The 240,666-nt window shown below is 40.1% G+C and overlaps 6 protein-coding genes and 3 long non-coding RNA genes across 21 annotated transcripts; 3 read left to right on the top strand and 6 right to left on the bottom strand.

Moving 5' to 3' along the window:
* Nucleotides 1-17,707: 17,707 nt before the first annotated feature.
* On the top strand, nucleotides 17,708-18,871 carry LOC127496669 (uncharacterized). The gene is made up of 4 exons (XR_007925356.1): nucleotides 17,708-17,775; nucleotides 17,966-18,016; nucleotides 18,282-18,639; nucleotides 18,734-18,871. It is a non-coding gene; the product is annotated as an uncharacterized LOC127496669 (long non-coding RNA).
* A 3,638-nt stretch (nucleotides 18,872-22,509) lies between these two features.
* On the top strand, nucleotides 22,510-24,683 carry LOC127497813 (uncharacterized). Its single transcript, XR_007925659.1, has 2 exons — nucleotides 22,510-22,800; nucleotides 24,450-24,683. It is a non-coding gene; the product is annotated as an uncharacterized LOC127497813 (long non-coding RNA).
* A 19,058-nt stretch (nucleotides 24,684-43,741) lies between these two features.
* On the bottom strand, nucleotides 43,742-56,352 carry LOC127496722 (steroid 21-hydroxylase). 6 transcript variants are annotated; one of them, XM_051864438.1, is made up of 15 exons: nucleotides 55,622-56,352; nucleotides 55,284-55,475; nucleotides 54,610-54,699; nucleotides 54,349-54,503; nucleotides 53,466-53,561; nucleotides 53,263-53,373; nucleotides 53,073-53,159; nucleotides 52,903-52,986; nucleotides 52,299-52,412; nucleotides 50,603-50,769; nucleotides 48,199-48,302; nucleotides 45,708-48,103; nucleotides 45,551-45,597; nucleotides 45,209-45,302; nucleotides 43,742-45,109 (listed from the first exon to the last, which is right to left on the bottom strand). In XM_051864438.1, exons 1-12 carry the CDS (start codon nucleotides 55,743-55,745, stop codon nucleotides 47,859-47,861), a joined length of 1,569 nt encoding a protein of 522 aa, XP_051720398.1. In that variant the 5' UTR covers nucleotides 55,746-56,352; the 3' UTR covers nucleotides 43,742-45,109; nucleotides 45,209-45,302; nucleotides 45,551-45,597; nucleotides 45,708-47,858. The 6 variants fall into 6 exon arrangements, with proteins under 6 accessions (XP_051720398.1, XP_051720399.1, XP_051720395.1 ...); XM_051864439.1 differs by having other exon boundaries at nucleotides 45,551-48,122; XM_051864435.1 differs by having other exon boundaries at nucleotides 45,551-48,103.
* A 148-nt stretch (nucleotides 56,353-56,500) lies between these two features.
* tnxba (tenascin XBa) lies at nucleotides 56,501-79,108 on the bottom strand. Of its 3 annotated transcripts, XM_051864430.1 has the most exons (15): nucleotides 73,556-79,108; nucleotides 69,476-72,550; nucleotides 68,394-68,597; nucleotides 63,942-64,982; nucleotides 63,317-63,439; nucleotides 63,043-63,186; nucleotides 62,574-62,693; nucleotides 62,338-62,493; nucleotides 60,168-60,292; nucleotides 59,944-60,076; nucleotides 59,699-59,850; nucleotides 57,901-57,997; nucleotides 57,552-57,713; nucleotides 57,289-57,452; nucleotides 56,501-57,099 (listed from the first exon to the last, which is right to left on the bottom strand). In XM_051864430.1, the coding sequence occupies exons 2-15, from the start codon at nucleotides 72,411-72,413 to the stop codon at nucleotides 56,983-56,985; spliced, it is 5,676 nt and encodes a 1,891-aa protein (XP_051720390.1). In that variant the 5' UTR covers nucleotides 72,414-72,550; nucleotides 73,556-79,108; the 3' UTR covers nucleotides 56,501-56,982. The 3 variants fall into 3 exon arrangements, with proteins under 3 accessions (XP_051720390.1, XP_051720391.1, XP_051720392.1); XM_051864431.1 differs by lacking the exon at nucleotides 73,556-79,108 and having other exon boundaries at nucleotides 69,476-72,975; XM_051864432.1 differs by lacking the exons at nucleotides 69,476-72,550; nucleotides 73,556-79,108 and having other exon boundaries at nucleotides 68,394-68,726.
* LOC127496723 (uncharacterized) lies at nucleotides 68,944-132,979 on the top strand. The gene is made up of 3 exons (XR_007925360.1): nucleotides 68,944-69,383; nucleotides 129,869-129,916; nucleotides 131,925-132,979. It is a non-coding gene; the product is annotated as an uncharacterized LOC127496723 (long non-coding RNA).
* On the bottom strand, nucleotides 80,094-122,582 carry c4b (complement 4B (Chido blood group)). The gene is made up of 41 exons (XM_051864434.1): nucleotides 122,391-122,582; nucleotides 121,270-121,456; nucleotides 120,971-121,142; nucleotides 110,729-110,799; nucleotides 109,626-109,714; nucleotides 109,378-109,460; nucleotides 109,175-109,262; nucleotides 108,835-108,955; nucleotides 107,885-108,014; nucleotides 107,085-107,197; nucleotides 106,760-106,921; nucleotides 106,356-106,523; nucleotides 106,085-106,270; nucleotides 105,792-105,947; nucleotides 105,532-105,664; nucleotides 105,270-105,341; nucleotides 104,575-104,784; nucleotides 104,306-104,417; nucleotides 102,356-102,426; nucleotides 102,138-102,277; nucleotides 94,537-94,755; nucleotides 94,372-94,423; nucleotides 94,146-94,235; nucleotides 93,819-94,025; nucleotides 93,041-93,116; nucleotides 92,698-92,890; nucleotides 92,473-92,574; nucleotides 90,607-90,769; nucleotides 90,271-90,485; nucleotides 90,000-90,158; nucleotides 89,310-89,369; nucleotides 86,623-86,713; nucleotides 86,351-86,522; nucleotides 85,478-85,568; nucleotides 84,834-84,908; nucleotides 84,648-84,750; nucleotides 84,013-84,102; nucleotides 83,773-83,865; nucleotides 83,539-83,622; nucleotides 83,231-83,363; nucleotides 80,094-80,423 (listed from the first exon to the last, which is right to left on the bottom strand). Exons 1-41 carry the CDS (start codon nucleotides 122,462-122,464, stop codon nucleotides 80,282-80,284), a joined length of 5,148 nt encoding a protein of 1,715 aa, XP_051720394.1. The 5' UTR covers nucleotides 122,465-122,582; the 3' UTR covers nucleotides 80,094-80,281.
* Nucleotides 132,980-138,042: 5,063 nt separating the features above from the next.
* On the bottom strand, nucleotides 138,043-154,260 carry LOC127497865 (uncharacterized). 2 transcript variants are annotated; one of them, XM_051866628.1, is made up of 4 exons: nucleotides 153,963-154,260; nucleotides 142,175-142,202; nucleotides 140,784-141,268; nucleotides 138,043-138,788 (listed from the first exon to the last, which is right to left on the bottom strand). In XM_051866628.1, exons 2-4 carry the CDS (start codon nucleotides 142,195-142,197, stop codon nucleotides 138,277-138,279), a joined length of 1,020 nt encoding a protein of 339 aa, XP_051722588.1. In that variant the 5' UTR covers nucleotides 142,198-142,202; nucleotides 153,963-154,260; the 3' UTR covers nucleotides 138,043-138,276. The 2 variants fall into 2 exon arrangements, 1 of the variants encoding a protein (XP_051722588.1); XR_007925678.1 differs by lacking the exons at nucleotides 138,043-138,788; nucleotides 140,784-141,268; nucleotides 142,175-142,202 and adding exons at nucleotides 150,592-151,066; nucleotides 151,580-151,727; nucleotides 152,413-152,574.
* Nucleotides 154,261-167,837: 13,577 nt separating this feature from the next.
* Nucleotides 167,838-174,160, bottom strand: LOC127497814 (uncharacterized). 5 transcript variants are annotated; one of them, XM_051866564.1, is made up of 4 exons: nucleotides 174,073-174,160; nucleotides 171,256-171,307; nucleotides 171,098-171,174; nucleotides 167,838-170,476 (listed from the first exon to the last, which is right to left on the bottom strand). In XM_051866564.1, exon 4 carries the CDS (start codon nucleotides 170,461-170,463, stop codon nucleotides 168,385-168,387), a length of 2,079 nt encoding a protein of 692 aa, XP_051722524.1. In that variant the 5' UTR covers nucleotides 170,464-170,476; nucleotides 171,098-171,174; nucleotides 171,256-171,307; nucleotides 174,073-174,160; the 3' UTR covers nucleotides 167,838-168,384. The 5 variants fall into 5 exon arrangements, with proteins under 5 accessions (XP_051722524.1, XP_051722522.1, XP_051722521.1 ...); XM_051866562.1 differs by having other exon boundaries at nucleotides 171,256-171,279; nucleotides 174,073-174,145; XM_051866561.1 differs by having other exon boundaries at nucleotides 171,256-171,332; nucleotides 174,073-174,135.
* Nucleotides 174,161-198,210: 24,050 nt separating this feature from the next.
* LOC127497200 (uncharacterized) lies at nucleotides 198,211-201,353 on the bottom strand. The gene is made up of 3 exons (XM_051865507.1): nucleotides 201,302-201,353; nucleotides 199,084-199,580; nucleotides 198,211-198,967 (listed from the first exon to the last, which is right to left on the bottom strand). Exons 2-3 carry the CDS (start codon nucleotides 199,577-199,579, stop codon nucleotides 198,456-198,458), a joined length of 1,008 nt encoding a protein of 335 aa, XP_051721467.1. The 5' UTR covers nucleotide 199,580; nucleotides 201,302-201,353; the 3' UTR covers nucleotides 198,211-198,455.
* Nucleotides 201,354-240,666: the final 39,313 nt, after the last annotated feature.

Raw genomic sequence — 240,666 nt, 5'->3', positions numbered from 1 at the left:
TTTGTGCCTGTAACAGAAGATGTGGTGATAACTAGATTTTTACTGGGACTTGAGGACCAGGGTTGGGGACCACTGTTCTAGATGGTTGAATGGATGGATGCTTCATTAGGGGGATAATATACAACTGGAAAAAGCCAAACAAAACTTTTAATGGGTAAAAACAAATATCGCTTATCTGAGGTCAGCTCTCCAGTCACTACACTGTGGAGAATATTCAATAAAATTCAGCTGCATTTTAGACCATAAAACACTAGAGGGCACACTACATCTGCTGAAATCACTGTGGCTGTGTTCGAAATAGTTTCCTATACCCTCATTCACTATTCCTTACATTAGAGGCCATTTACACGACACCATTTTCGACTAAAATGGACGTCTTTTGGTCGTTCATTTACACAACAACAGCGTTTTGGGGTCCTGAAAACGCAAACTTTTGAAAACGTGTTTCAAAGTGCAAGTTTTTAGAAACGATACAGTTATTGTCTTTTGTGTAAACTACAAAAACGCAAATTTTTAAAAACATTGATGTCATACGCATGCATATTACACGTTCAGTCTATGGATGCATAGTTTTTCTTTACAAAGTGACATCGCCAACTACTGGCCTGGCATGCGTAATACAGCATTTTTAATCGTTTTTGCAGATCTGGGGATTGTTTTGACAAAGTTGTCACCTGTACAAAAAAAAGCTTTTAGTACATCATTGTCATGTAAACATACCCGTAGTCTACTAATATAGTCCACTTGAAGAAGTGAATAAAAACGAGTGAGTGAATTCGACACTGAGTGCGCCGGAAGGGCTGCTGGACCTCAAAGAACATTATAAAAAAAAAAAAAAAAAAAATGCAGTTCATGACCCCTTTAACTCTTATATGATATGATAGACTACACAATAGGCCTCACTCTCACATTTATTTGTTACAGATACAGATACCAATACAGATATTGGCTCCGCAGCACACTCCAATTGCTAGGGTCTATGTGTTTGCTTGGGTGTTCTAGATGATTGGTATGTGTTTGCTATGATGTGCTAGATGGTTGCTACTAGCGTCTAGGTGTTTGCTATGGTGTTCTGGATAGTTGCTAGTGTCTAGTTGTTTGCTAGGACATTCTTGATGGTTGTGAGGTATTTGCTAGGGTCTTCTACAACACTGCTGATATAATACATTTAAAACTGATGGGACACTTTATTGATACTATGCTCTGTGTAATGATACAATTCTTTGCAAAGTGCCAGGGATAATCATTAATCACCATGAATAAAGTGCCATATGGTCAGGCTTCTGGATTGTTAAATGGCAACTATAATGACCATCCTCATCATGTTCCCTTTCCCTATCATAATATCGTGACATTAATATTATGTGTCATAATATCTAAAAATTAAATGTCTTATGGCTAATGTAAAATCATCTCTCAATGGAGACTTACTAAAAGAGTTTTACATTAGCGTTGATCTACAAGCACTAAATGAAGACCATTCGTTATTTTAACTTGAGCTTGTCGTACAAAGCCTTTTTTGTCACAAACGGCTGAAAGAATTCATCCCATAATCCATGAATTTCAGGAAGCATTCTCATCAATAATAAGAACAAGATCTCCAGCTTTAAGATTTTGCTTTGTTCTGTTCCATTTTTGCCGCTCTTGAAGAAGTGGCAGATATTCTCGAATCCACCGTCTCCAGAAGAGATCAGCAATGTATTGTACTTGTCTCCATCTTCTTCTTAAATATTGATCATCACTTTTGAACAGTCCAGGAGGAAAATGCGGCTTGCACTTCATAAGCAACAAATGTTTGGGTGTGAGAGCCTCCAGATCATTTGGGTCATCCGATACTGGTGTCAGAGGGCGGTCATTCAGAATGGCTTCTACTTCGCAAAAGGCTGTATGTAGAACTTCATCATCCATTAGCTGCTCCTTAAAAACAGAGTGAAGAACATTCTTAACAGACCGTACCAAGCGTTCCCATACTCCACCATGATGTGCTCTAAATGGAGGATTGAACATCCATTCATTCAATGTTATCACTGCGGAAAATTTTCTGGATTTTTGCATGATTCAGTTCTTTCAGTGCTGCCTTAAGTTCACGGTTGGCTCCAACGAAATTAGTTCCGTTATCTGATCTCATAACTGACACCTGACCTCTTCTGCAGATAAAACGGCATATGGTGTTAATACAGGAATCAGTATCAAGAGAATAAGCCATTTCTAGATGGACAGCTCTACTAACAAGACAGGTGAACAATACGCCATATCGTTTTACCTTGCTTCTTCCTCTTTTTACCATAATTGGTCCAAAATAATCTACCCCCACATTTGTAAATGGAGGAAGATCTGCCTCCAAGCGATCTTTAGGAAGGTCAGACATTTTCTGTTCTCCTTTCAGTGCATGCAAGCGCTGGCAAGTAATGCAATTCCTTATCACCCTTCTAACAGCAGCACTTGCATGAGGAATCCAAACACTCTCAAAATTGAAAGAGAAGTTATGGTTCCTTCCTCTGTGTCCAACTTGCTCATGCATGTGCCGTATAACAAGTGTGGTTACATGGCTTCTTTTTGGAAGGATAACAGGATATTTCTCTTCAGTAGGCAGTGCACTTCGACAAAGTCTACCACCAACTCTTATGAGTCCATCAAGCATTTGAGGATCTATCTTGTATATTGCACTCCATGTTCCAACACCATTTTTTCCCCCTTTTGTAGACACTGAAACTCTTCAGGAAAATATTGATTTTGAATGGAACACAGAATAGCTTGTTCTGCTTGAATCATATCCTCAACAAAAAGATGTGATTCCAACTTTTGCTTCTTTCTTTCCAAGCTTTTACTTTTTAAAGTAGATTTTATTTTAAGAATCCATGCCACAGCAGTTTTTAGTTTTGACCATGATGAATAATGGGCCAGCAATTTATCCACTGGGTTTTCAGCTTTGATGGTAGTGCAACACACCTTGATGTCCTTCTTTACCTCAGGATCATCAGCAGCTATTGAACCAGGTAGAACTGGCTTTGGCCATTCGGACTCTGCCATCTGAAGAAATGCTGGTCCATCAATCCATCTGTTAGATGTAAGAAATGCAGTAAGTTTCAACCCACGAGATGCATCATCAGCAGGATTAAGTTTAGAAGTTATGTACCTCCATTGGGTGTGTTCTGTCAAGCTGCTAATAGCAGAGACTCGATTGGCAACAAAAGTTTGAAAACGCTTGTTAGAGTTTGTCAGGTCATGCTGCCTGACCAGAACACAGAACTTGCTAGTTCCATCTGTAGTTCTGATTCTAGGAATTGATTCATCCGTGCTGCCAAAACAGCTGCAACAAGTTCAAGTCTCGGAATTGTTGTGTGCTTTAATGGAGCCACCCTTGCTTTGCCCGTTTGAAAGGACACATGTACATTGCCATATTGATTTGTAAGTCTCAAATATGATGCTGTTCCATATGCCATCTCACTAGCATCACAAAAATTGTGTAACTGGCAGGTAGTAGCCTCTCCAAATCCATCTGGAATCAGACATCTATTTATTTGAAAGGCATGTAACTGAGGAAGTTCTTACAACCAATTCTGCCTCTGAACTGTAAAGGCTTCTGGAATTTTATCATCCCATCCACATTTACTCTAACACAGGTTTCTAAGGAGTACCTTGGCTGTGAGGATTACTGGTGATAGAAAACCCAATGGATCGTATATGGAACCTCAAAGAATCTAGGATTCCTTCTGAACTTTTTTAACAAATGTAGTGCTCTCTGCTCAGCCAAAGCCCTGTTATTTCTTATGTCTATCTCAGTTCTTAAATGGCAGCTTGAGGTAGTAATGATTATCCAAGTTTCCATTATACTCATAAACGTTCAATCTTAGACATCTCAGTCTTATCTGGACATTGCTCAAAAATCCTGGTTGTACTCTTTCTCAAACAATTCTTCTAGACTGGTGATAGACACTCTATTAGCACACACAAGAGGGTATTCCACTCTTAGCTTTGTTTTCATTGTTGCCATTCAGAGGTCCATACCCATCCAATGCTTTAGAGCATAAGGGCCATTCCCAATGCTGTTAACAATCTTCCAAGGTTCCAATGCTTTAGGGGTATTTACACCAATGAGTAGTTCAATTTTTGCATCAATGCGAGTTAGCTTGACCTCCTTTAAATATGGCCATTCTTTTAAGTCCTCTTGAGAAACAATATTTTCCCCAGTGACTGGAATAGATTTCTGTGTATACACATCTGGAAGCTCAAAAAAAAAAAAAAAAAAAAAAAAAAAACATTTCCCATCAATTGCGGCCACTTCCATACCAGAAATTTTGAAAAAAGTGACAGGTTTTTTTTTTACCCATTGTTCTCAACCATTAGCCATCAGCTGATCCATTAAATCCTCAGTGCAGAAAGTCGCAGAGCTACCAGGGTCAAGGAACACATAGGTCAGAACGGTCTTGTTTGCTTTTAACATTTTTACTTGAACAGGTACAACGGCCAGTGAACATTCTATGTTACCAGCCCCAGTAGGCATTTGATTTCCCAAAGACACCAAAGCACTGCTAAATGTAGCTTCGCTTTGATTTTCCTTTTCTTTGTCTTTTAGTAATAACATAAATTAGTACCATCTTTGGTACCAATATCCTTTTGGCTACCTGACACAAGATTTTGGGGTGTTACTTGTCTAGAATCTTGGTCTGCAGGGTGTACAAGCACAGGATGACTGTTCGGACTGAAGGGTTCAAAGGGCTGAAGAGTTCTTGACTTTCTTCGTAAATTTTACTCTTCATCATTATGCATCTCATCCATTGATTTCTTTTGAGACTGAACTGTGACTTTTGATTTGCTTTGGGTTTCCTCATATTCATTCAATACATTGAGTTTTGCAGCATTTGTAGCCATTTGAGCTTTCAGTTCCAGTTTTTCCTTTTTTGCTTTAAGATGAGCTTGTTCAATTTCCAAATCATATTTTTCTTCTAATATAGCAGCTTTAGCCATTAGAGCTGCACGCTCAGCCTCCGCTCGGACACGTACAGAAGACGTATGTGAACGTTTACTTGATGTGTTTGCAATGCCGTCATGAAGATGTATGCTTGCTTCTAGTGCTTCAGTTGTAACTTCCTTGGAATCAGAAATTGCTGCATGTTTGAACCATTTCTTCATTTTCTTCAAATAATTTCTGAATGATATCAGCTTAGGTTCATACCAATCTTTATGATCCCCTTCCCTTTCAGAAACAGGTAATGACCTTTGTACAGACACCTGCATTTCCATAAAACCAGCCAAGTGCTTTTCAAATGCCTCCACATGACTTTGAACAACTTCCACATCTTCACCAGCGTTTATCAATGTCACGACCTCATTTTTGTTCCGTGTAAGCACACAAGTTTTGCTCTTCGTGACCCAATCAATTTGTACAATGACTCTTCAGAAATCCCTTCAGGTAATTCCTCATCTTTTGCAACCTCCATATTCACATCCATCATGAAGCACAACGGCAGTGCTTTCAAACACAATATTCCAACCCACACTCTTTCTTCATATTTCTTGACACAGCAAGCTTCAAAACAGCCTAGTAAGCAAACTTAGGCCTGATGTTTCAAATGAACTCCATTCTACTCACAGACATGCTGGTCAAATGCTGGTTATTTGCTCCATTCAAATCCCAGCTCAGAAAAGCTTTTCTCAAAGACTTGAAGATGTAGGGGCATTTTGTCCACAATTAATCCAAAATTAAAGCTACCCATCTTGTGTAAAGGTTGAGAGATTCTTTGACGCATATAATCCAAGAAATGACCTCCATTCCAATGTAAATGCTAAATTAAGTATTTATTTTCAAAAGAAAGCAGTAAAAAGGTTAATGTTTGGTCAATCAAACAATGTGTGTAATGATGGGTCGACAGAATGTGGATCCATTTGCAGCTAGTTTATTAAAAGGACTTACAGAGTAGACAGGGCAAAGGCAGAGGCATAAACAGTAACAGGCAATGGTCGAGGCAGGCGGCAGACGAACAGAAACAGGGTACAGGCAAGGATCAGGGCAGGCAGCAAACAATCACAGTCCAGGAAACAGGCAAAGATCAGGGTAGGCAGCAAAGGGTCGCAGGGAATAAACAGTCCAATCGGTAACAGGTAAACAGTCCACAGAAAAATGCTCAGAAATGATCACCACGGCAAATCAAGACTTCGCGATGTGTGTGTGTGTGAGTGTGTCTTATATAGTGTGAGTGTGATGCGGTGCAGGTGTGTGTGCAATCAGTCCCAGGAATGAGGGCCCATGGGAAACGTAGTCCGAATGAGAACTGATCAGTATTCCGGTGGTGGCTCCCTCCGGTGGTCCGGAGGAAGGGCCGAAGGAGCCACATTCGTGACAGAGCCCCACCCGTGAGCGGCTCCAGACGCGAGGAAGCGGACGCCGGGGTCTACCACGTGGTCGAGGGGCCGGTCTCTCCGGGTGCGTCCGATGAAATTCCTCTGTGAGTGAGGGGTCCAGGATATCATCCGTATTGACCCAGGATCGCTCCTCCGGGCCGTACCCATCCCAGTCGACTAAGTATTGTAGTCTCCTACCCCGGCGCCTGGAGTCGAGCAGCTCTCGTACTTGATAGGCTTCCTCGCCTTCAATCATCAAGGGTGGGGGGGGGAGCGGACCTCGGCTCCCTCTGGCTCCCCTCTCGGACCCCCGGAGGGTTTCAACAGCGAAACATGAAAAGTGGGAGAGACACGGTAATTAGCAGGCAAGTCTAAACGAAATGATACTGGAGTGATTTGTTTGATAATTTGAAAGGGCCCTACAAACCTGGGACTGAGTTTTCTGCATGGAAGTCTTAGCCGGAGGTCTCTGGTGGACAGCCAAACCCATTGTCCCACGGCGTACTGGGGATTGGGACGTCGGTGACGATTGGCCTGCATCTCCTGCCTTCTTACGGCGCGTTGTAGGTGATGGTGAGCTTGGTCCCAGGTTTCTTCGCTTCTTTGCATCCATTCAGTAACAGACGGTAGATTGGATGGTTCCCCAGACCAAGGAAATAATGGAGGTTGGAAGCCCAAGATGCATTGAAAGGGCGTGACACCAGTGGCAGGTTTCTGTAGGGAGTTTTGGGCGTACTCTGCCCAGAGCAGATAACGGCTCCAGTCAGTCTGGTTGCGCTGGCAGTAGGTGCGTAAAAATCGTGTTAATTCTTGGTTCATGCGCTCTGTTTGGCCATTGGATTCTGGATGGTACCCTGAAGTGAGGCTGACGTTGATATTGAGATTCTTGAAAAAGGATGACCAGACTCGAGATGTGAACTGTGGGCCCCTGTCTGATACAATGTCCTCGGGTAGTCCATAGAAACGGAACACATAATTGCATAGAAGCTCAGCTGTTTCGAATGCTGTGGGTAGCTTGGCCAGTGGTATGAGTCTGCATGCTTTTGAGAAACGGTCGATGACTGTGAGTATGGTGGTGTGGCCCTGGGATTCTGGGAGATCCGTGACAAAATCAATGGCTATGTGAGACCAGGGACGTTGAGGAATGGGTAATGGTTGTAACAGTCCAGCTGGCGCTTGGTGTGAAGCCTTGGTGGTTTGACAGGGTGAACAATTAGTGATGAAGCGGGTAGTGTCGGATAACATGGAGTCCCACCAGAACTGGTTTTGTAGCAGATGGAGAGTGGCTGTAACACCCGGATGACCAGAGCTTGGGAAGTCGTGCACGTGATGAAGTAGTCTGTCCCGAAGCTGTGCTGGGACGTAGGTGCGGTCCGGCGGGCATGTTGGAGGAGGAGCGGTCTGTTCGTTGGCATGTGTGATCTCTGTGATAATGTCCCATTGAACTGGAGCCAGCAGTAAAGTGTCAGGGATTATGTTCTCTGCGTTCTCTGTCCGTTCCACCTCCTCATGCTGTTGTGACAGTGCGTCTGCCTTGGTGTTCTTAGAGCCTGGTCTATAAGTTACCGATAACTGGAAGCGTGTGAAGAACAAGGCCCATCTAGCTTGCCGTGGATTTAGACGCTTGGCGGAACGCAGGTATTCGATTTTTATGGTCTGTGAGAATGGTGAACGGATGTTTTGCTCCCTCCAGCCAGTGACGCCACTCCTCCAGTGCTGCCTTCATAGCCAGTAATTCCCGATTGCCCACATCGTAATTACGTTCAGCCGCTGACATTTTCCTTGAATAAAAAGCACACAGGTACATCTTCTCTGGGTTACCTTGGCGCTGAGAAAGGACGGCCCCTATGCCCGTGCTGGAGGCGTCCACTTCTACAATAAAGGGAAGTTCATGGTCTGGGTGACGGAGAATGGGTGCTGACGTGAAACGCTCCTTTAGCTCCTGGAAAGCCTGTACTGTCTCAGAGGACCAGATGAGACGTGAGGACTGCCGTTTGGTCATGGACGTTAACGGGGCTGCAACGCCGCTGAAGTTCCGTATGAATCGCCTGTAGAAGTTGGCAAACCCCAGGAACCGTTGTAACTCCTTCAGTGTGCGAGGTTGTGGCCAATCCAGTACCGCCCTCACCTTACTGTCATCCATGGCCACGCCCTCACGGCTGATAACGTAACCCAGAAAGGTTGTGGAGGTTTGGTGAAATTCGCATTTCTCGGCTTTTGCATAAAGTTTGTGTTGTATCAGTCTTTGGAGTACCGCCCGTACGTGCTGTACATGTTCCTTGAGAGAGTTGGAGTAGATGAGGATGTCATCTATGTAGACTATGACCCAGCGATTAAGCATGTCACGGAAGACGTCGTTAATAAAGGACTGGAAGACAGAGGGACTGTTGGCTAGCCCGAACGGCATGACGAGGGTCTCGTAGTGACCAGTGGTGGTGGAAAAAGCTGTCTTCCATTCGTCCCCTTCTCTGATGCGGATCAGGTTGTACGCACAGCGAAGGTCCAACTTGGTAAAGTATGTGGCCTGCCTGAGTTGTTCGAGGGCTGGAGGAACTAGAGGTAAGGGGTACCGGAACTTGATGGTGATGTCATTGAGTCCACGGTAGTCGATACAGGGTCTTAATCCGCCGTCCTTTTTCTTGACGAAGAAGAATCCTGAGGCTGCCGGTGATGTGGACGGGCGGATAAATCCTTTGGCTAGTTCCTCCTCGATGTAGGTTTTCATGGCTGCTGACTCGGGTTGTGACAGGGGAAAGATCCTGCCCTTGGGAGGTGTGGTTCCAGGCAACAGGTCGATGGCACAGTCCCCGGAGCGATGAGGAGGAAGTTCGGTGGACTTGTTCTTACTGAAGGCCACAGCCAGATCGGAGTATTCTTCGGGTATGTTTAATTTCTCGGTGTCAGAATCGTGGAGCGCAGCGGCTTGAACTGACAGGGGAGTGATTTGTTTCAAGCAGTTTGCATGGCAGTTAGCGTCCCATTGTACAATCTGGCCCTCCTTCCAGGAAATGTGTGGGTTATGGGTTCTGAGCCACAGCAGACCAAGGATCACAGGGTTGTTGGGTGAGTGGATAACGTAGAAGCGAATGAGCTCATGGTGAAGGGCCCCTACTTGCAAAGCGAGTTCGTCTGTGATATGGATCACTTTGCCTCCGCCGATGGGCTTCCCATCTAGCGCCTCCACTGTCAACAGGGAGTTACAGTCTGTTAGTGAGATGTTATGATCTTTGATGAAAGCATCAGACATGAAATTCCCAGCGGCTCCAGAATCCAGCAAGGCGTGAGTGGATAGACGTTGGCCATTTACGATAATCTGAATGGGAATTTTAAAGCAGTTGGAGTGTTGTGCAGAACTCACCGCTTTGGGATTGGAAGACTGAGGTCGTACGGGTCAGTTAATCTTGATATGGCCAGCCTGGCCGCAGTAGAGACACAGGTGTAGTTGTCGTCTCCTTTCTCTCTCTTCGGGAAGTAGCGGAGTGTAGCCGAGTTGCATGGGTTCCAAAGCGGGTCCGGATGAGGCGGATAGCCGAACGGGTCGTCGGGTGCGTAGCAGATTATCAATGTGAATGGCCAGTTCGATGAAAGCGTTGAGCGAGCTTCCCTCATCCCGGCACGCGAGTTCAGCTTGTAATTCCAGTGATAGACCCCTTCGGAAAAGCAGTTTTAATGTGTCCTCAACCCAGTTCGTCTGAGCGGCGAGAGTGCGAAAGTTGAGCGCGTATTCAGCTGCTGTTTGTTTACCTTGGCTAAGAGATAGTAGCTGATCGCCGACGCTCTTGCCTCCTTCGGGATGTTCGAAGACCTCTTTAAAGCTTCGCAAGAAGTCCTGGAAGGTGGGGAACGCAGGGCTGTCATCTCTCCACACCGCGGTGGCCCAATCCAGTGCTTTGCCAGTGAGCAGGGAACACACAAACGATATCCGACTGGATTCGGTGGGATACAGAGACTGCTGTTGGTTGATGAACAGGGAGCATTGGAGAAGGAACCCCTTACATCTGGCGGGAGTGCCGTCGAACTTTTCTGGGAGCGCTAGGCGAGGGTTGACTACAGGGGAGGCCACGAAGCCTGGATTGGCGGGAACAATGGGCGGCGGCGTGGCGATTTCGGCAGGGCTGAATCGGAGGCCTTGGAGCGTTTTCACCAGCTCTTCGGTAAGAGAAGTCAAGCGGTTAAGCTGATGTTGATGCACCGCTAGCTGGTTGGCCTGGGCAGTTAGTTCTGATGAAATCTGTATGAGGGCTGCTGGATCGATGTATGGCGAAGTCTTCTGTAATGATGGGTCGACAGAATGTGGATCCATTTGCAGCTAGTTTATTAAAAGGACTTACAGAGTAGACAGGGCAAAGGCAGAGGCATAAACAGTAACAGGCAATGGTCGAGGCAGGCGGCAGACGAACAGAAACAGGGTACAGGCAAGGATCAGGGCAGGCAACAAAGGGTCGCAGGGAATAAACAGTCCAATCGGTAACAGGTAAACAGTCCACAGAAAAACGTTCAGAAATGATCACCACGGCAAATCAAGACTTCGCGATGTGTGTGTGTGTGTGAGTGTGTCTTATATAGTGTGAGTGTGATGCGGTGCAGGTGTGTGGGCCCATGGAATCCCAGGAATGAGGGCCCATGGGAAACGTAGTCCGAATGAGAACTGATCAGTATTCCGGTGATGGCTCCCTCCGGTGGTCCGGAGGAAGGGCCGAAGGAGCCACATTCGTGACAGTGTGGTCCACCTCCATCAATTTCACACCTGATTCCAATCTGACCTCTTCCTTATACAGAGTCACCTTACAAAATAAAAGTCATCTTTAAACTCATCAAAAACATAAATCATAGTTTAAGTCAACAATTAAGTTAATACACTTTAAACATTCAAACTTAAATGGAGCCAACACACCTTATCGGCATTGTGTTGTGTAGTAGTATGAGTGCTGCCAGGACAAAAAGACTACTGTGGAGCCAGATTAGACTCATAAATATTTCACGCAAAAAACATGATGCACATAGCTAATTTCACATGCATGAAACCTAATTCGCATGCACAAAAAGCAATTCACATGCGCAAAATAAAGTGATATATTCATAAAACACATTTCACAAATGCAAAACAATTCATAGATATACAACTGTGCACAAAAAGTTTCGAATGTAAAATTTATGAGTTTATCCTCACATTCGCGTGTGAATCGCCTTGGATTTGTGCGTGTGTATTTTTGAGACTTCCCTGGCAGCGCTCTGCTCCCACCTGGGTCATTCGTACTCTTTAGCCAATCAGATTGAAGCTTATTAATTGACCAATCATTATCATGTGAGGGTTTGCCTACCTGGGTGTTACGTCATCAGCTTTCGAGTTTCGACCAGTTCAAATCACACAGTGAGGTACACTATATTGCCAAAAGTATTGGGGCACCACCCCAATGGCCGAGCAGCTGCATCCAAGCCTTACATCACCAAATGCAATGCAAAGCGTTAGATGCAGTGGTGTAAAGCACGCCACCACTGGACTCTAGAGCAGTGGAGACGTGTTCTCTGGAGTGACAAATCACGCTTCTCTGTCTGGCAATCCCATGGATGAGTCTGGGTTTGGCGGTTGCCAGGAGAACAGTAGTTGCCTGACTGTATTGTGTCAAGTGTAAAGTTTGGTGGAGGGGGGATTATGGTGTGGGGTTGTTTTTCAGGGGTTGGGCTTGGCCCCTTAGTTCCAGTGAAAGGAACTCTTAAAGCTTCAGCATACCAAGACATTTTAGGCAAGTTCATGCTCCCAACTTTGTGGGAACAGTTTGGGGATGGCCCCCAACATGACTGCGCACAAAGCAAGGTCCATAAAGACATGGATGAGTGAGTTTGGTGTGGAAGAAACTTGGCTGGCATCCTGACCTCAACCTGATAGAACACCTTTGGGATGAATTAGAGCAGAGACTGCAAGCCAGGCCTTCTCGTCCAACATCAGTGCCTGACCTCACAAATGCACTTCTAGAAGAATGGTCAAAAATTCCCATAAACACACTCCTAAACCTTGTGGAAAGCCTTGCCAGAAGAGATGAAGCTGTTATAGCTGCAAAGGGTGGGCCAACTCCATATTAAACCCTATGGATTAAGAATGGGATGTCATTAAAGTTCATGTGTATGTAAAGGCAGACGTCCCAAAACTTTTGAGATGGTCCTCACTGCAGAACATGAGATCCAGGGGGCGGGGTTGGATCTAGATCCAATCACATGCATTAGACTTTAAACAAAAGTCGTGCTCCATCCTTGATCATTACTCAAAGTAATAAGACAGACAAGCTGCATTAATCGACACATTTTTAGACAATATTGGACCCACATCTGAATAGCAGAACTACAGAAATGTAGACGGTTAGCAGGAGACAGACTGGTGTATGTTACACATAACATACAAAACTACAAATTTTGAATGATTGCTAGAAAATATAAACATCAATTATTAATCATACTTACAGGTTGAGATTCACAGGAGCAAGCTGGTCCAAATATACTGGTCATTGATCCATATTTTAAGACCAAGCGTTTTGTGTTTCAGAAGCAGTCGTCAGTAAAATGACGGGAACACAACAAAAGATTGTACTGCTGTGGTATTACTGAAAAAATGAATTTTCCCTGCCCTCTGCGCGTGCAATAAGTGGGTAGGCAATATGCTAATTTTCATTGTGACGTCAGAACGAAACAGCTTGGGATTCGTTTTACAAACGACTCGTTTAATTGACTCAGAGTCGACTCTTACTTTTGAGAGACAATAACTTTATACGTGCACTTTCAGATTTAAAACTTTGCAGGATGTTTTCATTCACTTGGAGCTGTTACACACTACATGAAAGGTAATTTTCAAAAATCCATAATAGGGGCACTTTAAAGCTATAGTTTATTGACTGCTGTTTAGTCCACATGTGAACATAAACATTTATTTTAAGTATTGATGGATTCTTGTTTACTTCATAAAGACTTATTCATGTACATACCATACAACATTAAGATTTTAGATTAATAAACTCCATAGAAAGCAAAACAATGGTTTGACTGATGAGAGATGTTGTATATAAATAGAAAATTATAAAAATATAACTTTTTTGGATATTTTTCACATGGTCTCTTGTAGTATTATTAAATAATGATAGGAAAGAGCAGTCACAGCATTGTGTTTGTACCTGTATGTCATGTCCTGTCCACCACACATTCAACTGATGATAATAAAGTATGTAATGACATGCATACATTGGAGACCATTTATGTTTCATCTTTTTTGTTTTATGCTGCATATATGTAGTTTTGTTTCAGATTTCCTTGACCTTACCATTCCTACTGTAGTTCTTTCAAAACAGTCATGTTGCAATGCCATCCTTTTTGTCAGTTGCTGAAAATGGTTGAAAGTCATGCATTGTTACTGTATTCATTTGTAACCCGGTTGACTATACACGCACACACTCAAGGAATAAAGCCCTGCTATGCATTATTAAATTTCTTGTTTTATGTCAGAATTAAAATATACAAAGACATTTGCTAGTTGATGTACAAGTTTTATTAATTTGAAAGTTTCTGAATCCTTTGACAATAAAATCTGTATAAAATGACTTAGCCAATTATTAATTATATTGTTCCTGTTACATATGAAGATCATGAACTGACAATCTCAAGTATGTGGGAGCACAACATTCAGTACAGAGTCTCTTCCATAGTTGTGAGATTGGCTGACTAACAGTTTGAAGCTGGGCTACAAGTTCTTAGTCAAAGGACATTCTTCTAGGGAACCACAATTCCAATGCATGGCCGGTCAGGGATGTTGGTAGTGTTTCAGTCAGAGTTTTGAAAAAACGTTTGGGGCTTGAGCCCCAGAAGCCACCCCGTCGCTCCGCCCCTAATGCTCAATACACATCGTTTCAAAACAGCTTTACAAAAAGTCATATTGTCTATAAGCCTTAATGCTGAGCAGTTTTAGGGCTGGGAGATATCACGAAATATGTTGCTGACATAAATGATCACTGTTTGAGATTTAGCTATATTGTGTTTATTAATTTATCCAGCAAATAAGTCAGTGCCACTTTTAGGATTGCATGAAATTACTGGCATTGCAAAGGAGAGACATTTAGGCCGATAGTATATATAGTATAACGTATTTTATATCAATAAGTAGCAACCCAACGACCTTGATCATCTGTTTTGTGACTTAGAACCTTCCCTGAAAACTTGTCCTTTAAAATAGCGACACCTGCTGTTCTATTTGGGGCACCAAAAGAAAATCAAATGTCACACCCCCACTGATTCTTCCAAAAAAGCACACCATCTTTGCAGGCATGAGGTTCTTGAATGAAACAAAAATCTGCTTCTTTACCTTTACAAAACAAAAACGGAGCAGCAGGACGAGATATGCGACTCTGCTGATTACATTTTCTCAAAGTGATCGTGAACATATAGTGGACAATATTCTAAAGCATACATTAAACAAAATAAAAAAACACTAATACAGACAATTCACATTAATACAGTTAAACTATCACCTCAAGTAACCATCATTTTACATTTTTTGTATAAATGAAATAGAGAGAGAAGAACGCAGCCCTAAAATGGCGCAGTTAACGTTACACAGGACAGCATGCGCGAGCATATAACACGTGTGCTAATAGCTAACACTCAACTAATATTATTTTTTAACACAGAACATGACAAAACCGAATAAAACACATACCTGGGGAAAACAGCACCAAAAGGCTGATCAGCATACACAGTGCATCGATGTTGCATGAGAAGTCTTAGATGAAATAAACAGAAGTTCGGAGTTCACAAGCAGGCCAATTAACACAATCTTCATCTTATCGTCACAAATAACACATATTTGACTCCACTAACACAACTAGGAGCTGACAGACAGAATAAGTAAACTTTTGTGTAGTTTAAAGTTCAGACTTGGGCTTGAAAACGATCCAAACGTAGTTATTAAGACGGAGCAATCGTTGATGAAACTTACCAGCAGGACAAGATATGCGACTCTGCTGATTACATAGCTCCGCCCCGCAATATGTGCACAACGCCACTGACAACAGCCAATGGCGAGTTTCCCCAATTTATGCTGAATTTAACTAACATATTTTTAAACTCCGTTACATATGTGCGTCTAGTCAAGCCGCCATCTTGAAGCCCCGCCCTATCGTCCAGACTGCCTGGCTTGGAATGCACGTTATTGTGACGTCACAGTGCGCACAGACGCTACATAAGTTGAGTCAGTTCAGCTCAGCTGTTGTCGGAGTCAGAAGCTGCTGTCGATGGTCACTAGCGATCGATCTGTACGAAAGCGTTACAAGTCTACCGCTATAACCAATAGGCAAATACAGTGTTCACACAGCTCGTTGAGATGCAGAATCTGGCGACTACACTGGACATTATGTTTGCAAACTTTCCAATGGAGCTGGAAAGTTGCAGCAGCTTCGACTCGTTTGAGGACGCTCAAGTTGAGCCGTTGAGTGGCGCTGTGATGCCGGCTGACAGAAAGCCCAGCAGTAGCAGCTGCCGCCCAACAGAGGCGCCTCAACCACCGTCTCTCCCTAGAGTCGTTTGGGAGGACGACACAACCGGTAACTGACAACGTTAATAAATCAAAACTGACATTATATATCAAAAATAAACCGCAGGAGACAATTACTTTGTGACTTCTATGTTACACGGCATCAGCACTGTGTTTGTAATTTTTCAAGTGTTCTTGGAAATTTGCTGAGCCCAGAAACAATGCAAAACCTGCTAATTATTCACATGAACTCACAGCATTAGGACAGTTTTACTTGTGAATCATTTAGCTGTAATCTGTGCTGATAAAAACAGATGTTTCTAATAAATATTCATACATATAATGTCTATTTTTGTATATTGTGTATTTTTAAAATATATATTTTTTGTATATTGTTATTTACAATTTACTTACTCTATTTTATTATCTGTCTTGTCACTGTCATTCTGTCTCGTATGTGTAAACATACCTGGCAATAAAGCTCTTTCTGATTCTGATTGTTTGCAGAAAAGCACACACAAGGGTGGAAATTCTTTGCTGGCCTCCGGAGAGCGTGGAAGTCTAAGAAAGATTCCTTCCACACCCAGGAAGAAACCCAAGTGTGTGCTTTTGTGCCTGAGGATCCATCACAGGAGCTTCCACACACATCCAGTGTGGATCCGACAGGCACAGATCCGCTGGAGTCTGAGCCAACAGACGGTGAGTCTCCAGATATTACCGCTCTGATTCATGTCCATGTCAGCCTGATGTTTCTGGGTTTAGTTTTCATTTTTCCTTCTCTTCTACTGGTACCTCACCTGAAAGACCACCAAAACATCTGTAAGGTCATTTTTTTAGTGTTTGGAAAAAGTGCGAATTACTAAAAACTGAACTAGCCAATCAGATTTCTCTTTACCCATCCCTCACCCATGCACACACACATACACATTTAACTTTACAACACACAAACGCACACCTTTATTCTTATTCTCTCTTGCTTTCTTAGTATGTCATGAGTATACACAGATTAATAATCAATTTGGAAAAACAAAACTGGCATTAGGTTAGTGCCCTCTCATGGTATGCACAATTAGGATAATTACGGTGTGACTTCTATGTAAAACAGCATCAGCACTGTGTTTGTAATTTTTCTAGTGTTGTTGGAAATTGTCTGAGCCCAGAAACTCACATTCACATGAACTCGCAACATAAAGCAGCTCTACATTAGGACAGTTTTACTAGTGAATCATTTAGCTGTAATCTGTGCTAATAAAAACAGATGTTTCTAATCAATATTCATACATGTACTGTCTATTTTTGTATATTGTGTATATTTTTTTTTATATATATTTTTTGTAGTTATTTCCTATTTATTTACTTATTCTATTTTTATTATCTGTCTTTTCACTGTCATTCTGTCTCGAATGTGTAAACATACCTGGCAATAAAGCTCTTTCTGATTCTGATTGTTTGCAGAAAAGCACACACAAGGGAGGACATTTTTTGCTGGCCTCCGGAGAGCGTGGAAGTCTAAGAAAGATTCCTTCCAAACCCAGGAAGAAACCCAAGTGTGTGCTTTTGTGCCTGAGGATCCATCACAGGAGCTTCCACACACATCCAGTGTGGATCCGACAGGCACAGATCCACTGGAGTCTGAGCCAACAGACAGTGAGTTTCCAGATATTACCGCTCTGATTCATGTCTATGTCAGCCTGATGTTTCTGGGTTTAGTTTTCATTTTTCCTCGTTCTCTTGCTGGTTGCTTACCTCATCTGCACAGGTGTATTTCGTCACAAGCAGCTGCTGCTGGAGTTCATTCTCATGCTGTATATTAACATGTGCATTTTTCAGGATCCTTTGAATCTCTTTATGATGTGGGAAAGAAACTGAAGTCGAGACACGGTGTCAGTTATCATGTAGGATTTCGAAACTCCGATGACAAACGAGTATGTTGCTCTTTCTGTATACACCAAACCTTTTGCCTCTTGTTTCCTTCTGTCTTTAGTCTTTCAGTCCTGATGTAAACATCAGTGTTTACAGTTTTGATCAAAAATGTACAGATTGTTAGATTACCATGTACACAAACAGAAATAAATCAGTTTACTTATGTTTGTCAAAAATTTCTTCATTTTTCAGGTGATCATCAAATTTATTAAGAAGAACCGGCCTGAGAAACTATTGGAATTGGTAAGTTGAAAAGACTTTATTCTTCATAAAATGTTTTATTAAATTCTGATTTGGTAATTGATAAATCTGTATGTAGACAGTATAAGATATAATTGAAATAGCCTAGAAACATCAGTTATAAAGTACATTGCTTTCATCTTCGGCAGCCCTAGAGTATACTTTGAAAGGAGCTAAAGCTGATAAATGAAGTGTACTCGGGCCTTTAGTTGGGAGATTTGAGATTAGTTAGGAGTCAACTAACCTTTTGTCAATCTCTTTTCTTTAGCCTGGGTATTCCAAACCTTTAAGTCAAGAGGCAGCTGCAATGTTGATGGTGCAAAAGCCTCCAACTAGCGAGCATCTCGTACAATTATATGATCACTTTGTCATGGAAGATCAAGATGTCTTGATCATGGAGTATCCACGTTCCTACATCACCCTGTTTGAGTATGTCCAACGAAACAGAGGTAACCTGACTGAAACCGCGGTGAAACACATCATTCGGGAGCTCATTGTTGCTCTTCAGCACTGCACGGGTCGTGGTGTTTATCATGAGACGCATATGAAAAACATACTTGTCTGCACAAAAACCCTGCAAGTAAAGCTGATGGACTTTGAAGGCGCACTGCTCGTCGAAGAAAGACGTGAGTTGGCTTTTTAAGCACAGTTCACTGATGACTTATTTACTTCAGTTCACTGATGATGTTTTACTGAACACTGAGCACGTATTGCTTACAGGAGAAGACGAACCTATATTAATCAGTGCAATCAGAAAGTACGCTGAATGGGCAACAACTGATGACATATGCAAACTGCTGGATGTGATGGTCCCAAGAATAAGTCGTTGGTTTTGGATAAGACCACGGGTGTCCAAAGGTGAGACCAATAACAAGTATGAAATGGAAATGACATTGCTTGAAAAACATATAAAGCCCTGATATGAGTGACAGTAAAATTATTAGTGGGCATCCAGAGAAAGTCATAGTAACAAATGCAGTGTATTTCATGGTAACATTACCTTACATGAACTACATATCTCAATCAAGCATGACTAATCAGATCTCTTCTAAAAATCTATTACAGAATGCCGGGAACTTTTTAAGCGCCTTCATGACGTAGAGTCACGGATGACGTTACAGGCTATGTTGGATCATGACTGGTTAAAAGCATAAGAAAAGTAAGCATAAGAAAAAGAGATGTTTTTTGTTTGTTTGTTTGTTTGTTTGTTTTTTGATAGATTCAGAGGCCTTCTTGGCACCTCGACTTTAATATCATGTTCTCTTTATTTGCCAGGTTCCCTTGCATCGGCAGCTCCTCCGCGGGGCCTACAGCTCAGCTGCAGGGTCATCAAGCCAGGGACCCCGGGGACGGTTCACGCCTTTATCCCCGGGACGTGGATAAGACCATGCGTGTCCAAAGGTGAGACCAATAACAAGTACGAAATGGAAATGACATTGCTTGAAAAACATATAAAGCCCTGACATGAGTGACAGTAAAATTGTTAGTGTCAAACCTTGATGAGTGTAAAACACAGGAGATTGACAATGAATGTTTAGCAATGAATAAATGTTCATGGGCATCCAGAGAATGTCATAGTAACAGCAACAAATGCAGTGTATTTCATGGTAACATTACCTTACATGAACTACATATCTCAATCAAACATGACTAATCAGATCTCTTCTAAAAAAACGTTTACAGAATGCCTGGATCTTCTTCAGCGCCTTCATGATGGAGAGTCACGAATGATGTTAAAGGACATTTTGGATCATGACTGGTTTAAAAGAAAAACCGAAGCATAAGAAATGTAAGCATATGAAAAAGAGATTTTTTTTTGATAGATTCAGGCCTTCTGGCACCTCTTGACCTTAATATCATGCTCTCATAATTTGGCAGGTTCCCCTGCTTCGGCAGCTATAGCCTATGGCCATGGCCTATAGCTCAGCTGCAGGGTCATCAGCCAGGGACCCCGGGGACAGTTTACGGCTTTAACCCCAGGACGTCTCCCTTTCACACCTGCATGATGACACTGATGGCAACTGTCCTCTACTTGTACCCTGTCTGTGTGCCTCCAACATCTCCACCAACCTACTCAGAACATTATCACGTCCCACTGATAGTGGCCTTGTGCGAGCCCCACCTTGCAGCCTGACAGGATGTGCTGGAGGCTTACATTTGGACTGCGTTCTTCCAGGCCAGACCACTGTGTTTCAGACAGAAAGCTGGCTTTGGTCAATCCTTCCCTAGTGAAAAAAATAGTATACTTAAGCACAGTTTATTCGAATGTACTTTAGTATAACTAAATGTATTTGTGGCACACTGTAAATTGGTATACTTAAAGTCTGTTAAATTGGAACAACTAATCTTGTACTAAATGCATTTTTGTTGTCCAAAAGAAGTGCTGAAGTTCAACTAAAGCTGTATTAAATATACTTGTTTGTAAACTTGACGTGTGCTAATGGCATCATTGTGTGTTTTTCTAATGCAATAAAGTTATCTTTATAAATAATGGCACAACTTAGGAATTTGCCTTATACTGATATTTTACAGACACCCCCTAGTATACCAGTATAGCTCACTTATTTGGAGAACATCAGAGAGACGATCAGTGCGTTTACATGCACTCTCATAATGCGATTATAATGGGATTTTGGGAATATTGCGATTAAACTTTCTCTCATGTAAACACAATACTTCAATTGAAATAATGCGTTTAAGGTCATAATTGCAGTAAAATAGGTGGTGCAATATGCAGGCAAGTAAACACCTTAATCACATTATTCCCACTCTGACCAAAGTGCGCATGTGCTCGAACGTACACAGATGCCATGTGTTGGTCACACAACTTCATGAATGAACTCCACGACAATATTCTGATGTTTTTTCTTCACCAAATCACAAAATTTTGTCAACAGAACTTGCTGTGTAGTCTCTGCTCCATATCTTCATCCAGACAGTGTGAAGAACGTGACGGAAGCGCAGGCAAACCCAGAATTGTGATGTTCATCACGGTGCAAAATAATATCCAGTACATCCATAAAAATGTATTTTGAATTTGATGCAAGTAGAATAAAAACAATGGCAGGTAACATGCATACTGTATGCCTATCTGAGTGTGGTATAACCATACTTATTAGTGAATAATCAGAGTAATGAAAATTGCATGTGAACTGGAGTGAAGAGTTCTGCTCGTGTCATGTAAACATCTTATTGCGATTAAGACCTTACTCTGATTATGAGAAATAATCGCATTATTGGTGTACATGTAAACGTAGTCATTGAGAACAGATATGTGTACATTGAATGTAGGAAACACTAGAGACTGGATTCAAACCCGGGTCGCTGCCACACAAAAGCCAGAATATGTTTAGGCAAGACACTTATTCCTCGTCTGGGATCATGTAGAGCCCTTTGAAGCTGCACTTAAACTGCAGTTTGGACCTTTCCACTATATGGAGAAGAATCCTGGAATGTTTTCCTCAAAAACCTTAATTTCTTTTCGACTGAAGAAAGAAAGACATAAACATCTTGGATGACATGGGGGTGAGTAAATTATCAGTAAATTTTCATTAAGAAGTGAACTAATCCTTTTATGCCAATCAGCAGTTGTAATGACATCGGCAGATTCGGCACATTCGTGAAACAGATTTCAGTAACATGTTATGGTGTTACAAACAAAAATACACATTCTAAAACATGAAATTAAATGGATAACTGGGAATTTTATTAACATTCAATCATCTTCTGCCATTTTTACCTCAAAATTTTGGGTAGTAGGCTGTGCCTTCCTTGCCTTCCCTGACAAGTCGCCACTGATGCTACTTACTCGATGGAGACTGACTGAAGTACTTATGCAAAAACATTTCAAAGAGATAAGATTCAAGGCCTGGAAAGTCTGTGAAAACAAACATAGGTCCTTGAATTAAACTTGAACTAAATTTTGTTAGAGTAGTATGGTGCTATTACAAAAATTGGCCTTTATGTGCTGCTAAGCCAGAGTTAAACAGCGCTACTGATTGAGGGGAAAAACTTGAAAAAAGCGGCATGAGCAGATGGGTCGTGATCAAGTGAAGGCAGCCCTGCTTGATGAACGCGTGAGAAGCGTGGAGCTCTTTAACTAGCTCAGTGCCAGGGAAGCACAAATTCAATGATGTTTGGCTCAGTATTTGAGGTCCATAAAAACTGGTTAATCAAAGTTCCAATGAAGTAGTGTTTATAAGCACAGCCCTGCTCTGTTTACAGAGGTAACCAGGGAAACCAATATATTTCTGCTGTTCCATAAGCGCCATTTACAGTCAGAGACTGAAATTACATTTTCATTCAGTGCGTTTCCCATTTTTGTTGACCAATGCAAAGATTGACCCGTATTTTCACACAGCTTACAGTTACAGTGATGTATGTAAATGTTAACCGGTGGATTGATAAGAAGCTAATGTGCTTTTCAAAAAAAATTGAATAATAAGATATCTAGAATATTATATATAATCATATTTGAAATAGTTTATAATCATTAATATAATTTTAAAATCATTATAATCATATATAATATATATATATATATATATAAAACTTTTTTTTTTTTCAAAACTTGCATTATTTGAACTGTTGTTGAAATCATTGTGTAACGCACGTCGCGGCGCAAGTGCGACCCTCCCTCTCAAACAGTGAATAACGGAAATGAGCAGAGAAGGAATACACCGTTTCTAGATTTGGACCAGCGACCAGAAGATCAGACTCGCTCAAGAGACTGTGTCAGCAACAATGGTAGAAGGAAATGACGACAACACTGGCTGCATTAGAAACAGGTAAGATGTATTAAAGAGAATGTTAATAATGCAATAATGGGAGGAAAAAAAATAATAATAACAATAAGCCAAAGTTTCAATACATCATCAGAACAAACAAACAAAAAAAAGAAAAAAAAGGGAAATAGTGATCAAAAAGGGGTAATGGGGAATGAAATGAATGAAAATAAATAAATAAATAAATGTATTCTTCTTATAATCCCTTATATATTTAAATTGTCTATTTAGTTCTAGTACTTTTTATTATTTGTTTGTCTATCTCCTTTTGACCTATTTAGATTCAACCTAATAAAGTTAACTGACTCTTACTCTGCTAATATGGGCATAAAATTTCTTTTCACATATTTATTCAATTTGGTTTTTTTAATTGGCTTATTTAATATAGAGAATAACTTTGAGTTTGACTATGAATACAATTCTTCCAAATGACACTTCGAAATACCGTTTTCACTCTTGTTCTTCGGAAAAACAACAACAACAAAAAATAAATAAAATAAAATAAAACCAATTAATTAAATGAAACTAAAGAACAGTGGAATTTGAGAGTAAAAAAAAAAAAATCAGTAGAAATTAAAAGAAATTTACAATAGATCAACCTTACTGCTCACAATAACAGTCTCAATGTGGATTAGGGTTTCACCAAACTTTAGCTCCAGTTCAGTGCTGCTTACACGAGATCCTTCTTCCGCAATTGAGTTCTGAGCAACACAGTTCAGTCAGAAAAAAAAACGAAGGAAAAGCGTATGCACAATCCTACCACTTTCTTGATTCTCGTAGCTCGATCCTTATATGGGCATGGCTCGCCAGTTCCTGCTCGCAGTCTTTTTTTTAGTGCAATGCAGGGACAGTTCAAGTTCAAAGTCTTCTTCGCGATCGTCCGGTTCCAGAAAATATGCTGCACCCGACTCAAGGGATGATGGAAAAACAGAAGATAGGGAAAGGAAGGACGGAAAAAAAAACCCAACCTTGCAAAAGACAAGGCCAAAAATACAATTAGACATTCCGTTCAAAATATACATCATTACAGCAGTTAATCTGCAAATAAACAACATTTCAACATATTTAACTCCATGTTCATTTAACATTATCACTTTGAAATTTGCATAGACATGCTAAGAGCATTTTTCAAATGACGCGCTTAGGCCTCATCTGCCCGTATCACATGTGCGTCACAATCAGCCATTTCTCATAGCTCGAATATACGACAAAAACCCATTAAAACAACACTTGTAAACTGCTTAAAGAAATTTTTAAATCTGAACATTAGTTATTTAACACATCCACCCGATATTCCTCCCGTTTTTAAACAGAGGGTTAGCTTTTATACATCTTTTATATACTACTGCACATAATACAATCGCATTTGATGGTTAAACACTATTTACAGAACATTTATACAAAACAACCTCTGTAATTGAGGGTTTAATCACTTCACTTACCAAGAGAATTCAAATTTTCTAGTTATGAAGTTTCCAGACAGGCCAAACTCCAACCTCTGGAAGTTTGTCTCTCCTCTGTAACAGTTTGCGCTAGCATCAACCGTGATAATCGACTGACAACGTTCAATTCACATTTTTTCCTCTCCAACTCTGTTATTTCTCTTAACTGCTAATTTATGTGTTCTAATTCTGTTTCTTCTTCTTTTTCAGGACCACGTCGGAACTGCTGTTTCTCTCTCTCGCATCGCGCATTCTCGCTTCGTCTTCTCTCTCGCACAGCCCCGATCGTAGGGCGGGGCTAACTCTTCGCTCTCCTCATTGGACCAATCTTCACATTGTTTTATTTGAATAATTTTTCAAATTAGTTTTATTTCTTTTTGAATTTATGCATTTTCCTATTTTCTATTTCACAAATGCTATTAAAATAAAGCACTGATTTACATATTCACGAGTGTTATGGTTTTTATTCCTTTTTCTGTTTTACATAAACAGGCCTCTTGGTAACCTGGGTTACACCCTCCCCTCCTGAATACATGCACGTCCCGCTGCATCTGCATATTTTTGGGGTTGAGATACAACCACAGGCACAGTATCAGCAGAAGCAACATTCGCCTCTAAAGAAGTGCTGAATGCGGCACTCAGACCTTGCAACAGAGATTGAATCACCACGGTAAGCGGGTTTCCCAATTGGGGATACTCAAGTCTTTTTGCAGGCTGCCTCTCTCTTTTTGAACGCCTGGGAATCACTCCGTGCTCAAACTCAGTGTCATTCACTTGTTCAACCTGGTCACCTACAGCATCCATAGTTTTGCTCGGAACTGGACTCTCTCTACTCCTGTTCTCACCCTCACAATTTGCTTCCATTTCGGTCTCCTGGGCATGCAACTCATCTACCGACTTGGAACAGAGATCCAATCCTGCATCGATGGGACCTAACTCTAGCTCATCAGAAGACATTCCTACTTCTCCTGATTCAGGTAAACTTCCCTCTACAGGTCCGCAATCAGGTAAGGATTCCTTTACAGGTTCCTCTAAATTCTCCCCTGAATACCTACAGGTAGGTACACTCTCTCCAACAGGTTCACTAACAGGTAGGTCAATTTTGACGTTCTGGGATCTTGGGCAGGGTAATGGCTCCGGATTCAATAAAACTCGAGTTTCAAAGTTCAGCTTATCCCTAAACAGAGGACTAAGAAACTGATCATCCTCAGACCCAGAGTCCTCACACACAGACTCTGGCTCTTGTAACTCATTATTTGCACAAGCTCTAGTCCTAGGCCTGCAAACTCTTTGCTTAGGCTGCTGCTCATGTTGATCTGGCTGCAAAAATCCACAGGGCAACAACAAATCACGATGTAACGTCCTGAGAGGACTACTCTGCCCAACTGGCCGGACAGTGTACACCGGTAAGTCTCCCGCTCTCTTGACTACTACTTGGACACCTTGCTCCCACTTGTCAGCGAGCTTATGCTTCCCTCGCAACCTAACATTGCGCACAAGAACTCTGTCACCCTCCTCCAAAGTAGAAGCAACTACGCGTTCATCGAACCTTCTTTTGTTACGCTCTGCTAATTTAGCAGCACTCTTCTTAGCTACCTCGTAGCTCTCTCGCAACCGGTCTTTCAGATCTTTCACGTACTGAGAGTGGGATTTTGCAGGAGATTCTATCGGCAAGCCGAAAGCCAAATCCACTGGCAAGCGAGGCAGCCGCCCAAACATGAGCTCATAAGGAGCATACCCAGTTGTATCATTGCGCGTACAATTGTATGCATGCACTAGGGGCTTTACAAACTCCTTCCACTTAGACTTTTTCTCATTCTCCAAAGTTCCCAGCATTTGGAGAAGCGTCCGGTTAAAACGTTCTACCGGGTTACCTCTGGGGTGGTAAGGCGTGGTACGAATTTTATGAATACCCGCAACATGACACAATTCCTTGATTGTGTGGGATTCGAAATCGGGCCCTTGGTCACTATGTAGCTTCTCAGGAAACCCATAGTGTACCAGGAAATTTTCCCACAGACATTTTGCGACCGTACGAGCTGTTTGGTTCTGGGTCGGTATCGCCACGGCGTACTTTGTGAAATGGTCGGTGATAACCAATATGTTCTTGGTATTGCTGTGGTCTGGCTCTAACGACAAAAAGTCCATACAGACCAACTCCAAAGGCCTACTGGTTTGAATATTGACCAGAGGAGCGGCTCTGTCTGGAGGCATTTTTCTGCGCACGCAGCGTTCACAGGTTTTGATCTTTTTTTCAACTGTTTGGGACATTTTAGGCCAGAAGAACCTGGACCTCACTAAGTCCAGGGTTCTCTCAATACCCAAGTGCCCCATGTCATCGTGGAGGCTGCGCAACACTATCTCCCTTAACCTAGCTGGTAGCACTAACTGATAATGAAGAGCCCCTTGTTCTTGCTTCCTCCTATACAGCACCCTATTCCTCAATTCAAGTCGACTCCACTCCCTCAACCACAATACCATATCAGGTGGCTGACCCCTCAGAGTACCTGGTCTAGTCCCATTCTTCATCCATCCAATTACTACCTCAAGCTCTGGATCTTTCCCTTGCCATTCTGCTAATGTGGCCTCTGAGATGTTAGAGAGATCAGGAAGACCATGCTCAACCTCGTGTTGAAACTCATTCGGCAAAGCATCAACGCTATGAGTGAGGGACTCGACCAACGCAACTGGAGAGTGTGCCAAGTCAGGGCTTTCAAGCAAACCAATCACCTGATGCCTCTCACAAATGGCATTCACCACATCCGCCATGAGAACCTCAGACCCGGTTTCAGGCTCCGCCAGGTGGTGAAGTGTAAACTGCTTGATCCTCTCTCTTTCTTTCTGAGAGACGAGATCATCCAAAGGCTCACCATGTGGACGCCGGGAAAGCCCGTCCGCGTCCTGGTTTTGACTCCCAGCCCTGTATTGGAGCTTAAAAGTATATGTCGACAAACTAGACAACCAGCGGTAACTGGTAGCGTCAAGCTTTGCAGAAGTCAAAACATACGTCAGGGGATTACTGTCGGTTACAACAGTGAAATCTGCACCGTACAAATAGTCGCTGAACTTGGCTGTGACAGCCCACTTTAAGGCCAAAAATTCAAGCTTATGTGCGGGGTATTTTGCTTCACTCTTTGTCAGTCCCCTACTGGCGAATGCTATTACCCGCATCTGCCCGTCCTGCTCCTGGTACAATGCCGCACCAAGCCCCGTAGTACTGGCATCGGTGTGAAGCGTATACGGGAGCTTGGGGTCAGCAAAACCCAGGACAGGAGCGGAGGTCAGCTTAGAAATGATGACATCAAAGGCATTCTGACATGCAATGGTCCACCGATCACCGAACTGCTCTTTGGTATTGAAGTACTCACCCCCCTCTCGTTTCCCACTGCGGCCCCTACGAAGTGGAGGGTACCCTTCAGTGAGTCCCGTGAGAGGTTTGACTATCTTCGAGTAGTCACACACGAACCTTCTGTAGTACCCTGCAAATCCTAAGAACGCTCTCAGTTCTTTCAAATTTGTAGGTCTTGGCCAAGTCTTAAGAGCTTCAATCTTAGCCGGGTCAGTCTTTACCCCATCCCTCGAGACAACATGCCCCAAATACTTGACTGATGTCTGAAAGAAACAACATTTTTCAGGCGACAACTTCAACCCGTACTGTTTAAGCCGATTGAGGACCTGTACTAACCGCGACTCGTGCTCTTCCAAGGTCTCTGAAAAGACTATCAGGTCATCAATAAAGACTAGCACCTGTTTCCTGTGAAGATCACCCATGCACCGCTCCATTAATCTTTGGAACGTACTTGGCGCATTTGTGATTCCTTGGGGCATTCTATTGAATTCCCAGAATCCAAGAGGGCATACGAAAGCAGTCTTGCACTTATCAGCCTCATCCATCTCAATCTGGTAAAACCCAGACTTTAAATCAAGCACAGAGAACCACTTTGAGCCTGTAAGTACAGAAAAGACTTCTTCCAGATTGGGCAGAGCGTATGCGTCTTTGATCGTCTGGGAATTCAATTTCCGAAAGTCGATACAGAGCCGTACCGAGCCATCTTTCTTTCTGACTACCACTATGGGTGAAGAAAAGGGGGACTCAGACTCACGAATAACTCCAGCAGTCATTAGTTCCTGAAGATGCTTTCGAACAGCATCAATGTCCTGTGGGTGAATCGGACGCGCCCTATGCTTGAAGGGTGTCTCATCAGTTAGTCTGATTTGATGTTTTACTTGACCTGTACAGCCATAATCAAGATCATGTAAAGAAAAGACCTCAGGCATGGAATTTAACAGGTTTGTTATCCGCACCTGGTAGCAGAGGATGGTTAAACACTATTTACAGAACATTTATACAAAACAACCTCTGTAATTGAGGGTTTAATCACTTCACTTACCAAGAGAATTCAAATTTTCTAGTTATGAAGTTTCCAGACAGGCCAAACTCCAACCTCTGGAAGTTTGTCTCTCCTCTGTAACAGTTTGCGCTAGCATCAACCGTGATAATCGACTGACAACGTTCAATTCACATTTTTTCCTCTCCAACTCTGTTATTTCTCTTAACTGCTAATTTATGTGTTCTAATTCTGTTTCTTCTTCTTTTTCAGGACCACGTCGGAACTGCTGTTTCTCTCTCTCGCATCGCGCATTCTCGCTTCGTCTTCTCTCTCGCACAGCCCCGATCGTAGGGCGGGGCTAACTCTTCGCTCTCCTCATTGGACCAATCTTCACATTGTTTTATTTGAATAATTTTTCAAATTAGTTTTATTTCTTTTTGAATTTATGCATTTTCCTATTTTCTATTTCACAAATGCTATTAAAATAAAGCACTGATTTACATATTCACGAGTGTTATGGTTTTTATTCCTTTTTCTGTTTTACATAAACAGGCCTCTTGGTAACCTGGGTTACAATTGTTTTTACAGTCATTTTATGGTTTAGGGTGTTACCATAAACACCAATCTTTGTGCAGGTTTTAGAAAAGGTCTTAAAAGCCTTAAAATGAATTTTTAAAAACCCTACAGATACTCTGTACAGGTGATTAAGCAATAATTTATATATTATATAAATATTTTTAATGCCTAACAATTACCTTATCTGTATCATGTTTGATATTATCGCACGTGATCTTGTGTGAGCAATGAAACAACATGGTAAACTGCTCTAATGATATCATGCACCTTAATGTATATAAATGCAAGCCGACAATTTGATCATAATTGTTTTATACAAATAATCTTAATATATGTTTTTTAAAATGAAAATAAGTGGTCTTTGCTCTATACAAATATATACTTTATTTACAGTTTATTATCAGTTTTTGATGAACAGACATGGACAGCCAGCCCATGTGTATTTATGCAAAATTTTTATGTATTTATTTATTTATTTCATTTTTTGTCTAATCTTTTTTCTGTATATATGACTTGGTTAGCAGCAGCACATGAGCGGCTCTCTAATGTTGTGTGAATTCATGTGAGAAAACGTTTTTTCGTTGTTGGTCGGGGTTGCCGCTTGGCCAAAGATCTTGTAGGTTGGTATAAGTATTTATTTATTTAAAAAAAGGTTAATGTTTGGTCAATCAAACAATGGCTGCGTCCGAAAACTGGAAAATGCTGCCTTCGGAGGACACATTTCAAGGTAGGTAGGCATCAAAGCACGTCTGAATTCAATGTTAGCTTCACTTCCTGTTTCCTGAGATACCTTCATCTGATCGATTTTTGAAGGCAGCATAGACGTATCCTTCGCTGCTTTTGATATCCCACAATCCTGTGCTTTCCATTCTGTGACAGTTGAGCTAGAAAAATAAAGATGGCGTCCGAAAGTTGTGTTTGCTGGTCAGTTTGTGTGTAAATGTACCTTTATGACCAACATTTTCCACTTTTGATGACATTTCTAGCGAGAAATTACTACTGTATTAATTAATTTGTTTAGTTTTCACCAAAGCTCGCGCTATTTTGCTGTAGATAATTAAACTGTTACACTGCTTCAGAAGTCTGTCTAAAATCCATTTCGCGAGGTGTCTTCATGCACAAATGCTGCCTTACAAGTCATTGCCTATCAGGCAGCAAGTCAGCTACCTAGGTTTTCGGACACAGCCAATGTGTGGTCGAAAGCTGTGGTCTCTCTCCACCTTCACACCTGATTCCAATCTGACCTCTTCCTTATACAGAGTCACCTTACAAAATAAAAGTCATTTTTAAAAATTCATCAAAAACATATAAATCATAGTTTAAGTCAACAATTAAGTTAATACATTTTAAACATTCAAACATTCAAACTTAAATGGCTCCAACATTCCAGCCCCTAACATTGAATATATATATATATATATATATATATATATATATATATATATATATACACAAACCCGATTCCAAAAAAGTTGGGACACTGTACAAATTGTGAATAAAAAAGGAATGCAATGATGTGGAAGTTTCAAATTTCAATATTTTATTCAGAATACAACATAGATGACATATGAAATGTTTAAACTGAGAAAATGTATCATTTTAAGGGAAAAATAAGTTGATTTTTAATTTCATGGCATCAACACATCTCAAAAAAGTTGGGACAAGGCCATGCTTACCACTGTGTGGCATCCCCTCTTCTTTTTATAGTCTGCAAACGTCTGGGGACTGAGGAGACAAGTTGCTCAAGTTTAGGAATAGGAATGTTGTCCCATTCTTGTCTAATACAGGCTTCTAGTTGCTCAGCTGTCTTAGGTCTTCTTTGTCGCATCTTCCTCATTATGATGCGCCAAATGTTTTCTATGGGTGGAAGATCTGGACTGCAGTCTGCCCATTTCAGTACCTGGATCCTTCTTCTACGCAGCCATGATGTTGTAATTGATGCAGTATGTGGTCTGGCATTGTCATGTTGGAAAATGCAAGGTCTTCCCTGAAAGAGACGATGTCTGGATGGGAGCATATGTTGTTCTAGAACTTGGATATACCTTTCAGTATTGATGGTGCCTTTCCAGATGTGTAAGCTGCCCATGCCACACGCACTTATGCAACCCCATACCATCAGAGATGCAGGCTTCTGAACTGAGCGCTGATAACAACTTGGGTTGTCCTTGTCCTCTTTAGTCCGGATGACATGGCGTCCCAGTTTTCCAAAAAGAACTTCAAATTTTGATTCGTCTGACCACAGAACAGTTTTCCACTTTGCCACAGTCCATTTTAAATGAGCCTTGGCCCAGAGAAAACGCCTGCGCTTCTGGATCATGTTTAGATATGGCTTCTTTTTTGACCTATAGAGTTTTAGCCGGCAACGGTGAATGGCACGGTGGATTGTGTTCACCGACAATGTTTTCTGGAAGTATTCCTGAGCCCATGTTGTGATTTCCATTACAGTAGCATTCCTTTATGTGATGCAGTGCCGTCTAAGGGCCCGAAGATCACAGGCATCCAGTATGGTTTTCCGGCCTTGACCCTTACGCACAGAGATTGCTCCAGATTCTCTGAATCTTTGGATGATATTATGCACTGTAGATGATGATAACTTCAAACTCTTTTTCTCTGAGAAACTCCTTTCTGATATTGCTCCACTATTTTTCGCTGCAGCATTGGGGGAATTGGTGATCCTCTACCCATCTTGACTTCTGAGAGACACTGCCACTCTGAGAGGCTCTTTTTATACCCAATCATGTTGCTAATTGACCCAATAAGTTGCAAATTGGTCCTCCAGCTGTTCCTTATATGTACATTTAACTTTTCCAGCCTCTTATTGCTACCTGTCCCAACTTTTTTGGAATGTGTAGCTCTCATGAAATCCAAAATGAGCCAATGTTTGGCATGACATTTCAAAATGTCTCACTTTCAACATTTGATATGTTATCTATATTCTATTGTGAATAAAATATAAGTTTATGAGATTTGTAAATTATTGCATTCCTTTTTTATTCACAATTTGTACAGTGTCCCAACTTTTTTGGAATCGGGTTTGTAAAAATACCACAGAAATTGAATAATCAAATATAAAATACCTCTGCATAGTCATAACTGTATAGATTAAATATAGATTAATCCTTATTTAAGCTTTTCTTTTGTTGTTTGAATATCATTTATAATACAGACCGCCATAGTAGACAGTAGCATGTTTTAAAGACTGCTGTCACTAAGACCTAATGGACGGAGACAATATGCTGTTACACATGCTGTTCACATTCACATAACCAACGCAAATATACGCCAAGACGGGCATTTTGACATAACTGTGTGTGAGTATTTGAATGTTTATGTGTAATAAACCACGAAAATCTGACACTCACGAGAGGCGGCTATGTGTGTGCGCTTTGGCTGAGAGCGCACTGACTGAAGACCGTCTCTCAGAGAGCGCGCAAGTAGTTTTTTCTCCCTACGACATAGTTTACATTTTACCATAATGTTCTTGCCTACCTGTGTCATAAAAGTGATTGGAATATTTCCATTCTGCAAAACAGCCACTCGCTTCTGCTGACATCTTCAGACAGCCAACTGGTGCAAAGTTGCAAACTCACGCGCAACTGCACTACAGCTAACAATTTTAAAGAGGCAGCGTTCACTTTTACCTTCAGACGACAAATTTAGATTTTAAATTCAATATTGATTTATACAGAACTGTTCAACTAATTTACAGTATGTAATGCAAGTACATTATAAGTAACTAATTAAATTACCTAAAAATGAACAGTAATCCCTTACTTTACTTTTTCAGTGGGTAAGTAATTTAATAACAGTAACACATTACACCCACCCAAAGTGCAATGCAAAGCGTTCGATGCAGTGGTGAAAAGCACGCCACCACTGGACTCTAGAGCAGTGGAGACGACAAATCGCTCTTCTCTGTCTGGCAATCCGATGGAAGAGTCTGGATTTGGCAGTTTCCAGGATGGAAATGGTAGTTGCCTGACTGCATTGTCAAGTGTAAAGTTTAGTGAATGGGGGATTATGGTGTGGGGTTTTGTTTTCAGGGTTTGGGCTTGGCCCCTTAGTTCCAGTGAAAGGAACTCTTAATGCTTCAGCATACCAAGACATTTTGGGCAATTTCATGCTCCCAACTTTGTGGGAACAGTTTGGGGATGGCCCCCAACATGACTGCACACCAGTGCACAAAGCAAGGTCCATAAAGACATGGATGAGTGAGTTTGGTGTGGAAGAAACTTGGCTGGCATCCTGACCTCAACCCGATAGAACACCTTTGGGATGAATTAGAGCAGAGACTGCAAGCCAGGCCTTCTCGTCCAACATCAGTGCCTGACCTCACAAATGCGCTTCTAGATGAATAGTCAAAAATTCCCATAAACACACTCCTAAACCTTGTGGAAAGCCTTGCCAGAAGAGATGAAGCTGTTATAGCTGCAAAGGGTGGGCCAACTCCATATTAAACCCTATGGATTAAGAATAGGATGTCATTAAAGTTCATGTGTATGTAAAGGCAGACGTCCCAGGACTTTTGAGATGGTCCTCACTGCAGAACATGAGATCCAGGAGGTGGGGTTGGATCTAGATCCAACTCATCTCACTTTACATATCCCTAAACCTACCCGTCTCCGACCCCTGGATCTAAACCTACCCATCTCCACCCCCTGGATCCAACTCCTCCCACTTTACATATCCCTTAACCCATCCGTCTCTGCCCACTGGATCTCGTGTGTTCTGCAGTGAGGGGCTACTGAAACTTTTGGCAATGTAGTGTATGTGCAGTTTGCTCTGTGCATTTCTGTGTTTACTTAAGTAAACGAAGTTAGAGATCAGTTAAAGTGCCCCTATTATGCCTTTTTTAAGGTTCCTAATATTGTTTTGGGAGTCTCATACAACAGGTTTACATGCATGCAAGGTCTTTCTCAAGGTTTTCTCATAATATACATTTAATTTCACCTCAGCGTCACAAATAAACATAAACATTTATTTTAAGTATTGATGGATTCTTGTTTACTTCATAAAGACTTATTCATGTACATACCATACAACGTTAAGATTTTAGATTAATAAACTCCATAGAAAGCATAACAATGGTTTGACTGATGAGAGATATTGTATATAAATAGAAAATTATAAAAATATAACGTTTTTGGATATTTTTCACATGGTCTCTTGTAGTATTATTAAATAATGACAGGAAAGAGCAGTCACAGCATTGTGTTTATACCTGTATGTCATGTCCTTTCCACCACACATTCAACTGATGATAATAAGGTATGTAATGACATTCATACATTGGAGACGTTTCATCTTTTTTGTTTTATGCTGCATATATGTAGTTTTGTTTCAGATTTCCTTGACCTTACCATTCCTACTGTAGTTCTTTCAAAACAGTCATGTTGTAATGCCGTCCATTTTGACAGTTGTTGAAAATGGTTGAAAGTCATGCATTGTTACTGTATTCATTTGTAACTGGTTGACTATACACACTCAAGGAATAAAGCCCTGCTATGCATTATTAAATTTCTTGTTTTATGTCAGAATTAAAATATACAAAGACATTTGCTAGATGATGTACAAGTTTTATTAATTTGAAAGTTTCTGAATCCTTTGACAATAAAATCTGTATAAAATGACTTGGCCATTATTAATTAAATTGTTCCTGTTACATATGAAGATCATGAACTGACAATCTCAAGTATGTGGGAGCACAACATTCAGTACAGAGAAATATATGTCTCTTCCATAGTTGTGAGATTGGCTGACTAACAGTTTGAAGCTGGGCTACAAGTTCTTAGTCAAAGGACATTCTTCTGGGGAACCACAATTCCAATGCATGGCTGGTCATGGATGTTGGTAGTGTTTCAGTCAGAGTTTTGAAAAAACGTTTGGGGCTTGAGCCCCAGAAGCCACCCCCTCGCTCCGCCCCAATGCTCAATACACATCATTTCAAAACAGCTTTACAAAAAGTCATATTGTCTATAAGCTTTAATATTGAGCAGTTTTAGGGCTGGGAGATATCACGAAATATGTTGCTGATATAAATGATCACTGTTTGAGATTTAGCTATATTGTGTTTATTCATTTATCCAGCAAATAATTCAGTGACACTTTTAGGATTGCATGAAATTACTGGCATTGCAAAGGAGAGACATTTAGGCTAATAGTATATATTTTCTAGACTATATTTTCTGCATGTCATGCAGGGCTCTGTAAGTTTACATCATTCCTTTAGGCTTCTTCATATTTCCATTAGGATCGGTGGATAAGCACAAAGTCGGGATTTTACAATATGATGATAATTCACTGTATTTCAGTATGACATTGGATAAACGTGAAAGTGTGTTTGATTTTATATTTTAAAGCAAAACTGCGGTGACAAATAAGACAATAATAGGCTACCAACAGCCCACAGCCCACATAAAAACCTTGCAATGGTGAAAAAAAATCATCTTTACATTTATTTTGTATTCAAAGATGTATTTTGATTTTTTTTTTTTTACTAAAACAGATGTTATGTTGATCTACAATACAAATAGTATTATTTATGTGCTCAAGTGCAGCTATATAGCTATACAGTAAGTGTTAATATTTGAAACTATTTTCATGGATAAATAAATAATTGGATTTTTAATGCCTGATGTCACAGTCGTACATGTTAACCCATTGACACTTATTTAGGCCTACTATAAAATAGAAACCTTTAAAAACTTCAACATAGGCCTACAGAACCAATAGGCCTATATAGGCCCACATATTTTATTAACAAGTAAACAAGGAAACATGAGTTTGTCATTATTCGTATAAAAAACGGGCGTGTTTTAAAATGTAAAATCAGCCGCTTGTGTTCGTGTTTGTCCAATGTCTTAGGCCTATTTAAATACATATGGATATATTAAGCCTAAAGTACCTGCAAGTGCCGTGACCAAGCGTTCGTTTGTAAACAATAACTTCATCTATTCTGTCTCTTAAGTACAATGAAACATTAGCCATTAGATCCTAACTAAAATACTAAACAGATAATAAGATACAATTATAGTTAGCATTTAATATTTCTGTATATGGCCAAATCATTCACAGAATCGTACATAAAGGAATGCGCATGCTCAGGCTCGAAGCGTCTACGCCAATAAGATTCGCTGTATTATCAACCAATGAAATTGTGCCCCGCCCTATCGTCCAGACTGCCTGGCTTGGAATGCACGTTATTGTGACGTCACAGTGCGCGCAGACGCTACATAAGTTGAGTCAGTTCAGCTCAGCTGTTGTCGGAGTCAGAAGCTGCTGTCGATGGTCACTAGCGATCGATCTGTACGAAAGCGTTACAAGTCTACCGCTATAACCAATAGGCAAATACAGTGTTCACACAGCTCGTTGAGATGCAGAATCTGGCGACTACACTGGACATTATGTTTGCAAACTTTCCAATGGAGCTGGAAAGTTGCAGCAGCTTCGACTCGTTTGAGGACGCTCAAGTTGAGCCGTTGAGTGGCGCTGTGATGCCGGCTGACAGAAAGCCCAGCAGTAGCAGCTGCCGCCCAACAGAGGCGCCTCAACCACCGTCTCTCCCTAGAGTCGTTTGGGAGGACGACACAACCGGTAACTGACAACGTTAATAAATCAAAAATGACATTATATATCAAAAATAAACCGCAGGAGACAATTACTTTGTGACTTCTATGTTACACGGCATCAGCACTGTGTTTGTAATTTTTCAAGTGTTCTTGGAAATTTGCTGAGCCCAGAAACAATGCAAAACCTGCTAATTATTCACATGAACTCACAGCATTAGGACAGTTTTACTTGTGAATCATTTAGCTGTAATCTGTGCTAATAAAAACAGATGTTTCTAATAAATATTAGTACATATACTGTCTATTTTTGTATATTGTGTATTTTTAAAATATATATTTTTTGTATATTGTTATTTCCAGTTTACTTACTCTATTTTTATTATCTTTGTCTTGTCACTGTCATTCTGTTTCGTATGTATAAACATACCTGGCAATAAAGCTCTTTCTGATTCTGATTGTTTGCAGAAAAGCACACACAAGGGTGGAAATTCTTTTCTGGCCTCCGGAGAGCGTGGAAGTCTAAGAAAGATTCCATCCACACCCAGGAAGAAACCCAAGTGTGTGCTTTTGTGCCTGAGGATCCATCACAGGAGCTTCCACACACATCCAGTGTGGATCCGACAGGCACAGATCCGCTGGAGTCTGAGCCAACAGACGGTGAGTTTCCAGATATTACCACTCTGATTCATATCTATGTCAGCCTGACGTTTCTGGGTTTAGTTTTCATTTTTCCTTCTCTTCTGCTGGTTCCTCACCTGAAAGACCACCAAAACATCTGTAAGGTCATTTTTTTTGTGTTTGGAAAAAGTGTGAATTACTAAAAACTGAACTAGCCAATCAGATTTCTTTTTACCCATCCCTCACCCATGCACACACACATACACATTTGACTTTACAACACACAAACACACTCACCTTTATTTATTCTCATTCTCTCTTGCTTTCTTAGTATGTCATGAGTATACACAGATTAATAATCAATTTGGAAAAACAAAACTGGCGTTAGGTTAGTGCCTTTTATGGCACGCACAATTTGGATAATTACGGTGTGACTTCTATGTAAAACAGCATCAGCACTGTGTTTGTAATTTTTCTAGTGTTGTTGGAAATTGGCTGAGCCCAAAAAATCACATTCACATGAACTCGCAACATAAAGCAGCTCTACATTAGGACAGTTTTACTAGTGAATCATTTAGCTGTAATCTGTGCTAATAAAAACAGATGTTTCTAATCAATATTCATACATGTACTGCCTATTTTTGTATATTGTGTATTTTTTTAAAAAATATATTTTTTGTATGTTGTTATTTCCTATTTATTTACTTATTCTGTTTTTATTATCTGTCTTGTCACTGTCATTCTGTCTCGAATGTGTAAACATACCTGGCAATAAAGCTCTTTTTGATTCTGATTGTTTGCAGAAAAGCACACACAAGGGAGGAAATTCTTTGCTGGCCTCCGGAAAGCGTGGAAGTCTAAGAAAGATTCCATCCAAACCCAGGAAGAAACCCAAGTGTGTGCTTTTGTGCCTGAGGATCCATCACAGGAGCTTCCACACACATCCAGTGTGGATCCGACAGGCACAGATCCGCTGGAGTCTGAGCCAACAGACAGTGAGTTTCCAGATTTTACCACTCTGATTCATGTCTATGTCAGCCTGATGTTTCTGGGTTTAGTTTTCATTTTTCCTCGTTCTCTTGCTGGTTGCTTACCTCATCTGCACAGGTGTATTTCGTCACAAGCAGCTGCTGCTGGAGTTCATTCTCATGCTGTATATATTAACATGTTGTGCATTTTTCAGGATCCTTTGAATCTCTTTATGATGTGGGAAAGAAACTGAAGTCGAGACACGGTGTCAGTTATCATGTGGGATTTCGAAACTCCGATGACAAACAAGTATGTTGCTCTTTCCGTATACACCAAACCTTTTGCCTCTTGTTTTCTTCTGTCATTAGTCTTTCAGTCCTGATGTAAACATCAGTGTTTACAGTTTTGATCAAAAATGTACAGATTGTTAGATTACCATGTACACAAACAAAAATAAATCAGTTTACTTATGTTTGTCAATTTCTTCATTTTTCAGGTGATCATTAAATTTATTAAGAAGAATCGGCCTGAGAAACTATTGGAATTGGTAAGTTGAAAAGACTTTATTCTTCATAAAATGTTTTATTAAATTCTGATTTGGTAATTGATAAATCTGTATGTAGACAGTATAAGATATAATTGAAATAGCCTAGAAACATCAGTTGTAAAGTACATTGCTTTCATCTTCGGCAGCCCTAGAGTATACTTTGAAAGGAGCTAAACCTGGTAAATGAAGTGTACCCGGGCCTTTAGTTAGGAGATTTGAGATTAGTTAGGAGTCAACTAACCTTTTGTCAATTTCTTTTCTTTAGCCTGGGTATTCCAATCCTTTAAGTCAAGAGGCAGCTGCAATGTTGATGGTGCAAAAGCCTCCAACTAGCGAGCATCTCGTACAATTATATGATCACTTTGTCATGGAAGATCAAGACATCTTGATTATGGAGTATCCACGTTCCTACATCACCCTGTTTGAGTATGTCCAACGAAACAGAGGTAACCTGACTGAAACCGCGGTGAAACACATCATTCGGGAGCTCATTGTTGCTCTTCAGCACTGCACGGGTCGTGGTGTTTATCATGAGACGCATATGAAAAACATACTTGTCTGCACAAAAACCCTGCAAGTAAAGCTGATGGACTTTGAAGGCGCACTGCTCGTCGAAGAAAGACGTGAGTTGGCTTTTAAGCACAGTTCACTGATGACTTATCATCAGTGAACTGTAGTAAATAAGTCATCAGTGAACTGTAGTAAATGTTTTACTGAACACTGAGCATGTATTGCTTACAGGAGAAGACGAACCTATATTAATCAGTGCAATCAGAAAGTACGCTGAATGGGCAACAACTGACGACATATGCAAACTGCTGGATGTGATGGTCCCAAGAATAAGTCGTTGGTTTTGGATAAGACCACGGGTGTCCAAAGGTGAGACCAATAACAAGTATGAAATGGAAATGACATTGCTTGAAAAACATATAAAGCCCTGACATGAGTGGCAGTAAAGTTATTAGTGGGCATCCAGAGAAAGTCATAGTAACAAATGCAGTGTATTTCATGGTAACATTACCTTACATGAACTACATCTCAATCAAGCATGACTAATCAGATCTCTTCTAAAAATCTATTACAGAATGCCGGGATCTTTTTAAGTGCCTTCATGACGTAGAGTCAAGGATGACGTTACAGGCTATGTTGGATCATGACTGGTTAAAAGCATAAGAAAAGTAAGCATAAGAAAAAGAGATGTTTTTTGTTTGTTTATGTGTTTTTTGATAGATTCAGAGGCCTTCTTGGCACCTCGACCTTAATATCATACTGTCATTATTTGCCAGGTTCCCCTGCATTGGCAGCTCCTCCACGGGGCCTACAGCTCAGCTGCAGGGTCATCAAGCCAGGGACCCCGGGGACGGTTCACGCCTTTAACCCCGGGATGTGGATAAGACCATGCGTGTCCAAAGGTGAGACCAATAACAAGTACGAAATGGAAATGACATTGCTTGAAAAACACATAAAGCCCTGACATAAGTGACAGTAAAATTGTTAGTGTCAAACCTTGATGAGTGTAAAACACAGGAGATTGACAATGAATGTTTAGCAATGAATAAATGTGTGTATTTCATGGTAACATTACCTTACATGAACTACATATCTCAAACATGACTAATCAGATCTCTTCTAAAAAATGTTTACAGAATGCCTGGATCTTCTTGAGCGCCTTCATGACGTTACAGGCCATTTTGGATCATGACTGGATTAAAAGAAAAACCGAAGCATAAGAAATGTAAGCATAAGAAAAAGAGATTTTTTTTTTTTGATAGATTCAGGCCTTCTTGGCACCTCTTGACCTCAATATCATGCTCTCATAATTTGGCAGGTTCCCCTGCTTCGGCAGCTATAGCCTATGGCCATGGCCTATAGCTCAGCTGCAGGGTCATCAGCCAGGGACCCCGGGGACGGTTTACAGCTTTAACCCCAGGACGTCTCCCTTCCACCCCTGCATGATGACACTGATGACAACTGTCCTCTACTTGTATCCTGTCTGTGTGCCTCCAACTTCTCCACCAACCTACTACAACCTAGAACATTATCGCGTCCCACTGATAGTGGCCTTGTGCGAGCCCCACCTTGCAGCCTGACAGGATGTGCTGGAGGCTTACATTTGGACTGCGTTCTTCCAGGCCAGACCACTGTGTTTCAGACAAGCATCGTGGAATTACTTTGGACAGTGGATTTCACACAGCTTCAATGTCCACACAATTTAATGCCACGCCTTGTACTTGCCTGAAAGCTGGCTTTGGTCAGTCCTTCCCTAGTGAAAAAATAGTATACTTAAGCACAATTTATTTGAATGTACTTTAGTATAACTAAATGTATACTGTAATCACTGTAAATTGGTATACTTAAAGTCTGTTAAATTGAAACAACTAATCTTGTACTAAATGCATTTTAGAAGTGAAAAAGTACTGAAGTTCAACTAAAGCTGTATTAAATATACTTGTTTGTAAACTTGAAGTGTGCTAATGGCATCATTGTGTGTTTTTCTAATGCAATAAAGTTATCTTTATAAATAATGGCACAACTTAAGAATCTGCCTTATACTGATATTTTACAGACACCCCCTAGTATACCAGTATAGCTCATTTATCTGGAGAACATCAGAGAGACAATCAGTGCGTTTACATGCACTCTCATAATGCGATTATAATGGGATTTTGGCAATATTAGGATTAAACTTTCCCTCATGTAAACACAATACTTCGATTGAAGTAATGTGTTTAAGCTTATAATTGCAGTAAAATAGGTGGTGTACGCCGATTTTAATCACAATATGCAGGCATGTAAACACCTTAGTCACATTATTCCCACTCTGACCAAAGTGCGCATGTGCTCGGACGTACACAGATGCCGCGTGTTGGTCACACAACTTCATGTTTATAAGCAACTTCATGTTTATAAGCACAGCTCTGCTTTGTTTACAGAGGTAACCAGGGAAACCAATATATTTCTGCTGTTCCATAAGCGCCATTTACAGTCAGAGACTGAAATTACATTTTCATTCAGTGCGTTTCCCATTTTTGTTCAGGCCAATGCAAAAATGTACCCATATTTTCACACAGCTTACAATTACAGTAATGTTTGTAAATGTTAACGGGTGGATTGATAAGAAGCTAATGTGCTTTTCAAAAAAAGTTGAATAATAAAATATCTAGAATATTATATATAATCATAAAATCATTATAATCATTTATATATATATATATATATATATATATATATATATATATATGTATATATATAAAACTTTTTTTTTTCTTTCAAAACTTGTATTATTTGAACTGTTGTTGAAATCATTGTTTTTACAGTCATTTTAAGGTTTAGGGTGTTACCATAAACACCAATCTTTGTGCAGGTCTTAAAAGCCTTAAAATTAATTTTTAAAAAGCAGGCGTAATGATCAAGGACCTTTGCTGCCGTACCATGGCTGCAGCAGGCGCAATGATATTACGCAGCGTCTGTAACCCCCTGCTTGCACAGGGACCGTGCCTTGCAACCATGGAGACATTTGTGAGAGACGCTGCGTAATATTATTGCCCCTGCTGCACCCATGGTACGGCAGCAAAGGTCCTTGATCATTACGCCGGAATGACAGTATAGTTCCTAGTCATATCGGCCTTGAAAATCGCAACTTTTAATTTTCCTTCGGTCTTAGTACATGATGTAACTACAGAAGAGTCAAGTTTTAAATAGGAAAAATATTGAAACTCTTTGGTCATTTTTTAACGAGATGCTAACGGTCTAATCAGATTCAATGAACTATGCTAAGCTATGCTAAAAGTGGTACCGCCAGACCCGGAGATTGGCTGAATGGATTCGAAAACGGTAAAACTCAACTGTTTAACTCTAGGGGAGTTGGAAAATGAGCCTATTTTAAAAAAAGTGGAGTGTTATTTTAAGTCAACAATTAATTTAGTACACTTTAAACATTCAAACTTAAATAGCTCCAACATTCCAGCCCCTAATTGCGGCCTAGCAATTACTTTCTATTAATGGAGCTAACATTAAAAATATACATTTTCATCATTTATTTATGACTGTGTGTGTGTTGGATGGAATAATTCAGGCTGAGATCAGGTGGATGGTCACTCAAAGTTGCTTTGGGCCTGGGACCAAAAGGCTGATTAGAATGCAGTGCAGGACGAGATATGAGACTCTACTGATTACATTTTCTCAAAGTGATCGTGAACATATAGTGGACAATTCTAAATAAAGCATACATTAAAGAAAATAAAATATAAAACACTAATGCAGACAATTCACATTAATACAGAGAAACTATGAACTCAAGTAACCATCATTTTACATATTTTGTATAAATGAAACGAGGAGAGAAGAAGTCCACAGTCAACGCAGCCATCTACCAGGAAATTTTAGAGCACTTCATGCTTCCTTCTGCTGACAAGCTTTATGGAGATGCTGATTTCATTTTCCAGCAGGATTTGGCACCTGCTCACACTGCCAAAGGTACCAAAAGCTGGTTCAATGACCATGGTGTTACTGTGCTTGATTGGCCAGCAAACTCGCCTGACCTGAACCCCATAGAGAATCTATGGGGTATTGTCGAGAGGAAGATGAGAGACACCAGACCCAACAATGCAGATGACCTGAAGGCCACTATCAAAGCAACCTGGGCTTCCATTACACCTGAGCAGGCTGATTGCCTCCATGCCACGCCGCATTGATGTAGTAATTCATGCAAAAGGAGGCCCAACCAAGTATTGAGTGCATAGAGATGAATATACTTTTCAGAAGCCTGAAATTTCTGTTTAAAATATCCTTTTTTTATTGATCTTATGAAGTATTCTAATTTATTGAGGGTTTTTGTTAAATGTGAGCCAAAATCATCACAATTAAAAGAACCAAAGACTTAAAGTACTTCAGTCTGTGTGCATTGAATTTATTTAATACACGAGTTCCACAATTTGAGTTGAATTACTGAAATAAATGATAATTTATTGAGATGCACTTGTATGAATATATATACATATATATATATATATATATATATATATATCATCTGTGCTTCATTGTTTGAATCAACATGTCCTCAGTACATACAAGTAATACGATGTACATTTAAACTAGTGTTGCCATATCTTGCTAAACAAATGAGTGATGAAAACAATCCCAAAATAAGCAACTATCATCACCAAAACAACCTACTTTGGTTTTTTGTTCACTGCCTTATTTTACTATAAACCTGTATAAAACACACATTAAATAAAGTTATGTTGCAATTTTGACATTCAGAAAACATTTTCAATAATTATATCATTTTACAAAAATAAAAAGTTTTGAATATATATATGAGTAGATATATATATATATATATATATGTAATGAGTAGATTTATCACACACACATTTACCAAAGCTGCTTATAATAAGTGGACATGGCAACACTGACTTAAACAGAGTCCCATTCTTTCTTTACAAAGGACTACATTGTTGATGATGCTAAACAATTTATTCATCACTTAGGGATTTTAAAATCCCTCAATGTCACTGTAATGGATTTAATATGTTATAAGCAAACTCTATTATATGATTAGATGTAAACAAACTCCAGTTTCTGTTGTATAATACACCATAATGTTAGCTTATTAAGATAGAAGGCCTTTACATGTAACAGTAAAACACAGTACATATGCCTGCTAGTAATCTGGGAGTAAAAATGTAGAATTTGTGGTTCTCTGTTATCTTTGGAAAACATTACTTGCTGCCTAAGTCAGTCCCAGCCTTTCAAATCAAGCAGGTATTTATTAAGGGCCTTCCTGGTGGTCCAGCATCCTAAAGCCATGATGACTTTAAGGATCCAGCTGAGGAGTCCTTCTGTAGGCAACATGAGGGAACCCAAAGATCCAGATCGGCTTCTTGGGGAAACTAATAAAGGGAGACTGAGGGCAACACTCCCTACTGCCCCTGCTGCATTTTCAGCAAATGCACACACTGTCAGCGAACAGGAAAGGGTAGAAAAGGCCAGGCAGCGTGACATTATGACCAACCCATCTGGAGATAGCCAATCAGAAAGTATTACGAAAAAAGTGGAGCCAATCAGGAGGATACGGGCTGTGATGTGGTCATCACTAAGCCACAGGAAGTCAAAAGTAGAAAGCGCAGGTCCAAGTGATTCACCTGCCCATTCTAGATCGTTCTGGAGTGACATGATAATTTGGTTACTGGGAGAAAAGAATGAAAGGACAGAGGAGCAGCCAATCAGAAGAAAGCCCACTGACGAAGCTCTGTGATCCTGCAAACAGAGAACGAAAAATTATAATAGTGCAACACATGCATCTTACTGATAGTATATATATAATCACTGCATTCAAGACACTGAATTGACGTTTACCTTGAATAGCTGATATGCAGCATGAAGTGATGAGACAGACAAAATCATAAATGTAATGGCTGTGGTAAACTCTTTTATAAAATCCATCAGTGCCCTATGAACACATAGATCACAGATGCACATTTAAGTGTACACTAAAAACATGTTAAGTATAATACTATTGAAATACAAAGGATGAAATCACAATGAAAGCATAAGGGAAGTTTGCAACTACTGGCAGACATACAAACTCTCACTGGACAAAGCAATAAACTTGGTGGTAAAACACAGCTATAATGAAAACCCTAAAAAAAGCTATATGTATATTAAAATAGTAATGTGACTACAAATTAGGTTACTTACTAACAGCTGGAAATTGTACTGTAGCGAATAGGACTGTCACGCCCTACCTGAGCAGTAAATGAGGTCTTTCATTGTTCAGCGTGTATTTACAGAGACATGGCAAATTGCAAAACTTCAAGCTACTGAATTAAGATTTAAATGAAAGTAGTTGTCATACTTTTCTGAGGTAAAATGACAAAGATTGCGTTCAGCATGTGCTCGCTGTTTATCAACAACCGGAGCAAGCACAGGAAGTGTGTGCAGTTCTGCGCTTAGCGGGTAGAGTGTGTGTTCTTCCCTCTAGTGGATGAGAGAGGAACAGCACCATTTCGGTTACCGCACTGTTATCCAACAGTGTTTCTCATGGAATACATAAAATCATGGTGTGTGTGTATGTGCTCTTGTATACATGGGTTATGAGGACACAAATGTGTATAATGACATGGGTATTACAACGTAAAAATGAAGTGTCCTCATAAACCAAATGGCTTAAAAAACATACTAAATGGGGTTTTTCAAAAATTCAAAAAATGCAGAAAGTTTCCTGTGATGGGTAGGTTTAGAGGTAGTGTAGGGGTAATAGAATATACAGTTTGTACAATATAAAAACCATTATGTCTATGTGTGTGTGTGATGCTGCATCTATGCCGCTAGATATCTCTGCAACATAAAAATATAGAGTGTACCTTTAAGAATTCAAGAAATTTATAATAATCAGTATCTTTAATGCACAATTCCCCAGTTAAACTCAAACATCTTAAAGGAACACTCCACTTTTTTTTGAAAATAGGCTCATTTTCCAACTCCCCTAGAGTTAAACAGTTGAGTTTTACCGTTTTCGAATCCATTCAGCCGATCTCCGGGTCTGGCGGTACCACTTTTAAAGTTCCTTGATTATTACGCTGGAATGAGAGTATAGTTCCTAGCCATATCAGCCGAGAAAATCACAACTTTTCATTTTCCGTCGGTCTTAGTACACGATGTAACTACAGAAGAGTCAAGTTTTAAAAATATTGAAACTCTTTGGTCATTTTTTAACGAGATGCTAATGGTCTAATTAGATTCAATGAACTATGCTAAGCTATGCTAAAAGTGGTACCGCCAGACCCGGAGATCGGCTGAATGGATTCGAAAACGGTAAAACTCAACTGTTTAACTCTAGGGGAGTTGGAAAATGAGCCTATTTTCAAAAAAAGTGGAGTGTTCCTTTAAGTTATTATTACTTTAGACTGATCACCATGTTTACAGACAATCAAAAACAAACAAACAAACAAAAAAAAGTCGACAAAAAAAAAAAAAAGCTTAGTCGACAATGGACTGCCTTGTTAAATGATATAGCAAAAAATTGTAGAAAATACATAGAAGAAATAGATCTACAGGGTGCTTATGATGTAAATGATCAAATATTTTATAACATAAATTATTGAAATATGTTAGCATTTAATCAATTTAAATGTAATAAAAGTTTTGACTTAAAACTACTTAGACATTGTGCATTTAGCCATCCATTTTAATGCTTTACTTCAGCTTTATTAGAATTCTTTACAGTGATATATTTATAGCGCAATTTAACCAGAATTTGATTTATTGTGACACATAGGTTTCTAGTTAAACAGTAAGCTGTTGCTCAAAAGTACCCAAAGAAGCCCTAAATCACATTACTCTCTATGTTTATGACAAGAAAAATGTTTCCAGCTAGAGTGCTGCAGATGATGCATTTCTGTAGGCCGTCCCTTAAGTTAGCATCACCCTGATTCCCTCAACATTTTTCCATTGACTTTTGGATAATTGCAAAAAATAAGCTCTGTAACCAACAAAAGTTTATGATTCTTACACGTATTGTTCACCAAGATAATATTACATATGAACACATATTTTATGAATTTTGAAGCCTAGACTTTAGATTATAAACAAATGGTCTACACCATGGTGACTTCAGTGTCACCATCACTAAGCTTCCAACAACTCTTTGTGTAAAATCTACAAGTTGGAGTTAGAATAGGTTAATAAAGATCACAACTCAAGAAGGCTGTAAAAGCTGAATAGTGAGTAGACAATTATTCTTGTTCGGCATGATGGCGTTTAATATCTGACAACCTCTGTAGTCCCATTCGGTCACTTGTAAAAGCTTAAAAAAATCATGAGTGGGTTATTACTGATGTGTTTTATATTGTAGAATTAAAAAATAAAATATCTTGAGCTTCTGTTAACCCATGCAAAAAAACAACAACAAAAAAAAACCTTGACATTGGGATGATTAAACTGGAAGTTCAAAAATGCTAACTCGTTTCTGGGTAACTCAATCCTGAGGCACTCTATTCATAATCAGTTACTGTTCTCTTGGGTGTGCTATAACTGTGTATGGTTTGACTTTAAGAACCACACTGGCAACGCCTCGCAGGTCAGGCAGAGGCTCCTCTTTACTGGCAGGCAGGAACTGAAAGTCTCGCAGCAGATAAGCCGTGAAGAGAAACATTTCCATTTTGGCTACTGCCTCTCCCAGACACAGTCGTGCCCCCCCTCCAAAAGGAATCAGGGCACGAAGGGACCCGCCACCACCTTCCAAAAATCGTTCTGAAATAAATCAGATTCACTGTCACAGTTAATGAGCACTGCATTATGTGTGTAAATATGCAAATTAGAGAAGTCTGACTTGTGTGGTTTTGTACCTGGTTTGAAGCTGTATGGGTCATTCCAAACGTCTGGATCATGGTGGGCACCATACAGATTAGGAATGATTATTGTATTCTTGGGGATGAAATGGCCTGCAATACTGAACAGAGGACTGAATGAATTACTTTAAAGATTCTGACTCTATATGTAGAATTCAGAAACCCTTGTTAATAGCAACACTGCTGGCCGTTAAGTGAACTGCAGCCAGTGACTTATTGCTCAAGCTCGCACTCATGCGCACCTAATGTACAATAGGCAACGTGATTCAAGGCTCACAACGAACTTCTTTTTCATTCTTCATTTAGAAGTTAAAAGAAGTTGGAAATAACTTTGCAGCGATGTCAGCTCATTTCATTTGTCAACTGAACTACGCTCTTACCCAGTTATAAAAAGTTCAGACCTCAGAAAAATTAATAAATCCACTGATCAGTAGATAGATCCAACAGCGACAAACAGTAATTCTTTATATTAGGATGTGCTACCAATGCTGTTAAGATTAATGTCACTGTGCAACAGAAGTACGAGATTGCAGGGACAGGGTTCAGTTGGACTAAATGATTGGCGAAGACCTAGTCTGTCATTTTCATCTGAAGATCCAATTAAGACATTTTCTTGATTAAAAAGGTTGAAAAAGGATTATGAGGTCAAATCTTTTTTGAATAAAAAAAAATAAAAAAAATAAAAAATAAACATAAATTAAAGCCACAATATGTAAATTACTAGAGGTCGCTTATTCAAAACAAAGGCGTAGTCTTTGGTGTTGTCTTCACGTCTACAGCTGGTGGAAAAGAATCTGGACGGGACTCGGGCAGAAATCATGTTCATGGATGAGATTATTAGCGTTACTGTAGTATGAAGCAGAGTAGGACAGAGTGAGAACTTTTATTATGCCGTAGACGACTGCTTCCACTTCTTCCGGTCAAGCATATGTGGGGTAAAGCAGCGCTGTCTTATCATATTGGATACATTTGTGTGTTGAAAGTTGTTATAATGCTACTCTGCTTTCGCTCGGCGGCTGTTATGAGACACACTGCAGTAAGCTAGATCGATATTAGTCATGGTAAAACATGGTACTCGCTGTAAATCAAGAAAACGAGATTTAAACAATAAGACTTTCTGTTAAGCTATATAACATGATTAGTTTTCTGTTGATGAATGTATCCATCTAAACAGTTGCTCACTGGCTAATAAAACACATAATATACTAAAGCGTCTTTGGTGTTTCCATGGTTTCTACAAAATAAAACCGGAAATTGAGGGTAACACGAGTATGATGTCATTGATAGGCGATGCACGGACACGGTCCGTCTCCGGGTTAAAATTGCTTATTTCTCTGCATTTAAACATTCTTGGAAACATTTGGGATAATGTAAGTCTTAGCAAGTAGCAAAATTCTGCACCAATCAAATTTCTTTAAACTAAAATATTTCTGCTGCTTTTAAACTGTGGACAAATAAGCTGCATGTAGTTTATATCAGTGGTTCCCAACCACATTCCTGGAGGCCCCCCAACACTGCACAGCTGTGTCTCATTTCGAAGTCTGTGTCCTCCGGAGGTCACATTCGAAGGTTGCATACATCATTGAGGCTGTATCATTTCAGAAAAGTAAAAAAAAAAAGAGTTTTACATATGCCAGCTCCTCAAACATTAACCAAAATAAAACAAGTAAATACATTTTCTTTTCAAATTACTTTACAAATTTATAAATAATTTTCATTCATTTAACTGTTGTGAGAGCACAACGACGCTGCCGTGAACGTGTTGGCATAGCAACGTGATACTTCCTGTTTCCTTTCCTGCCCGTGTGTCCTACGAAGAACGTCTCATTTAATTCTGGTTAAGGACACTCCGTATACCGCATCCTGTCCTCTGGAGGATGCAGCCTTCGAAATTAAATGAAATGAGACACAGCTCACATTTTGCATGTCTCCTTGATCAAGCACACCTGAATCAGGTCTTCAGCTCATTAGCAGAGACTCCAAGACCAGAAATGGGTGTGTCAGATGGGGGCCTCTAGGAACGTAGTTGGGAACCACTGGTTTATATTATATTTTGGGCACATAATGTAGAGCATAATACACCGTACTTCCTTCCGTTAATTGGCCTGTAAAAGAACTAGCTGAATGGCTGGTAAATTACCTGAGACTCTCCAGCTATTATTAGGTAGCTAGAAAAATGCTGGTTAGCTATCTCAAAAAATAAAAGCTCTTCAAATCTAGTACTTCTAACACTTTTGTATTTGGGTAATTTTATGAAAGAATGAAAAACAAAAATGAATTGTTAGATCAACAAAAACCTCAAATAGGCATTTATGATTATTGTGCCAACTTCAGCAACATGCTAATGACAAAGTGAAACTAATTGCGAGTAATCACAGCACTGATTTCACCTGATGCTCACCTGCTGTTTCGTATGGCTCTGTGAGGCACGGCGAGGGGAGCTACAGGCCGTAGTCTCAACATCTCATTGATCAGCGCACACAGATACGGCAGTCTGTGTCGGTCGCTGTACTGAGGGTACCGCACATCTAGCACACCACACAGCTCCTCGTACACTTTATTCTGAACCTGGACGGTGAGAGAATGAAAATATTTTGTGCTGAATGTTTGTTTATAGATTTGTAGAAAAGGGATATCCATTCCTGCTCCTGTAGGGGAGAGTGGGGTAAGATGAGCCATTTTTTACTTATGTGGTCCTCAAGATAAGGGAAAATGAGGCAGAAGTACAATGAAAGTATTTAAAGTAATTTCAGGATGTTGTTTTAAATGATCAGAATACATCTATGACAAAGGGTTCTAAAAATATGGCTTCTTATAAAAAAAGTGTTCCTCTGGCTCAATTTACCCCAGGTAAGGGGTAAGTTGATCCGAGTCAGTAGGTGGGTGTAAACTGACCATCTAACTGAATCTGAATCAAACCCATGCAAAATTTTAAAGATAATGTACCTATTTTAAAAACTAATTTAATAATCACATTTCCTTTTACAAATATTCTTTGTTAAATTATTTTACAAATATTTCTTTTATTAAAGCTAACTTAAACAACATAAAACCAACCAAATGAAGTTGAAATTTCAGTATGTTTAATTGTTTGCATTTCTGAAACAATATGTTGAACACCAAAGATGTAACCTTCCCATAAACAGACTAAACAGAGAGTTTGTTGAGTAAAATTAAATAAAAACTAAACAAGAATGAATAAATGTCACTGAAACTAATAAACATTTTAGTCAAAAGGTTCTTGACATGGTAATTTTTTCTGCAATGTCAACCATGTTAGGCCATTAGAGACTACAGGTGAAAAGAGATATATGATTAAACATCCTCTGGTTCGTATCAGAGAAGGATTTGGTGTACTTGTACACTGTTCCTATCAAATAAACTCGAAAAATAAAGATAAACTAAACCAGTTGCGTAAAATTACATTGAAATGACACCAGTTTATACTTCAGATTTAACTTAAATTCGCCTTATCGTGGGGTAAGTTAAAACGCTGGCTCAATTTACCCCACAGCATTTGGCTCACTTTGCCCCATAGCTGCCATTTTAGGAAAAGCTAGCTAGCTTACCAGTTCAGAATAACATTTAGCTAAATGACTTGCATGGTTTTATACGTTGCTAAAATCACGAATATTCATCATAAATATTTTTAGACCTGGACAAATTTGCTTTGATGAAACAGCCATTACATCTGTTATTTTAAAATTTTACTTTGACAAGCCAAAAACAGTTTTTAAAGTAAATAAGCGACTTCCACTCCTCTCATGTGCTTCTCCTTTTCACAGTCTGGCAGAAATGATGGGTGGTTCTAAAATATATGGTCACATGACAATAAAATGGTACGGTTGCCAAGATACAGGGGGTGGGTCAACTTACCCACTGGCTCATCTTACCCCACTCTCCCCTATGTCCTGTTCGAGTTTAGCTGCAACCCCAGTTAAATACACTTGAACCAAGATAATCAAGGTCTTCAGGATAACTTAGCATAACTTCCAGGCAGGTTGGAGCTAAACTCTGTAGGACATTGGCCCTCCAGGGCCAGGATTGAACAACACTGCTTGTAGATAAGACATTTAAATATAGAAAAAAGTAGGTACCTCAGGCCTGTGTAAAAGGAAGGCCACAGTCCAGTTGAGCAAGGCCGCAGTAGTTTCTGTCCCTCCAATCAGCAGATCCACTGTAGTCATGTGCACATGAGTGTCTGTCAGAGTCTATGTATAAGAGACAACAATATTTTGCATTTATTCAACAATATTGGATTCTATACTTTTCCGCCCCCATGCCAAACTCCAAATCAATTGAAATTGACTAGATTTTGTCTGCAAAATTTCAACAAGCAACCTCTAGAAGATTCGTCTGTTTGTTTACATTTGAATGTGCATGTACGTGATCCATAGTTGGAACAGCTTGAAAATACTGTATTTTTTTTTACACTGTACTGTGTTGAATAGATTAAAGAAAATATATTTAATTTACTTGACAAGTTATTTCCTTTATTCTTTTCAGCATTTTATGAGAACAAAAAAAGCTAAAAACTTATTCATAGATTTATACATTAAACAAATCAGGACATTCAAACAGGATGTTATGCCTGTTTTTATTCAATAGCAAAATATACTTTTTATTTTTCAGTATTTTGAGGTCTCCAGTTAGGGAAACTTTGGCCTAGAAACCTCCAAACAAACATGTTCCTTTGCTCACCATTTGATTGGCTGCCCCTTGTGGTGGTTCAAGGCACTGCAGAAGTGAAGAAGTCAGTGTGTTGCCTTCTTTATGGTCACTTCTCTGCACACATCACTCGATTAGTATTTTGCAAATTTTAGTTAACTATGTTTGATCATTACATTCATCATTTGACCATTTATTCTTACCTTAAACTCCTCTATGTGTTTCCCTATCAGTTCATCACGTCTAGCTACCTCCTTCATGAGACGAGAGAATGGGGGGTTGGGTAATTTCTATGAGGAAAAAAAATGTCAAAAAAGGGTACAAATGAAATGAATCTTGGGTCAAAACAATTCTAAAACTCAGCTACTTGGAGGTTAAAATCAAATGTGTTACCCTGAGCAGAGGGAAGGAGTCCAGCGCTGAGATCCACGGTGAACCCCAAAGAGACACAATCTTATTCAGACAGTCCTGCAGCTTCTGCAGCTCTTCTGAACTCTTATCATACTGTCGCAATGAGAGACAGCAGGAGGTTTCACTGTGAGTGAGACCATGAAATTGTGGACACATAAAATTAAATAAAATTAAACATGATTTACAGTTTTGCCAAAGGTTAGTGTTGTGATGACGTTACTCGCGGCCACAGTAAAATCTTCAGATAAATCCACTGCTTTTCCTTTGTAGTCCCGCAACACCTGTTTCAAAACCACAAAATGTTTTCTTTTAAGGGGCAGGGCTGTCTAAAGAGATTAGTCTGTATCAGTGGTATTTATAATTATTTTACACACACACACACACACACACACACACACACACACACACACACACACACACACACACACAAAAAAAAGTCCAACGATCCAAAATTTAAAAAAAATCCAAATTTTTGCCTTAGACCCTAAAAAATAACCATGTTATTTGATAGTAAAGTAAATGTGTGTGGTCTGGGTAAACCCTACGTTGTGGGGACTATAGTAAAACATTACATTTTTTACCTTGTGGGGACATAAATCATACTAAATTATGTTTTTTGAAAATGTAAAAATGCAGAAATTAGGGTTTCTATGAGGGTTGTGTTTAGGGGTAGGGTTACGGGATAGAATATACAGTTTGTACAGTATAAAAATCATTATGTCTATAGAAAGTCCCCATAAAACATGGAAACTCGACGTGTGTGTGTGTGTGTGTGTGTGTGTCAAAGGGTGCTTATCATTTCCTAAATTTTGCATTCTCATTTTCTTGATCTTCTGTACTTGACCTGTGACCTGGCAACTGATCAAAGTATGTTATGATGACTTCAAGTCACCTTTATTTATATAGCGCTTTATATATAGTTTCAAAGCAGCTTTACAGTGATAACAGGAAAATGATTCAATGATGCAACAGTTCATTTCGGCTGTACAGAAGCTCTAAAAGAAAATAGTGTCAATGTTCAGCTGAACATGAAGTCTCAGTGTGTGTGTGTATGTATCTGCCCTTTACCTGACAGAGATGGTGTGCTTGCTTTTCTATGACAGAGTGCAGGGAATCAGTCGTGCAGCGCTGCAGAGCATTATGTGCCACACGCCTGTGAGCCTTCCATTCCTCACTGAAATCACCCAGAGAAATGGTTCGCCCACCACCTGACACTATATCAGCTAAGAGTGAGGTACAAGAACAAACACATATGACATATGATATATAGACAGTCTTTCTGAAAAGATAATCATTTGACTGCTGGGCTAGTTAATCAAACTAAGTTACCTGTATATGAATGAGGCCTCCCAGCAAAATCAGACCATTTTTTAATCAGAGTCTCACGGATGATCTCACTATTGTTTAATATCACCATGGCTGCAAAAAACAATAAAAGACATGAAAAGAGATTGTTAAGGGAGACAGTAGTTGCCACATTTTTTTTTTTTTTTACTCCACTGAATATTTCTCAGGTTGTTATTTTTTGCTATTGATCAGAAAAAAATAAACAATGAAACAATTATAAACCATAAAATTATTATGGAACAGCAAAAAAGGTCACATTTTAATGTTATATTTAAAATATCAAACCTTTGTTTTGGTTATTAAATAATTTAATAATAATAAAAAAGACAACATAAAACAATACAAATATGACAACATTACAAAAACAATATTTTCTTATTTTCTTTCTTTTTTTATATTATTTAAAATATTTTCTTGGAAAATCAGTAATAAAAAGTTGAAATAAAATATGCTACACATCAATAAAACAATAGAAAAACTGAAATATTTACATATTTTAAATTATTCAGAATTATACCTTATTGAAACATAAGCCTTCTGTCAACTAATCCCCTTTTTATGAACAAAGTTTATGTAATTCTGCATTTACATGAGTACATGTGGTTCATAGTTCATGAAATTTACTAACATGGAGATAAAATAAAAAGATGAATTACTTGTGCTGCCACAGTTGAGCTGATAGATATTTCCATAGCGATGCGCCAGTGCAGTCAAGTGGATGGGCAGATGATCTTTTGCGAGATCCAGCATGTTGCCCAGCAAAGGGAGAGAGAATGGACCAGGAAGAGCAGGAGAAAGAGGACTAAGGAAGCGCTTAGAGAGGGAGTGCAGGAGTTTGGGCACAGCAGCTAGGTCAGTGGAAAGACACGTACATATTAAAATGGAGCAGAGCTGTCGAATTTCACAATCTCCTTTTTCACTAGTATTCAGGTTATCAATGGAAATATTCTTAAATCTACGCCACCACAGCTCTAAATTGAATCAAACCACCTACCTTCAGGTTTGTTGCTTGCTTTGGCATCTCCATCACTTTTCCTGTTAGTCTGTCTCCAGAGTTGGACCACAAGCATCCACAAAATGAACAGTAACAGCACCACACTCACCGCTGAGATACACATGCTGTTCTTTATTGAGTCTAAAAATTTTCTGAAAGCTTTTCTTTTACTCTCCCCCTTTTATTATCTTCCTCTAACCCTGCTCCAATCCACGTGATTGAGTGTTGTTTCTCAATGTATCCTCTCATCAAGGATACGTAAATATTATCTTGACCTTTATCTCAATGTTACTCTCAGAGCAAGAAGAATGAACCTCTAACATTACGATTTGATTAATGATATTACAGGACACCAAGTTCCCATTGGCTTTATGACCAACAAAGTTTCTTTTTAGTCAAAAAAAAAAAGAAAGAAAGTAGCCTACATATAAATAGTGGACTCTAACACTAAGTTACTGTGCATGCTATTGTATAACCTTTACTGCCGAGCTCCATGCTGATATATTGCCGCAAGGCGTTGGATGGAAAGGCCCCATTCATTGCAAATAAAGCAGTGATTCAGCATAAGCTCAGGAATATAGTGAAATACAGTTACCACCCTGAAAAACCAATCAAAGAAGTATAGTGTCAGGTATGGCGGAATCTAGTCTATAGCCAAACCACAATCTAAGCCTTCAGCCCTGCACAGGAATGGAGTTACTGTTAAACGAGTCTGCTTCAACTGGCAGTTTAGCATAGACATTTGGAAAAGGATTTGCCTGTAAAGAAAAGTTATGCTGTAATAATTCACTGATGGGTCCGTGTACACTAATGCATAGAATCATTATACAGAAATTAACATAAAACCCTTTACTAGACACATGCAAATACTGCCATAAAGTTATTTGGGTAACACTTTATTTTAATGGTCCCTTTTGAACATTCGGTTGACTAAAAGTAAATTTGCAACTACATGTTAATCCAGGACTGGTAAGCACTTTGTTTTATTGATTTTGTCTACATATGTTGAACATCAAAAGTAAAACAAATTCATAGAAAGGAATTCTAAACCAGTCATGTGGGGAAAAAAAAGTACCAATAGAGCAAGACAGTGCAGTTATTCCAGTAGCGGAAATGTTAATATCCATTAACACAAGTACATCAACACATGCATAAGTCTACATAACATTACGAAAAACTTTATATGAACTAAAAAAAGTTGTGATTGGCTGGAGGTTGTGATATTTTCTTTGCAAAGCTACCGTCAGATTTCTTTACAGTTTTTGTTTTGTATGTTGTTAACCTATATACAATATTGAAGTAGCTGTGTGTAGAAGTTTGTACAGTGTATTTGCGCTATGTGCACTCTTCACTCTGCAGTTTTAACCTTGGGTTGTTGGAGTTGTTGGGATCGTTTGACTGAAATAGGAGGGTCGAAGCTTCATCTCAGTAAATGGGAGGGATGCATCTTTGCCCTTCCAGTCTATCCACACAACACCCTAAGCGAAAAGAAGAAAAGACTCAGAAATCTGCACTAATGAGAGACAATTTGAGACTCAAAGCCAATTGGTATCTCTATAATGGCTATAGTTTGGTGCTCTTAACATTGTACTTTAAATATAAGATGAATGAAAATTCATGTTCTACGGCTTGAGCTACAGAAATGATACCATTTGCTGATGCGATACCTTGTTGTCTGAGTAGGAGGCGTAGAGGCCGTTAAGGTTTGCCTTGTAGCAGTTTTTATACCACCAGCCTCCCATGTAGGCCTTAGCGCAATGGATACTAAGGATGTTTGGGTCTTTGTCTTTCGTGGAGAACGGACGGCCGTTGTGATATTTCATGGAATCACCTGCAGAAAGACAGAATATAGATGCAGTCTGTCTTACAAAAACAGTGTTTTTTTTTTTTTTGTTTTTTTTTACATACAAAGCATGATCTTTTCTCTTACCAGCAGTGCCAGAGTATCCAGACAGCTCGATTGCATAGTGATTAGCCTCTGAGCTAACATTGAAGTTGGCATAATGAGCAAAGGCCGTGTCATTTCCTGAACGCAGGTCAATTCGCAGGGTCATTGGTGCAAGACTGGTGAGAGTGTGAAGGATGTCATTTCCTATGGAGAGACAGGGCAAAAAATTAAATACAACATACCAAAAAAATACAAGTACAAAAAAAAAAAAAAAAAAAAAAAAAAGATATTCTAAACTGATAGTCTTTAGGTGGAAACCTCAGGTATTGTTTAAATTGTAAATATTTTTTTGTTTCTGAAAAAATAATACAATCACTGATGAAAATCTCACCCAGCCAGAATTCCCCACTCAGGAGACCAAAGCCTTTGCTGTAATCTCTCCAGCTCCTGAAGAAATCAGTAGATCCATCTATTCTCCTCTGGAATACCTGCATTTGCAAAACAACAGTCTTATTCAAATCCAAAATTCCACAAAATAGTCAAGTCAAGTCAAGTCACCTTTATTTATATAGCGCTTTTTACAATGTAGATTGTGTCAAAGCAGCTTTACATTGATAACTGGTACATTATTTGGCTGCACAGCAGCTCTTAAAAGAATAGTGTCAATGCAGGCAGGCAAATAGTGATAAGCAACAGTATCATTCAGAAAACAATACAAAAGATCCAAACAAATAAAAAATCATGGCATAAAGCAAGATAAAGAAGAATAAAGTTCATTCAGAAAAGGGTGGGATGACTTATTAAATCCAAAATAGTTTTAGAGTTTTATGTTACCTTTGAAGTAATCTTCTGAATGCTAGTCTATGCACTTTTAAAGGGATAGTCCACAAAAGTGAAAATTGTCATTATTTACTCACCCTCTTGTTGTTACACACCTCTATGCATTTTTTTCAACAACATATTCATTCTAAGAATATGTTACATATTTTTGTTCATGAATGGGGCTGTCTGGATCATAATGAAAATCTGAATGAAAAGTACATTCACCATTATGTCCACAAAATGAAATGGAACTTGTTAATTTTGTGAAACCATTTTGTGTTTTAGAATTTTGTGCACGAAATGCAAATGGCTTTTGTTTTTCTGTGTACAAAATGCATTAAAGTACCCTGGTGAGAAAGAAATGCACTTAATTGTATTAAATCTTCACTTCAATCGTAATGTATTGAATTTACTTTAACTCTTAAAGGGATAGTTCACCCAAAAATGAAAATTTGATGTTTATCTGCTTACCCCCAGGGCATCCAAGATGTAGGTGACTTTGTTTCTTCAGTAGAACACAAATGATGATTTTTAACTCCAACCGTTGCGGTCTGTCAGTCGTATAATGCTTGTCAATAATAACTCCATCTATAAGAGTCAAAAAAACATGCACAGACAAATCCAAATTAAACCCTGCGGCTCGCGACGACACATTGATATCCTAAGACACGAAACAATCAGTTTGTGCGAGAAACCGAACAGTATTTATATCATTTTTCACCGCGCTTATACTTGAATGAGTGCGAGACATCACTTCCGTTGTCAGAGCGCGTTCAGACCTCACCAACCGGATGCGCAAGGCAGTTGGACATAGTGGTGTTTTAGAGGTGAAAAATGATATAAATACTGTTTGGTTTCTCGCACAAACAGATCGTTTTGTGTCTTAGGACATCAATGTGTCGTCACGAGCCGCAGGGTTTAATTTGGATTTGTCTGTGCATGTTTTTTTGACTCTTATAGATGGAGTTCCCATTGACAAGCATTATACGACTGACAGACCACAACGGTTGGAGTTAAAAATCATCATTTGTGTTCTACTGAAGAAACAAAGTCACCTACATCTTGGATGCCCTGGGGGTAAGCAGATAAACATGAAATTTTCATTTTTGGGTGAACTATCCCTTTAAAAGTATATATTTTTTTAAAAAACTGTACTTGCAGATAATATAATAATAATGATTTAAAAGGCAACTTAAGTGTATTTAAAGAGAGTGACCATGTTTCTTAACACAGTAGTATACTCTAAAAAGTTCACTTTCTAAAGTACATTTTAAATCTTTGTTTTAATAATAATCTATAATCACTAAAAAGGATCTAAATATTTAATGTCACACTCTAACAACAATTTTATGGCATTTGTTTCTTACTGTCCAGCCTCCTCCATCAGTCTCCATGTCACAGTAGACCCATACTGGCTCTCCGTCCTTCCCTTCAGGGTAGATCTCAGCCTCTCCTGACTCCTTCATCCCATTGATCTGTACCTCTGAGCATTCTGTGGGGTATGGGTACGGGAGCATGGCTACAGGGGAAGAAGAAAGAAAATCAAATCTCTAAAAGATAGAATGCAACCAGGGCTGAAAGGAAGGCAGTTATGAAACAAATCATTACGCACCGGTGGTAAACTCAGCAGAGACAAAACTGATGTACTGTCCATCTCTTTCTCCCTCTATTTTCACAGTATAGTTTGAGAAGGCTGCCAGTCCAGTCAGCTCATAGTGTGTCACAGATGGATTTAAAATCAGCTCCTGTTAATACAAAGCAAGAGTCATTGAAAATTGTGGAAGGGCTGCTAAATTTACCTGAGGTGCTATTGAGTTATTGATACAGTATATTCACCTTGACTTCCTCGCTCAGCTGGTATGTGAGCCTATAACTTTTGAAAGTCACACGGGGAGCCCTCCATGAAATCACAGCTGAGTGAAAGGTCACCTCATCAGGAGTCACTACCTGAAACTTCACTCCTAGAAATCATACAGGCATGAAAAAAGAGGATAAAAACTAGATATTGCAGATCCTGTAGAAGATATTTAGCTACTATGGCGGACAGGAGGATTTTCAGTGATAAATAATCTATCATTAAAATAAGTTTTATATAATCTTCAATAATCTTCATCACACACAGTTTTGTCATACCAACTGTGACTGTATGATGAGTAAAACTAAGAATATCAGGCGAGTTTACAATTTTTTATAATTTATAGGAATTGGCTGATATTGGATATTTAATTGTGCATGTTATTTTTACATTTAGATGCATTAAAGTTCCCTTGTGAAAAAGAAGTTTGCTTAATTTATTGAATGTGCATTTGTACTTCAAATCTTAAAAGTATACTTTAAAAAAACTATTTGCAGATAATAGAGTATTAATGAGATAAAGGGCAACTTGAGTGTACTTAAAGGTACAATATGTAAGATTTTTGGATTAAAATTTCCAAAAACCACTAGAACAATATTTTGTTGACTTGTGTACTTACATTATCCCAAATGTTTCCAAGAATGTTTAAATCCAGAGAAATAAGCAATTTTAACCAGCACATGTGTCCGTGCGTCACTTATCAATGACATCATACCCGCGTTACCCACGGTTTCTGGTTTTATTTTGTAGAAACCATGGAAACACCAAATATGCTTTAATATATTACGTGTTTCATTAGCCAGTGAGCAACTGTTTAGATGGATACATTCATCAACAGAAAACTAATCATGTTATATAGCTCAACACAGTAAGTCTTACTGTTTAAATCTCGTTTTCTTGATTTACAGCGAGTACCATGTTTTACCATGCCTAATATCGATCTAGCTTACAGCAGTGTGCAACAAGTGTCTCATAGCAGCCGCAGAACGAATGCAGAGTAACCTTCAACACACAAATGTATCTAAATATGATAAAACAGTGCTGCTTTACCCCACATATGACCTGAAGCAGCGACTGCGGCATAATAAAAGCTCCGCTGTTTTCAAACCGTATGACGCGCTCGTCTCTCATAGCAATCGCTCCAGTGGCCTCGTTCCACTCCCACAGCACTCGCCCTGCTCTGCTTCATACTATAATAATCTCATCAATGAACATGATTTCTGCCCGAGTCCCGTCCCAATTCTTTTCCACCGGCTATAGACTTGAAGACAACACCTCCCATGATTCCGCGAAATCAAGGCGTCATAAAGCTACGCCTTTGTTTTGAATAAGCGACATCTAGCGGCAAAAAATTACATATTGTGCCTTTAAAGAGAGCACACTTTCATGACTATGGCCCGGTTTCACAGACAGGGCTTAGCCTGGATTAAGCCTTAGCTCAATTAGGATATTTAAGTAGCTTTTATAAACGCACACTAGAAAAAAAAACATTACTGGTGTCCATCTTGAGACAAAACAATGGCTCTAACATATTTTAAGATATGTCAGTGCAAGTTAGTTTCAGTTAAAACAGCTCAAACATGCATTTTAGTCTAGGCCTAGCTTAAGCCTTGTCTGTGAAACCAGGGGTATGTTTCTTAACTCACTTAGGTGCACTTTAAAAATTGCACTTTGTAATAATGCCAAATTAAAAGTTTTACTTAATTTTCAGTTTTGGTCTCTTCATCAAACGATTTTGCCGTACCAACTTTGACTGTAATGAGTAAAACTAAGGATATCATTTGATATTACAGATTTTTGTATTTGATAGAAATTGGCTGATATTGGATATTTAATTGTGCATGCTGTTTTTACATATAGATTAATTAATTAAGTTATAGATGACAGCATAAGTAATCTTTAAAAGCACTAATACTAACACTGTTAAATATAATATTTAGAAAATCCATTTTTTTTACTGTACATTATATCGTTGTGATGCCTAAATTTACTTGTAGCATTTAAAACAATTTATTTTAATGTTTTAATTTTTAAAAATGTATTGATTGTCAGTCATGTAAATCTTTTTTAAATTACTTTAATGTTACTTCGGCTTTTGTGTCATGTGATTTATTTGAGGGCGAGTAAACAGAATCGTGACAGTTTACGCACCACTTCCTGTTGTGAAGGTTGTGGAGACTGGGCTACTCTGGAGCCGGTTGACTTGACTTGTGATTTTCACTGTGTATAAAGAAGATCTGTGGAGTCCTCTGAGCTGATGCTCCACAGCACTGCCAGATAATGTCACTGTAATAGTCACATTGGGGGCTAGAAAGCAAAACAACTTTAGTAAGTAATGATGACTGAGTGGAGAGAACCAGCCATTTAATAGGTTTGACTGCACTTACATTTTGTAGTCCCATAACTGAGGATATAGCTGTCAACTTTAGTATGGGACGGTTTCCATACTAGCAGAGCTTTAGTGTCTGTGATGTTCACCACCTTCAGTTCAGTAGGAGAATCTGGCACTGGGATTTAGAGAAATGTGAAAGAGTCATGTATATATTGTCATGTAGTATAATGTACTACAATACACTGAGATGCAAATAGCATCGAACTACTATTTACAATTAATGCAAAGAAAATACTACTATTTTCACTTCAATGCTATTTGCACTTAGTCTAAATTGCATCTATCACTATTTGCATTAAGTGCAAATAATCTCTGCCTTTATTTATTCCCTACCGATAAACCATTTTATATTACTAAAATCCAGTGTCAGTGTTGGTTTTTGTTATCGGATCAAAAAGAAAATACTGTATCTTTAAAAAAAAAAAAAAAAAAACAAAAAAAAAACAAGTAAGCATTGTGCTCACCTGTAGTGACTGAGGCTGTGATTGGCTCGCTCTCGAGTGTCTCCAGGACTGAGCTCACAGTAATATCATAAGTGGAGCCAGCAGAGAGCTTAGACAGGAGAACATGGGACAGTTGGGAGTCAACAGACATGGAGCCACTCTCGCCTGCAGCATAAAAGGGTAAAGCATTGTAAAAGTACATCTCAGTTTACTGTGGCACATCGGTAAGGCTGCAAACAGTAGCACTTAATAGTCAAAGCAGAAAAGTAGGATAACTCAAAAACATTTACGGTACCAGTCAAAATGTTGGTGTATGTGACTTTAAATTCTGCTACAATGCTTTTAGGTTTTCCCCAGGATACCGAAACAGAAGTCTCTGTTATATTGCTGAACATCAGGTCAGTGGGCGGCTCAGGGCCTGGAGAAAAGATGGTAAGAGGGTGAAATTTCATATAGAAGCACAGTCAAAAAAAAAAAAAAAATTGTTGGTGCAGTACAAACTGAGGGTAATGACATGCACAAATGTATATTTTAGAGTTCTGAAACATTTATATTCTTACATAATGCTATATTACCCAAGTAATCAATCGGTGCATTCTCTCATTTTTTATTCACATGAATAATAATTTCATCATTCACCAATATAGTACACATCATTAATTTTACCACTGGAAATTCTATGTTAAATTGACAGCCAAAGAAAATCTATGGCTGTTTTGTGCTCCTGATGTCACTGAACTTATGCCTGGTATTTATGACTGAAATAGTTTAAGTGGGTCTTGCTAATGTCAGTATGTGAAATGCACAAGGTACTGTATCCCATGCATTCATGGAAGTGCTACCAGCACACCGCAGAATGGTAAATGCTCTTCACTGGTGTTTACTGCAGTGAACCAAAGTAGGAAATATGGGAAACCTACCTGTGGATAATGTAAGGCGGTGAATTTTGGATCGTAGACCAAGACCAGAGCCAAACAAGGAAACTGAGTAACGCATTTGAGGTTGAAGGCCTTTGAAATGATACGACCGTGCTGTACCAGCAAGAACTTGTGAGAACTTTTTCACAGTCCTTGCTTCAAGTTTGTTACTGTTGACTTTAGTTGAAGTTCTGTTTGATCCAGGCCTTTGGACATCTGTTACATTTTCAGCTGCTGTTCCATCCTGAATTTTCTCTGAATCTTCATTTCCTGCTCTGATTTCCCTTCTTGTTACAGTGAAGTTCTTGAACATGTCTCGAGGAGCTTCCCATGACAAAATGAACCCAGTAGAAGTGATATTATGAACCTCCACTGATCCAATAACTGATAATCTGCTGCTAGTGTTGAAATGATTGATTTGAGTTTTGGATTCAATACTTGTCCCATTTACATGCTTATCAGAATTCCCTTCTGCTTGGAGAGCTGTTGTTTCATTGCCATGGATAAGCTTCTTGTCTTTTTCAGTAAATGTAACATTAGTCTTACTTTCCAGCCCTTGATCACCTGCAGTTCTGGTAGTAACCTTTGTCTTGGATGTAGTTACATTAGATGATTCTTTGGTGCCTTTAATTAAGTTCTCTAGAACTTTGGAGGTTTCATTCTTCACAGATCTTTGAGTCACATTCTGAAAGACTGGCTCATCTTTAAGATTATTTTTCCTGTCAGTTTGGGATTGTTTGTCTAAACCCAGTTTTATGACTGTTGTTATGCCCTTTGCTTGCTCATGACGTCTTCCACCTACATGCTTTTGCAGAACTTGGCCAATAGTCTTAATATTCTTGTCTCTTTTTGTGGTATTGGACTGGACTTTACCTGTGGACACTGTTGGCTTGGTTGTGGGGTCTTTCTTTGGGTCCTTTGTATCTATCTTTTTCACAAATATGGTCTTGTCTGGCTTTGTCTTTGCAGACTTTCTGTCTGGCTTGGCAGTGGACATCTTCATAGTCACAGTTTCAACAGTTACTGTGGTCTTTTTGTCAACAGCTAGGAAAAGCAAAAGTCATTCAGAGTGAGACTTAGATATATTCTTAAATATCTCATCCCAAAATGAAAATTCTATCATCATATTTCACCCTCATGTGGTATGATTTTTCTTTCTTTTGTGGAACATAAAATGAAACATTAAGCATCATGTGCTCCACATAATGGAAATGGATTGGGAGGTCTAAAAATTATAAAATCACTATTTAAAATGATAAAAGTACAACCCGAATTCTGGAAATGTTGGGACGTTTTTTAAATTTGAATAAAATGAAAACTAAAAGACTTTCAAATCACATGAGCCAATATTTTATTCACAATAGAACATAGATAACATAACAAATGTTTAAACTGAGAAATTTTACAATTTTATGCACAAAATGAGCTCATTTCAAATTTGATGCCTGCTACAGGTCTCAAAATAGTTGGGACGGGGGCATGTTTACCATGGTGTAGCATCTCCTCTTCTTTTCAAAACAGTTTGAAGACAGTTTTCGTGGTCATCTTTGATGTATTTTTTGTTTAATGATGCGCCAAATGTTCTCTATAGGTCAGTGGTTCTCAAACTGGGGTACGCGTACCCCTAGGGATACGTGAGGTGACAAAAGGGGGTACGCAAACAAAATGCTGTAGTAGTTCATTTAACTCTACCATACCTTAAAATATAAAAACCGAGCATGTATTTCTAACTGGCAAAATGCCGTAAATCCATTACATTTAATCAAATTACCTCATCTTTTGCAGTCAAAAATGATTTTAAGATATGTCAGTGCAAGTTGCTTTCAGTTGAATCAGCTCAAACATGCATTTTAGTCTAGGACTAGCTTAAGCCTTGTCTGTGAAACCGGGGGATAGTGATTGATATCGATTTAAAACCCAAACTTTCTTTGATACAAAAACACACCTTGTGTGAGTTCTTGTAATTAATGTTGATAACGAGCAAGAATGCAATTGTTCCCAAACATCCACATGACTGCAAACGTGACATTATTATAGAACAGGTCAAAAAACAAAATGTACATTTTAAACACAGTACTGTCAGTATTTACTCTATTTTGCACTGAAAAAATATTTCTAACGAAAACCACAGCAGAACTACAACACACGAATGCGGCTATGGCTTTGAACGAATCATGGGAGTCAATGATTCATTCACAGCCACTTGCTTCGTTACTGAATGAATGACTCGATGACTCATAAAAACAGTGACTTGCTGCCACCTACTGGCGGTTTTAGTTTAATATTTAAAAGTATCACTTCGTTTTACCATTATTGCATATTTCTCTATTGAACATTTTTTATTTAGAACATTATTTATTTTATTAAGTTATTCATAAAGGTAAAAATAAGCACTGGAAAAACAATTTAGCGGGCAAATATTGTCCCTTAATGGAAAAAGTGTGACTGCAGTCGAAGTGGAAGAGAGGGGGTACGCAGAAGGATGGTAATCCCTTCAGGGGGTACTCCACTATACAAAGTTTGAGAACCACTGCTATAGGTGAAAGATCTGGACTGGAGGACACGGCGTCCGTGATTTCCAACAAGAATGTCAAATTTGGACTCGTCTGACCATAGAACACTTTTCCCATTTGTAAATAGTCCATTTTAAATGTGCCTTGGCCCACAGGACACGACGGCGCTTTTGGACCATGTTCACATATGGCTTCCTTTTGGCATGATAGAGCTTTAGTTGGCATCTGCAGATGGCACGGCGGATTGTGTTTACCAACAGTGGTTTCTGGAAGTATTCCTGGGCCCTTTTATTAATGTCACTGACACAATCATGCCGATGAGTGATACAGTGTCGTCTGAGGGCCTGAAGACCACAGGCATCCAATAAAGGTCTTCGGCCTTGTCCCTTATACATAGAGATTTCTCCAGTTTCTCTGAATCTGTTGATGATGTTATGCACTGTAGATGATGAGATTTGCAAAGCCTTTGCAATTTGATGTTGAGGAACATTATTTTTAAAGTACTCCACAATCTTTTTACGCACTCTTTCACAGCTCTGCACATCTTTACTTCTGAGAGACTCTGCCTCTCTAAAACATCCCTTTTACAGCTAATCATGTTACAGACCTGCTATCAATTAACTTAATTAGTTGCTAGATGTTCTCCCAGCTGAATCTTTTCAAAGTTTCTTCCTTTTTCAGCCATTTGTTGCCCGCGTGCCAACTTTTTTGAGACCTGTAGCAGGCATCAAATTTGAAATGAGCTCATTTAAAGGATAAAAGTATAAAATTTCTCAGTTTAAACATTTGTTATGTTATCTATGTTCAGTTGTAAATAAAAAATTGGCTCATGTGATTTTAAAGTCTTTTTCAGTCATTTTCATTTTATTCAAATTTAAAAAACATCCCAACATTTCCGGAATTCGGGTTATAGTTCGTCTTACAGATTCCATCTTTTCCTCGCATTAAGACTTCAAAAGTATGAATATAGTGTATAGGTCAAATGGGCTACTTTATGATACTTTTCTGGTGCTTCTTCTAATTTTTAGAGCTTGACAGCCTCTGGTTGTAACATGTTGGTGTCTGTAATAATCGCATGACGAATAGGAATATCAACAAGAACAGTTAATCACAATACTCACAGGAAATAACTTTAGTAAGTCATGATGGGAAACACATCATGAAAATATAACAACCATGTAAACTCTACTGAGACCGAACCCTGAACAAAGGAAACTAGGGTCATAAGTATACAGAGTAAGATAATTAACTGGAACAGAAACAGGTGCGTAACTAATCAGAAATCTTGGAAACAAACAATAACATTTATACAATGTTGCGTAGAAAGTGTCCTACATTTGATCTTACGAAAAAACATGCATATGCCTCTCTTCCACATGTGAAATTTATAACCACAAATTATCTTGAAATTGTCCACAGCTGAATGGTTTCAGATCTCCGCCTTGTAAACGCTGCCTAATTATTGTCATTAACATATAAAAGAGCACCAGTTAACGTCCAAATCCTTTACCTGAGAATGGCGAGCAGTTAAATTTCCAAATACCTGCAGTTCTTTGGCTCTCTGCTACAAGGAAGAGTGCATACATCTGCTTAGACCCTGACATGGCGCTAAGCACTTTTCCACGTCAAAGACCGTTTTTATAAATGTGAACGTTGGATGGGATTTTAGCGTACGCACACTCTAAGATCAAATCTGTGCGAACGCACTTTTTATTAAATGAGGCCCAATGAAACTAAACATATCTGTGACACTTTCACTGTATGGAAAGCAGCATAAACATTACTAAATGTGTCCTTTTATGTTCTATAGATGAAAGAAAATCATACAAGATTGGAATAACATAAGTGTGAGTAAATGATAACCGAATTTCCATTTTGTAGTGACCTATTCTATTAAACGTTACAGTTAAAAATGTGTTTGACTCTCATAAGCTTTACTTACCTTTACTGCAGTCTAGGCCTGTATAACCAGTCTGACACACACACTTTCCCTTCACACACTTCCCTTTTTTGTTGCAGTTAGAGGGGCATGTTTTTCCACTGCAGTCTGGGCCACTGAAGCCTTGGAAACAAACACACTTTCCTCCTTCACACTTGCCCTGGCCACTACAGTTTTTAGGGCACTGCTCTCCTGAGCACTGAACACCTGAAGATATATGGTACAGTGTGTGATTTAAAACCAGTTCATCCAGATTCAATTCATAACAATTACCATACTATACATTTTTTTGCCAGATCCATTAAAAGTACCATATAGTAATGGTTAAAGGATTAGCCTACTTTCAAATAAAAATTTCCTGATAATTTACTCACCCCCATGTCATCCAAGATGTCCATGTTCTTCTTTCTTCAGTCGAAAAGAAATTAAGGTTTTTGATGAAAACATTTCAGGATTATTCTCCTTATAGTGGACTTCAATTGGCCCCAAAATTGGTCAAAATTACAATTTCAGTGCAGCTTCAAAGGGCTTTAAACGATACCAGAAAAGGGTCTTATCTAGCGAAACGATCAGTCATTTTCTACAAAAAATAAAAAATTATATATGTTTTATATTGTATATGACAATTTAGTTCAAACTTTGACCTGTGGAGGGCAGTAATACACTTAGCGTCTACACTGCCAGAATTCTAATAGAGAAGAAGAAGAAGAAGAGAGCTAGTTCAAGATGAGCGTCTATGGTTAAAACGTACATAATTTTTTATTTTTTTTTTTAGAAAATGACCGATCGTTTTGCTAGATAAGACCCTTATTCCTCGTCTTGTATCGTTTAAAGCCCTTTGAAGCTGCACTGAAACTGTAATTTTGACCTTCAACCGTTTGGGGCCAATTGAAGTCCACTATAAGGAAAATAATCCTGGAATGTTTTCATCAAAAACCTTAATTTCTTTTCGGCTGAAGAAAGAAGGACATGGACATCTTGGATGACATGGGGGTGAGTAAATTATCAGGAAATTTTTATTTGAAAGTGGACTAATCCTTTAACTAAAAATTTTAGGATATATGTTAATACAGCATTTTACTTACACATTTTTTTAATCACTGATATCTCCTTTTCAAGAAACTCAACTCTGTCCCTTAGTTCGGCCATCTGTGTCTCACAACCTCCTGTGCAAGCTCCATGTAGCAGGTTGATGCGATGAGTCAAAACCAAAGGAGATCCCGGATTCAAACTTAGCTCTGTTTCTCGTACTTTGGTTATGTTACCTGCTTCTGTCTGAGACTGCTGTTGAACGCAAGCCTCAGTGATGACTACTTTAACTGGTGAACTCTCTGCAGGATTGTCTTTAGTTGGATTCTGGACACCATCCACTACAGGCATGGTGGCGGTCTGATTGACGTTGTTAATTTTTGAAGTAGTAGATTGAGTTTGGTTTTTCGTTTTAGTGTTTAATGATGTAGTTATTGGCTTTGATGAATTAACATTAATAGTTTGGGATATTGACTTGACAGAATTTTTCTTTTTGCTAACTGTGCTCTCATCCACAACAAGCTTTGTAGTGGATTGGAGAGTCTGGTTGACACTGTGGATTTTTGAGGAAGTAGGATGAGTCTGATTTTGTAATAATGTAGTTAGCTTGGGAACATTATGACTAATAGTTTGGGCCGTAGACTTGGAAGTGGAATTTTTCTTCTTGTTAAGTGTGCTTTGAAGAGCAGGCCCAGATTTCTGGACATCTACAGCAGACTTTGGAGAGGATGCGAGGGTCTCATTGATGCTACTAGGTTTTGAGGAAGCAGAATGAGTTTGGTTTTTCGTTTTAGTGTTTAATGATGTAGTTATTGGCTTTGATGAATTAACATTAATAGTTTGGGATATTGACTTGACAGAATTTTTCTTTTTGCTAACTGTGCTCTCATCCACAACAAGCTTTGTAGTGGATTGGAGAGTCTGATTGACACTGTGGATTTTTGAGGAAGTAGGATGAGTCTGATTTTGTAACAATGTAGTTAGCTTGGGAACATTATGACTAATAGTTTGGGCCGTAGACTTGGAAGTGGAATTTTTCTTCTTGTTAAGTGTGCCTTGAAGAGCAGGCCCAGGTTTCTGGACATCTACAGCAGACTTTGGAGAGGATGTGAGGGTCTCATTGATGCTACTAGGTTTTGAGGAAGCAGAATGAGTTTGGTTTTTCGTTTTAGTGTTTAATGATGTAGTTATTGGCTTTGATGAATTAACATTAATAGTTTGGGATATTGACTTGACAGAATTTTTCTTCTTGCTAACTGTGCTCTCATCCACAGCAAGCTTTGTAGTGGATTGGAGAGTCTGATTGACACTGTGGATTTTTGAGGAAGTAGGATGAGTCTGATTTTGTAATAAGGTAGTTAGCTTGGGAACATTATGACTAATAGTTTGGGCTGTAGACTTGGAAGTGGAATTTTTCTTCTTGTTAAGTGTGCTTTGAAGAGCAGGCCCAGATTTCTGGACATCTACAGCAGACTTTGGTGTGGATACAAGGGTCTCATTGATGCTGCTAGTTTTTGAGGAAGCAGAATGAGTTTGGTTTTTCATTTTGGTGAATACTGGCTTTGAAACATTAACATTAATAGTGTGGCTTACTGACTTGCTAGTAGTATTTTTCTTCTCGCCAAATGTAGCTGGAAGAGAAGATACAGGTTTCTGGACAACATCTACAGCAGGCCTCGAAGAGGATGGAAGATTTTTCATTTTGGTTTTTAGTAATGTAGTTATTGGCTTCTGAGGATTAAGATCAATAGTGTTGATGGTTGACTTAGTAGTAACATTCTTCTTCTCACTAATTGTGTTTTGTACACTTTGCACAGGCTTCTGGACCGTGTCCACATCATGCTTTGAAGGGGATGAGAGGGTCTGATTCACTCTACTAGTAGTTGAGGAAGTAGATGGAGTTTGGTCTTTCATTTTGGTCTTTAAAAATGTAGTTACTGGTTTCCAAACATTAAGTTTTACAGTGTTGACTGTGGACTGTACACTTTGCACAGGTTTCTGGATGTTGTCCACATCAGGCTTTTTTAACAATGGGAGAGTCTGATTCCCTTTACTAGATGTTGAGGACATTTTGGTGTTTGATAATGTCACAACTTTAATGGCTTGGGACGTTGACTTTACAGTAGAATTTTTCTTCACACTAAGTGGATCCTGAAGAGAAGGTACATGTTTCTGTACAATGTCTTGAGGCTGATCGACGTTGCTAATTTTTGAGGAAGTAGATTGAGTCTGGTTCTTCGCTTTGGTGTTTAATACCGTAGTCACTGTCTTTGACACATTAACATTAATAGTTTGGTCTGTTGACTTCAAAGTGGAATTTTTCTTCTCGCCAAGTGTGCTCTCATCCACAACAATCTTAGCAGTGGATGGAGGAGTCTGATTGACACTGCTTGTTAATGAGGAAGTAGGGTGAGTCCGATTTTTCATTTTGGTCTTCAGTGCCATAGTCTCTAGCTTTGGAACATTAAGACTACTGGTGTGGGATGTTGACTTGGCAGTAGAATTTTTCTTCTCATTAAGTTTACCTTGAAGAGCAGGCCCAGGTTTCTGGACACCATCTACAGCAGGCTTTGTAGTGGATGTGAGAGTCTGACTGATGCTGCTAGTTTTTGAGGAAGTAGATTGAGTTTGGTTTTTCATTTTGGTGTTTGTGGTTACTGGTTTCTGAACATTAAGATTAATAATGTTCGCTCTTGATTTAGTAGTAGAATTTTTCTTCTCGCTAAGTGTGGCTTGAAGAGAAGGCACAGGTTTCTGGAGACCATCCACAACAGGCTTTGGGGTGGATGGAAGAGTCTGATTGGCGCTACTACTTTTTGAAGAAGCAGCATGAGCCTGGTTTTTCACTTTGGTGGTTGTAGTTACTAGTTTGGGAACACTATGACTAATAGTGTGGTCCATTGATTTAGTAGTGTCATTTTTTTTCTCGCTAAGTGTGCCTTGAAGAGAAGACAAGGGACTAAGGATGAGGAGAAAAACTACTGAGATTAACATTTTATGCTGAAATATGGTGCCCAGTCTTCCATACAAGTTATGACTGATAATATAACGCCTAAATCAAAATAGCAAAGTTTTTATATTTATTTTCCTCAACTATCTTACAAGTATTTGGGATATGATAGATGTATTCCCTGAAAAAGAGAAAAGTTTGCCTTTAGTTTTTCTTGGCATGCCGTTTCATGTTTATTCACACATTCATTCATTTACTGCTCAAATGTGTGTAAATATAAAATACATGCCTTTCAAATATATGTCAGGCTAAGATGAGCCGGGCTGACTGAGCTCAAGACTGCATTTTTGGGAAAATCCCTCAAAACCCTATCAGCAGAGGGACTGTACTGCAGCAACAGAGCTGCACTGTCCTCCTCTCACAGTGACTGTATGTCTTTCACTAAACTTGTACATAATCTTAGCCAACTGAAAACTGCCAGTTTAAAAAGAAAATCCAGCAGTCTTATTTAAACGCTCACCACAGAAGCATCCAAAAAATTCTGTAATAACGATACACGATACAAAAACAGCAATATTGTAAAATATTATTATAATTTAAAATAACTGTTTTCTATTTTAATATTTATTTTTAAATGTAATTTATACCTGTGATTACTCCAGACTTTATTTTAAACTTCAGAAGCATTACTTCAGTCTTCAGTGTCACATGATCCTTCAATCATTCTAATATGCTAATTAGCTGCATATTATTATCAATGTTGAAAACAATTGTGCTGTTCAGTATTTTTTGGGGAAACTGTGGTACATTTTTCTTTGATGAAAAGAAAGAACAACAATACAATTGTTTTAGAACATTATAAATGTTTTTAATGTCACTTTTGATTAATTTAATGCTTCCTAGCTGAATAAAAGTATTAATTTCTTAAAAAATAAATCTTACTGAATGAAAACTTTTGAATGGTAGTGTAAATCATACATAAATATTGATATTTTTATTATATAATTCTTATCTAATCATCTGCAATTTTATGTAATCTTAAACTCACCATTATTTGTTACAATACAAAACATTCAGCCCTTATAACAACTGCAATTCTTACTGCCGGTAATTAATTATGGCAATGAATACAATGATTATAGTAATGCAATTTCAGTACAATAATGTGTAATAAAATTAGTCTTACCTGTGTTTGGAGCTGCTTCTGTCATGCTCTGTGTTGGATTAGGCTGTTTCCATCAGCTTTGAGAACCTCCTGTGACTGATTGAGATTAATGGAGAAAGAGAGACAGTGAACAGGAGCTCCAGTAGCCAAGATGACCCTGAGCAATCAAATCCCTTCATACTTAAAGTTTTTCTATACTCCGCCTCCTTGCCAATTTACATTGAGCATATTCCCTGCTCCTGAACGTTTTTGTGGGTGTTTGCAAAATCTCTCTTGACATAAATTTCTCTAAACAGTTCACCAGACTTACTGAGTTCATGAATCTATCTGTGATTAGCTGTCCCTTTCCTTTGTTACTTCTGTTTATCTGTTATTGCTCTACATGACGTGAATGCTGTCCTCCAGAATTGTCTGTTTTTACCAATATAATTGGAAATGCCAAACATTCATGTATAATGTTGCATATTTTTTATTGTTTCAACTTGTCTTAAAAGGACAGTTCACCCAAACAATCTGCTATCATCTTCAAGGTTGTAATTTTTAAAATTTCCACTTTGATCACTGTTATTAACACACGTACCATTTTATTTAATTATCTTTTCATTTGATCAAAATTGACATTATAACTCAATCCCCCTAAAACCACCTTTCCTCAGACCATAACTCATTACTTCATATATAGATTAAAATATATGTACAGTAAAACATAAGAAAAACAGATACTTATAATAAATATTTAACGAAACATTTTTTATCTGATAGTGTTATACCCATATGTGATAAGCAAAGAAATACATTTAGTGAGAAAATGAAGGAACTCAAGATTCTGTGACCTATACCTATATCTAAACCTTATTTTCCTCTGACTTTCTTTACTACTCTTATTAGCATGGTATCAGCTAGGATGGTATCTGTCTGAAACATGCTAGCAATATGAGAATACACACTAGCAACTGCATAGCAACCATCCAGAAACCCCTGCAACCGCATAACAAACAATTTGTCTGAGACTTAAAAACTTTGAGCTTTTAAAACTGATTCAAACTTCAAATTTAAATGCTATTAAACTTCACACTTCAAACTTAAAACCTTCAAATGTCAAGCTTTTTAAACTCTCTCTCTTGTTCTTCATCTCTTTCTAAACTGTTTTACACTTCAGGCTTTTACAATTATTTCAAACTTTCAGGCTAGGCTTTTTAAAACCAACATCAAAGTTTGTTCACAAACTTTACTTATCTAGTTTTTTTTTTTTTAAACTACTTCTTTTAACACTTTCCACAAAGATCTGGCTTGTATGTTTCCTTTCTAGCACATGATGAAAGTTTCAGTGTGAATATCCTCTACTGGAACACAGAGAGTGTCTGTCATATCAGCTTGATGAGACATGATGGGTGGCCTCTGCTCACTAGCACCCCCTCTTGTATGATACTTATATCACGCTAAAGCAGGCCCACATCAGTGGAACCACCGTTCGGTTGCTGACCTGACCTTACCCTCCTAGTCAAAGCAGTGCCAAGCCTTGAGCTGTATACACACCTAACAAAACAACCATGTACTGACAAGCACTTCTGGGAATTTATGAGCCAAAAATGACATTAGACATTGCTCAGAGTATTGCTCATTCATTTCTGTGGAATAGTTTCTGTTTACTGCTATTTGAACAAAAGTTTAATCCAGTTGTATTTGCATTTGCTTGTAATTTATAAATTATGGCTTCATATTAATAGACTAAATATGCTACATTTTGACTAATCTATTTAAATACACTCTGGTGCACAAATAATGCAGATGCTTTGCTTATTAAAAGAAATATTTAATGAAAATATTCAGTAAGAAAGTACATTTGTAATATATAATAAATAATATCATGAAAGTTATAATAAATAATGAAGTAAACATCCCGTCAATACATAGTTGGAAAAAAAAGTTAAAAATTCAGTAAGTACACTGCTTGCATCTTTTATTTCTGTTTTTTTGCAGCCCAACGCCGACACTGGTATAACTAGCTGGTAGCTGATTTGATGCTTGTCCAATATGCTCTACCTGCAGCTTGCACCAAATAGAAACCAGCTAGCTACCATGTTCCAAAAAATCTTGACCATGCTGTTAGTTTTTTTTTGTTTCTTTGGTCTATTATGGTCTACCTGCTATTGACCAGCTGTACTATTTTCCAAAAAAAACAGCTTGATCACTTAAAAATGGCATGTCCAGCTGGTAGCTACAGTAGTTTGTTGCTGTTCTAGTCAACTAAAGGGGTGCCCAATCCTGTTCCTGGAGATCTTCCTAGCTACCTGTTCAGATCCAACCCTGATCAAACACACCTGTCTGTAACTATCAAGTGATCCTAAAGATCTTAATTAGCTGGTTCAGTTGTGTTTGATCAGGGTTGGAGCTGAATTTTTCAGGAAGGTAGATCTCCAGGAACTGTATTGGGTTCCCCCAGTCTACTAGCTTGAACCAGTTGATGACCATCTTAAGGGGCTTTCGCACCGAAAAGTTGGTCAGTTATAGGAACTAGCCACTAGGATAGTTCCCCGAGAACTAATTTCTCCCCCGGGCCATGTTCCTGGTTGCATTCGCACCGGCAATAGGAACTCTGAAGTGGCCAACAGCGGCGCCTTTAAGTGCGGCATTTACGAACGCTAAAAACCGGTGGATGGAGGATGCCGTGATCGGAGCTGTGTTTGTTGGGTGTCGTGGGTTTTGTGATAAAGGAGATGGAATGTAAATGCATAAATTTAATGGGGCTAAGAGTTTGAGGTGCCAGTGTTTGACATGCGTTTGACCAATCAACGTACACTTATGTCACTGATAGTTCCTATAGTGCTGGTTTAGACCCTACTATGAAGTAGGGGCTAATTTAGTTCCCCCAAAAGGAGTTCCCAGAACTAAAGTCATTACTAGTTCCTGTGGTGCGAACACGGCAAAATCTGGGTATTCAGCCTATAGTTCCTTCTACAGCTAGAAACTAGCTACTATATTCCAAAAAACATCTACCAGCTTAAGTTGTTGACTGGTTGAAGTTGATTTGAATTCTTTAATATATTTTGGGCTGCACCAACAAGAAAGCTCGCAAGATCATGCTGGAAACAGCTAAAAATTCAAGATATGCATAACAAGTAAATGAAGGTAATGTTAAGAGATGCAGAAGCATTTACCTAAATACAGGATTTGACCTTTTCGAAATGAAAATATGTGCATTTCTGAGTCTGCATATTTGTTCAGCCTTTACTGATTCAAACATAACGAGAAGTTTAATGGTGACAGCACAAACAAGGCAAGCATTGACCTGAGCCCGATTGAAGTGATGGCCAATCCCCCCGTGTTGCTTATGTTGGACCAACTCTCAGAGATTAGAATAATATGAGAGCATAAAGCCTGGGTCTGTTCCTCTCCTCCTTTACTCTTAGCACTCTCGCCTCTTTATGTCCTCCCTCTCCCAAACGATTCAAAGAAGCTTTACTACAGTAATAAACGGGGGTTTAGACTGCCAAGCAATAATAAACACAACACATACACACACATCCTCCTGGCTTCCACTGGAGACTGTATTCGAATTTTCAATACCGATTTTTTTTGTGACATTGATTGAGATGCCACCACTGTAAAACAGTTTTTGAGTGTATAAAAGTTTGAATCAGTGACTGAATCTGTCTTTAAGAACCACAGGCTTTTAGGATTGCATCATACCTGAATGTTTATTAATTAAAATATAATTTACTACAATAAATCTTTTTTTTTTTTTTTGAGTGTATCTTTAACTGCACTAAAACACTAAAATCAACAAGCCAGATGTTAGGTCAGTAGCCAAATTCAACAAGTGATTTGTTACATTGATTCAAACTGATGAGTTCTTTAGTGTTTTGGCCATTTAATTAAAAGAACTGGTTCTTAATTCGGGATCTGAAAACTGTTGGGGAGTCTGAAATCGCTTACTGTCCGAGTAACTGCAATACATTTGATGGGACCACTAAAAAGTATGTTCTATATGAATCTGTGTAGTATGAATGAAATCTGGACATATTACTTCCCTCATGTTGTCACTGTCATGTGACCTACGGCATCAGTTGTGTCGCTTCACTGCCATTCACAAATCCTCTCCTGTGGACTCATGGGATAATAAAGTGTCCATCAGATGCACGCTTCAGAATCTTGGCAGAATTAATAGGTCATCCAGGCACTTTTTGCCTACTGTTTTATGAATACTATGAATTCAGACATACTACTTCTATATTGTACAGTGGGGACGAAGGAATATTCGGATATAGGGTGTATGTTTATTTTACATCCTATATTTTTATGTCACCACATTCAATTCAGACTGCAAATTTGTGTAAAATAGCACTTATTTTGAAGCAGAAAGAGTTTTCTGCTCTTTTTGGTGCCTTCTGAGAGAAGCGTCTCGCTTTTTAAAGCAGAGATGGCAAAATAACCTGTGGTTCAGTATGGTTTTTAGCTGCCCCATATGGATTCTGTGATGCAATGCACTTTCCGTCTCTTCTTCACCAGAGTGTGTGCACTGTTGTACACGTACTCGCCCCCGCCTGCCGCTCACCTGCAGATGTTACAGAGTTTACCGTGAGCACAAAAGCCCCTCTCACACTTTTAACTGCAAAGTGAAATGAGTCTTCAGAAAATTAAATAAATAAATAAATACACGTATGCTGGGAAGCTGAATCCCCCCACTATAACAAACCAAGTCTCAATGATTGGACCGGCATGAAACTCAGTGGGAAGATGTGAAAGTGGCCTCAAAAGTGTACCTACAGTGATGTGTGTTGATTTATCTGTGAGTGGTCAGTGGTGTTCTGCTGAGCTGTCTCTCTAAACATGGGATATGTCTAAAATGTCTAAACCAATATGATTCTTAATCAATGGTATATATATATATATATATGGTATATATTTTTTAAGACATCAGCTTGAATTGTTTAAACTTATTTTTAAAGTGATTATGTTTAACAGTGGAATTTGAGGTAAAAAACTATATTATCCATGATGCTGTACAGAATTCCACCTATCAGAGGCGTGAGGAGCAAATCATGCCAAAAGAGCTCTGCAGGGAACGCCCACTCCCATGAAGCACCGAGAATGACGTAATCAAGTCATCTCCCTACTCTCTCAAAATGCTTACATATTATATATCAGTGGCGAGCAGTTACTTTTTTAACCGGGTATGCTGGGTCATGTAAAAAAAAGTGACCGAAAAATGTGAGTTTGAATGGGTTTATAGCTAATATGCGAGACACTCGCATTCTCAGTGTTAGTTTACTCATTTGCTTGCTCATGACAAATAGCAACACATCGAAAAGTATTTCTAATATGTTGGACCTTTTATTGAGAGTAGCCCATATTTATCTGTTGAGACGTGCCTTCACAAGCACCTGTAAGAGCTTTTGTGATGTTTGAGTCGATGGAGGCGCGACATGCGAAAGGTGCGTTTGCAAAATATGCTGTATTTTTGTAATCCGCTAGGTGCCGTGTCACACAAACAACATACTTCACCTTTAAACGTATCAGTTTAGGACACAGATCTAAATCAGACACAACAAATAAAAAACACCATGGCGTCAATTATAATGTATGCCAAAAGTACTTTTAAAATTAATAATTAAAAATAAGTATAACATCATTAATATTAGCAGCCTATTATAAATAAAAAATAAAATGTAATTATAATAAATAAGTAGGCTATAATAAATAAAAATATCAGTATTCTTTAAAAAATAAAATTATGTAAACGGATGACTATCGATTAACATCCTCTGATAGGCCTAGTGACAGTAGGACTGTCTTAAACAATTTATAAGTTTTCATTAAAAAAAATTCCCTATGGAGAAAATGAAATACTATGAAAATAGCTTTAGTTATTTTTTTCCCCATTTGGTTAAGTCTAGTTCGTTTTGTATCAAATACAATGTGATTTTCGGTGATCGAGATTTGGCAGCAGCTCATTTTTCCTCTTGGGCGAGCGATTTGATCACAGCTTATCCTGCCATAGGCCAGCAAACCAATGAGAACGCGGGACAATGATGGCGTTCCTTAACAAAAGCGCGAAGGTGCAAAAGCTGCTGTAGATCAGCTTACCCGGAAGTCTCCGTAACTGGCAGATTTAAAGAAAATTACCGTCGTTTGGCAAATAAATAAATTACGGACAATTACCATGATTATGTGTATATTTTTCAATAAACTTAAAATATATTGTTTCTATAGATATAATCAACAACTTAAAATAAATAATTTTATATTTCGTCATTGTTTTTACTTCGATTATTTCATTTGCAATGCTTCATTGGATTATAGTGCTTTCTGTCACTAAAGCCCTTAAATACACAGTCTTGTACCTTTGTCCGAATTTTTTGCTTCAAATAAAAGTTCGTAATGTTGTGATTCATCTTGTAGCTGAGCTGGTTGGCTTGGTTTAAGGCTTATAATGCTTTAACAAAAACCTTTTTAAAATCTCTATAGGACAAATGAATAGAAAAAAAGTGGGCGGACACTAATGCACTCTATTATGATTTCATTAGTATGTTGTGTTTTGAAGTTACTGACTCTTAAATGTTTTTTAAGCACATTTATTTTAAGACATGATTACAGATAAAGAAAACGTATGTTATACAGGTTCTTCTCAGTTATCATAATCTGTAGCATAAAAAGAAATGCTGAATTACAATTCAGGATAAATGTAGATTCTTCCTCTGCTGTACTGATGTGGAATAATTAAATTCCCCCAAATTGCAAATCAGGCTAAATGTTACACCCATCAACTTGGTACTCTTTCACAAAATCTCTCAGCCCCTTGCAGTAAATCCTGTTGACTGATGCTTTGCATGTTGAAGCTGATAGCTTCTGCTCAACCCATGTCTTTGAATCCAGCAGGTACTGCATGCTGAGAAAGAAAGAGTTCATGTCTATTAGCTTTAAAGTCATCTATATGCTAGTGCAGCTGTTTTCAAAGTTTTTGATGCCAAGGACCCTGAAATATAATGTCGTCAATTCAAGGGATCCTACATTTTTCATGAATAGGTAGCTACTGTATATACAGTATTATCATGTATAAAGAACTTTGTATTAAGTTATTTCCGTAATACAATATTATAAAGTTATTTTCTAGTATTACAGTGGATTTGAATATGTTACATGTACACTGCCATTCAAAAGTTTGAAGTCAGTAAGATTTTTTTTTTTTTTTTTTTAAATAAGTCTCTTATGTTCACCAAGGCTGCATTTTATTGCTGTGAGTTTGTGGAAACCATGGAGATTTTTTTCAGGATTCTTTGATGAATAGAACGTTCAAAAGGTTGTAGGTTGCAACTGTAACCATGGTTCTCTGAGAAGGGAATGAGATGCTGTGTCGGAAGTAGTGATGCTATGGGAACGCCTCTGCAAGATTGCATCTCGAAGCATGTGTGAATTCAATCCAATGGCATGGCGGGACGTCAGCTCGTAGCATGTGACTCATGACCAGGAAGCTATATAGACCTGACCACACAATGTCAGTTTATGATTGGCTGAAGCAAGTCAATCACAGGTATGCAGGAAGTATGGCAGGTCAATGTAGCGTCTCATTCCCTTCTCAGGGAACCATGGTTACAGTCGTAACCTGAGATGTTACCTTTCGAGGGAGCTTGTGCTGCGTTGGAAGTAGTGATGCTATGGGATCGATAATACCCACTCCGCTGTACTGACAAGTGCCTGTCTAGTGTGAATCATAGCAAGCACAAATCTAGAACATGAGTACCTGTGACAGATAAGTGGAGTCCAAGTCCAGGTTGTAAATCCTCACAAATGTGTGTGGAGAGGACTAGCCCGCCGCATCACATACTTCTTGTAGGGATACTCCTGACAATAAGGCTTTTAAAGCTGCCATACTTCTCGTAGTGTGCTCTGACAGCCATAGGTGAAGGCTGACTGCATGCCTCATAAGCAAAAGAAATGGCCTTGACTATCCACTTGCTCGCTGTCTGCTTGGTCATTGGAGAACCTTTCCTAGGCGACCCAAAACAGACAAAACAGCCCTGAAGTGGAAGACCGGCAGAGAGCAACCAAACCAGCTTCTCTAAAACCCTCCTCAGAGTGGGCGAGTCTCTCAGTGGCGCAACGTCTTGGGGTGGACACTGAGAACTGAACTCGCTGCGCCCCGAAGCACCATGGGTAGCGGGGTTGTCAGAATGGTGCCCTGAGGGCACCAAGGAGAAGCGGGCACCGTATGATGTGGTGTGAGCCACTGGCGTCGGTACCTCTTAGCTGAAGCCTTCTTGGAAATAATGACAGTCCACAGATCCACAGTGGCAGACATTCACAATGAGCACAGTTAGCCCCCTTAGTGTGTACTCACACTAGGCTCTCTGAAATGTGCCCGAGCGCGTTTGACCCTCAAAGCCTGGTTCGTTTGACTAATGTGATCACGCCGTACCATGCCCCGGCATGGTCTATTTAGCCGTCCCTCGCCCGCTTGGAAGAGCTGGGCCAGAGCACGGATCAGTTGGGCCCGGGCGCGGTACACATGCAGTGTGACCGCTAACCTCGACGGGGCACGGAACAGCTATACTTTTGTGTGCGCTACTGTCATCATTACGACAACAAGCATCTTTATTACTAAGTGGATAGTACACTTTTCAATTAATGTAATTAATTTGAGTGTATTTGGGTTTATAACAGGTCTGGTTCTCACCTTATTGATGAACAGGAATTGTAGCTGCAAATTCCTCCATTAGCGTGACCTGCCTTTGTAACAATCCTCTTATACGTGCAAGTGAAAATCGCTGCACGGGTAAATGATAAATCTATTAGGCAGTATCTTAGCCAAAGTGCTTTTCTTCCTGTTTTCTTCCATACAAAAAGTTGCATCATATATGGCGTAAGCGTGCTCCAGCCCGGAACATTAAGTGCAATATGAGTGCAGGCCAGGGGGCAGTGGGGAAGGGGGACAATCGCACTCGGTTCGAGGCAACCATGCCTAGTGTGAGTATACCCTTAATGATGCTCTGGTCTCATAAAACAACACATAAATTGTGTGTATACACGCCTGTGATGTAACATGGGCAGGGAGGAACACACAATCTAAAATGCTGAGTGTAAATGACTATGGGACAAACAAACAATAAATATGATAGACAGTTCACACAGAGCGCTTGCTGAAGGCTCAGAAGCTGACATTATTTGGTCCGGGTGCGCTATATAGCTTCCTGTTCATGACGTCACACGCTATGGGCTGACGTCCCGCCATTTTTTTTTTTTTGTGTTATTTTTGCTGTCACTTTTGATTCATGTAATGCATCCTTGCTGAATAAATGTATTATTGTTAAAAAATGTACTGACCCCCAAACTTTTAAATGTTATTGTATAAAGCAGTAAAGAAGCCATTTAAATTAATTATATTTATTTGTATACTAAGTGTATTAGTATAGAACTAAATATGCATGAATAAAATATAAATATTATATAAAAATTAACTTGAATAAAATATAATGAAGCAGTTTTACAGAAAACAGTGCAGTGCCCACCAGTACCCAAAATAAGTTAAAAGACAAAAGCAAGGAGAAAATTTGTTTTTCTCTTTAACTGCTTAACTAGCAAGTGGTAAACTATAATTCTTGATAGGAATACAGCCTATAGGCTATTAGAAAAAAAAGGTATGCACACACTTTCTATTTCAATAGAAAATACAGCCGCTAAATGATTAAATATACTTACTTTCCCTTTGAGTCTTTGGTGGGGCCATCATTGCCCATGATGAGGTATGTCATGCCCTTTTTCAGCTCACCCTTGCAGTGCTTTCTCTTTGCAAACACCCGTGTGCTGTCTGGGCTAACGTCCAAGTCTCCCGCTGAGGTTTATAGGTTAAACTCTTAATTTATCTGAGCATTTCTAATAAAATAACAAGCTCAGTGTCCTTTCTTCATTTATTTTTTAAAATTCTCACGACTTGATCTGTATCCATCATAATTACTGTAAAACATGCAACACTCATTTTTAGGATAAATAATAAAAAAATAACTTACTGTTTCTGAGGACCACATTCACAGATGTTGAATACAACATAAAGTTGCTCTCTTCAGTAACTGAATCCACAATGACTTCAAGTGCTGTCAGAAAAAGAATGAATAAGTAAGGTCATATCTGCCCCAGCTTGCTACAATTTCTTAAATTAATAATATTTTATTGAAAATACTTGACTCTTAAAGATCTTTTAGGTTTCATTATAGTGTTTGCTTGTATAAATTTGGGTCACAAACCATAGTCAATGTTGGAGTGGTAACAAGCATAATCAAATCTGCCCTTTTTGGTGATGTTCATCTCAATTGTTTTCTTCTCGGTGAAACAGCCCCCTGATGACACAGAAACCATTCGATTTTATGATGGCATAAAACTCAAACCGATTCGACAATAAATCATCAGATTAGTGTAGATATGCTGACTGGTTTTAAAATGGGTTCATGTTTGTTTGAATGGTAAACGAATTATTAAGAACCTACTTTCAGCACACTGGCACACATCATTTGAGCACAGGACAGAAACCATGTTGCTCCTCTTGGGGGCGCTGTACAGCACAGAACATCTCCTGTCTGTGAAAATGATGGGGATTGATACCAAATCAGAGCATCCACAATAAATAAAAGGGGTGAAAAAACTTTTGAAAATATAGATTAAAACAATTTTTTTAAAAAGTACTCTGTATTCATGTTGGTTTCAAATGTGTTTTTTTTTTTTTTACCATTTTAAACTTTTATACCATTTTAAAGAGAAGTTTCAATGTAACAACTCCAAATATATTGTGTTGTCAACTCAGAGTATGTTCAAGGTTAACACACAAGACATTCTCAACAGAGCGACGAATATGGAGCACTCTGGAGCAAGTTATATTCTGAGAGTAAGTTGCTATGGCTACTTACATACCCTGAAAGTTACCTCTGTTTTTGGAACTGAAAGTTGAGGTTATCTGCTTACTTACCCTTAAACATACACAGGTATGTCACATAACCTGCTTTCTGGAATACCCCCTGCTATTGGGTTCATCCTTAATATCTGCTGTGGTGAACTGTTACATGTATCACCCTGACATTTACATTATGCCCCTTTATTCAATATTGAAATAAGAGGAATAGCTTACCTGGTTCATAGTAATCATAAAACGTAGCAGGAGCTGGTTGAACTAATTCAATGGGCACACTTTGCTTGGCTCCGAATGCTACACAGGCCTCACCTCCTTCTATCTGAGGGGTGACAGAGAGATAAGTTTGATTTTTATAATAGGGAGATGTGATTAACTATGACTGTGTGTTTGTGCTCATGTTACCTCATTGAAGTACAACAGCACTCTTCCACGTGTGAACTCATAGTGAGAAATATATCTGTCCACCAGGTCTTTCAGCTGTTGGAGAGAATGTTACAAAAATTTAGAGAAAAATAGAAACAACTGAAGCAAGCAAAATGCAGAAAGACCACTCAGTCCATAATAAGATACAGACAAATAAATGTTAAAACACAGGATAAAGACAAGGATTACACATTTTAAATAATTTCAATTATGACTCTCAAAATAGTTTTATAATGAAGCCTTGCCGTTTCAATACTCTGACGCAGTCACCTTGCCATAACAATTTGACCCTTATCAAATTTGCTCAGATTTTTATTCCTGCCCATTTTTCCTGCATCTAACACATTGATTATGAAAACTGATTGTTTGTTTACCATCTAATCTACCCAGACCTTAACATGTGGCCTTGTTTGGAGATGGTCAATGATATTTACTTCACCTGTGACTGAACATATGGTGTTTTGGCTCATCAGTGTATAAATTCTATATAAACAAATACTTTTTTTAATATTTTTTAAAAATAAGAGTGCAAGATTTAAAAAAAAGAAAACTTTTAAAGGAAAAACTTGCCAAAACGTTAATGAAAATAAAGTCAAAATACATTGGATAAGACTATGGTTGACCTTTTCCAGATCTGTATTGATTGCTTCAAAGCCACTAAGTAGAGTGATGTCAGCAATGGCCATTCCAGACAGGTTCCTCCCCTGTGTGTGACTGCGAGAAAAGACAGATGATTAGTGATGGGACGGCTGATACTGGGGCTCCGATGCTCCGACGCAGTTTTCAAAGCACTATCGTATCACACACTGTACCGATGCTTGTATCGAAATGACAATACCACGTGATTGATGACGTTTGAAGCTTCGAACGTCATGCAGTATCGGAAAGTCGGGACAGCTGGTTTGAAAAAATTGGCGCTTCGCGATTCGCACTCTGAGACCCCAGCAATAAAACTTGATTAAATGCATTTTTCTTTTATGCATAAAAGGAAAATGCATTTAATCATGTTTTATTGCTGGAATCTCAGAGACCCCGAACAGAACGGGTTAAACAGCTCGCCCAAAATATTTTTTCAACTACTCACGTCAATTATGATCACATCATTGTTTATTTTATATTATTAATCAATAATCAAATCCGTTGACCAGGCTTCACATGGCACAAGTTGTGGTATCACTGTCACAAATTAATTTAGGTGAGATTAGATCAGATTAGATAGAACTGTATTGATACAAGAGTGATTTCACTCTTGTCACGGACTTCCGAAGCTTTGTTTGGTCACATGCTTTTTCAAACAGTAGATCTGATGATTTGTTAGATATGGTGGAGAAAACAAGTCTGACCACCAGATGTCGCTAATGCGCATTGTGATAAAAGCTTCGAGTAATGAACCGTTTTCCGGCACAATTTGATGAAAGCCTCAGACGCTTCAGAAAGCCTCTATGATTGATTATGATTGAGTTGACTGATGGTTGTCCGAATACTTTTTTCCTCACCTGACACACACTGTATAGACCACATCATTTAGCGTGTTTTGAGTGGTGTCTCTTCTTTGCCTGCTACGAGCATCAAACCACTCAATGGCCGACTGGGGGAGATCTTCCTCCTCATTCCTCTCTTCTGCCTCTCCATAGTCCTCATAGTAATTGTAAGTTTGTTGCACTTCAGCTAAAAAAAAAAAATTAAGAATAATTGCAGTTATTGCACTGTGACATAAATGTATAGTTAAATTAGGCCTGAATTCTGCCATAGATATTCCATAACTCACTTGTGTATTCCACTTTTCCCTTTACAGTCACATTTATTGACAAATCAGCGCAGTTGGAGTCTTCCTTAAGAGCATAATATGCCTTTGCCACCTACAGTAGCAAAACAGAATATATGTATATATCAGCATTTATTTGATCAAAAATAGAGTGACAGCAATATTTGAAATAATATTACAAATAATTGTTTTCTATATTAATATATTTAAAATGTGATATATATATGTCATCTCATTTTGGAATGAGACGCTGTGTCATAGACTGCACCTCAAGAATCACCAAGGGTGGCGGGATGAGTAGAGGTGCCCCCTAAGAGCCCCAAAGAAAATCTAGCACACAATGTCGAAGTTTGCCCAAATTCCAACCACAAGGGGATGCTCTCAGGGATTTTGGATAGTGCCTCAGCCAAAGTGGAATGAGCTCTGACACCTAGAGGCAAAGCCATTCCATGGGCCTCATAAGTCAGAGAAACTGCATATGTTATCCAATTCAAAAGGTGCTGTTAGGTGACTGCAGACCCCTTGCTGCGACCTCCAAGCAGACCCATAATTGAGCAGTGGATGTAAATCCTAAGAGTGTGACTAGATGAAGCTTTTCTTGCTCTGGTGATTCATACAGCGAAGGAAGAAGGCCTGAAGTATGACCGAATGAGTAGTCGCAAAAGGCAGGACTCACCAAGCATGTTTTGAATGTAATCTAGTCTGGTGTGCAAAATCGGAGGAGGCTATTCTGAACAGGCCTGCAGATCTCTTGATCTTCTAAACAAAGTCAATGCTAACTTAAAGAGGCAATAACTACTTGGAGGCTGACTCTAAGGGTTGAAATGGAATAAACCGTCCCAGACCAGAAAAAAGTCCCAAGAAGGAACTCGCTGCCTGCAGATAGCCATCAGCCGCCTGACACCATAAAAAAATGGAGACACCAAGGGGTGCCTCCCAAAAAAAGCTCTAAGCTCGAAGTTTGGTAGCTAGGGGAAATGACAGCCATGTGTACCTTAAGGGCAGCAGGGGCTAACCCTGCTGAGAGGCACTCTTGGAGGAACTCCAGCACTGTACCAATCGGACAGTGGACTGGGTTCAAGTGGTGCTTTCCAACCACAATGACTCAAAGAGCGGCCATTTTAGGGCATACAATTTTCTTGTAGAGGGACCTCTGGAACTCCAGATTGGGGTGATATATTGACCCCTACACTTGAGACAGGAGGTCTCTCTGGACAGAAATCTCCCAAGGAGAAGACTTAGGCTGACCAAAATGGAGCCATTAATAATAGGTGCAGTCGGCCTTGGTGAACCCTCACTAGAACTCCCAGGAGCAGAGCTATTGGAGGGAAGGTGTACAGACTAAGCCTCAGCATTATCTGTACCATGGCGCCCAGTCTCAAAGGAGCTGGAGGTGTGAGGGCGAACCAGAGGGGAAAATGGATCGACTCTTCAGAGACGAACAAGACAACTTCCTCTTGGCTGTACCTCTGCCATATGAATTCCACGACCTGAAAGTGGATTTCCCTAGGCCTCATCCCTTGCCTCATCCCTTGCCTCGACAGTATGCCTGCTTCCAAATTTGCATGCCCCAAAATATTGCATAATGGCAAAGATCGACATGCCTGCATCGTGGTTAAGTCCCATGCAGCCCCTAGAAAAGGGGTTCTCTGACTTGAATATATCACACTTTTCTTGAGGTTCAGCCCCAGACCTATGCACCTTATATGGACAAGAAAGACACCTCGATGCAGAGCTGGATATACTGTATACATACATATATATATCCAACTCTTCAAAGCTAGATACATTTTAACATTTAACTCACATAGTCAAATGTGGTCAGTAAACAAACCAGACAAGTTGTTTTTTTACACGGTACATTTAGAATAACTGAATTTTTCTGTTTTTTTTTTATTTTTTATTTTATATACTAAAACATCTCGGAACCCCTTGCACGCAGCTGGAGAGACAAAGGTGGACACCTGTCTGCTTTCACTTCAAACTGCAAGCATAATCCACGTCAGCAAATGTGGGATCCAAGCCACAAGGTTGCTTTCAGAGTCGGTAGAGAGGACAAGAGATAGGGGAACACCCGTCTCAAGTTCCGCCTCTGCCAACTCAGTTGCAATCCCCATAATCGAAGCCACTACACCGCCTCAGCGAATGTGGGACCCGAACCATGAGGTGCAAATGCCTGACTCTGATTGCTCGAGAAGAGAGCCATCATGGAGCTTGGAGCATGGAGCTTCCTCTATCGCGTAACACTCACAAAAAGGACAGTCAGCCTTTTTGAGTGCTGGCGGAGCATGCTCCGCTCCCAAACACATAACATACAGATCACGTGTGTCATCCCCCCATAATAAAGTGGGAGCAAAACTCCTAATCTTTGCATTTCTGCTTGCCATACTGTCTAAACACAGAGTGAGATAAACAATATGACGAACGATATCACACAAATGCAAACAGACAAATGGCTTCCTGAAGACAAAGAAGCTGGGGATTCCGTGACGTAGGTGCCCTTTTATGGTCTTGCTGACACGCTACGCTACATCACCTGACCTCACGACAGCCAATCAGGATTGCTGTGTTTTCACACCTGCTTCCCACACCGGTAATGCAGAAGCGTTCCTGTAGCGCCAACGCAGCTTAGAGTTTCAATGGAAAGGATATAAAATACACACTATGGAGATATTTTTTAAACTGCTCACTTTCATTTTAACTTTTCCTTCTCCTGAAAGGCTTACATCTATTCCTCTTCCTACTAGTCTCTGGAAAGACAAAAGAGATAACATGATAAACAGATCAGCATGAAAAAAAAAATACTAAGATAAAACTAAAATAACTAAAAGTCATAGTGAAACTATGTTTATAAGAACATGTGAACTTACAGTGACACCTGGAGTACAGCAGGCCAAATTATGTCCTCAATATCCTCTTTTCAATATACAGTACTCTATACACCCCCATTCTTGTAGGTATATGTGTGTGTCATGCCACAGTATTTTAGATTTAGGACAGAATTTTGACTTCAATCTTTCATTCTCCTTAGCCATTTTGTTAGATTTGTGTCAGTGTCCCAATTATTTAAGCACATTATTGAACCTACATTAATTATTTTTATTTAAAAAGAATAATAATTACTTTTTTCTATTTCACACAATTTCCCATAAAGTGAACACGTTATATCTAATGTATATTTGCTGCACTGTATCTTCCATACAATTCTGACATTCATTCATTTGAAATGTTTTTATTATGAAATGGGGTTTTAGTAAAGATTTTATAATAATTTGTGTATTTTATATAACAATAGAAGCTTTCCCAGTGGGGTTCACAAACTTTCAAGCAGCAATAGCTTATCTGGCTATATTTCCCAGCCACAGGTTCAAACGGTTTACCTTTAATTCTGTTTCCACTTTCTTTTCATGTTTGTCCAAATGCAGCTTCTCCATCTCAGACCTTCCTGGAACGGTGAACTGTGCATTGACTATAGTGATGGGTGTGTCTGGTATTCTCAGTGCATACTCTGAGAGGGCTTCCAAAGCCATGATAGTGTCCTAAAGTGTGTTTGAATGGAATAAAATAGTGTTCTCATTTTACAATTCCTCCAAATACTCTTTGTAATCAAAGTAACATACATACAGTTTCATTCAGTCTCATTAGGCTTACCTGTGTTGATTTGAAACCTCCTTCATAGTTCTCTTGTGAAGACAAGAAGCATGCAGCAGCATGTGCTGTTATTAAGTCATTTTGTGCTAGTGCAGTCAGGAGAGCGTATGCAGTGGTCTCTACTGTTAATGCCATTCCAGGGGGCACACGATTACTTTTAACCTCATTTACCAGTCGCATATTGTCATCATCTTGCCACACAAGACACTCTCCAGCTTACCAGTTCAGTTGAGCAGGTGAGAGGAAAGAATTCACAGAAATACATTAATGAATGACTAAAATGAATGATTAAAGTCATGAACACTTCAATAAAGAAGTCAATACTTGGTATGATACCTGGTTTTGCAAAACTTTTGAGTTTCCTCCATGCTGACATTGCTTGAGTTTGGTCAGTGAGGCAGGTTGACAAACAGTACGCCGTAATGGCTAAAGCATAAGGTCTTTTAAGATCATCAACCCGTTTAAGGAGGAAGTTGGTGGCACGAGAGATGCTTTTCTCCTAGTGAGCAGTAAAAGAGTATTTGGTTTTCCTTTTTATTAAAACATTGTATTCTTTTATTAGTGTCTAATACAGCCTTTCTGTCAATCCAAGCTAATCGGAAATACATAACTTTTTGCAAAACTGCAAAAATGTACTTATACATACATTTCACTGCAGTTTCCAGCTGAAATGAACACTAGAGGCAGTAAAACACCAACAACTTTTGCTCCTTTTGAAACAAATTATGATTACAGGGGCAATTTATAATTAGTAATAAAGATTTTTTTTTCATCCGGTTCCTTGCACAATAGCTACTTAGCTACACTTACCATAATGAATGATTTAGTTTTGACGTTTGCATCACATAACTAGGTCCATATGTAGGCCTATAGCTTTGATGTTGTAAACATGCTTTGTAGCTCACTTGGTACAGCATTGCACTTATGATGTGGAGCACTTGGGGTAGGAGTCCCGTGAAACACGAGTCACGATCCTCAACAAAAGGGCTCAAAGCCTCATAGACGGAAGCATGGTTGCTTAAGCAAATGTGTTTTTGTCTCACATTTACTTATGCTCACACTGTTGATTTTGGTATAGTGTAGGTGGTACGTTACTTTCAAACATGATAAATCATTAACCTTTTTCGTGTAACACAACGGACATTTCATTTTTAAAGAGCCATGATACGTGCATTGACCAACATAATAAAATTTTGCCACAGTAGCATTTAACTGTTTCTGAGAAAACTGACACTATTTAGAGCCAGTCACTGGACATTTAACATTGAAACTGCTGTGAAATGTGCTGCAAGCAATGTAATATCATTGTCCAAAAATGTACCCACAGGCACTTTTTATGTTTTATCGCTTACAGCACCTATTGTGAGACACAAAAGTTCAGCGAAATGTACCAGGAGCAACACATTTCAGGTTTTGCAGAAATGTAGCCAGAGTCACGTATTTCCAGTGTAGTTGCCCCACGAAGTATTGGACACTCAAGTCTCACTTTACAATGTTAAAATTTCAGTGCATTTTATACAAAATATGAAACCAAGTGCAAACAAATTATGCTAGAGCTTGTTTCAGAACTAACTTTTTCAATCTTTGTAACCAACTGGTCTCAAGGTTATTTTTAGTGCATGTATGAAGTAATTTCCCCTCAAGTTCTCACAGGTGTCCTAGCAGAATAACCACTGGTGTAATATTAACAATAAACATATTCTATATAGTTTTATAACTAGAAAGTGTTTAAGGCTTTTTGCCTTTATTTTGACAATATTTATTCATGTTTTGAAACCTAACAAACTTCATTTTGTGAAATGCTTTAAATTTTAGATAAAAAAATGTGTCTGTGCTATATTTTCTTCAACAAAAAAAAGCCACTTGCTTTGATATTTAGTTATATAATGCAAATATATTATCACATTTTTACAGAGCCCCTACGGGGACATGGAAATAAGATATTTTTATGCTTTTGCATTCCCCTCACACTTTGCGTTCTCTTGAAAAGGTTTTTTGTTTCTCTAAGAAACTTTGGGTTCACTCACAAAAGTTTTGTGTATTGAGAGTGAATACAGAACTGGTGATAAAATAATGCTTATTTAATGCTTTTGTGAGAAGGGCGAATGTCATCTCATATTTTTTAGTTGTGCCGTAAATTGTGGCTTAAGTGTCCAAATACTTCTTGAGGCCAGTGTAAATGATGCAATCACTGGTTCTTACCACATTGGTTATTTCTCTGTCCAAGAAAGGGAGGGAATGTTTGAGGGCTATCGTGATAAAAGCTGTTAAAGAGGCATCTTGTTCAACTCCTCCAATACCTCCCTACAACAGAAACAATGAATATCAGCACAATTAATGCAGTAGCAGAGGAATGCAATTTCTGACAGGGTAAAGCTTTTTGCAAACCCCCTTGGTTTACTGGCAAATGATGAGAGGCATTCAGACCTGCATTTCCCTGTGATAGACTGGATTAGCATCAGTGAAGGATCCATCTGAGCTCTGTGTTTTAATCAGATATGTGACTGCTTGGCGGATGTCCTCCTGTGAAATCAACCTTTCTATTGTTCCTTGCTTTTCAAGAGTTTCTATCTGTCGATCAGCCACAATAGACAGCACTTTCACCACCAGCGCAGTCAACCTATGAGAAATGAGAAGCCATCTGATACTTCAAATTGTTTAGGATTCAAAATCTAAAAAAGTATATTTTATTGTGTAAAATAGATATGGGATGTGGCAAGTTCTGCATTCATTTGCATGAAACATTTATATGACTTTATTTTTCATTTACCAGGTACTTGTCGGATGGTGTAGCCAAGCTCCATAAGATCCATCAGGCTTTTTGAATGTTAAAATTCGATCATAAGCTGCCAGAATAAAATGACACCACAAACATTTAGAGTCACAGGGTACAGCTTGACACAAACTGTGTTAAATTATAGACCTTAGACAGGAAAGAGGTTATATGTAATGTTTTTGTTAATGCAAACTGGGCTGTGAGGGATATTTGATGCTGACTGAAGAAAATTCACTCAAAAGTAAAAATTATGTCATTAATTTTTCACCTTTATTTCAAACCCATATGATTTTACTTCTGTAGATAAAATTTTAAAGACTTTTTTTTTTTTTTCAGATTCCCTAGTAGGCAGATTTAGAACCTTGAACAGACTGTACTATACTTGTATCCTTCACAGCTTGCTTTGATTTGTCTTAACATGACATCTACCCAGACTGAGGTCCATTGGATCGGCATTTTTAAAAATGTATCTTTAAATCTCTTATGTGGCATACAGTAACAACCTAATCTCACAGGAAAAAGTACTATTTTATGAAGTTACGAAGTGGCAATTTCATATGAATTAGCAGGGACATGATTAGAAAAAGTATGTGTGAAGGTCCACCCCTTACCCCACCCCTTAACATACCCATCACTGGGGCGTAAGCAGATCATACGAAAATGTATGGATGAGATCGTATTGAATTCATATGAATTACCCACCAATCAGCTAAAACGTCAAATAGTTTCAAATTGTCATGAGATTGTGTTGTGTCATACAGGTACACTAAACCTTGCTCAATGAAATCTAATGCTTTGTCTCTGGATCCTGCTTCCAGTTCCAGCCATCTCTGGCTTTTGTCCAGGTAGCGGATTGATAAAGCAGTTGGAGACATGAAGATCATAGTCTGCTCTCCGCAGCCTTTCGGTGCCCGGATCAGATTTTCCACTTTGGATGGTGAGAGTAATGGAACAGCAGTAGACTTGGCAAATGCTTCTTCTGCATAAAAAAAAATTATATTTCATTAAATATTATTAGGTTTGACCTCGACCCATTAATAATGATAATTATTTTGAAAGCATTCACAACAACTTAGTTTTTAAACATGTTGCTTTGGACCTTCTAGTTTGACAAACAGGTTGACATCCGTTTCAGGAACGGTGTTGTTTGGGTAAAATCCCTCGATAAAGAAGCGCCGATCACTTCTACCTGATGAACAGAGTTCAGGTTTTTATACACGTTGAGATTACCATGTCACAATCTTTGTCAAAGCTTTTAAAAACAGCCACGATATGTGTATATCTGAATCTGTAATAGGCGATCAAACGATAGCTAATAATCTCACCATTCAGATTAATAAAATAAGTCTTCTCTTCTCTGATTTCCACTCCCTCATTCTGAGACATAAAGAGAAAGACAAAAGATAGATTTTAGAATCACTGAAATCCAATTGTTCCAAACAAAGGATATGGCATAAATTTGGGTATTTTGTCATTCCACTTCCTCTTACCTCAACCAAGAGCATCTTTTGAATAGCATCCACTTTTGTTTTTTCTTCATCATCTTCATAAAGTGCAATAGTGATAGGGATATGGCCTGTTACCATGGGAACAGCAGGAAAAGTTACAGTTTGAGATGACTTTTCCTCCAGACTGATTCTGACAGTGGAAGATGAAGATGCTGACCCGGGTGAACAAAGACCATCCACTTGTTTCATTTGCACAACAAGCTGACCATGAAAGTGATGAAGAATATATATTAATCTCAGAAATCATTTATCTACTATTCTGTTAGGGTGACCAGATTTCTCATGGTGGAATACAGGACGGGTGAGCAAGTATCGATACGATATATTGCGATATTTCTTGTTTTTTTTAGAAAGAGGATCTAATTTTAGAAAAAACGGTCATAAAGAACACACCACCATATGCATAAAACCTTACAAACAACTTTATTTTATTTAATCAATACAGTATCATTTGCATTTATATCACTAATCACTACTTTGTGCAATCTAAGGGAAAATAGTAAAGTGACTGCAGGATTCTTTAGGTGTATATGTTTTAAAGGTTCACAGTATAGCAGTTTTTAATTTCTAAACTATTTAACAACTAGTGCATAGTCCATTTCATGACTGAATGTCTGTTTGTTTTATATTTAATACTGTAAAGCTGCTTGCTTTAAAGCAGCCTAATGTATAAAGTGCTATTTAAATAAACGTGCCTACACTGAAGTGCTGAACTGCAGAGCTGGTGCAAACATAGATGTTTTCTTTCTGCTGTCACCACTGTCATTTTTTGTGTGTGTTTATTTTATTACTGAGAGGAAAACGTGCAGTACATACTACATATTCTGTCGAACGGCTCTCAGCAGCGCGGATGGCATCGGGATATTAAGTGAGCTCTCAGATTCAATGCGTTTCCCGAGTTTTGGATTATAACATGGCCTATTTTCAAACAACTGACTCTTGTCGATCTCCTTAGTGGTTTCTTTATAGTTGAAGTCAAAACGACTCCACATACTTCAGCATTGTATACCGCGGGAGCGGAATAATTCGATCGTCTTGTGAGCTGGGTTTGCTAATGCTAACGCTAGCGATGCACCTTGCGCTTCTCCGGCTACGCGTCAGTTTACGTTCTAAGATAACACTGACATCTAGAGGTTGGGTTTTATACAGTCTGTGGTTTAAACCGAACACAAAGCCACGAATCCTGTAAGTAAGTAAATAAATAAATAAATAAATATCGATACAGTGTTTTTGAGAATCGATACAGTCTCGCCAAACATAATATCACGATATTTACGTGTATCGATATTTTCTTACACCCCTAATATATACATATATAATTATTGTTATAAATTTCTATAAACAAGGAAATTTACAAACAATACGACAAATACAATAGAGATACAAATAAACTTGTTTTTCAGATACAGTTTTTTGTTTGTTTGTTTGTTTTTTACCATGTACTATACATTTATTTCACATATTTTGTTATTTGATTAACATTAATGACAGACAAATATTTAATTAGGCTACTGTCCCTTTAAGACTGAATTCATGGATGTAATATCCTGACCAGTGTTGGGTAAGTTACTTTTCTAATTACTCTGTCTAAAAAGTAATTTAATTACTCAATAAGTAATTTAACTCATTACTAATTACATCTTAAAATCCCTATAAATCTTGACTGGATAGACAATAGAAAGGAAACTCTTTTAATAATTTAAATATGTTTAGTGTTTTATAGCTTTTTAAAACATTTTAGCTTTATTAAAACATACTATAATACTTAAAAAAAAAAAAAAAAAAAAAAAAAAAAAATTGTATCAAATAGGGATGTCATGATACCAAAAATCTAGTAGTCGGTACCGATGCCACCAAAAGTGCACAATACTCGATACCAAAGTCGATACCACGGTAAAAATCGTCTCAGGTTATGACTATAACCATAGTTCCCTGAGAGAGGGAACGAGACACTGCATCCCGAAGGGGGCGCTATGGGAACGCAGTCAGCATGAATGCGTCTGATGTACATGTGTCAACTAGTCCAATGGTGAGTGTGAACGTCACCGGCGGGTGATGTCACGACCAGGCAAGGATAAATACACATCCGGAAAGACCGGCTTCAGCTTAAATCGCCAAAGCAAATCGATCACAGGGATGCAGGGAGTATGGCAACGCGATGCAGTGTCTCGTTCCCTCTCTCAGGGAACTATGGTTATAGTCATAACCTGAGATGTTCCCTTTCGAGGGAACTCGCACTGCGTCCCGAAGGGGGCGCTATGGGAATGATATCCCAAAACGCCATAATTCCAAAATGCCTGTCCGTGTGAAACTGTGGCACACTAAGACGAGAGCACTGATGAGCCTGGACCTGCGTCCAGGTCGAGATATATCATCTCACAACGTGAGTGGCAAGGATCAGCCCGCCGCATCACAGACCTCCTTGAGGAAAACCCCCAAAAACAAGGCCTTGGAGGCCGCCATACTCCTAGTAGAATGAGCTCTGACAGACAGTGGATACTGCTGACCAGAGACCTCATGAGCAAGTGATATAGTCTCAATTATTCACTTGTTAACCATTTGTATGGACGCAGGGAGACCCCTAATTGCGCGGTCCAAAACAAACAAATAGTTGATCTGACGTTCTCCACAGGGCAGCCCTGTGGATATTAGGTGTCCAGTGCTCACACTGGACACACAAGATTCAACTTTTCCTGGTCTGGATCTGATAACAGAGGACAGAAAGCTAGCAGCACTATAGACCGTGGAATATTGGTCAGAACCTAGGTATATAACCTGGTAGGGTAAAGGAACACTTTGACCATCCCTGGTGCACACTCAAGGCACGTAGGGAATACAGATAGGGCCTGAAGGTCTCCTACTCTTTTTAGGGAAGAAATGGCAAGGAGGAAAACAGTTTTCAATTTTTCTGAGACCGAATCAAGCGGCTCAAATGGAGCTGCAGATAAGCCTTCCAATACTATGGCCAACTCCCAAGCAGGAACCCTAGTGCATGTTGCAGGCCTCAGCCTCAGAATACCACGAAGGAAACGAAGGGTTATACCCCACAATTGTACCATCCACAGGGACATGGTATGCAGAAATAGCTGATACGTAGACCTTTAGGGTGGACGAGGATAGCCCTGATGAAAAACGACTTTGCAAGAACTCTAGTACTGTACCAGTTGGGCAGTTAACTGGACCTAGCTGTCGCACATCACACCAAGAAGTGAAAAGTTTCCACTTCAGGGCCTATAGTTTCCTTGTGGCTGGAGTTCTGGAGTAAAGTATGGTCTCCACAACCTCGGTTGAGAGACCAGATACTATGAGTTGGGCCCCCTCAGGGGCCAAACCCACAGGTTCAATACATCTAGGCGGGAAAAAAAAAAATGCCTTTAACCTGAGAAAGAAGGTCTCTCCTGATCGGAATCTCCGAGGGAGAGTCATCAAGGAGAGACACAAGGTCCAAGAACCATACCTGACTTGGCCAGTAAGGTGCTACTAGCAGTAGACTTATCCCTTCCCGGCGAATTTTGTCCAGAATTCCTGGGAGCAGAACAATTGGGGGGAAAACGTACAGACGTAGCTTCGGCCATGTCTGTACCATGGCATCCAGTCTAAGAGAAGCTGGATGCGTGAGGGATAACCACAGTGGACAGTGCGTCATATCCTGAGACACGAAAGATCCACTTCCATGTGGCCATAAATCTCCCATATGAGCTTCACCACTTTGGGGTGAAGTCTCCATTCCTCTGGTCTCAGCCCCTGTCTCGATAGGATGTCTGCTCCTATATTCTAGGTCCCTGGAATAAGACTGTTCTCGAAGAGAGCATCTTCCCCAGGCACCACAGGAGGATTTGGTGCGCCAGTTCGCATAGTGGGCGCGAACGCAGACCCACCGGCCGATTTATATAAGAGACCATCGATGTATTGTCTGTCCAGACAGCACGATGACCTCTCAGGTCTGGGAGGAAGAACTTCAACACACTGAAGAACGCCATCATCTCCAGGCAATTTATGTGCCACGAAAGATGATGACTCCTCCACAGCCCTTGAGCTGAGAGGCCTTCCATTACCGCTCCCCAGCCTGTGAGAGAAACGTCTATCATGAGAGTGACTCAATGACATTGAGCTCCTAACACAGGGCCCTGGGACAGGAACCAACTTTTCTTCCATATAACCAAGGCGCGGATACACCGCCGCGTGATCTTGATCATACGAAGTGGGTTCCCCCTCAAGGAAAACCCTTGATCCTGAGCCACCACTGTAAGGGTCTCATGTACAGCAGGCCAAAAGGTATCACCGTTGGACGCAGCTGCCATCAGACCCAACAGTTTTAGAAAACTGTTTTACAGTGAATGACTGGCCTAGTTATATCTCCTGTGTGACTGAAAAGATTGCAGCAATACGAGTGGGTGACAGAACGGCCCGCAGCGTCACTGAATCAATACCATACCCAGGAAGGTGGTTCTCTGTAATGGAGAAAGCACATTCTTCTTGGCGTTCAGCCACAACCCCGATTTGTATATGAGCAAGAACGACATCTCGATGTCGAACTGACCATCTGTTCCGACTGCGCTAATATTAGCCAGTCATCTAGTCAGTTCAGAATGCGTATGCCCTGCAGCCTGAGCGAGGCCAGAGCTGCATCTATGCATTTCATGAACGTGTGGGGTGATAGAGCTAGACCAAATGGAAGAACCTAATATTGGTATACTTTGCCCCTGAAAGCAAACCTGAGGAACTTCCTATGCTGTGGAAGGATGGAGACATGGAAGTATGCATCCTTTAGAACTATCATGACAAACCAGTCCTTGGATCTGGTTTAGCGTCAACATTTTGAACCTAAGTCTCCTGACTGAATGATTCAAATGATTAAGATCTAATATAGGACACAACCCTCCATCCTCTTTTGGAACAAAATAGTAGAGGCCGTAAAAAACCCTAACTCTCTGCTGGGAGGAGGAACCAGTTTTATAGCTCCTTTCGCAGAAGAGTTTACTTTCTGTTCCATTAGCAGAGCCTGCCCATTAAGATAAATATGACAGAAGCCTCAACTCTGCCAGAAAATCCACTAAAGGGAACCAGCCTCTCAAGGCTGGTCTCTGGTATACTTAGAGCAGCCACTTTGGTGACCTGAAACACACTGGCAGGAAACAACCCATTTGACTGCTTTTCGACCCTCCTCAGAGGGTGCGAACCTGATGCAGTGTCGTGTGAACGCTGAATCATAGCTTGCTGGAAACCGCTGCGCCCTGAAGCACCAAGGGTGCCAGGGTTGGCAGAATGGCCCCCTAAGGACAATGAAGTGGGGCTGGCACCGTATACTGAGGTGTACACAGCTCTATACTGTGTGGGGCTGCCCTTAGATTTCACCGCTCCACCCCGCAGGGGGCTGCCCTAAGAAGCCTAACACCACTGGCGTCAGGATCTACATGAAAGGCTGAACTAATATATGAATCTAACTACTTAAAGTCAGATAATTATGTATTAAATTACAGCCAACTGTCCATTTAATTTCTCAAAATTAAATGCAGCAAAAGATCTATCAGACAAGTTAATACAGTCTGAAAGAAATGCTAAATATAGCATGTATATATATAGGCATATAGGCCATACACACACACATCAAATTTCATTTAATCTCTCAAAATTAAATGCAGCCACATATCAACCAGACAGGTAAAAACGGTCTGGATGAATGGCTAAAATAAAGAGTTATTAGTGCAGACATATAGCTTTTAAAAAAACAGGCAATATTACATTTAATTCCTCAAATTAAATGCATCCATGAACCACCAGACAAGTGTACATGGTCTGAATGATAGGTTGAATATTTATAACTGCCGTCTGCACACCCTAATCTGCGCGTTGCCTCGGTAAACACGAGATCAGAGCCACTAGAATCTTTATTGCTATTTGCAGACTCTAAATCTACGCGTCACCTCGGCAGACGCGAGATCTGTGCCACTAGATTCTTTATTGCAGTTTGCAGACTCAAAATCTATGCGTTGCCTCAGCAGCCGCGAGATCAGAGCCACTAGAATTTTAATTGCAGTTTGCAGACCCGAAATCAACGCGTCACCTCGGCAGACGCGAGATCCGAGCCAGATTCTTTATTGCAGTTTTGCAGACCTGTAATCTACGCTTCGCCTCGGCAAACACGAGATTAGAGCCACTAGAATCTTTATTGCTTAAGACTTTATTCCCTCGAGAAAAAAGCCAAGAGGAGCAGAGCTAAAAGTCTCGATAGTGCATCACATCGGGAAATTTAAGAATGAACACTGTCAGATCCCAATACAAGAGCTGACGTGCATGCTCTGCTTTCAAACAAACAACACATGAATCGCGTGTATCCCCACTCGTATAGTAGCGAGGGCAGAGAAGCACACACGACTCAAGTTGCTATTTGCTCGCCAATAAATTCCTGTCTAGAATATATATAATGCTTGAGGACAAACAACAATAAATAGACAGAGACCGTTACACACAGAGCGCTTTGCTGAAGCACAAAAGCTGAAGCCGGTCTTTCAGGATGTGTATTTATCCTTGCCTGGTCGTGACGTCACCCGCCGTTGACGTTCATTCTCGCCATTGGACTAGTTAACACACATGCATCAGACGCATTCACGCTGACACCGTTCCCATAGCGCCCCCTTCGGGACGCAGTGCGAGTTCCCTCGAAAAGGAAGTAATTGGAATATTTTCATTCTGCACAACAGCCACTCGCTTCTGCCGACATCTTCAGACAGCGACTACACAGCCAACTGGTGCACAGCTGTGAACTCGCACGCAACTGTACTACAGCTAACAATTTTAAAGAGGCAGCGTTCACTTTTACCTTAAATTCAATATTGATTTAAACAGAACTGTTGAACTAAGTTACAATATGTAACGCAAGTACATTATAAGTAACTGTAATTAAATTACCTAAAAATGAATCCCTTACTTTACTTTTTCAGTGGATAAGTAATTTAATTACAGTAACGCGTTACACCCAACACTGATCCTGACACATATACGGTTTTCACCCACCTGTTTACATCCACTTGAGACATAACCGACAGTATTTACATGAGATACTCCACACGATGGACATTTTGGCAACTATGTATGCATTTGACCATTCAGGCACAAGGAGAACTGATCGCTCTGGTGTGTGTCATTCAGAGCGAATCCTCCTATCCCGCCTTAACTAACGGCAAGTTATAATGAATTGAGATTGGATCGGATGGTAATTTGGTTTTACGACAAATTTTATTGGGCTGTTCTTGCGCGACAGAACACTACTACTACTACTCATTCTATGATCACTCAGTTGTAAGGAAATTTGAGGAAAGATGAAATATGGGACAAAACATGATATTTTCTTAATAAGTCAGGACACTAAAAATAGAGCTGAAATACGGGACTGTCCTGGGAAAAACGGGACGTCTGGTCACCCTAACTACTGTATTACAATGTATAATGTAACAAATACTGTTATAATGATTTAAAAAGGACAAGTAGAAATAAATTAATAACTGCATATAAACTTTTTACAGTTTACAGGGTAAACTGGGTAAACAACAACAACAACAACTGAAAAATTAATGTAAACAAACCTCCCTTTCCATCTTTCCGTAATTAAAGATCACCACAACTATAGACAGTTGCTCATAGCGTTTGACTGAATAGGGAAGCCTCAAGGAAATAAACACTGGCTTGAATACAAGTAGGTCTACAGGTTCCGCCACACAAAAACCTGTAAGCAATAAAAGTAAAAGGCTTAGTTCATTGGTAGGTTGACATTAAATTTGATAGCAGTGAGACGGAATATTACCATGGGATGGAGATAAGCTGAGAGCCTGGATCTCCCATGTTGTAATAGAGTGGGGTAAATGGATTGTGTGTCTGGAAGAAAGACCCGATGCAGTTAAATCTTGATACAAGACCCTTGTAAATCTTAACACTGTTTTAAAGGAAACTCAGTGTAAACATTTTATATTGTAATGAATTTATATGTATGATATTTTCCCTACCGTGTTCTAACTACACGCGATGTGATAAGATTCCAGCGACAAGCAGCGACGCGACAAGGGGAAGCGATAAAAATCAATCAAAAACTACAGCCAATCAGAAGAGAGTGTGGGCGGGCTCTCTTGGCAAGAGCACAGCAGACACAATGAAATGGGTAAGTACATAGTAAAATTCATAAATATTACACCATTTAAACATTATTTAAGTACATACGGAGTGACTGAAACAATCTGCCCATTTATTTATTTTCAATATCTGAGGTGAATCAGCCAGTGTTGTCTTCATTACAGCTAAAAAGCTGGGAACACAGAATGATATTCAAACTCACATTAGACGCTTTTAACATTAAAAAAAGCACATAAACAGTACCTGATATTATCATTGCCATACTTTATGTGGCTGTTCTAGCCGCGACGTCGTGGAGAAATAGAAACCGTTTCTTCGTTTCGTCGAGGCTGGTACAAAAACTTTGATTACAGTTTTTCTCGATTGCTTAAACACATTTCTTGAAACTATGCCTCATATTCTCAAAACAGTAAACACAAATCCGTAACGTCTCACCCAGTTCCCCAAACATCCTATTTTTAGGTCAAAATGAAGCTCTACACTCAAAACCATTCACTCTTGCTGAAAAAACAAACTTTGCCCTCAGACATCACATACAAGCCCTCAAAAACACACACACTACAACATAGTCTTACACACTGGTAAGATAAATTCAAAACAATACTACAAAAACCAAAAACAAAAACCAGTAATAAGTTGTGTTGCTTGTGGTTCTCCCCCTCAAGGAACTTTTCACATGATGAACACATGTGTATACATTTGCACATTTATTTTATTCCTTAATGTACTGTACAGTACAATACACCAAACAACAACAAAAAATATTCTGCCCCAGCATCACATCTTTGGTCTGGGACAGTGCTCTTGCTCATCCTCTTCCTCCTCCTCCTTCTCTCTGGTGTCCTCGACCTTTTAAATCACATCTCTCTGGATCCATTGTTCCAAAACTGAATGAACTGACTCAGGCTCTTTTATCTATCTATTGAGGGTTCTGATTGGTGTGTGATAAATTTTGACTCTTAGTGTTTCCACATGGGTAACTGTGTGCTAACTGAGCTCAAGCTACGCTGACTTGAGTGAACAATATTGAATGCTAGTGCTTTCTAAATGACAACATGGTGTAGGCAATGAGAAATGAAGGGATTTGTGTCTAGAGTTTTGCAGTGACAGTTCAACAAATCTGATTCATGTGTCAAAACAGGGAAATAGTGTTTATAGTTTAGGGAAATGGGTGTGCTTTTTGATAAATGGCATTATGGTTTTGAAATTTTAGTTCAAAAGTCTGGTCATAGTGTTTAAGCAATCTAGAAAAACTGTAACATGGAAAAGTACGGAGTCCCGGACATGACATGCAGGAAAAAAAAAAAATAGTAGGCTAAATCGTGCGCACGATTTATATTTCATTCCCTCGATTTACTAAAACGTGCGCACGATTTACTATTTCGTTCCCTCGATTTATAAATCATGCATCGTGCGCACATTTTAGTAAATCGAGCTAACGAATTAGTAAATCGTGCGCACGATTTAATTTTTTTCCTTGCATGTCATGTGCGGGGCTCCGTAGAAAAGATACCTTTTATCGCGTGTCGCGGCGTCGCGTCGCGTGTAGTTAGGATACGATGGACTTTCACATCACTTAAATGTAACATTTATATATGCCTACTTTAGAGACAGAGAACCTACTCACCTAACTTTTCCTTTCACATCCATCTGCTTAAACTCAAAGCTTGGAGGGAAATATCGGCGAATTGTTTGTGTTTCAAAGTCAAAGAATTCCTCAACTTCGTTAGAATCAACAGCTGTGGAAATTAAATAATAAAGAATAATTTGTGGGAAAAACAAAATCAGATGTCTTTATTGCACAGATTGTTGCACACCTGAATTTACAAAAGCCTTTGATGGCATTTTTATGACTTGTGCATGCATGGTAGCTTTTCATTAAGATGCTATACTCACTTCTGCCATGCCCTTTCTTCAGGTCCTCTTTCCTCTTTTTGTCTCTTAGCTTGGTTGCAAACTCACAGCACTCTCGGAAGGCATCCACACAATCTTTGCTTTCTGTTTTGCTCACTCTTTTCGCTCGGTCCTCGCAAGTAAACTTCATAGGAATCAGGGTGAAACCATGGCGACAGCATTTCTGCAATTCTGCTTTCTTAAATGCAGCCTCTACAGGACAAAAGTGACGAGCAGAAGTTAAGAGTAATTACACATCTTCAAAGGCATTTCCAGGTCATGTGTGCCACTGTGTATAGCAACAATAATTAAAAAAAAAAAAAAAAAAAGAGAATATATAAACTGTATATAAAGACACACTCATTTTTCATTAAACTTTAGTTTGCCCCTATAGAAATGAATTGTACTTGAAAAATTGAGATTAAAATGAGACTCACATCAGTGTTGTTATTGTTAAAATACTAAAATGACTAAAATTAAAACAATAAAATGAAAGATTTTTTTTTAAAAATAATAATAAAAGTGACAAAAGCACATAACATTAAAAATAAACCTGAAAATATAAAAATGAAAGCTAATTCAAATTATTAATTAATACTATAATACTATATAAAAATAATACTAAAATGACACTGACTCAGATGAGCTTTGAGAATTGATACAAAAGGTAATAAAATATTTAACTGATAATACTATACCTTTTTGAGCCATTTCTGTTTGAATATCATCAGAGCGTTTGTTGCGCCTAAAGCCAGACTCGCAGGTGAAACCTAGAAGTACAATGAATCAGAAAATATTATTTGCATATTGTAACAACTCTTTCATTTAAAGGAATTAGCACAGTACCAGTCTGTTTCTTTTTACAGTATGCCCAGATTGAAAATAAAAACACAGAAAAGTTCCATTAGGTTACCATTTCTCATGTACTGAAATAGAGAAGAGTTTGGAATCATTTGGCACCTTTTCTCATCATTGAACGGATTGTGGTTGAGTGCGAGATGAAGGCCAGACCAGCATCATTAAAAACAGCAGCTGCGTTCTCTCCACCACCATACGAACACCCCAGATCATAAGACTGCATGGAGGTGAACACCTTCACACAGAAAAATGAGAAACAGCAAAAGAACAAGAACAAGAATAGATTTGAGCTTATCTTATATCTATATCTGATATATCTAATTTTCAGAAACCAATAGGTATTATTAGACAGTACAACACACCTGTTTTGGAGTGAGTTTGTTTTGAGAACCCAGGGCATAAATGGCTTTGTCCACAACTAGTAAGGCCACTTTTGCATTCTGTGTTCCTACATCAATGTCAAGCTCAGCTGAATCTTCTGGCTGATAATTCTGATTGCGATTCAGTTTTATCTCAAGCTAAACAGGAGATTGGAAAGCAGAAAACATTTGGCAATATTTTTTTTTTTTACTGTACTGTATAATTTTAACATAAAATAACTAAAATATTGTAAGCTGTTAAAAAACAATTCAAAAGCATTTTAGTGTCTGTTTACCTTTCCCTCACACCTGTCCTTTACATCCACCCACATTGAATCTGCAATAATGTCACCATCTGTGTCATAGTAAAAGGTGATAACTCTAAAGGAAGGGATCATCTCTGGGCTGATACGGATGGATATTTTTACAACAGAACCTGATGCAACAGAGCTCGCGCTTCTTAGTATGCCTCTGCTGACAATCTGAGGAGATGCACACATTTCTCAGGATTCTCAGGTATATAAAAACATTCATTTTAAATATATATAATTTCAATACATTATTTACCATATAATATATTTGCCTATCTACTGGATTGCCCTTGACATTAAATGTAACATCTAGAGACTCTTCTGATGACAGGACTTTATTAGTTGCACTCAGATACAGGAAGCTGTTCTTTGTAGATTTCACTGGGCGCACTTCTTTTGTTGATTTGAATCTGTCCACTGTTGCCTGTTGAAATAAATAGGTCAAAAATATACAGTGTAGTATAGTATTATATACAATATAGGAAATGAAAGTGTGTTTGTATATATATATATATATATAAAGTAGGCCTGTTTCACATTGCACACACAATCAACTTAATACATATTAGTAAATACATACAATAGTAAATAAATAAAATGCACTGCTTTTGCCAGCAGTGTGAAACAGGCCTGACAATTATTAGCTTTGGATGTATTAACCTGCACTGAAATGGAAGATGGCGTTCCTTTCACATTGAAAGTGTAAAATGCGATTCCCTCTTCATTAGTTTTAATATTTATTGACTTTTCTTGGGTGCTTGAGACATCTAAGTTCACTTGAATGCCTTCAGCTGGGGAACCATTTGGGTGATGGACTGTGACCTAGTCAAAAACAGGAACCACTGGTATACTACCACAAAATCATCAGCAAAATGTTATTATTATAAAGTTAAAGCTACCGTTATGAATTACTGCAAGCATAATCCTCAATGACTGACAGTATCATTATTATGCATTGTATTGTGAATAGAAGTGTTTTCTTTACCACAGCTTGAAAGGGAAATCCAGGTGTGTAAAACAATCTTGTCCGAGACAGATCCACATTGTATGGACTCAAAACAATGGGAAGGAAAGCTGCCGATTCCTGTACCTCACCACCTTGAGGTGCACAGTCATTTTAGTTCAAGTACATCAACATCAACTAAGAAATGTTGTAAATTTTACCTATATCCAGATCTTTAGGCATTTTAACATTACATAGCACATACAGACAAATGACATTTGTTTATCTTTTTAATCAATAGTCTGTTCAGATAATCTTGCATTTTTGGGGCCAGATTTACTAAACAGAGCAAATTAGCATAAGACTGCAATCCCATAAAAGGGACGATGGGAGTGGAAAGTTCTAAAATAGGTTAAGACATGCTTTATTTCTGTGTTAAATACTACCGCAAACCTTAGCAAATCAAATTGCAGGATTTATTTAAAGACTCTCCTCCCATATATTTTTCATCTTAAAAGGGAATCTCATGCTGTAAGGTCAGCCTCAAGAATAACTGTCCATGACTTTTCAGTGTTTTATTGTATGTCTTTAGTAAATCCCGACAGTAGTTTTTTAGCGCCAAAAGAAAAAAAATTGGGCAAAAATTATTTTTTACCAGATGTAACAGAACTTTAAACATGAAATTTTAATACATTACTTACCATAAAATATGTATTTGCCATTGATTACCATTGATATAAATTGTGACATCTAGACATATATTTAAGTAAATCTGGCCCTTAGTTTTTAAAGTTTAATTAACTGACAAAAACAATTTCATTTCTTGTTTCATGATTGATTACTTAAAATATCCGTGACTGTGACAGCAATGTAGAATTGGGCCCGAGTCACTGCCAAATCTTCTAATGTTGAATTCAGTTTTTGGTTGATATCTGAAATTTTAACTGTAACCTCAGCATGGCCTCTTTTCACCTAAAAAGAGGAAAACACCAAAGAATATTAAAGAGTGATCTATGAGTCTAGTAATCTTCCTTCTTAGGCAGTCTAATTTGTGGTGTACCTCAGGGTTCTATTTTAGCACCCACCCTTTTCTCTCTATATCTACTTCCTCTGGGTTCCATTTTTAGGAAACATTTCCTAATGCAAATCTACCTGCCTGTAACTAGGAAAAACAAGTGTGCTCTACATACTCTATCAGTGTGTCTGGACGATGTTAAATCATGGCTTTCTAAAAGTTTTCTTTTCTTGAACACAGATAAAAAAATTCGATCACCTTACACCCCTCCTGAGATCCCTACACTGGTTGCCTACCCATTACAGAATTGAGTATAAAATCTTACTACTTGTGTATAAATCTTAAAATAATCTAGCTCCTTCTTATATGACTATCCTACTTCACCCCTACACACCTGCGAGAGGACTAAGATCGGATGGCAGAGTCCTCCTTAAGATCCCCAGAACCCTCCTAAAGCCAAGGGGTAATAAAGCTTTTGAAGTGGCTGGCCCCACTCTTTGGAACAATCTTCCTAATTTATTAGCTTCCACTTCATCTGAGTTCAAATCTTGCCTTAAAACTCATCTTTTCTCTTTGGCTTTTAGTATATAATTTATTTTTTTTAAAACTGTTTTTTAACTGTTATTTTGCTCATTTTATGTGTATTCCTTACTGTTGTACAGCACTTTGGTCTGCCTGCGGCCGTTTTTAAATGTGCTCTAGAAATAAACCGAACTTGAACTTGAATCTATGAGTATACTCATCTCGGAGATTCAATAGATGACGGTTTCTACTCACAGATCCTGTTTTTTCCAGTCCTTTGATGAATTCGATTTCTCCAGCATTATTCTCTGACTCATCCTTTTTCATCCCAAACCGACAGTGGAAACCACCATCAATGGACTTGCCATATGTGTATCTTTCAAATGATAAAAAAAAAAAAAAAAAATAGTAATAAATAAATAAATTAAATTCTGCTTTCTCAAATTTAGTAAGTTCATATTGATACCATTAAAGATATAATTCACCTCAGAATACAGGTTTGGAATGCCATAAGGATGAGTAAATAATGACTGAATTCTTCTATTAGTTGAACTATCCCTTTAAGAGTATTTGTTTGATCTGAATGTAAACTTACGAGGCTTGAATGGTGAATGTGAATGTCTCTGCATTCACGAGCAGAAAGGCTTTCTCCGACTGAACAGAAACCCCAAAGCTGGGAAGAACTAATAAAAATGCATTGTATTTGAGTTAGATTCAATACAATATCTGTAAAAAAAATTTTATAGATATTTATAATAGTAGGAAAATATTTGAATGTCCATATCTAGTATAATTTACCAAATTTCTGGACCTTGAATTCACGCACAGCAGGATTTTTCTCGTCACCTTTGTAATGTGCTGTAATCTTCCATACACCAGGTCTGGAGAGATTGAATTAAAATGTTGTATATGGGCTGATATAAATACAGCAGCTTCAGAATGGAGTCATCTTAAAAGACTGAACAGCATGCTAATATTTATTTCCATAAGCATCACAGATTTTATACTACAACTTTTACGATGATAGAAAATGAGATTGACTGTACTTTGAAATATCAGGGATGTGGTAGGCCTTTGACAGAATGCCATCTGTAACTTTGTGCACTGATTTCTTGATTTTGTTCCCATCAGCATTCTGAGGACATAGATAAAGGTCAGTTAGGTAGGCCATGCCAGTTTCTTAATTTGCTCAATAAATGATGGTGAGAATTTAACTGCAGAAAGAATCCTATTATATGAGATAATCTTAGAAATAAAACGTCACTGCCATGTCACTGTGACACATGGCATCAAAGTACCACAAGAGTGATTCGAGAGCAGACGGAAGACTCAGCCGGCGCAGCTTCTCAAGAGTGGCTGCACAGGCTCTGATGGCGACACAGTTGTTCCACGATTGGTCAGATTCACCGCAAGACACAAACACGTTTCGTGTTTATTTGGACACCTTCTGTTCCACTAATGCTCACAAATCTGTATTTTTATTACAGTAAAAGTTTTTTTCATGTAGTCACGATGTTACATTGTGTCATGTAAAATAAAGCTCATAAAAAAACGTAGACCCCACTACATTGGATTTGAATAGTATAGGCATATTGTTGAACTTTATTCTTGTACAAACAGCCACTGTATTGAATGAAAATGTCTCTGAAACATCTGTGTATTTGATAAATATTGCATTTATTTCACTTCATCTGCGATAAAGTATGCAAACACAGCACGAGTGTCACTACAGGAAGCAGAAACTGTCTGACTTAACGGCTCCATTTTCAGCTTCTCCCTGACTGCACTCGGCAACTCTCGCAGATTGGTTACATCTAGCTGCAGCCAATGTTGAAAAAACTTAATTACAAAACGTGCTCAAACAAAACATGAAAAGAAACACACAGAGAATGAGAGCACTCATCGACTGTGTGTTCACACAAGACATGACAACATGAACATGTGGCCAATGAAAAAAAAAGAGCCGGGTGCTACACAGCACAAGACAAAACATGACAACATGAAAGCACATGGCCACATTTAGCAGGGAGGGAGGGAGGGCACCGAACCAGACCAAAGTGACGGAAACCTGATAGTGTTTGTGCTCATTATATGATCTGTAGAGAAGCATATTATAGGTACAAAATAAAAATAGAACTTTCTTACTTACATACAAAGAGACATGAACTATCTCTGATTTTGGTCGCATAGAGTGGTCCAGAGTGAAGATCCTGAACCAAACTGAAAAACACAGATAACTAGGTTAAATACACAGTAGTACACGCTGTGAAAAAAATGTGTAGTTTTTTCACCCTACAGGGCCATGTAAAATGATTTAGCTATGGCAGTAGAGAAGGTTAAAGGATCTACGATACACATTAATTGGGAAAAAAATACTGTAATATATTGATGTTGATGAAAAGAAAGCATCTCAGGTTACGTATGTAATCTGGTTCCCCGAGAAGGGAATGGGATGCTGCGTTTTGGTGTTGATGGTATGGGAACGCTTCTGTGTCTACACATGGCAATCTGATTGGCAAAACGTATGGACGTGACATAGCCAGTGTTGGGAGTAACGCATTACAAAAGTAATTATATTACAGTAATATATTACTTTTTGCTGTAACGCAGTAATATTATATAATAATATAACGCATTATTAATAAAATTTGGGTAATATTATACTCGTTACAATATCAGTAAAGCACGTTACAACAATGCATTTTAACCCGAAATTACGTGGTGTTAGTTTTATTTTTTAACAACACCGCAAGACATTCCAGCACCAGAGAAAAAAAATCTGCGAGTAAAATAGTATGTCTGTTTCCTGCTGCTGGAATTCGATGGTTGAGATGACTGCAGAGACGGATTCTATATTTGTGAGATGGACATAGCTATCCCATTATTTTCAGAGAAAGGGACAAGAACGTAATAAGTGCAATATTGCAATCAATGTACGGCACTGAGGGAACTTTTTAGAAATAGCACTTGAAAAATCTGGACCGGTGCCAGGCTAACACTAGATAACCAAGAGAGCTTCGGGGTCGGAGAAGAGAAAGAATGCAAGACAAAGCAACAGATGCAGAAATATCAGTAAGCCACGAGCGCACATACAGTCATACCCAGTTTCATCAATAATAACGGACTCGTGCATGCCTAATGTACGACTCCTGTATGTCACTGTAATCATCTTAACCTTCATTACAGTCGTCATCCATCAAAACTTTATTAGCGACACTGGTTTTCTTTATCCAACTGAGAGATGTAGTTTGCGTATAGTATGTTACTGATGCGGTTGGGTGTTTTGAGCCGCACGTTCAATTTGTAATGTTATTTCACACAGCCCAATGAGAATCGGCGTGGGCTGCTCCGAAACAATCGCAGAATACGCAGAGAGGTGGTGTTTGTATAATATTTAATTTAACATATTAATAAAACAATTAATGAATTATATTACTATATTTAAATAAATTTTAAGTTATCTAAAAAAATTTTAAGTTATCTCCAAGCCCCCCTGGAGGATCACTGGCCTACACAGTCATTACGCTATACCACATCGCCCTCCACTGGATGTATAATGAGCAGCAATAAACTACATTTTAGCATTTTATGCTGTCATACTTCTGTGATTATTTTGTTGAAAGTAACTCAAAAGTAACGCAAAAGTAGTGTAACGCCTTACAATTCAGAGACAGTAATATTGTAGTGTAACTAATTACTTTCAAATGACAGTAACTTGTAATATATAATGTATTACATTTTGGAAGTAACTTGCCCAACTTTGGACGTAGCACAGCCAACACAGAGTCCATAAATAGACGGCAGAAATGCGTGTCGACAGATTGTAATTTTCTAAAGAAGACACACAGGCATAACCGAGGCATGACAACGTGACACAGCATCTCGTTACCTTTTTGGGGAACCGGATAACATATGTAACCGGAGACTCCTTCAAAGTGGGATTTCGACATTACGTCATAATGTTGACGCTATGGGCACTTTAATACCAATGTTGCCATGCCCAAGGAAACAGAGCCTGTCAACAAGGCTGTGTATAAGCACAGACGATTGTTGAGCACAGACAGGACTTTGGTCAAGCCTAAAGGACTCGAGATCCTGGGGTTGAATCTGTGTCCAAACTGTAGAACCTGATGAATGTGTACGGAGAGGATCAGTCTGCCTTAGCACAAACATTTTGCAACCCTTGCTGGGCCCTAGAGGCGAAGCCATTCTGTGAGCCTCATAAGAGAGGATGATAGCATCTGTAATCCAATGTGAGATATGTTGCTTAGTGACCACATTACCTCTATTGTGTTCTCCAAAGCATATCAGAAGTTGAGACAATCTACGCATCTGGCCTGGGGTGCATTTCCCGAAAGCATCGTTAGTCAACTATGGTCGTAAGTCCCATTGAACTCTATTGGTAATGATGGAACTTGCAACCATAGTTCGCATCCCGAGCGATGGACATAGATTCTTAAAGCGCGGACCAGGCATAACAGCTGGAGGCTTTCTTGCTCCAGCATCTCATGAGGCAGAGGAAATAAAGCCTGGAAAATGACTGGCTGACTAGCTTCAGAAAGAAGTTTTGGAATATAGTCCAGTATGGGGTGCAAAAAAACTCTTAACATCACCTGGCACAAAGTCTAAGCAGGAGGAGGCTACTGACAGGACCTGAAGGTCACCTTCTCTCTTGAGTGATGCTAAGCCTAATAATAAAGCTACTTTGAGAGTCAGCATCTTTTCTGAAACTGACTCCAAGGGCTCAAACAGTGCATCTGTCAAGGCTCTTAGGACTAATGCTAGGTCCCAGGAGGGAACTTGTGACCAGCAGATAGGGCTCAACCGTCTGGCACCGTGCAAGAACCAACAACCAACAAAAGCTCCTTCTAAGGGTATGTGGCATGCAGAAATAGTGGCCACATAAACCTTTAAAGTAGCCAGAACCAGCCCTGCTGAGAGGCGCTCTTGGAAAACTCCAGCACTGGACCAACAGGGCAGTTAACTGGATTCACATTATATTGTACACACCATGATACAATAAGTTGACATGTCAAGGCATACAACGTCCTAGTGGAAGGAGCTATAGAATTTAGGATAGTTTCAGTGAACTCTACCAAAAGACCAGAATCTATGAGCGGGTACCCTTCAGGGGCCAGACCCAAAGCCTCCAGATCACCGGCTGGGTATTAAATATTGTCCCCTGCACCTGTACCATGGCATCCAGCCCCAAATGAGCTGGAAGTGTGGGGGCGAACCAGAGGGGACAGTGGGTTGTCTCCACGGAGGCAAACCTATCCACTTCCACTCTGTCATAGCTATGCCATATGGACACTACTACTTGTGGGTGGAGTTGACATTCTCCGGGCCTCATCCCCTGTCTCGACAGGATGCCTGCCCTCACACTTATATGGCCTGGATGTAAACTGCTTTCAAAGAAAGAAACGTTTCCTTTGTCCAGAGCAGGATCTGCTGTGCCTGCCTGAAAATGGGATGCAAACGCAGCCTGCTGTGGTGACTGATGTAAGAGACTATCGTAGTGTTGTCTGTGCAGACACAGGGTAACCCATCAGTTGTGAAAGGAAGTGTTTCAGAGTTCGAAACACCGCCCTTATCGAGGTAATTTATGTGCCAGGAGAGATGAGCGTCCCCCCAAAGGCCATGGGCTGGTTGGCCATTGACAACCGCACCCCAGCTCATGAGAGAGGCATCTGTTGTGAGAGACTTGCAACGACAACATGCCTCTGGTGTCAGGTCCTTGTTGAGGAAACCTAACGTCTTCCATAGTGGAAGAGCACATAGCCTGCGATGTTCTTATGACTCTGGAAGGTTGATTCAGAGAATGAAAACCTCTGCTTTTGAGACAGAATTGGAAAGGTCTCATGTGCAGTAGACCCAAAGAAATAATCTTCGCTGTTGCCGCCATAAACAGCCTTTGAATTTCTAAAACTGAAAACTCCTTTCTTGACTTTTACAGTGGTTAGTATTGAATCCACACGTGCAGGAGATAGATGTGCCTGCATAGTAGCTGAGTCTCAAACTACCCCCAGAAAAGTGGTTCTCTGTTTGGGAGAAAGTACACTAGTTTTGGGGTTTAAATCCCAGATGCTTCATATTCACCTCAAAGCCATGCCTCTAACTCCTCAGGATGAGCTAGTACAAGCCAATCGTCTATGTAATTCAGTACATGAATGCCCTGGAGTCACAGAGGAGCCAGAGCAGCATCCATGCACTTGGTGAATGTGCGTGGAGACAAGGCTAGGCCGAAAGGAAGAACTCGATATTTATATGCTTTTCGCACTAAAGCAAACCTGAGAAACTTCCTGTGTTCTGGCAGAATCTTGATGTGAAGGTAAGTAACCTTTAGATCTATTGTCACAAACTAATCCTCTTTGGTTTTGTGACACTATGAGTTTGAGGGTAAGCATCTTGAACCTGTATATCTGAAGAGTATGGTTCAGGCCCCTCAGATCTGAAATCGGACACAACCCCCCATCATTTTAGGGCACAATAAAGTACCAACTGTAGAAACCTGCCTCTGTCTCTGGGAGGAGTACATATTCTATGGCCCCTTTCGCCAGAGAGCCCCGAAGGAAATCAGGCACATGATGTCGTGGTGTGCAACGATTCCCACCATAGAACGGTTAATGGTGCGGGCCATTTGCTTGGTTGCCTAGAGGATGAGAACTGTGGCTCGGCAGAGTTCTTGAACTGCCTTAGGCCCTAATCCCTCACTGTGATTCAATTCCTTTAGCAGGTCAGCCTGGTACGCCTGCAGAACCACCATGGTGTGCAGGGATGCACCAGCCTGACCTGCTGCCGCATATGCCACATATACCCACTATTTTTGAAGTTAGTCTGCAGGGCTTTGTGGGTAAGGAGGGTTTGATGGGGAGAGATAGCCCGCGAGCATCTCTTCCACCCTTGGCATTACCCCATACCCCTGCTTGCGCATACCGACCACTCAACACCTCAGCGTGGAAATCAAGGAAGAACAGGAGATGGCGGCAAGGAGCACTCCTGTAGAAGTGAGGAAGCAGTCATTAAGTTTTGAGTGCACAACCAATTGCCTCTCTTTAGGACAATCTAACTTGGCCAGACAACCTCAAGAAGCTCCTCAACTGTGGCAGATTGAGGGAGCTGCTCTGTTGAAGCACCCACCTGCTTATCTACAGCCAACCCCTCAGAGTAAGATGCAGATAGCATCAGTTCCTCGTGCAGAGCGAGCTTCAAGATCCAGAATGGGGTCCTCCGAGTCGGTGGAAAGTGTACTCTCCAAACTCCAACTCCACCAACTCCGCCTTTTTTGTGCCATATTTCCATTTTGTTAACCGTTCTAAGTAAACTTTCCGTTTGTACCAGTTATTATGACAGTCCATGAATACCAAAGTCAGGAAGCAATAAGTACTTTTACTGTAATTTAATCTAACTATACTGAAATGTTACAGATACTAAACTGAATAAAAACTTGCAGTTAGTTAAATAATAAGTTAAATACCTGAAGTTTTTCACAAAAAGTCTCATTCTGATGTTGATAAGGTGGTAAGGTTTTTCATACACACTTGTATATAATTCTTGCATATTTGGACTTAGGAAACGTCTCGGTTACGTATGTAACCCTCGTTCCCTGAATGATGGAATGGAGACGTATGCCAGAAGTGAAGTGACGAATTGGGATATCACATGAGAGCCCTATCACCTTCGAGTGTAAACTAAACGAGCCAATGGACATTGCCGTGCGAGCTTTGCGTCACGCGCACCGCCCCTGCGAGCGGGTATAAATGAGGAAGTGGATGCACTCTGTTTTTCGCTGAGGAGACGAGCATGTAGCCCACACTCAGCAGAGGCACAGGAACTGTGGCGATGGGATGTACGTCTCCGTTCCCTCCTTCAGGGAATGAGGGTTACATACGTAACCGAGACATTCCTTTTCAGTCGGTCATGTTCGACATACGTCAGAAGTAAACCGACAAATTGGGATCCCTCATAAAACACCACAGTTACTGACCCCTTCTGTGCTTCAGCAACCCGGCGCAGCTCAGGGCGGAGAAGGGAGCAAGCTTACACTGAAAGAGTCTACTACTGTTCTGCATGACCCGTTCAGTAAGACTTGGATAACACTGGGAAAGCGTGCCCGGGGGGAATGCTGCGGAGACCACAACCCACCGGAAGGGGGAAATTACATGGGAATACACATATGGACTGGCCGTGGGCAGTGCACATATGGAAGTCCCTGAGATGGCTCCAGCAGAACTGGGGGAGGTACAACTGGCAGGGACGGCAGAGCGGACTCTGCCAAAGGAAAGACACGGGCTCACCGTAGGGAGGTTACCATGGAGAAATACACATATGGGACTGCCGTAGGGGTCACAACATATGGCACCCAGCCAAGCACAGGCGAGTTGATGAGTGCTTGGCCTAGCATCAGACACTCCGCAATGTCCGAGCTGCAGGGGGTGGCAGAGGAACTCAACAGGGTTCGCCAGATGGGGAACTCGCTGGAGCAATGGACGCATGTATCCAGCCCAAGAGGCGGGAGTGGCGTTGCAAGCCGACACTTAGAATGGGTCCTTCGCACTACTGGCCACTGGGGGCGAGTACACGGGAAGATACCGGTTCTACACAAAGGCTATAGAATCTAGCAAACGTGTTGGGTGTCGCCCAGCCCGCACCTCTACATATATCTGTCAGCGAGGCGCCATGCGCCAGCGCCCAGGAAGAAGCAACTCCTCTAATGGAGTGAGCTTTCAACTCGAGCGGGCAAGGCATGCCTTCGGACTGATAAGCCAAGGCGATGGTGTCCACTCTCCAGTGGGCCATCCTCTGCTTGGAGACAGCCTCTCCCTTCTGCTGGCCTTCGTAACAGACAAAGAGCTGGTCTGAGGTCCTGAAACTTTGCATTCTATCCACGTACAGGCGCAAAGTGCGGACGGGACAGAGCAAAGCTATGGCTGGGTCTGCCTCCTCAGAGGGCAACAGTTGCAGTTTCACTACCTGGTCTCTAAAGGGAGTGTTAGAAACCTTGGGCACATATCCGAACTCCAGGCACAATTCGTCGACCGAAAATGCATGCAGGTCCCCTACCCTCTTGATGGAGGCCAATGCAACCAGGAGTACTGTCTTAAGGGACAGCGCTTTTAACTCAACTGACTGCAAAGGCTCGAAGGGAGGTCCCCGGAAAGCTGTAAGTACCAGGGACAAGTCCCAAGAGGGTATAGAGGGAGGGCGAGGCGGATTCAGTCTCCTTGTCCCCCTCATGAAAATGATGATCAGGTCATGCTTCCCTAAGAACTGTATCGTGATGTGCAGCAATGGCGGCAACATAAACTTTAAGGGTGGAGGGAGACAGCCTTCGCTCCAACCCTTCTTGCAGGAAGGACAGCACTGACCTGATTGAACATGTTCAGGGGTCCTCTTAGTGAGAGGGACACCACTCGACAAACAGGATCCACTTCAGAGCATAGAGGTTCCTCATAGAAGGAGCTCTTGCAGAAGTGATGGTGTCTACAACCGACTGGGGTAGATCACCTAGAACCTCCGCGTCGGGTCCAGGGACCAGACATGAAGTTTCCATAGGTCCAGACGCAGGTGCTATAGGGTGCCCTGTCTCTGAGTCAGAAGGTCCTTTCTCAGAGGAATGGGCCAAGGAGGTGCTGGAAACCAGGTCCGAGTGGCCCAATAGGGCACCACTAACAGGACCTGCTCCTCGTCCTCCCTGACTTTGCACAACAGCTGAGCGAGCAGGCTCACTGGGGGAAATGCATAATTGCGAAGGTCCCAGGGCCAGCTGTGTGCCAGTGTGTCCATGCTGAGAGTGCCCTCGGTCAGGGAGTAAAACAACTGGCAATGGGCTGTGTCCGCAGAGGCAAACAGATCTATCTGTGCGGCCCTGAAATGCTGCCAAATCAGCTGGACCACCTGGGGATGCAGCATCCATTCTCCCGGAAGCGGAGGCTGCCGTGAGAGCTCGTCGGCTGCATGGTTGGGCACACCTGGGATGTGAATGGCATGAAGCGACCTCAGATGCTTCTGACTCCATAAGAGGAGATGGCGTGCGAGTTGCGACATGCAAAGGGAGCGTAGACCGCTAGCAACTTGAGGCAATTGATATGCCACTGCAGTTGAGGCCCCGTCCACAGACCCGAGACTGCATGCCCATTGTACGTGGCTCCCCACCAGGTGGTGGAAGCATCTGTGGAGACCACAGCATGCCTGGACACTTGTTCCAGGGGAACTCCTGCCCACAGGAATGAAGGGTCCGACCACTGATTGAGGGTAGGACGGCAGCTCGATGTGATGACCACACGGAACGTGCCCCGTTGCCACGCCCATCTCGGGACTCGGCCGTGAAGCCAGTGCTGAAGCGGCCTCATATGAAGCAATCCAAGCAGCATGACTGCGGCTGCAGCCCTGCAGCCCTGAACACTGGGGGACGCTGGGCGAACTGAATTGCATAGCGGAGTCTGATTGTGCGGATGAGCCAGCGGGACGGGCTGGGAAGCGATAACCATGCTCCCAGACTCCGAGCCAGCGGGACCAACGGCACCACAGACGTACTCATGGTGGGGTAGCGAGGCAGAGCAGAGGGACCTGACTCAGACGGCAGCGCGGCCCAAAATGGGGTCAGACTCCGTGAGGTGACAGGGTATGTGGGAGACGGCACAGAGAGGCCTGCTGGCGAGGTGAGAGGGGGCTGAGGGCGGCGAGGCAAGCGTCGCACACTGCCAGATGTGCCCTCTTGGGACCTGGAGGATTGGGAAACAGCTCTTTTTGTGAAAATGTGGGTAACGCTGGTCTCTGGGGAGCCAGCGACGGAAATGAAACAAAAGGGAACAAAAGATTCTCCACCTGGCCCTCCTCTGGGGGAGGAGCGGTGCGGACATCGTCTCCCAAAGAGCTGTCTTCCTCTCCTCCAGGTCGCCCGTCTCAGGTCCCCTTCCTGGATCACTTACCACCTGGCATGGCTGCAGACTGAGCGTTCACGACCAGCTCCCTGCTGTTTGCTAGGTGGAGGCTGCTGCTTTGCAGACTTGGCAGGGGTGGAGGACGACACAGGCGGGTGCCCTCGGCGATGAGCAGGCTGGCGGTGGGGTGTTGGCAGCAGCAGACCGCCGGGGCAGGATATGTTTTATCACCTCCATCTGCTTCTGTGCAGACTGACTTCAGATGCTAAAAGGCGTCTTCCATGAACTTGTCACCTCATGCACTTCCGGAAAGAATGGAACCGGGGCGGGACGCTGAGGACCAGCGCGGCCCACCCCGAGAAACCAATCGTCCAGCCGAGAAGGTTTGGGACGCGGTGGAGGATTCCAGATGAACCCGACTTTCTCGGTGGCCCAGGGAAAGCATAGCTGTCAGCTCTGGATCTGACTCGGGCAACGCTACGGTCCTGGAGGGAGGCAACGCAGCCAAATCTTCATCTCCAGAGGACTCTTGCTCACCTTCCCATGCCGCAATCGACATCTGGTCCTCTGCCGGCGCACCAAAGGAAATGAGAGGGACCACCATGATCCTCTGGTAACACCACTGGCTGCAGTGTAGTAGAGGTGTTAGGGGCCCACGGAGATTGTCTCGGCGGGGAAGCCCTAACTGAAATCCTCAGATCACCCTTCCTACACGCCGTGCCGCTGCCCTCCTGGTGAGAACCAGAAAAAACGGCAGAGCGGGGCATAGGGGAGGGGACCACCGCTCCCTGAGAACCAAGGAACGTGAGTCTACATCTCAACACTGCGATAGTCATGTTCCCACAATGAGAACATTACTATCCACAAAAGCTGCTTCAGCATGCTGAACGCCCATACATGTGACCAGCGATTGTGACCGTCAGCAGGCACCAGGGAACGACCGCATCCAGTAATGCACGGACGGAATGACATCTTGAAAAAGATCACTTTACGCTCTTTGTAAAGTGCTGAAGCACACAGGAACAGCCGTGGTACGATTGTAGGTTCACACTGGTCACCTACAATCAGCACACACAGAGAAACTCGGCCCAAATCGCAAACTTTGTCTGGATAAACAATAGACTTGGTGTGAAAACTGCAGTTGAGAGCTCTATATAAGCTCGCGGCCACCGCTGTAAAGTGCCGTCACACCAACACTGCTGACAAAGAAGAGGCTTCCAAAGACTCGACTTCACACTGTAAAGGTGATCTTTTTAGCAGGAACACAATGCTTGGCTCCGAAGCGAAAGAGTGCGAGTGCACCCGCTTCTGCATTTATACCCGCTCGCGGGGGCGGTACGTGTGACGCAAAGCTCGCACGCCAATGTCCATTGGCTCGTTTAGTTTACACTCGAAGGTAATAGGGCTCTCGTGATATCCCAATTCGTCGGTTCTGACGTACGTTGAACGTGACCGACTGAAAGGGAACTGGATCTTAGTTAGTAAGGCAAACTGTGTGTTTATCGTACCTTTCTGGGTAGGGTTGTAAATGGGTTGGTTAGTCTGAATAAAGATGTAGCCACTGTGTTTGGAGACCAGGACGCGGGTATGCCTTTTCTGACCATCAACTTCACATGCCAGGTTGAGATAAGGAGGTTCTCCATTGATCGATTTCAGGTTTGAAACTTCATCTGCAAATATCTTGAAGAGAAAGTACACAGAAATGAGCCTCAAACACAGCAAATTTTTTAAATGCTGCTAAAATAAACTCTTGGCATTAGTCTAAAATTACATTAAAATCTATTCATTTCAATATTTATTTCTTTACCTCAAGCTTGATTGCCTCAAACGCTCCTTTATTGGTGATTGTTATGGTCTCCCGTTTGGACATGGGAATACGCATCTCCGTTTCTAACTGACAGGACACAGGTTTGCCGAGCAATGCCTCCCCCACTTGAATCCATATGGGTTCTTTCACACCAACATGAAAGACACTCGGAGCAGTGATTAGGAATCTGACACGCACAAACCAAAACAATTTCTAAGACAACTTAGTTAAAAAATATTTACAAAAATGGCAATGGCTTTCACAAACAATCTTCTGTAATATGATAATTTTAGAGTAGAACTAAGTAATCAACAAGAAAATATGTAAAGCGTGAAAAGTTTTAACTTCATGTTATAAGTGGAGCTAGACCTGAATGCAAATTTGCAGTGGATTGTGAAATACAGCTGAGAACCAGCATGCGGAAGCTGAACATTAAGCTTATCCTCATCTTGACGTATGATTATGCTTCTTCAAAACTTTATTTGTTATTATGGTTGTGACCTTTATTACATTAAAGTCAAATTGCATTAATTATTATTATTATTATTTTTAATAAAGCATGCATTACCTACAACAGTAGCCTAAAACAATGCGTAAATACCTACAGTTGTGGCCAAAAGTGATGTCCAGCTATGGAAAATTGACATCTTCACCTTTTAGTCAAATATTATTAAAAATGTGTTAAAGATTTTGTAAGCATATTGCGTAGTTGTTCTAGGAGTAAATTGCTTTAATTGTGATAATGTAATGAAACATGCCAAATTGTGCAGACATAATTTTTGGCCAGGCTGTCAAACAAAGAAATTATGAACACATGCAAAAACAAGAGAGAACCAAGGAAATATTAATAACTGATTATGTTGTAGTCAGTGTATGCTTTTTTTTTGTGAGCTTTTTATTATCTATGTACTTTTTTGCATAGTAAAATAAAACCTGTAGCTAAAGTTTGCCTTTTTTTGCCAAACAATTTTGTCAGATGAATACCTTAACTAAGTTTATTGTTTTGTTCTTCCCTCATATTTAAAATATTTACAAAACTATGAAAAATATTAATAAACATTATTATTAAAATGATTCTACTACCACCACAACAACATTTGTACGTACTGTATAATACTTACCTCTTATTATCTCCCTGAACAGCACAACTCATGCATAGCAGCAGATAGAGAAGAGGACACATGTACACCTCCATAGTGAGTGTAAGTCCTGTGTGAGCAGCAGAAGATTCCAAGCAGATTTTGATCTCTCAGCTCTGCTATGCAGATATTGCACAAGAGCAACTGCATGAATGTTATTATGGGGATTAAGGAGTTATCAGAGTTTTGTTATTGCACAAGCAGGGTCAGTGCTTTCTCATTGGATACACAGTGTACCTTCTCCAAAGTCATGTGATTTAAAAGAATTCCAAATAAGACACAAATCAATGATTTGATGTGCTTTGGCACAGTTCTGTTTGGATTAGTGGTCATTTTGAAAATGTATTACAAAGTCACTATTATCTAGGTCCGAAGTCTTTCATTTGATATTACTGAAACATTCTCTAAAAATCAAGTGATTTAAAAGAAATTAAATTCAGTTATTTCCAGAGAACGGTTTATTTTTATTATATTTTAGTTTAAACAATGAAAAGTTGACACAAAATGAATATTAAATTTTTTTGTTAAATAAATAAAAATTACATTATATTCAGCTCCTTATAACAAAAGGTCAGATGTTCTTGCTTCCTTCGAGCACAAAAAGTTCTTTGGAACTTTCTCAAATTATGCTGGATAACATGATCATCAGGTCTTCATCAAGAGCATACGCAGTACTGTGTTGAAAAACAATCATGTACAATTAAATGGCTGTTAAATACAGGCATTGCTAATTAATGCAGCAGTGTACAAATAAAAAAAAACTTTTATTGCTTGTATTCAATGTCTTATATCTTACATCTTATTACCAAATAATCAAACATATTTGATATCAGGAGGTTATGTTATGGAAGACATACTGTAGGTACTACATGGAATGTCATAGGAGAATGTCTGAAATACCAGAAAGAAAAAAGATTTATCTCTGTCCCTTTGTCACGGCTGTGGCTGTAATGAAGCACACAATGAAAGGAATATCTACAAAAACAGTCTTTAATCAAAATCCAAATAGGAAACGCAGGAGAATCACAAGGAGTAAACATACACAACCACATACAGATCAACAATACCGGACAAAGCAATAGGATAAAGCTCAGGGCATAAATACACAATCAAACTGATCAGAAATAGGTGTGAGGGACTAATTCACCCATCGCCGGGAGTTTGATTGACAGGTGATCTGACCATTTTGCCCAACAAACAAACAGAGGAGAGTTAATAATTAACGTCGGTGGACTTGATTTAAAAAAAATCATGTGTATTGATGTCTTTCTGTGGTTGAAATAACATATACCTTCTAATGTTAATTCAAGTTTATTACTAGTAGGTAGAGATGATCGGTTCACGTACCATTTGAGATGATACAGTGATCTGTCACAACACATTAAAGAGCCACAAAACGGTATTTATTGTTTGAAAAAAAAATAATTTGAAAGCTGAGACTTTCATACCAAAAGTAACCTGCTCTGTCTTGTCTGTCGACGTGTTGTCAGTGTCCTCTTTGTTCCGTGATGTATTTTTCAACATGAACATGATGTGTGGTCGATCATGATGCAACAGTAACTAAGGGGGGTGGGTATCTGCGAAGGGTCAATTAACAATCAAAGAACTAACTAGGAACTCAGGCCTAGTCCACACATACACGGGTATTTTTATAAACAGTTTTTCCTCCGTTTTTTTTTTTTTTTCGCGTCCACACAAGCATGGTTTTTTAAAAAAAATTTCTGTCCACATGAAAATGCAAAAACACGCTATGAAGCACTGTCAAAAGCCATGTTGGCCAATCAGAAGCCTGAAAAGAAAGTTTATTACCGGTTCTGGTAGGCTAACAACATAACAACATTGTCATTTTATTAAGCATTTTATTATTATTATTATTATTATTATTATTATTATTAATGCCATAAACCAGAACAATACAATGAGACAAAAATTAATATATATATATATATATATATATATAAAATTATATATATAAAAAGCAGCAACCTGCGTAGCATAGCATAGAAAAAGCTGCGGTTTTGAAAATACCTGTGTTCGTGTGGACAGGGCCTCAGGCATGTAAAACAGGAACAGAACAGTGAAATAAAACCAAAACTGAACATACACATTACAGTATGCCTGGGAATTGGAAAAGGAAAAGGAGTTGGAGGGAAGGTAGAGCCCAATGGAGCTGAAGGGGTTGAGGAACGAAACATAGCTGAAGGCTTGTAAGTCTGTGGCTCAGACAGGGTGACGTCTGACCAAGGCATAGCCGGAGGGACGATGGTCCCAGATGGAACCGAGGGAGGGAGGAGCCAAGGCGGAGCCAACATGTCGATGGCCCAAGGTGGAGTGATGGGATCAACGGCTGGAGGCAGAGCCAGGGGATCCTCTTGGCTGGGTGGAGCTGGAGACCGGAAGCCCGAGGCAAATCCACATAATCGAGTGGTATCAGAAGAGAGTCAAGAGGCTGAAGGGAACCAGTGGAGGTGGGGACAAGGAACTGGCTGATTTTGGAAGAGGAAGCAGGCCGCTGGGTGGGAACTCTGGAGAAACAGGAGACTTTGAGCTGGGCGGAACCAGCGGGGGCACAGGACACTTTGAGGTGGATGGAACCAGCGTAGACACAGGAGACTTGAAGCTGGATGGGACCACTGGGAACAGGAGAATCAAGGAAATATCCTCTGCCATTTTAAAATAACCTCCAGAGATCAGTAGAAGCTCACCATCAGTAGTAGGAGTGTGGGCAGGGTCTTCATCCATTCCCTCATATTTAACCAATACTCCCACGATGGCACATGATGTTGCCAGCTCACACACCTGGTCAGACATTTCATGAGCCTCGGGCTCCGGTAGGCTTATAAAGTACATTACCCATAATGAAAATTCCATCAATTAGGGAGTCGCAGGGAGCAAAAACTCCTATGAATCTCTGTGAATGATGTAATAAAGTCAGTCTCTAAAAACTTTGTTGTTGTTTGCCATGTGTTCAACTGTCAGCTGTCACCCCGCCCTCTTGTTACCATGTTACTTCATTATTATTCTCACGTGCTACCCCTCATTAGCTTCTCTTTATATTCCCTTCGTATTTTTTGTTCCGTGCCAGATCGGGTTTATGCGTCATATTATTCACATCTTGCTTTTCTTCTTGCTGCTCCTGGTAGTCCAGTTATCTAGTATAGTCTTATTTTCTTGTATTTTGATTTTGCTTTGGATTCCAAGATTTTTCTGCTTTGCTTTTCTTTTGCCCATGATAAGGTATGTCTCGCTCTCTTTCAGCTCACCCCAAGCAGTGCTTTCTCTTGGCAAACATCCGTGTACTGTCTGGGTTTACGTTCAAGCCCTCCGCTGAGGTTTAGTGGTTAAACTCTTAAAGGGTTAGTTCACCCAAAAATGAAATTTCTGTCATTAAGTACTCACCCTCGTCGTTCCAAACCCGTAAGACCTTCATTCATCTTAGGAATGCAAATTAAGATTTTTAAGTTTTTTTATCCCCCATAGAAAGCAACTTAATAAACGTCATTCAAGGTCCAGAAAAGTAGTAAAGACATCGTTAAAATAGTCAACGTGACTACAGTGGTTCAACCTTAATGTTACGAAGCAGCAAGAATAATTTTTGTGCGCAAAAACAAAACAAAAATAATGCTTTATTCAACAAATTCATCTCTCCCGTCATTCTCCTACGCTGTTTACATTCAGTGTTTTCAGGTTCTACGTCAGAATGCTGACTCAGTATTGGCTGATGTTGTTCACGTGAGAAGCACGACACATGCGTGTTTTGCGTTCCCCTCATACTTGTATTCAGAGTTTTGTGTTCCCCCGAGAAACCTTGGAGTGCCCAAATACATTTTAAGGCTAGTATACAGTAAATGATGCAATCGCTGGTTCTTACCACATCGTTTACAACGCATCAGATGTGTGGAATTATTTCAAGGATGACAAAAACAATTTGTAATTTGCCAACTCTGTAAGACTACTTTAAAATACAACAGCAGTACGACGGCTATGCACAACTACCTACAATTGAAACATCTAACAACAAAGGCAAATGTTAGTGAGACGCACACCACGAAGCAAACGAGCATTGGTGAATTCTGTAAACAAATACGACTCTCTAAAAGCAGACATTGCGTCTGAAATTAAAGGCAAGAACGCCTCCCTCACTACTGATCTCTCGATGTGCTTGTATTTCTAAATGCAAACCAGCGATCCATGAGCTCAACCAAAGACTGCGTGTGGGGAGAGGACGATAACGGCGATGACTTGTGTTAGTCTATAAACTTTCAAGCCGGTTGAAGATTATATTCGTTCTTGTTATTACTGTTGAAAACTTGGTAAATATTAAAGTTTTTATTATAAGTTATTATTAAATTACTGTATGCATGCAGCCATGCACATATAGTTTGCATATACAACACAAATGTTAGGATTAAAATGTTGCGTGCAGCTATTAATTTGGCTTTACTCTGTTACATGAAAATTAAAATCTGTAATTGTAGCGGTTGTTCCTCTGCGTTGTGTTGAGTGTAATAAAAAGGATTTTCCACACAAAGCTGTTTTTTACCAAAGGTGATTTAATTTCAGTGCCTGTGTGGTAAAACACACAAACACTGTCGGGCACTGTTAGCTGCAACTTTCTTGCTCTTAGTTGTGCCTCTTCTCTCTAGTGTCATTGCAGGAAAGAGCAACACACACACGCATACTTAACAACATACAGGTACACTAAACCTTGCCCACTGAAATCTAATGCTTTGTCTCTGGATCCTGCTTCCAGTTTCAGCCAGCATTGGCTTTTGTCCATGTAGTGGACTGCCAAGGCAGTTGGAGACATAAAGATATAAAAGACATAAAGCCTTTCGGTGCCCAGATCAGATTTTCCACTTTGGATGGTGAGAGTAACAGAACAGCAGTGGACTAAACAAATGCTTCTTCTGCATTCAAAATTTTTTAGTTCATTCTAAGAGCATATTAATATAAATATCATATAAATATGATTAGGTTTGACCTTGACCAATAAGTAATAATAAATAAGCAATAACAGAAACTGAGAATCTGACAGCATTCATAACAACTTAGTTTTTAAACATGTTGCTTTGGACCTTCTAGTTTGACAAACAAGTTGATATCCATTTCAGGAACGGTGTTGTTTGGGAAAAATCCATCGATATACAAGCGCCAGTCACTTCTACCTGATGAACCAAGTTCAGGTTGTTATACAGGTTGTAGTTACCATGTCACAAACTTTGTCAGAGCTTTAAAAAAAATCATTCTGAGACATGAAGAGAAAGACAAAGATAAATATGAGAATAACTGAAATACCATTGTTCCAAAAACAACAAAGGATTAATATGGGATCAGTTTGGGTATTTTGCCATTCCACTTCCCCTTACCTCGACCAAAAACATCTTTTGAATAGCATCCACTTTTGTTTTTTCTTCTTCATCTTCATAAAGTGCAATAGTGATAGGCATTTCACCTGCTACCATGGGAACAGCAGGGAAAGTCACAGTTTGAGATGACTGTTGCTCCAGACTGATCCTGACAGTGGAAAAGGAAGATGCTGACCCCGGTGAGACCATCCAACAAAGATGATCCACTTGTTTTATTTGCATAACAAGCTGACCATGAAAGAGATGAAGAATATATATTAATCTCAGAAATCATTAATCTACTAATTGATTACAATGTATAATGTAACAAATACTCTTATGATTATTTAAAATTGGTTTTATTTAATAAATAATTATGTGACTGAACCAACCTGACTACACCAATAAAGTAATTTTTAAAGGACAGGTAGAAATAAATTACTTAATGTAACAACTGCAAAAATTACTTAATGTAACAACTGCAACTTTTTACAGTTTGAATGAATGGATTTTATAATAAATAAAAATATTATTATAATGCACTAGTAAAATGTATCTTCTGTAAATGCATATACCAGTTATTATTGCCAAAGTGGTATAATAGTTCATTCCATATCTGCATTTCACCCATTCAAGTGCACACACACATCAGTGAGTATTGAACACACATACACACCCAGAGCAGTGGGCAGGGAGCGACTGGGGGTAATGAGAGTGCCAGTACTGAGATTTGAAACCACAACTTTCAGGTTACAAGTCCAACTCTCTAACCATTAGGCCACAACTGCCCACAATAATAGGGAACAGGGAAGGCTTAACCTTATAAACACCAGCTTAAATACAGGAACAGGCTCTGCCACACAAAAACCTGTAAGCAATAAAAGTAAAAAGTTTAGGTCTTTGGTGGATTGAAATTAAAAATACCATAGGATGGAGATAAGCTGAGAGCCTGGATGGTAAATGGATTTTGTGCCTGGAAGAAAGACCTGGTGCAATTAAATCACTATACAAGACCCTTGTAAATCTTAACACTGTTCCAAAGGAAAAAAGGAATAGGAGAGATGGTATTTCTCATCAGCATTTGAGTCTTTACCAAAGTGCTACTTATTAATCACTTCCCTGAGATGCTGCCTTTGCTTCGTCATGTCTTGCCCCCTCTGCACTTGGTTCGAGAGGAAGGAGGAGCGTAAGTAGCCATGCTCCGGTCCTCAGACTGGATTGAGAGAGGCTGAGAAGACTTCCCTCGATGGTGCCAGCAATAAGCTATCTGCTGGATCAGATGAATCGAGAGACAGCACATCCTGATCCAGCAGATCGCTTGACCTGCGATCCCCATGACTGAAACCTCCGCTTTGCCTCGGCAACAGCGGGGCTTGAGCTGCAGGATGCAGACGCTTGTCCCACATTTAACCCGGGGTTTAGGAATGTGCAGTGTGAAACAGTAGCTTATGAATACCCAGGATTAACTGTCAACCCTGGGTATAGTATGAGCAGTGTGAAACGTAAATAAAGATAACCCAGGATTCCGTTTACCAGGGGTTTAGAATGACCCAGGGTTAACAATTTCAAGTGTGAAAAGCCTTATTGTGAGTTTCTCACAATAGGCACATTCAGAACACCCGAGCACTGAACGCGCATGCTCCTCTCCCAAGCAATAAACGCACAGGTTGTGTGTGACCTCAGGTGTCAAAAACCTGGGACATGGAGGCACACACTTCCTAAAGCACTTGCTTGGATTTGCATTAACTGGAACAATGCAAACGGCTCCTTAAAAAAAAAAAAAAGCTGATGGTGTGTGCTATGGGCGCCCTCTTATACTTCCGGGCGCTCTGCTAATGACATCTCAGACTGTTGCCAACCAATCAGATTGAAGTGTTTTCACACATGCTTCAGACACCGGATATGCTGATGGTGTTCCCTTAGCATCCATCCAAGACACAATGTAGAGTTCCCATTCGAAATACTGTATTGGTTCATTATTATTATATTACTACTACTATGAATAATAATAAAAAACAACAATAGTAATATTTGTATATGTATATATAATATTTGTATATGTAGATATTTGTATTTGTAATACTTACCTCTTATTGTTATGTCCTTGAACAGCACCACTCATGTACAAGATAGAGAAGAGGACGCATGTGCTCCTTCATGGTGAGTGTGTGAGTCCTGTGTGAGGATACCAAGCAGATTTTGGTCTCTCAGCTCTGCTATGTAAATGTCTCACAAGACCAACTGAGTGAACGTTATTATGGGGATTAACAGGGGTTATCAGTTTCTGTCATTGCACAACCAGGGTCTGTGCTCTCTCAATGGATACACACCCTCTTGTTATGTGCAAATTTAATGTGTAGGGTCAAATTGACCTCAAATGTTTTAATATATGATAAATTACTCAAATATAAAAATATATATATATTTTTTATTTACCCACAATTTACCTACCCAATATTTTAAATAAAATATTAGGACAAAACATAACTTTTTGTTTTTTATATATTTTATTTGTATATTTAATTGCTTCATTTACATAGAAAAACACATATTACACCTACAAAATCACATCTGAGTACAAATTTAACAAACATTTAATTTTAATTTTAGGTGGATCCTATTGCATAGAAAATCTTTTTAAACCCTTTATTTGCAGGGCAGGGCTACATATTAAAAAAACACCAATGTGTATCGCCCAAACAAGCCTTCATCAGGGTGCCAAACAATAGAAGACAGGAAGTGGCTAACCTGTGTTATACATTTATTAGTACTAACCACTAGATGTCTCTTAGGCGTAAAACAAACAAACAAACAAACAAACACTTAACAATAAATGAACCAAGCAAAAGTATAACATGAACAAGGAGAAACAAGTATTTTCAAAATATTTTGAAAATACTTCGCAGCACCAAAATATAATAACAAAAACTTGAAAAAAGACAACTGCAAGAAAATCAAACAACTACAAAAATGCAGAAAAGTCAATATTTTCATTAAGTCCAGGAAATCAAGAAAATCAAGCAACTACAAAAGTAGTGAAAAGTCAATATCTTCATTAAGTCCAGGAAATGAAAGAGCATTCAGTGTGTATCCAATATGGCTTCCTGTTGCTTCAGCCATCTAAGCCTATCTCCCCCTCTAATGTTTAATGACACTTGTTGCCAGTTACCTTCAAGGAATTGTCACTTCCATGTTTTCTTGTATAAAATGTTTCAGCATTGGATAATTCATATTTGCAGTGCGTAGAGTGGCTGAACACAGCCACTCTATGCACTGAAAATATGAATTATCCCATAGCGAAACATTTTATACTAAAATACTAAAAAAATTGAATTGAACTGAACTGCGCATAACATTACATTTGCAGCTCATTTTAACAAAAGGTCAGATGTCCTTGCTTCCTTTGAAGCACAAGATGCTCTTTGGATCAAATTATGCTGGATAACATGATCATCATGTCTTGCACAAATGTGTGGAGCCCGTACAGTGTTGATTAAGTGGCTATTAAACACAGGCATTGCTAATTCATACAGCAGTGTGCAAGCAAAAAACATAAATATTGCTTGTTTCTTATATCTTACATTTTTCTTATCATATCATCTGACATTTTTCAGTATTATTACAGAGGACATGCTATATATTTTCAACTTTAATAATAATAAAAAATGTGTCTTGAGCACCAAAACAACATATTAGAAGAGAGAAATGGCTGCTGAATATTCAGCCAATTTTAAATATAATAAAAAAGAAAACAGTGATTTTAAATTGTTATAAGGTTTCACAATATTACAGTTTTTATTGTATTTTTGATCAAAAAGAACTTAAACATAAAACGTTAACCCGAAACTTTTAATTATCCAAAATTTTTAGATGGTAGTCTTTGTGTGTGTCTAACTGAGTGTGTCCCATCCTGATGGAAAGCCCAATCACACGGCATGACTCCAAAGGAGGGTTCTGTTAAAAATTACACAATATCCAGCTGGACCTTAAATATCAGAATCTAAATCTAAAATAGGTTTTTGAGTTTTTCAGAAGGTTCTTATTTAATCCTAAAATGATCTATTAGGATTGGTTCTCAATTCTAATAGAAATTCCCAAAAGGGTCTTTCACAAATTCTAGGATGTTTCAGTAATACCCTTCCTTCATCATGTCTTTTTTCCCTTTTAGGACATGTATCCCAGATTGATGAGGGTGGCTAGCCAGAGGCATGATGTCCATCCACAACTCCTGCACAATTATCAGGAAAATGCAAGAATTGCGTTTGGACAATCAGTCTCTGACTGCCAGGGTGTAAAGGACAGGCAACACTGGAGAAGGCCACAGAAATCCAACTCAATCCAGCTGCTACACAGACAACAGGATGACACCAAAAGTCTTCTGAAACAGAGTAAATCATACATATAAATCATAAACTTGTGTAAAAAAAAAAAAAAAAAAAAAAAAGCTTATATTATATTATATTATATTATATTATATTATATTATATTATATTATATTAAATGACTGTATGTAGAGTTTTACTCTCTAAAATCCATCTTATTGTAATCCTGACACATTTTCTTCCCAATGATGCCAAACCAATCAAATAAGTACATCCAGTAAATGACTACATTGTTTAATTTAATGGAAATTCAATGACACTGCGATTCTTTTCCACCTTACCTTTAGTTTCCCAGTTTCATCACATATGAACTTCAAATGTTGTTGATAAATCCATACTGGAGATTTGTGGTCAGTGACCGTCTTGGTCAGCGTCCTGTTCTGTCTCTGTCGGTATCTGTGTGTGTCCACATCTTTCTCTCCCTTTCCTTCTATCCATCTCATTACATGCAGCAGTGGGGTTGCCTAAGAGACCAGGCCTGAAAAGAGAACATCTCTTGCACTACAATACATGGAGAAAGTGACATAGGATTGGGGGGTCGAGGGGTTGAGAGAGAGGGAGAAAGAGTGAGGGAGAAGTATAGATGACAGGTGGATGGATGCAAGAATAACTACATTGGCTTGTGTGACTATGCTGTAGATAGTCAATCTGATGGAGAGAGTGTCTCAAGCCCTTGAGTTGGATAAAATATGGCTTGACTTTTTCCAAGACTTTATCTTGAAGTTGTCACTTCACATGCATCTAATGGCTAATTTGCTTTTAAAGTTGGTCTTTGGCATATTACAGATTAAAAGAGAACACCAAGAATCAAACATATCTGAAAATCAAGCATAAATAAGAAAAAAAAAAAAAAAAAATGCACTGTTGTATAAAAGAATAGAGAAATATGCTGCCTATATTTAACTATTAGTGGTGCTTGTGATGTGATGCTTATACTTTGTACTATAAATAAATTATTCAGAAATACATTAAAAATGTACTTCACACATACATTGACTTAAATTGACTATATATATATATATATATATATATATATATATATGCTATATGTAATATATATTGAACAAATGACAAATAAATACAATGATAATAAATAAATAAATAAATGTAAATAATATTAGCATTGTAATAATATTATATATTATAATATTAATAATATATAATATAATATTAACAAATATACACCTAAATTATGCACTCAAAAAATGTTAAGCCTTTTTTAAGATTTACAAATTTCAGTTGTATAGTAAAATTCCATCAAATTGAATTGAATAATCCTTACATATTATTCATAATATGAATTAAGAATTTTAAATGAGTAAAAAAAACTAGAGCTTAAAAAATATTTTGTATAAATCTTAATGGAACAAAAAAAAAAAAAAAAAAAAAAAAAAAAAAATCAGGCTAATTTTTTTTTTCCAGTGTGTTCACACTCACATATTCAAGGTGTAAGAAAATATGTTACTCATTTTTACTTGATGACATGTTTAGAGTCAATTTTAAAGTCAATAAATGAACATAAATATAAATACATTTCTGAGAACTTAGTAATATTGATTAGACATGATTTTTCAATCATGTGTGTCATTGACCAAGGCTTTACTTTTAGTGATTCTCACAAGTAGGCAGACTTCTAATTCTAAGGTTTAAACTTTGGTGCACAATGTGTTTCGATTGATGTACGGTATAAAAGGTGTAATTTTACTTTTCTGAGCTTTTAGGAATACAATTTGAGCCTGGCATATGACAAAATGAGCAGAAAAACACATATATTTGCACTGAAAAAGGAACCCAAGCTATATGTAGGAGCTGAAATATCAGAGATATACTTGTGTATGGTCACTTTTGGACCATAAACAACCACCTAGTGATGCCCTAACCATCCAAAACACCATAGTAACGCCTTATCAAATACTGGTGGGATGTAATGTAAAAATATAGCTTAAGTGTTATTTCCTTCACTTTTTTGTTGATATCTTAAATATCAACAAAAGATATCATTCTCAAGCACCTCTAATGTGTTGACTCTTTGGGCTTAGTGATTCTGCTTCATGTGCTAAGTCAAATCATTTCCTTTATGAAATGTCCCTTTGGTAGGATAGTGCATATATTACCACTGACCACTGTGTTGCCATAGCAAACTTCACACAAAAGGGTGTGGCGTGGGAAAGACTCGTTGAGGTCAGGAGTGAGGGTCAGGAGGTCGGGGATCACCAGCAGCTGGACAACACACAAGAGGAGAGGAGGGTGAGAAAGGAGCAGGGGGCGGTGGGACTGCAGCTGCTGACACAGGGGCTTCAACAAGACATTAACATTGAACTGCGCAATAATAAAAGATATTGATGAGGGTTTGTGCGAAAAGACCATGGACTGGTCTTTAGCTGACATGCCCAGATCTGCTGAAAATCGCTAATGTGTAACGGTCCATGCCTATTAACAAGAGTGCTTTTGTGACATCTGTTTCGAACTCTTATTGGTGTTACATACTATGTACGTGTGATCCAGAGCATGCGGAATGTCCCAGGATTGCTTCCTGAAAAGCAGTGACAAAAATCTGCATATGGGCAATGTCAGATCATCCATCCATCCATCTATCCATCTATCCATCTATCCATCTATCTATCTATCTATCTAAAACAAAACAATAGATACAGTTTTAAAAAGGAAGAGATTTCCATAACCAGAAACTAATTTAGATTTTTACATTAAAACATGCAAGTACTTGAAAACAGTAATTGAAAATAAAAACAACATTTAAGTACTTTTGTTAAAGGCAAAATTCAAAACCATAATTTATTTCAAATTGAAATGTAATAAGGGAATTAATATGCCATGGCAGGATTGATTGTGCAGTTCTAGGCTGAGAGGACTGTGGTCTGAGGTACAAATCCTAGTCCGGGCTGCTTTCTTTCAGGGAGGAGTGAAGGTGAGGTCAGCCATGCTAAGGTCAGGTTGACTTGTTTGTGGGGTTTGTTCTTTGGGGTCAAGGGGAATCAGCCAGAAGAGCAACTAAGGGGACAATGGCAATATGCAAATGGATTTTGGGATGGTCCATTTGGCTGCTGATTTACATTCCCATATGTCCTCCATGAGAACCATTATTGTCTAAGAGTAATAGGATTTCTATAAAAATATCCATACATGTCCAAAAATACCCGCTTTTCACTCAGAGGTTTAAAAGACACTGAACTTCTGGAGGAATGAACTGTAGATGTGCTAGAAATGCCTAAAGATAGAGAGGTGGTAACTAAGCAAATATCCAATTACTATAATTCTAATTTCTTGTTAGAAATGACATCAAAAGTGGAAAAAGTTGATAAAAAGCATACAATTACACACAAACTGACCACCAGTTGCAACTTTCAGATACCATTTTTATTTTTCAGCTCAAATGTTGCAGAATTGAAAGCACAGGATTGTGTGATATCATAGGCAGCAAAAGGATACATCTATGCTGCCATCAAAAATTGGTCAGATGATGGTATCTTAGTAGACATGGGATGTGACAGGATCATTGGCTTCGGACAAAGCCTTCCTACCTTTGTATGCTGCAATTTTCAGCTTTTGGACGCAGATGTAGTCCTTGTGTTCCACTTGTTCTTGGTCAGGTCTTTATGTGGATACTTTGTTGGCATGCTTGGTTTTGTTTCCTTGGTGTCTCATGTTCTGTTCTTTTGTTATTATTATTATATTTAAATAAACTGCTGCACATGGATCTTGCCTTCCCTCATTGTTGAGTTTACCCCACCATTACAGTATTAAAGATGTTTAAAATATTTATAGATAAAACCCCAAATATCTTCAGATCAAATGCTTAAGTAACTAACGTGCAAATATGCACTCATTCTCACATTTTCCGAACTTTGCTCTACAGAAATTACCCTCTGGTGAGATCTTGAGAGATTGCTCTCTTGTTGTTCTTGTTCTGCTTGTGAGTCTGCTTGTTAACAGCAAGTTCATCACTAATGATACAGTGCCCTTAGTGTCTGAATTCACTCACTTGTTTTCATACACTGTCAAAAGGACTATATTACACAGTCTCTGAGTGTGGACTCTGAGCGCTGTTAATTCACAGACAGGAAATTACAACTACATTATATTACTGTTTTAATGGAAAACAGTAAGTTACTGTCAGAATTTGGCCATTTTTAACAGCATTTTTTTTATTTCTCTGGCCACCAAACCCAGCGGTGCCCCCAGTAGACTCCATAGCTCCTGACAGCCATTTATGCATTATTTAATGTACTTTTAGAAAATCTGTCTGCTAAAGACACATTTTTGTTCATACCAGGGGTGTCCAATTCTGCTTGTGGGCCACTGTCCGGCAGAGTTCAGCTCCAAGCCCAATTAAAGACACTTGAACTAGCTAATCAAGGTCTTACTAGGCACACTAGAAACTTCCAGGCAGGCATGTTGAGGCAATTTGGAGCCAAACTCTGCAGGACAGTGGCCTTCAGCAGGATTGGACACCCTTGGCTTATAATAAAACATGTAGGCCTATTATATCTTTTAAGCAATATAACACAAGCAAGAGTGTTGTTCCAAATGTCAACACAACTTTAGTTTTGCCATTGTCAATTGTGATTACATGTAGTGGAGGCCAGCTAGTAAGAGCTCCCACTTGGAGCGGTATGAGTAGAACCAGAGGGGTTACATTGGTGCCATGACCTGGATGGGAGTGAGGTTTAGGGAAGTGAGTGTAACGGAGGCCTAGTAAGAGCTGTGTGAGTAAACCTCACTCCCCTGAACTCATTAGGCACACTAGCAACTGACGCTAGAGGCTGTGGTCTTTAGCATCCTTGTTAGTGCAACCGCCTCCCATGCCAGAGATGCCGGTTTGAATCCCACTTGGAGCGGTGCGAGTAGAATCAAAGGGGTTACAAGCACAATATTGAGCAACTGTGTCTTAGACACAGTTCAGACAGGACTACTTTGGCAAGTTACTTGAGTTTATTGAACACAATTCATCTTTGGCGGTATGGTTCCTTATGGGGGTTCTTGCTCCAAAATTAATTGAACATACAAGAGCTTTAACATTAACCCCCTGGAACCATCAGTTTGAAAATACATAGACGAACATGGTAATTGTGTAGATATGGCAGTGGGACGTCTATACTGTAGCTTGGTTATGAGGATGAGTGTCTCTCAGCAGTGAGGTCCATGCCAGCTGGGACTTGAAAGCCTTAGTGATCTGAAACAAAAGAAGACGACAACCAGAAGGTGCACAGTAATATGCTCATGCTTATAATGGGGAGGTAGGGAGGGTTGCAAGCAGTTTGAGCATACTTACCGAGCAGTAATGCCACGTATATATGTCCCGTGTCTAATAGGAGAATGGTAGTGATTGGAGCGATTTGACAGCTGACCGCATCAGCTGGTCGCAGCACTATGCCTACGTGGCCTGACTGAACTAACGCTGCGCTCGATTTTTGCCATTACTACAAAACTGACTACAAATGACTAACCCTCACTTGAATAATGATATAATGATGATTTTTGTTAACCTATATATATATTAGGAACAAGACAAAATTATTTTTAGGGTAATCAATATTATAGCGCAAATAGGGTTGTCTGCAGGATTCTCATCCATGTTAATCAGAAGAAAAAAAAATTGTAATCATAGTTTGCTGCATGGGCCACAGTAGTAATTTGTTTACATTTAGCAGTCCTAATTAAAAGTGTGTTCATTACTTTTGTCATTTTTTCCCCATTGTATTTTAACATCCAAATAAAATCCCATCTTGCCAAGAAATTAAAAAGATATTGAGAAAATTCTCATTTAATCCATTATTCCATTTTCATCAATTTATGATGTTAATAGAGTGATTCATGAAAGCATTTGAGATGTCTTGAATGTGACATGGATAAGATTTGAACTCATTTGCATTGTCAAAAGCAGCATTTATTTATTTGTGTGTTTACAACATAATTTGTAAGTATAGTCGTAATACATGTCAAATGTTATACTTTCTCCGTTTTTTTTTTTTTTAGCTAAACAGCTACCAAAGGCACTGACATACATTATTGTAGAGATAATGTTAAACAGTTTCCAGAGTTACTTGTAGTGATTTCTAAAACACAGATAAACTTCTTTTTCTTTTATAAGCCTTTGCTCTGTGCCTTACATGGAGGTGATCAGTAATAGCTGGTATTTTCAGAATTACTGGCTGAGTTGCATAAAGCCCGTAGTCCTCCAACATTCTCCCTCAAAGCATTTATGAGGCCTGGTACACCTTGACTATAGAGGAGCCGATTCTCTGCAATATTTACTACTGCCTTCATCACATCTTCCATGGTCTTTACCACAGGTTCCCAGAGGATGAAACATTGAGTTTGCCTCTCCAGTACAGTGACTCTTCCACCAAGAACACCCAGAAAGTTCATTGCTTTCCTGACCATTTCCTGAATTTCACCTGTGCCCTTTAGATGTGTTTGAACCCCTTTTATCTCCCACTCAATATTCTTCAGTGCCTCATTGGTCTGCTCAATTTCATTCTGTGTCCTGGAGATTGTTTCCTGGTAATAAGACACTTGTGTGGTGCAGTTCATCACTTGAATGTCAGAGTTTTGTTTCTCCCATTTAGCAGCTGTAATGGCATTTGAAGCCTCATTTAATTCCTGCAGTCCCTGACTTAGCATTATGGAACCTAAAGGGAAACAAGAAATCACATCTAACCAGAAATCTCTTTAAAGTGCCCCTATTATGGATTTTTGAAAATGACCTTTCATGCAGTGTGTAATATAGCTGTATGTGAATGTAAACAGTCTGCAAAGTTGTAAAGCTGAAAGTGCATCATAAATTAAGTGTATAGCGTCAGTTCTGGCAGACACGTCAGTCAAGTTCGCGTCAGCTGACATTCAGCTGATCCATACCATCCAATAAGAATACATTTCAGATTAGACCGCATCTTTCAAATACACCTTCCAGCATTCAGATGTTGCTTGATCGCCGCGTTGCACTCGCTATACCCACCTCCATCCCCTGCTCCTCCAATATATGACTGCACCCGTGGCTCAGTACCGCACCTCTACTCATGTAATCCAGGTATTATTATTGTTGTTATTAATTCCTCATGTCTGTTTATTTCACATGTATTTTTCTCTGAGAAGTATCTGTTCTATTATTTTGCTAAACTGTTCTGGTTATGGGGGAAATGTATGGCTGCGCTCCCTGCTCTGTCCAGGCATGGCTGCTTGAATGAGCGGGGAGTTTTGCCCAGAACAGTTCCATACCGCCAACCTTAAATTGCTATCACTATTGCATATTACTATCGTTGTTTTATTGCTAGCGTTCTTTGTTATCATTAATAATCTTTGACGATAGTGGTCTGACAGAAATAAAGTTATTGTCTCTCAAAAGAAAGAGTCGACTCTGAACCACTTAAATAAGTCGCTTGTAATTCGAATCCCATTTCCGCAAAGTTTACACGTCACAAGTTCATACATTTGCATAATGCCCACCTATGTTCTGCATGGACATTCCACGAAAACTTGAACCCCCCTCAAACGCTGTAGCTCGTTTGTGTGGATAACATGACAGCAAGATGCTGTGCTCTGCGCTGTGAAAGGAAATTCGGTTTATTTTCATATCCAAAGGATGAGGTTGTGAAGAATCAGTGGTTAAAGATGGGACAGTACCTGCTTTATTTGGACCTACTTGCTCCTCAGAATCACAAACTGTAAGTGTGATTAATTATTGTTGTATTTTATGCCGAGTGTTCAAAGTACATAGTTCTGTGTTTATGCTATATTGTGTATGTCTCCGGCTAACCAGCTAACTCACGTTATTACTGTCTTACTGAAATACTTATGCTAATCAGCTGTAGCTCACTATTAGCTAAAATTATGTCAATTAATCTTGTTACGAATGTCTTTCATTCTAACTACTTTGAGAAATGATAAAGGATGGAGCAAGATTTGTTTTACAAACTTTAATGTTACATCAGTCATTCATGTTAGTGCTCGGCTAACATATGCACTGTTATTAATACTGTTAATAATACAGTTCCCACATGTGCAACGCAATAAATTAGAAATATACACATCGATTTGTTGATGGACATACACTTGTTAATGCTGATGGTGAGGAATTACAATTGCAAAATCTCATGATGAACGTCAAACTGAGTAGCGTATCACTGAGAAATGTCCTGCTCAAGTCGTCCTTGCGATGGAGGTCTGGGTAGAATAACTAGTTCTTCCAATATTTCATTATCGGACTCGCACTCGGATGGTAAAATCAATGCCATCATTACTGTCTTTACAGTGTGTACAATTGCTGAGCTTTAGGAAGCTCCGGAGCTGTAAGCAGTAGACCAATCACAACAGACTGGACCATCTCGCCAATCAGTGCAGAGTAGGCTCACGGAAAAGAGGGATTTAGAGAGACTGATTCATCCGACGAGTCGCTTGAGAATCATTAAAAAATGTAGTGATGTGCAATGTATTATGAGAAAATGAAAGTGTTTTTTGACCTTTGATGAATGTAAACCTGTTGTAGGAGACATCCTAAACAGAATTATGAACCTTTCAAATAGCATAATAGTGGCACTTTAATACACATCAGTCACAATTTTTAAATGCATACCATCACAAATTGTTAGATGTACTATTCAGGAGGATGATAAAAGTGAATTTCTCACCTGCAATCCATCCAATAACTGGTATTGCAAGCAGTACCCCCCCTGCAATTGCAACACCTTCACCTGTGTTCCTCCTCTCTTGTGCTCTTCTTAGGGCATATTTTGCTGATTCTAGGTTTTTTCCAGCCTGTTCCAAAGCTGCTTTGGAATACTTTAATAATTCCTCAGCAGAATTCTTCTCTGTGTGTAATTTATCCATGGCCATGCGCTTTTCTTTCTTCTGATGCTCAATATTGCACTTCTCTCTAATAAGTTGCTCCATCCGTTCATCCAAATATCGCAGCTTTTCTTTAATCACTGTCTCTGTCTTTTTCATGCACTGTTCAGCATGCTCAATATGTTCCCTGATTTGTCTGTAATTGGAGCACATGTCAGTGGTGGGATCTACATGTGCGTCCATGAGGGACTTGCAGATGTTACAGACAGAGACAATTCCCTCATTTAGAGTCCCAGAAACTGACTTCATAGACTGCAAATCCTTAACACTGCAAGTATAAGATTTTACAACACATTTTAATGTTGTTATTGAGTACTTGTCATCATTGTGCAATTAACATATAGTATATATATATATATATATATATATATATATATATATATATATTTTATAGTATATATAGATTTTAATAGGCAAATATCTATGAAGGGATCATTATTACAGTGATTATTATGTTTCTAGCATGTTTTCTGTTTGGCAACGATTCTTTTAACCCTAAAAGATGCAGTGTGTAGCTTTTCATTTCTTAAACAACAATGTTGGAATATGTATCATGGCCATATTCCAGGATGACAATGCCAATATTCACCAGGGTTAAAACGAAAAAATGGTTCAGAATTGGCAGAGTGCTCACCACTTGCATTGTCAATACAAGATCTTGACCAAAAATTGATGCAACTCCTGATGGAAATAACATCACAACATTTATTTCCATCAAGAGGTTAGCGATTTTTGGTCAAGATCTTGTATTGACAATGCAAGAGGTGAGCACTCTGTAAAGTCTCCTCCAGCACATCCCAAAGACTTTCAATGAATTTAAGGTCTGGACTCAGAGGTGTCAATTCATGTGTGAAAATGATTCTTCATGCTCCCTCCCAGCCATTTTTTTTTTTTCACAGTTTTAACCCTGATGAATACTGGCATTGTCATCCTGGAATATGACCATGATACATATTCCAACAAGGTTGTTTAAGAAATGAAAAGCTACACACTCCATCTTTAAGGGTTAAAAGAACCGTTGCCAAACATATAACATGCTAGAAACATAATAATCACTGTAATAATGATCCATTCATAGATTCTTAAGTATTTGCTATTAAAATCCAAACAGCGACTTTTTTTTTGGCTGGGCAGTGTATATTTTAAATAATATGTACAGGTTTAAAAAACTTACTCATGACTGTGGAATTTGTCCATTTTTTCTGTTACACACAAACACAAAGGGGTATAGATGTTTTGTCAGTGAGATCACAAATCATGCTATAGTAACAATTTCAAAATGATTTGACACAGTAATTAAAGTAATACAGTTTTTTACAATCACGTTTGCACTAATATCAGAACAATATGAAAAAGAAAAAAAAAAAAACCTCACAAAGGATGATCAAAATGCATATTTTTCAAAACTCTCACACTTTTCCCAATTGGTTTTGATATAATACACATAAACTTATGTTCATTTGTTCATTTAATTAAAATCGCCTGTTTTGTGAAAATAGGTGATTTTTGTATTTTTATTTTTCTCAGGAAAGTGCATTGTACATTGACCATGTTAATACTGAATAAACATATCCTAACAAAACAAAACAAACAAAAAACACCTGTTCAAAATGACACAACTTAAAGGATTAGTTCACTTTCAAATAAAATTTTCCTGATAATTTACTCACCCCCATGTCATCCAAGATGTTCATGTCTTTCTTTCTTCAGCCGAAAAGAAATTAAAGTTTTTGATGAAAACATTCCAGGATTTTTCTCCTTATAGTGGACTTCAATGGCCTCCAAACAGTTGAAGGTCAAATGTCCTACACCTTCCCTATTCAACTTACGGAATGAACGCGGCGCCAGTTCCATTTTTTCCGTAAGTAGAATGGGGAAGGTGTAGGACATACAGCGTAAGCTTTTTGAAGAATACGAAAGTGCGGTTTTGGCAGAAGCACTTGGATGGCGATCATTTGTTTATATAAAGCATATACATTTACATTTATTTCGAAAATGACTGATTGTTTTGCTAGATAAGACCCTTATTCGTTGTCTGGTATCGTTTAAAGCCCTTTGAAGCTGCACTGAAACTGTAATTTTGACCTTCAACTGTTTGGAGTCCACTATAAGGAGAATAATCCTGGAATGTTTTCATCAAACTTAATTTCTTTTCGACTGAAGAAAGAAAGACATTAACATCTTGGATGACATGGGGGGTGAGTAAAATATCAGGAAAATTTTATTTGAAAGTAAACTAATCCTTTAAAGTGCCTCTATAATGGATTTTTGAAAATTACCTTTCATGTAGTGTGTAACATAGCTCTAAGTGAATGAAAACATCCTGCAAAGTTTTAAATCTGAAAGTGCACCATATATAAAGTTATTGTCGACTCTGAGTCAATTAAACAAGTCGTTTGTAAAACGAATCCCAATCCATCACAACGAAACATTAGCATATTGCCCGCCCATTTATTGCGCGCGCAGACGCCTGGGAAAATTCATTTTTTCAACAATACCACAGCAGTACAATCTTTTGTTGTGTTCCCGTCATTTTATTGACGACTGCTTCTCAAACCTCGGGGAGTTTAACGCAGGATTCACAAAACGTTTGGTCTTAAAATATGGATCAATGCCCAGTTTATTTGGACCAGCTTGCTCTGAATCTCAACCTGTAAGTATGATTAATAATTGATGTTTAAATTTTCTAGCGAACGATCAAAATTCGTAGTTTTGTATGTTATGTTGTGTAATGTACACACCAGTCTGTATGTCTCTTGCTAACTTTTTTCCCTCTGCGTTTTTATTATTACAATAGAGTGGAGCTCTATCTGTATTGTAATAGGATGTTAAGATGCTAGTCCACGCTAACCAGTTGAAGTATTCTCTCTGTTAACAGTAAACACCCATTGTAATGTCAAACAATGATATAGACATTTTTCTTTGTTAATAGTTTTGACGAAAAAGTCTGTACACATCTGGCCCTAAATGTTTATCTTATGTTAGAGGTTTTCAGCTTCGCTTGGCATTCTGATACAGTTCCCACAGGTGCACCTGCATAAAGTATAACAGTGACGCTGCTATCACGTCTTATAAATAACTAAGGTGACACTTACCATATAGAAACGTCATACTCCAGTTGTGAACGCGAATCAGTTTCTGGTTGATCGACTACTTCAGACATTTCATCGTTGGACTCGGGCTCGAATTGATACAGTAAAATCAATGCTATCGTTTCTCTCCATACATTGTCTACAATGTCTTGAGAATTGATAGCTGTCAATTAGTTATGGCAATGCGCGCGCGGTGCATGCAGTAGATCAATCACAAAGGATTGGGCCATCTGACCAATCAGAGCAGTGTTGGCTCACGGAAAGGAGGGGTTTAGAGAGACTGATGCTTTGAACTGCTTCTAATGAATCGTTTACAAAACATTGAAAACTCAGGTGAAATTAAATGTATATTATGAGAAAACGAAAGTGTTTTTTGACCTTGTATGCATGTAAACCTGTTGTAGTAGACTCCTGAAACAATATTAGGAACCTAAAGGCATAATAGGGGCACTTTAACATCAAAATATTACCATTCCAAAAATACATATTCTCTAAATTTTAAGCGCAACTGCAGGGACGGCCCCTCGGTACTGCCAATACAATTGACTATTGTCAATGCTTGATTATTCGCACACTATATGCTATATACTGTTAACAAGTTAATCACTTTTATTGCTTTTGGTTAAAAAAAATAAATAAATAAATAAATAAATCGGCAACGTGCAAAAGTACAGAACAATCAACTACAAATAAGACAACTTAAGATAAACAGTATCTTCTTATATAAAAAAATAAATGTAATTGTACAAAACGGCCAATATTAAATTAAATACCTATATAATGACATAAAATGAACAGATCAAATGGACCTGTAACAAGATAACAATAAATGTATTAACATTAAAGGGATAGTTCACCCAAAAATGAAAATTCTGTCATTATTTACTCTCTCATTTTGTTCCAAACCTGTGTTAATTCTTTCTTGTGCTGAACACAAAATAAGATATTTTGAAGAATGTGGGTAAACAAACAGTTGCTAGTCCACAGTGACTTCCATAGTAGGCCTATATGTTTTTTTATGAAGTCAGTGGGTACCAGCAACTGTTTGATACAGACCCCATCCGATTTTCTCTCAACTGTGTACTTTCACTTTAGACATAACCAACTGTGTTTATGTAAACCTTGTGTGTATTTGACAGTTTTAGCGCAATCATACACGAAAGATAAAGTCCAGTAATCAGGTGCTGTTTGATAGACTTTTAGTGCGTGCTCGCTTCGGTCAGAAAAAAGCTTGTCAGAAAGGCACGCAAATGAAATGTTTAACCAGCAAGGCTAATGAACTTTTGTGCGAATAAGTGCAGTGTTCCATGACTGCTGCGTGAACATGTGATGTCAACTCGACATACATTGACAGTCAATGTATGTCGAATTGTACAGTATTGGGACGGAGGCGCCAGAACTGCAACTGATAGAATGTGTGCTGTAGCACGATGCTACGATATTTCTTCTAAAAGCAGATTGTGGAGAAATGAAATGCTACCTAGGCTATGTTAATAAACTAGCCAGCTAACATTAGCTTGCAACATATAGCCTAGATTAGTTTACATTAATTTTCCTAACATACCTTTATCTTGCTTATTTTTTTCTCTTTGTTGTTGTTGTTGTTTTTTTTTTTTAATATTGCATTTTTGTATAATTACCATTGTCCATTCACATAATATATCACAAATAAATAAAAATCAAGCTGTCAGTTCGTGTGCTCCTGGGGGCCCCCTGGTGGCCACGGGGGCCCTAAGCAGTCGCTTAGTTCAGTACAGTAGTTTTATACAGTTAACCAAATGAGAATTTATTTTCATATGGCATAACAGTTACAGCTTCAAATCTGTTAAGAGTCAATTTTAAATTCGAAAGTAAATTATAATATCTATTTGTTTATGTTATATCATATGCTGCGTTCACGCCACCTCGTATTTACCGGCATCTTGAGATGACAACACGTGATGTTGTATTCGGAGCTGTTCACGTCCTTTGACTGGGAATTATGCGTTTCTACGGCACCACTATCAACACCTAAATGAATCTGCAGCGGTCAGGTGGTACATGTGGGAGCTTTCAGAAATCTCCCAACTTACAAGCTGTAATTACGAGCTCTATGAGGACGTAAACGCTTTTTATGAGCCAGAATCTCGTAGATACAGTAATTACAATATAGCATGAACGCACCATTAATCTGCATGACACCGTTGTTGACTTTTTTTGACGTTTGCAGGGCGTTCCAAATGAGTGATTATTGTCACTTCAACTGATATACCGTGCTCAGGGAGTAGGGAGGAGTAAACACTGCGTAGGGACCCTGTCGAATGGAACGCAATTAGCGTGTCTAGGAACATCATCCTGATTGGTTCCTGCAGGCTGATTGATGCTATGTCCTGATTGGTGCACAGTACTTTAAAAAGCATGTCATCACTTCCTCTAGACAGAGATCTTTTGTTTTGAGCAGAGTGTTTGGTTGGATAGTGCAGAATCTGTGTGTGTTAAGAGAGTTTGAATGTGTTAAGAGTATTAGAAACTGTGAGTATTGTTTGATTGTTTGTTTGTTTGAATTGAAATTGTTTGTACTTGAGGAACTTTGTGATATTTGACCCATTTGCCTGTTTTGACGCTGAGTTTGGATTGCCTTTTCAATTTTGTTTGCCTGGTTGTATATATTGTAAATACTGATTATTTGGGTAGGGAGTCTAAAGTAGGGAGTCTGATGCCATTTTTGTTTTTTTGTAAACTGTTTGATCTTTGTTTTTGGTTAGGGAGTTAGGTTTGTATATTGTATTTTTCTTTTCTTTTCTTTTGGGTTAGGGTTTAGGAAAGAGGTTTAAAACAAATAAGTTTTGTTTGTTATTTTGGCCCAGTCGGCTCCTGAATCATAAGCGTCTGCATCTGCGCTATTTCTCTGTTTGCTCGTTTGACAAGCTTTCGCTCACATCTGTGTAGGCGCCTCCCACAAGCACAGCATGCACGGCGGATTAAGGTGGTCAGGGACCCCTAGGGACCTCTTTGTGTGAGGCACCCCCTTAATCATTATGCTTTACTGGAAAAATGTATTTAGTGCCATAGTCCACACACAAAAAGTAAGGTGAACTGGCATACACACATACACATTGAGACCGCCAATACTACAGTGTTTCCTTTACATTCCTTCAAGTGGTGAACCACCACAGTAAGAAAATTACCACCACATCACATAGGTAAAATGAGAAATTTAAAATCAGAATATATCATAATAATGAGCCTTTAATTGCCTATAATACATAGTCTAATCAGCGCTCAAGCGCACACATAAAGCTTGCCTCAGCACACCGACAAACATCATGATTATGATGATTATGAGCGTGTTGTGAAAAAACAGTAAGGAGACTGTCTAAACATTTTAATAATTTATTGATAATGTTTTCTGTTTTCGGCTGCAGAGATTAAGTCGACGATGCTGACTCGTTATCTCCGCAGTGGACGCGCCTGTTTCATATGGATTACACAATCTGAGAATATTTACTTTCCATTTGAATTGGTTCGTTTAAAAGTAGACAATCAAGCTTTCTATAGATATATTTCTTGTGTCTGTGAGGGAAGTATAGGCTACGCTGAGTTTCGGTTCATGTTCGTTACATGCTCAAGTTCACTGACCGAGACGACTGAAAGCCATCCTGATTGTTTTCATTATTTTACAAAAGCACAACGTTTTGCTGTTATTGTGAGTTTACAGAAATAAAAGTGGACCCTTTACTGTTTGCATTATTCTTATCTATATGACCAAAATGACGGAGTATTTTAAGTTCAATGCAAGTGATCGCACCGGCGCCTCCATGTCATGCAGTAAGCACGCTCTTCATAAAAGCATTGATGTGCCTAATAATAGCGCACATTTATCTAGGACTAGGTTTATGACAAGCATTAGAGCGACTTGTAAAGTTGCTACTACTTGCATGTTTCAAGTGATAAGCCATATTTGAGGTCGATGAATTATAGGCGAATGTTTGGATTTTCTGCCGTCAATGATCTCTCCCTCACGGACTGCGTGACATCGCCACTTCCTGTCTTGATGTATCCAGTCAATTTAGGCCCCGTCCACACAGAGACGCGTTTCTGTGTATACGCACAAATTTTATATCGGATAGGCGTTTTGTCCGCACGGATCCGGCATTTTCGTAAGGTGAAACCGCTATTTTTTGAAACCCGGGTCCCAGAGTGGATAAATCTGACACGCCGCCTTTGCGTTTTCGTGTGTACAGCCAATCCGTATATTTTGTGAAACGATCATGTCACCACCCCACGTGTCGACCCTAGTCAGACACCGCTAACGGCACAAAACAGCATCAACAACAATAATAGCGTACTACATGCTTGTGTTCGTGCTGCAGAAGCTACTGAGCCAAAATAAAGCGTTATTTCTAAGCTTTACTAAAGTTTGTATACAGCGCGCAAGGTTTATGCGCATGCTCCAAGTCTTATTCTTTGTTTTTAGTGTATCTCTATTGCAGAATTTCAGCGCCACATACTGATCTGGCATGTATACTACATCGTTTTGAGTCATTTCAGTGGTTTTGTGTGTACGCAGATATTTCTTGGGACGAGGAAAAAAAAAAAAGATCGGATAGGGTAAGCACTGGCTTTGTGTGGCCAAGCCTTAGGAATTTTTTTTTCAGTATATCTTGGTCACGTTGTTCTTTTAACCTTTGTATTTTACGTTTTTGTGCTCCACTATCATACTTTCTTTTGGACATTTTGCCGCTATGCCGTTTAGCAATCGCACTGACGTAAATGAAAATGATTGACATGATTTGACCAGCAGCTGATTGGACAGATGTGACCCAAATGTCACATCTATCCAATCACCTGCTTATTATTATTTTTTAATGTTTCTTATGGGCCAATGAGGGCCTTTTTGTTCGCACTGAAGTAAATTTAAAATAATAATAATAAAAAAAATAGTCTGGCCAATCCCGGGCCCCTGCGCACGTGGGGCCCCTAGGCTGCAGCCTAGGCAAGCCTGTGCGTTAATCCGTGCCTGGTTCGAGTGAGGCGACGGCGACCTATATGCCGCTGTTTACGTCGTGTAAATAGATGGTTGCTGAACGGGAGTCCTACATAATGAGAAACAACTTGTTTCTAAGCCTGTAATAAACGTTCTTATCAAACACTAAACACCGAAGTACACGAAAAGTGTGTGACGAATCTTTAGAGATAAATTGTAAATATGGAAAACAATATGTAAACGATGTTTGAGTGGATCTTGCATTAAAATATTAATATGAGCAAACTTGGTCATATAATTTTAAGATAGTGTGATGATAAAAACATTAAACACTCACAAAATTCATCAAAAGATCCAGGCTGCTATTGTTTACAAATCCAACACACTTTTAACATTTTACAGAAATGACAAAGTTTTTCTAAATATATAAAAATTGGCCATCTCAATAACAGTCGTGAAAGATTAAAGTAATATCACAAGTGCCATTATTTCTACCATCTATACTATTCAGCAGCTTTTCTTAAACTATACACGTGTTATGATAGCTTAAATATAAGACATGAAGCCTAATAAATGGCTCAGGGTAATTTCAATCCTGTGTTCATCATGCTTGTAGAGGTACCTACCTGTTAAATAGTTTAGAAAGATTGTAATGTTTTGGAATACAAGGCACACAGTCTGTTAATAAAACACAATCCCAATTAAATATTGTTGAACTGTCATTTTTATGTCTAATATTACTGGGGTGGTCTATTTAAATATAGCACAATTCAAATAAATGTTACATGATATATAGTACAACTGTTTTTCTATCAGTGAGTGCTATGTGTATAGTTGTACACTATTATTTTAAAAAGTGTGAAATAAAATATATATTATAAAATACGCCCCTGTTCACATTTAACATATTTTGTTGTTTGATTAACATTAATGACAAACAAATATTTAATTAAGCTTCTGTCCCTTTAAGACCGATTCATGGATGAAATATACTGACACATATCCGGTTTTCACCCACCTGTTTACGTCCACTTAAGGCATAACCGACTGTATTTTCATGAGATAGTCCACACGATGGACATTTTGGCAACTATGTGTGCATTTGACCATTCAGGCACAATGAGAACTGATCGCGCGCGCGAGCGCTTCTGGTGTGTCATTTTTCCATTTTACGGTTTCAACACCGTTTTTCCATTTTACAGCTGCACTGTAATTTCACAGTAAAATACTGGCAGCTGTGGTTCCAGCCACTTACCGTAATTTTACGGTTTCAACACAATTTTTTCCATTTTACAGCTTTACTGCAATTTTACAGTACAGTACTGGCAGCTGTGGTTCCAGCCATTTACCGTAATTCTACCATTTTAATACTGTTTTACATTGCAGCAATGGTTACAGCTATAATTCTGTAATATAGAAAAATTAAAACAATACATAATTAACACATCTCTAGTATATCTAGTATATAATGCAAACAGACATGTCAAACTATTTTTCACTAGATGGAGAGAAAATAAATAAAGAAGAAATAGATTATGGTGCATCAGTTGCTATTTATTAAAACAGGCAAAAAATAGGCATTGACAAATTGGCTGAAACTGACCCAAATTGATTATCAACATAAATACAAACAATAAGTTAAAGTGTTCATTCACCCCAAAATTAAAATTCTGTCATTAAGAATTTAAAACCATTATTCCTGGTCTGGTATCGTTTAAAGCCCTTTGAAGCTGCACTGAAACTGTAATTTTGACCTTCAACCGTTTGGAGGCTATTGAAGTCCACTATAAGAAGAATAATCCTGGAATGTTTTCATCAAAAACCTTAATTTCTTTTCGACTGAAGAAAGAAGGACATGTACATCTTGGATGACATGGGGGTGAGTAAATTATCAGGAAAAATGTATTTGAAAGTGAACTAATCCTTTAACCTTTAGAAAAGATTACATTACACCAACTTTGGATAGATCTGGAAAGAGGTCTGATGAAACTGGTCAACACGCCCAGGTCTGAGAAGAAAAGATATTAAGAAAATGTTAGTGACTATATATATTGCACATGGAAAAAGATAGTTATTATTAACACTGCACACACTTTTAAATTGAACAGAAAATGAACTGTTTAGTTGTATGTTTTTTAACATAATTAGAAACTTGTAAACTACATAAAAAAAAGGGTGTATGTTTATTACAGTAGAAAAAAAGACAAAATATCATCTTAACAAAAGCAGGGGTGTGTAAAAGATTGTGTGATTGCGTGTTTTCCAGGTAGCCACAGAAGAGTGAATAATTATGTGATTGATTGAGTGTGTGTCTGTAAGCTATAGGTGTATTCTGTATGCTACTGGAAACATGCATGTGAATTTGCATGTGCCTCATAAATGCATAGATAGCACTGCATGTATTACATGTGTGCATAAAGTTTGCAAAAGTACATAACTCTGATCTTACTAAATCAGAAATACATGTAAATCAATTTAAGGGCTCCTATAAAAGAAAATCAAACCACTTTTGCAATATTACCTCTTTATAATACAGCTGTTTCAAGCAGGTCCAAGTAGTTCCAGGCATCTTGAGGATTTGACCGCATTACAGCTCCATATCACTTCGCCAAACAATTTCAGTTATCTCAAAGGTCCTTAGAGCCTAAAAACCGCAAAAGAACCAAACCCTACAAAGAAATTGATCAAGTAAATAAATATAACAAACAAGAGGATAAAAATGAAAAACTTTTTCCATGTTTTATTGTCTATGGAACGCATACTCTCATTCTCCCGCTCTTTATCACATACAAACGCACACACATATAGTGCAGACGCACAAACATACACTGAAAGTTTATCAATAAAATAATTTCTCAATTAAAAAACACTGTGACATTTCTCAGTTGTGATGTAATAACGTAAGTTCTTAAATTACGATTTGAATTAGCAACGGAGGACTGGAATGAGATGTGTAATACATAATTACACACAATATCGTTTTAAGTACAAAACCTGAAAAAATGTCTTGAAATACAACATCTGAACAATATCTTGAGGTGTGGTACCGAGGAGGAATAACTGACGACGGGCCGCTTCGAGTCTGCATTACAATCTCGGATAGGCCTATGCATTGTTTTTCTAATAATTCAACGGCCCGTCGTCAGTTTTCCTAAACCTAAAGTTAAAATCGGAGTTTGGAGAACACTGACTAGTGAAATGCCTCACCGTTGATAACTGCCTGTCTGTCTGTCTGTCTTTCTGTAACACGCGATTCGCGCCAAGAACAGCCAAAAATATCTAACGAGCCACGAAAAATGCGATTTTACAAGTTGAGTGCAACATAATAAAATAACAACAAAGAAATAATCTTACCTTGAACAGTTTCCTTCTTTAGCACACGCAGACGAGGAGATTCCGTTGGTTGACCGCGGCGCTTTCTGCATGAGGGCTCGTTGAAGATGCTCCGCCCCCATGTGCTGCTTTTTACAGTACAAGACCGTTTTTCTCAGGAACAAACCTTTTTACTGTTAAATGCTGTAAATTTAATGCAAGTAATTAATTTACCGACCATTAGCTGTAAATTTACAGGATTTAAACTTGGAAACTGTTGGTGCTTGCATTTTTTTTACAGTGGGGACAAAACATTTTTTCTTAATAAGTCGGGACACTAAAAATAGACCTGAAATACGGGACTTGTCCCGGAAAAAACGGGACGTCTGGTCACCCTATCTAGGACCGAATTTGGACTGCCCGGTACATGAATCATTGGTGCTTGCATTCCGATGATTGCAGGCAGTTTGCGGCTATATTTAACTTCATAACCTAATCATCCTATCTGCTGCTATCATATTCTGTAGGTTAGATAAATAATTGCTGCTGAAACCTGATGCAGTGACAACACTTTAATTTTGAGTAACGAGTCCACCCAATATATGTTTTATATTTTAATAAATCATAATTGCAGCGGAAAGTCAGCGGACGAGCGAGGACTGCGGAGCATATGACATGCAAGAAAAAAAAAATCGTGCGCACGATTTACTAATTTGTTCCCTCGATTTATAAATCATGCGAACGAAATAGTAAATCGTGCGCACGATTTATTTATTTTTTTCTTGCATGTCATATGCGGGGCTCCGTAGTCCTCGCTCGTCCGCTGACTTTCCGCTGCAATTATGATTTATTAAAATATAAAACATATATTGAGGGTGGACTCGTTACTCAAAATTAAAGTGTTGTCACTGCATCAGGTTTCAGCAGCAATTATTTATCTAAGCGCCAGTCTGTGAGGCAGACTCGCACGAGAGAACGCTCTGTCGCTTTCGGCCACTTAAAACAGTCGGGACATCGTGAAAGACGCCTGTGGAGTATTTTGGAAGTAGGGGTCCATTTTATTTTGAGATGACATAAGGACTCTTTCAGTGTGTGTTTCTTCAGTATAGGCTACTGAAAATACAGGTAAGATTATTTCAGAATTATAATGAAGTGCATTTTGTATATGGTTAACATGTAACATTTGGCACTGCATATTGTTATACATTGTTAATTTTATATTTACAGGCCTTTTTACTTAATGCAGTATTCCTAAAATTCCTAACATTTAGCCTATATAAAATAACAATAGTTAGGTTTATATAATTTAGCTTAATTATAGAATTAGCCCCCCTTTAATTTGGGGTTTAGTCAAACTACTGTAGAAATTTGGGGGAACAGATATAGTTATAGTTTTATTTTTCATTTTTCAATGTGATGTACTTTTTTCCAGTCTATTGGAAATAAGTCTATTTCAGAATTATTAAGTAGCCTACATTTTGTAAGCTATATTAAGTCGCTTTTTGTAACAGGTGATTTTTCAGAAATATAGAGGATTAAAACAGAATATGCATAACCACCATCTGTATCATATTTTATCAAATGATCCTTACCCTATCCAAAAGTCAAAGTTGTTTCATCAAGTCACAAGATCTGTTAAGATGCGCCGACACATACAGCGTCTTGCTTGTTGTCAGGGTCTCTTTTCTGTGAAATCGGTTGAGGGCGTTCCTAGTGCTGTCCCTACAATGTTATTGGTAGATGTCTGGCTATATTTGTATAGCCAGAAATGTGATCACAGATGATCACAGGGCTTCTTGAACTATGTTAACAATCTACAAGATGTACTTAATTATAGACTTAATACAGCAATCATCTTATTTTCAATATACTGAAAATAGACTACACTGAAAAAATGTTAATCTTCCACAGTGGCGGATCTCAGCATAAGTAGGACAGACAGCCACCTGTGGCAACCCACCACCTGGACACTTCTTGTTAGGCGATGAAGGATATCCGTGCATCAACAATCCCATCAGCTTCATAAGACCTTACAGAGAACCAGTCCATGATTAGTGCAATACCATTCCAGGGGCATCGTGCATAATTGAAATATCTTTTCACAGCAGTGGAAAGTGATCTTTCTTCAAGCTACCTCTGGAGCAATTCGTTTTCCCAAAAGTGGTAGTTGCAGAATGATGCAAATATCTGGCTTGGAGCCGGAAATGTGGATGAGCTGATGGAGCCCACCAGACAAACACGACATGTGGCAGAAACTGGAGCTTGCAGCTTTGATTTCCTAAGGGAGGAGATCTACATTTACACAATATTCAATTGTATATTATTTTAATGTATATTGCATGAATGATTTTTTTGTCAACACATGAACTTTTATTAAATGTTGTTACTGTACATAATCAATGTGAATGTTAATTCATATAACCATGAACTTTCCCTTTATTTATAACCTAATGTAACCGAAATTATTTACATTTCGAACAAGATTATAAACACCTATATACATTTCTACATTAATGAATAAACAAGCAAACAAATAAATAGGAAAACCTGAATAAATATTATTCAATCCATGAATAGTATTTAAAGGTAGAGATAGGAAGCTATAGGAATTGCCTTAGAGATAGGAATTTATCATTTTTCTAAAAAGACTCGGAGGGCTAAAAACCTCTCAATAAAATCATCATCATCTTCTTCTTCAAATCCATGCCTTGTTTCATAACAGAGAGTCATATTCTGATTTGAAACCCCATAGAGATATTTATTTATGACAAACAATTTGAAAATTAGCCCGATTTAAATGATAATTACAAATGAAAATTAAAAATTTAATGAAATTTAAAATATATTTCCATAAGAGTGCTAAATGTGATCATTCAGTCTTAGGAGGATAGGATGAGAGCTGGTGAGACAGTGGGAGAAATGATGGATAGGTGTTCATTTAGAACCAGTGATGATGCCACTGCTAGCGGTGGTGTTGTGGAAGCCTGTTGTCCAATTGCCTCATCCATGGCATTATACCATAGAGATGCATATGTAAATTCCACATTCAACCGCTCCAGACACGTTGATGTGTCTGCTATCTTGGAATGGTGATGACACTGTTCATCACTCACACTAACATTTTCTTTGAAAATGTCACAGTATTGAGCAGCTGATGGCTGTATATGCATTATCTGTCTATAGAATTATCACATTAATGATAAACTAAATACTGTGAAAATCATCTGCTGATGTCTATTGCAGATATAGATATTCATACATGTGAATAACTAGGTTGCAGATGCAGTCAACTTGCTTTCAAGTGTCATATGGTGGACAGCTTAAGTATAGCAGCCCATAGAAACAGACCCTAATAAGGCATATATTTCCCTTTATACCTTTCTGACGCAGTTGGTGGGTACTTCTCACGCATCTATTTTTAGTCGCAAATGAGAGTGAAATGCTTGCACTGTTGAGTCCTGCACGCCATCCGCTCCACAAAATGCCACTACATCAGATTACACTACAGCAGCTATTTATATATTTATTCACTGACCCACATGATAATAGCATATTATGATATTATAATTTTCTCAGATTTGCTGAAGGATATATGGTAACAGTTTTTTACAGTCCTGTTTTGCATGAACATACTATGTACTTATTGTAATAATAACCAGTGTTGGGGTAACGCATTACAAGTAACTTGAGTTACGTAATCAGATTACTTTTTCAAGTAACTAGTAAAGTAACAATACATTTTCAATTTACAACAAAACATCTAAGTTACTTTTTCAAATAAGTAACACAAGCTACTTTTTTACATTTATTGACTGACAGCTCTCCTGTTCCCATGTTGAGAGAAATAGGGAGTGAGGAGCAGAGGTGTTGTGTGCGCTGTGTGAACATGATGTTTATTGTGGTTCTAGTGTAATGTGAACATGCATTTACTCATCTCACTTGCACGAAAACATTCAGTATTCCTCAAAGTGAATAAACACAGTGAAATGCAAACTCAGAATTTTACGCAAACCTGTAATAATTAACTATATTAAATTACACAAATATACTTTATGTATTTAATCTCACTTGTCCAATGTCTTTGCTGCTGATCTTCAATGATCTAATTCAACCAGACTAATAAGCAAAAATTACTTTAGATTAGATTTAGAAATAAGAGTGTTGAACTTCCTTCTCCTGTATCCTATTCTTCTTTAATCAGCATAGCTGAAAGGTTTGTTTGAGCTGCGCCCTCTACCGTACAGGCGTAAATATGCTTTTCCTTCTCCTTCACTTTTGGAGTGAAAGGGCCTTTACTACGGAGCCCTGCACATGACATGCAAGGAAAAAAATTAAATTGTGCGCACAATTTACTAATTCGTTCCCTCGATTTACTAAAATGTGCGCACGATTTACTATTTCATTCCCTCGATTTACTAAAACGTGCGCCTCGGTTTATAAATCATGCGCATGATTTACAAATTGAGGGAACGAAATAGCCTACTATTTTTTCCTGCATGTCATGTCCGGGACTCCGTACTTTACATTTGCCAAAAATAGAACTTTTTTTGTTATTTAAAAAACAAACAAGCAAGCCCAGCCCAGGTGAGAAAAAGTTACGCAAAAGTAATGTAACACATTACTTTTCATAAAAAGTAACTAATGCTGGGTACACACTAAAAGATTTTTGAAAACTTATAAGATTTTCAAAGTGTGAGAGACCACAAACTAGAGGACAAAAAATCCTAGATTTAACCGTTTTGCTCCTATAGTGTGTGGTGTGCCGTGATGTGACAAAGACAGCACACCACACACAAACAGATTTTCAATCAGAATCTCGACTTTGAACACGGGAAATCTCGCAAAATCTCTTGAGACTTCAGAATAAACATGACAGATATAGGCAGGAAGAAATTGCGTTGATAGTGTTTGGAATGATTTTGGTATGTTTTACAGGACACTTTGTATAAACACTTGTGCTGCTGCCACAAATCGACAAGCTGATCCTCCATCTCTGCTGTCCAAATCCATTTAACTTTGTGCTGCGTCATGACTGCGTTTGTTATGCTTCTGTCTTCTGTCAGCTTTTGTCCTTCGGGGTTCCCCCCACACATCAGGATTTCTGATCGTAAATATTCAATGTTGAATATTTACGATTCGCGACTGGGGTACCTCAGACTTTCTTCCAAGTAGATTCAGTCACTCTTAACACACCTCACACCACAGGAAAATCTGATAAAATAATCTGTAGAACCATCAAGATTATCGGGACATAACCTAGGATTGTCAGGAGGGAGAAATCGGCCCAAAATCAGCCCGATTATCTTGTAGTGTGTACCCAGCATAAGTAACACAATTAGTTACTTTTTTAGGGAGTAACGCAATATTGTAATGCATTACTTTTAAAAGTAACTTTCCCCAACACTGGTAATGACACTAATGACATTAACTGGGTAATAACTAGGTACCAACCCTGAACCTACCCCTAAACCTCAGCTTAACCCATGTAGTTACCTTACACTACACTACCTTACAGTACTTTTGTGGGTAAATACATTGAAAGTGCAGGCGCTGTAAAAAAAAAAACAAAAAAAAACTTGGATATATTTTGGTAAATTTCTAGGACATGGTAAGTGTCTGTGATGTAGAAAAAAAATGGCCCAACTTGAACATGCACTCTGGTGCAAGGTGATGTTTATTTGTGAGACTTTGGTAATCCACAGGTGCACTGCCACCAGCAAAAGAATCAAAAATAACAAAATAATAATACAAAATATACAGATATCTATTTATAAATATATACACATATCCACCATATACACTCCTACAATAGGGTTTTGACTCATTCATAGCATGACAGTTACACGCTTACTTGTCCGGCCTACCGAGAGACAAATTACTTTTTATGATGGTCACATGACCTCACACGGTCCCCTTCTGGGTGACTCACGAGACCGGAACAGCACGGCTTTTAACATAAAAGACCATACATATATAAACATAGATGCCTCATTAGAGGCTGTTTCTATAGGCCACTATACGTAAGCCGTCCACCATATTGAAACGGTCAAAACACCAGTCCTTGAACACTCGATTGACTGTGTGTCTGCAACCGTAGCTAGATGCATGTATGAATATCTATATCTGCAATAGACTTCAGCAGATGATTTTGCTAAACTAACACAATAAAACAAAATGAAGGAGTCAGCTATCACAACATTAAAAAGTTACCATAGTATAAAAACCTGTAATACTGTTGATACGTATAAAAACACAAACCAACACATTCTCACCTGTGAAAGGTTATCCTATTTTTTCGGGAATTTAAATCTTGGCAGTTCCACAACAAGAAGCTATGTTGTGTCATCATTGATTCTTACTGTGAGTGATGACACGCTGACCGTTCCAAGATAGGCATGCCGACGTGTCACTCCTAAAAAAATTGTTTCAAGGGAACTCGCGCTGTGTCAAAGCGCTGTGGGAACGCCTCTGCATGATTGCGCCGTGAAGCACATGTGAAATCAGTCCAATGGCGTGACGGAACATCATAGGTGGGTGACGTCATGACCAGGAAACTATAAAGCACGCCTGAACCAAACAGGGTCAGCTTCTGTGTCTTCAGCAAGCTCTCTGCTGCTGCTGCTCGGTCCAGTGCATCACAGGGGTTGGAAGCACGCTCTGCGGTTTCTTCCGCCCCTGTTGATGCACCGGTACAACAATTATCCAGCTCTCAGGAGTTGGATGTTGTTAGTATCTTTCCTGGTGATGTTGAGGATTCGCCACCTCACACTCAGGCTTATGAGGAGTTATTAGCGGTTGTGACTCGCGCCGTAGCCAGGTTGAACATTGACTGTTTATGAGATGAACGTTTCCTACCATCCTGATCACAACCTCCTCACCGGGGCTTGCCTTTCTTCCCCATTCTCCATACTGAGATATCGAGATCATGGAGAAAGCCAGTTTCATATCGTGTGTTCAGTTCCCAAACTTTGAATTATTCAAACATCATGGGTCTGAAGCACTGTGGTTATGGGGCGATGCCTTGGGTAGAAGAGACGCTTGCAAGCTATCTCTCTATGGAATTACCTTTGTGCCAATAAAAATGAACGTAACTTTTAAAAAAAAAAACTAATAAAAATATAAATTGAAACTGAATAAAATGTCTTTGAAACTTAAAAAAATAAATCGCAGGCAAAATGTTTGACTTTGTTTTTAATACACTGCATGTTTTGCTAACTGTTTCTCCTCTTTCTTTCACTGATCTACTTAAAAATGCGTTTCCAGAGTTTTCACTTATGCTTCTGAAGTTTTCGTTTACGATCCCAGAGTTTTAATTTGTCTTTCTGGCACAAATCTCTCGTGGGGACGGGGCTAGCAGCGGTGTGTTCTCATTGGCTACTGAGTTTTTGATTGACAGCTTCTTGACCTGGAAGTGAAGACGTCAGTGTTGTGTTTACAATTACTTGTAAGCGGCTTCTTATTTCATTTTAGTGATATAAAGATAGGAGTTTTGTTTTTGAATTTTATCTGTATTTATCTGCGGCTTCTACTTTGTCGACATAAGCTTTTAGGAGCGTGAGAGATCAAACGTGCGAGAAAATGAATGTCTTGAGGTTTAATTGTGCATTAAAGTATATAATACTGAAAATATTGCATAATGTCCAAAGTTTTCAGAGAATATTTGTTTATTCCTGATGATTCTTCTCTATTGTTGGGTCTGACTAGGTTGTGCTGTTTAAAGAGAATACTAGTATTATATACATGTATATATTCAGCCGTCAAGAAAGTCTCACTCCAACCAGGTAATCAAGGTTGGCAACTATGGCCATCACTCTACCCATTGTTAGCATATGCACATACACCATCCCAATTAATGATCACTTAATTCTGAAGAATTCAAACAATATGAAAATTACAATTGTGGCTTGCTGTCAGAGGGTATAGACCTCAAAGGGCATTACATATTCCACACAAAGAATGACCTTGTTGCCATTTTTTATCATTCTGATCATTTTATTTAGTTATTTTATTTAGTTAACATTATCATCTAACATTTAAAATTGGAAATACTTTTTTAACAATCAACAGTTTCAATTGTGACTTTTATAAAAACCAGTTGAATAAATGTAAATGAAAATATGAATCAATTCAAACAATTTGACATTCTTTATTGTCAGCATATACACAAGTATCAAGTATCAAGGTGAAAGTCTTGGATGCAATTATGTTGTGACAGGAAAGACCAGAAAACACAAAACACTAACTGCATAGTATTCATGTAATGCACAATATTCTCATGATATACATTACTATAAAAATGCACACGAGTACATATATTGAATACATGTGTAAAATTAATATATTTTAAATGAATCAATGATGCTTTGAACAGTTCCTGTTACAGTACAAAGTAACAAAACAGTGACTGGGTGGGTACATTATGTTGTAATGGAGTGCAATATCAGTCTTTACAGGGATAGTCCACCCAAAAACATTTTAAATTCTCTCATCATTTGCTCACCTTCATGCCATCCCAGATGTCTATGAATTTCTTTCTTAACATAAACACAAACCAAGATTTTTAAGAAAATAATCCATGTCTGTGAGTCTATATAATACAAGTGGATTGTAACCCATGCACATATGACAGTTGGTCGGAAGCGATTGTTAATAGTTAAAACAGTTTAAATTATTAGTATTTTTCCTATCTATTGTTTCACTTCAGAAGACATTGATTTATCCACTGGGGTCGCATGGATTACCGTCACGGTCGGTGTGTGGTTTTTAAAGTGTCTTTGGCCTCTTTAGGACTTAATACGTATTTATCTGAGAATAGAAAGTAATATGCATCTGGGACGGCATGAGGGTGAGTAAAATATGTGAGAATTTTTATTTTGGGGTGAACTATCCCCTTAACATTCATATTCTGTTAGTATACTAATCCAAGATCAGCATAGACTAATAAGAATAAAGTGCAACCTCTTGTGTATTTGTGAACTGTGTTTGTTTTAATCTAGAACTCCAAAGAAATTAAAATATTTGCATAATATCAGGTGTCTGAAGATCAAGATCCCAGTCAGTCAAAGTGATGTGTCTGAACAAAATAAGATTCTTGTCTGATCTAAAATATCTCTCCACCTGAAAAGCAAAAGCAAGTACTTATATTGATTTTTTTACACTTAAAAAATAATGACTTACCGCGAGTATCCAGTATCATGATGGTAATGATTATATCATTTGTCTGTGCTATTCCTAAGAAGTCATCTCAACATAGTGTAGCAGCAGATAAAATAATAATATATAAACTGCTATGTTTATATCACTAAAATGAAATAGGAAGCTGCTTACAGACGATCGCATCCACAAATGTCAACCATGATGTCAACGCAACACTGACGTCTTCACTTCCAGGTCAAGACGCTGTGAATCAATAACTCAGTAGCCAATGAGAACAGACCACTGCTAGCCCTGCCCCCATGAGAGATTTGTGCCAGAATAGCGAACGAAAACTCTGGGATTGTAAATGAAAACTTCAGAAGCGTGAATGAAAACTCTGGAAACGCATTTCTAAGTACAGATCAGCAAAAGAAAAATGAGAAAACAGTTATCAAAATATGCAGTGTATTAAAAACGAAGTTAAACATTTTGACTGTGATTAATTTTTTTTAAGTTTCAAAGACATTTTTAGTTTCAACTTATATTTTAATTAGTTTCTTGAAAAGTTACGTTCAATATATTTTGGCACAAATCTAATCCGATAAAGTATTAGGCTTATCATTATTGCTGATCACTGTTGTTGTGCTATGATATAATATTTACCATTATATAATCAGAGGAGTATAGAATAGTTTATGAAAGTGTCACTCCACAATACGGTAACAAAATATATAAATATGTATAGTATTTTTATGTTACATTAATACCCATTGTGCGAGCTGTCTCTTTAATTCCGCATGGTTTATATACATGTTGCTGCTGATTCGGCTGAAATTTTTGACACACCCACCAAACAAGAGAAAACGTATCTCAAACCCCATTGCACACCGTTTCCAGGAAACATGTCATTCAACCCGGAAACCGTAGCAAAATGTTGCGCACTGGTTTAAGCTTGAACGTGCCCCAGAACTGACAAACCACATGACTAAATCAACCAATGACAACAATACACATAAGACTAGGGAAGCACATGACAAGATCACATGAGGAGCAGGGAATCACATGACATCAGAGAGCACATGGCAAACATAACAAACAAAGCAATGAAACAAAGCATGAACTTGAAAAATAAACCATGAAACATGAACATAAATCATAACACCAAAACAAGACTTGACACAAATGTATTGCTCATGGTTAGTTCATGTTAGTTAATATATAACTAATGTTTAACTAATGAACCTTATTGTTACCATCACATCTCTTTCTTTCTTTCTTTCTTTCTTTTACAGTTTTTCTCAATCGATTTGACACATTTCTTCAAACTCGGATCACTGTTCTCAAAACAGTTAACTCAGTGATCTGAACTCTGAACACTTTGTAATTGTCCTAAACAGATTGTAAGTTTTCATTCATTTCACACAAATTGCAAATCATGTCAACCATTTTCTCAAAACACTACACAAAAAAATTCTCAGATGTTTTCGTAATAGTTCATACATCCTACCAAAACTTTAATATATCAGAAAAAAAAAAAAACAATCACAGCTATTTTTTTTTTTTTTTTGGCTTTGCACAAATCACTACCATTTGCCCAAACTGATATTTGCTTGAATACTGTAATAATACACAGAACACAGCAAATGCAGTTTTCCCAAATGTTTACGCATTTATCACAATTGCATTATGTAATACGGAAAATATAAAAAGGAAAGTATACATACCAAGAAAATATGCAAGAGAAGGGTAAAATAAAGAGATGTAAGCGTAAAGGTGGTGGTGTGGGTAGAGGAAGGGGTGTAATGAGAAGGAAAGGAAGAGTGGAACATATAGTAGGAGATCATATATGAGGAGAGAGGAGGAAGTAAGAAAGGAGAATAGGAGAAGAGCAGAGTATAGTGGAGGACACTGGTGTAGTGGAAAGAGCAAGAAGAGAAATTGTAAGAAGATATGGACATAGTGAAAGTAGCAAGCAGGGTGGAAGGGGTGGGAGGCGAGGATTTCTAACAAAATCAGAATTACTCTAATTCAGCGGTTCTTAATCCTGGACCTGGGGAGCCCTATCTGAGGGTATTGGGGGGATTCTGGATTTATATATATATATATATATATATTATATATATATATATATATATATATATATATATATATACTATATATATATATATTAGGGCTGTCACAATATCAGATTTTTCACACCACTGTTATTGTGGCCAAAAGAATTCACGATATCGATATATCATGATATCTATAGAAACCTTGAAAAAAAACTAATGTTACTAGTCAAATTCATCTTTACTATATTTTGCCTTTTTCATTCTTTTTTTTTTTAAGCTATTGAATCACACCATTGCATACAACAACTACACTTAAGGGTAATCAGATACTGATAAACAACTGATAAACAAAGAACTGATAAACATAAGGCACAATTATATTTACTTTTTGCAATCTCAGTCTTTAGCAAATTTTTATGAAGGAAGGCAAGCATTTAGTTTATCTGATTTCAAGCTGGAGTAAAAAACACTGCCTGAATGTGTCCCGAAGAACTGAAAAGATTTCTGATGCACATTTTAAAGACCATGCTGTGTGATTTTATTTAGAGGCAGAAATTATATTATTTTATAGTATTCTATACAGTTATAAAGGCCATGTAGATTAGCATAGCATTATAAATATTCATTATCCTTACGAAAAGGGACGTGCTCTAGTTCACGTGCAAGTGATCGCGCCGGCGCCTCCATTATATTGTCTGCTTTATTTGCTTCTTATTTATTAAATCCAGGCAATTGGTTGATGAAACATTGATTAAAATTAAGATACAATTTATACAAAACGAAAATCACTTTAACTTACGGCTTTCTACAAAACACAACTTAATGAAGAGGTCAAAATCATGTCTGACCCACTCCATGTCTCCTGATATACTGCACATCTTATGATGTAGCTATCCTATATTACTCTGTTCACTTTTCATAATCAACATACAGGTGCTGGTCATATAATTAGAATATCATCAAAAAGTTCATTTTTTTATTATAAATTATTTTTAAAAATGAAACTTTCATATATTCTAGATTCCCTACATGTAAAGTAAAACATTTCAAAAGTTTTTTTTTTTTTACATTTTGATGATTAGAGCGTACAGCTCATGAAAGTCCAAAATCCAGTATCTCAAAATATTAGAATATTTCCTAAGATCAATCAAAAAATGGATTTGCAAAACAAAAAAGTTCAAGTTCTTTAAAGTATGTTCTTTTGTGCACTCAATACTTGATCGGCAGGACATATTACAGCAAATGACTTGCTCCTAGCACAAATTACAGCATCAGTGAAGTGTGGCATGGAAGTGATCAGCCTGTGGCACTGCTGAGGCACTATTGAGCCTTCAGATCATCTGTATATTGTTGGATCGACTGTTTCTCATCTATCTCTTGAAAATATCCCATAGATTCAGGTCAGGCATATTGACTGGCCAATAAAGCACAGTAATATCATGGTCAGCAAACCACTTAGAAGTGGTTTTTGCACTGTGGGCAGGTGCTAAAGTCCTGCTGGAAAAGGAAATCAGCATCTCCATAAAGCTTGTCAGCAGATGGAAGCATAAAGTGCTCCAAAATCTCCTGGAAGATGGCTGCATTGACTTTGCACTTGATAAAACACAATAGACCAACACCAGCAGACGTCACGGCCCCCCCAAATCATTATTGACTTCAGAAACTTCACACTAGACTTCAAGCAGCTTGGATTCTGTGCCTCTCCAGTCTTCCTTCAGACTCTGGGACCATGATTTCAACATGAAATGCAAAATTTACTTTTATCAGAAAAGAGGACTTTCGACCACTGTTCACTGTCCAGTTCTTTTTCTCCTTAGCCCAGGTAAGATGCTTCTGACGTTGTCTCTGGTTCAGAAGTGGCTTGGTAGTCCTTTTCCTGAAGATGTCTGAGTGTGGTGACTCTTGATGCGCTGACTCCGGCTTCATTCTACTCATTGTGAAGTTCTCCCAAGTGTTTGAATCGGCTTTACTTGACAGTATTCTCAAGCTTGCGGTCATCCCTGTTGCTTGTGCACCTTTGCCTACCCAATTTCTTCCTTCCAGTCAACTTTGCATTTAATATGCTTTGATACATCACTTTGTAAACAGCCACCCCATTCAGTAATGACCTACTGTGACTTACTCTCTTTGTGGAGGGTGTCAATGATTGTCTCCTGGACCATTGCCAAGTCAGCAGTCTTCCCCATTAGTGTGGTTTCAAAGAACAAAAGATACCCGGAATTTATACTGTAGGGATGGTCATTTAATGAAACTCAAATGTAAATATTCTAATATTTTGAGATACTGGATTTTGGACTTTCATGAGCTGTACGCTCTAATCAACAAATTAAAAAAAAAAACTTTTGAAATGTTTTACTTTACATGTAGGGAATCTAGAATATATGAAAGTTTCATTTTTTAAAAATAATTTACAATAAAAAAATGAACTTTTTCACGATATTCTAATTATATGACCAGCACCTGTAGATTAAATTAAAAAATAACATTATACTATTTAAAGATAAATATGAAACTAAAAACATTTTCGCTCACATGCTCTGCTGTGTAGAGAATCTCCTTTGTCTTATCAGACGACATATAGTACAGCAGCTGCGCGCGTTGCATCTTCTGTTTTATGTCAGATGGCAACGTTAAGGTGCAATACCGCCACCTATTGTACTTTGGGATGTCAACCAGGTACTGGCGCTGGATTATTTATGTTATATTATCATGTGTATTATTCATTTTAAATATTACGGTTATCACGATATACTGTCAGACCCTTAATTAACACGATATCGATTTTTCATGTTTTAAATATGATGGTTATCGTCAATACCGGTATATCCCGACACTACTAATATATATATATATATATATAATCAACTGACAAGGTAGTAACGTTAAGCCTGATACTGTAATTTAACATCCAGAGGACCCCAATAGATCATTGTGGCAGTGTGAAAAGGTTTGTAGATATCTCTCAAATACTAATAAAAACAGCTAATTTCAAGTATAGGTAGACATAACACTGAAACTTCTTTAAACACATTGTTCCTGTATGCATTACATCAGTTTTGAAAAGATTTTTTAAAAATACCTTTTTTGAAGCTTAATTTGCTCAATGGCCCAACCTGTTGGAAAAACATTAGCCTACAATAAATGTGTATTTTCGTTAGTGTATTTGTACATCTACAGCTGAAAGTGTTTTAAAATCATTTGAGATTTTTGATTTGGCTGGTTTAGGGTCGAAACACCCATTGAACGTTGGACACCGTCTGATGACATCAACTCCCCCTGGCCAAGGCTACATTCACAAAAGGTGAATGTAAGTGAAGCATCTTTTAGATGTAATTATTCAAATAGTTTTTATGTTAGTATTTACTTTTAATAAATGCATTATTAGAAAAAAAAATGCAGTTCTTTATTTTGCAGTAAAGTTGAACTGTTTGGCTAAGGTAAGAGAGTGACTTTTTTTCTTGCAATTTATTTTTACTTATTTTTCTCGGAATTGCGAGATATAAACTCACAATTGCGAGTTATAAAGTCAGAATTACATGATATAAAGTCAGAATTGTGAGATATAAACTTGCAATTGCGTGTTGTGAGGAAAAAAAGGCTGACGTTTTTGCATGTTGCATGTTAAGTCAGAATTGCGAGATATAAACTCACAATTCTGAGAAAAAATTGCGACTTTATATCACACAATTCTGACTTTATAACTCGCAATTGTATTTATATCTTGCAATTCCGAGAAAAAAAGTCAGAATTGTGAGATATAAAGTCATAATTGCATGATAAAAACTCGCAATTGTGAGAAAAAAAATGCAATTACCTTTTTTTTATTATTATTATTTTTTTTATTTAGTGGCGGAAACAAGCTTCCATACTTTTACATTTGCCAAAAAAAAAAAAGAGAGAACTTTTGGGGTTTTGTTATTAAAGAACAAACAAGCAAGCCTAGCCCAGGTTCGAAAAAGTTCGTAAAACGTAAACACATTACTTTCCAAAAAAAAAAAAAAAAAGCATGAGCATGATTGCTGTGTTCATATAAGCCCAATCAAACCAAACTTGGTTGTTTTCAGACCTGTAGACCATTTGCTTTTCTTGAAACAGATATTCACGGGGCATTCACATTGGGCACTTTTGCTGCAGTCTGAGTGTGATTGTTCCCAGAACCCCCCACAGTGTTGGTCTGGTTTCACACTCACTTGATTCTATCAAACCCTGTTGCATTTGCATTCTTCTTACATCATCACAAACATGCACAGCACATAATAGAAAACAGAACACGGGTCAATATTTTGTTTGTTTTTTATTATTATTAATTTGGTGCTATAATGCACAGCAGAGTTAATGGCAAGGGTGTACTGTATGTGCACCACATGAGGGTTTCACATTTCATCCCATTTTGAACATTGTGGTTATCATCTGAGATATATCACTTATAAGCTTTTAACAAGAATTCATTATATTTGGTTATCTGTTTTAAAAATTGCAAACAAGTTCTATAAAATCTTTATCTATAATAGAAAACTGTAAAGTCTCCTACATGTGTTTTGGTTGGGAATGGTGTTCGATCTTCTTTTGTAGATACTTCTGCAAACACTGCTTATAACAAGATAATGTTTCTTGTTTGGTTGATGTTTATTTAAATGGATCTGCTTTGTTGATTAAACGTTTCAGAAGTTTTAAAGAGTTATCCAGACTATTTTTGGATACTACTAATAATATGATAATCTAAATTGAGCTATCATGACTATTACTTGTTATTGGAAATCTTAGTTGGCTGTACTATCTGGTATGTAAAATAAAAATTGTAAAAGTAAAAAAGTAGATTCTCTCAGTAGTAAACCTTTTCTTCATCACTGAACCCAGCTTGAACAACCTCTTGAATACTCTTGATTTCTTCTGGAGGAGCAGGGGGCAGAATGGCAAGCAACTCATGTTCGATCGTTTCTAGTCTTGCAGTGCTCTTCCTGTCAAACTCCTCTTTATTCTTCAGGACAAGCCTTACGATGCCTTTTTGTGCTTCATCACATGAGTTCTGGAGTGCTTGTCGCTCATGCTCGAATTCTGGTGTACTTTTGTCCATGGCCATTAGTTTGCCCAGTGAACTGACACGGTCCATCAGGTACTTGCTGGAAACATCTGTGTATGTTCCAGAGATCATATGGACCAGACTAGCAATGTTAGAAGCTTGGAAGGCTTGAGTATACAGCAGATCTTTTGAGAAGAGCTTTGCATTGTAGGAGAGCTTTTGTGTTTTCTCGGATGTTGAGACAAAGTTTGTGAGAGTTTTGCTCAGGCTGGTTTTTACAATGTTGGAAACCATCTGAAAGAAGTGAACCATCTTCTCCCACTGCTCCTTTACTCTCCCCATGGCATCCATTCCTTTGACCAGCATCTCTATGGTAGTTTTGAAGTCAATCTCTTTCAGTTCACAGTTTCTCATAGTGACCAGGATATCAGTTAGTTCCTTCTGGTTCTTCTCTAGGTTCTCCATACACTTCTCATAGGTCTCTCTTGTCTTGTTCACCTGAGCTCGGGTCTGCTCTATGGCGAATCGTGCATTCTCCGTGGCCCTCTGTGAAGGACTCATGTTCTCTGACTTGTTTAGTTCATTTTGCATCATTGGTGGTTTTGGAGAAATGGCTGGAGAATTTGTGATGTCTTTGCTTTTGCTATCAAAAACATGGGCCGACTTGACCAATACCAAGACCTCATGTATTATCTTAGTGCTTTTTTCCTTGTCACAGTTGCCATCTGGTGCATATTTTGCCAGTTGGTTGCATATTTCCATGCCCTGTTTGCATAAGTTCTGAGCTTGTATTTTTGCTGGGCAATCAGAGATTTTCTGGAAATCTTCATTGATTCTTTCTAACTGTTTTGCCACGAAATCTGTTTTTGTATTTTTGTTCTTCTGATCATACAGGTTTGTCCAAGCAATGTCATCATCCTCACTATTCACTTCCATTTGTAGCTGGATATTCTGTGCACAACTTAAAATTTCAGCAGACTTACTGTATACATTTATTTCAGCAACCACATCTCTTGTACTTTCCTGATCTTTAATATTTTTAATTGTATGAGATACATTTGTTGTTGCAGAACACATCAATTTCACAGGCTCAATAATAGCAGATACCAGACCATTAACCAGGCCTGAAATGCTCTGTGTTATCCCACCAACAAAATCCATGCCAATCATTTCCCATCCACCAGGGAGAGAATCCAGAGCTTTCTTGTAGCTCTCATGAGCCTCACCCAGTTCCTTCTCCATGGCACTCACTGCCTTCTCAGTCCTTTTCTTGGTTTCTAGAGCTGACTGCTCCCTCAGTTTGCTCTCTTCTAATTTCTTCTTGACTGATTCCAACTCTTCCCCATAAAAGTGTTCTGCATTCACACACGCTTCTAGCAGCTCCTGGATGATATTGATGACATTAGTGAAACGCTTTTCAGTTGCATCAGACAGCTGCAGACATTCATCTGCAATGTCTTGGATATTTTTCAGCTGATCAGGAAGATGTGCTTTGACAACTTCATCATCCGCTTGGAACAGAATCTTCACAGCTGTCTTCATGTAATCTGGAACTTGGGCAGTATGGAGGCGAATCTGATCCATGCTCTTATGGGCCTCATTAAATGCCCACCAACCAGAGTTACACACTTGCATGAGGCAAGCTCGAAAGGAATCAGGGTATTTTATGAATTTATAGCCATTTTTAGGGGGATTTTTATTGATTGAAAAATCTGTTGAGGACGAGATGAAAACCAGCTCTCCCAGGATGGCTATGGACAGTGGCGCTGGAGTCAGATACTCTTCCCAGTTGGCATAGGGCTGCATTATAAGTTTGGTTTGGTTTCTCATGTCCTCAGCAGTTGTAAGACTCTGAGTAGATTTTGAAATTGCAGAATTCATGGCTTTCCTGTTCCTGCTCAAAACAAAGAGAATATTATAACTTGAATAAGAATATTATAACTTGAAGAATGCTAATGGATGAAATCCTAATGGAATACTACTTGGAGGTTTTTAATAGACATAACTAATAGCCCCTTTCACACAGCAGTCCCAGAATATTAGTGTAAAATTACAAGAATTACTTTATCAGTAAATACACAAATATGCTATTAACACAAGGTAAAAAGTAACAATAGTTCTGGCTTTTTACCGTTAAGAGACCATTCACACCTCAGCACAAAAATACCGGTAATCGGAAATAATCTTTAAATGCTGTGGCGTTGTCATCATTTGTTCGCATGAGGAGAAGTGTTTTAGTTTCACTGTCTGTTCAATTTGACAACATTTTTTGATGTCTGGTGAAGGCATAAGGGGATGATCAAACAGAATCTGTTTTTGCTCTTAAAAACACGAGTCATGCCCACCAGACTTCTGTTAGCATGGATATTCATTTAATTATCACAGCTGTTCATTATTGAGTTTGTTATCTCCGAGTATTTAAGTTCCTCATTTCCTTTCTGTCTTTTTCCGGTATTGTTTGTGCCATGCACTCTGTCTCACATTGTTTGCTCTTAAATAAATAAACCAAATAAACCTTGTTGTTATTTTGAACCACTTAATCTGCCTTCCTCGTCATCTTTGGAACTCGACGTGGAGACAGTTCTCTGTGCTCTATGGAGAAATCAGATTTAATATCCGAAAACAGAATTTCTATGGCATTATTAAAAATAATGTAAAATAATCTTTATTTACTTGGGCAGGAAGTCTTTTTCAGTCCTTTGTTTATAGCCATGTAAAAAATAAGCTGTTTTATACATGTCCATCAGTGCCTGTTCACATATTTGCATTAGATGAGTTTAATCTTTGCAATCTTAATGACAGATGTTGTGAGTTTAACAGTGTAGCAAGTTATCAACTCATAATGTAATAACTGCATGTAAAAACTGCACATAATGTAATAAGTATTACATTATTATTGTAATAAAATGTTCATAATGTAATAATTTTCTCAAAATGTAATAAAGTCTTGAGTTCATAATGTAAATGCCACAATCATCTGTCACCTGCAGCACTACATTACCCAGAATCCATCCTGGTCCACCACCTACACTCGTTCTTCAATCACCACCAGCGTGAACGCAGCATAATGCTGCATTCCAGGCAGGTTTTTGAGCCCGTAAGTCACGACTTCAAACCACGACTCACGACTTTGTAGCGTTCCAGGCAAGTCACGCCAAACTGCCTGAGTGTAAACAAACCAGCATGGCGGACCATACGGGGCTTATGCTCATTTACAATTATTTCTATCGCCAAAGGTGCTTACTCCTTGCTTATTTGAGGGAAACGAAGGAGGAAAAACGGCGCATAAGGCAAGAGAAGTTGTTATACCTAATCGTGCACTTGCATAAACACCGCATCCGTAAGGGCTGCCATTGTTGTTTCGCGGGCTATGTGACGTCAGAGCGCGGAACTGGGAGTACGATCTAGTACAAGTTCACGGGTGGGAAGTCAAGGGTTTGACTGCCATTTCAGTGCACTTTCACGGGTAGAAGGTTGGAAAAACACGGGTTACGGGTTGCCTGGAACGATTCTCATGCTAAACATGGCCAAAGTTTCAAAACACAAGTTGGACGTATGACGGAGTATTTCTGTGCTAAAAATACTCTTCCAAATCCTTATAAACTTCGTGGTCTTTTTTTCGAGTATGTGACGTCAACGGGGTCGGAATTCCTTGTACGGGCACTTCTCCCGGAAGAGCGCGCGCGCACACATCGACCAGAGCGAGAGAGCAAGAGCACGCCCATCAACGCGCGTTCGGCTTTATGAATGTCATCGGCAGCGCTGCACAGGTCACAGGACTATGGGAAGCCAAACGCACCAAATGTAGGATGAGACAGCGCGGTTTTACAGAGCTCACGCCACGCTGACATGTCATCTGCGCGGTTCAACGGACCAAGCCGCGCGACCAACTCGTCAGCGCAGCGCGGATGTGCTTGCTTGCGCCACTGAACGGACAGCGTGGCGCTGACCAATTAAATCAGCGCAGTAGTGAGTAAAACTACTTCAAATGTCTTTTGTTGGCAGTATACGTGTAAGTGCATATAATGTAAATAACACAAACATAGTGAAGTCATAAATTAATTATTCATCATTCACTATACGCTATATTCATTACAGTGATTCAAAAGTTATCTATGGATAATGCGATGGTGTATTGTGCGTGTTTAAATACAGTTGTTTAGCTGACCATTGATAGCTTGCAGACGATCGCTATGCAAAAGCTGCCTGTGCTTGTCACTCTTTAGCTCCGCTCACACGGCCCGCCTCCAGGTGCTTGGCTGTTTTCGGAAAGACTCGGTACAGCGTAGGGCTGAACGATTAATCGCATTTGCGATAATATCGCGATGTGACAAAACGTGATTTTTTAACTGCAAAGGCTGCGATTACATGCTCGTCACATGACGCGAGAGTAAGCAGTCTGCAAAGGAAGCATCAACTTGGCACGCTACGCATATGCCTGGCCTACAGAAAAGCACAGTTTATGTTTAAAATGCACATAAAATGCACTGTAAGGGAATACTAATATTTTTCTAGTTTTAAAAGCTATTTGACTATTTGTTTTTGTAATGTTTTTGGTGAGTTTATAATGTAATAAATGTATCATAATGTAAACATTTTTATTACATTATGAGCTCAAGATTTTATTACATTTTGAGAAAATTATTACATTATGAACATTTTATTGCAATAATAATGTAATACTTATTACATTATGAGCAGTTTTTACATTGTGCAATTATTACATTATGAGTTGCTACACATGGCAATTAAAAAGTTTGTCCAGAATTGGTGTCAACTTTATAACAATGATAGATTAAAAACTAACTTTACAGATAATTTGCATACCTGTAATTTCAAGTAAGGTCAGTGTGACTGCCACCATACTCTGCTTTTGACCTCTTAACCCTTATGAACTCTCATGTCCAGAAAATACATAACACCAATTATTTAATAACTGTTTTTTATATATCTTTACCACTTGGATGGTGTTTACGGGCCTAAATGTTTGATTTAAATTAATTATAATAAAGCAATATCTTTAATACATATATTGGAATCAAGAGAATGGAGAATATTATATTGTATTATTATTATTATTATTTTTAATATATATTCTCTTTCTCTTTCTCTCTCTCTCTCTCTCTCTATATATATATATATACATACATACATACACACAATATATATTTATTATTTATTTTATATATATTATTGTATATTCTCTATATTATATATAATCTGTAAGAAACTCTTGTATGTCTCAAATTGAATAGCTTAATTTATTGATTTAATTAATAATAAATCAGTTCACTTTAGAATATACAGTATAACAGCAGTGTAGCAACTCTCATTCACAAAACAAGCTAATTCCTCTGAATCTGAAGCCTTTGATTACAAGAAAATCTATCATTTGAATCTGATATTAACAAATCACTTCTGTTTAAAGCAGCACTTTAAATTAACTGTTCTCATTATAAAATGGCAAAACAATCAAAACATTTTTCTTACCCTATTGAAATATCAGATGCTTTCTTGAAAGTTCAGGTTTGTTAAGCTTCAGGTTCAGGTTTGTCTGATGGAGTGGATGAAAGCTGGAGATGCTTTTATAGTCTACATGTAGAAATCCCCTACACTCTATACAAGGCTGGGTTAAAAATAACCCAAATGGCAACCTGGCACTTAGTGCTGTGTCAGAAATCACTTAATCATTTACTCATTCTCAAATCCCTATATAGCAGTGCTTCCCACACATATACTTTACTTGGGCGGGCTACTCAGGTATATAAAAGGCCCACTGATGAAGGGTTTTGGAACGCACAGCATTATTCAATGTGTTGACGTAATTTCAACTGAAACAGAAAGACAGGGTGATCTGAGCCAACTCGCGGATATGATCCGCACTGTGCTCTCTGGGCCAGAGCAGACTGTGCTCGCGCAGCGGCAGTTCACTTGACACTAACGCAAAAACAGACTTCATTCGCATGAATGAAGCATATTTACACTGTCTGAATTGTTCCCTATTCTCTATATAGTGCACTATGTGCTATTCACCATGTAGAAACTAGTAAATGTGTGAACAAGTGCAGCTAGTGTCTGTTTATAGTGTAGGAGGAACGGGACTTCAGATTCTAGAGAGCATTTGATTGGACAGAAGATTTGATGAGAAGATGTAGTACGATGTGATGTCATGAAAATCCGTGATCTATTTTAGCGGAAGTGCCTGTAAGTTTTGAATGCTTATATCTCCTAAATGCGAAATTTGTCATTGTTTTGGAACACACCAGCTTATTCATAACCTTAAGGCTAACATATTCATACTAAAAGCAAAAAAACTTAAATTTTGATTTCAGGGGGACTTTAACAGCTGGCCAAGTATATTTGGAGACACATTTTTGCTTTTATTATTTTTATTCTCTTACACTTTTTTTATCCGCCCGAAATAAAGAAACCATCCGCGATTGATTAACTAGTGGAAAATCGTCTCGGGTTACGTTTGTAACCCTGGTTCCCTGAATAGGGAACGAGAAGCTGCGTTGAACACATTGGGATCACCTCTGTGTGATTACGTCTTGAAGCACTTGTGAAATCGAAACCAATAGGGTGACGGGACGTCAGAGCGGGTGACGTCACGGACCAGGAAACTATAAAGCACTCCTGAGAACAAAGAACGCCAGCTTCTGATTTGGCTGAAGCAAGACGCTCACAGGCGTGCAGGGAGTATGGCTAAGCGACGCAGTGTCTCGTTCCCTATTCAGGGAACCAGGGTTACAAACGTAACCCGAGATGTTCCCTTTCATGGGAACATCGACGCTGCGTCGAACGCATTGGGAACCCTATCCCAACTATGCCATAGTACCAAGTGCCTGTCTGTTATCTTCGAGACGAGAGCACCGAGGACCCCGGAGTGGAGCTTAAATAAAGGTTATAAAACCTAATGAAGGTATGCTGAGAAGACCACCCAGCCGCATCACATATCTCATTAAGGGGAACCCCTGAGATCAAAGCCTTTTAGGCAGCCATACCCCTAGTAGAGTGTGCCCGGACAGCCAAAGGTAAAGGCTGCCTGGATGACTCATAAGCAAGAGAGATGGCCTCGACCACCCACTTGCTCATTCTTCCTGATCCGGATTAGTAAAAGGAGGAGGACAAAAGGCCTGCAGTACAATCGGTCCTGGGACATTGGTGGGGACCTTGGGTATATAACCAGGTCTAGGATGAAGGAAAAACCTGAACATACCAGGCGCAAAATCCAAACATGAGGGAGCAACCGAAAGTGCTTGAAGATCTCCAATTCTTTTGAGAGATGAAATTGCAACAGGAAGACAGTTTTAAGAGAGAGGAATCTCCCAGACACCTCTTCTAATGGTTCAAAGGGAGCCTCAGCTAACCCTTCCAACACAATAGCCAAGTCCCAGGCCGGAGTTTTGTACGCACAGAATGCCTCAGCCTCTGGGTTCAACAGAGAAAGCGTATAAATAGGGGGTCTCTTCCCACAGAAGAGTCCCCCACCGGAGCATGATAAGCGGAAATAGCCGCTATATAAACCTTCAAGGTAGAAGGAGATAAACCATCCAAGATTTATACTTGGAGAAATTGCAGCACAAGACTGATTGAGGAGTGGAACGGGTCCAGCTGACGTTGTCTACAGCAAGTAGAAAACAACTTCCATTTGTATGCGTATAGCTTTCTCGTGGAAGGAGCTCTGGAGTGGAGAATGGTCTCGACAACCTCAGTTGGGAGACCGGATTCTATGAGCCTAGCCCCCTCAGAGGCCAGGCCCAGAGTTTCCACAACTCCAGGCGGGGGTGAATTATCATGCCACCCGCTTGAGACAGAAGGTCCTGTCTGATGGGGATCTCCATGGGGGAGCCGTCTAGAAGAGACACTAGGTCTGCAAATCAAACTCGGGTCGGCCGGAACAAGGCTATCAGTATGAGATGGACCCTGTCCCGGCGAACCCTCTCCAGAACTCCTAGGAGCAGAGCGATCGGGAAAAAAAGTGTACAGTCGTAACCTCGGCCACGTCTGCACCATGGCATCCAACCCCAGAGGGGCTGGATGAGTCAGAGAGAACCACAGTGGGCAAAGAGATGTTTCTTTCGAAGCAAATAGGTCAACTTCTGCACAACCGAAGTTTTTCCAAATGAGTTCCACCACCTCGGGGTGGAGTCTCCATTCCCCGGGCCTCGGCCCCTGCCTCGACAGGATGTCTGCCCCCACATTTTGATGCCCCGGGATATAAGCTGCTCTCAGAGAGAGGAGCTTCCCCTGGGCCCACAGGAGGATCCGATAGGCTAACTCACACAACTGGCGAGACCTCAGACCCCCCGGTGGTTGATATAGGAGACCACCGACATGTTGTCCATGCGGATCAACATGTGATGGCCCCTAAGGTCTGGGAGGAAGTATTTGAAAGCTTGAAATACCGCCATAATTTCCAGCCGATTTATGTGCCAGGAAAGTAGATGGTCCTCCCAAAGACCCTGAGCCGAGCGACCACTCATGATCGCCCCCCAGCCTGTGAGGGAAGCATCCGTCATTAGTATTACACGATGACAAGGAGCCCCCAACACAGGTCCTTGGGACAGGAACCAAGGCTTCTTCCACATGACTAAGGCACGAAGGCATTGCCGCGTGACCTTGATCATGCGAAAAGGATTCCCCTCGGAGAAAAACCCCTTGGTCCTGAGCCACCACTGTAAGGGTCTCATGTGCAGCAGGCCAAAAGGTATCACATTGGACGCAGCTGCCATCTGACCCAACAGTCTCTGAAACTGTTTTACAGTGTGTGACTGGCCTAATTTCACCCCATTCACGGCTGAGAGAATGGAATTCACCAGAGCAGGAGACAGACGTGCCTGCATCGTGATGGAATCCCAGACTACCTCTAGATAGTTGGTAGTTTAAGCTGGAAGAAGCACACTCTTCTTGGCATTAAGTCTCAGCCCTAACCTTCTCATGTGAAACAGAACAACATCTCGATGTTGGACTGCCATGTGCTCAAATTGAGCTAAAAATCAACCAATCGTTGATATAATTCAACACGCGAATGCCCTGGAATCTCAGAGGAGCCAGAGCTGCATCCACGCATTTTGTGAAGGTGCGGGCTGAAAGAGCTAGGCAGAAAGGAAAAACCCTGTGTTGATAAGCTTCGCCCCCGAAAGCAAATCTGAGGAACCTCCTGTGCTGAGGATGGATGGATACATGAAAGTACCCTCCAACCCTCTTTGGAACAAAGTACAGGCTGTAGAACCCTGACAGCTTGCTGGGAGGAGACACCCTTTCTATAGCTCCTTTTTGCAAGAGCGTCAGAACTTCCTGTTCCAATACCAGAGACTGCCACTATAGGGAAGACCCCGTTGAACTGGGGCGGGCTAGACCAGAATTCTGTAACCCTTTTCTATTGTGAGCAGTACCCATTGAGAAATATTTGGAAGAAGTTTCCATTCTACCAGAAATTCTACTAAGGCAATCAGTCTCTCGAGACTGGTCTCTGGTGTTTTTTGAGCATTTGACTCGGCGCCCTGAAGCGGCGAACCGGCAGGGAACAACTGAATCAAATGTCGACCGGCCCTCCTCCTTTCTGTGGGGGAGCATGGGTGGCGACACTTTTTTTTTTTTGGATGAACAGTCAGGACAGTGCCCTGAAACGGCGAACCGGCAGGGAACATCTGAACTGACCACTCTACGACCCTCCTCTTCTTGGAGGATAACTGGAAACCGCTGCGCCCTGAAGCACATGAGGTGGCAGGGTTGGCAGACCGGCCTCCTTTCTTTTCTTTTAAATTCCTCGGAATTTAATGTATTCAATATTTCATTTAATCCTCAAATTAAATGCAGTCAGAAACAAACAGTCAAGAATGGCTGAATGACAGGCTGAATATAAAAAGAATTATAGCTCGTGATAGCTCGCAAGGGATTTTAGGGAAAGAGAGAAAGGGAAACTCCCGTCTGCTCAGTTCCCTCCAAATATATATAAATACATATATAAATACATATATATATATTATATATATATATAAATACATATATATATATATATATATATATATATATATATATATATATTTATATATCGCGCTGCCTCGGCAAACACGAGATCCAAGCCATATATTATTTATTGCAGACTTAATCCACGCGCTGCCTCGGCAAACGCAAGATCCGAGCCTTGCGTTAGACTTTTATTCCCTCGAGAATAAAGCCAACTGGAATGGAGCTAAAAACTCCCGCTAGTGTATACTTCTCTTTACACTTCGGGACATTTTTATGAATGCATGCATTCGTGCATGCTCCACTCCCAGCAAACAACACATAAATCATGTGTATCCCCACTCGCTTTGTAGTGTAGCACAGGGAGGAACGCGATTCAAACTGCTGTTCACTATATCTTCAATATTTGTAAGTTTACAAAATCAGAAAGATATTTGATTTAATTTCTCACAATTAAATCGAGCAAATAATCAGACGGTATATCACGGTCTGAATATTTCAAATAAACAAAATAATCATGGCTTTCAAGCACAACTGATTTGTTTTTGGTGTTAGAATAAACGTGTGATTTTGAACCACGATATGTGTGTGAGGTGACGAGTCCTCAGATCGATATCACAATATCCACCTCCTCAGAGCTGGACATGTGAAGTGCCGGTGCCTCAACCCGGGGGGAAGAAACCGCAGAGCGTGCTTCCACCTGGGAAATGGCACTGAACCTGGCAGGTGAGGGCAGAGAAAGGGCGGTGCCCGTCTCTAACCCCTCTGCCAGATTCATCTGCGAAGCCTATGATCTGAGCCGCCGCTCTGCCTCGGCAGAAGCTGGACCCGACCACGAGGAACGCAAGCCACGGCGCCCTCCTCAAAAAACGCCGGGCGGGAGTGGAGAAGTTTTATATTAAACTTATCACAATGCTCGCAAACAACCCCCTCGAGGGCTGCCTGGGCATGCTCCGCTCCCATACAAACAACACAGAGCTCGTGTGTATCCCCACCCGTGAAGTGATGAGGGTAGGGAGAAGCACACGGTCTGAACTGCTGTTTTTTGCTCGCCATTATAGTGTCTTTTATGTACAAATATATATATTTATGTGGTGTAACACTGATACTCTTGTTCTCAAACAAAAGAGATCGTTTCTGTATATGTAATTGACAGACAACACCAAATAAGACACACAACAACACAGAGCGCTTGCTGAAGACACAGAAGCTGGCGTTCTTTGTTCTCAGGAGTGCTTTATAGTTTCCTGGTCCGTGACGTCACCCGCTCTGACGTCCCGTCACCCTATTGGTTCGATTTCACAAGTGCTTCAAGACGTAATCATGCAGAGGTGATCCCAATGCGTTCGACACAGCGTCGACGTTCCCATGAAAGGGAACTCCCCTCGCCCTACGTGTTTCGTACCTGCTTGTTCTGTGTGTGCGAGATTTGTTTACTCCCACTGACATTCCCACATGCGTAGTCTCAGCAAAGCCACTAGAAGGCAAGCCTGCAACCTTTAGCCAAAAAAGCATAACGGCTAATGCTAACACTCCGGCTCTGGCGGTACACAGGGAAGGAGTTTTGAACGGCGGGCACTGATGCCACTGCCATTACACAATAGGCTGAGAGGTCACACGTGATTAAGTTAGCTGTTACGCTTTCTCCAATGGTAAGAGATACAGACCCTCTCATCTCCCTATAATATACAATATCTGGTCTCAGCCTCAGACGTCACGCCCATGGTCTATTGGCTGAACGTCTGATACATATGGTGCACTTAACTGGAAACACTTCAGGAGTTTCAAAGTCGTCATCTGGTTGGTTGAATTCTACAGGATGTCCGGGAGATATGTGTGTTGCGTTCTTTAATCATCTGCCAACAAGTTAGAAGTTTTAAAAGCTTTTTTTAAATGTCATAAATTGTATATGACAGATAGGATTATTTATTGTGCATATGGTTAATATGCATGATAAAACAATAACATTATTTATCTGTCTACTAGGCTAATGTCTAAAAATAGAATGAGTATCTTTCTAACCAGCTCTGATGGTGTATGGAATATTATATAATTAGATTATCCAAATTGTATAAGCGTTACGTGTCTGCCACCACATGCTGCATTATTTGACTTGCGTTCATCATAGTTACTGAAAGGCGGATGTAAGCTCGACTTGTTTTTTGTTTTGTTTGTTTGTTTTTTTTTGTAAAAAAAAGAAATAAAAAAAAGCGCAGATTTACTGTACATGTTCTCTGTCGCTATGGAAACAAAGACGCTAAATGCAATAGGCCTTTATCACAGTACAGGTGTCGTCACATCCGGCTTTGATTAGTAGCGTAAAGGAATATCCACCTGCATTATTGTCAATGAACAGGCGCCAGTTTTGAAAAGAAAATTATACTTGTTTAGTTTAACTTAACAATAAACTTCAATATTTAAAACTGTTTATTTAGACCTACATGATATCATACCATGTATGTCATCTTTCATTTGAATGCCAGAGGAATCATCGGACTGATTTCATTTTATTTGTAATGTTATTTTGTTTATTTTTGTAATAGGTTATATAACCACCCATTATTGTCTACAGCATAATGCTATCCAATATTGCACACAAACACAGTATATTCGTTTACAATAATGAGTTATTTTTGAATAGTCGTCTATGGGCTGGACATATTCCTTTATTTAAACAACTTCAATTTGATGCCAGTATCGTAAAGTAAGTCCATGAAACAAGTGAACATTTTTGTTTAATACAATAAATTTCCCCCAAAACTTTAATTTAATCCACCCAAAATAGACTTTATAGTCATATTAATATTTTAAGCTTTGTCTAATTAAAGCTCTTTAAAGTGATATTGTAGTGATTCGTCACACGAAGTGGGATCCATAAGCAGGCTTTTATTAACAGATCTCGTGGTCAAAACAGGCAATGGTCAAAAAGGGCCAAACAGGAATGGCAGGGAAAAAGCAGAATCATAGTCTTACAACAGGCAGTAGATCGGGGCAGGCAGATATCAATCACAAGTCCAGTAAACAGTAAACAGTCCAAGGGCAGGCAGCAGAGAATCGTAAACAGGGATCAAACAGGTTCAACAACAGGCAGTCAGAATAATAAACGCTCAGAAATGTACACCGTGGCAATACAAGACCTCGCAATGATAGTGAGGTTGAGTGTGGCTTAAATAGTCCAGGTAATGCACAGCAGCTGGGTGTGGTAATCAGCGCCAAGGTACGGGGCTTGTGGGAAATGTAGTGCGTGTGTGAGAATGTGTGTGTGTCAGTATTCCGGTGATGGCGCACTCTGATGGCCAGAGGAGGGAATCATGGAGTTTGTCTCTGTGACAGATATGTTGTTTGTATTCTATTTTTGCAGTTCTGTGATAAAATAAGGTGATAAGACTCCGAAGGATTGCGCATATACAGAATGGTTTGCGTGCTCCCCTTTAAATAATATGTGTCAGAATATTATGACGCTTTTTTTCTTTGCTTCACAATACTCAATTAATGATTGTAAACAGAGGTTGGTGTCTTTAGAATAAATATCTGTGCTGCATTTTACAAAAATAAATCACAACATTCCTGTGCTATGGGTACAGCCAATACTAAAGGCTGCAGAAGTTTTTTATTATGCTAATACAGCTTCTGCTTTTCCAATGCGGAAGTGTGACAAAGGCCTATCCCGCACAAAAGTGAGTTTCTCTGCTATTTCTTGTGAAATTTATTTCATTATTATTGCTATTAGTATTATCCACACTGTAAAATGCTTGTTTGTATATTCAAGTTTGTGTGGGCCTTTCGTTTTCCCAGTTTCTTTATTACAGTGCAACTGTTTCTCTGTAAATTTTTTTTAATGTTAAATGTATGTTTGTAAATTCTTGTTTCTTTATTCCAAGCTCCCACCGACCGCTGTAAGTGTTCCTATTTTTTGTCTTAAACAGCAGTCAGATAAAGCCCTTAATGTTTTTTTTTTTTTTTTTTAAGAGCAACTTGCTACCATGTGTGTGTTTCTTATAACCATCCGGCCACATAATGATGATATGTCCATCAGTTCCTGCGTGTTCAAATTACCTTTACTATAACGCTATATTCTTTTTGTCTTTTAACTGAAGCAATAGATTTCCCCATTGAAATAGCTAGGTTCCTAATTTTGTATTTCATTATTTCCCAATGTTCCCCAAAAACGTTCATTATTTTAGCCTTAGACCAGTGATACCATGTCAATACCATCATTTTAAAATTATCATCATCTAATAACTTTTCATTCAATATCCAATAACCCCTTTTTAATTTAAATTCAGCTGGACCATGCATATTAATCAAGATTGATACACCCTTATGGTCAGTTAAAACTGACGGCTTTATAGAAACAGTCTGGACACACTGTTCCAGTTCATGTAATATTAGGAAAAAATCAATTTTTAATTTGCTTCAGTTTAATTTTGATATTTGTAAAAAAACATTTCATTAAGCTGTCTATTATTGGTGGCATATGAATTCACAAGAGTGTAATGAGTTTGATCAGTGTTAACATGCATTATTACCATTCTTCCCAAACTATCAATTTTGTGGCTAAGGATCTGACCCTTGAAATTTCCCTTTAGTATAGCGACCCCCGCAGATCTATTGCTGAAATGTGAAAACCATATGTCATTTCCCCATTGACTTCTCCAGAACCTTTCATCTTCCTTACAAGTATGCGTTTCTTGAACAAAATAAAAATCTAAACCCTTTCCTTTACAATATAAAAATAAGGATTTCCTTTTCAAAGGATCACATAAACCTCTGGCATTAATTGAAAAAACTGAAATAGACTCAACTTACACTTGTCCTTTTTATAAAAAATAAATTCTTAAACTAGGGTCTTTAAAGTGCTGTTGTTGCATAAATATTTTCTATATAATCCTCTGCAATATACAATGAAAATGTAACAACCTGTAAATGCAGATTAAATATTTACAGTTACGACTGAACACATTTTTTTAAACACATTTTTAAATAGATTGTATAGGTACCATTCTTGACATAACTACAACTTGTTACTCATATAGCCTACATAAGTAGGCTACTGCTTACTCAAAAGTAAGGAAAGTTGCTTGTTCCAAGCAATATATGTTCCAGTTAATGAAACATTAGGTAACTCGAACCGTCTCGGTTACGTATGTAACCCTCGTTCCCTGAAGGAGGGAACGGAGACGTACGTCAGTAGTGACCTACAAATTGGGATATCACCAGAGAGCCCTATCAGCTTCGAGTGAAACTAAACAAGCCAATGGAATTGGTGTGCGATATTTGCATAATGCGCACCACCCCCGCGAGGTGAGTATAAATATAGAAGCGGATGCAATCGCACTCTGTTTTTCGCTGAGGAGACAACCTTGAGTCTGCACTACAGCGAAGGCACAGGAACTGTGGCGACAGGACGTACATCTCCGTTCCCTCCTTCAGGGAACGAGGGTTACATACGTAACCGAGACGTTCCCTTTCAGTCGGTCACGTTCGACGTACGTCAGTAGTGACCGACGAATTGGGATCCCAAATACGATTACTGACCCCTTCCAGCGCCCAGCATAAGCTCCAGCCACCCGGCGCACCTGGGGGGCGGAGAAGGGGGCGAGCTTACACTGAGAGAGTCTACTGTTGTTCTGCAAGACCCACTACAGTAAGACTTAGACAACACTGGGGAAGCGAACCCACAGGGGACACTGCGGAGACCACAACCTACCCTGCAGGGGAGGAATTACGTGGGAATACACATATGGACTGGCCGTGGGCAGTACGCATATGGAGTCCCTGGGATGGCTATAGCCTAGAGATGGGGGAGACTCATCTGACAGGTGACAGCAGAGCTGGCTTTGCTAAGGGAAAGACACAGGCTCACCTTGGGGAGTTGACCGTGGAAATACACATATGGGGCTATAGCCTAGAGATGGGGGAGACTCATCTGACAGGTGACAGCAGAGCTGGCTTTGCTAAGGGAAAGACACAGGCTCACCTTGGGGAGTTGACCGTGGAAATACACATATGGGACCACTCACGTGGAGGGGTCACAACATATGGCACCCAGCCAAACATCAACGTCGGGAACGGACGTTTGGCCTGGCATCAGACACTCCGCAATGTCCGAGCTGAAAGGGGAGGCGGAGGAACTCAACAGGGTTCGCCAAGCGGGGAACTCTACTGGAGCACTGGATGCACATATCCGGCCCAGGGGACAGGAGTGGCATAGCAAGCCGACACTAGAATGGGTTCTTTGCGTTACCGGCTACTGGAAGCGAGCACACGGGAAGATACCAGTTCCACACGATTCCAGGTCATGCTTCCCCAAAGACTTACCATCGACTGCATCGTGATGTGCGGCAATAGCGGCAACATACACCTTGAGGGTCGAGACAGACAGCCTTTGCTCCAAGCCCTCTTGCAGGAAGGAAAGCACAGACCTGACCGAACATGATCGGGGGTCCTCTCGGTGAGAGGAACACCATTCGACGAACAGGTTCCACTTCAACGAATAGAGGTTTCTTGTAGAAGGAGCTCTAGCGGAAGTGATAGTGTCTACAACCGACTGGGGGAGATCACTTAGAACCTCCGCGTCCCATCCAGGGACCAGACATTGAGTTTCCAGAGGTCGGGACGCGGGTGCCAGAGGGTGCCCCTTCTCTGAGTCAGAAGGTCCTTCCTCAGAGGAATGGGCCAAGGAGGTGCTGTCACGAGGAGCGTCAGTTCTGAAAACCAGGTCCGAGTGGGCCAATACGGAGCCACTAGCAAGACCTGCTCCTTGTCCTCCCTGACTTTGCACAGGAGCTGTGCGAGAAGGCTCACTGGGGGAAACGCATATCTGTGTGCCAGAGCATCCGTGCCGAGAGTGCCCTCGGTCAGGGAATAAAACAACTGGCAATGGGCTGTGTTCAGAGAGGCAAACAGATCTATCTGTGCGGCCCCGAAACGCTGCCAGATCAGCTGGACAACCTGGGGATGGAGTCTCCATTCGCCCGGAAGCGGAGGCTGCCGTGAGAGCTCGTCGGCTGCACGGTTGAGCACGCCTGGGACGTGAATGGCACGAAGCGATCTTCGTTCCGCAGGAACCACTGAGTGAGGGTACGACGGCAGTTTGGTGTCATGGGGACACGGAACGTACCGCGTTGCCTGAAAAAGTTTCCATCTCGGGACCCGGCCGTGAAGCCAGTGCTGAAGCAGCCTCATATGAAGCAATCAGAGTGGCGTGACTGCAGCTGCGGATGCCATATGCCCCAGGAGCCTCTGCAACCTTGGTAAAGACGCGGGGCGACAGGGCCAGCCAGAAGGATAGGAATTTGTACTGATATGCCCGACCCTCGAACGCAAACCGTAGGAAAGGGTCTGTGTCGAGGCAGAATCAAGACATGAAAGTACTTGTCCTTCAGGTCGATCGCTGCGAACCAATCCTGGGGACGGATGCATTCGAAAATGCGTTTCTGCATAAGCATCTTGAACGGCAGCCTGTAAAGGGACCGATTCAGGACACAGATTTATTTTCACAGTCTTCTTTGGTCATATTTACCAAGGGTATGAATAATTTTGAGCACAACTGTATGTGCAGAAAAACAGATGAGACCAAAATATGAACTTTCAGTATCACTTAAATTGCATAAGCCATTTTAAGCATTTTCTTCATAACGGTTTTATAAAGAGAAACAAATGCTTAATGTGTAATAATATGCGCTGCGTTCATATTCAGGGCTCATCTGCACACCTTTTAATATCACTGTCTTAGTACATTAAGCCAGCGTTTTAAAATGTCCACTTGAAGGGAGCCACTACTAAACTGTTCAAAAGCTCCTAGGGTTTTGATTTTGTTTGTCATTTGTTGAAATAAATATAAAAATACAGTGTGTTCGTGTCTGTCCGTCTGCTGAATGTGACCCATAATCTCTGATTCTCCTCCTCTGTAATCGTGGAAAAGGGGAATACTTACAGTGACAACAGTTGTAGGCCTACTCAATAAGCTCGTTTAAACATAATTTAAACATTTCCAACAAATAAATGAATCGACTTCTCTCAGCGTGTTGAACACATAGACTTATTTGGATATTCTACCATATGATGGCTGAAGCAGAAGCGATCATCCAGCATGCGACACTGTAAACAGATCAACATTGTAAACGAAATTCTACAAAACTTAAGTGAAAAAAAAAAAATTATGCAATGCTATAAAATAGCTTCTATTTCCTGCAAACGATACCATGAAGAATGTGAATGTTCCACTTAATGGCAGAATCGAAACAAAAGGTAAGCAAGTATCCATATTAATTTCAGTGTAAATAGTGAGGGCGATCCTGCTATAATGGCGGCGCCGCCCCGGCATGCAATGGGGCGTGACGTAGGTTCGCATTCTCTATAGTATATTTCAAAATAAGAGTCCCTGTGTATTTCTGGCTTGTTTATAATTAGAAATCATACACTAAGTTTTTTTTATTTCTTTTCTGGGCATTATTGGTATTTTGGTTATGCAATAAATTGTATTTAATTTGATTTCCATTTAATTCATAGTAAATTATTGTATTATCTGGCTGTGATGCTCACCCACAGGAAGAAAAGCCTAAGAACATTATTTGACATATATTATTCAATATATAAATTTTACTAGTATCAGTAAAATCTGTGTCCCATTCACTGAGAGACACACTATACGACAAAGCATGGAACTGAAAATTTATCTCTGCAGCACTCTATGGACTTGGTAGTGGAAGAGATTACAGACCTGTAAAGAAGGCAATAGCCTTAAAGGTACTTTAAGCACATTTATCAAGGCTTATGTGTAGCCTACTATTAGAGCAGGCTAATTTTCATTGGAGTAGGCAAACTTTCACTTTACTACATTCCAGTGGCGTGCGGTTACTTTTTTAACCAGGTATGCTGGGTGGTGCATCATGCTAAAAAAAATGCGGCCAATGCAGTTATGTTGAATGGGTTTATAGCTAATAAGCGAGACGCTCACATTCTCTAGACAGTGTTAGTTTACTCAGTTGCTTACTCATGACACATAGCGACACGGCAAAAAGTATTTTTTGGACCTAATATGTTGGACCTTTTATTGAGAATAGCCTACATTTATGTAACAATATTTATTAGCTCAAAAGGTGAAATATTAATAATTAGTCATAACTTGTTATGATTAATTATTAATATTTGAATCAGTTAATCAAATTAACTTAATGTAGCTGAATTAATATTACAATCAATTAATTTGTTCAGCCAGCGAACACTCAGTATTGATCGTCTATCAACTTTTCAAAAAGGATATTTTCTGTGGCTACAGAAAAATATCGCTTTCTTAGCATGTAGCTGTGATCGTAATCATTATCAGGTACATTGGTTTTATAAGCAGATCAGAATCAACTCACAAGAGTGTGCACACAAGTTTTATTTAACTAAATCACAAACACATAACTAAACTAACAAACACACACATACATGCATACAGTTTACCAAGGGAAAGAGAGAGCTGAAGCAGAATACAGGAAAGCAAGAAGTTACAGCATTGTTTGAAATTCAGCAGATCAACAGCCTTGAGCAAACCATCAGTTTAGTTTTAACAGGCCCTTCTTTAAAAGGGGTAAGGATACTTAATGTATGACATAATGAGACTAAGTTTGATACTTGCATGTCTCGCCCATTTGAATTAAAACTGCCCTGATGCAATTTGTGGAGGCTCCTGTTGAATCTTTGCTGATATTGTCGTGATGAAAGAGAACCAGTTGGATTCAGAGGATCTTTGGTGAATGGAAGGTCTAGGCCAAAGCCTGGCACAAGCTTGGGGATCCTTAGAAGTTCCTAGTACAGCATCATCTTCTCATCAGCGTTTTTCAGTAAAAGAAAAGAAACTGTGAAGGGTGAAGATATCACACCCTCTTGAGGTGTCTGAGCCAATAAGGAGTTTTCCCTTCAGAGGGAAACTTTTATGAATCTTTGTTCTGTAGCAAGATACTAGCATAAGACATTGGATTGGATGTTTGAGAGAAGAACCTTCTAGATTATTATAATACTAATGTGTCACAGAGTTAGTAACATGTAACATAAATTACCAAATAGGAAACGAAAGTTGGAGTCCAAAGTTGGATACCAAACGTGCTACTCATGTGATGTTAGGTAATTATAACTTTGCAACTCTGAAACATTGATACCAAAATAGTTCAAAAGAGAGAATTAATACATAGAATAAAGCCTGTAAAAGGAAAGTCATGAGGTGGGGAAATTGGATACATGTTTATTCATTTCTCAAGTGGTTATATATAGAATATATAGGATTAAGAGGGTTTATTTGTCCTCAGAAAGAATGAAGTCAGAGTCACTATCTTCTCTGCACATTCCTGACAGCAATAAAATAGGAACAGGACACCTATTCTGTCTCTGTGTTGCAGTTGTGGGGGATGGAATTAACAGGACTTGTGAGAGAGTGAGTTTCTGTGTAATTCATTAAATATAATGAATAATTGTGTGTCTGATTGGTCCAGACGCTACATTTACTTGTTGAGACATGCCTTCATTAGCAACTGTAAGTTTTTGCGATGTTTGAGTCGACGGAGGCACGACATGCGAAAGGTGTGTTTGCAAAATATGCTGTATTTTTGTAAGTCCGCTAGGTGCCGCTAGTGTCACAGAAATGACATACTTCACCCTTTAAACGTATCAGTTTAGGACACTAAATCAAACACGACAAATATGAAATCCCATGGCGTCAATTTAAATGTATGCCAGAAGTACATTTTAAATTAGTAATTAAAAATAAGTATAATATAATTAGTATTAGCAGCCTATTATAAATAAAAAGTTAAATGTAATTATAAATATAAGTAGCCTAGGCTGTAATAAATAAAAATATCAGTGTTCCTTTTTTTTTTTTTTTTTTTTTTTTTTTTTTTAAAGAGATTGAAGTTGAAATTATGCAAACTGATGACTGTTTTTCTTGGGGTGAGCTAGGCGTTTGTAGGCCTGGAGGGGTTCTGAAGCGGACTCTGGAGAACTTTCTGGAGTGGACTCTGTAACATGCTCAAGGGCTGGAGCCATCAATGGACACTGGTCAGGGGCTGGAGCCTGCACTGGTCTCGGGTCAGGGGCTGGAGCCTGCACTGGACTCAGGTCAGGGGCTGGAGCCTGCACCGGACTCGGGTCAGGGGCTGGAGCAGACACTGGAGCGGACTCAGGAGCTGAAGAAGACACTGGAGCGAACTCAGGGGCTGGAGCCTGCACCGGACTCAGGTCAGGGGCTGGAGCAGACACTGGAGTGGACTCAGGGGCTGGAGCAGACACTGGAGCGGACTCAGGAGCTGAAGAAGACACTGGAGCAAACTCAGGGGCTGGAGCAGACACTGGAGTGGACTCAGGAGCTGGAGCCATATTTGGGCTCCAAGACATCCCCTCATACTCCACCAATACTCCTAGGGGTACACGCGTGGCTGCCATGATGGGATGAGACTCAGGAATGGTGGCCATGACGGAATAAGGCTCTGGAATGGCAGACATCTTGAGACAAGGCTCTGGAATGGTGGCCATCTTGGGACGAGGCTCTGGAATGGCGGCCATCTTGGGACGAGGCTCTGGAATGGTGGCTGTCTTATTCACTGGGCTGAGGACTGGGATGGTCTTAAGAGCTGTAGACGGAGGGAGTGAGGTGGACTTCAGCGCTGTTGGAAACCCATTGTCGGACACAGGGAAACACAGGAGGGTAGGAATGGACAGAACCATTGGAGCGGTATGTGGAGGGCACCGGTGTGGGGTGAGCTGGCGAGGCTAAGTGTATTTCAGAGGGCACTGGATGAGAAAGACACTCCTTTTCTTTAACTTCTTCAACTTCAAAATTTGAACCATTTAAATAGAGAACAAGATTTATAGACTCAACTAAAGAGAAATAACAAGCAGGCTCGCTATAACAAATTGTGTCCTCATCCAGTCCCATCCAAAAACACACATTGAGGGATGCGTCAGGCCAGCTCAACTGATGGGAAAGCTCAAGAAAATTCTCCACAAACTTCTCCAAAGGCTGACCATTTTGCCGCAGGCTCCAGAGACGGTCCTCAGCCAAGCTCATTGTTAGGTCGGTTCTTCTGTTACATAACATGGTCCTTAGAAATGCACACGATGAGGAATAATTCTAGAAGGCAGACTTTAATCATCAAACATTCAGTAACCAGGAAAACAGACATGTGACAATGACTTTAACAAACACACAGACTATCGATTAACATCCTCTGATAGTTAGAGTAGGACTGTCTTAAACAATAAGTTTTCGTAAAAAATAAATTTCCCCTATTAAAAATAGTTTTAGTTTTAATTTTCCCCCCATTTGATTTAGACAAGTTAGTTTTGTATCAAACATAATGTGATTTTTGGTGACAGCAACAGCAACAGCATGAAATCCCCCATAGGCCAGCAAACCAATGAGAACGCGGGACAATGATGACATTCCATAACAAAAGATCGAAGGTGTAAAAGCTTCTATAGATCAGCTTACCTGGAAGGCTCCGTAACTGGCAGATTTAAAGAAAATTACAGTCGTTTGGCAAATAAATACAAACCCGATTCCAAAAAAGTTGGGACACTGTACAAATTGTGAATAAAAAAGGAATGCAATGATGTGGAAGTTTCAAATTTCAATATTTTATTCAGAATACAACATAAATGACATATCAAATGTTTAAACTGAGAAAATGTATCATTTTAAGAGAAAAATAAGTTGATTTTAAATTTCATGGCATCAACACATTTCAAAAAAGTTGGGACAAGGCCATGTTTACCACTGTGTGGCATCCCCTCTTCTTTTTATAACAGTCTGCAAACGTCTGGGGACTGAGGAGACAAGTTGCTCAAGTTTAGGAATAGGAATGTTGTCCCATTCTTGTCTAATACAGGCTTCTAGTTGCTCAACTGTCTTAGGTCTTCTTTGTCACATCTTCCTCTTTATGATGCGCCAAATGTTTTCTATGGGTGAAAGATCTGGACTGCAGGCTGGCCATTTCAGTACCCGGATCCTTCTTCTACGCAGCCATGATGTTGTAATTGATGCAGTATGTGGTCTGGCATTGTCATGTTGGAAAATGCAAGGTCTTCCCTGAAAGAGACGAAATCTGGATGGGAGCATATGTTGTTCTAGAACTTGGATATACCTTTCAGCATTGATGGTGCCTTTCCAGATGTGTAAGCTGCCCATGCCACACGCACTCATGCAACCCCATACCATCAGAGATGCAGGCTTCTGAACTGAGTGCTGATAACAACTTGGGTTGTCCTTGTCCTCTTTAGTCTGGATGACATGGCGTCCCAGTTTTCCGAAAAGAACTTCAAATTTTGATTTGTCTGACCACAGAACAGTTTTCCACTTTGCCACATTCCATTTTAAATGAGCCTTGGCCCAGAGAAAACACCTGCGCTTCTGGATCATGTTTAGATATGGCTTCTTTTTTGACCTATAGAGTTTTAGCCAGCAACGGTGGCACAGTGGATTGTGTTCACCGACAATGTTTTCTGGAAGTATTCCTGAGCCCATGTTGTGATTTCCATTACAGTAGCATTCCTGTATGTGATGCAGTGCATCCAGTATGGTTTTCCGGCCTTGACCCTTACGCACAGAGATTGTTCCAGATTCTCTGAATCTTTGGATGATATTATGCACTGTAGATGATGATAACTTCAAACTCTTTGCAATTTTTCTCTGAGAAACTCCTTTCTGATATTGCTCCACTATTTTTCGCCGCAGCATTGGGGGAACTGGTGATCCTCTGCCCATCTTGACTTCTGAGAGACACTGCCACTCTGAGAGGCTCTTATTATACCCAATCATGTTGCCAATTGACCTAATAAGTTGCAAATTGGTCCTCCAGCTGTTCCTTATATGTACATTTAACTTTTCCGGCCTCTTATTGCTACCTGTCCCAACTTTTTTGGAATGTGTAGCTCTCATGAAATCCAAAATGAGCCAATATTTGGCATGACATTTCAAAATGTCTCACTTTCAACATTTGATATGTTATCTATATTCTATTGTGAATAAAATATAAGTTTATGAGATTTGTAAATTATTGCATTCCTTTTTTATTCACAATATGTACAGTGTCCCAACTTTTTTGGAATCGGGTTTGTAAATTTCGGACAGTTACATACGCATTACCAACATTTTATCATGTAGGCTTTATGGTACACCACAAACTAGGGATTTAATTTATAGTGTTAATATTAATTGCCATGTCCACAAATAGCTTGGGTATGCAGAGCATTCACAGCTTATATAGACTGCATGCCACTGCTACATTTCAAGCATATCAAACTTTGGTAATGCTTTAGATTACAGCCCGCAACTTAAAGCGTAAGTTAATTGGATTTACAGTACCTTTTTGTAATAATAGTGTACCTATGCAATATGTATGTGTAGGTATAAGGGAACAATACACAAAGTTTGGGAAGTAAAGGGGTAACAACCTAGAAAATTAAAAAAATAATAATAATAATTTACTGTAAGAATTTTATAACTACGGGGTACCAATTTTATAATATTCTAATATTACATGGTATGTATGGCCTACTATGGTAGTGATGTTGTGGATTCTGGAATCCACTGCCGCTTCAATACATGTCTTTTAAATTATTAATTAACATTTATCTTTCTAAATATTGAATTATTTGAATGACTTCTTCAACTTATGTTAAAGCATTTATTTTCCTTTTCAAACACTAGAAAATAATTTTGAATATTGTCTGTATCTCTCACTGAGAGAAAAGTACAACTTATCAGTATGTTTTGAGAAACTTTCCTGTTTATAGTTGGAGCCTGGGCCAACTTCAGCCTTGAAGAAGCTGTGAATCATGTGTATCTGTGTATGTTCGCTAGTGTAACGAGGCGGGACTCAGGGTAAGATCCATTTGCAAGCTTTTATTAAAGCAGAGTTCGTAATCAAACAGGCAAGGGTCAAACAGTGGCAAACAGGTACAGCAGGGACAAGGCAGAATCGTGGTCGTGGAACAGGCAGTAGAATCAGGGCAGGCAGATATCAATCACAAAACCAGGAAACAATAAACAGTCCAAAGGCAGGCAGCAGAGAATCGTAGACGGGGAACAGACTAGATCAAAACAGGCAGACAGACAAGATAAATAAAGAGTTCGTGGGCGGCCATGACGGGTCAGAGTTCGTGGGCGGCCATGACGGGTCAGAGTTCGTGGGCGGCCATGACGGGTCAGAGTTCGTGGGCGGCCATGACGGGTCAGAGTTCGTGGGCGGCCATGGCAGGTCAGAGTTCGTGGGCGGCCATGGCGGGTAAGAAGCTGGCTCGTGGTGGGCTGGAGCTGGCTCATCGAAGGCCGGAGCGGGCTCGTGGGCTGCTGGAGTGGAGTCTGGGGCTGACTCGGGCTCTGGTGCGGAGTCTGGAGCTCACTCGGGCTCGGGTGCGGAGTCTGACATGGCGTCCCAGTTTTCCGAAAAGAACTTAAAATTTTGATTTGTCTGACCACAGAACAGTTTTCCACTTTGCCACAGTCCATTTTAAATGAGCCTTGACCCAGAGAAAACGCCTGCGCTTCTGGATCATGTTTAGATATGGCTTCTTTTTTGACCTATAGAGTTTTAGCCGGCAACGGGCTCGGGTGCGGAGTCTGGAGCTGAGTCGGGCTCGGGTGCGGAGTCTGGAGCTGGCTCGAGGGCAAGGAACTTGGTTGGCACTGACAGGGCAAGGAGCTTGGGTGGCACAAGAATGGCCTCTGGGGCGGCCTCCGGGCCTACAGCGAGCTCTGGGGCAGACTCACGGGCTGGAACAGGTTCTGGAAGATCTGATGAGGCGAGACGAAGCTCTGGAAGATCTGATGAGGCAAGACGAGACTCTGGAAGATCTGATGAGAGGAGACAAGACTCTGAAAGATCTGATGAGACGAGACGAGGCTCTGGGAGATCTGATGAGACGAGACGAGGCTCTGGAAGATCTGATGAGACAAGACGAGGCTCTGGAGCTGATTCATGGGCTGGAGCCGATGTATGCACAACCCACACACACCAAATGGCTGTGGCCATAATGGTCAGCGCTGTAGTCTCTGAGGGCTCAGGCGTGGCGGCCATCTTGTCCGTAGACACTGGCAGGGCGGCCATCTTGTCCGTAGACACTGGCAGGGCGGCCATCTTGTCCGTAGACACTGGCGGAGCGGCCCTCTTGTCCGTAGACACTGGCAGGGCGACCATCTTGTCCGTAGACAATGGCGACGCGGCCATCTTGTCCGTAGACAATGGCGACGCGGCCATCTTGTCCGTAGACACTAGCGACGCGGCCATCTTGTCCGTAGACACTGGCGACGCGGCCATCTTGTCCGTAGACACTGGCGACGCGGCCATCTTGTCCGTAGACACTGGGGGAACAGCCATCTTGTCCGTAGACACTGGAGAGCTTGAGTGCGTAGCAACCGGCGGACTGGAGTGCGTAGCAACCGGCGGACTGGAGTGCGTAGCAACCGGCGGACTGGAGTGCGTAGCAACCGGCGGACTGGAGTGCGTAGCAACCGGCGGACTGGAGTGTGTAGTGGCCGGCGGAGGCTTCAGAATGCCGCTGCTCTTGCTGAAGTCAGCGGTGGATCGTCCACACTGGACAACAATCCTCTCCACTTTCGGACGGATCCGGAGACGTGACGTGACTCTGGGCGATCAGCGGAGACGTGACGTGACTCTGGGCGATCAGCGGGGACGTGACGTGACTCTGGGCGATCAGCGGGGACGTGACGTGACCCTGGCCGATCAGCGGGGACGTGACGTGACCCTGGCCGATCAGCGGGGACGTGACGTGACCCTGGCCGATCAGCGGAGACGTGATGTGGCTCTGGAAGATCAGCGGGGACGTGACGTTGCTCTGGAAGACCTGCTGAGACGTGGCGAGGCTCTGGGAGGTCTGCTGAGACGTGGCGAGGCTCTGGGAGGTCAACTGTGACTTGACTTGACTCAGGAAGATCAACTGTGACTTGACTTGGCTCATGAAGATCAACTGTGACTTGACTGGGCTCAGGACGATCAACTGTGGCTTGACTGAGCTCACGACAATCAACTGTGGCTTGACTTGGTTAATGAAGATCAACTGTGACTTGACTGGGCTCAGGAAGATCAACTGTGGCTTGACTGGGCTCACGACGATCAACTGTGACTTGTCTGGGCTCAGGAAGATCAATTGTGACTTGACTTGGTGTTGTTGTGGCCACCATTTTGTGAGTGCTTTTTAGCGGGGCAGCCATTACATGAGTAGCCAAGGTGTCGTATTCCTCCGCGACACCCACAGTAAATAGAGAGCCAACAGTCAATAATGCAAATTCCAAAAAGCAACTAAGTGATGAACGCGGTCCCTCTTGTCTAAGTTTGTTCTGAAGAGGTTGGTTAACACCATCACAAAAAAAGTCTATCAGCACACAGTCAGGCAAATCTGAATAATACGCAATGTCTAAATATTCCTTGATATAATCCTCCAACGATCTTGTGCCCTGCTTCAGTCATAACAACAATTATGCAATGTTCCTACCGGGCCAGTGTTCTCCAGAAAAGCTGCTGGATCCTTGTTTTGGCGAGGTCTTCTGTAACGAGGCGGGACTCAGGGTAAGATCCATTTGCAAGCTTTTATTAAAGCAGAGTTCGTAATCAAACAGGCAAGGGTCAAACAGTGGCAAACAGGTACAGCAGGGACAAGGCAGAATCGTGGTCGTGGAACAGGCAGTAGAATCAGGGCAGGCAGATATCAATCACAAAACCAGGAAACAATAAACAGTCCAAAGGCAGGCAGCAGAGAATCGTAGATGGGGATCAGACTAGATCAAAACAGGCAGACAGACAAGATAAATAACGCTCAGAATTGATACAGGAGGTAACAAGACCTCGCAAAGTGTGTGTGGATGTGAGTGGCTTAAATAGTCCAGGTAATGAGCTGCAGCTGGGTCTGGTGATTATTGATTGGTGGAGTGAGTGCAGGTGATAGGCAGGGAGGATTGTGGAAAATGAAGTCCGTGAACGACTGGAACTGTGACAGCTAGTGTTCTGTGTGTAGGTCCTGTATTGGTATCAGTGGACAGCTGGCATTTGGCTGGAGACCTGAAGACGTCATGTCATGACCAAACAGGATATCCAGTACCTAAATCCAGCGTCCCCTCGTCAGCATCCTGACGAATGGTGTTATGCTTCTGACTATCTGTCCATGTGTGGAAGATTCTTAATCTTGTCTATTTTTTTTCTTAGCCAGTCAGAATCATTTTTACCTAAGTAATGATGTAGTTAGTGGACTCTGTTAGAGTATAATTGTTGTAGAAATGTGAATGTACGCAGAGCGGCCTACAAACTCTTTGTGAGACTTATAAAACTTCTAACGATTCTTCAGTAAAATTTTCTTCAATTTTTTTTTTTTTTTTTACTTTTTTTTAAAAAAAGGTCTTCATTCATCATATCTGTTTTTTGGGGTCTTTAACTGTAAAATTCCCCTACACTAGGCAACAATCTTGCATTTGGGAGCAATTTGGCTAGAACACACATACCTTTTGGTAATAATAGTGTATATAGGCTATAAGTATTTTTTACCATGGGGTACATATTCTATTATTACTGGATGCATGATGAAGATTACAAGGCAAAATCTGCGAAATCTGGGGAAATTATAATGTAATTTCACCAGATTTGGAGTTTCTGCTATGATTTTATTTTGAAATTTCAATATTGGCTACTTACCTGACTAAAGTGTATTGTATACAGACAGTCTCACTAGTCATGTCACCAGCAAGCCAATGGCATTGAATGGCATTGTAGGCCATCAACGTGCGATGCAGGAAATAAATGACAAAAATAACAATGCGCAGAGATTCCTCCAGATTCCTCGGGGATCAACTGCTCTGGGCTTCGTTTCCCAAAAGCATTGTGAGTCCAAGTTGATCATGGAGACCATTGCCACTAATGTTCTCTACGATGGATTTAGCTCATGCTGCTTTTGGGAAACACAGCCCTGCACATTTTGTATGTCTCTCTTTTCTGACACCTTCAGTGCAGCTCTGTCTCCAATTTTAATTGTTAAACAAATGCTTTTATGCTTATAGATACAGAATGTCACATTGGTTTTGGGTTCTTGGATTTTGGATTTTCACTCTAAATAAACTGCACTTGGGTTTACTACGTCATTGTCTTCATCTGCTCCACATCAGCTACATTGCACAGAACACAAGCTGTAATATTGTTCTTGTTTACGATTATGTGTTATCCATTTAGGGTTAATTAATTTTTGGGCTTAATTTTTGGTCATGCCACATACAATATATTGTATTGAACCTGAAATATTCCTTTGATAATTAAACATTGTTTTTCTAATTCAATGAAAATGAACTTAAATCACCTTATTAAACTGGAAAAGGTGCTCATTAAATAGCCAACCAAATAAGACATGCCAGTTTATTTCAACTATAAACATGCAAACAGCAACTGTTCATTTGAAATGTTAATTTTGGAACTGTTCATTTGAAAACTAAAATTTTAGATGAGGTTTGCTGAGAGTGGAATAGAAATCCCCCATAGAAATGAACAAGATGTTCATAAGATTGTCATGTAATCAATTTTTCCATATTTAGCATTTTATGATGTCAGTAGAGTAAATTATGAAAGCATTTGAGACTCTTGAATGTAAAATAGATAAGATTTGAAATCATTTGCGTTGTGTTTAAAAGAAGCATTTATTTCTATATGCATTTACAACATATTTTGCACGTATGTTTGTTTAACACATGTCAAACATTCTATTTTTCTCGGTTATGGTGAGCTAAACAGCTACCAAAGGCACTGTCATACTTTATTGTAGAGATAACGTTCAACAGTTTCCAGAGCTACTTGCAGTAATTTCTAAAACACAAATAAACCTTATTCTTTTAAGCCTTTGCAATGTGAGTTACATTAAGATGATCAGTAATAGTTGGCATACTCAGAATTACTGGCTGAGTTGCATAAAGCCAGTAGTTCTCCAACATTCTTCCTCAAAGTATTTATGAGGCTTGGTTCACCTTGACTATACAGGAGCCGATTATCTGCAATATTTACTACTGCCTGCATCACATCTTCCATGACCTTTACCACAGGTTCCCAGAGGATGAAACGTTGAGTTTGCCTCTCCAGTACAGTGACTCTTCCACTAAGAACACTCAGAAGGTTCATAGCTTTCCTGACCATTTTCTGAATATCACTTGTGCCCTTTAGATGCATTTGAACCCTTTCAGTCTCCCACTCAATCCTGTTCAGTGCCTCATTGGTCTGTTGAATTTCATTCTGTGTCCTAGAGATTATGTTCTGGAAATGATACACTTTTTCAGTGCAGTTCCTCACTTGAGATTCAGAGCTTTGTTTCTCCCATTCAGCATTTCTGATGGCATTTAAAGCTTCTTCCATTCCCTGCTGCGCCTCACTCATCATTATTGGACCTAGAGATGAACAGAAATCTCTTGAATACACAACAGTCAAAACATTTTAAATGCATAACTTCACAAACTGTTACATGTACAATTCAAGGTGATTGTAAGAGTAGTGGAATTCTCACCAGCAATCCATCCGAAAACTGGTATTGCAGTCAGTATTGCCCCGGCAGTTTCCATATCATCATATTCGTTCATCCTATCTTGATATACTCTTAAGGCATAATTTGCTGATTGTACCTGTCTTTCAGCCCACTCCAAACTTTCTTTGGAACGCTTTAATGATTCCTCAGCAGAATCCTTCTTTATGCGCAAAACATTCATGGCCTGGATTTTCTCTTCTTTCTGCTGCTTAACACTTTGTTTCTCTCTAGTAAGTTGCTCCATGCGTTCATCCAAACATCCCAGCTTTTCTTTAGTCATTGTCTCTGATCTTTTCAGGCACTGTTCAGCATGCTCAATATGCACCCTAATTTGTTTGTAATTGGAGCACATGTCAGTGGTGGGATTGACTTGTGCATTCCTGAGGGACTTGCAGATGTTACAGATGGAGACAATTCCATCATTTAGAGGTCTTGAAACTGCCTCCATTGACTGCACGTCCTTCATAACACTGCACATCCTTCACACAAAAACAAAAGGGAGTAGGCCCATCAATAAATATTTTGAATATTTGAATATTATAAATATTTCTTCAAATAAAGTGTTATTTTATATAAATAATTACAACTTTAAGACTACTGCAAGCTCAAAGGTCAGTAAAATATGAAATAAACAAGAAAAAAGACAGCATTAAATTTTCAGTTACTCAGAACCAAAGAATACTTTGTGTTATTTTATTTTCAGATTTTTATTATTATTATTATTATTATTATTGAGTTAATGCCAACTACTCTAGCCTTCTGGTTTTTGTTTGTTCACTTTTGAGCAAAAAACTTTTTTTTTAATTGTATTTTCATTGGAATGATACAAACTTGGTGACTTTTGTGGCACTGGTTATGTGAACACACACACAAAAATTGACATGATTGGAAAAGGCTAAATGGTCTAAAAATAATCGCACTGTCTAAATAAATAAATAAATAAATAAATAAATAAATGACCACCATAGGAAATGAATGGAAAATACAAAAAAAAACAACAAAAAAAACAACAACAACAACAACAACAACAACAAAAAAACAACGGGAAGAAAGAAAGAAAATACAGGTCATTTTTTTGTGTTGCAATCTACTTACACGCACACAAATTAACTGGTGTGGCTGTAACATTATAGCAAAATTGAGCCAGAAGAACTAAAAGGTTAAATTCAGATCATTCCTAGATTGATTAAGCTCAGATAGAGCTGTCCTGTTCATTTGTGTTTTATTAAATTATAATGGTATGAGTAACAAAATGCCTTCTGTAATATATACACAGTTTATATTTATATGGGTTATATGCCCTGATTTTGTTTATTTCTTTCCACTAGATGTCACCAATCTGCCTCCATTAATTGGATTTTATAGGCCTAGTTTTGCTCTATTTTTTACTTAAATACTGCACACATTGAAATGTGTTTTTTCTCTCATATTTTTATTACTTTATAGGCCTATAGATATAAATGGTGCACAATTTTGTGAATATCCTTATTTAGTAGCATGGAATCCCCTCAAAATGCTAAATGTTAATGCTTATCACAGTTCTTTATCAACATCATTCCCTAATCCCCCAAACCCCACCAATCCCCCAAGCATCTGCTCAAACTGAACCCTCCCAAGTTCCAAAAGATAACGAAACATGCTTTATTTAATTAGTTTTCTTATTGTTTAAAATATCAGGAGAGTTTTACTATTGCAGTGATTAGAGATCCATCCATGATCTGGGTCATTAAAGACCTGAATATAAATAATGATTGGCAAAACATTCATGCATGTAAGCGTTAAAGAAAAAATATATATACATAATTGAACTAAAATGTAGTACATTCATTTCAGGTAAAATTTGCACCACATTTATTTTACTTTTAAAAAGTTTTTCTTTTCTTTTTTTTTTTTTTTTTTTTTTTTTACAATTTAGTTTAATCTACTATAGATTCAATGATGTTAAATAATATTAATGACTTGAATGTAATCAATTAATTTAGATATTACCACTTGAAGCATATATTAGGTTAACATTTTTTTTTAGTTATAACGTAAATTTGTATATTGTTAACATATATAACATATATTCACTTGTACATTAAACTGGTGATATTAAAAAAAATGTCTATAAAAAAGGAACAAAATTAGAATTTGTATGACACATTTGATCAAATTACTATTAATCAAATGCAAACGATCCTAATTGTAATTGCCTTACCCTGTTCAAAAGTGAGAGCAGTTTCTAGTCTGAAGATCTGTTAATGCTGAATGGTGAAATGAATGAATCACTGTTTTTTAGGGTTTGAAATTGTTTGTTTTCTAAAAGATCCCACCCACAACCATTGTTGTGTCTACAGCCACTCCCCTACTCCTAGTCTCTGAGTATATTAGCTGTTAGTTTTGCATTATTTACAGCAGCCTTGTTATATTATGAAGTTATGACAGCCATATATTATGAGATTTTTTAAAAATTCATTATATAGAAAGTGTTTACAGCTGTGTTTTTAGACTCACACAAACATCAAGAATCAGCATATGAACCTCAACAATGGTGAAAATCAGCAAAAAGCTTTTTTGTGACTTTAATAGCTTGTTTTGTGATGTTCAGAGTTGATCTGAATACTTTTTTTGACTGTCACCATTGTTGAGATTCATATGCTGAATCCTGATCATGTCCGAATAATAGATTTTAGGTCATGTCTGCATAATGACTTAAAAACTTTCAAAATATCAAAGCAGGATAGGATTTATGCAGTATAATAGGGCTACAATCAAGTGAAATTAATGAATCATCATCAATAAGTAACCAACTTCAACTGACCAGAATTTCTCTTCCATCTTTTGCGATAACACACAGCTACAGCAGCCAGAGAAAAACTGATGTTAAAAGGTCAAGGGTCAAAAGCCCAATTAAAGCAAACACTGACCGCCATAACGGTGAATTCAGATTTTATTATTTTCAGTAAAACATCAACATCTAAACCTCTGTTAATTCTCATTAAGAAGTTTTGTATGAGAGAAATAAAGTCAAACTGGACTGTAATAAGTGTAGACGCTGAGATCCGAGATCTGTGTCACGGTTCATGGATTCACTTACTCACCCTCGTGTGTTGTTGTGTGTGTGTGTGTTGGGTGTGAGTGAATGATTGTGTGGGCGTCACCCTTTATGGTCTGATTGCGATCTGTTGCCAGCCGTGTCTTGTTAGTGGTTGTTATATATTGTGCATGTCTTTATGTGGTCTTTGTCAGTTCGTTGCAGGCTGTTCCCGGTGTCGTGTTCTCTGTGTGTTTCTTCCTGGTTTTTGGATTCTTGACTTTCGTCGTGTGCCCTGTTTTCTGGGTTGGATTATCCTTGTTCTCTGATACCCGCTGTAGCCCTGCGCCACCCAGTGCCTCGCCACTCTGCACGCCACAGCCTCTGCCTCGACTGACCCTTGGAGTGAAGTTATTGTACAGCATTTTCCTGTCAATAAATATTGTTATTCTTGCACTTGGATCCTCTGTCTGTGTTCATTCCCTGACAGAACGAACTGACCACTTATGGATCCAGCAAGGTCGTCGGATCTTCAGGAGTATTTGAGCAGGAGTGCTCAACGGATGGATCATCAGGACGAGCAAGTGGTGGCCACAGCTCGTGCCGTTCAGGCGTTGGTGGCGCAGGTGGCTGAGTTATCTACCCAGGTTCAACATCTTTCATCTCCCACTGCGCCAGCTCCACCGTCTGTTCCCCACCCATCCGCCAACGTCAGCAGTCAACAAGAGCCGCGTATTCCTGCACCAGAGAGGTATGCTGGAGAACCAGATGTTTGTAGAGCCTTTCTAACGAAGTGCTCTATTTATTTCTCTTTGCAACCTAACACGTTTTCTTCTGAGGAATCTAAAGTCGCGTTGGTCATGACGCTTCTGACGGGACGCGCAGCGTTGTGGGGAACAGCGGTGTGGGAGAACAAACATCAGTGCTGCTCCTCGTTCCACACCCTGTCGCAGGAGATGAGACGGGTCTTCGACCGTTCGGTGGCGGGACGGGAGGCCGCGCGCAAACTCGTGGATCTGCGGCAGGGAATCCAACCAGTGTCTGATTACGCCATCAAGTTCCGCACCCTGGCAGCGGAATGCAAGTGGAACGAGGAGGCGCAGTGGGATATGTTCCTGCATGGGTTGGCCGACCGTGTTCAGCAGGAGATTTACCAGCTGGATCTACCCACCAGTCTCGACGGTCTCATTGAGCTCGCGCTGCGGGTGGACGCTCGCTTGCAAGAACGCGCGGCGCGTAAGAGGCCCGTAGCGCGCTTCGAGGAAATGGAGGAGAGCGGTGCCAGCGGAGTTAACACGGTCGGTCCCCCGTTCGATCCTGAACCCATGCAGGTGGGTAGAGCTCGGCTCTCCCGGGAGGAGAGATTACACCGGAGAGAGATGGGACTGTGTTTGTACTGTGGAGGGGCGGGGCATTTTCTTAGGGAGTGTCCCGTAAAAGGCAGAGCCCGACAGTAGTACCGAGGTTATTGTCGGGTGGTCTTTCCTTGGATAAATCCTCATCTGCGACACTCCTCCCGGTGATACTACAGTGGGTATCGGGGCATCACACCTGCCAGGCTCTGGTCGACTCGGGGGCGGAGGGCAGCATCATGGACTATGATCTGGTCACGCGTTTGCACATACCCATTCACCCTTTGGAACATGCCATAACTGTCATCGCCCTTAACGGACAGAAGCTACCCACCATCACACACGCCACGGAGCCCTTAACCGTCATCACTTCCGGTAATCACACTGAACAGTTGCCATTTTTTATTTCTAGATCTACTACTCATCCGGTCGTCTTGGGTCATCCGTGGTTGCTCAAACACAAGCCCAGGATCGAGTGGGGTCAGGGGTCCGTGGCAGAATGGAGCAACCAGTGTCATGCGTCTTGTTTGTTGTCTGCCTGTTCTTCTGTGTCTCGTTCTGTGTTACAGGAGTCGTCGGTGAATCTGTCAAACGTGCCAGAGGAGTACCTTGACCTGAAGGAAGTGTTCAGTAAGTCCCGGGCTGCTTCTCTTCCTCCGCATCGTCCCTACGACTGTGCCATAGACTTAGTACCAGGGTCTTCTCCGCCTAAAGGCAAGTTATATTCACTTTCTAATCCTGAAAGGGAGGTCATGGAGAAATACATTTCTGATTCTCTGGCAGCTGGGATCATCCGCCCTTCCTCGTCTCCCGCGGGGGCAGGTTTTTTTTCGTGGGTAAGAAGGACGGGTCGCTGCGGCCGTGCATTGATTACAGAGGACTGAACAACATCACGGTAAAGAATACTTATCCTTTGCTGTTGATGTCTTCTGCCTTTGAACGGCTGCAGGGCGCGTCTCTTTTCACGAAATTGGACCTGCGCAACGCTTATCATTTGGTTTGCATTAGGGAGGGGGATGAGTGGAAGACGGCATTTAACACCCCTAGAGGGCACTTTGAATACTTGGTTATGCCTTTCGGCCTTTCCAACTCGCCCGCCGTGTTTCAAGCACTCGTTAATGACGTGTTGAGAGACATGGTCGATCAGTTCATTTATGTCTACCTGGACGACATATTGATATTTTCTTCTTCTCTCCAGGAACATGTGCAACACGTCAGACGAGTGCTCCAGAGGCTGCTAGAGAATGGGCTTTTTGTCAAGGCGGAGAAGTGCGTTTTTCATGCACAGTCAGTTCCATTTTTAGGGTATATCGTGTCGTCTGAGGGGGTGCGCATGGATCCTGACAAGGTTAAGGCTGTGGTGGATTGGCCAATCCCAGATTCCCGTAAGGCCCTGCAGAGGTTTTTGGGATTCGCCAATTTTTACCGGCGTTTTATTCGCAACTTCAGCCAACTAGCCGCTCCTCTGACCGCCTTAACCTCCACCGCAACGGCGTTCAGGTGGTCTAATGCAGCTGAGGCTGCATTTTCCAATCTGAAGAGCCGCTTTGTTTCGGCTCCCATTCTTGTCGCCCCTGATCCTTCACGTCAGTTTGTGGTGGAGGTTGATGCTTCAGAGGTGGGGGTAGGGGCAGTTCTATCCCAGCGCGCCGCCACGGACGATAAGATGCATCCTTGCGCGTTTTTTTCTCATCGCTTATCCGCCGCCGAACGGAATTACGACATTGCTAACAGGGAGCTGCTGGCGGTCAAATTAGCTTTGGAAGAATGGCGTCACTGGTTGGAGGGGTCGGGGGTACCTTTCATCGTCTGGACCGATCATAAGAATTTAGAATACATCAGATCCGCTAAAAGACTAAACTCTAGGCAGGCTCGGTGGGCTCTGTTTTTCGGTCGTTTCGATTTTTCTCTATCATATCGTCCCAGGTCTAAGAACATCAAGCCCGATGCTTTATCTCGTATTTTTGATCGTTCCGAGCGCCCGTCCACTCCCGAGTGTATTTTACCTGAGAGACTCATTGTCTCTTCACTCACATGGGAGGTCGAGTCGAAGGTCCACACGGCCTTAGAAGGGGTAACGCCTCCGCCCGGGTGCCCACCGAGTCGATTATTTGTACCAGAGAGGTTACGTTCAGACGTTATCCGATGGGGCCATGATTCCAATCTGGCTTGTCATCCAGGGGTAGTCGTACCATGTTTTTGGTTAAGCAACGATTCTGGTGGCCCTGCATGGCTCGCGATATTCGCAATTTTGTTTTGGCTTGCTCTGTCTGCGCTCGTGGTAAGATTTCTAATCGTTCCCCAGATGGGCTTCTTCAACCGCTGTCTGTCCCTTCAAGACCCTGGTCCCACATAGCGCTAGATTTCGTAACAGGCCTCCCTCCTTCACAGGGCAATACGGTGATTTTGACCGTAGTGGACCGGTTCTCGAAGGCGGCACATTTCATCCCCTTGCCCAAATTACCCTCTGCCAAGGAGACAGCGGTTACTGTCATTAATCACGTCTTTCGTATTCATGGCCTCCCGGTAGACGTGGTTTCTGACAGGGGATCCCAGTTTACCTCCAGATTCTGGAAGGAGTTTTGCAGATTACTGGGAGCGACTGTTAGTTTGTCATCTGGGTTCCATCCCCAGAGTAACGGGCAAGCTGAGAGAGCCAACCAGGATTTGGGGAGAACGTTGCGATGTCGGGTAGCTCAGAATCCTTCATCCTGGAGTCAACAGCTTCCTTGGGTGGAGTACGCGCACAACTCGTTAACAGTGTCGGCTACGGGCCTGTCGCCTTTCCAGTGTAGTCTAGGTTACCAGCCACCTATCTTTCCTAGTCTGGAATCTGAAGTCGCGGTCCCCTCCGCTCACGCCTTCGTCCAGAGGTGTCGTCACACGTGGAGAAGAGCCCGAGAGACTCTTATTCAGGTGGGAGCGCGCACCAAGGCCCAGGCCGATCGCCACCGGCTGAAGCCTCCCGTATACGTCGTTGGACAAAAAGTGTGGCTTTCTTCCAGGAACATTCCGCTCCGCTCCGTATGTAATAAGTTGGCACCTAAATTCATTGGCCCGTTTACTGTCACCAAGATTCTTAGTCCGGTGACAGTCCGCCTCAAATTCCCCCCAGCGTACCGTAGAATTCACCCCGTATTCCACGTATCTAAAATCAAACCTGTTTTTCATGCTAACATTAATCCGCCGGTTCCGGTTCCCCCCCCGCCGCGTCTCGTAGATGGGGAACCAGTTTATTCGGTTCGTCGTATTTTGGACGCTAGGCGAAGGGGACGCGGATTCCAGTACTTGGTGGACTGGGAGGGTTACGGTCCGGAGGAGAGGAGTTGGGTTCCTGCCAGGGACATCCTGGATCACTCTCTTATTGATGATTACTATCAACAGGTAGGCTCTCCTGGGAGCGCCAGGAGGCGCTCATAGGAGAGGGGGTACTGTCGCGGTTCATGGATTCACTTACTCACCCTCGTGTGTTGTTGTGTGTGTGTGTGTTGGGTGTGAGTGAATGATTGTGTGGGCGTCACCCTTTATGGTCTGATTGCGATCTGTTGCCAGCCGTGTCTTGTTAGTGGTTGTTATATATTGTGCATGTCTTTATGTGGTCTTTGTCAGTTCGTTGCAGGCTGTTCCTGGTGTCGTGTTCTCTGTGTGTTTCTTCCTGGTTTTTGGATTCTTGACTTTCGTCGTGTGCCCTGTTTTCTGGGTTGGATTATCCTTGTTCTCTGATACCCGCTGTAGCCCTGCGCCACCCACTGCCTCGCCACTCTGCACGCCACAGCCTCTGCCTCGACTGACCCTTGGAGTGAAGTTATTGTACAGCATTTTCCTGTCAATAAATATTGTTATTCTTGCACTTGGATCCTCTGTCTGTGTTCATTCCCTGACAATCTGTTAGTGTTTCATTTTCTGTTGCTGCTAGTCATGTGACAGTGTTTTCAGCTTTTAAATAAGGAGATTTTACTTTAATTTTAAGGTTTTTGTTTGGCAACCTGTGCTGCAAGTCATTTGACCATTTTTTTTTTTATAGTGAAGATGTTTGATCATAATAATTCAGGAAATAATTTTTTTTATGTTTTCAGCTTATTTAAGGAGATTTTACTTTAATTTTATGGCGTTTTGACCGTTTTATCATCAAACTGTTTTGTTATTGTATTAATTACAGATTATTTTTAAATGCATTTGTATGCAATTTAAGAAAACAGAAAATACTGTATAAAAATTGTGAATTACTGTAATTTGTCATAATGTCATAATACTTAAAATAACAGCCTAGTTGTTTAGAGATAATTTTACAGAGTTTTGACTACAATTTAAAATACAAGAAAACAACCTAAAGAAATCAGTTATTTTCCATGAAATTATTATTATTATAATTTTTTTTTTTTTTTTTTTTTTTTTTTTACAGTGTACAGTGTATTTCCTGAAGATAACATGGTTCCCATTCAGTCAGTCACATTCAACGTTACTGACATAATAGGGTCTCGCTTGGGAGCACAATCACCACCAAGTGGTACAAAACGAGCCAATGGGAAATGGCCAGTGAGATTTACATGCCGAGCCACACCCACCCGGCAAATCCGGGTATAAATATGACCGGCATACTCACTTTCATTCATACTTTTGCTTAGGAGCCAAACGGTCACAACTGATTGATCTTTCCGTGAACTTTGTGAATGGTCACAACTGGCTGATCTCGAATCTACCTTTTCTGTCAAAAATACTAGAAAAGGCAGTTTCATCACAACTATGTTCCTTTTTAGAAAGAAATGGTATCTGTGAGGATTTCCAGTCAGGATTTAGACCATACCATAGTACTGAGACTGCTCTCATTAGAGTTACAAGTGATTTGCTCTTATCACCCGATCGTTGTTGTATCTCTCTATTAGTGTTACTAGATCTCAGTGCTGCTTTTGACACTATCAACCACAATATTCTTTTGAATAGACTTGAAAACTATGTTGGCATTAGTGGAATTGCATTGGCATGGTTCAAATCTTACTTATCTGACCGTTATCAGTTTGTAGTAGTAAACAAAGAGATGTCATATATATCACAAGTTCAATATGGCGTACCGCAAGGCTCAGTACTAGGACCGTTGCTTTTCACTCTGTACATGCTACCCTTGGGAGATATCATTAGGAAGCATGGCGTTAGGTTTCACTGTTACGCTGATGATACTCAGCTCTATATTTCTTCGCGCCCTGACGAAACTTACCAATTCACAAAATTAACGGAATGCATAGCTGATATAAAAAAATTGGATGACCAGTAATTTCTTACTACTAAATTCAGAAAAAACAAAGATTCTAATTTTTGGACCAAAAACTTCTTCACGTAATAACCTAGAATACTGTCTAACACTTGATGGCTGCTCTGTTAAGTCTTCGTCGTCAGTTAGGGACCTGGGTGTGCTCTTTGATACCAATCTTTCATTTGAAAGCCATGTTTCTAGCATCTGTAAAACCGCATTCTTCCATCTTAAAAATATATCTAAACTACGACATATGCTCTCAATGACAAATGCGGAACAGTTGCGGTCATGCCTTCATGACCTCAAGGCTAGATTACTGTAACGCTCTACTGGGTGGTTGTTCCGTTCGCCTGTTAAACAAACTACAGCTGGTCCAAAACACAGCAGCTAGAGTTCTTACTAGAACCAGGAAGTATGACCATATTAGCCCAGTTCTGTCAACACTGCATTGGCTCCCTATTAAACATCGTATAGATTTTAAAATCTTGCTACTTACTTACAAAGCACTAAATGGTTTAGCTCCCCAGTACCTGAACGAGCTCTTAATGCATTATAGTCTTTCATGTCTATTGCGATCTCAGAGTTCTGGCCAGTTGATAATACCCAGAATATCAAAATCAACTGCAGGCAGTAGATCCTTTTCCTATTTAGCACCTAAACTTTGGAACAGTCTTCATATCACTGTTCAGGAAGCAGACACACTCTGTCAGTTTAAATCTAGACTAAAAACACATCTGTGACTGCATGTTTGACACAGTTTATTGAACAGCTTAGTTAATCGACCATTACGTTACACGCACACAAATTCAGAGTTGACAAGCCGAGCCGTGCCTCGTCATTTCTATGTTCGTCATTCGCGCGTTTTCTGACCTTGTTAAATAAAACATTCAAGCGATTGTATAAGATTCTATCACACAAATGCATTAAAAAGGTACATTTAGAGTTTGAAAGCCATTTTTTGTGTGTGACAGAGACAGAATCTCAGTATTAATCAGGTGATGTTTTACACAGTTTATTGAACAGGTTAGTTGATCACATGATGCTACTTATTCAGAGCTCGCAAGCCGCGCCTCTTAAAGCGGCCGTGAGTTGAACTGTTCCTTCATAGATATGTATTGAAGCAGATAGCCTACTTTAATCTTCTGAATGAAGAAAACATTTCAAAAGTCATGTGTAAGCAAATGCTGTTGTCCCAAACAGTGACGGTGAAAACAGCATGCATATTTGTATATTTGTATTACTGATATATTACTGTTTTAATTATTGCACATTATTTTCCTTATTGGGATTTTTATTATTATTATTATTATGACAAAATGTTTAAATAAACCTTGAAATATTAACAACATAAATTACAGTTATTATTTATTGGTAGGTTAATTAAGGTTATACTATATTTGACTAATCAGAAAATAATAAATAGAAATACAAGAAATTCTTTTCTTTCTTTCTTTCTTTCTTTCTTTCTTGTGTGTCCAGCTCAAGACCACCGAACAGACATGTGCGTTGGCTCTTTTGACTTGGGCTGCCCATCAAGGCTTTCCCAAGCCAACATCAAAGTTTGTTTTACGAACTTTATCTTCTAGTTGCTATTTGGAGTTTCTCCTCAACAGCAGTTTTCATTGCTTTCTGCCTCGAAGCTTGTGGGGATTCTCGGCTGGTGTGAAGGCGCAGTTCAGCGGTGTGTGCGGCAGCGCGCTGACACAGGACAGCGCAGCATTTCATCTCTGAGCGCTTCAGCTGTCAGAGCATTCCCTAAAAGAGCAGCACAGGTGTTCAGCGTATTTTTCAAGATGTCTTTTCTCCCGTGTGCGTCTGGATGCGGTCGTTTCCTGACCTCATCTGACGGCCACGATCGCTGTCTCACGTGCCTGGGCAAACAGCATGCTGAGTCGGCGCTCATGGATGGTACATGCCCTCGCAGTGAGTTGCCCTCCATGTTGGTGTTGTGATCGCGACTCTCCTTCTTTAACACAGAGGCACGAGTCCCCTCTGTTGCTACCCAGCCACCCGCAGCTGCAAAAGCCACTGGTCTGGTTAGCACTCTGGGTGATCGAAGGGTTACAGTGGGAGCTTCTTCGTCGGGTCCGCCCCCATGAACCTCTCACTCTTCCAGTACGGCATGTGCCGTCAAGTTGCCGGCTGCTGCCGCGGGACCCTCTTCGGAGGTTCCCCGCATCACATTCGGCACTCCGGATGAGGATCTGATGTCGATTGCTGCATTGGAGAGTGGGCTTTTGGACTAGGATGAGGAAGCAGAACTTCCGCCCTCCGGGTTGGTCGTTCAGGCTGAATCGGATTCAGAGTTAACGGCCATGCTTGCCTGGGCCACCGCGGGCATCGGGCTCGAGTGGAACCCTCCACCGTGTTCCGAGCGCTCATGGTTGGATGATTGGTTTCTGGGTGCGGGGTGTGGTTCTCAGCCACGTGCTGCCCCAGTGCCATTCTTCTTGGAGGTGCATGAGGAGGTTCAGAAGAAGTGGAAGGCACCTTTTACTGCCAGAAACCGTTCTTCTGCCTCCTCCACTCTCACTACCCTCGATGATGGGGCCGCCAAGGGTTACGTGGACATTCCACAGGTGGAGCGTGCGATTGCGGTGCACTTGTGCCCACAGTCTGCTGCCAGCTGGTGGAGTCGTCCGCGCCTCCCGTCCAAGGCTAGTAAGACGACGGCAGCTCTGGCCTGCACGCCATGTCCATCTTGCAGGTCCATCAGGCGAAAGCTCTGAAAGAGCTGCACGAGGGTAGTTCTGAGCCAGGGCTACTGCAAGAACTGCGCACGGCGACTGACCTCGCCCTCCGGGCGACGAAAGTCACAGCGCGTGCCCTGGGTCAGACGATGTCCACCCTGGTGGTCCAGGAGCACCATCTCTGGTTGGACCTGGCCAAAATGAAGGACGCAGACAAAGTTTGCGTCCAGGCCGCTAAGCCATCGAAAAGAAGCCTCCGAAGCGGTCCTGAGATGGGTGGCCCAGAGATAGAGGGGACTGCTCTGTCCCAGGAGACTACACTTCACGTTTCTACGCTTCGCGTTTCTACGCTTTGCGTTTCTACGCTTTGCGTTTCTACGCTTTGCGTTCGAGGGTCAAGCATACCAGTACAAGGTCCTACCCTTTGGGCTGTCCCTGTCACCCTTGCCCCGCTCAGGGAAGTGGAAGTTCGCATTCTCAACTATCTCGATGACTGGCTCATCTTGGCCCAGTATCGAGATCAGTTGTGCGAACACAGGGACTTGGTGCTCAGGCACCTCAGCCAGTTGGGGTTTCGGGTCAACTGGGAAAAGAGCAAACTCTCCCCCATGTAGAATATCTCTTTTCTCGGTGTGGAGCTGGACTCAGTCAACGTGACGGCGCATCTCACTAACAAGCACGCACAGTCAGTGCTGAACTGTCTGAATACATTCTCGCAGAAAACAGCAGTTCCACTGAAGCAATTTCAGAGGCTCCTGGGGCATATGGCATCAGCAGCCGCGGTCATGTCGTTCGGTTTGCTGCATATGAGACCACTTCAGCACTGGCTACACAGCCGAGTCCCGAGGTGGGCATGGCATGCTCCATGTGGTCATCACAACGAGTTGTCGCTGTACATTCAGCCCATGGTCGAACCTTGCTTTTCTATGGGCTCCCGTCGCATGTCGCAACTCACCCGCCATCTCCTCCTTTGGAGTCAGCGGCGGCTAAGGTCGCTACGCACCATTTATATCCCAGGTGAGCTCAATCGTGTGGCCGACGCGCTGTCACGACAGCTCACGCTCTCGGGGGAATGGAGACTCCACCCCCAGGTGGTCCAGCTGATTTGGAGCCAATTCAGAAACGCACAGGTGGACCTGTTTGCCTCCCAGGAGTCCGCTCACTGCCAGTGGTTTTATTCCCTGACCGAGGGGATTCTCGGCACGGACGCACTGGCACACAGCTGGCCCCAGGGCCTACGCAAATATGCGTTTCCCCCAGTGAGCCTTCTCACACAGACACTGTGCAAGGTCAGGGAGGACGAGGAGCAGGTCTTGCTAGTTCCGCCGTACTGGCCCAACCGGACATAGTTCCCAGAGCTAATGCTCCTTGCAACAGCCCCTCCCTGGCGAATTCCCCTGAGGAAAGACCTGCTTTCTCAGGGACGGGGCACCAGATAGCACCCACATCCCGACCTCTGGAACCTCCATGTGTGTCTCTGGACGGGATGCGGAGGACTTAAGTGGCCTACCGCCAGCGGTAGTTGACACTATCACTTCGGCTAGAGCCCCCCTACGAGGCACGCTTATGCCATGAAGTGGAGTCTGTTCACCGAGTGATGCCCGGTCAGCTCTGCGCTTTCCTTCCTTCAAGATGGTTTGGAGCGGAGGCTGTCCCCCTCCACCTTGAAGGTCTATGTGGCCGCCATAGCAGCACATCATGATGTGGTCGGTGGCAGGTCACTTGGAAAGGCACCAGGAGGTTAAATCCTCCTAGGCCCCTGGTGGGCCTACAGAGAGCTCCCTTCGAGTCCCTTGAGTCAGTCGAGCTGAAACAACTTCAGAAGCTCTGAGCAGCTCTTTTTCTGCTTTAGAGGTCAGCAGAAGGGAAAGGCTGTCTCCAAACAGAGGTTGACCCACTGGATAGTGGATGCCATCACCTTGGTGTACCAGTCCCAAGGTGAGCCGTGCAGACATTTGCAGAGCTGCGGGCTGGGTGACACCAAACACATTCACAAGGTTTTATAATCTCCGAGTTGACCCGGTGTCCTCCCATGTGCTGTCTACAAGTAGATAGCCACGGGTTTTCGCTTACTGTGCCATTTCCCTCTTACAATAGTAACCCAGACGTTCTCAACCTTTTTGCCCCCCATAAGGAAACTGTGCTTTAATTTTCTTTACACACTGAAAGGTGTAGAATGAAATTTGTGTGTATGTATTTATATAAACACAAACTCACGCACACAAACACACACATTGGGTTTCCATATTTCATGGGGATTTTCCATAGACATAATGAATTTTATACTATACAAACTGTATATATCCCTTAAAGTCACAATATGTAACTATTCGCGGCTAGAGGTCACTTATTCAAAACAAAGGTGTAGCTTGATGACGCCTTGATTTCACAGAATCACGGAAAGTGTTATCTTCACGTCTACAGCTGGTGGAAAAGAATCCGATGAGACTCTGGCAGAAATCATATTCATGGATGAGCTAATGTATTAAAGATTTATTAACATTAGTATGAAGCAGGGTGTAGCTGAAAGCCTTTGGAGTGATTGCTTATGAGAGACGAGTGCGACACACGGCTCGAGAGCAGTGGAGCTTTTATTATGCCGCAGACGACAGCTTCCGCTTCTTCTGCTTCTTTATGTGGGGTAACACAATGCTGTTTTATCATATTAGATACATTTGTGTGTTGAAAGTTGTTATAATGCTACTCTGTGCGTTCGCTCGGTGGCTACCATAAGATACTTGTTGTACGCTGCAGTAAGCTAGATCGAATTTAGGCATGGTAAAACATGTTACTTGCGGTAAATCAAGAAAACAAGATTTAAACAATAAGACTTACTGTGTTGAGCTATATAACATTGATTAGTTTTCTGTCAATGAATGTATCCAAACAGTTGCTCACCTGTCTAATAAAACACATAATATATTAAAGCGTCTTTGGTGTTTCCATGGTTTCTGCAAAATAAAACTGGAAATCAAAGGTAACATGGGTATGATGTCATTGATAGGTGACGCACAGACACGGTCCGGGTCCTGGTTAGGATTGCTTATTTCTCTGAATTTAAACATTCTTGAAAACATTTGGGATAATGTAAGTACACAAGTCAGCAAAATATATAACACTGTTCTAGTGCTTTTTGGATAGGCCTATTTTAGTCCAAAAATATTACATATTGTGCCTTTAACACTAAACACAACCCTCACAGAAAACATTTAGATTTTTTTACATTTTCAAAAAATGTAATTTATAATGATGTATAATGATTTATAATTATAGAATGATTTCCTCATGGGGACAAAAAAAATGTCCCTACAAGATCAACATTTTTTGAAATATAAAAAATATAAGAACCATTCAGCCAGTCACATTTGCAATGAAAGATTGCCATTGTGTTGTTGTTTTTTAAGTAGCTGCTCAAACTCTTCTTTTGTCTCTTAGCACACACCTCTGGTTCATCTGTAGCAGCTGATGGAAGGGGGGCTGCCTCTGCTGACACTGTCTGTTCAGCCACCAGGTTCTCCAGTTCTGACATAGCTCTGGTCTTTATGTACTCAACCTTCTCCTCTGTAATATATGTTGTTTTAAAACGAGGGTCAACAAGGGAGGCCATGTCAAGCAGCTCCTCTATGGTTTGGTCATCATATTTGTCATTTAAATATTTCAGGATGCCCTGTTTGATGGTAATGGTCGGCTGCTTGTTGTCATCCTGAGACTTAAGCATTTGAGTGTTAAAAAGATGAAGGACTGGTTTCACGCAGGACACACTGGTACACTGCTCTCCAGACAAGGCATCTGTAAATTCCATGAGAGGACTCAGTGCCTTATTCATGGACTCGAGAACATCCATGTCCTGCCAGGTTAGGACTAGATGTCTTGTTTTTTTGTCTGCACAGAGGACCTGTGAGAGCACTTTCTCCTGCTCTATAACCCCCTCAATCATCTGTTGTAGGGAGCCCCACCTGTTAGGGGTGTCTGTGATTAGTTGATGAGCAGGCAAGCCCAGTTCTGCTTAAGCCTTGGCCAGTTCACGTCTCCTCTTCCATGAATTAGAGAATGCACTCACCAATCCCTTGCAGACACCAACCGCTCGTTCCACCTGGGGTAGTTTCACATTCCGCTCTGTGTAAAAAAAAAAAAAGAAAGTAAGACAAATTAAAGATATATGGGTTTATTATGCTTTACAGCACAGGCTACTTAATACTAAAATGTTTTTGTATTGTTACTGTATAGAGGCATGTACAAGCTGGAGGGAAAATTAAAGGGATAGTTCACCCAAAAAAATTGTCATCACTTACTTACCCTCAGTTTGTTCCAAACCTGTACAAGTTTCTTTCTTCTGCTAAACACACACACACACACACACACACACATATATATTTTGAAAAATGTCTGTAATCAAACAGTTGACGGACCCCATTGACTTCCATAATAGGAAAAATAAATACTATATTGAAGTCAATGGGGTGGGGTCCATCAACCAACATGGGGTCTGGCTACCAACATTCTTTAAAATATCTTCTTTTGTGTTCAGCAGAAGTAAGAAACTCATACAGGTTTGGAACAAATTGAGGGTGAGTAAATGTTGACAAAATTTTCATTTTTGGGTGAACTATCCCTTTATTGAAATTTTAAACTTGAAAATTGTTTTGGTAACAAATAACTTAAAACGAGATTTACTATGCTACCTTTAATCCAAGCTTTTAACATGTTTAACTAGCACCATCAAAACGTCTCAGGTTACGCATGTAACCATGGCTCCCTGAGAACAGAGAACGAGACGCTGCGTCAGAGCACTGAAACAGAGTCTGAAACACATATCCAATCTTGGCAATGTCATATTGACCGGCGACAGCCCATGACATCATAACAATGCGACCCACAAGTATATAAGGGGCGCCCAGATAACATGTCATCCGCTTATCATCTGAAGGGACTGTGTGCAGGCAGGCCCCGAGGCATGGCTAAGAGACGCAGCGTCTCGTTCCCTGTTCTCAGGGAACCATGGTTACATGCGTAACCTGAGACGTTCCCTTTCGAAAGGGAACTCGAGCTGCATCAGAGCACTAGGAGAACTATAGCCGCCATGCTGAGGGAGTGCATGCCGACGTATGGCAGTGACAACTGTCAGAATCAAGCAATTTCAAATGAAACGCCAGACCAACTAACCCTACGGGTCACAAATGAGCTGTCAGTGACAGCACTCCCAGCGGTCAAAGCCTCAGCTATAAGCCTCAAAGCGGCCTCCATATTTTACATATGAAGGCCTGCCAAGGCCACACAAAGGCCTGGAACCAACAACTTCAACAGATGGGGTCCCTTTTAAGGGAGCGTGGCTAGGGGGCCTGAAGGCACCCTAGTTTGCCAACAACCTGTCTGTTTCCTCAGAAACAAAGTCTCTAGACACAGAAGTCTCACAAAGAGACATCCATAAAGAGGGACTGCAGAAAGGGCAGTAGACCAACTCAGACCGGATCTTAGAGATGGGCATCCTGGAGAGCAGGACTCAGCGAAGTGCTATCGACCCTTGCAAGCGAGAGGAGTTACTCTGCTCAATCCTAGGATCTACAAAGCACCTATTTTTCAAGGCGCTAAGGAGGCTGTGCACTCTAAAAAGGAACCCTCACGAAGGGAATGCTCACAGCCTAGGGCTGATCTAACTGGGAGGCCTTGAGAGAAGCCTTCAACCTCTGACCAGACTTAGGGAGCTAAGTACTCAAACCCACCCTCAGAATGAGGAGAGTACAAGCTCTACCTATTAGGTCGACCAGGTTATAGGCTATAATATGAAGGTGAGCTAGGTTGGCCAAGCCAGCAACACATAGTAGCGTGCGGTCTCAGGGAGGCCACAAAGGCCAACCACCTGACAGCAAGACCTTGCTGACCGATACCCAACTGTTAGGGACTCGCATCAGGGAGGCCAACAGTGGCCAACTAGCTGGTATCGAGTCTTGACTGGCAGAGAAGTATCCATACTATGGGAAATTCGCCTTCAGAGGGGCCTACTAAGGCCAAACATCTCGATGGCAAACGTTCACTGGCTGAATGTAGTCATTGCTAGCTGCCATGCACCCACTTATTAGGGGCTGGTTCCCAGGGAGGCCTGCTAAGGCTAGTTACCTGATAGCAAGTCTAGCTAGCTGTCCAAAGCCTGCAACCTTGGGCTCGCCCACAGGGAGGCCTGCAAATTCTCAGAGCAGCCTGCTAAGGCCAGCAAACTGAAAACAAGCAATTGCTGGCTGCCAGATACCCATGTTGCCGGGGACTCGCCCTCAGAGAGGCCTGCTAAGGCCTACACTCTGAAGCAAACCCATGCACCTGTACCAGAAAACCCAATACTGTTGGGGACTAGCCTCCAGGGTGCTCTGTTAAGGCCAGCTGCCTGGTAGCCAGTTCTATGTGGCTAAATACACTAAAAAGTACCCACACAATAGGGGACTTGCTCACAAAGAGGCCTCCTAAGGCCTACTTATCCAAAAGCAAGCTAGCTGCTAAGAACCCCAAACCATAAGGGTTTTGGCCATAGGGAGGTCCGCCAAGGCCTGCTACCTGACAGCAAACTTCTGCTAGCTGTCACATACCCAAAGTGCTGGGGACTTGCTCACAGGGAGGCCTGCTAAGGCCAGCTACCTGACAGCGCATGTGCTGGCTGCTAGGAGCCCAGCATGGTGGGGACTCACTCTGAAGGGAGGCCTGCTAAGGCCTACTACCTTATAGCAAGTCTAGTAGCGGAGATCGACTATTTAAACAGCGGCTAAGCCTGGAACCTATCACATCGCTGACAAGTAGCGTAATCAGTAAAAGCACTTCTTACGAACTAACGCCAACATGCCCTGGAGGAGGCCCACCTGGGCCTACTGCTCCAGACGAACATGAGCATCAGCTCATGGCAATGCTGGGCTACAAGGGAGCATACTAAATGACCAGCCTGCAGTGAAGGTCAAATACTGCTCAACCTGAGCCACAATGGTGCAGGGCAGATAAAACAGAGCTATAAGTGAAGCACTCAGATAACACCTTGTTTGACAAGGGAGTACTATCCACCTGACCATGAAAAAGCTACAGGGTGGAGGTTAACCACAAAGACTCTATCATGACAGAAATGATATCTGTACTCAGCCCCTGGGGAATGGGGGCCTTTCATAGAAAAAACAACCCACAATGTTAGTTCAGCAGGCTTAAGAGGAGCCTAGCGAGGGCCTAATGATAGCTCAGCTTCTGAAATGCAGGCCGCTGCAAAAAGCATTTACTATTCACAAATAGAAACAGGGGAACCCGTCTATTATCTACACCGACCTGCATTATGCCCCAATGTAGAAGGGGGCGGGCCTTGGCCAGACGACTCTTTATTGAGAGAAGGCCAGCACTAGGGATACAAAAGGGGACCTACACTCACCTAATGAGGGGTCAGAGGCAGGAATGTTTAAAAGACTGCCTTCACTATCCCTAGTACTTAGCCTAGGCCAGCTGTCAGGGTGACCCTGGTGAGGGCCAGCCCACAAAGCATAGATCTACCTGGCGCTCCTCAGAGCAGCGGCCTCACCAGAACAACTCTCAAAGAAGAGAGGAGGCATAATCACTCAATCTGAAATCACTAAGGTGGCAGATTTCTCTTTCTTTAAAGGCTTAACTATCTTTATTAGAATAGGAGGAGTGATGCAAACCAGGTGGCCCTGTCGGCCGACGCTAGACATTTAATCTATCTGAAGTCTAAGTGCTTGTCTCTTAGCAAAAACAGCCCTCCAAACCTATAGGAGAGGAGACAAACTACTCTACCCTGAGGTGGCTATCAAGGCGGCCTGAGGAGGGCCAGCCTGCAACAGAGCAGCTGTCTCAAAACCACTCTCAAGTGGGAGGAGGCCAGCTTACTCGCTAATAAAGAGAAATACAAAAGAGTCTGGTCTCACCAGAGAACATACAATAAGCGAAAACCAGCACACTCACCTAAGAAGACCCAAATGGTACTTCTTTCTCTCTAAAAATCGTTCTAGCCAACCTACAGGAAACTTCAGGGCCCTAATTATTATATTTTTACAATAGATAAAAAATAAAAATTCCTTCCCAATTTAGATGAATGCCCACGCACGTCCTACACAGAGAACAGTGGTCTAAAAGAAATACCTTAGTATTTTAAATAGATACAAGACCTGGAAACAGTTCCACCTGCGGCCACAGGGTGGCAACCTCCACCATGGAAACGTGGTGTCTTCCACCCTACAAGCCTGAAAGGGTCTTCTCACTATCAAAGCCAAAGGCAGACCATCAGAATCATAATGCTCATTATCGGCCCAGCCACAGGCCTGATGTAAGAAGCGCCTGAGGTTAAAAAAGAATGGAGCCTTCTGGCCCTGTCCGCGGCCCTCGGGTCAGGACGGGCCAGGCCCAACCTGTCTGGTTGAGGATTCAGACCTCAGTGGCATGCACATCTTGAATGACGCAGGTCAAAGTCGCTGCCGCGTATGCCCTGTCATTTACAAGAAAGTGCTAAATAATAACATTTATTATTATAATTGTTTTTATCAGTCGGTGGCATCGACACATACCCATATTCCTTCCACAAACCCTACACAGGGAACAGTGGTCTACAAAGAAAATACTTTAGTATTAAATTAGTAACCAGACCTCAAACAGTTCAACTTGCGGCCACAGGGAAACCATTGAAAACGTGAAGGTCTACCACTCTTTTCAAGCCTAAAAGGACGTTATATATATTTTCAGAATATGTTATGGCATTCTTCCATGCCCCTTCAACCTCAGTATGCAGGTCAGGAAGGAATGGAAAGCTCACTTGAGCTGTAGAATGCAGTGTGTTCCATAATCTATAACAGCTCAGCATACGCAGGACAGGGTGGCTGAGAGGATTCAGCAAACTCACCCTCTCTATCCTCCTTGGCTGGAAGTGCACTCACCGGTGGACCTGAGGATGCAGATGACAACGCATCCTCTCCCAGCAGCTCACTCTTGTGAGCCACCGAATTGCATGAGCGGTCACAAAGTGCAAGGATGTTGTTTGTGGTATTATCCGTAGTAACACATACTAGATGATCCTCACACATTCCCGATGACTCAAGAGCTTCCTTAAGACCTCTGGCTATCATTTCTCCTGTATGCTCATCAGGAAAATAGCATGTCTGCAAACATCGACTGCAGAGTGTCCAGTCTTGGATGAAGTGTACCGTCAAGCTTATATAGGTATGTGTTGTTTGGCTCATCCACATATCCGTTATTATAGCGTAGTATGCTACCTGGTGGATTTCCTCCTCTACTTTGGCCCGACACTGATATAAACGAGGCAACTCAACTTGTGTGAAGTGTTTTCGGCCTGGAATTGTGTACCTGGAATTAAGTGTTTTCACCAATGCACGAAACCCGTTTCTCGACTGTGTAAATTGGGACCATGTCTTTGCAGAGATAAGTTGCAATGGCCGCTGTTATCTCCTTCCATCTTCGCGAGTCTCCGTTATATGGAGTGCCGCAGGCAAAAGTCTGCTCTAACGTTGTACTCTGTGGTTTATTTTGAGCACCTGACGGTTCTTTGTGCCTCTGATTCGTAAACTTTCTCCATACTCTTTCACGTGGTTCTTGTGTAGGTGATAGAAGAGGTTAGTAGTGTTTCAACCCGTTGTGGGAACTGGCGTCCGACACAATTTGCAAAGTGCAGGTTTTTGGTCCGTGTCAGACTTTTAATAACCAAACCATTTCCATGCTACAGAGGTAGCTCCTTGTTCAGGAACAAGCTCCTTGATTTGTCCTGGCTGGACATTCTGCTCGGAGCCACCCGGTTCTGTCTCCCCTTTACTCGCCATGCTGTTATTCACGTTTCTGCCTGCATCCGCGTGGTGGCATGTAAGATTGCAGTCATCCAAATGATGAAAAAGTATTGCCGTAAACCATGTATTTTGTGACAGCACGAAATAAACGATACAGCATAATATGAAACAATAGACTTTTTATTTCATCCATCCGATATATATCTTATTGCACAGCCCTACTTCTGATGTTAATTCATGTTTATTTGATGCTATAACTTAACTAGTAGGAAGAGATGATCGGTTCACAAACCATTTAAACTGAGGCGCTACAACAATCTGTCACGACACATTAAAGAGCCACAAAACTGTATTTATTGTTTACATTTCTTTAAAAATTGCAAAATTTGAAATTTGAGACTGTTTCATATCAAAAGTAACCTGCACTGTCCTGTCTATTGACGTGTTGTCAGTGTCCTCTTTGCTCTGCAATGTATTTTTCACTGTAAGAACATGATGTGTGGTGTGAGAGTGTCATGACTTGTCGGACATAGCAACAGTAACTAAAGGGGCGGGTCTTTGCAAATGGTCAAATTGGGCATGAAATCTTTTGCAAATTGGAGTACTCCAAGATAATTGAAGAGTTTGCAGCAGCCAAAGCAAGAAAGGTCCTCTTTTAAATGTTGAGACAACTGTATTAATTCATTACACCTGTCTTAAGTCAACAGTAGGGGTCGATATGATAAATTGGCGTTTTTTTCTCTTAAAAATTTGAATGTAGGGGGCAGCATATTCTTATTTTGCCCAGAGTCTTCCCCCTAGCCCTGGTGAAAATGCGGTATTGGCCCGATCTTCTTTCACACTGGGCCCAGGCAGTCCTTATTGCTGAATTAACATTGAGTGTCTGTTTAAACACAGAAGGCAATGTGTGCTGTTTCGGTCTCACCTGCACTCTCGTGCTACACCTAGGTAATGACGACAGAAATGACTGGTCACATTAGACTATACATCAAACAAAGTTTACAAAGAGTGATTGTTTTCTCCACGTTTTTTGACCATCGCTGTTGTGACGTATTGGGAAGCCAGAATGTTTCCAGACAGCTTTATATGATGCAATCAGAATCTCTATCAGAGGCGTTTCTGCTTCACTTGCCATGATAAACTGCAACACACCAACATGTGAGGAACTGTGATTTCAACACAGGTGATTGGACAGCTACTCTCACGTAAAACGTATGTGGAGCTTATTCATCAACAGAAACATACATTAGCGGAACTCTGCTTTACACAGTTTTCTTTTTCAGCAAGCCATATTATAGATGCGTTGTTACATTTGAGATTAACCGCGGTGCAAGTGCGGGCCTAACCGTGGGTGGAGAATGTTACGGTTCAATTTTTTTACAGAGAACCGTTGCATCCCTAGTCTACACTATCCGCCATGGCATAGCCACCACTCCAGGAGGCACGAACGACTAGGGAGCCCACCTTGGCCTTCCAACCTTTTGTGCCAGATGAGTGTCTGATCTTCCTGCACCTTTACCACACCATTATTTGTTATATTTGATAAATAATCCACCTAGGAGTTGTAAGACTCCCCCCTCAAGACCGTAACAAGCAAAGGCTCTGAGAAGTCTCAAGCTGGCTATTTGTGTGGGAAAAGAGCCGCAATGCCGCAGGACTTCATTTTCCCCCGGAGCCGGTGTAGGCGTGCCTCAACCACAAGCTGTAAGAAACCACTCATCGACCCAATAAACGGAATCCAACAGCGTGGGCGAAGGTACAATGCGTGTATGTCTTTTCAGAACCCCTGTAAAGTTCACTTAATTTTTAGAATTTAGTTTCAATTTCACTTTAGCTGTGTGTTTAATCTGACTCCAATTTCAAATGATTATTATGCTTGGATCATGTTTCTAATTAGGAATTAATCATTGACCATGTATTAATTTAGATATTTGATTATTCTGGGTATCCCGTACTTTCAATTATTCGTTCATTATGGACCCAATATCGCACAGGAAGTTACATCAGCCGATTATGTACTTCTCACAACACAAATTCGTCAGTTTTTGATACTTAGTCAGAGGGTGCAGAGTTTACTAATGCATTTGAGTGCACATGCTTGTTCATACAAAAACACAGTTTTCTTAGTCACCATACTGCAACTTGCTAAGTCAGTGATAGACAGAAATCAAAAGGTCTCACATGATGTGCAACATGCTCCTTTCATTGAACCTTTAGTTTGACATATCCTGATGCAGATTTACGGAAATATGGACTCCAATAATCTACTGGTCATAATGATTTCAGAAGAATCCAGAGTAAATCAAATATAACATTTTATTTTTCAGGTAAAAATGTATCATGCTAATTACATAGTTAGACAATTAGAAGCCAATTCAGAAATAATAAATACATAACATCAATTGCTCAAAGATGACTCTAAGAGTAAGAAATGCATCACACAGTGGTGTGTGAGTGTCTTCGACATTCACCCATTACTGCATGGGGGTTTCTGGCTACAGAAGATCCCAAATTGCTGCTCTGCCGCCTTCCCTTAAATACCCAGGCCAGAACATAAGGACTGTAAATATTTACTACACCGACACCTGGTTTTGGGGGAGAAAAGAATGTTATCAGATATCTTGAAGAGACACCACCCAAAAGGAGAACAGAATTCTTCTGAGTTTTCAATCTTTTTCATAACACAAGTGACTGCTGTGAAACCGAGACCATTTTACCAATCACACTGAGACATTTAAAATGATACCAAACATTAAAGTGAGATACACAAGATACATCACACATAGAACATGCATTCTTGGAGAATTTTTAGTGACTTGAATTAAAGGGAAAGGAAGGGAGTAAGAGTGGGGGGGAGGGGGGTGGGTGCATATATGAGTGAGGAGAGTTTGGGCAAGGCGGTGTCCTCAGATGAGTTTTATTGCTTTATTGCAGGGTGCTTGAACTCAGCTTTTGTCTTAGCAGGAAAATCAAGGCTTACAAAGCGATGTTCCACCTGGGAGAGAGGACTCTCTCAACTCAGTCAGACTAACATCTCGGAAGTTCATCAATCTTTAATCAACACAGAAGAACCTGATTGCAACTTCACCACAGTCAAACTTTTAAACTATCAAGACTTTCAAACGAGACTGCATCCATATTCTCGTTCAGTGGCTAAGGCATTGCAAGTATTGTATATTTAACTAACTAAACAGAGGTTTAGTATAAGCTGTAGACCCCTTGTTGCCAAGGTGCTTTAAATTAAGAAACTTAAATTACAATTCCAAAGCTTCATTCCCCTGGTTTTTTTTTTTTTTTTTTGGCTCCATTCATTCACTTTTCACTTTTCATTTTACCCATGTATGAGTGATTGTGTATATGTGTTTGTTTGGACTAGTTATGCATTCTTAATTTAGTTAAAAGTTTTTTGCACATTCACATGAGTATTGATTCTGTGGTCACTGCTTGCAAAACAAGCCTTTAACAAGCTTTAATTTTGCTACATGCTCTGAGTAGTACTGTACTCTACTGTGGTGTGGTGACAAAAATAACCTTGTAACAGTGTTCACTGGATGAACATGTTAGTTGATTTTAATATAAAATCTGCTACATAAAGTTAATTCTTACAACCGATCCCAAATATTCATAATTAATTATAATGAGCTATAATTAATTACTCATATTTCCCTTTGAGTTAATTTGCTAGAATAGTAAAAAGCAATTTTTGTTATATTAACGTAAGAAAGAGACTATTTTAAAAAGTACAAAGTTGTACGTTCAAAGTTTATGTGGCAGCCATTCTGGCTGGCATGTGCCTATCGATGGGGCCTCTGTAGGGAGACATTCCCTAGTCTCCCATTTTCTATAAGGTGCCAGACAGCTGAGGCCTGTCTACAGAATGAGAGTTCCTTCCTGGGTTGTTACTAAAGTCCTGGAGGGTTTTTCAGATGCTACATTTAAGCCTCTGGAGTCAGCTTCAGAGAAATTTCTGACCTCTGTCATCACCGTTAACATCGCTCAAAAGTGTAGGAGATTTGCAGGCCTTTTCAGCAGCCTGAACCTACTTATATTTCACCCTTGGACTGGTCAAAGCTTTTCCACACCCTAGACCAGAATACATCCTAAAGGTGCCTTCTTTGACCTCTCAGTCACTAAAAAAGGGAACACATCTTTTCAAAACCTCGAATCAATTGTCCCAATTGCTTTGCAAAATGATTTACTGTACTGTTTGCTGGTGACACCTAGTGGTCAAAACTGAGTAAATGCAACAATAACTCAGGCCAAACATTCATAAAACAGCTTTCACAGACCCATTGCAAACCACTGGTTCAAAACAAATGTGTTGCAAAGGTTTCAAAGATTCATGAAACTGACTCTAGTGGTCAAGGACCATGGCTAAATCCCACGATGGAACTTTCACCCTGATTGGTGGTCTCAGTCGCCTAGCTCCACGAATAAAGCGGGCGATCAGAGGGTGTTTCCCTACTGAAACCCCGTCAATCAGGGCATGGCAAGCCAAGATGGTGAAGGCAAGCCAGATATGAAGGTTCCACAGCTCTAGCCAGGGATGGAGTATTGTCCCCTGTGCCTGAGACAGGAGATTCCTCCTGCTCAGTATCGCCCAGGATAAGCCATCATGGAGAGCTTTGCATATTATTTCTGAGATTCTGAGACTCTGGTCGGCCAACAAGCCGCTATTAGCAAGAGGCATGACCCTTGTTGACGGACTTTGGCCAGGACTCCCGTGAGCAGAGCGATTAGTGGAATTTGAGGCAATTGACGTGCCAATCGAGATGATGGCCTCTCCTGACCCCTTGGGCTGGACGGCCATCTAAAACCACTCCTCAACTCATAAGGGAAACATCTGTCATTTGCAACTTGTGACAACAACATGCATCTAGAGTGGGACCCAAGGTAAGAAACCGGGGTCTGAGCCACATAGAAAGGGTACGAAGCCCACGACGCGTAACCCTTATTCGCCTCAGGGGATTGACCCTTGGATGAAATCCCCAACTAAAATGGTCTCATGTGCAAAGAAATAACCATAGATTCGGCTGCCATAAGACCGAGAATTCTTTGAAAATGATGGAGTGTAATCTCTTGACCTAGCCTGACACTGCTCAGGGTGTTTAAGATGAACTTGTGCAGATACGAGCAGGAGACAACCGTGCCCGCATAGCGAGCGAGTCCCCCCTCCCCAGAGTTTGAAGATGAGCTAGACTGGGCGAGTATCAACCAATCGTCTATGCAATTTAAAATGTGGAAAGTGCTCCTTTCCGAATGGAAGAACCCGATATTGTAAGCTTCACCCTTGAAAGCGAACCTCAGGAACTTCCTGAGTTGTGGCAGAATTTCTATGTGAAAATATGCGTCTTTGAGGTAGATTGTGACAAACCAATCTTTGTGTTGAATTTGAGACACAATCATTTTGACCATCAACATTTTGAACTTTAATGTTCTAAGAGAACGATTCAGACTGCAAAGTCACAACCCCCCATCTTTTTTCGGAACCAGAAAATAACAGCTGTAATAACCTGTATGTCTGGGAGGGGGACATGTCCTATGTCCCCTTTTTCCAGCAGAGTTTGCAGTTCTTGTGTCAGCAAGTGTCTGCTCCGGTTTCACTGTAGTGAAAAAAAGATCAAAGATCAAAGGTCCATCTTCTTCTTAGGCGGCTGAGCGTGGCGCACCAGTCCCCAAACTGTGCAAGGGGGAGCATGACTCGCCACCCCACGCTTTCTGAGCCTCCCTTTTCTGAGACAGACCCGGTTGGGGCTGGGTTGCAGACAGCCCTGATCCTTGAGCATGGGGGGGGGAGGAACTTGACAAATGCCTCCTTGTATCTTTTAGCCTCCCAGAACCTACTGACTGTGGTGTTGGCCGGAAGGCGTTACGAGGGCATCAAGGAGAAGTACTTTATCCTTCTCCTTAATGCCAGTGAGGTTGAGCCACAGATGTCTCTCCTTACCAACCATAGCACCCATGCAACGGACGATGGCGTGGACCATAGTTTGGTGCAGCTCTGAAAACACCTCCTCACTGATGTTACCTCGGCATGTGCTCAACTCTTTAAGCACGTCAGCCTGGTATGCCTGCAATACCACCATGGTATGCAGGGCAGTACCAGTTGGACCCACCACCTGAAAAGCCTTCCTCATTAGCGAAAAGTAATTCTGCAAGGTCTGGATCGAAGAACAGGCTTTTTCAATGCCAATGCACTGCCAGGGGAGCGTTTCTTCAACCTGGGGCATTATCGTATAACCCTGTGCCTTCGCACCAACGATTGTCGAATATACCTTAGAGGGCATAAAGACACGAGAGGAATAGGGCTTGTTCCATGACTTAGTTCGTCATGAAGATCTGGAAAGAAGGGGGGAGACCATCTCTCTGGTGCCTCCCCTTGGCCACCTGACTAAAATCTGTCATCTAACTTGGAACGTCTGGGGTCTCTTGTTCCTGTGGCCAATCCAACTGAAGACTGTCCACAGCGTGTGATTACCCTGAGTAGCTCATCGTACGATCTGTCATCACGAGAGGAGCGCTCAGAGGCAGCGCACTCAAAATCCATTTCCCTAAGAGAACTTGTGTCTTCAGCCCGGTCTGAATAAGTGCTAAAGGCTCGCTCCAGAAGCGGGCTCGAGGACGAGCTCTCTGGTGAGAGAGGGGCAGTCCCATCTCCTGCTCTACAGCCAGATCAACACTCGAGCTCCATGATTTATTCATCGAGGATGCGCAGGCTCGCTCTTCTCACACGAAAGCGAGTCTGGAGGGGAGCACTTTGATGGGGAAACTACTTGCAGTGCTCACACTCTGTGTCCTCAAGGGCTGCTACAGCGTGCTTTTCCCCCAGACATTCAATGAAAAAATCATGCCGATCATCATCCTAAATGGGCTGTAAACAGGGCAGCACACATTTCTTAGACTCTTTCGACATGATTGTATTATTGCTATTCTTTAACTCTTTTCTTTGGAGAAAGAGGAGAAGAGTTAGAAAAGTCTTATTCCTGCTTGCAAAACTAACTCCTAGCAAGGGGACAGTTGAGAAGAGGTAAGAGTTGAACACACACAGTAGACAATGCGGTTCTGAAGACAAAGGAACTTGATGAGCGCACCTGTCACACATCTGTTCATAGCCTCTGATGTGCGCATTCCGATGACGTCATCATCAGAGGTTATTTAAGCCAAATTCTTGGTGTGTTTGCCACACGTGTTCACAACCGGTCAAACAAAGATGTTTTCCCATAGCGCTTAGATCAGCGCAGCATTGAGAGTAGCTTTTGAAAGGGAACAATGGGCAATGCATTTTATCGCCACTGCTTTCATGTGCGCTCACCCTGGAAGACTCCATTATTGAAGAAAAGGCATTTTAAAGCATTTGAAGTTTGCTACACAACATTTGAAAAAGTCATTGAATTACTGTGAGAATGTAGTCTGGTCAAATGAGACAAAAAAAAAAAAAATGCCATGTTTGGAGGAGAGATGGCTCTGCATATGACCCGCAACGAAGATCATCGTGTCCGGACCGCTTCCGACGTACCGACGTGGACATGAAAGGTTCAGTAGATTATTTGCTTTAAATTAATGGTTAATGTCTTGGTGTACTGAACAGAAGCTGCTCTTTATAAATAATTGGAATCTTTTCTGGGAGCGACCTAGGCTCTTCTGTGCTGATGGCCTGCACCCCAGCAGAATCGGAGCTGATCTTCTCTTGGAGAACATCTCCAAGACGCTTTGCACCGTATGACTAGTCGAACCTCAAATCACAGTCTGTGTTCTGCCCACTTAATTGATAGAAATGTGAGTGTAGTACAGTCTATAGAAACTGTGTCTATTCCCCGAATAGTCAGGTTTAGCAATAAAAATAAAGGATCTAGAAAAAATCTGATCGTGATCAAACCAGAAATTCACAAAATTACTGAACAAAAACAATTTCTAAAGCTAGGGCTACTAAACATTAGATTGCTGACACCTAAGGCGGTTATTATAAATTAAATGATCACAGATAATAGTCTTGATGTAATTTGCCTTACTGAAACATGGCTTAAACCAAATGATTATTTTGGTCTTAATGAGTCTTGTCCACCTGGCTACTGTTACAAAAATAAATGCCGTCCGGTTGGCCGTGGCGGTGGTGTTGCAACAATCTATAGAGATATTCTTAACGTTACTCAGAAAACAAACTACAGGTTTAATTCATTTGAAATTCTTGTGCTAAACGTTACACTCTCAGATATAAGTAAAAAGTCGCTACTATCTCTTGCTTTGGCTACTGTTTATAGACCTCCAGGGCCTTATGTTGATTTCCTAAAAGAGTTTGCAGACTTTCTCTCAGACCTATTGGTCAACGTTGATAAAGCGCTGATTGTTGGAGATTTTAACATTCATGTAGACAATACAAATGATGCGTTAGGGGCTGCGTTTACAGATTTACTAAATTCGTTTGGGATCAAACAAAATGTCACTGGACCCACTCACTGTCTTAATCATACACTAGATTTAATTATATCACATGGAATCAATCCTACCGATATAGAAATTCTACCGCAAAGTGATGATGTCACTGATCACTACCTTGTAACATGCGTACTGCATACTGCTGATATTTGTCAAATTGCGCCACGATATCGACTAGGTAGAACAATTCTCCCGACGACTATAGATAAATTCACAAATAAACTGCCTGATCTGTCTCAGCTGCTCATTGTACCTAAACACACAAATGATCTTGAGAAAATGACTAGCAGTATGTGCACCACTTTCACTAGTACATTAGATACTGTTGCACCGATGAGATTAAAACAGGTCAGAGAGAAAAATACTGTACCATGGTACAACAGTATTACTCACGCTATCAAAAGAGAAACTCGTAATCTAGAACGCAAATGGAGACAAACTCGTTTAGAAGTCTTCAGAATTGCGTGGAAAGACAGCTCGTCCCGTTATAGAAAGACTCTAAAAGCAGCCAGGGCCGAGCATCTCTGCAAACTCATAGAAAATAACCAAAACAATCCAAGGTTCTTGTTTAGTACAGTGGCTAGATTAACAAATAAACAGACATCACCAGAACAAAACATTTCATTACAGTTTAGTAGCGATGACTTTATGAATTTCTTTACTGAAAAAATCGAAAGCATCGGAAATACAATTGTAAATGTACAACCTTTGACAGAGTTTTATGATTCAGCCTCAATTATCACCCATCAAGAACAGTTTCAGTGCTTTACAACTATAGGACAGGAAGAGCTAAATAAACTTATCATGGCGTCTAAACCAACAACATGTTTATTAGATCCAATACCCACTAAACTACTGAAAGAATTGTTACCTGTAGCAGAAGAGCCTCTTCTCAATATTATTAACTCGTCTTCATCTCTAGGTCATGTCCCAAGACCGCTCAAGCTAGCAGTTATTAAACCTCTCATTAAGAAACCACAATTAGATCCAAATGTAAATTGGCAAATTACAGACCTATTTCAAATCTTCCATTTATATCTAAAATACTAGAAAAAGTGGTGTCGGTCCAATTGTGCTCCTTCTTGCAAAAAAACGCTATCTATGAAAAATTTCAGTCAGGATTCAGGCCTCATCATAGCACAGAAACTACGCTCATTAAAATTACAAATGACTTACTTCTAGCTTCTGACCAAGGCTGTATCTCAATACTAGTGCTACTTGATCTCAGTGCTGCGTTCGACACTATAGATCATAATACTCCTAGATCGACTACAAAATTACACTGGTATTCAGGGACAGGCATTACAGTGGTTTAGATCGTACCTGTCAGACCGTCACAATTTTGTTTATTTAAACGGAGAAAAATCTAAGATAATGATAGCAAATTATGGAGTGCCGCAAGGATCTGTGTTAGGCCCTCTGCTATTTTCAATATACATGCTGCCACTTGGTAATATTATAAGAAGACATGGAATTAGTTTCCACTGCTATGCCGATGATACTCAGTTATATATTTCAACACAACCAGATGAAATCTCTAAATTATCCAATCTGACAGAGTGTGTTAAAGAAGTAAAACATTGGATGACTAGTAATTTTCTTCTATTAAATTCAGATAAGACTGAAGTATTACTTATTGGGCCAAAGACCTGTACACAGAATCTCTCAGACTACAATCTGCATTTAGAAGGATGTACTGTTACTCCATCCTCGACAGTTAAAGACCTGGGTGTTATATTAGACAACAAATTGTCCTTTGAAAATCATATTTCATATGTTACAAAAACAGCCTTCTTCCACCTCAGAAACATTGCTAAGATACGGAATATGTTATCTGTTTCTGATGCAGAAAAGTTAGTTCATGCTTTCATGACGTCTAGACTAGATTACTGTAATGCATTACTAGCTGGTTGTCCTGCTTCCTCAATAAACAAGCTACAATTAGTACAAAATGCAGCTGCGAGAGTTCTTACCAGGTCAAGAAAATATGATCATATAACACCAATTTTATCATCTCTTCACTGGTTACCTATTAAGTTCCATATTGACTATAAAGTACTGCTAATGACCTACAAGGCTCTAAATGGTTTAGCTCCTGCGTACTTAACCGATCTTCTATTGCCCTACAATCCTTCATGCTCTTTAAGATCACAAAACTCTGGACTTCTGGTTGTACCTAGGATAGCTAAGTCCTCTAAAGGAGGGAGAGCATTTTCACATTTGGCTCCTAAACTCTGGAATAGCCTTCCTGATAATGTTCGGGGACTCAGACTCGCTCACCCAGTTTAAATCTAGATTAAAGACACATCTCTTTAGCCAAGCATTCACATAATGAATGCTTCCATCCCGAGGTGACTAGAGAGTACATCAGCTTCAGTTTGGATCCAGCCTCTTAAGAAGACCTCAGAGGACCAACACTTTTGAAGAGACGGCGCCAACTCCTGCGAGGACCTCAGAAGGCGCAACATCTGGATCAACACGCACATTCCCAAATTTCTATATATCCTAATTATTGTTAATATGTAATTAATTTTTCCAGGAGCTCTTTGCTTCTACCTTCAATTAAATTGCTAACAGTGATTGTAAATTAATTGCCTAAATTAATACATTATTAGCTAACTGCATTCTTTAAATTGTAATGTTGACATGCATTCTCTGTAAAGCTGCTTTGAAACAATATGTATTGTGAAAAGCGCTATACAAATAAATGTGAATTGAATTGAATTGAAAATATGACCCTAAAAATGCCATAAACCACAGTGAAGATTGGAGGTGGAAGCATCATGGTTACGGGGCTGTTTCTCTTCTCATGGTACTGTCAGAATCCATATTATTGAAGGGAAGATGAATGGAGCCATGTACAGAGAAATTCTTGAGATGAATCTGTTGCCATCAACCAGGATGATGAGGAGGAGCAAGAGTGGACTGTTCTTTATTTGGTTCCAAAAAAGCTCAGGTGGGATTTTGGTCCATTCTTCTAAAAATCCCACCTGAGCTTTTTTGGAACCAAATAAAGAATGGTCCACTCTTGCTCCTCCTCATCATCCTGGCACTGTGAGCGATTAGTTGGTTCATACAGGAAGCTGTCATTGGAAGCTGTCATTGAAAACAAAGGATTATAATAATATGATTTAATTATGTATTGTAATAATATGATTTATTTAACTGTGTAGATTTCTTGATTTAATACCAATGTCTGGTCAAAATTTCAAGTGAATTGCTGCATTGTAAATGTGTTTAATAAAAAAAAAAAAATGTTGATGTGCTGAATACTTATATACTTATTTTCCCCACTTTAAGTGATTTGAGTATGGGTAAAGAGAAAGACATGGGAGAGACAGAATAAATGAAAAGGAAGGACAAGTGAGAGGTAGTCCTACATTGAGAGACATCACTAGGTCACAATAGCAATGGATACCTTGGCAAGGGCCATCCACTGAGGATGGATTGTGGTCTGTCATCATTCTGAAACTGCAGCCAAGGAGATAGCATTCAGAATAGTGTTTCATTCTCTTTACATGCAAAAAGGTGTAGAATAAAAAAATTAATATGTATAATGAAAAGTATAGATTGTCCTGCAAGTTGTCTTGCCTATTTCGCTCAAGAGAATTATTTAAAAGTCCATGTCATGCTAAGAAAATGCTTCTAGCCACAGGTTGAGAACTGCTGTTACAACCACACAACTTTGAGATGATGTTTGCTTATTTTACTAGGATTTTTGCTGAACTATGTGGGTAACGAAGAAACTTGTGATCATAGTCAGCAAACAATAGTTTTGAGAAAAGCACGCCTGAACTGGAAATATGAAGCAACAGTTGTGATATTGTCTCTAGTTTTCTAAACAATGTTATTCAAATGATGTATGGAATATAGTTGCTGTACTATATGCCTTTGCATGTTCCCTAAGATCCCTATTATCAGTAGCTATGTTTGCATAAACACCTTTTTCATTGGAAATGAAATCATTGAAATTGATAAAACCAAACAGTGTTTACCAGAATGCAATAGTGGTCTGGTTGATGTTTGTGTTTATATATCTTTTGACGTGCACACTGCATGGATATACAGGGTTTCACACTGTTATAGACTTAGTATTTATCTACTTTGGGTCCTAATTAGGAGACAACGAGCACATGAATCTTTGTGCCATGCAGGTTATATTTATCAAGCAGTAAAATGCACATTTTCCTGCACCCGATCATCTATATTAAATAGAGTAAAATGCTAGTGTGCCAGTTTAGGCCAGTAGAAGTGAGGTTTACTTGTGCAGCTCTTAGAATTTGTTGTCTCTTGCCACTAAGTTACTTAGTAAGTTACTGAGTTTCTACTAAATATAGGCTCTCCATGAGCCTCCTTAGTCACTGTTTTCCTGGCTTTTTATTGTAGTGAATATTTTTTGGGCCTCCTCTCATTTGATAGTCGTTACGCTGAGGCATCCACTTCCTAGAACTCCAATTATGGATTGTAATAATATGATTTATTTAACTGTGTAGTTCTACATTGAGAGGTAACATCACTAGGTAACAATAGCAATGGACACCTTGGCAAGGGCCATCTACTGTAGTGGATTGTGGTCTGTCATCATTCTGAAACTGCAGCCAAGGAGATAGCATTCAGAATAGTGTTTCATTCTCTTTACACGCTAAAAGGTGTAGAAAGAAAAATGAATATGTATGGAACAAAAAGTGTAGATTGTCCTGCAAGTTGTCTTACCTATTTCGCTCAAGAACATTATGTTATAATATTTTGCTTGTTGATTGTTAATAAATAACATTGTTACGTTATTTTGCCTCCTGAGTCTTTCTGGTAGAACTGCTGTTACAACCACACAACTTTGAAATGATGTTTGCTTATTTTACTAGAATTTTTGCTGAACTATGTGGGTAACGAAGAAACTTGTGATCATAGTCAGCTAACAATAGTTTTGAGAAAAGCACGCCTGAACTGGGAATATGAAGCAACAGTTGTGATATTGTCTCTAGTTTTCTAAACAATGTTATTCAAATGAAGTATGGAATATAGTTGCTGTACTATATGCAGGGGTTAAATTGGGCCAGGGCCATCCGGGGCTGAGCCCCGGCACGTAGGCTTATCAGGGCTCGACATTAACTCTTAATTTTTTGAAGGGGCAAGAGAAAGAGTTTTACTTGTCCTGATTAAAACATCAATAACAAAAGTAGCTAGGTAATCACCAAAACGCAAGCATGATTCTGTTACATTTAGTGTAAGTGGCGATTGATAATAGACATAATAATAATATATAATGTATAATGTGCTGACAGTAACAAGGTTGCGCTGTTGAGGCTCGTGCAGCCTCTCGAGGAGAAATCGAAACAAATGAGTGCAGCACAAAGAAAACATGCTGCTGTAAAAATTCAAAATGTGGAGGTTTTTTATATTTATAACATATGATACAGTTACGTAACATCACACGACCAAGAGTGCTGTTTTCCGCGTTATTGGAATCATGATTGAAAATGTGACACTACTTTTATACATTCAATAATAAGTTAATTAAGTAAATTCAATACAATTTAATAAAGTCACTTACATTTTAGACGTATTACTGACTGTTTTTGTTCTATTTCAGCAGCGAAGAAAGTTCCAAACAAAGATCACAGCAGAACTATAGCGCATCTCTCACAGCGACACTCAGCTGCATTTTATTACTGAATGATTCATCGTTTTGAACGAATCGGTTGAGTCAAAGATTCAATGACCCATTCCAAAACACCTGCCTCATTCTTGAATGAATCAGCCGTTTGAACGAATCGTTTGAATGAATGACTAGGACAGTCACTTGCCGCCACCTACTGGCGGTTCAGTTTCATGTTTAAATTTTCCCAACATTTCTTATTTGTAAAATAAGCTGATGGAACACTGTTAAGAATATAGCTTCAGAATAAATTATATTTACACCAAAAAAAAAAAAAATCTAATTTTTTCCCGACAAGCAACTTTTTTGCTCGGACAGGTGACCAATTTACTTGTCCAAAAGCACATGACAAGGCTTAATGTCGAACCCTGTATTTTGTATTGATATGCTCTCCTTTAGGCCTACAGAAAGATTTTATTGTTATCAGATGTAGCTTTGCAGTTTGCACACTGCCAGCATCTAGAATGATTTTGATCTGCATTTTAGTGTTCATAGCAGAGGGCTCTGTCGACTTATTTTTTACAGTTTGTCAATTGATAAGATTTTTTCACTGCATAGATATATAGGGATTCGCACTGTTACAATTAGGAGACAATGAGCACATGAATCTTTGTGCCATGCTGGTAGTAAGTTACTAAGTTGCTTCTAAGTAGTAGGCTCTCTGTGAGCCTCCTTAGACACTGTTTTCCTGGCTTTTTATTGTAGTGAATATTTTTTGTGCCTCCTGGGTCTCCTCTCAGCTTCCTAAAGCTCCACTCAGATAAGCGTCATCAGGTAGCTAGCTTTCTGTAAGCCCCCTTGGTAAGCTGTTCTAAGTTTAGGATGTTGTTAGGCCTCCTCTCGCTTGGAGAGTTGTCGTGTGAGGCCTCTGTTTGCAGATCTCCACCCCTGGTGGTGCTGGGTTGTTAGGCTTTTTGAGCCTTCTCTGCCACTGCTTTAGGAACCTCCTCTCGATATATAGAGTTATTTTAGCCTCAGCTCTTTGACCTTCACCTGTATATGGTATGAGTTATGCCTAGTTCACACTACAGGACTTTAAATGTTGGCAGATCGCTGTGCTGTTCAGACTACATGAATTGCTGTGGAGTCTTGAAGTCGTTGTGGTGTTCTACATAAATGATCCGCAACAGGGGGTCACACACTACACGAGCTGACAACAACTCTGTCACCCAACGACTTTATTTGAAAATGGACAGTGGGAAGAAATTAGATTAAATTTTGAATATAATTAAAATTAAATTAACCCTTTCACACATAAGTTTAAAATATTCTGGCTGACTTCCCAGAGTTAAGGCGACTCTTAGAACGTTTCCCTTTATTGTTTCCATGATGACGCTTCATGCTTGTCACGTGACACACCGCGGCCACACTGTATGACAGATGTATCGCTTTTCTCACCATGTCATCAACTATCTGCTATTCCGATTCTCAAATATGTGCAAGTGAGTGTTTTGTCATTTAAAAACCTACATCATGATCTTGATCTTAATATGTAATGCAATATGGGCGCCGCCTTGTTTGTTTGCGCCTCAGTTCAGAGAGTCCTGTCAGTCAGATTTATAGGCTACAGCACGTGAATTCGTCCATTTGTACCAAAATACATGTGGACGGTGAACTGGAAGAAGAATAGAGTGAGCTTTATAGTTACTTACACAATGTGTATCTGATATGAATAAACGTCGGCCAATTATATTTGAATGGTTTGTTATTGCTGCTTCCATAGACATCAGTGTATATCTCATTGGCTGTAGCTCGTCGCGACACGTGACACCACAGGATGTCGAGTCGGCCGACAGCTCCAGATATTTAGCATGTTAGATATTTGTCTGGCATCTGACAATCCCCTCTCGAGGTTAGGCTTCTTTTTTCTCATATTTTTTCTTATGGGGCCCCTGCTTTAGTAAGCAGTGTTTTTCAAGTTGTCAGGCTCCTTTTTTTGGAGCCTCCTTGGCTACTGCTGTATAAAAACTGCTCCACGGTACTCACGGCTGGGACGGCGTCAAGTTGTTAGGCACTCTGTTTGCTTCCTTGATGGGAGCTTGGCTGAGTCACTACGCTTTTCTGGAGCATCCTCAGCTGCTCTTTTATATAATGTTGCAGGTCTTTTAAGTATTAGGCTCTCTGTGAGCCTCTTTAGCTATTGTGCTAGGACAGCACTGTGAGTTGTAGGCTCTCTTGAGCCTCCTTGCGAAATTTCTTGAACATGGGTCATAGTTGGATCTCCTCTCAAGTCGTGATGTTGAGACCTCCACACTTGGAGCTCGGCTAGGCAGTCTGCTAAGTTGTTAGGCTCTCTGTGAGCCTCCTTAGCTACTGCAATCATTGTTAGGTTTCCTCTTGCTAGAGAATTATCTTTTTGAGGATTCCGTTCTTTTAGAGCTCCGCTGGGATAGCGATTGCAAGTGGTAGGCTCTCTGTGAGCCTCCTTGCAAGATATCCTGAGCGTAGGGAGTTCTTAGGTCTTGTCTTGATTTCGAGTTGTCATACTGAGGCCTTCGCTCGGCTAAGGTTTGCTAAGTTTGCTAAGGGAGCCAGTGTTATGATGGTCCACAGTGGAGATGAGGGAGCGTGGAGCCGATGGGACAACAGGCTGAGGTGGAGTTATGTGGCTGGAAGCCTGAGGTGGATCCAGGGGATCCTTACACAAAGGTGGGGCTGGAGACCGGGAAGCTCAAGGCTAAAGCTGAAGGAAGCTGGCAAAGGCAGAACTGAAGAGATGGGTGGAGCCACCGTAGACAGAGCCGATGAGCTGAAGGGAGCTAGCAGAGACAAAGCTTAGTAACTGGAGGGAGCTGGCAGAGGAGGAGGGAATAGGAGACTGGGCGGGACCAGTGGTGACAAAGGAGACAGGACACTGGGTGGAACCAGTGGCGATGAAGGAGACAGAAGACTGGGCAGAACCAGTGGCAACATCTATCTCCACTAATATTGCCATAGTGACAGACATTGGTGATGTCTCTTGCACCTGGTAAGACTCGGCAAATGGCTTGGGCTCCATACGAAAATGGATTTAGGCATTCACTTTGGCTCAAGCTTTGTGCGGACACACGCTCAGGATCTGGTTCTGCGTTGGGCTCTGGCTCATTGTCCGTGGCTGGAGTGGGACGAGGCTGGATGGGCTCTAGGTGATCATGGCAGTCGAGTGGCTGGCAAGTTCCACCTCACCCACAGTGAATGAGAATCCACTCTTAGTGAGCACCAGATCAACAAAATCCACAAATTTTCTTTGAGGACCATCAACGGAAAGGGGAACAAGTTGTTTTATGTTGGGATTCAATCCAGTACAGAAAAAAAGAAATGAGTGTGTTGTCAAGGTAGTGTGTTAGATAGGCAATGTACAATAACTGGCTGATGTGTTTCCTGAGTCAGAGATCATCCTGGGTGAGGAGGAGGAGGCAACGGCTGGAATAACCATATTAATCTTCTCTAGGTCCAGTATTCTATAACATCCTGTCAGGCCAAGGAAGAGGAGATGGTGGATATAATCTTTATAAGGATATAAAGTTATATAGAGTAAACATACCTATTAAGCTCAAGTACTCACACTCACACTACCATCTTTGAGCTCATATTATAAAAAGAAAAAATAATGTATTATCCTACTTGATGTCTTAACCAATTGATGTGTTTGTTAAGAATTTTAAGAAAATCAGACCATTGCACAGCGAGATATGGGTATCCATGTGTTCACGCTGTCTGGCGGCCATTTTGAAAGCTGTCTGAAAACTTTCACCAAAAGAGGAGCCCCTTCAATGTGCATTTTTAAAGTGGTTAAGCCTTTTTTTGGGGTAGTTATAACTACTTTCTGCAAAACTAAGAGATTAATGTTTAGACTTTTGCATACTATAACCTGGAAACTGCATGCAGAAAATAATTACAGTTAGATCCAAAAGATAGTTTTAGCAACATAGCGCAGATGCTACAGAACATAGTTAGCTTACTAGCTGTATAAGATTGTTTGCTACACTAATATATGTGACCCGTTCTGGCGAAATGAGTCGGAAGTCGCAACGTTCCATTTTAAGATACGGGCCGATAATGTGGAAAAACAATGAAAAAATCGATTTTTCTTTTTTTAGCTAATTTCAAAGAACAGACATTCAAAAATAATCTCCCAAAGTTTCGTAGTCCAGATAATTGAGTAAAGGTATTTAAATAACTATTAAAGTTGACAAAGTTTTACTAAATTCGCTGGAAATGAACATTGCTTTTCTCAACTCCTCTCATCACTTCTGAGCATTTCACTATATTCCCAGTTATCCCCTGACACGTCACTATCTCTGCTCTCCAAATATGGTGTTAAACATTGTATAAAACCAATCAAAAAGCTTAGAAATGTACACAAACAATGACATAAACGCTGATCATTTGTCAATGGGAAGCCCCGTGTCACGAATGCCAGCGAAGTTCCCTCGATCGGCCACCGGAGGTCTCACTCTCCCGAGTACTAACTGGACTACAAATCCCAAGCGCCCACATACCTGGCCTGATTACGGCGCACCTGTTTCACGTCAGCCAGCTATTTAAGCCACACACACACACACACACACACACACACACACACACACCCCCACACCCACACACACACACACACACACACACACACACACACACACACACACACACACACACACACACACACACACACACACACACACCCCCACACCCCCACACCCACACCCCCACACCCACACACACCCACACCCCCACACCCACACACCCACACCCACACCCACACCCACACTCTCACTCTCACACACTCTCACACACTCTCTCACACACACTCTCACACACACTCTCACACTCCTCGCGAAGTATTGTTTGCCCAGCAACAATTTCTGAGCGTTTTTCCCTGTTTTCTATCTGCCTGTTTGTTGACCTTGTTTAGATTACTGACCTTGGATTGTTTGCCGCCTGCCTTTACCCTTTGTTTGCCTGGACTGCATCTTTGATTGTTTGCTGCTTGCCCTGATCTCTTGCCCGGTTATGACCACAATCATAGGACTGTCTCTGACACTGTTGTTTACCCTGGTGATTCGACCCACGCCTGCCTGTACTGTGAGTTTGCTGTTTGCTAATAAACCGCTTATGGATCCCAATCAACCTGAGTCTGCGTCACAGAATACTTCGCCACAAACCGATCCAGTGGTCCTTGTGCACTTCTCTAATGAGTTATCAGCCCAAGGGAATTTGCTGGCGGCTCACCAGCAACAATTGGCCCGACTCACCACCATAACGGAGGAGCTGATGAAGTCTCTACAAAGTCTGCACCAACCCGCATCTGATCCAGGCCCTTCAGCGACGTTCTCCAGCTCAATGCCAGCAATGGCGTTTCCGACCCCTGTGAGTACCCATCCACGCCTCGCTTTCCCCGAAAAATTCGATGGCACACCAACGCGTTGCAAG

This window comes from Ctenopharyngodon idella, chromosome 16 (genome assembly GCF_019924925.1).
Source record: "Ctenopharyngodon idella isolate HZGC_01 chromosome 16, HZGC01, whole genome shotgun sequence".
In the NCBI taxonomy this organism is placed as follows: domain Eukaryota; kingdom Metazoa; phylum Chordata; class Actinopteri; order Cypriniformes; family Xenocyprididae; genus Ctenopharyngodon; species Ctenopharyngodon idella.
Note: the sequence above shows the minus strand (reverse complement) of the source record. Positions and strands in the feature narration are given on the sequence as shown.

Excerpts from the sequence above, each read along its gene's own strand:
- LOC127496722 (XM_051864435.1), bottom strand. The coding sequence starts at position 55,745 with ATGTGTATCTCAGCGGTGAGTGTGGTGCTGTTACTGTTCATTTTGTGG. Across the intron at positions 53,562-54,348 it reads AAGCACACCATCTCTGTCAG|GTGTTGCGGGACTACAAAGG; the intron begins GTAAAGGGCAGA and ends GTTTTGAAACAG. Across the intron at positions 48,303-50,602 it reads AGAGCCATACGAAACAGCAG|TATTGCAGGCCATTTCATCC; the intron begins GTGAGCATCAGG and ends TCCTCTGTTCAG.
- tnxba (XM_051864430.1), bottom strand. The coding sequence starts at position 72,413 with ATGTTAATCTCAGTAGTTTTTCTCCTCATCCTTAGTCCCTTGTCTTCT. Across the intron at positions 60,077-60,167 it reads AGCTGAGCGAGGAAGTCAAG|GAGCTGATTTTAAATCCATC; the intron begins GTGAATATACTG and ends TTGTATTAACAG. Across the intron at positions 59,851-59,943 it reads CTCTGCTGAGTTTACCACCG|CCATGCTCCCGTACCCATAC; the intron begins GTGCGTAATGAT and ends CTTCCCCTGTAG.
- c4b (XM_051864434.1), bottom strand. The coding sequence starts at position 122,464 with ATGGAGGTGTACATGTGTCCTCTTCTCTATCTGCTGCTATGCATGAGT. Across the intron at positions 92,575-92,697 it reads TCTATCACAGGGAAATGCAG|GGAGGTATTGGAGGAGTTGA; the intron begins GTCTGAATGCCT and ends TTTCTGTTGTAG. Across the intron at positions 90,159-90,270 it reads GAGGTTTCAAATCAACACAG|GACACTATCATGGCTTTGGA; the intron begins GTAAGCCTAATG and ends AACACACTTTAG.
- LOC127497865 (XM_051866628.1), bottom strand. The coding sequence starts at position 142,197 with ATGGACAAATTCCACAGTCATGA. Across the intron at positions 141,269-142,174 it reads GACAAATTCCACAGTCATGA|TGTTAAGGATTTGCAGTCTA; the intron begins GTAAGTTTTTTA and ends TTATACTTGCAG. Across the intron at positions 138,789-140,783 it reads AGTTATTGGATGGATTGCAG|GTTCCATAATGCTAAGTCAG; the intron begins GTGAGAAATTCA and ends GTTTCCCTTTAG.
- LOC127497814 (XM_051866564.1), bottom strand. The coding sequence starts at position 170,463 with ATGAATTCTGCAATTTCAAAATCTACTCAGAGTCTTACAACTGCTGAG.
- LOC127497200 (XM_051865507.1), bottom strand. The coding sequence starts at position 199,579 with ATGTGCAGTGTTATGAAGGACGTGCAGTCAATGGAGGCAGTTTCAAGA. Across the intron at positions 198,968-199,083 it reads AGTTTTCGGATGGATTGCTG|GTCCAATAATGATGAGTGAG; the intron begins GTGAGAATTCCA and ends GTTCATCTCTAG.